At 34.2% G+C, this 288,358-nt stretch overlaps 16 protein-coding genes, 1 long non-coding RNA gene and 1 pseudogene across 30 annotated transcripts; 9 read left to right on the top strand and 9 right to left on the bottom strand.

The window, feature by feature from the left end:
• The first annotated feature begins 2,962 nt into the window (after positions 1-2,962).
• LOC115443476 lies at positions 2,963-37,425 on the top strand. The gene is made up of 10 exons (XM_030168899.2): positions 2,963-3,155; positions 22,049-22,190; positions 29,539-29,670; positions 33,230-33,874; positions 33,978-34,183; positions 34,287-34,386; positions 35,008-35,155; positions 35,631-35,756; positions 36,099-36,223; positions 36,685-37,425. Exons 1-10 carry the CDS (start codon positions 3,099-3,101, stop codon positions 36,729-36,731), a joined length of 1,728 nt encoding a protein of 575 aa, XP_030024759.1. The 5' UTR covers positions 2,963-3,098; the 3' UTR covers positions 36,732-37,425.
• Positions 37,426-37,706: 281 nt separating this feature from the next.
• On the top strand, positions 37,707-42,112 carry LOC115443480. Its single transcript, XM_030168906.2, has 5 exons — positions 37,707-38,137; positions 39,181-39,449; positions 39,791-40,043; positions 40,115-40,421; positions 40,689-42,112. The coding sequence occupies exons 2-5, from the start codon at positions 39,209-39,211 to the stop codon at positions 41,892-41,894; spliced, it is 2,007 nt and encodes a 668-aa protein (XP_030024766.2). The 5' UTR covers positions 37,707-38,137; positions 39,181-39,208; the 3' UTR covers positions 41,895-42,112.
• Positions 42,113-42,532: 420 nt separating this feature from the next.
• On the top strand, positions 42,533-46,772 carry LOC115443478. 2 transcript variants are annotated; one of them, XM_030168901.2, is made up of 5 exons: positions 42,533-42,744; positions 44,095-44,283; positions 44,400-44,649; positions 45,020-45,311; positions 45,566-46,772. In XM_030168901.2, exons 2-5 carry the CDS (start codon positions 44,130-44,132, stop codon positions 46,709-46,711), a joined length of 1,842 nt encoding a protein of 613 aa, XP_030024761.1. In that variant the 5' UTR covers positions 42,533-42,744; positions 44,095-44,129; the 3' UTR covers positions 46,712-46,772. The 2 variants fall into 2 exon arrangements, with proteins under 2 accessions (XP_030024761.1, XP_030024763.1); XM_030168903.2 differs by having other exon boundaries at positions 42,566-42,715.
• An 854-nt stretch (positions 46,773-47,626) lies between these two features.
• LOC115443479 (sugar transporter SWEET1) lies at positions 47,627-50,590 on the bottom strand. 2 transcript variants are annotated; one of them, XM_030168904.2, is made up of 5 exons: positions 50,321-50,587; positions 50,161-50,238; positions 49,655-49,881; positions 49,199-49,374; positions 47,627-49,110 (listed from the first exon to the last, which is right to left on the bottom strand). In XM_030168904.2, the coding sequence occupies exons 1-5, from the start codon at positions 50,395-50,397 to the stop codon at positions 49,003-49,005; spliced, it is 666 nt and encodes a 221-aa protein (XP_030024764.1). In that variant the 5' UTR covers positions 50,398-50,587; the 3' UTR covers positions 47,627-49,002. The 2 variants fall into 2 exon arrangements, with proteins under 2 accessions (XP_030024764.1, XP_030024765.1); XM_030168905.2 differs by lacking the exon at positions 50,161-50,238 and having other exon boundaries at positions 50,321-50,590.
• A 690-nt stretch (positions 50,591-51,280) lies between these two features.
• LOC115443472 (GATOR complex protein Iml1) lies at positions 51,281-72,858 on the top strand. 9 transcript variants are annotated; one of them, XM_030168888.2, is made up of 27 exons: positions 51,281-51,442; positions 51,522-51,659; positions 52,704-52,873; positions 53,160-53,426; positions 53,498-53,640; positions 53,742-53,929; positions 54,263-54,740; positions 54,840-54,991; positions 55,302-55,502; positions 55,883-56,032; positions 56,216-56,368; positions 58,285-58,299; positions 59,133-59,350; positions 59,657-59,868; positions 60,136-60,310; positions 60,551-60,748; positions 62,293-62,373; positions 64,530-64,612; positions 65,817-65,888; positions 66,432-66,630; positions 68,045-68,150; positions 68,986-69,210; positions 69,383-69,543; positions 70,203-70,371; positions 71,199-71,436; positions 72,265-72,361; positions 72,627-72,858. In XM_030168888.2, exons 1-27 carry the CDS (start codon positions 51,400-51,402, stop codon positions 72,825-72,827), a joined length of 4,533 nt encoding a protein of 1,510 aa, XP_030024748.1. In that variant the 5' UTR covers positions 51,281-51,399; the 3' UTR covers positions 72,828-72,858. The 9 variants fall into 9 exon arrangements, with proteins under 9 accessions (XP_030024748.1, XP_030024751.1, XP_030024747.1 ...); XM_030168891.2 differs by lacking the exon at positions 64,530-64,612 and adding an exon at positions 65,619-65,662 and having other exon boundaries at positions 60,539-60,748; XM_030168887.2 differs by having other exon boundaries at positions 60,539-60,748.
• A 208-nt stretch (positions 72,859-73,066) lies between these two features.
• On the bottom strand, positions 73,067-75,493 carry LOC115443475 (caspase-1). The gene has a single exon (XM_030168898.2). It carries the CDS (start codon positions 75,314-75,316, stop codon positions 74,432-74,434), a length of 885 nt encoding a protein of 294 aa, XP_030024758.1. The 5' UTR covers positions 75,317-75,493; the 3' UTR covers positions 73,067-74,431.
• A 443-nt stretch (positions 75,494-75,936) lies between these two features.
• LOC115443473 (protein PTHB1) lies at positions 75,937-81,056 on the top strand. The gene is made up of 11 exons (XM_030168896.2): positions 75,937-76,470; positions 76,545-76,633; positions 76,962-77,226; positions 77,311-77,419; positions 77,520-77,661; positions 77,733-78,047; positions 78,134-78,616; positions 78,694-79,010; positions 79,100-79,275; positions 80,545-80,674; positions 80,763-81,056. The coding sequence occupies exons 1-11, from the start codon at positions 76,214-76,216 to the stop codon at positions 81,000-81,002; spliced, it is 2,523 nt and encodes an 840-aa protein (XP_030024756.1). The 5' UTR covers positions 75,937-76,213; the 3' UTR covers positions 81,003-81,056.
• LOC115443474 (obg-like ATPase 1) lies at positions 80,982-92,374 on the bottom strand. Its single transcript, XM_030168897.2, has 11 exons — positions 92,202-92,374; positions 91,130-91,311; positions 84,160-84,220; positions 83,958-84,085; positions 83,378-83,553; positions 82,806-82,883; positions 82,495-82,592; positions 82,077-82,217; positions 81,850-81,946; positions 81,498-81,645; positions 80,982-81,304 (listed from the first exon to the last, which is right to left on the bottom strand). The coding sequence occupies exons 2-11, from the start codon at positions 91,308-91,310 to the stop codon at positions 81,219-81,221; spliced, it is 1,194 nt and encodes a 397-aa protein (XP_030024757.1). The 5' UTR covers position 91,311; positions 92,202-92,374; the 3' UTR covers positions 80,982-81,218.
• LOC115443471 (adenylate kinase 9-like) lies at positions 84,698-91,122 on the bottom strand. The gene has a single exon (XM_030168886.1). It carries the CDS (start codon positions 90,866-90,868, stop codon positions 84,770-84,772), a length of 6,099 nt encoding a protein of 2,032 aa, XP_030024746.1. The 5' UTR covers positions 90,869-91,122; the 3' UTR covers positions 84,698-84,769.
• Positions 92,375-93,038: 664 nt separating the features above from the next.
• On the bottom strand, positions 93,039-94,746 carry LOC115443487 (protein Asterix-like). Its single transcript, XM_030168918.2, has 4 exons — positions 94,495-94,746; positions 94,212-94,323; positions 93,687-93,802; positions 93,039-93,295 (listed from the first exon to the last, which is right to left on the bottom strand). Exons 2-4 carry the CDS (start codon positions 94,321-94,323, stop codon positions 93,197-93,199), a joined length of 327 nt encoding a protein of 108 aa, XP_030024778.1. The 5' UTR covers positions 94,495-94,746; the 3' UTR covers positions 93,039-93,196.
• A 5,640-nt stretch (positions 94,747-100,386) lies between these two features.
• On the top strand, positions 100,387-100,487 carry LOC115443489 (annotated as a pseudogene).
• A 29,668-nt stretch (positions 100,488-130,155) lies between these two features.
• Positions 130,156-207,788, bottom strand: LOC115443482 (transcription factor Sp9). 4 transcript variants are annotated; one of them, XM_030168908.2, is made up of 3 exons: positions 207,403-207,786; positions 159,850-159,897; positions 130,156-132,148 (listed from the first exon to the last, which is right to left on the bottom strand). In XM_030168908.2, the coding sequence occupies exons 1-3, from the start codon at positions 207,628-207,630 to the stop codon at positions 131,021-131,023; spliced, it is 1,404 nt and encodes a 467-aa protein (XP_030024768.1). In that variant the 5' UTR covers positions 207,631-207,786; the 3' UTR covers positions 130,156-131,020. The 4 variants fall into 4 exon arrangements, with proteins under 4 accessions (XP_030024768.1, XP_030024769.1, XP_030024773.1 ...); XM_030168909.2 differs by lacking the exon at positions 159,850-159,897 and having other exon boundaries at positions 207,403-207,788; XM_030168913.2 differs by lacking the exons at positions 159,850-159,897; positions 207,403-207,786 and adding an exon at positions 164,028-164,248.
• Positions 141,060-148,306, top strand: LOC115443484. Its single transcript, XR_003938617.1, has 4 exons — positions 141,060-141,146; positions 142,612-142,743; positions 147,437-147,524; positions 148,018-148,306. It is a non-coding gene; the product is annotated as an uncharacterized LOC115443484 (long non-coding RNA).
• Positions 207,789-209,819: 2,031 nt separating the features above from the next.
• Positions 209,820-211,485, bottom strand: LOC115443483 (transcription factor Sp5). Its single transcript, XM_030168915.2, has 2 exons — positions 211,321-211,485; positions 209,820-211,111 (listed from the first exon to the last, which is right to left on the bottom strand). Exons 1-2 carry the CDS (start codon positions 211,348-211,350, stop codon positions 210,146-210,148), a joined length of 996 nt encoding a protein of 331 aa, XP_030024775.1. The 5' UTR covers positions 211,351-211,485; the 3' UTR covers positions 209,820-210,145.
• Positions 211,486-223,136: 11,651 nt separating this feature from the next.
• Positions 223,137-230,024, bottom strand: LOC115443454 (endoplasmic reticulum resident protein 44). Its single transcript, XM_030168861.2, has 7 exons — positions 229,803-230,024; positions 229,595-229,670; positions 228,755-228,997; positions 228,421-228,663; positions 227,668-227,934; positions 226,646-226,844; positions 223,137-224,758 (listed from the first exon to the last, which is right to left on the bottom strand). Exons 1-7 carry the CDS (start codon positions 229,860-229,862, stop codon positions 224,626-224,628), a joined length of 1,221 nt encoding a protein of 406 aa, XP_030024721.1. The 5' UTR covers positions 229,863-230,024; the 3' UTR covers positions 223,137-224,625.
• Positions 230,025-230,495: 471 nt separating this feature from the next.
• On the top strand, positions 230,496-234,339 carry LOC115443455. The gene is made up of 3 exons (XM_030168862.2): positions 230,496-230,721; positions 230,793-231,091; positions 231,589-234,339. Exons 1-3 carry the CDS (start codon positions 230,673-230,675, stop codon positions 231,670-231,672), a joined length of 432 nt encoding a protein of 143 aa, XP_030024722.1. The 5' UTR covers positions 230,496-230,672; the 3' UTR covers positions 231,673-234,339.
• Positions 234,340-235,395: 1,056 nt separating this feature from the next.
• On the top strand, positions 235,396-240,576 carry LOC115443462 (pleckstrin homology domain-containing family A member 3). The gene is made up of 5 exons (XM_030168875.2): positions 235,396-235,770; positions 235,850-235,966; positions 236,463-236,609; positions 237,264-237,397; positions 237,901-240,576. Exons 1-5 carry the CDS (start codon positions 235,731-235,733, stop codon positions 238,123-238,125), a joined length of 663 nt encoding a protein of 220 aa, XP_030024735.1. The 5' UTR covers positions 235,396-235,730; the 3' UTR covers positions 238,126-240,576.
• Positions 240,574-244,773, bottom strand: LOC115443461 (DNA polymerase delta catalytic subunit). The gene has a single exon (XM_030168874.2). The coding sequence runs from the start codon at positions 244,563-244,565 to the stop codon at positions 241,308-241,310; it is 3,258 nt and encodes a 1,085-aa protein (XP_030024734.1). The 5' UTR covers positions 244,566-244,773; the 3' UTR covers positions 240,574-241,307.
• Positions 244,774-288,358: the final 43,585 nt, after the last annotated feature.

Raw genomic sequence — 288,358 nt, 5'->3', positions numbered from 1 at the left:
CCATCCCTTTTCATAAAATAGGTAGATATTCTCATAAGGTACCTATTTATCCTTAAATATTCGTTTTATGACGTAAAGCTAATACCGGAGACATTTATTCTTTTCATGAAACCGACCTAAATTTTATTTGCTCGAACTGGGATTCGAACCACACTATGTCTGTAGACATGGCATTTACACAATACCAGGAAATCAATGGGTGATAATATACACTGATGTCAAGTGCATACCAACATAATTCATAAAAGTCAAAGATCAATTACCTACCTTAAACTTTATATAAAATGCCGATTTAAGAATACCACAGAAATTCGCATGAAAATCCAAAAATAGTTATAATCAATCATTTGCCACTTAAAATGTCAAACCGACATACACTGTGTGGAATAACGGACACTATTGGCGATCAATTACTCTAATGGCTATTTAATTATCAACAAGAAAAACTTCGAAGAAACCTAAATACCTTTGGAACAATATTGTATTTTATATAGGTACTTACTGAGCTTTTTAATTGCGAGGGCCGCTTGGGCAGGAACCAATGATAAAAGAAGTATAGTCAATGGCAGGAACACAATAATTTGTCTATTTCTATTGTCAAGTAGCAGTATGCAAGCACTATTTCCTACAAATTTTAAGGGCATGGTAGCCAGTATAAAGATAAGTTTTTCCGGGATAAAGGTCCCGCTTTATATTTTCCCAGGATAAGAAGTAGCCTATAGCACTTAGGAGTAATTTAGCTTCGTTTTAATGAAAGAATTTTCGAATTCGGTTCAGTAGTTCTAGAGATTAGCCCCTATGAACATACATATTAGTATAAACGTTTGACAACTAACGTCTCAACGTGTCTAGTCGACTACTACGCAGTGCTTTGTAATTGAAAGTTCAGGTGGATAGTACAGGCGAAGTGTCCATATAAGCCGATTCCTGCCGGCTTCCCTGTATGTAGAACTCATGTTGAATCTAATTACGATTAAAACGATTTGCAGCCTGCAGTCATGCATATGATGTTTCATGTACCTATATGATGTCGGGTTCACTTTCGGAAAATTTCCCCTTTCGCCACTGGTGGACAGTGATCATTTTACTTATAGGCGGTCACGATACTTATTATCAGGTAAATGGTTATTACTATTGCCTATAAACAGTATGAATATGCCATACGATAAGTTTTACTATGCTCCTGACTGCCTCGGTGGCGCAGTTGTATTACTATACGACTGCAGTGCTGAGGTTTCGGGTTCGATCCCCGGTTCGGGCAAAATTATATTAGGATTTCTACTTAACATCATCTCGGAGTCCGGATTTTGTGCGCGATATGGCAACAGGTTCGCCCTCTAACGTGGGATACAAATAGCGGAAAGTCGACGCACCCATGCGCCTCTGCCTACCCCTTTGGGGATAAAAGCCTTCGGGATAAATGTCTGTATGTGTGTGTAAGTCATACTATAGTTTGGACAAAACTGTCCACATGTTGACTCTACCACACAATGCGACAATCCCATATTACGAGATAAGATCAGAAAAATGACAATGATGATAAACTCGAATCGCGCGCATTCGCAGCGCGCGATTATTATCTTCATCACATGTATAATTTTTAAGTAGGTCTTAGTTAAATGGCCCACGTCTTTTCCTTAAGTTCTTTTTTTGCTTGTCATGCCCATGATACCATTAGTGAAACGTTAGTATTAGTTGGTCACAGGACGATAAAACATAATGTGCGCTGTAAGCGCTCACAAGAATGTGATTCCGACATTTTAAGAAAGGAACAAGAATTCTAAATGGAAAAAATAATACACCTAAATAAATTATTTTTATACTTAGTGTGAAATCGCAAAATCCGTTTTTAAGTCGACTCTTCCATAACAACCCAGTTTCTTATAATTGTGTGAATCACAATCGTCAAAGGGCTATTGTTTAGAATGTTTACTTTAATCATGAGGTATTTTTTACATGAGAGGCCTATGTATCTCTGTCACGGATAAAAAAATAACTGTACCTCGTATTTACTAGAAATTTGTAAAGATTAGAAGCATAACCATTAAGTACAAAGTCGTGGCAGAATATGCGTAATTATGTGATTAGAGTGCGCATATAGGAATGTAAGTATTTGTCAATGCGTGTTTTGTCGCGATACTACGTCGCAAGGATTGCCCCGACTACACCTAGGGAATCGCGTCGAAAAGTTTTCATTACGTTGCCGTTTGAGTGCTGGTTACGCAGATTCACATTTTATACAGATGCAGACTCCTTAAAAAGATATTTTTAGAAATATTCGTCAGTGAAACGTGCTACACGTTACTTGTACCTACAATAAAATGAGAAATTCATGGGTAAAAAACCAGTCCTAAATTTTACGATGGGTGGATTGGCTTTAAAAAACGTACCTACCTTTATCCATAATAAACATTCCTTAAAAGATATATTAATTAAATACCTGGCTAGAAATTCCAAACGTAATGATATATTGGCAGAATTATAAAAAACGTGGCCAGCCTAGGGAATTTGTGCTCGATATGATGATTGGCTTGCCTCCTATTACACCGAGGCACGGAAATAAGCACGACTCGACATGAGTGCACTAGTTACACCTCTATATCTAATGGGTTTATAAATTCATAAGATGTAATGTATATGAAACATGGGAGATACGTCGCCTACTAAATTTATAATTTTAACAACAGAATCTAACTTATTTATATAGAATATCGTTGCTTATAAAGAAATCAATCTCCAATACTGAATGTAAATATAAAAAACGTTCACATTTCATTCACATTGTAAATCGTTTTCATTTTTCTATTACGACGATTCCCTCTGCGGCAAATCATCAAATAACTTTTCTTAGTGAATTACCGGAGGCGGTTGGCGGTTTCCCCTACAGATTGTCCCTCCCGCGACTCATTCCTCCCTCGAATGGAGTGGGCCATTCAGCGACGGTTCGCGAAGCTCTCACTCACGGTGCTTTGCGCCGTTGCTTCAGTTTGGCGGGTTTAGCGTCAGTCAACAGCCGTGCGCGAGTGGTCACCATTGGCGGGAACCAAGCCGCGTAACCTTACGGATTAAAAACTCGATTTTATGTGGATATCGTGGAAATGTACGTAAATATGAAGTCGACGAACAAGCAGTGGCTCTTCGTTATATCTGTCATGGTAAGAAAGTTTTGTTTACGCAATATTGACCTTGGTATTTTCAGGTGTTTTACTATTTTATAGTAATGAAAATTTTCTGAATATTAATGATTGCATTATAAATATAAAATAGAAGGTTTCGAAGATGTAAGTTAAGTATATGCTCTAAGTAGAGTTCATATTAAACTGGGTTCAATTTTAGAAAAGGTTCATATTTTTTTTAATACATAGATAAATGAAAATTGATGAAAAATAGAAAAAAATAATAGTAGGTACCTAATAAAAATGTAATATTATAGTAATTGGAGTGACTTATAAGTTAAATGAAGATATTTTTATCGATATTTATGATGCGAAGGTAAGATTGTTTCCTTGTTTCCGATATTACTTCATGTAAGATTTCACAAGTGATAGGTAAATTTTCCATGTCAAAGTGTGATACATTTCATTTAAAAACACTTGTCAGTTTTGGAGCACGATTTATCAACGTTTTATGAAAATCAATAAAATTATGCTATCTATATATTTGAAATTTCTTGATATTTTAAATTATAATAATTACTATTATTGAAATATAGGCAACAGAATATAATTGTTTATCAAGTTTATTTACCTTCAGTAAATTTACAAAATATTCACACCTGTGTAAGTATACGAACTTCAGAAAATACTGACTGTACGAGTTGCCATAAAAATAAAATTACAATTCTCAGAATCAAACCGAAAGATCCGAAAACCCACACGGCGGAACAATTATTATGAATTTGCATATTTTTGCAGTTTAATCCATATCGTCGGTTGTTTATAGTGCTGAGCTTACATTTTTACAAGTTGTATGTTCGTAAGTATTTAATCCCATTACCATAATATGATAAGTATCGGCGCGTCCACTAACTGTAACCGTTGCATCACAGCCAAATCAAACTCCGCCCAGAAGCGCTCAGTTCATTTGCTTTGACGACGAACTTACAGATCGCATACACATCGGAATCGCTGTTAGGGCGTAGCCAGATGCATGCGCCGATCGAGAACCGCTAGCTTGCCATATCAATTACTAGCGCCGCTCGGCTGAACCCAATTACTGGCTCTAGTTCACATGATTCCTATACACCAGATTCGAGATTACTCGTGCACCATAAAAACGTCCGTGTACGTGAAAGTCACTAAAATCACTCAAACATGGCTTTAATACGCGTTGCGACGAAAATAAAATTAATAAACCAACTCGTATATCTTAGTTATTGTAAAATTATACAATCCTCGAAACATTTTGAATATTCAATAGATCCTCAGAACCCTTGATGCGCATTATTACTAGCTGAAAGACTTCCCGCGCGACTGTCAATAAGGACAATTAAATCAGTAAACAAGACGCGTACATCTTAGCGACAGAACCACTGGTATACGAAATCCCCCTGCCGTGATTCACGGAATTTTGATTAAAGTTATGTAACGACGTATACACTCTTGGAGGTTGATCTACAGTGCGGCGCGTGGGAATCGTCTCCATCCATGCAATTAGGGAACGCCGGGAGCGGAGGGTACTCAATTACCGCGCGCACTGTTTTATTGCAATTCTCCTTGTCGATGCAATGAAACCTCAGCCGAAACATAAATACATGTCTGACTATAAAACAATTGTTTAACAAACGTTTTCCTAGATCGTTTTAAATAGAATCGTCCTGTACCTACATAAGTAGTATGTCTATTTTCTTCGTAACCATACCTTATTTAACTTTTTTGATCGTTTTTTACTTACTAAGTATTATTTGTGACAATTTGTTGCTAGTGAACTTCTACTTTCAATTATCTCCAAATGACTCCCGTTAAATGTAACTAAAAGACACGTGTCAATAATAGTGCAATCGTAAAAAGAAAAAATAAACATCAAATATCATAATGGACGTAGTTTTACTTTGTGTATATTACTGATGAAGTTTTACTTGTAACTGTCTTCGTTATCTTATTTATTAAGTGGTACACGTATTGTCATTTTTTCTTGTAATTAAAACCTTTCAAAAGACCGTAATTATTTATTTTTCTTCTACTGAAGCGTAACAATGGCCATTATGGAGATTAAAGGCAAATACCCCTGCGCGTGTTAAAAAGTACTGAGAAAGTGATTTGCAAGAAAATAAACATAGAAGAAACATATCAAGTCATATGTTCTGCCGCGTCTTTGTGTCAATGACCCGATTCAATTATGGTTGCATAATAGAAGATTTTTTATGGAACGATTTAAATTACTTTTTAAACATGAACCAATTTACTATAACTTACGGGTAGTATCAGTCGCTGTGGATCGTTTTCAATGTGCGATCGATTGTGGGTGATAACCATAGACTTTATTGTTCGGACTAAGCATTCAATTAAGGCTCTACATTTTGTATTACCCCTTGTTATTAAAGCAGTGTTCTTCAGTAATAAAACCAGTACAGGAGATCCCATTTTTATAGTATCTACATAACTATTTTTTGTTCGTTTAACTTTGGTAATAACGATTCTACACTTTTGGGCATACTTGTCTTGTAACTAAGTACGTATAATTACATACTTAGTTGTAGTACATAGTAAAATTGTGTATTAGCAATTTCCTATTGAGTACTTCAAATCCATACTATTTTATAACAATCATAACGAATAATTTTTCTTCTAGATTGACAGAATGAATAAAAAAGCTTCACCTCTCGGTATCATGCAAAATATTGAATAAGGCTTAGACAGTAGACACCCGTGTGCCTATTAAGCCTTATAAGGTTATGATATTATTAAAGATCTATTAAGTATATTGACAGATTTACACGCAATACTGATTTTCAGACGTTATTCTCTTAATCCCACGTGTAAATTCTGCCTAAGTGGCAAGGTAATTGGTTCCGCGCATGCTTCTGCAATTTATCCATTTATGTAGTTTTGACTGCACTTGGCAATAAAAAGTCATTCAAATGACCTATAGGTAACTAACATGAAAACAAAAAAAACCTCTACAATCAAGACTTCCATGCAGGTAACGTCGCGAGCGAAACGCTATATAGCTACTATAAAACGACTTGCATTGCATGTTTGACTGGGGTGAATAGGTGCGTGATATGGAAACCATAAATATCACATAAAATACCCATTTTTACGTCGAGTTATTTAACAACACGATTTTGACTTTCACGCAAACAGACTCGCGTGTATTTGTTAGTAAAATATTTAATTATCGTAAGGCGCCTCGAAAATAAGGAAAAAATGACTTTGAATATATTATTGCGCATCCTTTAGGAGATACTTATCTCACGTCTGGAAGTACAATGAACTCCACAGGACTTAACACAGCATAAATATATTATTCAATCGTAATCAGAATCAATTGGATATCGACTATTGTTACTTGATATCGACGGATCATATTTAAACTTGGTATTTAATATAATATTTTAAATTCATTTTGTTATTCATAATAAATAATATAAATGAAGTTACTTTTTTGTCTGTATGTCCATAAAGGTCTGTATGTCCATCAACCCATTGAGAGCTTACACTATGTACATAAGTATGTAAAGCTAACATGGATCAATGTTTAAAATAGCTTAACCGATATTGATATTTTTTGTGCATGCTACAAGATTGAATTCCGACAATATATTTGTGATGAAAACTTAGAAATGCGCTAAAAAACCAAAGACCAAAGTGCGTGGGTGTGTATTAGACGTATACTTCAATTAATTATCATGACGATTTTACATGCCGAAAAACAAAGTTATCACATTCAGATTACTCCAATCGACATTTTATCGCAGCATTTATTCATTTCATGACGTATTAGAAATGGGTGGGTACTGCCAACGTTTACAGCTAATTTGCTTCGTAACAGAAACTGGAAATACCTGATAATTATATTATTTTTGCTTGTAACGTTTGTGGAATGTGTAAAACACCAATATTAGCAGCAATTCCTTTCACTAAGATCATAAATTGCATGTTGCAGTAAATACTTCCTATTTCGTTTTGTAATTACCACATTCCGAAAGGTAGAGAACCATCTTTAAGTTAATATGTATTTATTATTTTTAATGAGTTAAAATTAATCAAAATATTGTTAATCGTTATCTTTAAGTGCTGCGGCGATGCAATAGTAGTCACTTGTGTCTTTTTACATATTTGGTTACAAAGATATTTTACTCCACTCACAAATGAGATGAACATAAAGCTTCACATTACGTCACATCGATATTGAACATCACGTCACGCATATTATTACAACACTCTCGTCTGCTTAGCACATTGATTTACCTTATTTTTAAATATTTTTGCATAGTAATTTCAACGACTCATCTTTGTATCGCATTATCATATTGACAATTTCAATCCAACCAGAACAAAATTACTAAGTTTACATACAGCATCATAGCAAAAATAGAGTAGCGGCACATATCTTGTACTACTTACTACATAAACACAATACTTGCTTAGTACATCTTTAGAAAAGGAACTAAAAAATGACCTCTTTAATTGCCGATATAAATAGTATTATACATTAAGCGCTTGGAATAAAATCACCTTGCAAAATATTTTAAATAAATTAACTTTACTTAACCCCGCTTCAAACTGGTAAAACTTTAATTATGAAAAAAATTGAGATGTAAAAGTAAGTTGTCAATTTTACACTGAATGACAGTCATAAAAATTGTTAAGGGTTGGAACTTGAACATAAACAGATTAACATGGCCTACTAAAAAATTAATAGCATTTCGTGCATAAAGAAATTATTTTTTATGCACTTCAGCAACTGAGAAAATTTCTCAATTACACATATAAAATCCAAGTCTCCCTACTTTTATATTAATATTATGACTTAATTATAAAAACCTTTAACGGAATAAGAAATACCGTAAATTTTCAATTAAAATAAACAAACTAATCGCATACTAAATCACTATAGACATTTTCGTTGACATTTAATTTGATTTAAATATTGCGCATACGCAAACGCAGCATAAAACCTTTTGAGTATGCAATCAAATAACTGCAGTTGAGCTGTGAATGGTCATGGTCAGTGCAGTACAGTGTACCGTTGCATGCGTCGTACCATCGCTCGCCGTCAATGGTCAGGTCGCTGTGCCTACGACCCTTCATGCCCTATCGATCCATAAAAGCTAGCAAACCAGCTTTATAAATAAATGTCCGTGTAGATGACTGGTCCCTATCTGTGTAAATTCCAATTTATGGCACGGCTTTCATACCAACAGAGGTATATGCACGTAGCAATCTAAATAAACAATCCAAACAAATGACAAATTCCGCCAAGATTTGACTATACAATACATACACGTCTGTTTACAATATAGTACCTACACGTATATTCAATTTAGTTCACTTAACTGCAAACATTTAATAACACCTCAGTAAATTCTACGAAAAAGTACATATTATTACGGTACTTAAAATGTTTTCATACATATTTAATTACGGTGTCTTACACTCATGTGCCTCAATTGTCTTTAAGTGAATGTAAGTGCATAGATAAAAAAGAGTTATTTTAAAAGCTTAATCGTAACACAATTAGTTTTTGCGAGCTAGTGTTTAATTCAATTAAGTAATCATTATGCTTATGACAGGCGATGTCAGTTGATACGACAGTCTGCAAAAAGTTACGGACCATTTACGAACCATATCATATCAATTGAATGGTGAATTTGCTGACAGATGAATGATGCATGGCCCACTTACCTGTATTAACAAGAGAGTTCGGTGGAGGTCTGTTAATTAATTAACACGGTTTCTTCTAACACAACAAAGATGTTTATTTGAAAGAAAAAACCGGTATTATTTATTCGCAACCGTTATTGTTATGGTTAAATAAAATTTGCACTTTCCCATCACGTAAAATAACACTCTGACATTTTATTTTGTTAGGAAAGCAATTTAGCTCGATATATCATGATGCTCATAAAATTGAAATTGTACGTGATCAGTATGAGGTTTATTCGTTGGCTCGTTTGTATCAAAGTTCTAAATGTAACCCGAGTGTAAGAAAGTACGAATGACGATAGGTACTAGCTGAATAAGCATGAACTTGCATTACTTAAATGTCCACGATTGTTCTCAAAAGGTAACAGGGAAAGTGGAATGCAACAATTGTAGAAAACGCGAACATAAAGGAAACCACTTTCTTCCTTTTATGGTAATGTTTATTATTTTTATTCTAAAATTTTCTCACGTATTTTATAACTATTGTTTTAATAGGCAAGCTTTAGTAGTGCTATACATTTACGAGTTAGCGGTATGTCGTGATATCGGCAAATATAGCTTTATGTGAGTCTACACACGCAACGCATTACATAACGTCATCCTGACACAACTCAAAAACTTGTCTCTCGTTTCCAGAAATCAATGTTGTTTGCTATACGCGGTGGCCAGTGCCCCTCGAGAGGGTGGCAGCCACCCCCGCTATATAAATCACTGTCCAAATTACGGCGTTTCTATAATATTTGTAATCCGGCGGTCGGACACGCGGTCGAAATGGAACACAATTGATACACCCTACGCCGCAACGTGTAAAAATTAATTGAAACTAGAGAATTTGTCATCCATTCATTTTGATTACGCCAACGTCTATGTCACGGCCCTAATTACATTTGCCATATAGTTACAAAGTACATTCTCCAAATCTGTACTGATATAAAAATAATTCAATAATTTGGAGTTCAGTGTGCCCTATTCTCTTTGTTTTTGTTTTATGTGGTGTTTATTAATCTTTAAATATAATACCTTTATTAAGTGTTAAGGTAAAGCAAGTTAGTCATTTTACATGTCAAATAGTTGCGTTTGTTTTTTTATTATGTTATAAACCCCATATCAATTCCTATAACGTCGTGTTAACTGCTAAAGTACGCTATCAATACAATTTATAACAATTACTCTACAAGTTCAAATGTAGGGACAAAGGTAATGTGTTTGAGCATAGACGTTAGGTAGAAAAGCATGTAATGAACTAGTTTCATTTCATTCTGTATTTCCTAGTTAATTCCACACGTGGGAGGTCTCGTGTCGCGTTCGTCGGTTTAAAGTTAAATGTTTTATTTACTAACTTCAATGGCTATGCTAATGACCCGCAAACAACCGTGTGATTATTGTGGAAGATGTTTTACTCTTTATTTTAAGAGGTTAAATCCAATATAAAGTGACGAGTTTATTATTTCGTATATATACTTCAGTAGGCATTTGTAAGTTTGATGGTTTTACCAAAAATTAAAACTCTACTTCGATATAATAAACGGTAATTATAATATAATATGCGTATTTAAAAGATATAATTTTATCTAAAAAAAGTTAGATAATATAATCATGTCCCCTATGATAAATGCAATAATATACTAAAAATAAACGATGTTTTGTAAGAAAGAATACCGGTTTAACTTTTTCAAACTCTCGTATTATCTATGTATATATCCATCGTCATGTTAAAAGTTTACTTACATCCATCTACTGGATGTAAATAAACTTTTAACATGACGCATTTTAAAATATTCATTCAGACAATAACAAATATAAGACATTAAGGACCGTGGGGTCTTTATAATAATCGACATCGCAATTCCCAGTAACCGTCAAGGACGGCAAATAACGCAGAAGGCTTAAAATACAATCGTTAATGCTAATACCCAATTACGATCTCCTCACGGAGCCACGAACCCCGAAAAGAAGATTAGACCGTACGGCATAATACTCATTTTCGTTGGGGAGCACAAATAGGGAACTAAAACGTTTAATTTTCGATATTTGCAATATAAACCAAATCCTTCATTAATTTAATACACTAATATCTGCTAATTTAGCTATGATAAACTGATATCAAAATTATGCCTTCAAGATAACGATTACGTGATGTGTAATAAACAATGAGCGATTAAAAATTTTCATAATTGAGATTACGGAGTCATTAATATTAACCTCTCTATACAGTTATATCAACAATGATGATAACCTAGCGAGCAAAACACAATAATAAGATACATATATTTATTCTGTGACTTTGCTTTTTGTAAAAAGTTCTAATACGTTGCGTTTATAAAATGATACTCTTTATTTTCAAGAAAGAGAACTATATAAAACCCATAAATTGTGAATGTTTTCATACATGATCGACAAATAAAGTTCGTACACACTAGAGATTTTTACGTGAATACGTTTCTTAAGAACATCAAAAAGTTTATGAGTGTTGTCACAAATATAATTTTAATAGGCTAAGGGCTTGTTTCACAAATTTTAAGTAAATACTACTCGTTACATAAATGTATAAGCCGACCGAATACAAAAGGCACACTCTAATCTATGTAAAATAAAATTTACTTGACACTTATTGACAAATATTATAATATTTTACATGTAGTATTATCGATGAAGGTACATACTGTTTACGTCAAATAATTCGACGAATCACAAAAAACAAACAGCCGAATATGTTTTTTAAATCTATATCAATAAAACATTTGTTTATAATAATGTTCTTATATTTCTCAAATTTATCCATTTCATTTTATCAAGTGTGTACAAACCTTAGGGAGGTTGGAAGTTATAAAGGAACTTGTTTATAAGATGATCCCACGCGGCTGTCTAGACGCGACACAAGGGTGCGTGCCCCGGGGGACGTCTAACAATTGCGCACCAATAAAGTTATTTTTAATATATTGCGATTTTCCAATATCTTGTTCGGAAATAGGGAGATGTAAAGTAAACAAAATTATTAGATCTTTTTCAATGTTCTGAGTGTTATCAATTAAGTATATCTGGTGAAGCGGTTTTAATGAATGTTAGATGCATTTGACTCCTAAAACCAAAGAATGTAAATACGTCTCCGTAACAGGTTAAATTAAAGTATACTAGTAAATCTTGATAGCTTTGTCGTTTGAATATCAATGAAAAAAACGGAGTAAGTAGTATAAAGATATAGTTAATTATATTTTAGTGAGATAAAGTTTTGTTTACTACGAAAATAATATAGTTAAAGTCTAGAAAGTAATTCTCTTAAAAGTCACAGTATCAAAGGTTACGCGCCGAATCTCAGTTTGGACGAGGCGCGAAAGAATCGTGCGTTTCGTTTTTTTATGTCTCAAACTCATAGTCCATTTAATTTTAATAGCAGTACTCGTCAAAGAATAGAGTTCTAATAAAATATATCTCGTTACAATATCCATTGTTACCTTTGGCTAAATCGTGAATCGAACTCGATAACAGCCGCATTTAACGGTTCGACTATGACATAGAAAAGAATAAAGTTCACACTGACACCCCGCTAGCGGAGGTCAAGTTTTATATCATTTTAATTCACCGACAACTTTATGTGGACACGGCTCGTTTTGTAGTACACACCGGCAACAATCGATTCGTTATTCTAAAACATTTATCGCAAATACAGGATCTGTATCGTGAATTGCAGAATAACTTGAGGTTTCGTATTCATAAATAAAAAGGTATAAGTATAATGGCCGACGCCAAACGCAGCAACTTTTTTTATTTATGTATACATTTGTGTAAAAATAAACAGTGATAGTTTAGTGAAGTGGAACGGATTGCTGAGTGCAGGATATCGAATTCGATCTGATGGCACGCATCTTTGACTTAGCCATGAGTGAATTTGTCGTTTGTTTTTACGGTGAAATTAAATTGTAAGGATATTACTTGCATATAAAAAAACTTACTAATTTTTTTATGTGATTTGAGGTCTACTGAATTAGGTCAATATAGAACGATACGGGGTTGATAACATAATTCATATTTATTGTCTTGTCTTAAAAAACGTGGTAATTCATCCTTAAATTTTCTTTAAGAATATGTATGTTTTTCATATGATGTCGCACTTCAAAAGTTTCACTAATTTGATAATATATTTGAGTTATTTAACTTTGTTTCGAAAAATAATAAAATAAATTTCATAAATTCTTATAGCTATCAATTACAATTCAGTTTATCATGCAACACAGATTGTTAATCATTGCAGATTTGGAATAGTCGATTAAATTTTAATCCATATTCAGTAATTCAATAATTAAGAGATCAATTCATGACATGGTTGATTAAACGTGGAAATTAATTACATTTCATGATCATAATTATTACGATTATAGGTAAGCCTTTGTATGAGTCTCAATGGCATAAATTTCACTGATAAAGAATTATTTTGGTTCTCTGTAATGATGTTTTTCCTTGGGTAATCATTAATAACAAAAAAACTGCGCATCCTTAACTAAATGACAACTACATCACTCAAAAAATAATAAAAATGCATTTACTTCGATGCGTTGGTTCGTCGTGCGTTTTATTAAACAAGGAAACTTAACGCAATAAATACTGTGAAACAGTGACATGCGGACATTAATCTTTGTGGATTTATGGCGTCATATGATAAACAAGATAGTGTACTATATATAAGACATAGTAAGATGCAGTCTCTCATTGATGTCGATAGCGAGGGCGCGTGCCCGGTCAACGACCATACACGTCGTGCAAGTTCACTCGCGCATGGGAAGTTGCAACGGCACGGTCGTGTCAGTGCGCACACACAGTGCCGGCAGTGGCGCGGGCGCATCCAAAATCACCTGCGCGGATTGCCTGAGATAATAATGACAGTCCGGATGCAAAAAAAATGTATCTTAAAAAAATTACATGAGTTCTTGGAGTAAGTCTGCCACTACCGATGTCGATATCGACATTATATGCTAAGTATTTGTGATGGTATAATATATTTGTCCTGTGTAATTAAATTAATGACTAAAATGTATTTAAAACATGTAAGTATGTTTTAGTTATAAATATCTATTTTCGAATTTTAATGAACTCTTAAAATCTTAAAATCTTATTGGAATCTCTTTTGTAGCGTATGTACCTTAATTTTTACGAGCTCGATAAGAAAATCAATTAATAATGAATATTGTCAATTATGCACGACCCGTTAAGTATTGTTTTAAATTAAAATCTCAATTTTTTTTTTCATAAAATTGGTCTATAAATATTGCGACAGCAGTTACGATACCAAGATTCTAATAACATTTCTATTATTTACAAAATATACAGCACAACACCGCTTCGCGACGTTACTAGATGACATAACTGACGGCATATTAAAAACCTATGCACCAGGTCTATTGTACGCAAGAACTAACACAATTCTGTAATTTGTTCATTTCTGTCGCTACAAGCACTGTTTATGTTTCGGTATGAGGATCATTGTAGCCTGTGTAATTACTGATTATTATATTAAACATAATATGAAGTCTCTGATTGTGCAGTGTTAAAAAATTCTATGCAATAAAGATACCGTTCCTTAATATGACTTACCAGCCCCTAAAATGTGGCATTACAAACACCACACGAAGGTCTCCGTCGTTTGATTGTGATTGGCCGAAAGACTAACGCGTGAGGCACATGTTACTTTCTCGACCAATCACAATGAAACGACAAAGACTCTCGTGTTATGTTTTTTTTAATATTCTAAGAAGAATGCTCGATTCATTCAATTCTATTTTCAAAAACTGACTGTTTCCAAAACGCAATTCAAAATTCTGCAAGAAAAAGGTAAAAAACAAACGTATTACCCCATACGCCTGCATTAATATTCAATGGCGTGCGCCACTACTGGGTATTTCCCCTGCTTTAATTTGTCCTGGTGGAAAGTACCTGGATTTGAGTAACCTACTGATACGATAGAACTATATGCTTATCAATGTATGTTGCTAAGCAGCAATATATCTCGATACAAAATAAATAAAGTGCATGAAAGCCGAGAGACAGAATTTTTTTATTCAATTAATTAATTTATATTGCGCACGCAATGTGAAACCTAATATCCATATATAAAACATTTCTACTTATTAGTAAGATTAACCATATATCTACATAAGTAGTTCGTTACATCATAGAAATTACAATAGCACTAATCGTGGGCTATGTAAAATGCAACAAACGTTGTGTATGAACGATGCATTGTTTGCCAATCGTGATGCATTCATGCATGCATATGCTTTAGTATTCCACATCAATGCTAAAATACGCACAAGCTAGCGCATATTAACCTATCCGGTAGGCTTACCATCTACAACCATCTATTAGAAACTGTCCTTTAAGGCAAGCTTCTATATCTGATATGGTGTTTCGTCCCTAGTGTGACAAACAAACCGCGTACGTGCGTGAAATATTTTCTTCAGAAAGCCTGAGACATGATTATGATGGTGTAAGTTTGTCCAAAACCTAATCTATCTTACTTATTGTAGTATTGAAATTCAGGACGTATTTAGAATAATCTAGTGGAGGCATCAACAAACAAACACGATATTTCTGGCTCACTACTACAAGGTTCTATGTTAATTTTTATTCCATGGTTCCCTCTTTATCTTTCAGGTTTAGGTAATTTTTACTAAAAAAATACAACATAGAGTCTTATAATAGTGAATCAGCAATATAGTAATACTTAAGAGAAAATTAAATATTAAGTATTAAAATAATGATGCATTGTTTCTATTATTACAACAGACTGCATCCGTCTCTATCGATAAAACTCTTTTAACAGTTAAACTAGTCTAGTCAATATTAGATCGGTAACGGAATTAGCTGTTATTCTCTTAATGTAAATTAATGCTTAACTTTATCTAAAAAGAACTACAAAATTAAAATTAAATCTAAATTTGTTTATTTGTCATTATAACCAAAATAATTAAATTAGCTATTGTGCAGTTCTGATAGGACTTTCACCTGACAGTTTGAAAATAACGGTTACCATTAAAAAACTAAACTTTAATAAACGTATAAATAAATCATTACCAACTACTTAGAAGTAAATATATATTTTAAAATATAAAACACTAACCCACTTAGCAAGTGTTTAGATAGAATCTTATTATTTGGTTTAAAGATAATCTTTAAATACATGTACACCAATTATCATGGATTGAATAAATCCTTTAATTGGTGTTTATATTTTTCAACGATAAGTTTAATTGATAAGTCGTAAATGATTAAAAGTGCAATCTGCCAGAGCTCAAAGTGGTCTACGTTTCATTTATTTTTTTATGTAAAGATGCCCATTTGATAATCAAATAGCTTAAATATATTAACATAATATTACATTCTTTCCGGTTTCCACAAACATACGTTTTAAATTGTTAACATTTTTTTAATGCACAGTAATGTACGCTACAAATAAATTATTGTTTAAGGCGATACCTCAAGGTCCATTTTCATACATTTTGTTTCGGCTTTAATCTGGGTAACTAAACAAGTATTGGCAAGTAAAGAATTTAAATTCACGTCTAGTTAGTGATTAATTCTCGCAGTTGAAGAAAAATGTAAAAATAATTAATAATCATGGATATTTCTGCCTTTAAAATTTCGTCATATTAAATTTTAAAGGCCGAAATATCCATGATTATTAATTATTTTACGTTTTTCTTCAACTGCGAGAATTAATCACTAACTAGACGTGAATTTAAATTCTTTACTTGCCAATACTTGTTTAGTTACCCAGATTAAAGCCGAAACAAAATGTATGAAAATGGACCTTGAGGTATCGCCTTAAGCTATTCTACTTTGATAGAGAATACTTGTAGGAAATACATTTGAACGGAAACATGCTGTCCTTTTTATTATAAACTTTCATAGTTCTACGCTGTGCACACGTCTTCTTTATAAATCAGATGCAATTATTTGTCGTCCTCACGAAACTCCATGAGTAATTGTTTTTCTAACAATGTATTGCTTTTCCGTTATAATAAGAGGCAATTAATTAATAGAGTTATTTTCAACTGTCAGATACTAATAAGAAATATTCTTAATCAGATTATTTATGTGCCGCGTCCATAAATCGTTTTCTTACAAAATATATGCTCTACCCATTACGAAACCCAAACGATAACTCAACTTGATCACAAGCAAAAGAAATAATATATATATTTGCAGATCAAATAATATATTCATCGACTTCTACTGTAAAGTTATTGATGTTTCGATGGCTTTACATTATCTAAATAACACGTTTGCGTCAACATAAAATTTTAATGGTTCTGTCAATGATCTGTTATCAATAAATTCTTTGATGAAATATTTGGATACAGTTAAGGAGCACTGTTATTTTGGCTATTTATTATGATATATTTAGTCTAAGCTAAGAAATGATAAATCGTAGCAACAGTCAGTCAGTCAGTACATTTTTTATGAATTAAATATAAAAAAAATATTATTTGTTCAAAAATAACTTATATTTTTTTAACATACGACCCTATTTTTACGTCAAACCCAAATCACGTCTTCATGGCGACATACGATATTTCTTTAAGGGTGTCCCCTTTCATCGATAAATTGATGTTACAAGTGTAGGTACTAAATTTCGTAAGACAAATATTAACCTCCGCAATACAAATGGCTTGTCAACATAAGATGAAAGATAGATTGCAGAGAGGGCGCCGCGACGGGACAATATATGAAAAATATAAAATTGCAACACGTTATTTTCTTTTAACATTTTTCATTATTCTCGGTCTTTTATCAAAAGTTAACAAATAAAAAAATAAGTTTATGATTTCTTTCTTTAAGATCTCTTGTAAATTTTTATTGTTTTTTCTCCATATTTAATCTATAAGATTATTAAAGATATAAAAACGTCATATTTAATATTTAGACGCAAATCGTGAAACCCTCCATACAAGAATGCTGAGTTGACTAGTTCATCGTGAGGAATGAGCTGTTTAACGGATACACATTTTTTTGTTTTCTCCCTGCGAATACTGGTATTTTGGACGGTAACCATGCCAACCGCAACGTTCAATATGTTCATGCGGTTGCTGGCCCATTGTTTTCTGAGGAAAGGGTTCCTTTTTTTTTAACAAAATGTGTTGCTTGAGGCTTCTCCCGCTTGAATGGCTTTTCTGGGATAAAATGTAGTTTATATATTATATTAATTGTTTAGAAGTTTTTGCGTATGTTTCTAACAAAAATGTGAACACTTTCATAAATTATAGTATTAATAAAATAATTTCACGAAAAAATATAAAGCAAAACGTTTGATTAAATTGCAACATCTACATACATATTATAAACATCAATAACAAAAAAACTTACAAAAATTCGTAGTATGTTTTTGCGTTACAACCCAAAAATAAAGACTTAAATGTTCGGCAATTGTTGTATCTTCGGTCACACTACCCTACTACATATTACTGAAAAATAGGTTCTCTTGCTTTGATATTTGTGTTAAGTAGAATTAGAACTCCTGTAAAAACATAGAGGCCTTAAAAACCAAGAGATTCTTGTATAAAAACGTCGTTTTGTATAAAATAAAAGTTTGTTACCATATTTATCTGTGATTGTAACTAATCATACTCAGAGATATTATTTCAGTGCAAACACATCGTGTGTGTGAACAAATGCAAATGTTGATGTGCTACAATTTTATATAGTAATTAGAATTTCATGGGTGAATATAAATCCGAATGTCATAAAATAATTTAAAATACAAATCACTAGTCACTACCAGATAGCGTACATAAAATGCTCCACGTTTCGTCAATGAATGTAGAAAATTTACTTATTATAAGTTCTAACTGTTAACATACGCTCGCAAATTTGTAAAAGGAAAAATAACTATCCAATTTATTTTCAATATAAAATATTAATTATAGTCATGTCATTATAAAAATAGTGATCACGTAGTAAAATAAAGCTATTTACTTAGAAAGTGTACAGCAATCGCTACATCCATAAATGAAGCAATAAATTACAAAGTAACTTAGTTGATTATGACAAAATAACGTATTTATTGCAGATGATTACATTGTAAAATAAAACTCAGGAAAACTGCGCGACCTCACTGATTCCGAGAATATAACTTTAATGTGTATAACTCCATAGTCCGTGAAAGCAACAAACATCAGCGATCACCTTTTTGTGTCATTAAGAGTAAATTTATGACAACGCATCACGCCATCATTAAACAACACAATCACAATATTTTTTTGTTTTCTTCCAAAAGGACAATTTTCCTCAAAAAATGTCGCGTCAGTTAACCAATTCGTCCGACCCAACTGCGTTTCACGTGGAATTTAGACAAAAGTGGGCATAGTTGACCTCATTACCATATACGCATGCAGCCAAATGCGGAACGATCAGTCCCACAACATTTCTATTCATATGGATAAACCGAGAAACTATGTAAAACGTTAGATATAGAATACAAACTCGTAAAAGGCTTTATTCATTTTATACTTATTGCTGTTGACCATATTCTCACCGCGTAGCAAATATATGTGTAAATTGTCGACTAACCCATGCTTTCTCGAGGTAGAACAGTTAACATAGCTGAGTGCGATGTCATTGCCAGAAAAATGTCCTACTACAGTCTATCAGGAACTCATGTCCGACTTGGCAGCGAAACAATTCTGAGCCACATTCATTGTGCAAACTATCAATTCCTAGTAAACTGATCGTAAACAGTACATTGCACTCAGTCTAAGTATGTGAGCTTTCTAATATAATTAATGCTATTAAATAAACAAACCGATGCGGATTATAATCGATTAGACATAAGTGTGGGACGAAAGAACACTTTCCTACCTTTGATGAAGCTAATGGTGTTGAATCAGAATTTATTAACACTATCCATTACGAAGATGTCATCAACGCATGCATTTGTCAATGCATAAGCACTGCACTGACTGGTGAAAGTTTCTCAATTGTATAAGTTTGTTGTTTTTATATCTTTTTTTTAAAGATGGTAGTTAGGAAGTAATATTATGATGATAATTATTCTACGGAAACAAGTTGTACGTTTAAGAAAGTAACGAAATCAAGGTACACATTGACCGCTATGTGCAAGTTTTATATCGATAATTAAATCATATAATTAGAATAGTGTTACGTGACGGCAAAACAATGTCTAATTATGTGCGCTTCTGTCCCGATCGCAAGATTATATCAATTGGTAAAGTAAATGTAAATTTTCTCTACCAGTTTAAGCAAATAAGACTTTTCCTCGGGTCAGTCAAAGCAAAAATATATAATATTTTATAACAATCTTTAGTTTTAAAATAATCCAACGATCCTTAGTAATATACCACATTGGTTAAGAAAATAATAGACTACGTTTAAAAATATGCAATACGTAAACGCATACATAATTTTTCTCTACCAAATTACACAGCTCAGTACGGTGCACGAACTGTTCTGAAGATATTGAAGTAACGATAATATAATGAGTGCTCTGAGGTTAGAGGAAACTATGTGGCGATTTCGATCATGCAACAAATTTACACGTCCAAACGAGACGTGACGAAGCCGAAACTGGCCGTAAAATAAATTTCTTTGATAATTGTTATTACACACAGTGGCTACAAACCGCAATCCGCATGATAGGTACGGTAACGGACGCGTTTTTGTCATGGCTCGTTTGAATTCTGACAATGGTTGTAAACAAAAAACTGGTTAACGTGAATTTGGTCACATGGAAATTGGGTTACTAATTCACTATATCTTAAAATGAATACAATGCGTCCGATTCCGTGAAAGAATATCATTTGATTCCTAACTAGATTGGATTGTACTCATAGCGTAACCAGTGTAACCTAGTTCCTATAATTTTTATTGTTTGTTTTGAGAACATTTTGAGGTACATATTATAAGGTTTTTTTTTATCTCTAACAATATGGTATACTTAAAAGTGTCCGACTTCGAAAGGAAAATTATGAAACTTATATTATTATTTGTTATTGTCAGAAGAGGTCCTAATAAAAATACATATCTGTAGGCGATGGGCCCTTCCTTTTCCCCTGATGTTTGAATTAGTTATATGACAGTTCCGAAGCGTATCATTAAATTTTAATATCGGTCGATACAGAGACGGAAGGCGACCTTTTGACTTGCTTTAGATTTGTACAAAGTACCTGCAATATACCATTGTTGAAGCAACTTTGCTGACGATATCTACAATATAAAAATATGTTAAATAATTTATTTACAAATGCATTTTATAGTGTACTAACTAGGATTAGCAATTTAGATATTAATACACCTGGTCATTGCGTGTCTGGTTCAAACCATATCACTCTGGCAGTCGTGGGCCGAACGGACATCCTCATATGTACGAAGACGAGGTTCATAACTGGGAGTGTCAGCGCAATTTGAGTCAATGACATAATACAAAACTACAAATGAATTTCGCCAAGCGCTATTTTAAGAAATTCATGCAACTTACAATTGAAAGCGTTGCCGCAGACTTATAAAAGGTGTCATCCGCGAAATATTGAAATCGTGTATTGTATTTTTATATATTTTGTATATAATTAGCTCGTAAACTTTTCATGGTCGCCATAAAGATATTCAAGAGGTCGTTGCCCTTGTTTAAGCAACTAAAAATATCCTGTGGTATGCACACAAAAATAATACAAACCATAAGAGTTGCAATGTGTTTTGAATCTCATTCTCGGAAACCTTAAGCATACCCGAAGCCTGGCACGCGTTACTAATACATTCGCATTTATTACAAGGACTTTAAAAGATCCATAATTATTCCTTGGAACGTTTCTTAGATTCTCTATCGGATCTTAGAGAATTTAACGTGGCACTTCGTACATTAAGTATTAAAAATGAAGTCTGGTCAGTTTGCATTTATGTGCCTCTTAGCGAAAATCTAAATTACCTAATAACAGTAATATTACAAAGACAACCATTAGTTTATGTTTTACGATTTTAATTAATCAATTCAAATACAAAGACGTCCTTTTAGTTAAAATAAACTATTTTTAAAATATGTTGAATTATATTTGCAATATTTATTACATACAAACTCTTACATGCAATGTTACAACCTTTCCCATGTAATGTGTAATGTAGCTAATTTATTACGAATCCACCGATAGCCAAACAATGATTGTGTATTTTGTTAACAGATAGTGCAAACAAGAAGCTCGCTGTTGGAAGAGCAATGCCGAGCGCACACCGACTGCCATGTAGCAAACGCTCATTGCATTAGAGGCGTGTGCGCATGTCAACCGTATTACGCTCGAGTTGATAACTCCACATGCCTAGAATGTAAGTGACTTTCCTTTTCACTTGAACTAATATTCCATTAGTAAACTTACAACATCGTTTAAAACATACGAGCATTTTTTTTTTGAAGCAATTATCGCACAAACTATAGTTTCCAAATCGACTATTTCGATAATAAACTTCATGGAGTTTGTTGTATATGTTACAATAATAATATTATCTAGTTGTACTATGCCGCACCCGATAAAAAATGCTTTGAATATAATAAATTAGAAATGCAGATTAGAATTAGCGAGTGGAACATACCGGGTATTAAATGTTCTCTGGGTTGATTGTAAAATCAATAAATGCACCACTGATTCTTTATTAACAACGTAAGAAAATTTTGCATTCCAAAGTTTTTCATAATAAATTTGAATTAAAGTCAAGCAATATGCAATGGCGGACAAAGGATCTTCCGTCAAAAACGAACTCTTTTGGATCGTATTGTGAGTAGTGAATCAAAAATATTATATTTTATTACATCAAATACTGCTATACGAAATATAGATTTCACTTCCTATTACACATAATTCGTAAGCTAGCATCAATCAAAACCATTTCTCGACAATGGATATGGCATTAGATAGTAGAAAATAATGGGTGTAAAATTGATTGTATTGTATTCGCATAATAGGAATATTTGCCTGTATATTTTTAAAGTTATAGTCAAGTGTTGGTGCTTTGCTTTCACTAGATACATTTTTGATTTGAAAGCGAATCTCATAGGATTTTCCCACGACTTCGTTAGAAGCAAGAATAGTCAGTACTCTCACTAATGTAGAGTAGTGGCCGGAAAATATAAATTTTCAGCGCTAAGCCTTACTTAAATCGAGTATTGCTATCAAAGCGAAGCAAGATAAATACAGTATAGTTAGAGGAAAATAAATTAAAGTTAAAATAGAAAATTATTTACAAACAACTTTCACTCCAACGGGGTTTTGTTACTAAAGACAGGTTCATTATTTTAATGTAAGACACTAAAATTTTCCGCTGACATAATAGTACCTCTATAAAAACGAAGCCACTGCGATTAACGTCTAGACCTTATCGAATTACCTAGCTCGATTTGGCATCACTAATTGCACGAAGTCATATTCAGAACAAATAACAGATCTCTCATACTGATTGGCCTATCATCCCACGGTCGTCTCACTTTTCTCAAAAGTACGAAACTAATTCAAGTATCTGTATCATGCATGATTACAACGGTTCTTTAAAGAAGTACGAAACGAGTCATTTCGCCAAGGACCGGTACCTATCGCAAGTGAAATTACGCTTTTTATGCAGTCGGCTATTCCCTGGAATGCTTTAACGGATTTTTTTATTAGTCAATTAATAGAGTGCGAAGATTCACGAACTTCAAGTGACTTGACAACATTGAGGCGAATATACAGTTTCTTATGCGGATAAGGAATCGCAAGCGGATGCGGTGAGTAACACACTTTCTGGCCTCGCGGGTCCAGTATGGTGGCATTTCAAACTAGGATAAAACAGGATTGCCGCGAGCTAGCCACCTGAGCTATCAATATATCATAATTTCTCATGACATCCTTTTTCGGAGTTGTGTGCTATCGTGAGACATGCGGAACTCAAACAGGCGCGCAATCAACCAATGACAGGTTTAGTAAAGGAGAATCTTGGAACGGGATCTAGATATATTAACTCATGGTCAGACATGGACCGAAATATAATTTTATATATTTAATGTATAAAAAATCTACGCCGTGATTTTTTTAAAGGAAGCTCACTTCAGATTTTAACGTCCGTCTAGTCAAGACATGCTGTCATCTTGTCATCTCAAACTTCGCTTTGGTCAGTATGCCAAGCGTGAGCAATCATCAGATATGCCACGGAGAATAACAGAAAACATACCGTTTAATGAATTCTTACCGTATATCTGCAGACAGCTACAGAGAAAAAAATAAAAACTTGATAACGTTGCGATCACAATTCCACTACGCCATGATGCTAATAAATACATGTTTTGTTTTAACGCAAATCTAAACGTCGTCTGCTTATTTGTGGCACCAATTTAAATAAACCTTGTTGATGATTACGAGTGTGGATCCGCCAAGCATCCACTGATTTATTGCTCGGTTTGTGCGTCGTAAATTGGCTGGTCTGGCTATACTTCGTGTTAGGGTGTGATGTGTAGGGCCTTGACTTTATTGCTTATAAACGAAATAATTATGCCCACAAACAATATTCTGTTGCTTTAAAGGGCCTTGAAACATATCAGTTGAAATGCATCAAGAATTTTTAAACCTTCGTGATTAATTTTCACCTTTCCTACTTTGATATGAGTTAAGCGGATGATAAAGTTGAGTAAGTGGAATGCAAATAATTCGACGATCATGAATTAAAAACGCAGAATAGAAAAAAAAATGGCGAAGGTGGAAAACGATTATAATACTTCCTCACAGTTCTTGTGGCCTTTTTAACATTTTAATTATTTTATTAAGTATTTCACCATACTGGAAATAGGAATACTATAGAGATCATTTTGATGTAAACTATTAATTTGTTTGTCTCAAACATATAACGAAAAATACTTTTTTGCTGTAGCAAAAGACCGACCGATTATTAAGTAGAACACATGAGAGTCAATCATGAATACCTTCAATAAAAAATAAAACGTAAAATCGTCACTACTCCCTTCTCTTTCGGACAACAATAACAATTGAGGATCGACAGAGGAAAAGGGTTTGGAAGTCCGGCACTTCCTTTTATCTTAAGAAAACAACAAAGCAATTGCGTTACCTTGTTACAAATTGGCACACACTTTTTGCGCTGCTTTAATGCCAATGCATGCATTAAAACAGGTATACTTGTAGAACATATGGGCATTACAAAGTGCGAAATAATTTTAAATTTGAACTTAAAGGCGGCTTGCAAAGAATAAGTATTATTAAGAATTAAAATTTCAATATCTATATTATTAGTATACTTACCCTTATAGTATAATAAATATTTTAATCACATCTCTCAATTAACTATTGTTACAAAAATACTCAATGCACACAGAAAATGTAGACCAATCTAATAATAAGGCTAAAACGTTAATCATATTTACGGCAAACCAAGTATATGTTCGCAATATCTATTGACAATTATATTATATGAGTGTGCGGACAGCCTACAATAATTTGTGGTGCATTTCTTCGTCCTAAATTTTAACCACAATCAAAGCGTTACGAGAAAACCAATGAAAAGCATACATCGGTGCTGTTTACATGTGACTAAGCAATATTGAAACATTTTATTCCATACTAGTTTTTACTGGTGTCTCTGTCCACATAAACCTCTTCTCGGAATAAAAGTCCTGCAAAATGATAAAACAGGTGACTCTGTCTAACAGTATTAAAGACTTCTCAGAATAAAGGTGAAATATCCTGTATTTCTTTTTGATAAAACAGGTTACTCTAATGGTTATCAAATTGAACGTTAATAAAATTATCCCGTATCACCTCAGACGTACAATATTAGAGAAGGAGAGTAAGGTAATATTGGATACCGAGAAAAGCGACGGCCAACCGTAAAACTGAGCTAAATCGTTTCTGCAATGTGTGTGGAAAAGTGTGTTGAGTCGATCTTATATCGCAGTGGCATAGGTACAGATAGAAGAAGTACTTAAAGCGTGTCCAAATCTTCCAGTAAAATCTAGATCAATCATAGTGGGAAAGCGTTACTTAATCTTAAAAATTGTGATATTCTTAAATGGCTCTGGCTTACAAACGGATCGAAAGTTAAAGAGAGAAAATCGCGACAGCTTTTAATAATATTAAATTATCCGTGAGAAGCCGGTGCCGACCGCTAGTAAAAGTAATTACTTTTTTACTAAACGTTATAGATAAGGAATTTGTGTTAAGAATACCATAATAATTGTTTTAATGCCTTGACCAGTGAATCATTCTATTAACAAGCGAGAACAAATATGTCATGCCATTCAATTATTGTAAATATCATTGTTACACGCACTTGTATTATGAATGTTACCGTAATTCCGTGAATATTATGGGTCTTTTACGGCAAAACAATAAAGAAAAAATTATGACGACCCGATTCTACAGTTCACGGTCTATCAACCTTCAAGCATGGTCAATTGTCTCGACCTTGAAATCTGTAGGTAACTAGTTCACATCTCCAGTTTGATTCGAAGAGTCACGCACACGACGTACCTTTTTACGGTTGTCAGCTCCGTGCCAAATCTAATAAACGCTGGTGTCTACGTTGTGAGATTAATATGTCAGATAAGCTTGCAACTACGAGATCGGATATGCGATACAAGAACGAACACAAAAGAATCACCCGTCATTTTACATCGACAAGAACGCGGTTGGCCGCACGACGCGTTTCCGCAGTCATTGGTCCCATTCATTTATTAAGCTCCAAATTGTGTGAATTATTAAGATTCACTCATATTATAATATGTCGAACGATAACATCCATTCATAATTTTAGTATAAAGGCTTGTGTACATCTTGCAGACGAGCGTACGATTTGACCTTCGCAGTAATTACTATAGTACAGATACCCGCATCGTAATCCGTGTAACAGCTCTACATTTGCGACTGACATACTAAGTCGATTTTGGACAAATTGCAATCTATATATAAATTTGCTTTAAATATTTCCTGCTTTACATGAAAAAAGAACAAAATTATCAAAAATGAATATATTTAAATTAGGCCATGTCATTCACACAATTTGCTATGTCAAAAATGTTCGACATGTCTGACAGCTATCTGATAGCTCGCCATGGTAATAACAATGTAGGCAGGTACTCAACGTTGTCAGACAAACCGTGGAGAATTATTGACGTATCAGTTAATGATAATAAGACTTCCTTTCCAACAGGAATATGCAACGCTGCCTACATAAGCTCAGCTCAGATGTAAATCAAATCCATCCACCAGGCACAATAAATTATTTTATTTATTTATTATTCGTATCAGAGTACATATAACAATGTAAAAAAATGGATTAGTCTTATTGTGTTGATAGTGGTTGTACATTGTGCGGCTGGTGCATAAAAAGGAAAACCTGAGCTATAGCACTGGCAATCTTTTATTGTCACTGAAATTAATTTATTATATAAATTAAAGATTTATTTGCCCGCGAAAAACAAATTAGCTGGCAAATCAACAATTTCTTTAATAAAAAAAAATTGAGAAAGATTAAAAAAGACAGACAGTAACAAATATAATAACATGACTTTTTAAAAGGAATGCAAATTAAATGGGTAAAATTCCCTCAATAATCTATTGACAGGTGCAATCGATTCCGAGGCGTCCAAGTCACGCGCTATGCGCGGCAAAACAATTTAATTCCTATTAAATAAATTGTACGTGTTTATCAGACTGTGTTAACTTACGGCTACCTACGATATTTTTGAAACTACCGGTTACACATAAATTATGTGACAGTTTTATTAATTGCGAACATTTGAAAGTAACGTTATGCACAAACAAATATTTAACGTTTTCGAAAGGAATTTTAGGATCGGCATGCCACAGAGATCATTTGTTTAATTATTGAAAATGGAATGTAACATAATTTGGTATATAAGAAAGTATCAATGCTGATTCTGAGGTCTAGGTTACAGTAGAAGTGTTTCTCACACGACAAAGCCTTGAGTACAGTTGATTTTTTTGTTTATGCCAGCTGAGGTTCTCCCTTCCATTTATTGACGTTTAAGGCTTATTTATGTTAAAACCGAGTTAATATACGAAATGACGGCTTCAAGAATTTAAAATATAAATCTCACTTATCAGAAGCGAGAATTTTGTCTTGTGTACATCAGGCTTAAAATTTAAGTGAAACTATGTGGAAAGAAAATACTCCCTGTGATTTCATGAAAATTACTTGCCACGCGCGTAACAAACCAAGGACGTCGAACTTGAAATTAAATAAGATATTGAAGGGTCATACGCCTCTGGGCCATGAACGCGTCATTCTACTCATTTTTATTTAAAGGTATGCAGATTTTTATATAAAAACAGCTTAAGAAATACCATATTTTAATATCAGTAACTGAATAATCAAGATAATAATATGTTAAGCAAGTAAATGGAACACATACAGCTGATCCGTTAAGAATGCTATTTCCTTTTGTATGCTATTTATGAGAGCTTGTGCAGCTCTGCGGGATGTTCTGGGTCGCTCATAAATTTGCATTGATAATAAAATTTATCAGCAGATAAATAACTCTAGGGAGCTCTGTAGTTTCGTTAAGACTGGTTATAAATCGGCGAGATATAAGTGACAAAGCGTTCATACAATCCGATTCCTACCAGCTTCCCTCTTAGGTTTACGTTTTTGTTTTCTGTAATTTATTTATTTGCACTTTATATACAAAATTTTACATAGGTGGACTTAATGCCGTCGGCATTCTCTCCCAGTCAACCTTAGGGTGGAGCAGAGATAATCATGGCCGAATGTAATATTGGCCGCGATATGTTAATTAAGGCAATTTTTTTTGCTTCGGGTTACCTTTTAAAAAATTTCACTCTTCGCCACTGCGAGATAATCTTATAAACATTCGCCCGGGAAGTATTGTGCCAAAAGTGAAAAACAAGAATTCATCGAACTTTCTCGTAGGGTCTCGTTGTGGTGGGTGTGTATATTGGACACTAAATTATATTTGAAACTAAATAAGGATATGGCGTGTATATCTATGATGTCATCTGGGCTTCTTGTTACATTTATATCGGAATAAATTGAACAATATGACGCTTCTTAACAGTTGTTTGGAAATAAGGCTTTAAATTTTGCACATGTCATAATAATGTTACCTATATGGAATGCGCAACAGACAAACCTAACATACATTAAAACGACTGGAGTCACGTATAAATAGCCCAACAAACGCAATTGCGTTATGGATAATAAAATCACAAATTATCTTCACATGTAACAAAAAACATTACAAAATTACGATATTCGTGTTCCTTGAGTTCTTTTCGGCTATCCATTAATCCTATTAATAACTAGCTTTGGCGAGCGGAATAGTTTTCTCGGGATAAAAGCCCTACTTCATACTTTTCTGGGAAGCCTATATTTTAAGTTAGACTTCTAGCAGTACGTCAGTGTAAACTACATTAAATTCCATTCAATAGTTTTGGCATGATGCGTGTACAAACGTAGAGACATCTAAAAACATCTATAATGTACAGATATTGGCATGTTAAAGTTGTTTTTACACTTAATAAAGATTGTATTGACTTATGGCCTGAGTATAAGTTATAAATTATATAACTATATATTGCATACCTACACTTGACATAACCGAGACATGCAGCTCAGCTCAGTACCTATTTGTATGCATAATATTATATTTCTTTTACAGCTACACTGCTAGGATCAGAATGCGTGGTGTCCGAACAGTGTACGTTGAAAGTGGCGTACAGTGCGTGTCTGGAAGGCGTCTGCAGGTGCACCGACGGCCATCTTCAATTTCGGAAACACACTTGTTTGTCTCGTAAGTAAATAGTTAACTAAAATCTGCAAAATGAAAAACATATGCCTTACGGTAATGCCTTAGGACTGGGTTGATACTAAACTGAAACAAATATGCAATAAGGAAGTTAGAACAGCTAGATTTCCATCTTTGTCGCAAAGTTTCCAATTATTATTAATAACACACTCACGCGTTTTATGCCCGAAGGGGTAGGCAGTGACGTAACTGGTGCATCCACTCTCCGCCGTGTGTTCCTATTTCATCGCATGATGTGATAGGAAGCGAGCCCATCGCCATATCGGAAACAATTCTAGACTCTGGACTGATACTCAGTTAAAAAACCCAATATCACTGCGTCCGACCCGGGAATCTAACCGAGACCTCAGCACTGCAGTCGTACCGTAAAACATGCCACCGAGACAGGATTATTAATAATCGCTCAAAAAGTCAAGTTTTCATCTTGGTAGAGTCCCACTACTAAAAAAAATTGATCAGAAAATAACAAACGTACCTATTTATATACTGGAGGTGTAGTTCCTTGATTATTATCAATAAGGCTGTAATTATGTTTAGGAATGTGTAAATACGAACATAATTATTTGCTGATAGTTTTTATGGATGCCAATGAAAATAAAAGTAAAATATTCTGTTTACTTTAACGGAAGCGCATTAACGGTTGCTTAACAAGCGTGTCGGTGCGACAATGCTATATTTTTTTTTTGCAATAATGTGTCAAAAGTGACGAGAAGTTTAAAGCCTTTTTTCTATTAAATACCGGACTTTATAATTTATGAAAAGTAAGCACGCAACAATACGGTGTCCTCAATGACAAAACATGTAACCTAGCTTTACGATATTTAGAGGGAAAATAATTGATATCAATCATTGTAATTTCTTCATTGTTCAACTTAGTACCTATCTACTTATGTATGTGGATTAAAGGTTAATGTTTTCTTAAATCAAGAATATCAATAATTATTTTCAGTGTGTCGGGGATCATAACTAGCGTTTCGCTAATCTCTATCTGAGTAGGTTCACTTCTAATTAAGTTAATATTATTGTAAGGTTTATGCTATACTAACCGCACATTGTAACTCGACTTGTACCTATTAGTTGCACAGGCGAATCAGCATTTTACGTTACTTATTCGCATTAGTTCACCTATCGCCATCGTGCAATCAACATTATTTACATTTTAACAATTTTTGACAATCAATTTTTGTGAACTCAAAACAACGTTATCACTAAGTAATCGGTTTTGACTTCAACTCAACTTCAACAACATTAAAAGACTGTGTGGTACACACCATATAATTATTATATCTAAGGCAGGACATACAATTATTCTAAAATTTAATTATGTATGCCGAAAGTTACGCCGATAACACCCGTGAGATGAATATGTGCAAAATCATGGGAACGAGAACCTTAGTAACTTGAAAAATTGAATTATAAAAGCAAAAAGAACACAAAAACGATATAAATACAGTTTGAATTTAATGAAGATAATACCGAAAGTATCTCATCATGTTGTTAAATTTATAAGCCACTATTATTAAACGAGGAACATGGTTTAGATATGATCCGATCAACTAGGATAATATTAACTACATACCAACTGACCAAGTTAAACTCATTATAATTATAAATAATAATAATATCAACCTTGTATTATATACTGTCCCACTGCTGGGCACTGACCTCCTGTACAGCTGACAGGGATTAGGCTTTAGTCCACCACGCTGGCCTAGTGTGGATTGGTAGACTTCACACACCCTCAAAATTCCTATAGAGAATTTCCTAGGTATTCAGGTTTTCTCACGATGTTTTCCTTCGATGTTAAACGATAATTCCCTCAGAAAACACACACAATGTAGAAAAGCCAGAGGTGTGTGCTCTTGAGATTTGAACCTGAGGACAATCGCCTCGGCAATTCTTTTCTCATTCAACTTGTATATTTTTATAACTACAAAAGTCTTTCACGATGTTATCCAAGTTTAATCAGATGTGGATGACACTTTCGATTTCAATCCGTAAATTCCTACACTCATATCGAATCATCCCGTGACGAAGCGACTTAGAACTTACTATGCTTGTGAAACGATAAATCACCGTGTAATTTTATTAAGTGGCAAGATGAAAGTAGCGATTACTACGTTAAAATTTATTAACTCGGCTCCAATTACATATTTATTTTAATTTCGTTTTTTCATAAAATTCATCATATTTTTATATCGAAGCATAAAGTGAAACTATTGTAATTTACTCGGCTTTCTCAAATAGTGTTATGGTTGTAAATAAAACTATGTTGGTTGTTAGAGCGATTTACGAGTGTTCACGACAGTTTGAACTGTATTGAATAAAATATATATTTTATGGTCCAAAATGCGTGATAATTAGTATCAAATGTATGCAACTAAATGTAATTGCTGCCCGAGATTACATCTGCGCATTATTACCAACCAATAAGTTCAAATTATACTCTAACTTTCGTAATATGTACATCAATTTTCACTCTGAGCCTCACAAAAAACCACGCAGCTTCTCGATAACAGAACTTATTTTATTTCCGCAATCATTCCCGCTTCGTGAGAAAGATGTTGTAATTGTTCTGTCAAATCTACCGATTGCAGTTCATGTGAACTTCACCCATTACAATTTATACACCAAGTGATACGAACGCAGTGTGAGAATGTGACGGTCCGTTTACTGTACTAAAACTAATACGAACAAATTATTGTGATATACATTAATATTTAAATTTGAATTTATTAACAAAGAGAATTACCATTTCTAGATCAATACGAATTATAAAAAAGAAGATATATTTAACTGGGATATGTTGATCAAATCTCCTTTTATCGTGTCAAATCTAATTTTGACTTTAAAAGGTCGTCAGTTCAAATCGAGGTGGAAACATCTAATACGAGAAATTATATCGCTTAACGATCTCGCTATGTATACCGTTAGGAAACAGTGCCGTTTGACAAGTTAATAATCCCTAGATATCTTCATACTTAAGTTTATTTGATAAATGATCGAGCTTCTTTAGTAAGTCGTTCTTATAATCGACGAAAGAAAGAATTGTTGGCGTCAGAATAATATGACTGTTTTGCGTGCAATACTATAATTATTATTGTACCGATTTAATATACGCAATTACTAATCGTGTTAACCAATCTTGTATAAACAGTCACCTAATTTTATAATCAAACGTAATAAATAACATGTTTAATGGTTCTGCGAAACAAAACAGACGTTATAATTATTATAGTTTTGACTATAATCATACGTACATTTAGTACAGAAAATACGTGACTTATCACTTCAACATAAATAACTGCAGTCGGCTACAACTGTATTTCTAAGGCTATTAGAGCATATGATGGCAAACCGTATGATCACCGTCACGAAAATTACTAGTAACGACGTGCTGCATCGCGAGGTCAATAAATTGGTGTTTAACTTTCAACGCCCAATTAGCATACAATTTATTGCAAATAGCTACAATGTATAATTTGCAACATTGACAGACAGTGATTAGTTGCAGTAATCTTGATTACCCATTTTATTTTTACAGCTGCACCCCCCGGCCACGTCTGTTACAGCAACGAACATTGCCGCTTGTGGGATAAGGAGAGCCGTTGCGACTTTGTCATCTTAAATTTATTCGGACGATGCGCTTGCAATTCTAACTTCAGGCAGAGTGGCGATAAATGCGTACCCACAAAATTACCTGCCTACCCAACCGAAGCGGTAGTGGCAGAACAGGATTATGTTATAGGCTCCACCAATGTGCCCAGTCACGATACCGGGAATCAATTTCCTAAACCAGTTATAAACACTGCATCACAGAACTCATTTCTTAGTGCTGTTAATGATAAAGAAAACGTTCAACCAAGTAAATTGCCCGCATTTACGAGCAGTAACGATGTACTTAGTATTGAAGAAGACAATCCACTAATGCAGGCTGTGCTGAAAGTTCCGACAATAGAACCGACAAATCGTACGCCTGTGTCTAATAGAAAAGAGGGAGAACCCAATGAAGTAATAAGAGTGGATGAAATGACTGCGAGTTTGCATGCAAATGATCAACCTATTTATAGAGTAGTAACGCAACCTAGTACCGAAAAGAAAACCAACAAGAAGAATGGGTCAATAAAGGAACAGGGATCTGGAAATAAGCCACACAAAACTGGACACTCAAAGAAATCATCATCAAAAGGTAAATGCTAGCCTAAATCCGTCTGCAATAACCGATAACCTATTTTTATCGGTCGAGAAGTGAGAGATATAGCCGAAATTTTGTACAAACTATCTTTTTTCAGATAAACAACGCATTCGTACGGATGTCGCACCCGTCGTCGACCTTGGGCCGGCGTCTCTGGGTATGCCGTGCGTCACAGACTCACAGTGCCATCTAGTGGATCCGTACACGAAGTGTCTCAACAAGCGATGCGATTGTGTTTACAGAACTAACTCTACGTCTGCGTGCTCAGCTCGTAATAGAGGCTGTTTGCCCGGCACCTTCCAAGTAAGTTATGTTTTATTTGGCAAAAAGCTACCAGACAAATAGCCTACAAAATGGATAGAAGAATTATACGTATTAATTAATTTATTTAATAAATTATTTTCAGTGTCGATCTACCGGTACTTGTATCAGCTGGTATTTCGTATGCGATGGCCGAAAAGACTGTCCCGATGGATCAGATGAGAAATGCCAAGGTACTGGTAAAGGTAACTATCTTATGCACAATTTTTTATATCGCACCATTCTCCTCAAATGTAAATATTTTTCTTATGAAATGTTTATTATTTCTTTTTTAGCTCTCAATTTTATTTTTATAACATAAATTAGTTATAATACTTTAAGATAGCAAGTAAATAATTATGCTATCTAATGTTTATGTATGTACTATGTAAACATTACATAGCATAATACCTAGACCCATTAGGTAGATACATCGTGAGAATTTTCGTGAGAAATGACGACGTTTATGGGAAGTAATCAGTTCATCGAATCGAATTGAAACACTTACGTATCTCAAAAGTACATTGTAGCTGATTTCGTCGACAATCGGCCTAACTATGTAGTAGATGGTGAGATACTTGAGACTAATATAAAAAAAATCAAAAACTATAAATTAAAGTAATCAACATCATCAACCAAAATTAAATTTCGGCCAGTTCGAAGAACTAAAAACTCTCGTTCCATTTTAAACATAACAAAGCAAATAATAATACGTAAAACGAGATTTTCACTGAAGTAGAACGAATAAAGTCCAATCTCGTGAAAAGTTGAAAAAATCAGAATGACTATAATTAAGTTTTTAATTACCTATCTACGCCATTTTGCAGACGGTCTAGGCGAGCGATGTCCGATGAACTCGTTTAGATGTGGCGGGCTGGGGTCGCGCTGTGTGTCCAGGGCTTCGCGGTGTGATGGTACACCACAATGTCCTGGAGGCGAGGATGAGAGGAATTGCAAGGCGACGAGACGTAGGGGGTAAGTAATTTACGATTTGTAACATCGGTATATTGATTGTAAAAATGTTTAGAGTATTTTTTTTAGAATATTCAGATGTAAACGTAAAATTTTGTTTTGACAAAAAAAGTATCAATGTACTTTTACATGTAACTCTGAGGTTAACACTTGCGTATTTGTACATTAAAAAAATCAGTAATAGCCTAGCAAGGTTAAACCTCAGAAAGCCTGAGAGAGACCTCAGGGCACGCATTCTTAACTATTCCAATTTACCCGTGCACTGTTATTGTTTCCTTTAATGGTGAAAGGAAACATCTGAAGGCTATTTGCAGCCTTCAGATGTTTCCTTTCAAAGATTTAAAGATCTCTTAAATCCAGTTAGTTGCATGAAACCGAATAAATAAACCTCGTAATAGAACAGTATACATGATAATAGATTGAACTTATTAACGATTCTGTAATCTGTATATCGTTAAAATGTAATATCGTATTTCAGATGTCCACGCCACACATTCCGTTGCGGTTCCGGTGAATGTTTACCTGAATACGAATTCTGCAATGCCATAATATCTTGCAAAGACGCATCCGATGAGCCTCCACACCTATGTAATGAGCAATCGAGGTAATTTTCTTTTTTTTTGTCATATCATTTTCTCGCAATAAACTCACAAGTTACGTGATGAGCCAGATAACAAAAGGTACTTTATTTGGACGAGACTACTACTCAATATTGTTGATTTTTAATATCAAATTAAATAAAATGTGATATAAAATATACACACTGAATACGAATTATATACTCGAAAGCGACATTGCTATTGCATTATGTACACGTCTTGCTTTACGACCCGTTGTTTTGCTGTTTCACAACCAGCCCACGTGTGACCCATAACGGTGTTTGGCCAAATATTTGACCTTATTGTATATGCTTTGTCCAACATTTGACATGGTGCTGTTTGTTCAGATGGCGGGCTGCTGATTTTTGTCCAATGCGGTGTGGGAACGGTCGCTGCAGGAGTACGGCTGTGGCATGTTCAGGCAGAGATGGATGCGGGGATAATACTGATGAGATTGCTTGCAACGTTTGTAGTAAGTATGCTGGACTTTATAGCCTTATTTTAGATGTATTAAGGCGTAAACAAAACAATGAAGCTTTATCAATAAGTACTAGATATTCTATAGATATTTACTCTTTGTGAATCTAAAAGACTTATGACAAAGAAATATATTGCACATCTTATGTATATCAAATATCGTATTTTTAAAATTCCGTCACAAATCGGTGCCGCAATTAAGGCGGTTGACATATTTTATTTATTTGTGTCATGACTCGTGCCGCAGCACAGAATGTGTTTAGCCTAATCAATAAAAACTTAGAGGGACATTACTTCAATACTTGCGATTGTTACCACGAATTATGCGATCATGCACAAGTCATTTTTTAAGTTATTCCGTTAGACGTAGGTTTATATATAAGTATTACAAATAAACAATCATTAAAGAGTAGAGCTATCAAAATAAAGATATTTAATTATTTTCCTTTTTTACAGAATGTCCCGCATCGCCGACACCATTAAGGCATTCACCGACCGATTGAAAATATTATCCAGTGATTAGCATAACATTCTGATAGGACCTAAGTGCTCAATGTATCGAAACAACTGATTTATATAAAATCAATCTAGTTTCTCAGATAGAGCACTTGAAGCTTATTTAAATTCGAGTACCTTGAACTTGTCAATATAAATAAAACAAGATTATTTTATACTGTATACATTTACAACTTAATGTGATGGTAAAGCGACAAAGGTGTGCATACATGTATTATTGTTTAAACTGGAAACAATTTTGCAAATAAATTTTAAAATCGTTAGTAATTTGGCTTCATATACTTAATTTTAAGTATTATAACCAAGGGAAAGAAGATAAATCCATTACAAATCACATTTTAAGGATTCAAACGGCCTTACCCGCATAACATTATAATAAGACTGAAGAGTGATACTGTTGGTAAACGCACACAAAATGGAACAGTTCGCTAATTTTATTTAGATTGTAGCGGATTTGTAAATAATCTCTATTTTAAAATATTTTTACACGTAAAGTCACGATTTAATGATATATTAGCGACGTAAGTTGTCGATTATAGCGGTAGTTCTTAGAATAAAATTTAGTTTTATGTGTGAAGTCCGCTTGACTGCGTCAAGATGCGTGTATTATAGTGTGTTTGTATGTGTGTGATTATATTGATAAGTATTTATTAAATCAATTTTATTTGAACCTCTGTTTTATTTCCTGTCTTTTAAGGTTATAAACCTATTAATGAAGTCTTTTAGACACTTCTCAACAATATCCAAAGTCAATGAAAACAAAGTAAAAAACTAACATCAAAATTTAATAATTTTCCTCTTAATAAACATGAGATTAAAATATTTAGGTATTTTAATAATTGCTAGTAATAACTCTTTGAATGGTTTTTGAAAAAGATGTTATACACTCGAAAAAACAAATAACTCTACATACGTACAAAGGTTTAAAAGCTTTTGAACCACAAAGCTTATACTTTAGGGAGATGTCAACTTACTGTCTGGTAGTATTGAGTGTTTAATTTGGATTTGTTTAAAATCTCCAATTTACAAGAATCGCGTTTACTAAACATTGTAGAGCGCATGCGTTCATCTTAAAAACAAAAATGGCGACACAGCATCAGTGATCTCGTTCTTAGCTTTTATGTGTGTATACTATGGAAGTGTATTAGCAATCCATGATATTTCCATTAAAGACTTATAAATTAAATTATACAAATAAAAGGAAATGACTATACGTGTACCTACGGTGCACAAAAACTATCCAATAAGGGACCTGTGGTGAAATAAAAACAAATAATATATTTACAAGTAACCTATCTAAAAGAATAAAATCTTATATCGAACCTTGAGGAAATATTGCACAACTATATTGGTTTATGAAGGCGAAATAAAATAGTGCAGCAGTCCTAAAATGGTAAGTAAAATGCGTTGTTTACTTCACATATCCTAAACTTGTTTACAATGTTTGTAATACAACAAACACACCGAAATAATAGCATGCGCGACAATTCATTCATCAATTAACAATTCACACATGAAGTTACACACACACACTAAAAACAAGTTTGGAAAAGTAGCGTAAATTTTAATTAAATTAAAATAGTTCAATGAATAACGCGTAAATAGGTGAATAACAGAAGATATTTGTAAGAATGGAACTTAGAAGAAGAAAATGTTGCGTGCTTATAGTTAAGATATTGAAATGGTTATTCAATCCATTGACGAGGTTAGTATCGTGAACATTTTTCATTAATAAATACTGTATTGATTTATGATATATGTATATATGAAACTCGTCTAAACAAGTTGTTTTTAATCATTGCTAAAATTAAATGTTGAATAACAGATTAAGTTTTGAAATCTCTAAATGTAGCTCTATTATGTTGACTGGCTCGGTAGCGTAGTTGTAACTGTACTGAGGTCCTGGGTTCAAATCCCAGGTTGGGCTAAAATAATTGTGACTGGGTTTTTCCATCTTAAAAATTACTCAGTTCCAGCTCGGAGTCAGGAAGTTGGCGGTGTGATACCCCCGTGCCTCGGAAAGCACGTAAAGCCGTTGGTCCTGCGCTTGATCTCTCTCCGGTCATGTCGGATTGCCGTCTCACCGAACTATGAGAGTGAAGTAACAGAGAGTGCACCTGTGTACTGCGCACACACTTGTGCACTATAATAATCCTGCGTACCTGGCTGATCTCCGTTGAGATTGGCCGCCGTGGTCGAAATTCGGCTAGGATGGACTAGAATATTACATTATTGCACTAGACGTTTTAGGCATTCGCATCTTTACAACCTTTTGCTTTTCGAAGATCTTAATAATTTAATTTATAAGGTCACAATTAAATAATAGTTTACAAAACTGAATGCAGCAAGAAAATTAACTTATGAGTTGAATAGTTTATTTTAAAAAACCAAAATTATTAATTATAGCATCACGCTCATTGATAACTTATATTGCAGACTTAGAAAATTAATTAGAAAATTAAATATGAGGCATTTAAGACCATCAATAACAGTATTGGCAATCATCTCATGTTTTATCACAATAGTGTTGTACTATTGGGGCCATTTGCCGACACATCGTATAAATAAAATGCCGCGATTGGCGGAAACGACTACAGAAAAAATCATTGTAGAGAGACCGATGTTACACGTGCCTCTAAACAAAGTATACAATGTGCTCAAAGACGACAACGATTCAATGGAACTAATAGATGAACACAGACAAGGTAAATTATCGTAATATATGTATTCAATTAGAAAGAAAATGTTAGAAATCGACCGCTTAAGCTATTATAACATCATCATGGGATTCTATTCATTTCACACTTTAAAGTCATAATAACAACAAAACTTATATTTATGTTTATGTCTACGTAGAGATAGGAAGAGACAACTTATCTATATTGAGTTCGCTGCTCTAAATTTCGTCCAATTGGATTTCCTATGAGATATTGGTACTGCTCTAGGAGACCGGATAATTCACAATGAGAACAAATATACCAATTGCTTGACTATCACTTCAAAATAGTAGAGTTAGATTTTAACTCCGAATTATCATACATTTCAGTGTACATGATAGATACACCAGGCTGCAAAATTCCCATAAGACTAATTAACTACCGAAAAGATTTAAAAATTAGCAAAAAGCTATCAAATTGCGGCCCCCGAGCTGTATATTTACGCCGGAACGATGAGTTCAATATTCGTGTATACATCGCTGAAAAGACTATGAAAGAGTATTTGAGAAAATCTACAGAGTATGAATGCTGTTACCGATATATAAGGAAACACGACTTGTATTTCAAACATGGAAAAACTGAGTGCGTAATTATTGTATGATATATTACACTTGAAACTTTACAAATAATTTCGCTTACAAGAAAATTATTAGTTCCAGATATTCAGATTGTAAAGAAATCAAACACGGGAGTACATTTAGGTTGGAATGGGATTTTATAAATGTGCAATGCTACGATTATGATTCACAGAACGTATCGCACGTAATATATAACGATATTTACGCGTTCGCAAAAAAGATTAGTATTTCGACTCAAAATTATAAAGAATGTAATATTAAATATAACGTGCTGATGATTGGAATGGATTCGATGTCGTTGAACCGCGTTGGACAGACGATGCTGAGAACAGTAACGTTTTTTAAACAAAATTACTGGACTGCATTTAGAGCATACCATAAGGTAAGTGAGGGAGCAAAGGAACTAAAAATTGAAGTTCGTTCATGTAAGTAAACTCATAAAGACAACAATAGAGAAGATTCCTGTACTCAGAACCGATTTGTTGCTTTAATTTGCGCGTCATATTGTCTCTATTTCATCACATTATAGTACCCGTTAATGCAAGTTTAAAATCATTTTAGCTGTTTACAATAGAAGAATGTAAAATGGAAAATTAACCAGAAAAAGCATTTAGATAAATGTTTATTATAAAACACTTTTCTTTTTCAGATCGACGACAATACTTTTCCTAATTTAATGGCGGTTATAACCGGCAAAAACCTATCTGTTATATCACAGCGGTGTTCATGGAAAATGGATAAATGTAAAGATCTTTTAATATGGAATAAATTTAAAGAGGACGGCTACGTGACAGCATACGGCGAAGACTACTTGAGACTGCCGGACACATTCACGAATGAATACGCATTTCAAGAACAGCCCACTGATCACTATCTTAGACCTTTTTTTATGAATCGTGAAATCGAATTGAGTAACAGATCGACAGTGTGTGCAGGAAATGTGTATTCTGGACAACAACTTTTAGACTACGCCCTCGACTTCGCAGATGTTTATAAACAAGACAATTTCTTCGGTTTATTCTGGTTGAACTCTTTTAGTCATAATGTAAATAGTAGGCCTGAAAATGCTGATAAGATATTTGAGAGTTTTTTCAATCGATTGTCGTATACTGGGGCACTTACAAACACTTTTATTATATTTTTTAGTGATCATGGCATACGTTTTGGGCAACATCGTGCGCAAATGGAGTCATATTTTGATGATCGGATGCCATTTCTATTTATATGGCCTCCAATACTATTTACAGGTAGAGAAGTGATGAAGTATAGGGCATTGGTTATCAATCAGTTTAGGCTAATTACCCCCTACGATATTTTTGATACTCTTGTAGATATAAAAAGTATTTCCTCTTGTAGTAACGTTACAGATATAGATTCTGATTATACTGCAAGTCACAGTATCTTTGATATTATTAGTTATAATCGCACTTGTAAAGAAGTTGGTATCCACGATAAATGGTGTAGTTGCCACAACTTGTACCCTCTGCCGATACAAGACAATGAAGGTATGAGATGCGTTTCCCACGTACTTGCTAAAATTAATTCTATGATAAGTGCAATAAAGACTAAGAAATGTTGGGGATGCATGAGTCTTGAACTTAGAAATATTTTAAGGGTTCATTTTTATTACAATGACGACAAAATTAGCCTTTTTTATGTGGTGGCTTTTACAGTAAGCCCAGGGAATGTATCATACGAGACAACTGTGTTGCGGAAAAACAATAATTTTGAAATCATTGGACCTATCAGTGTTATATCATCATATAGGGGATTAGGAAAATGTACTATTAATCCCAAAGAACGATTGTATTGTCTTTGCCAAAAGATTGAGAAATGCTCACTTATCCGCCTCTAATTTTGTTTGAATACGTAATCGTGGAAATATAGAATATTAAGTAACGTGTTTTATAAGTTATATTTGAATCTGTGATAAAGTAAAGTATTGTTTTAAAAGATAAGATAAACATCTATGTTTTTATAGCGACTATCCTGTTAACAATAATACTCTGACACCAAAAATCACTTTAGTGATTTAAAGATTTCCTGCACATAAAAAATAAATTGCGCAACCGTGAGGGCCCTACAATCTAGTAAATGTATTAAATAATATATTTTGAATCAATTAATATTTCAATAAAAAAATACTATGATTCCTATTCTATTTCCTGATTAATACTGATATGCTTTTGCCCGTGGCTCCTTCCCGTAAAAAACTTTTTCCAGGATAAAAAATACGCTCTATAACTCAAGAGTAATGTAGCTTTCTATTAGCGAAAGAAGTTTCAAAATCGATTCAGTAACTAGAAATGAGAACCTAAAAACCTATAATTAAACGAAGTCACATACTTTTCCTCTGTAATATTAGTATACATTAACACATTGTTCTACGGGGTAAATGAATACCTGAAAAAACAACCAGTAAGTGTTTGTTGTAAGAGAATTCTACAATAGGTAATGAATGCTATATTTATCAACGGGATGGTGGTGGCGGTACAGTTTGATAAATAACTCGCACTTAGCATACGGACTACATAAAAATTGTTTACGGAATATATGTTCATTCTATCAAGCATTCTCCACCAGTGTTAATTAATGAAACTTTATACATGTCCATGTTTTGAAAATGTTTGTGAGAAAGTGAAGAAAATTTTGGCTGTACATTGTTTTGGTTAAATGGTACGTTGTTCTAAATTATCGTAAGAAGGGTAAGTTTTACCGAATTGTTTTGATAATTAAATGAATTACTAGCATTTAAAAGTGCTTTCCTGAAATAATAAGCAGCTTCCTACTAGTGAAAGAATTTTCGGAATCAGACCAACTATACCCGTAATAAGCGTCTTCAAGCAAATACATAATTTATTTTGGTTGGAGATAATGGTGAAAAAAAAACATTTTTATAAGCAAGCTTTATTTAAATGCTTTAAAAAGTAAATTCAAATCAAAACAAAGTTTAATTAAATTTTAAGGGTATTTTATTTAAGAGCATTTAAATTAATGCTTGTTGTTGATATGATTTTTTACTATAAATTTTCGATGCAAATTCTTTAATTTAATAAGCATATTGTAGGAGTGCGTAAAAATAACTAATCTACTGTCTTGAGTGGTACTGGTCTGTCATATTAGATGTAGAGTGAACATTTTTTTTTTTATATGCTCAGAAAACCCATTCATTTGATATCCTTATCATGGACCTGCACAAAAAAAACACTTGTTGGACTGCCCTCCATATTGGATTTAGAATAATGCCACTTAGCTAGCCATGCATTGCCGTAGTCGTTTGTTAAAAATTTTATCTTAATAGGTTGACGATAACTGCTTTAAAATTTCATTCGCAAGATTTGACCCGAACATATGTACCTACATACATACTTACAAACATTGCATGTTAAATAAAACCTTGTAATAAAAATTTCGCCTCCATGCTTCATCGCAAAAGGCGAGTACATGTAGAGTAGTGGCCTGAGAGTTCAATGCCTACATTTTTACAATTAATAGCTACAGTAAAAGAAAAAAAAAATTTACGATATATTTAGGGCTGTATATATGCTTGTCGGAGCGGTATTATTATATGCAACTATATTTTTTTCTATTTATCTATATAAAAGAAACAGTAAATGAATTTAAAATGATACCCATTAACACTATCCATTTGGATAAGTTTCCTACATTTAAAGACAACTTATAGTACATAGACAAACTGTGATCACACAATGCAAGCAATTTACAACACAGTAATGCATGTGACGTAAAAACATGTTGACGTATTCTACTAGTATAATACCGGAAGTATGGTATCCTCTTGTTACACTTAGATAACAATTACACAGCGTCCTTTAATAGCTTAGATTTTGCTATTAATATCATGCACCACCGTATTATTTAAAAGTTACAAAAAATACGTGTCTTAAAATTAGATTATTTTGACTACTTGTATAATTTTTCTGCTTTTTCCTTATGGAGGAATGGTTGAGATCCCTCCCCTCTTTCCTTAGGTTGAAATTGCAAGTAATGGCTGTTACCTATGACGTACTAAGTATTTACGTACTTTTTTACAGAACATAAACTGGTAATTAAATGGAAATTTACGACGATGAATTTTTTTATGAGATGTTTGATATTTCCAACATGTTTGCTGTTCGTTCTTACATATTACCAATATGACTCCATGATGAATTATTTGCAAATGCCTTTTTTTAAAAGCTATAAGAGTATTTATAATAAGCTGGTAACAAAACATAAGTATGGTAAGTGGCTCCTTCATTTTCTTATTCTTTTTTTACTATTATAGATGATAAACCTATACTAGTTTGTTAAAAATAAATAATACATATTAATAGAGTTAATTTTAATGATTTTTCAGGAAATCAAGAGTTTTTGATTAAGACGCCAAGATGTTCCATACCTAACTACACAAAATACTTAAAATTTACAAATACAACACACATGAAGGCAAGTTGTGGAGAGAGAGCAGTATTTATTAAACAAACAGGAAACAATAAAATTGTATTCGAAATTGACAAGAAGAAACTATCAAAATATACAAAGAAAAAACGGAAAATCACCTGTTGTTACGAATTTGGTCTAATTGGTTTTGATAACGACACTTTTATGTACGTAGAACAATCTTAAATAACAACTTTGCGGCTGCGTTTTGTAAAGTTACCCAGATTGTAAAAGGCTTAACATCCTAATGGACTTTAAGGATTCAGGAGGAAGGGGACGATGAACTACAGGAGAATTCTCACGATTCCCTTAGTGTATGTTTACACATAGCGTGACATAGCGTCGATCAATAGCCATTAAATGACATAACTACTTCTTCGTTTATCTTTATCTATAAAAATATTAGTACCTATATTTTAGTAAAACATCTCAGTAAAACATACAATTAGTTCATTTGAAAATGGAATGGAGAACAAACATATATTTATAATGTTGCAATTATTACTTATTTTGTATAATAGAATGTTTCTTTTTCAGGTACACTAGATGTATACCGTTTCAAAATGGAAAAGAAATTAATCTTCTTCACGAAGTCGTAACTGTTACTTGTAGCACTCAAATCAGTAAAATGGAGACTGACATTGTATACAAGGACTCGTATATATTAGTCAAGAAGAAAGATAAGATAAAATCTAGCACAACCAAGCCATGGAACATTCTCGTTCTGGGAATGAGCACCATGTCTCGTGGGCGCATATATGATGCTATGCCCCGTACAGTACAATACTTACAGGCAAACAAATGGCTTGACTATAGAGGATATCACACGGTTTGTAGTAATTATCATTACCAACTAGCGGCCCCAACAATTGTTTTGTCATTTTCATTTATATACATATAGATGTATTTAAGTTAACTGCTATACCTATATACTCTCAAGTCAAATTTTCCACCTTTCCTTCATTAGATTTGTACATAGTATGCATGAAGTATTACCCGTATTAACTTTCTTTGAATATGTATCGGTACTTCAAGTAGGTCCTACTTACTTACTATTCATCGTTTTAATATTTTTTATCACAGGTAGGCGACGAAATGCTTCCTAACGTGGTATCTCTACTAACTGGCAAAGAAATAACAACAGTGAATCAAAATTGCAGTACAAAAATATGGGATAAATTTAGAAATGCAGGATACATCACTGCCTTTGGAGATGATTACTTTCAACTACCGGATGGAAACTCCAAAAATATATTTCCACCTTTCTCTACAGATCATCACGTATGGCCTTATTTCCACGTTAAATATAAGAAAAGAAAAGGCAATATATTTTGTACAGGATATTCTCCATCGGGTAAACATCTGCTTGATTACGCGCACCAATTCGTTGATACATACAAGAGAAATAATTTCTTTGGAATGTTCTGGATAAACACGTTTAGCACTAGAATAGAAACGACACCTAGACTCATCGACGCTGATGTAGTTGCTTTCTTTGAAAACATCAACAAAACTGGCTCACTGAATAATACGTTTGTGTTATTGCTAAGCGATCATGGCATGAGTTTCGGAGATTTCAAAAAGTATCAAGACACGTATTACGAGAAACGACTTCCTATGTTATTTATGTGGGTGCCTTATGAATTTCAAAAACTATATTCAAAGGAATTCAACAACACAAAAATAAATCAATATCGAATGCTATCGCCGCATGACGTGTACTCGACTATAATCGATATATTAACCTTCTCCAATCACACAAACGCAAGTTCAGAAGCATGTTCGCAATGTACTAGTTTATTTAAAGAAATATCACTACAAAGAAAATGCGCAGACGCTGGAGTCGACGACGTATGGTGCGCATGTCACTTCCTAGAATATATAGACGATAATAATGTAAGAGTTTCGAAAAGCATAAAATTAGTTGCGAATTACATACAAAACAAATCAAACACCGTTAAAACAATTCCTTATATGAAGTGTGACGAGCTGCATATTAAGACTGTCTTAAGAACACAAACTTATAGTGAGAATAACAAAATATATTATTTAATTGCAGTGTTAATGTCTCCAGGTAATTTTTCGTTTGAAGCCAAAGTACTAGATGACGGAAAGGATTTAAGTATTGTATTACCTGTTATGAGCCTTTCACGCCATGGAAGGGGTAATTGTGCTATAGATCCAAATGATCGTGCGTTTTGTTTGTGCAATATCACCGCATTAACATAACAAAATATTGATTCTATATGTGATAAAAGCATTTCAATATTATATTAAACTGTTACTTCAATTATTTTAAATTCATTAACCACCCTTTTATTAATTCTATAATCTAGATCAGCGGTCGGCAACACGCGGCCCGCGGACGTTCTGTTTGTGGCCCGTGATTGTTTTGTAATAAGGCTTAAACATCAAAATAAATGTATTAAATTAAGAGTAAGCGCATCTAAAGCAGGGTTTCTAGGTTTAAATTTTATAGGTATGGCCCGTCTTTAGTTAATTTTGCCACCTTGTGGCCCTTGCCTACCAAAAGGTTGCCGACCGCTGATCTAGATGATCACGCCACGGTATGGGTAAAATGGGGCCTTGAAAGTTGTGTGGGTATGAGCAGCGGGGGGTTGTTCGCCCAACTACTCAAATGAAACCCCGAGACAATATGCGAATTGTTCTACCGCTGTCGTAGACGCCAAAGCCGTTCATCGGTGTTTGGGGTCTTCTTAGCCACTTCTCGTCCGACGGGCCGCAAAGGTATTACCGCGTAGCTTTCTTTGTGTAATATATCCTGGAGGTCTTATATGCGCCAAAGATCGCGACCTGTGGTCGGTATGCCGGTGTAGTCTATATCAAATAGTGTTAGGGACTCCGCTCAATGTTCGCTCAACGATGCTATTATCCTGATTGTCGACATAGCACAGGTGTAACCAACATAAATGTCCCACTCATCCCCCCAGTAGTAGCAACAAGTACCCGTACCCGCGACTCTGTAAGTACACATTGACCAATTTTTAAACTGAGCATAATAATTAAAACGCGATGTTAAAACGAGTTATCGGTGAATATTTTGTACAAATTTTAGGTAATTTAAACTTCGTTATAGACTAATTGTGAAATGAAATAGAAATCATTTAAATAAAAAACAAAGAATTGCATCATTAGGCATTCACAAAAATTTATTGAAATAATGACGACTTGTTTTGAACACACTTATGTAGGTAAACGATATATTTTTAATTTGCATATCAAGGGTCACAATACTGAAATATACCACTCATGGAAACACTAATTTGTACTGACCTTACACCTAGTCTCATAAACATTTTAGGTCAATATGGATTATTTAAGTACATATACATATCAATGCAAATAATTATACAAAGTTCTCATGAGCACATTGATCTCATCATTAGAGAACCTTCGAGATTGTTCGAGGCCGACTTTCATTCATATATTCGTGACTATGAATACATTATACGCACATGTGTTTAATAATTATAATATTGTTATAATTAGTATCGTCTTAATTTATAACACTAAACCATCATGTCAATTTACATTGGCAATTTAGACATAGTTATATAAGACTATACTTAATTCAATTGATTAATTTAACGAAATGTTACAGTTACAATTTACAAATAAATTGTGAAACTAAATTATGTTCAGAAAAACCTTATGCAATAGACATGTTTACTGCTATGAAATTTGTGCTACACATTAATTTAAAAAACTTGGGGATCAAAATTCAAATTCCATTCAAGTAATTTTACATTATTTGTCAAATGTAGAACTCATAGCCAATAATTAAACATTCCCGTTATGGCCATGCGCTCGGTCTCACTAAACCAAACATAGAAAGTAACATCACAACCTATAATTACTATGAGAATAATATTTTAAATAAATATTAGGACAAATAAATAAAACATTTATGTTTCACGAGTTATGAGATCAACTCCATTAAAAAAAAATCTAAATAAAAGAAATCTTCAATAAATTAAATTAAATTATGACAAGACAAACAAAATGCAAACATCCAGAACATAAACTACACAAAACTTATAGAGCAACACAAAAGTAATACAATGGAAAACAAATATGATCTAACACAATAGTGCAATATGCTTATCCCCAAGAATAGGACAATTTACATGTTTATAATTTATCTTTCAAATCTGGTGGCACAACTGTTAAATTGTTCCAAAATGTAAAATTTAAATATCTCTGAAATAACCCATTTAGGATTAATTAATTCAGCCCCACTAAAATAACCATAACCATATTATAATGTGTTATAAAGTATTACATATTTACAGTTTTCACAAAAATAGACTTTGTAATTACTACTTATGATACATACTAGTTCAGTATTATGTTAAATACAATTTAAAGTTGAACAGATATTTGTTTATACTTCCTGATTAATATTAAACACAGTAAACTAGCCTACTCTTTGATAGTTTTACACTTATTACACTGCTATCATCAAATATTATACTTTTGTTTATAATTTAATTGGCATTTTATGCCAATATACTTTTGGATGAACCTTGTAATACTGGCTTGTGAGGAAAAATTAAAAAGAGAGACAACTGCAGAGCTGCCAGTGACCCACCAATGAAATTTGGAGTCTGAAAAAAAAAACATATAATTATTTATGTAAGCTAAAATGCAGTTTCAACTGTAGTGCGATAAATTAAACTATTATAAAAATCTTACCGTTATATACACATCTTCTTCTAGCAATCCATAGAAAAACCACATAGCAGATACAAAGAATGACATCAATATCATGGGAAAAGGCAAACAATCGGTGCACTTCACTTTCAGCACATAAAAAAATTTACTTAGTGGTGCAGCAACTGTAAGTAGCGTCAGAGAGCATGCTAATAGACCTGAAAAAAAACCATTCCATTATTTAAACCTACCTACATAGACCTTAGACATTAACACATTGTGGCATCAATTTAATTGCTAAATTTAGGCACATAACAACAATTTTTGTAGCATTTTTAAAATCCAATAGTATCACATTAAACAGTGTATAAAAAGTATTGAAATTAGGGAATATAGATAAAACAAGCATCAAGAATGGTGCTTTATATTTATATTGTGGTAGATCAATGACACAGTAAAATAAACAAAAATATTATTTACAATTATTTAAATTCTTACCTAGTCGGCTCAATAGTATCTCATTGTCCTCTTCTAAGGAAACATACCAAAGGAGAAAGAAAATACATACTGCAGTGGCAATAATAATTTTCACAAGAGATGACTTTTTGATAGTATATATATAGAATACTATTATGTAGCCAATCATCAACAGAACACCAACAACATTCACAAATATTATTTTATTGTCAGGCTTTGTTGACCCATACAGAATCCATAAACCAGCACTAAAATAAAAAAAAATACTGTTAATTAACGTTTTAACTGCAAATAATCTTTATATTACATAGCACTATTCAAGAATAATGAATATAGGTAAATAAATATTTTTTTTGATTACGTGTACAATGACGACTTTGTTTCTTTTATTTAATCATAAAAATAATTATTCTTTTATAAAATATAACAATGGCACATAATATTAAATATCTTTAATATTAAATTAACATAAAATTATATAAAAAAAATTGTTTAGTTTAATCTTTATCCTAGCATAAAAAACTCACGAAATAGCGCCGAATACAAAAGGTAAAGGCGATGCTTCTGCTGTTGTACGATTAAGCACATATTGCTTACAAACGAGGCTGAAAAAAAGATTGAAATTGAATGCTCATTTGCGGATAAAAAGCTAGCAAACATTTTCCAGATGTTTAAAAGCGTACTTACATTCCAGATAAAAATTGCAAAATTGTTATTAAAACAGCTCCATTGCTGACAAATTCTCGTACTTCCAACGAATACATCGCCCTCTTTGTATGGTAACATCAGGTTTTCACATTATACTCAATAGTACCTATTTTATATACATAATATTATTTAAATTTAATTTAAATATTGAATATGTACCTACTATTCATAAATTAAATCGGACGAAGGCTCATGACACTTTGACAACAACCAAGGACAAGGACAACTGACATCTGACAACCGACTACAACACATCACCAATAAATAATGATACCAATGTAAGTATAATTTTTGATTCCCGCTGGACGAGGAAATTATGCATAATAATTGACTCTACTCAATAAAGGATAGGGGGGTATTCAAAATATGATAAAAAAGGTCCTCCCCAGTTTGTTACCTGATACTCGACCGGGAATTATTTGTTTTAAAAGTAGAATATTCTTTTTTATTTTTAGCAACACAATAGGAATGTGAAGTTAGTAACATCTAAAATCAGATAAAATGTCCTTAGTAATTCTAGGATGGATGTACTTTAATTTTAATCGATTGATAATCGATTTGAAGTGTTACTATAAATGTAGATTTATTAAACCATTTACGATTTATTTCCCTACTCAATAAAGGATAGGGGTTACTCAAAATATGATAAAAAAGGTCCTCCTCAGTTTGAAAAATGTTTAGGTTCAGACCCGTACATACTTCAAGTGATTCATTTAATCCGTTAAACTAATCATAAAAAAATCTTCAACGGTTCTTAATAGTATGCACATTAAGGGAAAGATGGATTATGGATCTCTATTACTGTAGAAGGTCACCTAAATATGTTTGGTCAAGATACCGTAAAAAGCGCGATATATTGAATCGATTTAAGAATTCCCTGGATTCTTTACATATAAATCGATTACCAAAAGTGGAATCAAAATGCGCATCCTTATTTCAGTTTTTCTCCTTGGAAATGCTTGTTTACGAAAAATGTAGTGTTTGTAATTTATGCAAAATGATATAAATTTGTAACTATTTTGTATTAAGATTATCATTTTAATATTAAGAATTACACAATGAAGTCATTTAAGCTTATAGTCCACCAGGCTAGTTTCAGTCGTAAGTAACAAATTATTTATAATTACATAAAATATTTTTCCAAATTTGATTGTGTCTGAAACAATTTCGTTTTAAACAGCTGTAGATTTAATAATCAACCTTAAGGATTATCCTGGATTGAAAGAAAAAGACATAGTGGAGATCTATCATCCAGAGAATGACTATCCACGTTTGCTCCTTCAAGTTACGAAGGTGGACGCGCCAGGTCGGGGCAGAGGTATGTATAAATCAAATTAGCAGCTTAGTTGAGTGAATTACAATAATAAATAAAGAAGCAATGCCATTGTTTCAAGTTTTCATTGCCATTGTCAATTACATTACACTGTTTCCAATTTTTATAAATTAACCGAGCTATATTTAATGTGTGGTAATGACTGACTAAGTCGTGCCAATCAAGAAACTGAAGGAATATAATTTACAAAAAAATCATATTTCTACTTCCAAAAGAATATAGAAAAAATTTAGTGCTGCATAATATTAAAACAACTATCTAGAAATATTGCACATTTACTTTTGGATTATTACCTTATTAATATCATAACTGTGCAAAATTCTAAAATGTTTGAATGTTTGTTAGAAGTAAACATGGACACAGCTGAACAGATTTGTATAAAATCAGCACAAAGGTTAACTCATAGTCTACTTTTTATCTTCTTGATTTGTCCCCATGGAAATAAAGATTTATTTTTAATCTAATTATTAAGTAGATGGTTATGGCATCTTACAGATGATACTGTAAATTACTTTAGTGTTTTAGGGACTTATGTAGCAGGGAATTTTTTACAATAGAAGTGAAGCTGCATATATGGATGTACCCACTGTTATAAAATTAGCAGATAATGGAATTTTAACACACTCAATTAAAATGAACATCATAGAATATTATTATGATAACAATTTGGAAACATTTTTGTTTTGCTTTACGAGACATATAGACACTATTGTGACTGCTTCAGTGGCGAAGTTGTATTATGATAGCATTGCAGTGCTGTGGACTCAGATTCGATCTCTGTGTCTGGCAAAGGAATATTGGGTTTTTCCACTCAATATCAGTCTGGAATTTGTGCTTGTTAAGGCAATAGGCTCGCTCCCTATCACATCATGGAACAGAATAGACAGAGCAAAAATTGGGTGCACCAGTCTTGCGTCTGCCTACCCATTCGGAGATTAAAGACGTGTGTGTGCACAGACACTACTGTGTTAACATCTGACATCATACAATAGAAAATTATTAAATATATTTCATTATACATTATTTCAGACACAATCAGTGTGGAACAAAGCATAGCAACAACATTTCAATTAAGAACATTTGCTGATGTTTATGTAAATACAATAAGTGCTGCTGAAGTGGCCCTGGACTCTGTGGAGCTGACATTCAAAGATCAATACATGGGGAGATCGGAAATGTGGAGATTAAAAAACCATTTGGTAAATATTAGATAGCTCATTTTTTTTTTTAAAGAAACAACTACACTGTATATTTTTTTAGAGCTCTGAACAAAAAATGAGTCGGTCTTGTTACATAAATTTGAGAGACGAAAAAAAAATATTCAAATTTAGACAAATATTTGTAACCATGGATTATAGTTATTTATCTCTGATTATGATACTTTTGGTGCAATTAATAAAGAAAAAACAATTTCATCTCCCTTCTCATTTTGACTACATATATGATGTTATGTTTATTTATAGATTTGTTTCTTTCTTCTTTTAGGTTGACACCTGTGTGTATATAAACAAGAAGATAGAGTATTGTGGTGGTGCTATTAGATGTCAAGTCTATGAGATGTGGTCACAAGGTGACAGAGTAGCATGTGGCGTCATTACCGAAGACACAAAAATTGTATTCAGGTCCTCAACTTCAATGGTCTATCTTTTCATACAAATGTCATCAGAAATGTGGGATTTTGATATACATGGTGATTTGTATTTCGAAAAAGCTGTTAATGGTTTCCTTGCAGACCTTTTCGCGAAGTGGAGGGTAATGTATAGAATTTCAATGACTTATATGTTATACAATGTGCAATTTATATTATAATAAAAATATTTCAGAAAAATGGCAGCAATCATGAAGTGACAATAGTTTTATTTTCAAGAACATTTTATAAGGCTAAGTCTTTGGAAGAATTTCCCCAACATATGAAAGATTGTTTGCAAAAAGATTACAGAGGAAGATTCTATGAAGACTTTTACAGGTATTATCCATAAATCTTTTGTTCTAATCATCAACAAGTAACGCAAATTAGTTGTTTATAATAACAATGTAATAAATTGAATTTAATGCCTTTGTTAATAGAGTTGCAGTTCAAAATGAGAGGTATGATGATTGGTCAAATGTGCTTCTGCAGTTACGGCGATTGTTTACTGATTACCAAAAGATAGTATTACAATATCATGAAAGGCCTAATATGGAAATACCAACTGCTATAAACTCCACTGCCGCACAAGGAAATTTTCTTGAAGTACTGAATATGAGTTTAAATGGTAAATTGAGTGTAATTAAACCTGTTTAATTATAATTCAAGTTTTAACACAGCCTGTGTTTATGATGGATCATACGCTAAGCTTTCACAGAAAAAAAAATTATAATATATACAAGATTAAAAGGGAACGCGCTCATATTTCAGATTTTGTTAAAAATGCTTTTGCAGATATACATTAGGTACATGTATAAAGAAGGAAGATTGTTTGGATTACCAATTGTTTGTTTCTATTCCCCAATGGAGCACAAATAATTATTTAATAATTTTATATGGAACCTGCATATAATTAGTTATCATGACTTGATATTACACATTCCATTGTTTTTGTTGACAGTATTTGAGAAACACTACCTAGACAGATGTTTTGACCGTACCGGACAACTGAGCGTGGTTATAACGCCAGGAGTAGGCGTGTTCGAGGTGGACAGAGAGCTAACGAACGTAACAAAACAGAGAATCATTGACAATGGTGTCGGAAGCGATTTGGTGTGCGTAGGGGAACAACCACTACACGCCGTGCCTCTTTTAAAATTCCATAATAAAGACAACAATTTGAACTCTATCGATGACTATTCTATGCCGCATTGGATTAATCTATCGTTCTATTCTACCAACAAAAAGGTGGCATATTCAAACTTCATACCAAGGATCAAATTGCCACCAAGAAAAAGTCAAGAACCTTTACGGAAAATGTATGAAGACGAGAGAAAAGGAAAATTATTGAAAGAGGATGACTGCATGCATAACTCAATATTTGACTATGATTCGTACGACGCTCAAGTATTCCAATTACCGCCTGCGCATAGTACATGGTAAAATTTATTATAATATCTATTATTGTATTTGAAAGCAATAACGATAATTTTGACTACATTAAAAATATTTTTCATATCTACAATATTCTTTTACAGCGTGCAGAGAGTGACTCGAACGAAAAAGACATCAGTGGCCGGTCTCGAAGGCATTAGTAGAAGGAGCCCTCCTACTTCAACACTACACCACAGGAAAATGTCAGATCCGGATATACACCACAGTCTAGGCGACATTATATTGACTAGTGGAGGTTGAGTTTTATTTGTCCGAATTTGGACGCACTTATTTTCCACATTAATAACTTGCTGGTCTGCTCATAAAGTATAATATACTCACAAGGGTGTAGCTGGAGGCATTTTTAGGGGAGGGGGGGGAGGGGGGGCGAGTCCCAGAGTTAAATAATGGACTTCCGTGTTCATTTAATGCAAATTTCACGATTAGCTTTAATAGCAAAAGACACAGAATTTTCTATATCATATTTTTAAATCACAATTTTCTCAACGTACCAGGGTGGGTTAAGCCTAATAATTACGCCTACGTTTTTTCTATCTTGTTTTCAGTGATAACGTCTGCGTACGAAATGGGCGGCGACGTGACGGACTCGCCGATAGGTAGCAATCGTCTGTCGCCGCGCAGTTCTATATCGTCTCACAAGCCCGTGATCCGGACCGGACGCGCTCTCATCAACCCGTTCGACCCCTCGCATGTGACGGTCAAACTTACCAGCAATAGGCGACGGTGGACGCACATATTTCCGAAAGGTATAGCTAGAAACATGTATGCTATAATATTGTTTTCGTGTATAAAATAGACGTGAACAAAATGTACTACTGATTTTTTATTCGTCTTATGGCTAGCGTCTACTAGTCTCGATAGAAAAATGTGATTTGATTTATTACTTGTTGAAGCCTCGCCTTCTTATTAATGCCATTGCCTATCAATGATTGTATGGAAGATATTGCCTAAAGCTGCCACATTATGTTATTGTTTTTTTACTACTTTTTTTATTATCATTATTTTTGTGTGGAACAAAGAGTGAATAAATAACGTAGCACAGTATGTTGCCATAGATTTTGACATCAGTTTAATTTATTACACTTTATATACAAAGAGTAATAAATAAATCCTTTATTCTGTGCAGGTCCAACTGGTGTGCTTATCCAGCAGCATCACTACCAGGCGCGGCCGGCGGGCGAGCCGGCGCGCAGCGACGAGCACCGCTGCGACAACAATACCAAAGACAACGGCTCCTCCATCATAAACAACAACCACTCTATATACCAAGTTGACGGTAAGCACTTATATTGGATAGATTTATTAAATTGCAATGATTGAAATAGTATTTTATTCAGTGAAGATTTATTCACACTTTCCACCGAATTGACTTTTATTTATGCTAGTTTAGAAAGTAGAAGTAGTTAGAATTACATATTGTGTAGAATTATATTTCTTAATTTTCTTAATATTATTCCAGGTAATGTAATGAGCCGCAAGCGCATGATCAGCGCATCGGGTGCACTAAGCGTGCTGGGAGTAACGGGAACTCCTTCCACAACTAATAATGCTTCTCTAGCCCTGCTCTGGGGAGCCACCGGCGAGCAAGAGTGGACGCCCGCCCTTACTACAGGTAACGACAAAATGTAATGTTCGAAGCTTTTGTGCATTGTGTTATGAGATTGGCATCCTTCATGCATTATTAGACATTTACATTTTTTATTCAATAGGGATGTTGACTATTTTGTTATTATTTAAGTGTGATTTTAATCAACGTAAAAATCGATGACGTCACATTTATATCTGCAATATAAAGCCAGTTGTCCGTTTGGCGAGAAACTTAAAAACTTTAAAATAAAACTATTTTGCGGATTTTATAGCGGTTTTTTATATTATAATTTTCTCCCGACGTTTCGAAGACATTGCAGCCTTCGTAGTCACAGGAACTAAAAACTGAAAGTATATATTTTTTTAAGTCTTTTATTTACTTTAAAGATAATTTTATTTTAGTAAATGCAAAGTCTTAAAAGCATAAGTTTGTAGACTTAAAACATGTTAGGTATTTTATTTCACCATGTTTTTTATTTCTAATTTTGGTATGTATTCTCAATTTAATTTTTAAAGATGATACAGTAATCGAAACCCAGTCAACATTCCTAACATTTCATGTTATAAATAATCAATTACTTTACTTTAAAAATAATAATAATAGATAGGTAAGAGGTACTTACTCCCTTATGAAACTAGTGTTTAATATGTTTTTCAAAAATGTTCAAGTAATCCAGTGTTGCCAACATGAAATAATCTTGAATCATAAAAATATGATTTTCATAAGACAAAATTGTATCGAAAGTAGAAATATGATGGATTATGAGAGTATATACTATACAGTTTCAACAAAATATAGAAAAAAAAATATTTACATTCAAAATACAAGTAAAATGTTTGTGTCTAACGGTTCAAAGAATCAAAAGTGAAAATAATCGAGTTGGTGTTCATAGGCTTGGTTTGTAATCACACAAATGCTTGTGACGAGATGCAGTACCAGTGGCTCGTGGTGGCACCCTCACCAGTCACAGCTCTCCTTTCGATTGATTACGATCCGTAAAAAACAAAACACAAATGACGCCTTTATCCCCGAAAGGGTAGGCAGAGGGGCAACCATGACACGGTAGCAATTCATAACAATTTGTACTAATACAACTGCTGTTAAACATTTTATAAAGACGACGCGGCGTAGGTATTCATCGATGTCCAACCTTAGAGATCGACTCAACGAGGGAATTTAAAAAATCGATACGTAGTTTATCGATAATTATATAATAACTAATAATAAATTTCTGTCACACATTTAAAGAGACATAGATTTATTATAGGTTTTGCAGTATAGTTCGTTTATTTTGTACAAATAAATTACAAGACGATAAAGTCGCACGCCTTGCGGTAAGCGCTATGTCTTGTCACAAAACAGCACTGCATTGCCTACTCTGAGACATCATGATAAGTTTCATAACGCCCAGTAATTCAACTGGCTTTCGTGTACATCAAAGGGGAACACTGTATTGCTTATACACTGGTGCTTAGCGGCAGGAATAGACGAGGCCATGGTGCCAATGAACGTATCATCTAATAAGCCGACTTAACTCCCTAGTCATATTCATATATACAACGTGTTTTTATTGTATTGAATTATGTATAAACAAAACAATTTGGTTATGTGAATCGATAAGATACGTGGTATACTTTACAGTCTCAAAATAATGTGTTCACTGAAGTTAAAACAAGTATTTTTTATCATACAGTTAAAGTTAGTGAAAATTCATGATTAATTTAAATACAAAAATTTATAAACTGCGTTTTTTGTCGTAAAAAATACGAATTATTTGTAACAATCATTTTCGTTATATTACTATTATAAAACAAATAAAAACACTTTGTGTGCAATACAAGGTCAACACACGAATTGGTTTCACCTAAATCTCATTTTTGATGTTTCATGATATCGTCGAATTGGAAAAATTATCTACAAAACCACACTTGGGGCCAAAGCGAACCGAGCTATAGGTTTGATATAAAATTTATTGGATTTGCATTATTGAGTAGTTTATACGTATACATTAACCCTTCACGTTAATAAATCTTAACGAGTTACGCGCACGGACAGTGCGTTTTATAGTGTATGGTGTGCGAATAAGTGCGCATACGCATTTTTCATATTTACTTCAATTATTTTATAAAATATTGATTTTAAATTAATGTTCACAATGTAATTGCACAGAAGTCAATATTGATTTTGAAGCACGTCTAATGCACTCGTGTGAAACTTAGCGCACATCGTAGGTATTTTTTATACACGTGAGGGGTTAATAGCAGCTATGGGGAGACTACTATAAATAGCTTATTTAAATTGCCACCAGCAAATCCAATGGCGTACAGTTACTATTTGTAACTGTTGCGGTTACGGTTCATTTTGTATGAACACAATTATCGTGCCTGATACGCTTTCACAATTTCCTAATGAAATGCATGAACGCGAATAATTTCGTGCATTGCATGATTTATTATGGGCTTTTTATTACATTTTCACAACATTTCACATACGTGTAAGGTTTGCTTTGCATGTAGTTTTTGTTACTTTTATTTTTATCATATTTATCATGACGATAATTTTGAATGCTCGTTTATACTTTACTCTTTTAAGGTAATAGGAATATCAAATATACGCAAATATAGCTCAGTCAAAAAAAGACAGCACCTGTTGAAAGTCCTAGGATATACGAACGCTTTTAGCTGTGAATGAAGATAGAGTTCAATTAGAGTAGCATAAAAATTTAGATTCCACGAGAAATGGCAATATAAAAAAATACGTGTTTAAACAATTATGACCTTTATCTCAGGTGTCGATTGGAAGTCGCTGACGATACCCGCCTGTCTGCCTATAACAACGGATTACTTTCCGGACAAACGGTCACTGCAGAACGATTATCTAGTGTCAGATTACAATCTCTTGCCTGACGATGTGAACGCTGACTTCGCTCAGAACAGAGCTATATATAAAGACCCGCTGACGACGATGGAAGTTTTCAAAGAATTAGTCTCTCAGAGATTGGCGCAGGTATATAGCCTTACATAGATCAAAGTTTTCTTGTTGTATAACTGGAATGCGAACATAAGTACCGACTCATTATTTTTTTATACTTATTCTTTTTATTTCTATATTTCTTACTCTCTCTTTCTTTCCATCTTATTAAGCGTAAACTAAACTTTTCTATTCATTGGTATATGATATTTAAATAAATCGGTATCGACTACAGCAATAAAGCAAAATGCATAAAAAAATTATGCTTTTTTTTTTTACAACAAGGCCTTTTTGATTAACTTTGCTGACAGGAATTGATATATTACTCTTACATTATTCCAGGGTTTCCAGCTAATTGTGGGTGTGAATGAGAACGAAGTAATAGAATCTCACTGCCCGTCGACGGCAGCGCCCCCGCCGTCTAAAGTGGCGCCGCAGTGTGGCAAGCCGTCCAACGCGGCTCCCACGAAACGATACTTGTTGTCTATCGGGAGAATATTCCACAAACTGACGCTAGTGGGATCCACAATTACCGTAACGCGGTATAGGCCTAGGTGAGTGCACATTAATCTTCAAGTATACGTATTTAACATGTTTTTTTTGCCTCTTAACTTAACATTATTCGAGCTTGTTTTTGAATACCAACCGTTATTTAGAGTACATAGTCATATTATTAAAAGCCTCTGAACCTAAAAAATAAAGTATGATAGAAATAAAAGAGAACCATCTAATCGAATGTAAAAGACATAATATACAGTAAATGTTTTAGTTGGCAGAGAAGTGATAAACAATAAATAAAATTCACAAACTTCATTTTCCAGACATCCCTACCCTCCGTTCAATATTCACTATCGTTACCGTTTCCACGCGCCCAATCACGACACGTACGAGGTGTCTTGGGTCTCGTTCACGACGGAAAAACTGGAAACGTACAACTGGAACTATATGGACCATTATATTTGCACGAGAGGCGACAGTGACTTCGGATTGGTCGAGGTATTTTTTTTTTCATAGCTTTGCTGCCTTGGTTTGCATTTTTTTTTTTAAAGAATACAAAGAGTCTTAGTTTCTGTTGCATACTACATCTTGTATTACATCGACATGTTGCGGTTACTCAATACACTTCATCGATAAAAAGTTCCGCAAATCCGTTATCAATGTTGCCGATATCGATAATCTATTATGTCATTTATATCGATATATTTAAAATCATTTCAAATGAAGTCAAATCTGCAGGCTCTGAAATACTGGCGGTTCCGTACACTCCTGCTGCCATTACACAATCCAGCAACGAAACAAATATTGGACGATGAGTCGACACACTGCGACATCTATCCGACGCCGACGCGCCACGACCTCGACCAACTCACAGACGGATTCCTAAAGATGGCCGAGCTTTATTTCAATAAGGTGAAACGGCCAAACAAGCAGAGGGTAAGTATGACGTCGAGTCGATAGTTTCACATTAACTGATCATCGTGTTTTATAGTATTTGAAGGGTATATAAATAATAAACATCGATAAAAGATCTGCAATATGAATAAATAACGATAATGAAAATTGTGCTCTCATAAGCAGTGAAGTAGATAATATTTGTTACGACGTATCAGTAGAGTAGATAATATTAATTATATATCTTTTTTTATTTATATTAAAAAATATTTGGCGCTACTGATGTGATATGGATGTAACGCTTCGCCATATAAACACAAAGCGCAAGCACACACACCGTGTAGTGAGTCACAGGAGTATTTAGTAGATGCCATACGCGTTCGAGTATTCGCGTATTTTGACACTTTTGGACAAGATTGTCAGAACATATAAGCTCTATACTTTGACGAATATTCCAAAATAGATTATTTTATTTTCAACGATATTTTTTCAATAGTAAATATACCAAAAAATATACACCATAATAATTGGTTTATTACGATGATTGGTTGATGTGTTATGACCGCAATAACAAAATCGCTAAGGTCTCAAATTCTCAATAACATCAAATGGTATACGTTTATACCTATTTAGATGTGATAGATAAATGTATGAATTTATTTTGTATATATGTAAACATCAACGTAGCAATACTTGTGAATATTGCATTTTGTGAAACAATATTTACAAGTATCAAATCGCACAGCATGACCTGCACAATGTTTCACGAGTAGATAATGTTGCACTGCATGATATTTGAGCACAATCTTCTAAAACAATTATGTTTGCTGCGACGCTTCAAACTCTATCAGTTGATTATAATTCCTACTAAAATATTAATATAATATTGTAATGCTGTCCATTTGTTGTTGATTAATATTTAAATCAGTTATGTAATTGGAAATACCAGCGATCTATTTTGTTCTGATCCTATAGACAAATGGTAAGGATTGCTGATAGATGGTAACTTAAACATGAAATTTATAATACTCCCTTTAATTTTATGCTTTACATTATGTTTGATGAAGAAATATAATGTCCATTTAACTTTATATCTAGCCCCGAAAATAATTGTTTAAAAATTATCTTTTTTCAAAGTATGTGACGTGCATGACATACAATTTATTACTCGACTGTTTATTAATTTTTATGTTGCATAGCACGTGAATTTAATTTGTTCTTGAGGGTCGAGTGCATGTCGACTCGATAAGTGTTAATATGAAAGCGCACTTATAATTAAATTCGATCACAGACTGGTAACGTCAAAATAGATGGTACCAATAAAGGTTGTTGCACAACACAACGCAACATATTATGTTTTTGTAATATTGTTATTTATATTCCCAAGTCACTTTATTATGTAGTCGGCATAAATGTATATGTTAAAAAGACGTAAGACGGCGTCAGTATAATGCCTCGAGATCTCGAGTCCCAACACGATTGTTGGAGACGGTGGGTCGGAGGCGACATAGTGTGCCGGAGTCGTGCCGGTGCCGCGCCGGTGCGGTGCCGTGCCGGTGCCGGCGCGTGCACGTGTGGTGCTGCAGATGGCGGGCGCGGGCGCGGCGGCGGCGGACGGCCTCACGCGGCGCCGACACTCCACCTCCATCCTCACCCGGAGCGCCCAGGTACCGCCCCACCCTCCCACTACCCGACACCCTGCGGACAACCTCACGCGAAGACGCGACAGCGATCCGCTAATGTTTATGTTACACATAAATTATCAATCACCTTATTTTATTTTTTACGTTTTGCTTTGTTTTCGAAATTTATAGTGCTTTTTATGGCCGTATGGAAAATATCTGTTTAGTTTCTATTCGTTATTTCAATACTAGTATTACTATATATTTTTAAATCGTTGTCGCGTCTGTGCTGTTACCCACAACCGTCGCCACTCCCACCACCACCACCGTTGGAAGTTCTATTTTTGTTGACGATCAAATGAGACAGATCCGGATATCTCACATCATATGTTAGTGCCATATCCATGAATATAATAAAGCTATTTTACATTGCAGGATCTGTACATACTCCCCGTAGACTCCAAAACATATCAAGATACAAATCCTCGTATCCAAATTATTTTGTCTACCCTCTAAATTCGGTCTGTTCGTTTGGTCGCTGTATTATTTCATTGGAATTCAAATGTATAGTTTAAATTGTTGTTTTCTGTGGCATATTCGTGCACTCTTTCATTGGCTCCGTGATAAAAAAGGGTTTGTAAAAGAATTAAATCAATCAGTAATATTAACCTTAATTTTGGAGTGGCGTTTTACCTAATCCTCACACCTTACAAACTTTGTTTCCGATTACTAACAGTAAGTGAGCTAAAAGTGAGACCGTACTAATATAACATGATAAAAATATAATTTTATAGATAACAGTGCAGCTATCTTCCGGGTATTCACCAGGTGGAAGTGACTTCAGACTTGACAGTAGAGATGTTTTGCAAATTATATCACCCACATTTTTGATGCAATGTTGGGTTTCCACCAGTTGAATGTAGTTCACACCAACACACCGCTTTGAAATCAACACTTAATCATTTTTTTGTGTCACAAATGGAAATACAAAACGCAACTGGTGTGAGTTACATCATTAACTTAAAAAGAGTTAAAACTTTCGACATACAAAAGTGTAAATCAATATTTTTAAGCATTCTCATTTATCTCAATCAGTGGCGGCTCATCCGAAAGAGCGCTGGTGCAGTGCACTCCCACGAAAATTACATACTTAGCTAATTTAATAATTTATATATATTTATAATACATAAGATCCTTACATTACATTCTTTATATTTTACTATGCCTATAAAAGTCTATTATATTACCTATATAGGTACATGTAGCGTCAATTTGTAACGAGTGGAGCGCCAGCGATTGTGCTCCTATGAAACGAAGTTTAGTATGACTCGTAGTACTGTATTCAATGAGTGCGAAAGAGAGAGATCGACTCGGGCTGACGCGTGAAACAAAAGATATCGTATGAGAAATTAGCGTAGTCTGGAGCGCCGCTCACGCGTCACTCAGTTGTCGTTCAGCCAGCCGTGCCGTGCGCGCGCCGAGTATTAAAAAATAGTTTGTGCGCGATATTTTGTGTTAAAATGAAAACATACAGTATATCTTTTATTAAACAGTGTGAAAAGAAATGCGGCTAAATACAAATAAAATAAATAGTAAGCTCTAGTTTTTCAATTATTTTTTTGTGAACCCCCATCAAAAAATTTCACGAGCCGCCTCTGATCTCAATATTTGAAATAGGAGGAAGTTAAACCTTATTTAAATAGTTGAAAGTTATAATTCTATGTACATAACGGAGAGTTCAAAATGTATAGACCTCAATGTACTCTCCTTTCGATAAAGTCATAAAAGACAGCTACACTATCGCAAGAGTTGCGTACATATTTGCACTGCTTATTATAAAATTATGCAATATCTTATGCACGGAATGCACTATAATTATGTTACATATTTTTTGCTCGCTTCTTTTGTTTATTTTAATCATTTTTTTATTATGTAGGTTATTTTGACGCATCGTTAAAAATAGAATATGATCAAAAATATTTCCTTTTTTTTCAACGATTGTAATTATCATAAATCCAATAGAAACGCAGATTTCATAGTACATCGAAACAAGTTCTAATACCAAACACATATTTAAAATGTGCGTTTCTATTGTCCATTATGCGACTGCATCATATTCTATGATAACGTTGCACTCATTGTTGTCCGTACCCCGTAAGTAATGTGTCGCGGCGGTGGTTAACGTGTGTGCGGTGTGGTAGGGCGGAGCGTCGAGCTCTCCGTTCCGCGAGCGCGTGGGCAGCACGCGCCTGCCGGACCGGCCGCGGCTGCGGATCGAAGCTATGTCAGTACCCACGTTTACGCGCACGCCTCTATTGCAATGTATTTCACTGGTGATTACTGTTTTGTACGCGTTTCGTGTGACGTTTGCTTAAAAAAAGAGAGGTTTTCTTTCTTTCTCCTTTCTTTTATGTCACTTTCTTGTGTACAAAATTTACATGAATATCATTAAGTTAATTTTGACAAAAGCTAATTTTTTATTTTGTTTTAAAGTTCATATTTATATATGAGACCTGAAATTCAGACAGTTTTCAGAATAAACGAAGGACTTAGATAAAAATAAAGATTTACGACTGTAGGGCAAATTTATTTTTATAGTGTGTAATGGTATTCAAAATATATTTTATGAATGTTTATATTAAAATGTTAATATTGTCTAATCCTTAACAATTTCCATATTAATCGCGACAATATTATTATGTTGCAAAAATCCATTCCCGCTTGAGGTTTTTAAAATGAGAATAAGTTAATCAAAGTTCTTAATCCCGTCATATTCTTTTGACATGGACATCGTATTACGTATTTGTCAATAGGCTGATTTTAATGTACGTTCTAGTTATTGTGTTACACGAAACGCGTATAAAATGAAGGTATGCATGGGGAAATGAGTTGAGAAAGCTTCATCAGTGTCGCATTTTGTGCAGGCGCTTCGCGGTGTATTTGCACTTTCATTAATTTCTTCCAACTAGGTACTAATCATCCATCCTCATTAAATTCATTTCTTTTATCAAAGAATTAACAATACATTACAAATGTATGAAACACATCAAACCTTCCTTCCTATTATTTCTTGACAATCACATTTTATATTATTTTATTTGTTTTAATTTTTTACATGATATTTAAAAAAAATATTGACATTTCTTTTTTACAGATTACTTTCTTCTTGCAATTATATTATAACAAATTAATCGGCAATTATATATTCTCTATGCCAATTTTGAATGTCGTTATGCTAGCCTCTCCTAAAAGTTGCTTATTTTTACCCTTTATTGAATGTTTCATTGCAGCAAGTATCACCCACTAAGTCACTAAACACTAGCCAATGCAACAAGTAAGTATACAATACCGCTTCATCATTCTTCACACTTATATTATTATATCCCATCATAAATATATTATTTGCTTGATGGCTTTAACGCTGGCACTAATTTGAATTTTATTACTATGTACATTTAGATTGTTATTTTAATGAAAGTTGCGTTCAGGGCTGCCGCAAAAGCTGTGCTTGAAAGAACTCAATCGCAAACCGGCGAATGCGATGACACGTACGACGACGGGTAAATACTAGTTTTAATTCAATATTTAGGTATTCGCTTTGTTGAAATAGTTTTTACTCTTCTGTGCTTATTTGCTTGTTATATTGGCACAGATAATAATGTTATAGAACCGTCTACAGATATATTCGTACTTGAGTTAAATTGAACTAAGTAGAGTTCTTTCTAGTGAATGTAAACAATTGAATCAAAACAATAGTCTCAATGTAGATGCAATTTCCCCTCTCAGAAGTAAGAAATAATTGTAAAGGTCAATAAATAAAAAAAATAGAGCGTCTGGTGTAAGTATAAAAAACTACCAGGATTCGTGCCCTATTAAGGTTTCTGGAAGTACGTCATGTTTAGTTTTAAGTGTTTTTAAATTTTTGGGTCATACTATAACTAGATTAAACCTCATTTTACTTTTACCTCAGATTTAAAATTAATGACGCAAAGATACCACCTACCATACCTAATTTTGAGATAGGTTACCAGGAGAATACTGAAAATGGTAAATATTTTGAACATACCTAACGTACATTTTTAAATACACTTTTATGATGGCAGAGTGATGGAGCCGAAACTGAAGGCGACTGCGCCGCTCTCTGAAATAATGGAGCGCATGCGCCACCCGACTCTGGGCGTGGGCTACTTGCAGCAAACTGTCAGCTTGCCATCGCACACTTTCGTCTCTATATACGCGATACACTGGCTGCAGGCGAATATGGAAGGGATGACTGTTGGAAAAGCGACTGCCATTATGGAGGTAAGCTTTATGATTTACTAGCTTCTGCCCGCGGCTCCGCCCGCGTTTTAAAATTTTTCGAGCTAAAGTTGTCCGTTATAAAAGTCACGCTATATATTTTCCCGGGGGCCTATGTTCTTCCCAGAGTCTCCAACTGTCTCCATACCAAATTTTATCCTAACACGTTGGGTAGTTTTTGAATTTAACACGTTCAGGCAGACAGATGCAGCGCGGGACTTTGTTTTATAATATAATTTTGTAGAACTTTTTAAAGGGAATAATCCCGTCATACATTATTGTTGCATAACTTTAAACGTTTACGCAGCGCACGCATCAGAAGCTCTCAGAACTAATAAATTTTCCCCGTTTTTGCAACATGTTTCATTACTGCTCCGCTCCTTTTGGTCATAGCGTGATGATATATAGCCTATAGCACTCCAGGAACAAAGGGCTATCCAACACAAAAAGATTTTTTCAATTCGGACCGATAGTTCCTGAGATTAGCCATTACTGCTCCGCTCCTATTGGGTATAGCGTGATGATATATAGCCTATAGCACTCCACGAATAAAGGGATATCCAATACAAAAAGAATTTTTCAATTCGAACCGGTAGTTCCTGAGATTAGCGCGTTCAAACAAACAAACTCTTCAGCTTTATGTAATAGTATAGATTATAATTCTCTAAAGAAAAATATTTCCAAATAGGCCTGCATAATTGTGACGACTGGCGAGGGATAATCATCTCTCGTCAGTCGACACTATCTCGGTCCCGCTCCGTTTACCATCAAGTGCAAAAGAGTAATTGAAATTAAACTAATTTTCGGATTCTATCGCGGTGCTAGTATTTTATTTTCTCCCGACGTTTCGAAGACTTTGCAGCCTTCATGGTCACGGGGGGGACTGAGGTGTTGTTCATCCGTAAGAAATCATTATGCAAAAGAGTAACTTTGTCGTGCCCGTATAAAAAACGTATATAGTGAGAAGACTTTGTTCCATCTACTGGGGCGGACCCGTGTTATTGCATTTACTGGCATTTTAATGTTAGAACTGCTTGGACAGCCGTTAAGGTAAATAGAGGGGTTTAACTCTTTTCCTGTTTGGCTATCAAAGCTGTCCTTTGATTACATACACACACGCACACGCACGCACCCAGGCACACACACACACACACGCACACACACATCACGCATTTATCCCCGCAGGGGTATGCAGAGGCGCACCAGGCAACCAGAGCACCCATTCTTCGCCAAGTGTGTTTCATCCCATGATGTGATAGGGGGCGAGCCTATCGTCATATCGGGCACTAATTCTAGACTCCCGGCTGATACTGAGCAGTCCTTCGATTAGAACACCCGTAATTGCAAAAAGACAGAATTGTCCCCCTTGACAGAATAAAGCCCCGTGATTATATTTGAAAAAATAATATTATTTCAGAAACTATTACAAGAGAAAATGATATGCCATGCGTCAGGAGACACGACGAAACGTTTCGTGGTCGGATACTACATGTATCACATGTTACCGCAGAAGAAAGACAAAGGTATTGTGCGTTTCCATTTAAGGAATTTGATTCATCAAATTGGAATTATTGCGTTCAATTATAATTGCACTCTACATTATAGAGTTTCCGCGTGACGACATGTTGTCTAGTTATTACATGAATTACTACGCATTTCTTTCAAGAGTACGAGTGAATAATATTTTTTAAATCCTCCAATAATAGGCATGTTATTAAAACTATTGTAAATTGAAATAAAACTTTTTTTTTTCGGATTTTATCCTACTTGCCAGCCCGAGCTGGTTACTTCGGTTTGTACCTTGTCTTTTGTATAAATTTTATCCCTAATTTAAAATATATAGTTATATAAGTAATTTTAATAGTTGTTTAGAAATAATAATTATTCTTAGTCTTTGTTTTGACGTATCATAAGTGCAACTTTGTTCGCCTACGTGATAAATAAAGTATTTTATTTTATTTTATCGCGGTTCATTATATTATGATTTTCTCTCGACGTTTCAAAAATTTTGCAGCTTTCATGGTCACGAGACGAAACTGTCAAGTGTATGAAGTCAAAGTTACATTATCTACCATTACATTTTACAATTATACAAATGTTCGATTTCTAATATTCGTGTAAACATAAGGAATCGTTAAACTATTATATACCTTTGTGATAAATAAATTCTTGCATCTGGTTATGTTAAGTTATATTACGTCAGAGGGAGCAAGATAAAATCTTGAATAAATATATCAGACATAACAATTATAATGATAGGTTCTTGTTTAGTGTTCACACATATACACTTCTCCATATTCTATATTTGTGTATACATGGTGCACATAACACAATGTACATGGTGTTCATTTTAAACAGAGTTGACAGACTACGTAAAGCCACTCGGTGACCTGCAAAGTTTCGAGAACGAATGGATGGAAGTAGAAGTGATGGGTCCGAGGTCTCCGCTCATTCACGTGGAGTCTGCGTGCGGGGCTATAGATATATTGGGCTCGAGTCCCGTTACTGACGACACGGGCGTGCCAGCCTTCCTGTGCGACAATATAGACCCTACTTATATGGAACTGGACAGTGATAGTGACTGTAAGTCTGTTTTGAACAAAGCTATGATGCAGCAAAGTTTTGTGGTATAAAACTTTCGATAAATTTGTTGTCCCAGATATATTTTAGAAAAGTGTAAAATAGTAAGGATATATTTTATGGAACGTGATACCATACACTGATTGATATTTTCTAAAAATCCTATTTATTTTAGTGCCGTTATACAAAAGAACTCACTTAGACATCGATGTGAGTAACAAAAGCGACAGAATAGAATGGGGTCACGCGCGATACCAGGCCACTTTCAGGCCCGACCAGGCGTACGAGATGTGCATACAGTGGGCCGTCGCCAGCGGCAACATTGTTGCTGAATTGGTAAGTTTTCCATACACCAGTAAATAGTTATAAATTAACTTACTTAAATTCTTAATCATACATGTATTTAACAGATTCATAGAATAAAAAGAAATGTCTAGTTAAAGGTAAATTTAAACGAAGAGTGTAACAAAAAGATGGTTCGCAAATGAAACATCGACATAATATACAGGGTCATTTTGACATTGCGTTCCTGAATGAAACATATTTATCTACGTGAAAATAACACCTTACAATAAGTTACTTGAGCCGTAGATGTAAAATAAAAAAGTGTAAGCTTCGAACAACATAAATATTAATAAAAAGTAATTTTATTTTTACGCGTCCTAATGCCACTACCACTACTCTAAGAACATTCGTCGCAGCGGCTACATCATACTTTCAGTCAGAAATACATTCACGCACACGCCATATTCGTATTAAAGTACAAAATGGTAAAAAAATCTGAAAACTAAAACCAAGATATTTGGTGAAAATATTCTTTATTAATTGATGATTTTTGGCACAATGTCAGAAAAGGTCAAGACGAGTATGTGGTTTCATTTAGTAACGCAATGTCAAAATGACCATGTATAGTTTTATTGGGGAACGCGTATAATAGAGATTTTAGACATAAGTCACTTTAGGGGATTGTTTTTAAGATAACATTTATTTTGCAGTTACTGGGCTGGGCCCGGAAAGCGCAGAATTGCAGATTACAAATGGTTCCCATTCCCGCCGACCCGCTTGCCTTACCGTTCACTCTAAAATCTGATCCTCTACGCGGCCCTATTTACGTACCACTGAACGTGGAACCACTGCTAAGGAATAAAACTGCATTGTTCGAAGGTAAAGCAACTAGAATAAAAAAGTGTTTATCATACCATCTTACTGTTACTAAACACAGTATTATGCTAATATTACAAAGTAGAAACATACCCTAAAAGTCAACACCCGAGTAGCTAATATCTACCTGTAGTCTGCTGATTCGTAGAGTTTCCTACATCACCTCCATGCATATTTTATAGCAGATAAAAAAATATTATTAACTAAGTTTGTCAAATTTGATACTAGATATAAAAATTATAATGATTGTGTTATTACAATATTATTGTTTTTGTATGTGTTTCTACTCTTGACGCATTACGGCAAGATCTACCAATACATGAATGCTGTTTTGTACCTATTCAATAAAGTCATAAGAAACCGGTCAGCTCTACCATAGTTTTTATGCTAAAAACTTACTTCAAACAGGTTCTTGATTCTATTTCGCTTATAAACTATCTTAAGGTGGTAGCTCAAGGTCCATTTTCATACATTTTGTTTCGGCTTTAATCTGGGTAACTAAACAAGTATTGGCAAGTAAAGAATTTAAATTCACGTCTAGTTAGTGATTAGTTCTCGCAGTTGAAAGAAAAACGTAAAAATAATTAATAATCATGGATATTTCTGCCTTTAAAATTTCGTCATATTAAATTTAAAGGCCGAAATATCCATGATTATTAATTATTTTTACGTTTTTCTTTCAACTGCGAGAACTAATCACTAACTAGACGTGAATTTAAATTCTTTACTTGCCAATACTTGTTTAGTTACCCAGATTAAAGCCGAAACAAAATGTATGAAAATGGACCTTGAGCTACCACCTTAAACGCTTCTATTTGTTTGTATATCAGGTTTTCCCGAAGACACGTGGTTAGAACGACTATTTTTATTCCAAGAAGCGATCGTCGGTCGTTTCGGTTTCGTCAAATGTACTGTTGAGAGTACATCGCACGAGACGGAGAGAGGCGTCGGCGATCATCTCTATGTACACGTCACTGGGAACATGTTCATCCTCATACCGACTACAGTGAAGTCAGAACAAAAATCTTCAAGGACTAAACCGGCCAGCAAACCCCTGAACGCGAGCAGGTTAATGGGTTATTTAGAGAAATGCTGCAATATATTTAAATTACGTATTTTTTTTATAAGTCAAGCCTTTAAATAAGTCGCATGTCTAAAAATAATTACGTGGTATGAATGAGATAGTATTTATTATATATTGTGTTTAAGTATTTAATTGAACGATATCATCGGAATTTTCCGTAAAACACAAGTAAAACATAGGTTTCTTTAAATATGACTCATAATAAACTTATAAAAATCTTTCGTTTTTGGTAAGTGCCTGTCTGGTATAGCTTAGTCATGGCGATATATAACATTTTCTTGGAAACACATTAATCAATCAACGAATTTTCAAAACAATTTCACAAAGATTTTAAAGTTAGATTCGTACTCATAAATACTATAACATGTTTACAATTCACGAGTAATGAAAAACTTACTCGTTGTAAACATATTTTTAACGGTGACTTTTGTCCGTTAATTATTCGTACACGAAAGAGCTTTGACCTCTGACATTAGCGATGAAAAGGGCAATCATTATCGCGTTATATTTTCATATTTATGTTATCATTTATTTATTCGTATACGTATATATAAAAATTTATATTCGAAATAGGAAGACTTGACCATTCCAATAAAAACGCGCAAAATATAAAACTTTTCGTTCTGTAAATTCACTAATCTCAATGTACAGATTTCAATGTCGATCCCAATCTTAATCTTTGATCCGATCCCGAGAATAAACCAAGCATAATAAGCAATTTGTATGTCAAAAAACTTGATATTCTAATTGGATCGATTGATAAAAACAAAATTAGTGATCAATTATTGAAATCGGTGGCAAATTTTGTTTAGATATCCAGTACACACCGAAGCAGTCCCTAGTCCACACGAAGCTTATATATCTCGACACGTCGGAGAGAAGAATAACGACTACAATAATAGTAGACGGGTGAGCATTTACGTTTTACTAGACGTTATCTCACGCTATCGCGCCGCAAAGCGGTCAACCACGTTACAACGAACCGAGGCTGTAGTGACTAACACTATTATTGTACTGAATATATCGTTTTATTGTTCATTAAAATGCAATCATTGAGTTGCCGACGTTACTAAATTTAAAGAAATATGACTAAAGTTTAGTATGATTAATTAATTCACCGGTTTTGAAATTAGATACTGGTAAAATCTATCCTTTGTGTAAACCAATATTTCAGATGGGCTTCCTCTGGTCCTGGAATCACATGATATCAAAGAAATGGAAATGGGCACAAACTCCTGCAACTGGTGACGAAGGATTCCAGATGCGTATGCTGCGCGACTTCAAATATTTCTGTGCTAACCAAGAGCAGAGATTAAGTCAATTTTGGGATCTTTGTTGGGAGTTAAAAGAGAAAGCTCGCGGTATTCCACTCTAAGTTAATTAAGAATAAAATATATGTTTTCGTAGATGTGTTTTTATAATTTGATGAGTTCAATTCGACTGCCCTCAAATACCAACAATTCCAATGGAATCGTGCATGTACTGATGGATGGAAGGGAATGGGATGATAAAGGGGACTTTGGGTCCAGTTATTTGAGTCAGTGGGCTGGTCCACACGGTACATAATAAATACTTATAATTATGTCTTGAAACATTAAAATAATAGGCGTTGTACGTATTGGAAGAGACAATTTATTGCTTAGGTACATAAAATATAAACGGACTTCAAAAAAATACGTCATTTAGATGTATCAAAAACCCATGAGGAGGTATTGTTCTCTGTACCAATACATACTTAATATTTCATAGAAACTTCAATATTTTTACACAAGGCACCATTTATAATAAACAGATACAGGTAACAATATTAACTGTTATTATATAACTCCTCACAGATATTTTGAAACCTTACATTAATTTTCAAAATCAGTCATTACCATTATCACATACACACCAATGAGAATCAATTTTAAGATTCTTTTAATGGACTAAATTCTTAAATACATACTTTTATAATGTAAAATGTTATGCAAAAATCAGAAAGGATAAAGTAGGCATGCATTATAACTCCAAATACATGCACCAAGCACTAACAATGCATACAAAAAAATGGCAATTTGTTCAATAATGGCAAATACACATGGTAATACATCACTAAAACAAATATAAATTCTTCTCACTTTAAAAACAAAGAGAACTCTAAGGAAAGTAATTGAGATGGAAAAAATAATTGTACTAAATTAAACTAAATAGAAAACTTAACAAAATATGGTGGATTAGGTAACAAACTCAGTAATTCTTAACTAGTTAAGAGTTATTGCAGTGTAAGAAATCTGAGGTAATTCATGTCTTTAAATCTTATAAATGCAGGACAAGTAAAGCACATTAAAGATATTACATGATATGTAATTTTATGACAGTGATGAAGCTTTAATTTTACCATTTTCCTATCCACACCTTGACATAGAATTATTTTAAGTACACAACATCAATACTACAGAATTTTATTTTAACCAAATCATGTCTTTTATATGGAACACACCATATTTAGATCACAAGTTTTTATTAACTTTGAGCATAAATTTCCTTAAATACATACACAATGATTACAATACCCAGGCAGGACAAATACACCTAATAATTAATTTGTGCGTTGTGTAATGAAAAAACTCCAATGTAACTAGATAATCTATTGTTACAACAAAGGAAATGCAACATTTTGTTCATATTTACTAATTGAAGCTTTAAAATTGTAATACTTGCAATTCCTCACTACTAATATATTAATTAAAATTTTATGAACAGTATTAACTAATATTTGTGGCAGAGTTCATTTTTCACTCACAAAAAATACTCTTGCATAATTCATCTACATTAAAATCTCAATAGTTATCACTGCAACTAGTTTTTAAATTCAACATAATAATTTTGGGTAATATTACTTGCATAATATTTTTCACTGGTTTGTTAATATTGCTTTAAAATGTTTTTAAAGTACCTAAACACTAGGTAAAAACTATAAAATTTATCATAATGGCATTATTTTTTACCGAACACAAGGAGACGGGTAAGCATGCTTGTGATGCATGGCACTTGTTTCTGTTGGTGCATTGGCAGTAAATCTGGGGTGTTAGACTCAAAGTCAAGTGCCACTTTCTGACAAACAAAGGTTAACAGAGTAAGAATGTCTCTCTCAGTGCCTGTGTAGCGCAACTCTTCACAAAGAGCCTGCATGAACCAAGAACCTCGAGTGGTGTTCCTCCAGGAATAGTATCCTGGCACAGTAGAGAATACAATGAGGAAATCAGCATGAATTGGAATTCTGTAAGATGCTGAAGACAAGCCATCAGTTTCCGTGCGATTTGTGAGTGTAATACCTCCATCAAGTTTATCGCCTTGACAAGCTTGTATAAAAAATAGTTTTGGTTTACCAGCAAGTGTGGGACACTTATCAGCAGTAAAATAGTACCACAAGTTATCAGGTTTGTAATGAGTATCTTTTGCGTACAACATGCCCAGCTCTCCGTGAGTCAGCACAGCGACGAGCAAGCAATCATTTTCTGAATGGTCCATGTCAGCTATTTCCTGAATGTACTTATTTATCTCTTCGGCTTTCGAATTATGAAGCATGGTAACGCGAAATCCCAAACCTTTGAGAACTTTTGCCAAGTTGTCACCGTCCACGTTCGTGCCAGTGCGAGACTTCAGACTATGAATATCAAAATGTTCATGATTGAAAATAATGGCCATACCACGATGTTTGTGGCCCATGTTGTAGTAGGGCGCATTTCTGTCGACAGGCATCTTGGCGTAGCGCCGTACACGCGAAGATTCATGACTCCCCCATGCGTCGCCTTCATCACCACCGCCGTTTGGTCTTTGTTCTTCTTGCGCTCCATTGTTTTGAGGCTCTTCATCAGACATTGTGAATATGTTTTGGTGGTCTTTACTGGATATGTTTATGATAAACGTTATAAAAATCCAAATCGTAGGTACAACTTATTTATACCGAGATTATCCTCGAAAACAAACAATAAAAATTTACCGCGACAAGTCGAGCAAATAAAACATTCGATATATATTTTTTTTAACTAGTGACGGACAATATTGATATGGTGCCAAAGACAAACAAAATTTTTTAGTCGATTAATAATATAATAATAATAATATCAGCCCTGTATTATATACTTGCCCACTGCTGAGTCGATTATACGACTATAATCGATTTTATTTCCTTTCTCAAGACTAATTTAAAAGACTGATTTTTTCCACAATCTAAATTACCAGTGAAATTGAAATATAATTATTTTACGGATTTTATTGCCGTTTTTTTTATATTAAGTACAATTTTCTCATGCATGCATCCTTCTTGGTCACGGGGCGGACTGAGGTGTTGGTCATCATGTTATTAAAATTTACTAAGTGGGCCACTAATGATTTTGTTACCTTATAATAAAAGTTAATTAAGTGAAATTAAAAAATACATATCTAATATGAAACTTGCAGGCAGAACCAACAGTCGCGCCGCGCAGGATGCTTATCTATGTGGCGCCGCACCGGGCCCAAATTTCAATTCTGATCAGCTGAGGGCTAACTTTACGAATCGAAAATTTCACATAAATTGTTGTTTACATCAAACCTACAATATTACTGTTCAAAATACAGCCCAAGTATGCAGCTACTAGAACTAGTCCCATGATTCTTTTTATTTCCCCTAATGTTTATTGTTTTCCTAACTGCGTTGCTGTGGTAACAGACAAATTTTAAATACACTCTTATCTAATTGATTACGTGTTAACGCAGCAAAATAAGAGTAAAAGGATGTCTATATTTAAAGTAAAGGAGTGGTGGTCTAATGAGAAACTTCAAAACAATGTACCAAATGCGGGAATTCAAAACATTGATTGTCTAGCAGTAGATAAATTCATCGGTCATAGTGAAAGTGATTGCATTTTGGTAGGTGAAGGAAGACAAATAAAAATATACAAACCGAATGTAGAACAAGATGTATCACAAACCCTTTTAGAGACGGAGTTGAATGATTCTGTCATACAAATTGGTACCGGCAAATTCATAAGGTGAGACTACATATAGCTCTGACTACTAATAAATTCAGATAATAAGTACAAGTTACTTTTTTACTTCTTTCTAGCGGCGTTGAAGATCGGCAAATAATAGTGTTACATCCGAGAAGTTACGCAATTTACCATTTAAGACAGAAAGAAGGACACACTGACGCTGGTAATATATTTTATTCGTCCTTTTAGCACTTACTCATCTAATTATTAAGTAATTAAGGAGGTTTATTATTCACTTACGAACTTGCAATAAATTTAACTGTCGCGCGAATTTAGGTCTAACGCAAATATTAACCATCAATACTACTTAGCCAATTTAAAGGACAAACCTTAAATTTTTTCTATTTATTAAGTAATGGCTAATGACTAATGAATACCATATTATTGTTACCGAGATTGTCCATCATTGGGTTAAGTTCAGATTCGCCATGAATTGTTATGAGCTGTTAATGATATTTAGCTGATCGTATTACTGTTTCTTTTCTTTTCAGGCGAGCAAAATTCACTAGACCAAATATTGAATCATTCGTTGAACCGAAAATCTTATAGTTTGACCTATGGTTCGTTTGGAAACATCAGATCTAGAGATTTTATATGTGTTCAGGCACTTGATGGCAGTTTAAGTTTCTTCGACCAAGACACATTTTTATTTTTATGCACTTTCAATGATATCATTATACCTACTCCCGTGGCTTACATTGCAAATTGCGATTCATTTGTGATCTCTAAGTCAACCTGGGTATTAGAAGTATATAGGTGGGTTTTAAAATTTATTTATAGTGACGTCATGATTTTAGCATCCTACATAACAACTTAGGACACTTACATACATAATTTCAGTTATCAACAACTGAGGGAATTTAGCGAGTTAAATTTAAAACATAAGAAGCATATTCCGCAATGGTTTTATAACGCGGGAGAAGAGATTTCACGCATTCAAGTCATACAGGTTGAAATAATTTTAGTTTTATAAATATTCTCTTAAGCTTGTTACTTGATGTGAAATTAAATTCCAGTTTACCTACTTCCTTCTTTTCATTTTATTCCAGTCTAGCAGTAACTTCTCAAGCATCGTGGCCCTTGGTGAAAGACATCTATACTGTTTTCAAGACAATGGTCTCATGAAATATATGATTAAATTTGATTTTATTCCCATTTGCATTTCTGCATATCTTATTGGATGGTATTACGGTAAGGTGCCAATAAAATTGAAGTAATATGCATCTCACATGAATCTTATGCTAAGTAACTTTCCCTTACAGAACCAACGGCTCGTTTGTTAGTTATGGTAGCGTCAGAAGACTCGAAGCTGTTTATTTACGAGAGCACGACATTATTGTGGTCGTGTGATTTATTATATCCACCAGTTTCAATAACACGATGTTATTTGAAGGGTCTACCCGGAGGCCTAGTAACCCTTTCTCGAAATAGCAAAATTACCGTTTGTTATTTGGGTACTGAACCTGATCTGAATAGTAACGCTTCTCTTTTAATTAATGAGCCATTTGATCCGCAACAAGTACAAGAAGAATTAGAAGTAGTGGAAGAGGAATTACAGAAGATTTTAGAAAGTGAAGGTACCGTTAATCGTTATCAAATAATATAAATATACCTTCTAAAGCTATTGACACTATTACTGCACAGGATAAATATTCTTTTTCAGATCCTGATCACGGATTCTCGTTGATAGACCAAATAATTAATATAAATGCAGACGTTGGCAAACCGGTTCAAAATTTATTTCAAGAATTTACTAAAGAAGAGGCTTTGCATTTATTGATGTGCCCTATTATAGTGATGCTCACCTGCAATGATCCGAAACAAATTCAAAGCATCCAAATTAATTACGATTGTTTTTCACCGTTCACGTGTTCGGAGTCCACTGTTTGTTTGGATGGCGTAAATGGCACCGAAATTATAGAGACCCAAGTATTTTTAACAAGCGATGCTGATATATCCGATACTCGTGTAAAAATTTTATTCACGATCATTAATCCGACGGGTAAAATAGCCGTTTTAACACGACAGGTTTTATTGCCTTTAAGCCTTTATTGTAAACCTGTTCTAGAAGTATCAAATAATTGTCAATTAAAACTGTTTGTGAAATCAAATCAATCGTGTGTGCAGTTTACGCAAATATTTACAGGTATAAATAGTTTTGATGGTAGATATAAAAACTTGTGGTGCGTAATACCGTTAATTAACAATAACATCTTTTTTCAGACTTTACAGAAGAAGAATTAACAAAGTTATGTGGGTCTTCGGATGTTATAACGTTTGAATACAGATCAACAAAGAAAATAGCAAAGATACGACTAAGTGAGAATCAATATATTATGGAAGCTGACAACTTCACTGAAATAACCACGATGTTAGATCACTTGCTTTTAAGATTGACTGACCATTATAAACGGATGGGTGTAAAAGATTTTAGTTTTCAACTAGTCTATGATCAGGAATTTATTAAAAGTCTTTTACAAAAATTTCTGAAGAGTATAGAAACTCACGCCAAGGAACGGGTGAAATTAAACAGCTTAGAGGTACCAAAACAAGCGTCATACGCGAATAAACACTATCGTTGCTTCATATTCGTTACTGCATCCATCAATTCTTATTGCTAATTTTGTAGGAAGAATTGGAAGTACTTCAAAGGCAGTTTACTCTAGTACAAAAGAAACTACTGGTACAGTACGGATCGTTGCCTCCTGGTGATTGTGATGCATTGGAGTTCCTCATGAGAGATACACATAAAAGGATAATTAACACAGTTTACGAAATCATACAGTGCAAAGAAACAGTTTGCAGGTATGTTTACTAAATTCGATAAATTATATGTATGTGGGGCAATCCCAATTATAATATTTTTGACATATTTGATTTGCATCAAAACCATATAATAATGTCTGTAACTATAATATTATTAATATAGAACTTTTCTTACGATGAAAATCGGTTTCACGAGAATTTTTCCATCAACATTCCGCCATATTTTGTCATGAACCACCGTTGAATCGAGTCCTTATCATACAGGTATTTGAGTGACTTTGCCGTCTAGCTTTAAAATTTCTGATGTTTCGGATTGTTTTGTATCTATCAAGCTTTAATTATTCCTCCCCTAACACGTTAACCCTTACCTCTTTGCCAAAATAAACTAGTCAACTGTTTGACAACTTTAATTGTATCGTACCTATAGATTTTGCGGAATGAGTCCGCGCACCGGTGACGGTTGACCGCCTTGAGCCTCATGATTATAGAGGCCCCGCGCGGTGCGATGGAGCCTTGGAGGACCTTGTTTTTAGTATCTTATCTACGAAATTGTTGAAAACGGGAAGCTTTATATTGCGCCGGTCTGGGCCTCGAGTCAGTTTATTTTGCTGCAACCAGGGGCTTGCGTCATTTTTTTTTATTGCTTCTAATGACGAAAGGAGCTTGCCGCTCGCCTGGTAGTAAGCGATACGACCGCCCATAACAGTAGAAATACCATCCAACACCTTGAATTACGAAGTATTATTTGATATTCCACGGCGCTCGCCATCCTAAGTAATGAGATGTTAAGTCTTATTATGTCGAGTAGTTACACTGGCTACAATGTTCTTCAAACCGGAACACAACAATGACTACACATGGCTGCTAGGGCGCAGAAATAGACATTTCAGTGGTACCTACCCAGGCGGACTCTCACATATGAGACCTACCACCAGTGTATTTTTTGCTCCACACAGGGCCTCGCATCAATTTTTTTTGTTTTCACTTCGGTTAAGGTCGGCACTGATGACCATCGTTGTTGACTATAATTGTTTCGTCATACTATGTGTCAGTTTATTTCATTTTAAGTCGTTACGCAGCAAAAGCTAGATCGAAAATTTAGATACTTATCATATTTAAAGTCATGATCACGTGATTTTGAAGATATAAGGTTCTCTTATAAAATCCCCTGGAATTCATTCTTATAATTACCGGTTACGTCCTTCGTAGGAAGGTAGCTTCGTACACTGTCCGAACTTATAATTTAATAGTATCCTTGTAAAAGTGCTGTTTACGATATCTTGTATGAATCCTCTCAATATGTTTTAGAGCGGGGAGCACTTTGACTACGATCGGCCAGTTAGTCATATATTTACTGAAGCACGCTACACGGGACAGTTTTAAAATTAAACTCATTGAAGAAATGATGTCATTAAATTCTATTTACGAAGACCACCAGATAAGTATTATAACATACACAGGTATTACAACATAATTATAATTACATAGGTTATGCTGCTATTTCATAATAATTTAATTTATTTCAGGAGTGGGAAGAAGCCGTTACACAAGCAATGTCTTATATTTTAAAGAACATTTTCCAAAAATCAGAAAAAGACAAGGAGAAGTTAGCGCCGGTGACAGAGCAAGGGGTGTTGTCGCAAATAAATTTAAAACGTTGTCTTAAGCAAATAAAAACCATTTTGGAGAAAATGTTCTCGGACACAAGAGATCACTCGGAGCAGGAACATGTGAAAAGAATTGAAGAGTTTGTCGAAGTTCTATAATTAGGTTTCAATCCAAATTTACAATTCAAATAAACTACATTACACAAACATCAACAAGCTGTTCAGTTAAATCATATAATATTAAAGGCCATCCTTATTTCATAAATAAATTTAATTATGTAAAAAATCTTATTTTATTTAAGCGACGTGTAGCAGAGTATAAAGAACAAGGTTGAGGTACAACAGATGTACCAAAAGCAAGAGTACCTTGTCACGTCATTTCTTCTTAGCATCTTTTAAACCGGCACCAGCGTTGAACTTAAAGAAAATGATGTCGCCGTCTTCAACAACGTAATTTCGGCCTGGATAAGAAATTAGGCAGTATTGTAAAGAAGTTCAATGCGCAGGCGCAGAACAGATTACTGGAATTGATTATTTAAATTTTGATCATAAAGTGCATACATTTTCAAAATGTTTTTAATACAAATTGAGTAAGTAAAGCATAGTAGCATGTTTAACTACATGAATTTACCAAAATACGAAATGTGCCAATACCTTGTTGCCTATATTTGCCAGCGGCCTTGCAGGCAGCCTCAGTGCCTTCCTCTTTGAAGTCTTTGTAATGCATCACCTCAGCCATGATGAAACCTTTCTCGAAGTCTGTGTGAATTCTTCCCGCGGCTTGGGGCGCTTTAGTACCTTTCTGTAAAAGAAAGTAAAAAAAGAAATGGTCCATGTTTTTTTTAGAAGTATGTATGTGGTTTGTCTACAATATAGGAGACCTCACTTTCCATATGTATTGAAGTAGCAGTAAGCAAGCATATACAATGACAATTGAGAAAAACAAGCCCTCGCGTCCAGTCTTTGGAAAAAGTACTCGTCTTTTTTATATATTATAAATATAAACCTGAATAGTCCATGCTTTGACTTCATCCGGTCCGGCGGTGAAGAAGTATTCTAGCTGCAGGGCTTTATAGCCTTGTATGATGATTTTGTCTAGAGCGCTGTGAAAAAATATAAATGTTATACATAAATAAAATATTAACTTCTTACTCTAATAAAAAAAACATTGTTTTCACTCAAATTTGAAATGATACAAAAAATATTAGAAATTCTATAGTTATTTGTATTTACCTGGTAATATTGTGTTCTTTTAAGAATGCCTCTTTCTCAGCAGGTTCCATCTCAAGCAGTTTGTTTTCTAACACTCCAGAGAAGGGAATAAGGAGCGCGCCGGGATCATTTTTGTCAATCCACTCTTTAAGTTTTGGAAGCCTGTAAGAAAAAAACAAAATCAATACCTCTAATTGACGAGACCACCAAACCGATCGATACGACAACCTATAATCATAACGAACACCCTCCATAAATTTAATTACAAAGCAATAATAGCACAAACGCACCACCTAGTAATGAATGCTTTGTCTAAATATTAAGTATTGTCGGGCCGGAAATCAAACCTAGAACCTGTCGATCAGATTGGTTACCCTGTCTGCTGCATCGCTCTGCAGCGTCTATTGTTACTATACTATGAGAAAGAATGTAAACATACCACTTATTCTTTTTTCGGATATAGTCCTTCTCGGATAAGTTCACAAGGTACAATGCTGGTTTTGATGTCAGGAACAGATATTTGTTGAGCACTTCAATCTATAATAAAAAGAAATATATATTAAAATATAATGAAATTAATCTATAGTTAGAGAAATCTGAATGCTTAATTCGGACTTAGCCTATGTCCAGCATGGTGGCCTACGTCTAAATTGTCTCAGTAGTGAATGAAGCCTGTGCCCCAGAGTGTTGTACTGTATATCAGACACAGCTGGCTTATTACTTTTTTATTATTATACTTGACGTGCTTACATCAGCAGCACTCCAATCACCAAAACGAATATGTTTCTTTTCTTCAACCAAAATTGATTTGATCCTCGCCAGAGCTTCCTGGAAGTAAGTAGATGATTATAAATACAAAATGGGAGAGAGGTTCTATTTTGTTTAAATTAAATAATTCAATTTTTAAATTCCTTTGTTCACGCGAATGTAAGACATTAAAATTAACTATTTTTCGGATTTTATCCAGTTGTCCAGACCGCCTATAAAGCCGGTGCTAAGGTGTTAAAAAAATTACACTTTGTTTTTGGGTTATAATTACGTAGTCCTAACTTGAAGTCAGGAATTTGGCGGATTTTTACTCCCGTGTTTTGGAAACCACGTAAAGCCGTTGTTCCTACGCCTAATTTCTTTCCGCTCAAGTCGGATTGGTGTCTCTGACTATGACTGAAGGCAAAGAGTGTGCACCTGTGTTTTGTGCACGCCTGGATACTATATTAATATCTGCGTACACGGCTGATTTCCATTGAGGTTAATCGTCGCTAAGAAAGATTTTTTAAAGCCGATACCGATGCCATGACCAGCCATGTTAACTGAACACTCACATATTCCGGTTTCAACTTCTTATCCCCGCCGCGATTAACGACCCTGTCGAGCTTCTCGATGTGCTGCATGAGCTGCTCCTCGTCCTTGAGCCGCAACTCTTCGCCGATCGTCTCCAGATCGCGGACAGGATTCACGTCGCCATCCACGTGGATTACGTCTTCGTCGTCAAATGCACCTGAACGATAAAGGGTGTATGGCAATTTATTATTATTGTTTTTATCTAATGAAGTACGAAATCACTAACTTCTACTAACATGAGGTACACTGATATCCGTTAATTAGTAATTCTATTATTTTTAACGCAGATGTTATTCGAAATTACTGAAGCCCTTAATTTTAATCCACTTAAAAAAGGAGGTTCGCAATTCGGTTGTATTTGTATATGTCTAGCAATTAGTGCTTAAAGAACTTACATGACGGCCATAAGTATAAACTGCCAATGTGTCTAGCCAGTGATTTTTTAACGGATTTTCTTTTCGTATATCACAGTCTTTTTCAATATGAATTGAATATATAATATAACAAATTCTTACGGCATAAAATAAACATAGTGTCGTCGAATATAAAACAAATTCTTACGGCATAAATTAAAGATGGCGTCGCAAGCTTTGATGTGAGAAAGGAAAGCATTGCCGAGACCCTGGCCCTCGGCAGCACCACGTACTAAACCAGCGATATCGACCACGTTCAGAAAAGCTGGTACTTTGCTGGAAAAGAGAAAGTTCGTAAACCAAACACATTCATTCTAAAAGAAAAAAGAAACATAATATTAAACTCTTACCTCGCAGGCTTGTGATACTGGCATAGGTAGTCAAATCTCTCATCCGGCACCGGTACCCTACTTGCTAAAACAAAGCAATATTGGTTAGACATCTGCAATCAATGTATACATTTGGAAAAAATCAAAAAGCGAGCACCTTCTTACTGCATACTAATGGGTATTTTCTATTCGCAACGGCGCGGCGGTGATATCAGTACGTTCCGGAATTAAAACCCCAATTCATACAATCCAACAAAAATATGCTAGTGAGTATTTGACTCGAAATGTCCACTCGAATATTGTATGAGAATAATGAGATCGAAGTAAATTTTAAGAAACTGTAGGTGAAATTGATCCTACGTCGCTTTTTGATTAGTTTTTAGTTACTTTTTTGGTCGGCTTTGCCAATGTCTATGTACTGTTACGGTGTTATTAAAAAAATATTTCAAAAGCATGACAATTGAGTAAACACCTATGAAAGCGGACGTACGGCGCAACATTGTCGTAAAAATACGACAAATTTCTCTAATGAATAGTAAAAATAATTAAAATATCGAACAAAATAATTTAATCTATTTATTAAAGAAATGAGAACAATTAGTATTTCAATAAAAAAATAAACAAAAGCCTATCAATCAGAAATAGCAGTTAATGCGCCAGTAGAACTAGAGTTCTTTATTTGCCTATCAGACGACTTGCTTGATACTTTTCGTATTTCGGCAATTTTTTTGCCACGGTTACAACACCGAGGATACTTTGCGAACGGGTTATCCATTGAACGTAAGCGTAAGCCTACGTCTTTAATAAGATTTGATCTGGCTTCAAAAGTCTTAAAAACTTGTTCATACAATTCCAAAGCAGATTTTTCTCTAAGAGGATTATGCGTTTTTAAGTACAAAGCTACAAATAATAATCCAGACAATTGAATGCTAAGTCCCGGATACTTGGGCCTCGCCACGTTCAAGGCGCAGCAAGCATCTGTTAACATAATTCCTACTGTTTGTTCCAAGTAACCAAGGTCAGGCAGGTTTTTTAGTGGTAAAGGAGGAAACAATTTTGTCTCCTTAAACACTGTGATATCAGAGAACATGTGAGGCTTTGCTAAAAACTTAAGAAGGCATCTTTCACTACAAAACAAATAATTATATCCCTTAAAACTGGCTGCGAAATTCCTACTTCCTATTTCTATTTTTTGAGCGGGTAAGTTTTCAGCGTATGTAACGATACACACGCCATTTTCGTAAACGCGATCCCGATGAATAGTTTTAATAACTGCTGGTATTTCAGGTATATCAATTTTCTGTTGAGTAAGATAGCAATGAGGATCCTTTAATACGCTGTCCATGTGATCGGCACAGATCCAATAAAATCTATTTTTAAATCGAACTACGCCCTTTTTGTTAACTGGATATCCACTGCATTTGAAAACATTTTTACGGAGACATAAAGGACACATGTCTTTGAAGTTGGTCATCATTTTCTCAAACATCGCATTAGAAATACACATAACGTCTACGGGTACGACATTATTATTTTCGTTACTCAAGTAGTAATGTATCTTTGGCACAATACTAGTAATGATAACATCGGCGTCTTGTAAACATTGCCATTTTGATTTTGTCCCATCAATTGAATACAAATTTTGGAAATCATTTTGAATCCATTCTCTGATGGCATAGAAATTATCTTTAAACATTTCGTATCTAAAATCAATAAAAGATGCTGAATAAGGTGGCTTTAATTTGATGACGTTAAGGTATATTTCGTTCTGTGAATTTTGCAGTACTTTATCTTTCGTGCTTGATATGTCAAATATAATACAAGGATATAAGCCATGTTCGGTAAGTTCCAAGGCTTCAGACGGTGAATCAGGAAAACCATCAAACACATATCCAGATGTAGTTGTCCGATGATCAATCGCGACTGTTTGAATAGCTTTGACAATTAACTCAAAATTAACTTTCTCTCCTTCTTGTAAGGCTTTTATCATTTTTGCACCTAATTCTGTCCAACCAAAATTTTCTAATATTTGTCTCATAGATTTTCCACGTGAAATACAGATTAAGCCATATCGTTTAGAAAGCTTATCTGCTAAAGAACTTTTACCAGATTTAGGCCCTCCAATAACACTAATTCTTAAAGGATAATCATAAAATAATTTTATGGCGTCACTGATGATATATTTTAGTGGGTCTGATCTAAATTTTCTCACATTTTCTGCTCCACAGATGAAGTAAATATAACAGCGATGAACGACAGGAAAGACAGTACTTCTTTTCTTGTTTATTTTATATGGATGAACAGTGTTTTTCGGATTCTCGAATATATGCACTGGACATATCCGGTTAAACTTGCTTAAGAAAAAAAAACCTTTTGCCAATAAAATTTCTGCAATATCTGTATCAACAATAAATGTTTGTTCAAAAAAGGAAGAATTTCTATTTCTTACGTTTTTAATCTTTAATAATGCTACGCGTAAAACTTTATCAATATTTTTAGTAGCATCAATCGACACGAATTTAATTTTTTGTTCTAACAACGTATCTTTCATAGTTTGAATATTTTCATCATCGACTTCATATATACTTTCCACTCTTGCATCTATTCTTTCTCGAGCATCTGTCGGCTTTTCCCACACGCTTTGATCTGTTGGCTCTGGTAAATTCTGAATCATTTCGTTATATGTATTGAATAGATTTGCATCAACATTTGAAGATCCAGAGGGATGAGCATCAATTATAACGCTTTCCGCAGAAAGACCCTTTACAGGTTCTTCCGTAGATATGCAACTTTTGTCTATAACTTCATCATATATAAGTTTCACAACTACGTTTTTAGTAATAATATTCATCCATTCCTTTTTTTCCCTATCTAATTTCATTTTAGCCACGTTTTTAGCTTCGTTAAGCTGGTTTTTCCAGATCTTAAACATCCTAGTTGAGACCCTTTCTAGAGATTTTTCGGCACTACTTTCTAACGTTATGATTATATCAGGAATACATAAGCATGTCACCATATCTTCGATATCTGTAGGTAGTCGCGGGTAACCATCTAATACAAATCCGTTCATTACAAATGGATTTTGGAACCATATTTTTTTAATAAGCCTGTGCATAAGTGCAGGGATCATTGCCGAGCCCCGTTCAAAGTAATTATAAATCATACGCCTCAGCTCAGCTTCATTGGATAATATATCAAAAACCTGATCTTCATTTTCTTCATCGATATGAAATTCTGGGGCAGCTTCGTCGTCAATTGGAATATCAGTAAAAATATTCTCATAACGACGCCCAATTTTTTTGAAATTTCTTGGCATGAGATAGTCGTTTACTGCGTCTTCAAAATCAATGTGTAATAACCCAAGTTCTTTAGCTATATACTTCGACAGTGTAGACTTGCCACTGCCAATGGATCCTACTACACATATTCTAATAGACGGCATTTTTTTAAAAGGTTGGTTGTAGCACTGATATTTAGTAGGGTCATTTTGAAAGAGCAAAGAACATTCTTCTTTGCAAAAATAATAAATTTTATTATTATATTTAAAACAGAATTCTGGTTTGCCTTCCCATAAAACTTTGTAATCATAATATGCAACAGGGCAGTATGTGCTAGTTTCACATAACATTTTTGGATTGTTATACGTTAGATCATCCGTTACAATCTCATCCTCATCTTCCAGTACTTCAGTTTCTTCTTCTTCATTTGCTTCACAAGACAGAGAATAGTTAGTACGTAGTTTGGTCAACACTTCTTGTATGATTTGTAAATCTGATTTACTTTCCAACTGGATATCTATAATGGATTTCGAGTTTTCTTCTATTTTCAATTTCAAAGTATCCCAGTCTTCTCGAAATTTTTCAACGGACTCAGTAAGTGATGTTAAAATGGATGTGTCAAGATTAGCGCGGTCTTCTTCTCTTGTGGTTTCACCCTGAATGGTATTTAATGTATTATTTATTGAATCATTGACTAATTGTTGCATGTAAATTTTGTGGGAATCAGGAATTTTAGTAGTAAGAAGTTTAATTTTAATTAATGGATCGTCAACTACTGCAAATCGCTCCGCGTAATTTTTTAAACTCTTTTCTATAGTCACATAATGTTTTGCTAGCTCATCATCAATTTCCTTGTTCTCGAATAAACTAATCGTATAATCCGGTAAAAAATTTGAATCAATGAGATGACCCCAATATTCGGGATCCGAGGGAAAACCATCTATGATGTATTTTCCATAGCAATGTTGTGCATTGGTAGAATTTTTAACATCCATATCGATATCACCAATAATTCTAATTATTTCATTTACCAACTCTTCTGTGCTTGGTTCAATTTCTTTTTGTAAATCATTTGCGATAATATAAGTTGAAATAGCATTTGTAACATCTTCATCGCCTAACATAGGTATGCCTGGTTTTTCTTTCACTGTTAATAACTCAACTGGGGCAAACCGAGATAAAAATGTACGATCTAATAAAGCAATTTTGCATTTTTCTATGTCATCGAGAAATGGCAAAAAATTAAGCTTGTTTAATAATGAATTAAATGATTCCCAAAAATCTTCATCAAGCTCCATTTCTTCTTTGAAACCTTTATCTGTTTTTAAAGATTTATCTTCTAGTTCTACCTCAAGCTCCGATATACGCTCTTCCTCTAAATATAATTTTTGTTGCCGAGTATATTTTATGTTCTCTTCTAGAAGGGGAATGTATTCATTTAATTTTTTTTCTGTTGACTCATACCACATATCTAAATTCCTATATCTTTCCAATTCTGCATTTTGCCATGCGACTAGTCGAGCGTCTTCGATGGTAGCTATAATTTCCGATAGAATTGATTTTGCATAAATATTATACTTTTTCTCTCTTTCTTCCTCTAGAAATTTTTTATAACAAAATACCGGTGCATCAAAAATCCAAGACAAACATTCAGATATCATAGTTTTACCAGATAATTTTGTTCCAATTATGATAACTCTGCAAGTAGGCTCTAAATATTTTAATTTTAAATATGGCCGCGGGTTTCTACAAAAAGATATCATAGCGCCAAGAGACGATAAAAGATACACATGTTTAAAGAACATGACAGCAAATTTTGGTTTTCCCTGTACCGACTGCCTATTTTTTAGTTCTACTGGGCATCTATTAAACCATGGCGACATATATCTGTTAAAATGTACAACATCACTTTGAATGACATTTAACCCATCTACCAATTTCCAAAATTCTTCTAAATCTTCTGGTGCTTCTTCAAGATACAATGGTTCAGGAATTAACACTGGTTTAATAACAAGTAAAACAAGTCGTTCCATGACATGATGCATCATTTCGTGAGTTGACGTGCGACCATCTAACTTTAGGATAACTTTTGAATCAAAATCTTTTATCTTTTCTTCAATATATGACAAGATGCACTTTTTGTAGTTACACATTTGCTCAATGGATTGATTTTTAAAGTTAAATGGTTGTCTGCAACTATATTTTGAGTTAAAAATATGGCTGTCAAAAGGACTAGTGTAGTCACTGATGGTATATTTTGCTGGCCATCTTATTTCTGAATCTTCTTTCATTATTGTGAAGGGTTCAAAAGTATGTTGATTACTTATATAATTAAAGTATTTATGACTTTTCTTAGCCACCAAATCAACGTCAGGGCAAGTGATGTAGATTATTATATCAGGAGCCATATCAATTATTTCTTGGAATTGTTTTATTAAAGCCACTTGTTTAGTGTCATAGTAGGACTTTTTGTAAGAAATTATATTACTGCAAGAGTCTAATATATATTTGGGCAACTCCACAGGTGGTTCTTGTTCTTCTAACACTTCTTCTTCTTCTGGCACTTGTTCTTCTTCTGGTTCATCTTCCCCTTCACCTCCTATATCACTACTGACTGATGATTGTGATGTTACTGGCGCCTTCTTTTGTTTGGGCTTTTTCTTTTTCAAATTGCAAATCAAATCATACATAAATTCTTCCATAACATCTAGAGATTCTTCACTAAACAGGGATTCAAAGAAATATTGTGTATCCCGGTTCGAAGTCAGCATAGGAAATCCTGATATAACATAACCTCTATGTTTTACGGCGGGAGATATCAGCTTTTTCTTCAGTAATGTCAATATAATATCATATTTACAGACTTTGTTATGTTTAAAGTTGAAGTCCAATGCATTTCCTGTAGTACTTTTTTGGTCTATTTCATCAAGAATAATATTTTTAGGACACAGGTGGACACATTTCAGTCTCTTAGAAAGTGCTTCACCAAGGCTATAACAACCTGACCCTGGTTTACCTAAGATTAAGTAACATGTTGGTTTTGACATCAAAAAATCTTCTTGGGCGTCAATATCTGTCCAGCAATGATTCTCACTTTTATTTGACAGAGGAGCAGCTGTATTGTTAAGACCAACAAATGTAGCACCCATGGGTGGAAAATTAACATTCTTATCATCTGGTATTTGCTTATTAATTAAATCGATTGGGCCCTGGTAAACAACACTTTTATCAACATCTATGCCCTGAATACCAAATTTATCCACAAGATCTAAATTATTTTTATATTTATAAAATTCAAACATTTTGAACTTCAAACTATAATGACATAAAATTGACATAAAAAGAAAATTTTCATATGGCCATGAATAAATTTTGATTAGATGATTAAGTTTAATGATATGCCAAGAAGGTTTAATTAAAGTCATATTTCTAGAGGTTTTATCTGATCGCATCCAACTATATTCACAAAGCTAACATTTTAAATATGCTATAATATGTTTACTCATAAACCCTAACTAATAAATCTTTATTTTTTGCTAATATAACATTATATGATGGAGAAAAACACATAAGGGGCCAATAATACATCGAGGTGTAATTTAAAACTCAATAACCCAGAGTATTACAGTGGTGCTGCCTGATAGGCTAGAGAAGCAAGACAAGCAACTAGAATGTCTTGTCATGAAGAAGTATAAAAAAAATTTGATACTTATTTTCATTAGGGTCAATGGTGCAGAATGGGAAATTCTCAGCGGCAGCTTGGCTCTTGGTCAAAACGTTGAAGAACGTTGATTTGCCCACATTAGGCACTCCAACAATACCCACTTTCAAGTTGGTACCAACTCTTCCAATGAGTGGCTTTTTCTCAGGTTCTTCCACCTTTTTAGGGGGCATTCTGGAATTAATGATTAGTATTTTGTTTATATTTTCTCATGTAATTGGTCACAGTTTTTTGATATTGCTTTGTATTCCAATTGATTTTATTACTCACACCTTAAGTAGGTTTTGTTATTATCTAACAAATAAGAAAGTGTGTATCCTGTAAAAATACTGTGACCTGGTATAATGCCACCTGCAAGCTACTTGTAACACTGTAATGAACAAGGAACCTAGGATACTTTTTATGAACATACTACCATGCTAAACTCAAAAGCGGTATCTCAAAAAAAATCAAAATCTTGATTTTTATGTCATCAGATAGCTTAAAGAAATACCTATCCAATTTACTTACCTAAATAACGGTATCTTGTTTAGAACTTGTAAAAAAATCTTACAAGAGTATCTCTATTTCAATTTTACATATAAAACTATATATACAAAACTTTGATTATCTCGAAATAAGGTTTTTCTGACATACCGCTTGTGCGCTTAGCATGTCGTACTAACCCTTAAAAACCCGTTTAATCTAATATATGGAATGTATTTTTGGTGATATTTGTTAGTCGGTAAAAATAACAATCTATACACCTTTATCTCAATGCTTTCAGAAATTTGGAGGGTAATCTTAAAGTTCAGAAATAAAATAAATCCACACAATAATTAATATTGGTAACATCTGCTTATACTCGAATTGTGAAATACGATGTGAAATACTAATTACAAGTAATAAAGAACAAAACTACATACACCGACTTTATTAATTTAAAAATGTTGAAGGTGCATTTTATTTAAATCTAATAATAATTATGTTAAGTTTGTCTATTGCATAAATAAAATAGTAATTAGGTGTAGAGTGCAGCAACTTTAGATAACCTATGATAGAAATAAATATAACTAAATATTTACCTGAAATATTTTTAACAACGTTATTCGGAAGAAACAAATTCACGATAAGAGAAACATTCAATTCTAGTGTAAATTATTTTTATATGATGCTGGACCTTCCTATATTACAGAACGTGCTCGCCCGGCGTATTTTACCATGTAGTGAAATGTCATAGTGACAGATTACAGATTAAAAAAAGATTGCGTGTCCAACTAATCAATACGTCATTATTATTGTAAAATGAATTGAAATGGGTGATTGATAACAGAACAAGTTAATAAACATGTTTGAAAACTAAAAATTTCTACGATATATAGAGCGGACATTGAGAAGATTGTCATACAAAAATTTTGCGCACATCAATGGTTACTAAATCTACTGTAAAATTGCAAAACGCCTATGTAACATTAAATATGCGTCATCTTTTGCGCGGTAGATGGCACTAGTTTCTAATAAGGTTATACCATTGATACATATACATAATATTATGTAGTAATCGTATTAGTGTGAAAATTAATTCTTAATAATTGTGAGTTATTAAACAGTAGATTTTTTTGTAGGTCATTACTGTAGCATAAGCGAAAAATTATCCTTAATATAAATCGATTAATTTCACAACATAGTCGATACATAGAAATAATAAAGCTTTTCGACAACAGATGGCACTTTTCGTGTTTGCTGCGAATTCGCTCCGCAATCGAATTGTGCGAAATCCGGCACTATGATGTTTTAAAAATTCCCACTGCGCATTTTTTTAGACTACAAAGTATACCAGGAATTTAAATCTGAAAAGCCTTTTCACGAGAGCGAAGGCACGAGCAACACCTTGACTACCATAAAATTAAAACTACTGTCACTCCCAAATTTTAAATTGTTTTATTATTGTAATACTATAAATTACCATTCACTCTTTTAAAACATAAATTAACACTGTAATAATATGATATAATTCAACAAAATAGATAAATACATTAAAAATAAAGTATTTATGACACTACATAGTGTTATAGTATCATTATGTTGTTAGTGTAGCCCATGGTGGAGACATCGGTGATGGATTCTGAAGATATGACATAACCACTGCTGATATTGACAGCATGAAGGAACTAACGATCTGAAAAAAAAAAATGAATTTATGAAAGGGGAATTCAGCTATTTCTGTAATCAAGAAATGTAAAAATGCTGTGTCCTGATTAAAAGGCGGAAAGGCGAGAATAATAACTGGACATTGTATGTTTTAGTTTGACAAATGCTCTATGGTCGCACGGAGAGGCCACTGTAATAACTGCACATTGTGAGATTGGACATTGTATGTTTTAGTTGGACAAATGCTCTATGGTCACATATTACGTTTTAGAGTAAAGGCACAGCTGCTACAGTTTATTGGTAGTTAAGCTGCTTACCAACAGTAGAGCTGCTAGATTGTCTTGTCATTCAAAGTATAAAATAATAACTCTAAGATAAGATAATGTTCTATTGTTATGTGAATTTATAAATAAATAAACCTGTTTTGTGTCATCCGAAACTCTTGAGTTGGCGAAACTTATACTTGAACAAAAAACAGCTGTCCATGCACACCATTTAAGACGCATCATGAGGCCACACATTGAAAACACCATGCCTGAGGAATATATAAAAATGCAGTAAACACACTGTTATTACTTATTATATTTTCAAATACTTTTCAGCTGTACATGTTTTAAATTTAAATTATATGAAGCTATAACAGCATAAATGTTCACATGTAACCCTTATGTCTCGAGATAACACATATTTTCAAATGTGTTTCATAATTTAAAGGCTGAAAAATTATAAACATGCATAGCGATGACCCCAACAATTAGATTTTCAATCACTAAAAAGGCTGAGAGAGAGAGGATTACTGAACTTGTTATGTAGTTGTTGATCACGTAGAACCATTTATATCACTGTAGCAAGCATCAAAGAGGTTCTTAATGCTAAAATATTAACCTTGACACAGATCTCCTATTGAAGAACACTTAAACATTATCAAATTCTGATGTCTATACCTAAAATGTTCATGTAGTCCGTGGTGAGGTCTTCGGCGGGGGCCGTTGTTGATGGAGGTGGCTTATAACGACGTTCCCTGTCGGCACGTCTTGGGTCGGATGTTAATTGCATCTGTAAATAGGAAGAAGTTTCAGTGATCAGTAAAACATGGATATTGAATAAAATATTTTTTTCATAGACACAATATAATAGTTGTTAGGTCGAGGCCACTTAGCATTTAATAAAACATTTCTAGATCGTTTTTCGGTGTTAGATTAAGTGTAATTCCCACTTATAACTTACCTTTTTGGTTGTTATTACAGGCCCACAAATAATTGAAACGGTGAAGTACTTCGCGTGATCGAAGTATATTCACAGTGGTTCTGTGAAATAGAAACTAATATTTAATGTAAATTGCTGAGTTTAGCAGCAAAATCAACATTCAACAACGCAAAAACTATAGAAAAACTAAAAATCCATTTGACATTAACATATTTTGACATTGACTGTTGCCTATGACATGTACGGAAGGAAATATGGTATGATTTTTTAATTCATGGATAGCGGTGTTTTGAGCCAAACATTAAGCCAGAAATTAGGACTGCTAGTGTGAAATATCAAAATTCCACAAAATTATCTCCATAGTTTCTCTTTAAAAACATCTTTTTACTATGTTGATTATTAAGTCAATTAAGTATTCGACAAGAAAAGAAAATGCTTCTAAACAGATAGGTTTAAGTAGTAAGTAATAAGTTGATGAATTTCAAATTATTGACAAGAGTTATTTTACAATGATGTTTAAATCTGTTAATTTTATCAATACTACATACATTGACAAATTAATGTCTAGACAGATACTGAATGCTTCAAACACGGCGAAATAATAGAGCTGAATTGTTCATCACTATATTCAATTCCCGCGTTCAGTGCGCTTCGAGCTATCACTCAAACCTGTTCTTACTAAAATTTACATTGTATAAAAATGTCGGTTTGTCTTTCTAAAGTGTGCAGAACTACAAAGATCGATTTAAGATAACAAAAAGGTGTCACCTATCGGCTATCACCGGTAACTTACGTTAGTCGCTTGCTGCAAAATAAGAACGTTGCTATATTTCTTCAAATAAACACTTTTTAGCGTTTTTTTTGGGATGCCAGTTTATGAAGTCAGCATTTCCTAAAAAATGCGAAAAATGTATCCAAAGAAAAATGTGTTTTTTTTATACTTAGTGGTAATGATTGTAATATTTTTAAAATGTTTAGCACTAAAAATTCAATTTTAGTTTTTAATGGAACATATATATTTTTTAAATATACGGATCATATTGTAAATTTGTGCCAAAGTAAAGGAAAAATATCAAACCAGTTAAGTATATATCTTTTTAAAATAATATTATAATTTGATAGTGTAAGAATTTAATCACCATTACAGACTAAATTCGAATTTTTCAAATTTATGACGGCACCGAAACGTCATTTACGCACGATGGGCCCGTATTCTAGGACCTAAAATAAACGGAATTTAGGACTTATGTATATACATTGAATAAAATCTTTGTTATTATTACAGTAATTACAAAATTATAATTAGAGAAATTAAATATTTTCTTTCGAGTCAATAATTAATAATATATAATTTTCTTAGCATTTTAATGGGAAACGTGCAACAGCTGGCACGCACACAAGGCTAAGCATAATTATGTTGGGCCAACGTATGACGCAGATAACACGCACACTAGCTTATAATACCTAGCCTGCTAGTTTTAGCATCATTGAAATGCGCTTCTCCGTCTACTCATTAATTTGTCTAAGATTGGATGATTCTCCTCGCCTTTACCCACCATAATTTTGCCGAGCAACTGAGTATTGAGTTTTAATAGTTTTATTTTACGAGCCGTATTACTACTAGGTACTATGAACCCACCAGAATACCGAAATTCTAGGGGTTTCGAATTTGACCGGTATGACAATGAAATATTTTTATATTAGGTATCGCAAGACATGCCTTTATTCTATTGGCGAAAAAAAAGTGACGTCCTATAAACAAAATCAAAATATACAAACTTGGTATATTGGTATGCTAGTTGGATCGTATGTGGCCGTACCTGTTGTACCTGGGGTTCTGGTTTTGAGTCCCAGATTGAGTTGGTAATAGTTTATTGGTCCCCAGAGGGGTTACATTGGGGAGACGGCTATTAGCAAAATCCAAATCCGCCCGGGAAAATGTGTGCCGCTGACTTTTAATTAAATTTTATATTATTTGCTTTTGTGTGCGGTTTGGCTTACTTTATAATTATAAGACCATTCACAAACAAGCATTAATTGTCATTATTATTATTAAATATTATTGAACGGAGGTACCTATAGGCTGAATCCGAGTAGCTAAAAAATTTACGAGTACCTATGTTGCTACCAGTAGAGCAAGTTTAAAATTTGGAACGGATTTATTACACCCGACAAATTAATAAAAATAGCCTACGAAATATGTTTTATTCAATGCATTCCACTTGCTCGATAGGTATATAACCGCACGTTAACACATTTAGTTTACATGGTTGAAGGTAATGGCCAAAATATGCAAATAATGTCAATTAAAGTAACTGCCCGTTGAAAAATAAGTAAATATTCAGAGGTTTTGCAGTGTGAACATGGCGGCGCGTCATTGGCCGACGCAGCGGCGCACGCCCACTGCCCGAGGCACGCACACCGCCTCGCCCAGGTATGTGAAATCTAAAATAACACACCTACCTCGTATTAAATTATTTATAAATTTGAATACAATGTTATTTCGGCAGCCCTTTGAAGCAAGTATATGATGCGCACTACATCTAATGATTTTGGTTAAGTCTAGGTAATCACTTGCAATTCGTACCTGTAGTCCCTCCGGATAGGTACCTACCATCGTAATGTTGCTGCCAAGGTATTGCTTGAACATACACTATATTTAGTGCAAACACTTTGTGTTCCGGTTTGAATATTATTTCGACCGGTGAAATTATTGGGTATCTACTGTGAGGCTTAGCATCCAATGTCAATGTATCTAATCGCAGTGAAGTGCCACGAAATATTTTGTAATTCAATCTTCGACTAATTATGACAATTATAATACTTACCATCAGGGGCCTATTAACGTTATTTTAGTGCCTAACATGTAACGTAACGCACGGCGTCGCTTTAAGACTTACAGAATATCATTTCATTCTAATTTCAGTAAGATAACGTAACACGGCTGTGTTACGAGCTTACGCTGTCATTGGTACGTAAAGCCCCATGGTAGCGGCTCGCTCATCTCTATAACTTTACATGCAATTCCTGCACCCATAGTCTGCCCATTTTATTTTTGTTCCAGGAATATTGTGTCGAGTTGGAGGGTACTCTTATACATAGTTCTTATTTTACTTTTTTTTTATATTTTATATTATCATTAAGCAAATAGTTTTAAACGAACTACTTACTGTTTACTGGTCTAGAAGTGCCCAATATTTACTAAAATAATAGTATTTTGTTATTGCTTCGTGCAAATTTATGTTTTATTTGTCATTTGCGTATATAAACATACTAGCTTTTGCCCGCGGCTCCGCCCGCGTTATAAAGTTTTTCAGGCTAAAGTTTTCCATTATAAAAGTAGTGGTTTCACGGGAGCCTATGTTCTTCCCAGGGTCTCAAACTGACTCCATACCAAATTTCATCTTAATACGTTGGGTAGTTTTTGAGTTTAACACGTTCAGGCAGACAAATGCAGCGGGGGACTATGTTTTATAATATATTTTTTACAACTTTTTAAGTGAAACAATCCCGTCATACATCATTGTTGCATAACTTTAACCGTTTACGCAGCGCACGCAACGGAAGCTCTCAAAACTAATAAATTGGCCCCGTGTTTGCAACATGTTTCATTACTGCTCCGCTCCTCTTGGTCATAGCGTGATGATATATAACTTAGAGCACTCCAAAAACAAAGGGCTATTCAACACAAAAAGAATTTTCCAGTTCGAACCGGTAGTTCCTGAGATTAGCCATTACTGCTCCGCTTCTATTGGTCATAGCGTGATGATATATAACTTAGAGCACTCCAAAAACAAAGGGCTATTCAACACAAAAAGATTTTTTAGTTCGAACCGGTAGTTCCTGAGATTAGCCATTACTGCTCCGCTCCTATTGGTCATAGCTTGATGATATATAACTTAGAGCACCCCAATAACAAAGGGCTATTCAACACAAAAAGATTTTTTCAGTTCGAACCGGTAGTTCCTGAGATTAGCCATTACTGCTACGCTCCTATTGGGTATAGCGTGATGATATACTTATAGCATATAGCACTCCACGAACAAAGGGCTATCCAACGCAAAAAGAATTTTTCAGTTTGGACCGGTAGTTCCTGAGATTAGCCATTACTGCTCCACTCCTATTGGGTATAGCGTGATGATATATAGGCTATAGCACTCCACGAACAAAGGGCTATCCAACGCAAAAATAATTTTTCAGTTTGGACCGGTAGTTCCTAAGATTAGCCATTACTGCTCCGCTCCTTTTAGGTATAGCGTGATGATATATAGCCTATAGCACTCCACGAACAAAGGGCTATCCAACGCAAAAAGAATTTTTCAGTTTGGACCGGTAGTTCCTGAGATTAGCGCGTTCAAACAAACAAACAAACAAACAAACAAACTCTTCAGCTTTATATAATAGTAATATAGATTGCGTATTTAAGTAGTCATAATTAAAAAAAAGGAAATAGTTTTCCGTACATAATATTTATCAAAATGACATATTTAGGTATTCTTCACTCCCTGATTGTCATCTTGGACGGCAACGCCATCTATTGGGCAGTAGCGAAGTATAGAAAGATTTTTGGCCACTGAAAGAAGCTTTGGACATAGTCTTGTTGGACGGAAACTACAAATTTTAAATACCTAAAAAAATTATAAATTAATAGATTTATTTGTATGATGGGTAATATTATACGCGTAATTTATTATTATGATTATTAATGGTTACAAAAAAGTATACATATATTACAGGATTACACAGTCCAAATATAATAGACACAGCTATATCGATAAGGTGATACATTCCTACCTCATTTTACTGCATAGTGTCATCTCGGTGTAATTTATTTTCACGCTTAAAAAAAAGCGATCGAGTTTCGGCGTTTACTTTTTACAATTAATGTTATAATTCTAAAACAACTTTATTTTCGCATTTATAATATTTAATAGTACATAATTAAGTAACACCTATTATAGATTAAATATGTTATAAATTAAATATTATGAACCGGACCAAAAAAATTTTATCTTATAATTTAATAACACCTATTTATATTGTTATTAAAGTCCAATTAATTACCTTATCTCTACGCTCCACGTCGGCTTCACTATGTTACCACAATGTTAAGAAGTTTCATACACTTTTTTCCGATTTTGTCTTTTATATAATAATTAAAAAAATAACCGTAGTAACCTACTATTGTTATAATTAATAAATTACCGGAAACAGAGATGTGCTATAATTATCAGTAAAGTGCGGGGGCGGACGCGGGAGCGTTTAATTAAACTAATATGGCAGAATAATTAGTAGCCTGCATTCGCGTTCTTTATGTTTACCAGCGGAAATATTAGCAACTGTGGCTATTGCGGTTGCAATAGATTTTTAATCGCAAACAAATGTATTTGTTTTACAGGGGTGATTTTATGTGAAAATTTGGTAAACCATGTTATGATCATTATAATTGAAAATTATTTTTTCTTTAACAGAAAATATTTACTTAGTTGTAATGTCAAAAACTGGAAACAAATGTTTATCCTAACACCTAACCTACTGGTGGAGTGGTATATGAGAAACCTACTGGTGGTAGGTCTCTTATATGGGAGAATGCACCTGGGTAGGTACTACCGCAATGTCTATTTCTGCCGCCAAGCAGCAATGCGTAGTCACTGTTGTATTCCAGTTTGAAGGCGTTGTAGCCAGTGTGACTACTGGACATAAGATTTACATTACTTACGTCAACGGCAGTGTGAGGTCTACCAGCCACGCTACCGTCCATCACAGGGTCACAACAATGTACCTACTATAAAATGATACAGGTGTATAACTAACGGAGGATTGCTGCCCGACCGAGATCCTTCCATGGCTTCTATTAGTCGTGTAGTACTTACATGTAGCGTTGCTGCCACAAGCTCAATATAATATAATAATGTAATTGCTTCGGCAGTACATATACTAAAATTGGAACGATACAGATATTAGCATGGCCCCTGCGCAAGGACACGCAAAATCGTGAAGCGTTCCAAATTTATTGCATAAAGTTATTCTGTTTATATGTACGATAAAATATTATAAGCCATATTTAAGTTATAAGGTACTATGGGGTTGGCGTATCCTTGCTGGATAAAAACCCCGAAATAAATAAAGATAAAAAAAAAATTATATCAGCCTTGTTATTATATATTCTGTCGCACTGCTGGGCACTGGCCTAATCAGTTAAAAGGGTTTAGACCTTAGTCCACCACGCTGGCCTAGTGCGGATTAGCAGACTTCAAATACCCTCAGAATACGTATAGAGAACTTCTAAGGTATTAAGGTTTCCTCATGATGTTTTCCATCACCACTAAAGCAAGCGATAATTCATAACGAATACTCACATAACTTTAGAAAGGTCAGAGATGGGTGCCATTGGATTTTGAACCTGCGGATATTCGCCTCGCCAATCTGTTCTTGTCTCTTGCTTAGGTCATATTCCGTTTATACCATAAAAATAATTATTGTGAATTTGTTAATAGCTTGACCATTTCTTTAAAATTTTCATGCGTCTAGGGACAAAGATGTGGGAGAGAAACCGTTAGCCACAGAGTCACTTTGTCTCTTTCTTTAGACTGGTTATTTTTGTGATGAGGATATTGCTTAACTCATTCTCATGTCTGAGTTCTGTAGGTATAATGCTAGACCTGCTAGTATCCACCAGTGAGTATACCATTTTTTTTTTGTTTGAATAAAGAGACAAGTGCTGCTCGCCTAAGTTGCTGTTCACCTGATGGTACGCGATCGACCGCCCCTAAATAGTAGAAACACCATCTAACACTTTAAATTACAAAGTATTGTACCTATAGTATTCCACTGCGCTCGCCATCCTGAGACGAGATGTAAGTCTTATTATACCTGTTTGCATTTTATTTAAATGTCAAGGACTAAACAATCTTATAACATTTATGCACATGAGCCTTATAACCATTACTCACAGGTAATAAAATCGGCAACATTTGCTGATTAGGAAACTTGATTCTCAAAACTTTATAATTCCGCAACAATTTTGTTCATAATATGTGTCTGAATCATGCATGATTCTGCTAAAATTAAGTCGAATTATGTGGCGAGCCTAATTTTATTAGCGATTTTATTTAATGTGCATCATTAGAGCGGTGATGGTTGAAGGAAAACAATGCTCGGGTGTTATTTAGATAAGATATTTATTATTTAAATCGGCGCCATAAGTATAGGCAAGGAGGGTTGGTAATTCGGTAATCAACGGTTGCTCTTCCAACTTGGACAAGGTCAAGAACTTTCAACAAGATCATTTTAAATTAAACGAGTAAAAGGCGTAGCGACTTTTCGGTACGCCCAAGTTTAATCGAAAGTGAAAATATTATACAATAACGGCTTTATTCTTAAAACTGGAGGTAAACTGATAAAGCAATAAATCAAATATAATAATGTAATATTTTCGTAAATAAAAAAAAAAATATACGTAAACAAAATAAAGGTTACTAACGGCTTGACTCCAAATGTCTTAAGACCCGTTATTACCATTGAAATGTCACAAAAACGTGTCACGTGCTGATTTGCCGCCTTAAAATGTTGCGGGGCGGAGTCCACGGAGCACAATATGAGTCCTGGAGAGCCATGGGTCTCAATCCGCGGGCGCGACTTCCGGAGACTGCTGCGTGGCAAATCGTCGAAGAAAGGGTGCCATTGTCAACCGATTTCAACGAATAAAACATTGTTAACAACGCGTTGCCGATCGGCTCTTTGTGTGCGTTGCGCACTCCTTAATTATGTGGAACAGTGAAAGGGTCATATTTTCTATTAAATTTATACAACTGTTAATATAGGATGTTTAGTTTTTCGTTATTGCTACATGTTTATCAACTTGTTGATTTCATGTGTGGTTTTCTATTATAAGCATCGCAATTCGCGGTTTCATTTCGAGGTTTAGTTAAAAGCCGTCGCTTCGATAATCTCTAGAAGTAAACTTCCCGTCTAATTTTTTTATTATGATTGTTTTATTTAATTGAAGACTTAGGTATAGTGGCCTATTCAAAATGCTTGATTCGAGTAAATCATTAATCTAATTTTACTACTACTACTATACTGTTTTCTCGTCGCCAGTCCCTTTAATGGTACCGAGGACGTCCACTACAAAGGCAACATGGCTAAAGCCAGCTCACTATAATCGACATCCCCCAAAATCGAAACGAAACGAATTATCAAACGTACAAAAGTTGTGTAAGTACCTATTTAGGTATCTATTAAATTTGTGTATTTATCCAGAAAATAAGATTCCAAACAAAAGTTTTACATTATTTGTTTAAATGTAACGTGCGTACAAGTTGCATACGCGTTAAAACATCCTGTTGCTCGACAGTGCCGCATGTGGTGGCTCGGCGAGTGCAGCCATTGTTCCCTCATGAGTAGATTACTATAATCATTGCGCACGTAATGTGGTAAATGATAAGGTGGGCTCTAGGGCTCAAAACATATGCTTTTGTAACTCATTCGTTCCACCGGGGCGCCCTTCGCGACCTGGTTTCGCTTAAACAACCCTTGACGAGTACCTACTGTCAGTGAAAATTGATATTTTGGTATAAATTGGTAATTTAGTTGAAAATTTATAACATAATAAAAATACGTTTATAAATTCTTAATCAATGGTTAAGGTGTCAGCTTACAATTTAAAACATGTTTAGTATTTTCGTCGTCATATTTACAGGTTATTATTAGTAGTCAGTTTTAAAACAACTAAGAAATTTAATTAGACGTAGTTGGAAGGCCTGTTATTGAAAATAAGCAATATGTACCACAATTACCTTATTACTTTCATATTAAACACATTTTAGACCTCACATAACGGATCGATAGAATTATAATAATTACGTTAGCTAGAGTTAGTTGTTCCACTTTAATTCCACTGTATTTTATCGAAGTCCATTTTATGTACAGTTAGTTTGAAGCAAGATCAATTTTTTGCTACGTGTTTAAGAGATATAACGAATATCCACGTCGGTACACAGATAAGATATAGCCAATGCGAATCGCTCTAACAGCTTATAATTACCATATTGCTGTATATCGCTGCTTGAAGCCTACCGATGTATGTAGTCAGTGGCTATGTACAGCGCACATAGAACGCGGTTGCGATCAATCGGGTAGGATCGGCTCATTATGCAACATCCATGAGGTCTGTCATTACGGCAAATGGAGGCAAATTGCGCACATCTAACGCATTGCCGCCGCCGAACGGGTGAGTGCCCGACGGTAATACGACTGCCTGCAAAAGGGTGAATCCGAATTGCCGCACTATTAGCTCGTATGGTAATGAGGATTTGGTTTGGAACGCAAACGCTTTGAAACAGCGCGTCGGCGTTGGTGCTGAATAAATTTTTGAATCGGTTACATTGAAGGCGTACAAATTAAATTCATAGTACTCTTTCGAACAAGTTTCCCCGTAATATATCTGTAAAGAAGATTACTAATTTACTATACTAACTAAATTTATATCATGTGACAACTAAGGCTTAAAAACTCTTTTAAATTTACCTTCATTACAAATATTAAATTTCAATGAAACAGGTTCAGAATAAGTAGGTAATATACTACAATATTCTTTGTAATACATCTTAAATTACGCCAGTATAGTGCAATGACCGCCCATAACATTTGCGAGTATATTCATAAAGCATAACTTAGCGTGTGCACCTATATAATACATACAAAGCGTAATACATATAATTTGTACTCTTAATAAAATAATGACCTACCTATCCCAAAATTGTTAAATTGTGGGAATCGTCAAAAAACTAATTTCTGTTTGCGACATTTTTTAAGTTGCTATAGAAATGACCTCATTAAAGAAAGATCAAAAATGAACTCCATAGCATGAAAAAAAAGTCGCAAACAGAAATTAAAAATGAAACCAACGATTCCCACAAATTAGCAATTTTGGAATAGGTCATTATTTTTTAAGAGTGCAATTATGTTTTCGTAATGTTCATTGAGTATTCACAATGCAAGCTATATGCCCATTTGAATATGCACGTAAATAGATGAAGGGAGGATACCTGACAATTCGTGTTCATTAAAGAAAATCATCTAATTGTCACCGGGCTATTATTTGTGGCAATTTGCGTAATAACCATCGCCCTTGTGTTGATAAATGCTACCTTCATGTTGCACACCTGTACTGCAATGCATGTATGTATACATATGCAGATTTTTACGAGGCCGTTTCTCTTCTTTGTGTTTAATGGAAAGTTAACACAATAATCAGCCGCAGATCTATATACGGGCATTTTGAGTTGTAGCACAAAGTTCTCTAGATATAAGGCCCCATGAACAGGAGATGATATTTTGATGTATTTTTTTTATAAGAATGTACCACCCTTATTAATATATAATCTAAGCTGTTATAATCATTTTTCACAGTTTGTGTGTTATAATAAATAAATAATAGATTTTATTATACCTTTTTTTCTTCTGTACCGTGTACTTGCTTTTTTAATAACGATAGCAATTACTTGTTTAATTAGGCAGGCTCCAAACTATAGACCAGGCCTCCCCAACTCTCGGCCGCCTCTGAAAATACCGGACGTATGCAAAATTTTGTGTTGCCAGTCCAAATGTTTATAATAAACATCTTCTGAAGGTATAAAAGACTCGGAATGTATATTCTGTCCCGTAACGTGCTAGAAATCAAGAAGATCCATTTACAAGTTAACTGTACAATATTTTTTTAATGCTGTTTACATATATGGCTACATCGTAACGTGCCGCTACTAATTTTTCCTACAACTCTTCCTAATCTCCTTTCTTTTAGTTTGGGCCCGGGATAGTATAATTGTTGCTATTTAATACCGAAGGAGGTACTCAAGGCTTTTGACATTTTAAGATCATTTTATTTATTTCCCCTACTTTAAGCTTAATAAATACATTCGGTATAAACTGACAAACATTATATATTAGCGTTCTTAATTCTTCTGTTTCAAATATTGTACAATAAAATGCCACCCCACTCTGATTCTACATAAGTAAAATAGCAGATTGAACACCTTTGGGTATAAATCCACAGGTTTTATCGTTGATAACATGGCAGACCGTCGACAACTTTATCTATGCATGTGTAACATACATACCACCATTGTCAGCTTATGTATAGACTACAGAGTACCAACCGCCACAGGTTATCGTGTAACAGACGAATTACTCGCATCAGAGCTTGCCGTAACGAGCGAAATGACAACAAAAATGAAAATTATTTTTAATCAAGGCCAATTGACGTACGCCGTGACGAGTTCGGCTAAACGCTGGCTAACCACCGGTCCTCGGTTAGCCAACCGTAGCCTTAATTAAACGGTACGTAATACTGGTCGTATTGCTAGTGTTTCTATGAATATGTACTAGTACTAAATTGGACATAAATAGAGTAATTGATTAGTCCATAAAATAATGCAGTGGAAAGTATTAAATTAATTGAAAATAACTTTCAGTCCGAGTATGCATTAATAAGCCTAAATTGGTAGGTGTCATGAGGAAATAAAGGTTTTATGACTGTTTTGAATAATGGGTTTTCTTTTTAATGTGATTATAGCTTATCATAAACAGATTAATTGAAAGTATGTACTATGACTTAAGATCTTTTTATGGCTAAATAACAAGGTCTACAAGTGCCTTTAGGTATGATTTGTAGAAATCTAAAAACTCTATGTTTAAGGTGTAAGTAAATAATTTCTTATTAGATACTTCGCGGCACTATATAATTAACGCTGAAGTATTTAATCGTACTAACAGTTATTTCGCGCATTAAGTCTGCATCGCGTGTGCAATTGCGTTATGCTTGAAACAATACAAAACAAAAGCGAATTGGGCGTGTGGGATTTGCATTTGCGGAGCGGGGCAGGTGGTTTTTCTTTCTTGCGAGCGTCCAGCGCGGGAGCTAGAGCGAGAGGGTGTGGCGGCGGAGGCCGGTCGCCGTTGTTTCTGCTCGCTTCGTACCAAATTATTATTTTGATTACGTTTAATTTGCATACGACCGGTGAAGCGACCGCCGCGGGGCAAGCGCACCGCTCGCCGAGTCCGCGACCCCTGTACTTTTCTGTAATGTTTTCGCCATTTTAAACAAAATTCCACACAAATCATATAATTTCTGATATCATCATGGTTATTACGAAGAAGCGCCCGTGGTCTTCGGATGGTCGATACTCAAATTCTGAATAACTACGAGCAATCAACATAGAACCTGCTCCGGTCGGCTTAATGATCCAACGTCTTCAATTATTGGTAATATCGGTTTCTTAAACGCTCTTAGGTAGCGACTTTGAAGTTTGAACGACAACGGAGGACGGCACCGTTTATTTATCCTTAAGGTCACGATTATTCTTAATTCTTAAATGGTGGCTTGGGACACCGCAGTATATAAGTAATTTACATCTGATTAACATTTCACAATCAAATTAGGTACTAGAAATTAATGATCGTTTAACATGCATATACATTTTGTTTTATGTTAAGAAAGTGGAAGTTTGAATGCAAATTGTATTTTATGTGTAATATTAGTATGTGCTTAAACAAAACTTATCTGTGAGTAAAATAAACTGGTGTTGCTACCGTACGGCGCGCACGCATTGGCGTCGATCGGTCCAATCCGCGGCTGGGGAAACGCCCACACCATACCACCACGAATTCCACGCTTGCTTAACTGCACACATTTTCACGTAGGCCGCTACAATACGGCTTCTCGGTATTAAATAAAATAATTTTAATACTAATAGTTTTTTATTTATTTCGACTCGGGTTATAATAAATTTCAACATGCTTTGTGGAAAAACTATTCTACCTACTCTAAAATTAAAAATGTACGCACATTTAATCTGCAAATCAGTGGTGGGTAGGTAATTCTTACCACTACATCGTAGGAATCCGTTTCTTAGTACTTGATCTACATGTTAAAACGATAGCATTGTCTGAAACGTATGATTGGGAGCAATTCGGCCAACTATCACCACTGGCTATCGGTTTGATATCCGGGACAGTCTGCGTAGGACTTTAATGATATAATCTGTGCCCGCGGCTCGGACCTGGCAGATCACGGTGATTACACGCGGAGCGACGAGCGTAGCGGGCAGCGGAACGCGTTTCTTGCAAATTGATTCATTGCTACAGGCGCCGCGGAAAGCACCTGACTGATATGAATATTAAGACGATTAGAACAAGTTCTATGCATTATTTTGAACTGCTGAATGTCTTGACATAGATTTCCACTTGAACAGCTATTGTTTTATAATCTAAATTGATCTTAGGATAACATTTTAAACCGCTTTCAGAAGAGAATTTAATATGTTAGGTGGAGATGTATTTTCCTCCAATAAACAGAAGGCTTCAAGTTGAGCCGCTATAAATTTTGTAAATATGATTCACATCCTCGGATATACTAAGGTAAACAGTAAAACTGAATTCTGCAGTAACTGTCTTATGAGCCAGCTATACATGCAACGGCGGGGTAGCTAAAATTGCATTATATTACTAACTAATTGTGATATCATGAGCAATAGCGAAATTGATAGGATTCCTATTAGTACTTTTGTAGTGAATTTTGTAGTCTAGGAATGGACAATTCTTGTTTTACGCAGTGGTACGGCGAAGGGACCCCACTGCCGATGGTAATTAGAGTGATATTTAGGTAGAGTAGCACCTGATTATTAAAAATAGCATTTATAGCGTGGGGTTGCACGAGGACCACCAGACGTTTTGAAAATCCAGTTTACCGATAATAGGTACGCAGTTATCTAGTCACCAACTTTATTGTTAAGTGTGCTCTATTGAAATTTTATATTCCATAAACATCATCCTTTGGTGATGATCTATGATAGGTATTATCATAGATAAGTTAGAACCAATAAATAAAATAACCTTAATAAGCACCGGTTTTCGGCGTAGTTGTTATAACTTATAATCTATTAAATCAAGTATGTTCCACCGCTGCGCGAAGTTTGTAGTATACAATAAGTGAATTATAAATAATATATCAATCCTAGATGAAGAATCAATAATATTATGTTTACGATATCGATAGTTCCCTTACTTGCTAATATCGGTGTTCAAAATAAAAATAAATAAATAAAACTATGTTACCTCAATAAGCACAATGAATAATTAATTTTAAATAGCATTGCATAAATTATTATTAAAAAGTTTGTATTGCTTCGGTGACGTACAAATATTAAAGTAGGTATTACTTGTGCACTGAGGTTTGGGGTCCAATCACCGGGTCAGGCAAAGTGATATATATGGATTTTCTACTTAGGATCAGTCCGGAGTCTGAAATTGGTGTCCGAAATTGCGGTAGACCTTCTGGAATTGATTATACACAGCAAAAAGTAGTTGCACCAGTGACGCCGCTACGTACACCTTCGGGGATAGATGCGTGCGTATCTACGTGTTTAATTTTTTTTAGTCTATCAAAATTATTGGAAGAAAGTAACAAAACAGAGAATAGTTAAATTTCCAAGCGAGCACGTTGCACATAGAACGAGCACGCAGTATAGATATAAATACTTTTTCATTTTCCACGTAGCTTGGGTGTTTTTTCATTGTCCAACCAACTGGTGTTTTCTATGCATAATGGCAGGCTTGTCCAAGATTATAGAGGTGGCGAGTGCAATGATAGCTGTGTTCCGTGGGACCAGTAACGGGAACGCATTAACAAAAGACGCAGTTTGATTGTGGACGGCGTGCTCTGTTATTTTCTAAACAGAAAATGACAAAGGATTGTTATATAATTTTTCCATTTCGCAAATGTACTTTACCGCTTTTTGTTTCGAAAGAAATGTGCAATTGAACGTGGTTTGAAACTAACTTAAATATGCGTTGAACTTAACGTTTATTATCGTATTTGTTTTTGTTAATAAACAATATTTATATAATTTATTGTAGTAATAAAATACGACATGCGATTTTTTTTAAGTTTCTGAAGTCAATATTCTAGAACAACGTCAAAGTGTGTATTAATGAAAAGACATTGGTATTAACAGTTATCAATCCATTAACAAATTATGTTAAAACTAGAAAGTATGGAATCATGTAAACCTTTATAAATGTATGTGTAGATCGTATACTAGTAGATATAACGGGTATCCCAAGAGCTTTCTCTCGGTTTACGCTCGATAAAATTTTCTCTGAAACCTTGTTTAATACGTGCTTCTAAAAGACTAGGCGTACATAGAAGTACAAGATGCTTGTTTAGGAATCTCTTTAAAATACCTGGAGAGGAATCTTCTCGAAAAATGTACGCCGTATGTTGATAATAGACTGGGATCGTTTCTTTGTGAATCGATGTGAGTCCGTCATAACTTATTTAAGGTTGTTGCCGCAAAACTCCAATTCAACAAACTTATTAAGAATGTCAAAATTTGGACGAAGAGGGAAACGGCTCCAGATTATTATTCCTTAAAGACCCCTGCCTATTACCCGTGGTAACTTCAGTGGTCACAAGGCAACAGATGTGATGTGCCAAGGTCTTTTGTAAATGCATCAAACCAAAAATTGTTTTTATACTTAAAATATTATGTTTTACTGATTTGAATAAGAACGAAGTGATAGGATTTCATTAATTTTCGTTCCCTGTCTTCACCATAGTTGTCTGTAAGAAATTGCCTCAAGTAATATGACAGTCATTTTTACATTATTTCTAACCGTCATTTTCCTTAAATGATCCCAATCACTTTTTACGATTTATCACAAAAATAGACCAATCAGTTACAAAGTTTATAGAAGAGAAATAGACATTGCGGTGATACATATCCAGGTGGACATTCACATAGGAGAGACCTATCACCAATAAGACATTTTTTTATATGCTCACAAATGAGTAATTTTGATTGATTCATACTTGGGTTGAAGATTGAGATTGGGATCGATTTTTGAAACCGGCTGTAATTGAATATACTATGTGATTGAACTACAATGAAGTATTGTAGAAAAACGATACAAATAAAGATTCCATTCAGAAATGCTATTGAAAAAGAGTTTGTCGCGTAATAATGATAATTTATAAACATATTACCGCGATGAGACGTAGGTAAATAAAATTGGTGGTATGGCTCCGACCCAACCGTCTGTAGGCCACGATAATTGCTAGTCAGAACACCGCATCAAAGTAAATGCGACGTAAAACTTTATTTTATTACCTCAAATTGACTCAAATTTGACAAAGATTGTATCATAATTAATATGAGACTAAACAATGGTCATTTTGACATTCGTAATAATATGAGCCCATTAATTTTCTATTTTGGTTTTTGCTTTCGTATCTTTATTTAGAAACGTGGTTTTGTCATCGTCGTGATAGATCATTATAATTATAGATCTAAGAAAGCAATATAAAACCTACGAAGTTGTTTACTAATTTAATATTTTTTTTACTATCGCATTTTTTCCTTTTCTTTATTTTTCCAAATTTAAAGTGAGTGACTTAGACATACCTAAGTTGTATGGACCGATCACGGTAGTAGTTCGCTATCTTACAAAAAACTGACTAACGAAAAAATATTTTGGCGTACCTACCAATGATTTTTTTAATGCTGTGGTAGGTACTTTTATGTAACCCCAAATACTCCTCTCTTTCATCTCCTTTCTTTCTCTGTGTCATTAATGCTGGCCCATATCAATATTTTCTTTTTATTTTCGGTCGAGAATTAGGGGCCGTGGAATTTATGACTTAAGTTTTAAATTCAATCATTTATTTCCTTAATGGTTATTGAAAAAAAAAACAATTTGTTATCTATAACGTTTATAAAATTTCGAATCATCATTTTTAGTACAGTTATGATATATGAGACAAATATTAATGCAAGTTCTTGTGAGCTGGATTTTAGAATATAAATACAGCCAGTTCCATAGTCACGTACACATCCCAACATACATACGTCAATGGCATCCCATAAATGAGTTGAAGTATACATAGAGTAATATTTTAGAACTATAAGAAAGGTTAAATGTATAAAACTATTCCAACCGTTTTAGCTTACATATTATTGGTAAACTGGACTAGACGTGGTTATTATGCCATAAAATCTAGAATTAATTTAGAATAAAGTCTGCTTTCAATTGATATTTATGCTACTCTCCGATAGATGGCGTATTGGTTAAATAATTTGTTCAAATTACACCAGATGGCGCTCACCGCTCAAAAGGGCTTCAAAAAGATAATGGCAAGAAAAAATAATTGAGTGCGCTTTCAACGGAACATTACTTAAAGATATTACATCAATTAACATGCAACAAAAACATTACGTTCCTAATTAACCACATAAAGCTGGAATTACAGCTATTGTGTATCTAATGTGGACATTGAATAATTCACTCGACGTTATTGCGTATCCATTAGGAATTTAATTACCGCGTTTCCCGTTGTTTGTGGGCGTTGGCATTACGTGCCATTTGTTCTTTGCCATTCGTAAAAAATATTAAACGATGCTGCTCCGCCTATGAGTAGGTTCACGTTGTTATAATCAGCGCCTGCTGCTGTTCAAGCGGACCTTAACTGGGTTTTGACATGCAATCGTATGACACTGTCGTGACGTGATCATAATACGCGAATATTTTTTCTCCGTTTGTTAGTTTTTTTTGGTTGTAGATACCCATTTATCATAAAAGTATTTCAAGTACCAACTTTATGTCTCTAAAATAACTAGGCAGTAGGTATTACATACTTACGGTATCTAATACCCGCGTTGGTAGTAAATATTAGTTTTAGTAGAAATCCTTTGGTTTTCATTGTAACGTAAAGTGGCTGACAGCTAAGGGGTCAAAATATATACCATCGTCCAAATACCTGTACTTAAAGGCCACCATAACATTCTCGAGAGGACCTAACCACTTGTTTATTAGCTTGCAGTTATAAAAAACGGCAACGCGTATTTGTCATTTGTATGCAAATTGTTCATGTTTAATAATAAATTATGCTGTTGGTAGCTACACTACACCATGATATACAGAAATAAACCTTGGATCCTTATATGTCTTTATGAGGTATTTTGGCTCCAACTTTATAAACTACGCCAATTATAAAAAAAAAAAAAAAAACTATATTGTTGGCAGCCAGCAGCAAGCGTGTGCTGGCTCAGATCGGCAGCTGAGAGGGCGGTTTGGGCGGCGCGGGCCCGCCTATAAGATTGTACACGAACTAACCCACATCCCCGTGTGTTCGTCATGCTTTTTATACCACAAATGATCCACAATAAATTGTATCCACGTGATATGAATTGGAATTATTGGAAATTATCCAGTGGAATTAATTGGCCTGTGGTTTAACAAGGCATAGTTATATTCAGAAACCATATTATGCGAATAACTACGATAATGTCTGAGGAATTATGTTTTAAAAATTAACTGCAGTGTGGCTTTAGTCTTTACGTCATAAAAAATATGAAGGATGATAGGGTTTGGTAGGCAACGGCTTGGCTGTGCCTCTGACGTTGCTTTATTCTATGGGCGGCGAATGCTGCTTACCATCAGGCGGACTGCTTGCTCGTTTGCATACTAACACAATTTTTATTTTTATATAAAACAAAATTGTGCAATTTGACGATACTGCAAATTTTTTGATAAATTATATAATTTAAATTTCTTTGAGCATTATATCTATTTACAATTGATTTTACCTGACTTAATTTTACACAAAGTAAATGTTTGTTGAGTTCATAGATCATATTGCAATGCAGTCAAATGTATATTTATTAAAATATCATTAAAACAATTAATAATCGTCACGACCTTTAGAACCCTTTAATTATGTAGCGCATGTAGGGAATCATATTTATTGACAACGAAGCCCTAAGTAATATTACTATATACGTAGCAATCTATATCCTACTTAGAAATTCATAAATACTAGGCAATAGGCGGCATCTACAGTACAGTACGAGCTCATGCAACAAAGTGTTCGTTCGACGTCATCGCGTGTAATACACGATGTTCAATCGTTCCCGCAATAAAACCGTGGACGTATTTCACAAAGCGCCATAAATAATGGCCAATATGTCGAGCGGCATTGTCGATGCTGACAAATTGCCCCTCTCGCATGCCGCCGCATTGTGAACTACCGAACAGCCGAGACACTTTTGTCGACAACGCTCCCCGTACAATGAGTCCGAATGACTTTTGTCAGCTATCATTTTCACTTCTGTACTGTTCTGGATCGCAAATCGATTTTATTGTGTCTTGCAGGTCGCTAGAGGCTTCTAAATTTTATTATATGATAAATGGTGGTTTTTGGAATCGCATGTTATTGTGGCGGTTTCTGTAGGCGATAAATGTTTGGTTTGTGTATTGATGCCAACGATTGGAATTTGTTTTGTGAATGGAAAGCAAATAAGAATGATGGGTTTTATTAGAATACAAATTATGGAGCTTTGATTATGACGGTTATACAAACAAAAAGTTATATTTTGCCTATTCTCACAATCTGATTTTATATACCTTCATTTTGTTTAAAATAATTACAATGGTGTTTTTCTAAATGAAGTTCTAAAATTTTGCTAACAGTAGAGCTGATTATAAATAATCATGGAAGTAATAAAAATACCATACTACTATCTAATTAGTTCTTGCTTTCTTATCGGAATGCACTAAACATAGAAGATATAAAATAAAAAGAGAAAAACATACAGAAGATATTTATTAAGGTTTAGCATTTTTGGAAATTAACTGGTAGAATGAATATTGAAAATAATTTGCCCAAAATAAAAAAAAAACATAGTAGGATTCAATAAAGTAAGCCGTCGTGTTTTCGATGTTTCTTTTTCTTATTGATTTTTGATAACAGTGGAAACAAACAACACCCTAATATTCCTTAATTTTATTATTTTTTCCTTGGCAAGTACAAATAGGTCTCAATAGCAGTTTTTAACTCCAATATATTTAAACAGATGCTTAATTGTATCTATGGATAAACAAATAAGTATATGTACTTATTTGTTTTATAAAATAAACCATGAATAGTTTTTGCGACCAGAGCTCCTCAGGAGTAAGTTCATTATAAAATAATCGTCGGCACCTACAATAAATACGTTCATTGTTACTCAAAAGGGATTTAGACTTATTTGTCATCCATCTGCTGTAATTTTACTTAATTTCATAGTTATTTTGTGTTCGTTAAAGAGGGTGTGGACCGTGTCCCTGGCACTCCCTACAAACTTACGCATATTTGCTTTAAAATCAAACGCACAATAACATCATTGTTCTCTAACAAAAACGAATTACTGTGAAAATAAAATAAAACCCCTCTCAACCCCCACTATTAAGCGATGATGTAGCGATACACTGCGCGGACGCAACTGCTAAACATTTCGTACTCTACATTAGTTACAGTCGATAGCCGTGACGAATCCGGTTTAAATTGCACTTTATTACTTACTAAATAAGGTTTGAAATAACTTTATGTAATTTGAGAGTTTAACTGCCGAAATACAAACTGAAGTAACCGTGACGGGTGAATAGGGCATAAAAAAATCATAAATCAAAGTCAAAAAGGCATAGAGAAATGACAGAGCAGCCGCGGATAGCTTTGTCCCCAGCTGTTGGGTCGACCCGCGGTGCGATTTGCGTTGACATCATCGGCGACAATGCATTATGCGATCGTTCCCATCAATAATGAGGCTCATTTTTGGTATTTTGTCATATTTGACTTTTTATTTTTCCCTGGCGTTATCCCGGCACTAATGCGGGCTTAGATAGGGGTAGACTACGAATAATCATCAAATAGCATTCTTGTATTGTTGATATTCTGCTTGCGTGATTAAAATCTGATTCTGTTGGTATTTTTTTCCTGATAAAAACTGGTCGCTCTGTTAGGGACCTTGGAGAATTAGTTTTTGCGACTCTATAAGACCACTTATGTCCCGATCGGAGTAGGAGCTGCTGTTTCATTCCTACTCCTAAAACTTGCGATGGAGTTGGGTAATATGTTGACTAGGTCATTCAATTTTATTTATTTTTATGAACTTTTATTTTATAACTTCGTATTGTGTAGGTATACTGTTATTTATAGATTGTTGTACACATAAGTTTGTTCCGTATCACATTATAAAACGGTAAATGTTCATCTAATCTCATCTCATCAGCCTACAAGTCCACTGCTGAACATAGGCCTCCCCAAAAGGTGTTCATTTTGTTTATATTCCATAAAAGAAATGCGAGGAATCGATTAGATAGACAATTACGGCGGCTATTGGAAATTAATTCCATCCTCCGTTGTTTGACATTTTATGAATTTTTGGACTTATGCCTATACATAAGCCCTTACGGTTATAAACGAAAACATGTGTTTTAGTTTATAATATTTTCAACCCTCCACGTAAAAAGAGGGATGTTGTAAGTTCAAGGTGTTTATCTACGTGTCTGTGTGCCTGTGTATTTGTGTGACTGTATGTCTATGTAGCTGTATGTCTGTCTGTGGTATTGTAACTTCCAAACGAATGGATCGATTTTGATACGGTTTATTGTAGACTAGTCAAAGGGTAAAAATTTGGTGCCGAAGAGAATTTTTTACACAATACATTATTTCACATGATGTCAAATTGAAAATTGGTGTGCAATCATATTAAAGTTGTCGTTACAAGATGTTTATTCAAAATCATTAAATGTACGTATTACTTAAAAGCAAAAGTAAATATTTAAAATCCCAGCGGGATTCGTGTTCTTTTCAATGTTCTTAATACTTCGACCCTCTTTGAAACACGACATTGTTATTTTAGCAAATACATGCCAACATGGATTAGGTGGCACGTGATACAATTGTGGATAAAATAAACAAAAGAGCAGTATTGATATTTATATCACAAAGCTAGTTAATAAGAGATTTAAATTAATAATTTTCCATTTACTGTACAGTTTCTGTTTGGGTGTCTAGGAATCACCAGTCTGTCTATTTTTGCCTTTATGTAGCGACGTGAAAGCAACGTAGTGTTCTAGTTTAACAGTTCACAATAAGTTCGATTTTTCACCCAGTTGAGCTTAGCTTTAATTAAAAAAATCACATTTTTGTGATCAAAAAGATTCCGGTTCCTAACATACTCCACCATCGAAGTTTTTAAATGCATAAAAATACTAAGATTTTTTGTTAGATCTTTAATTATTAAATTTTATAATATGTTTTGACATATTACAATATAATCAAAGGATTTAATTATATTTCTGCCTGGAATGACTTTATGTAGATTTAAACATTATATGAGCCATCAGTGAGCTTCATGGCCCCCTTACATGGGGCGGCCCATCCAGAGGTCTTACTTTCTGTGACATGTAAACTTGTAACACGGCTGTGTTACGTTATTATTATATTTTTTTTTAGATTCTGTTTGTCAATTTCAATTGTCATACACGCGATGAATTGCGTTACGTGTTTGTTATGAACTGTGAAAATACCGTGTGTCATAGAAAATAAAGGCTCAGATTAATGAGACTTTCGTCACAAAATTAATATATATATTAATAAGAATATTAAATACGCCTATTTGCATTAGTATTTTCCAATACTTTTTGTGTTACTAAAAAGACATCTGATTCGAATGAATACACCCTAATACATTAGATTATATAATGCTGTCAATGATAATACATAATAAACCCAGTGTTTACGTCGGCAGGAGATCGGTAGTACGTTGCGGTTACATTTATCGGCCGACAAGGCACGCGGCTCCACGCTGCCGCGCGCGCCATCTGCCATCCGTCTAATTACTTCCTACGCTTTTCAATTCCACAGTACCAGCCACTGGCTTTTGTTACTCACCCACGTTTAATGTTTAAACAAGAATTATTTGAATAAAGAAATAAGAAAGTACGCCACACAAAGACAGCGCAACTGGTAGAAAGTTTTGCGATTCGTATACAGCGATCGTCATCGGGTTGCGTTAAATTGTCAGTTTCCTTCTAACCGCAACTTATTTCTGACAATAATAGCCTGTAATTTGGGTAAGTAAATAGTCATTAGTATATATCAGAATATAAATTTAGGCATTGTGCCATTAGTTACGCTATGTGGCTGTTTTGCAACTGGATTTTTTTAAGAATTTCACTTTTTTTGGCCCACTTTGGAGGGAAGGGATATAAATCTCACTAGTTTTGTCTTTAATACGCTAAAATTTATTTTGCGAGAATTTTATCCTATAATCATAATAAAAAGATAGGCAATATTTAATTTTTATAATAAAAGTACAGGCAGTTGCGAACGAAAAAGGATATTAAAGTATATTAATAATATTACTTTACGTACATAATCGTACATAGTATTATAATAATTATTCATGTTACATTCTTGATATAAGTTAAATGTTGTCTACTCACCGATAGATGGTGTTAGAAGCTAGTGTAACAGTCACATTTTAGCTTTAAGCTTTCTGTAGTGAATGTGTTCTGTATACTAAAACCCAGCGGTAAACTTTAAAAAATCACTACGTACAGAGAAATTATTTATAATTTTTTAAATTTAGCTATCCTGTATTTATTAGTGGACATACAACACCACATAATTGATTTAATATACATCCTGCATGCTTCTAATATATTATATTTTTTATTGACTAGCAGAAAAACTTATTTCAACTATCCACAGAAATTAGAATGTTAAGTATATTTTACTCAGACTTTTTTTACATTTTTTTAGCCATCGGGTACTAACGGATTTATTATTGTGACGCGGCAGTCGCGTCAGTCTGTCCGTCCTACATCACAAACACACACATTAATTAAGAATTCTTTTGAACCGTAAAGCATGCACTGAAATTCTCTCAAAGTATATCTTATTATGATAGGTACCTTAACGTAAAATGATAAGACTCATAGAAAGCAGTGGTAAGGTTCGTATGATTCCGACTCGCAATTGGTTAATTTTTTGTCTCGGAATTCGTAGATAGATAATTAAGTAATAGTTAAGTGTACCTTAATAGTTCAGTATTTATGGTTTTTTGCTGTCCTTGTAATACACCATTTTTTTATAGTTATTTCGATAGCTATCATTCAAAAATTTTAATAAAATAGGCTTTGTTTATATATGTACCAAAATGAAATCACGATACATTGGAATACGTAAGTATTTATAGTTGTTATATTTATTTCCACTCAGGAACTAATAAAAGTCCATTATAAATGCTATTACTACTACTTTACGCATTACGCATAGTGACCTACCTATATAGGGAATTGCAGCCATACCTCGCACACAAAACGTTGACTTCGCATTAAAACAATGAAGTTATCAAATTAACCGAGTGACTTAACGTGTACAGAACATTAATTAAGAAATGTCCAAACATTTTAGCATCGGACGTGTTGGTTCTCGCGAAGCGTTTTAATTTAATTAATTTATTTCCGACCACCAATTAACGGAACAACGGCGAAGCGACCGAGCGATGAAAATGCGAACAAAATACGACTATTTATTATTTTGTGCATTGTGTCGTCGGCATAGGAATAACGCTGGGCGGAGTCGCGAGCACAATGGCCCGCCATTATGTTCATAAAACAATAAGCGCTTTATTAAAAAGACATTCAATAATTTATTTTATTCATATTTTATTCGCAATTGACCGATTCTAAACAAAAATGCTCAATACACCGCAGTTCAATACAGATACCTGTGTGAATAATTTAGATGGTACCGTTAACTCCCTGATTTGTGGATTTTATTAATGTAAGCTCATAGATTTTACTGTCACGACAAAGTACAGTCAGCCACATAAGTAGCTGAACGAATTCAAATTTCAAATCGCCTATACACGTTAATTTTTTATTTTTGAAGTAAAGTATATTTTTTTTACTTTAATGTATTAAAGAAAAAAGAATTGGTAAAAACACAAAAGTGTATAGGCGATTTGATGTTTTGAATTTGTTGAGGTACTTATGTGGCTGTCTGTACATTTGACGTGATGGTACTCCTTGTAGCCGAAGTATCATATCAATTAAGAACAGCTATTGTTGTGACGTGTTTCTCAATTTGAATATTTATGTTGCCTGCTTCAATGTTTTTTTTATCATTTCGGATAAATATGTTAAGTATATGGCCATAATTATAAAATTTTTGAATGAGAACTTGCTAGTAAATATATTTTATATAATAGATATAATATTACAAAGCAATACGATACCTCTGTATGGTATGTATTGCAACTAATGCAGAATAGAAGTGGGCGTCGCAAACCACATTAACAGCTGAGCTATTCATGGCAAGTCTTAACAATTCGTGTCGCGCGCCATCTGTCGCAGCGCGATTGAGACATTTTTGCGAAATAGCACCGTAATTACGCACTTCCGCATCCGGCGGCGCGTGCGCAGACGTCGACACTTACGCCCACCGAACTTGCGGATTTCGCGTAATTTAACACCATTCCTTTTCAAAATTGAAACATTAGGAGAGCCTTCAATATTGTGCAGCTGATAATTTTGTTATTTCAATTTTAAAAGTAGTAATTTATAATATTCAGAAATAAGGGTAATGTTATTATTACGTTTAACGTAGTACGAATTATTTAAGAAGTCAAGGCAGAGACAGGCGTCGGGCATCTTAAAATTTGATAGATATTATACAAATCGGTTATTTGAATTACTCGTAAACAATACTTACTAGACAATTTATTTGTATTTAAAAAACTTACATATATGTACCTATATTGTTAATCTGACCAACACACGGAATACAACAAATTCATCATTAGTTTTACAGCGTTAGCCTATTATAATGTTTATGTACGTCATTAATTATAATATTAAGATATTTTAAGTTATAATAGGTATACTCTTTTACGGTATATTAACTATTGGCTAAGTTCTTTGTACCAAGAATTGCAGTACGTATTTCTTTCCATTTTACTGTGGGCCCGTAAAATTAATCGTATTTTTTTTACCCGTAATGAATATAGAGTTTATGATTTTCTTTTTCGGTATAAATAATATTTATTATACAGAGCACGTAATTATCACTTATTTATTTCATCACTAGGTGTTGCTCGCGGTTTCGCCCGCGTTCTGTTGTTTTCGGGCCGTCCTTTAGATGTCAAAGATACTTTGAGTTGAAGAGTTAATGTGGCGGCGAACAACCCCATTCTACTCAACGGTTCTCGGCCGTCCGGGATTCCACATCAAAGAGAACATTACACAAGTCATTTGAGACGTTACTTGTGCCACCAACGTGCCAGAGTATTTGCAAACTGTGCCAATGGCTACTGCGAGAAAGATCAATGCAGACACAGTCGATACCTGAGCATTATATTAAGATGGGTTAAAATAGTACGAATTAATTAAAAATGTTTAAATTATTCAAATATGGGTAGCTATTTACAAATCCTTGTTTAACTTGACTAGTCCTTCATATTATATAGTAAATTCATTACAACTGTTAAAAAAGATTGGGACCGGAGTATCTCAATTTTCTGAATTATACTAAGTGTCGCTTGAGGCTTCGTGCGCGTGAATAGCCTTTCTCACTACAAAAGTCCCTAAAACATTATACGACGTCAGCGCCATCTATATAAAAATCTGATTAATAAAATTCATTTTTTCCCATGGGAGTGAAAAACCGCAATATTAAATATATCCAGGACATGATCTAGTATCTACCAGTGTTTATGGGTTTACAAACATTTTCAAAAAACAAATTTGTAATATTAGTGAGAAGTAAGATTAAATAAACATCATAAGTTATAGCTTTTTTACTAAATTTTACGGAACCTAACTAAATTATCATTTCTTTGACATCTGCTTACGGCTTGATTTAAAAGTGCGAAATATTCGAGGTTCAGTGACAAGCACTCGCATAATTAATTAAAAGGTCCCGACTCGGCATAACTGTAAGATTTATAGACGGATGGTATTTTGGTTTTTGCTCTGACACACGACAATCATTAACAACGTTCACAGTTATACACGAGCAAAAAGTTGAACCGCTACACAACCATTGGAAACAGCTTTGACAGATTTATAAGCTGATTAACGCTTACATCATAAAGACTAGATAATCATTGAACACTTCTAGAACTGTATCTAAACAAATACTTATGAATTAATAATAACTTACATGTATTTGTTAAAATACATCAAAGAGCATTATACAATACTATTGAAAAAATGCGAATCGCTTGGTGACGCCATCGCGTCGTATTAAAGGTATTTGTGCTGTGGTATAGGGATTTTCTAATACATAAATACACAAGTCATCGACATAATACACAGGATTAGCAAACTGAAGTGGCAGTGGGTAGGGTATGCATGTTTAAGAACCGATAACCGATGGGGTAAACGAGTACTTGAGTGGAGACCACGACTCAGCAAACATAGTGTGGGACGCCCTCCAGCTAGGTGGAATGACGATCTGTGAAAGGTTGCTGGTAGAACTGGATGCGAGAGGCCGAAAACGGAATAAAATGGCGCATGTTGGAGGAGGCCTATATCCAGCAGTGGACAAAGATCCTATAGGCTGAAGATGATGATTTCTTTTTATTTGGTCAGCTTGTTCATGGTATTTGTTATTTATTTGCAGGGTGAAGTTTGACTTCCCTTTTAACATAAAGATCAGATTCGAATTAAATAGTTTTAGGGTGTGTATACAAACTTACTTAAAGGAAAAATAAAAAAATATTAATGGACCATTTTATTCTGGCAATATGTCGGTTTGATGAGATTCCGAAAGTATTTATAGAAATAAAATTCAATTTTTTTTGTGTACAAAAGTAAGTAGGTTACGCTAACTAATACAAAGAAATGACTTTTGTTTACCGATTCAAAACTTGTATTTATTTACAATGTTTATTTGACAGTCAAATACTACCTACGCAATGTTCATCACGTATTCACGACTGCGCGACATTTTCCTCCTTAGGTATGTAGAGGTGAAAAGTCAGCTTGAAACATCCGTACACCACCCATTCTTTGATTGGCGAAGCTTGCCGATTTACTCTTCAGCGCTCACCGACAAAGCACGCATTTGCATCCACTTTGTCATTCATGTCGTATCCTCAGACTCGTTCCTATTCCGTTTATACCACCGCTGAATGTACGCTATGATAATGAGCTTGATATTACCGACTTTCTTTTAAAACTTTGTACTGTTTATACTGTCTCGGTGGCATTGTATTGCGTGCGTACGACACCGCTTTGAGATCCTTGGTTCGAATACCGGGTTGGGCAAAGTGATATCTGCCGAGTGCCGGTGACTGATATGGCGATAGGCTCGCCTCTTATCACATTACGGGTCCGAACACACACGGCGAAAAGTGGGTGCTCTGGTTGCACTTCTGCCTACCCTTTCAGGGATAAAAGTGTGATGTGTGTTTATTTGTTTGTTTACTGTTTGAAGCATGTAATAATAAGTACGATGGATAAATATGATATATCTTTTTCTCGAGTATCAAATCTGTTTTGGTAATATTCGAAAATTGTTTTTAATGATTACGATTCTTCCGCTAGTCTTATAATATAATGTTAGTATTGTTACTCAACAGTTTTCTATCTAAAATGGCTAATGTAGTAATATCGTGAGTATAAATTATGTTTCAATAAATCCATTGGCTTCTCATATTAACTAATTATGCAATCCTATACAATTAAATGCGTATCAAAATGAAAGAAAAGTCGGCATTAACACAGTGTCAATAGTAGCGAGATTACTTTCAAACATCAAAAGAACAAAATAAAGCAGAAACTAATAAAGTGACGCAATACGAGATTGCTTTAATGTTTAAAGTCCCCAAAAGGAGGGCTGATTGAAATGTTCCCCTAAGCGCCGTCGAATGACAGAGCCGAGTTTTCATTTCGCTGAATAGGTGCGTTAATTTGAATCATCTCTTTAGATTACGTGTGGGTGCAACTGTACTTAATGTTTGTGATTTGTTTGGAATGTTTGAAAGAATTTTTTGGTGTCTTTTAGTTTCGATCTATTGGTTTTGAATTCTATGTTTTGATGTAGGTATTGCACGAAAATGCTGTGGTATTATTTTAATAAAAGATAGACCCCTATAAATCTTTAAATAATTTTATAGAAGAATGAGTAGCTTCAATCTATTTACAAAATGTGTATTTTTCATTCATATGATATTACTACCAAATTCAACTTTGTACCTAACACTATAACAGCGATTTTCTGTCGCATGTGAAATAGTAAGAATTCACCGTCATACAAAAAGACGAGCAGAGAGCACGGCACGAGTGCGAATTTGCAATTTTTAAATACAGCCCACGCGTCATGCGACTCGACGCCCCTTGTCTTTATTGGCTTCGTCGGCTCTTTATTAACCAGTGTTTGAACTGTCTGATGCATGGGGAAATAGATAAATTGTTTGTTTTCCTGCTCAACGACGCAGGGGTACTGTTATTTGTTAATCTCCAGAGATATTTCAATTTGATACTGTTTGTCGTTCGTATTCTGTATGTAATGGGTTATGGAAATAGAAATTCAGTTACACGAGGTGCTAAGCTTTTTATTTGAGATAAAACGTTCACTTTTGTTTTTTGAACGTGATTTTCAACATACGTTTTTTCTTTTGATATTATGCAATATTGAATTTTAGTACAAACTCGTTATTATAAACACTTTAGCTATTCAAGTTCCATTGTTCTGTGTTATCTATGAAGTTTCATTTTATTGCTCCATATTCTAACGCAATCATTAATACGGGATCTATAATAGATGTTTTATTCATAAGTACGTGTCAAGTTAGCAACTATCAGATTTGAGCAACGGATCTTGTAGCATTTATTACCTCATATGTAATACTAATTTTTTTTCTATAGTTACGAAACATTCAAAAGCGGTGGTTAGTCATTTTATCATTAGAATTAAATTATTATTAACCTAATCTATTTTTTCCGTATTCTGGTGTGGCAAAGTTTGTTAAATACGTACCTAATGCATTGTAATACGGATGCCAGAGTTAGATTGGGTGTAAATAGAGTGACAATAATATTTTTTTCATAAATCCCGATATAGTTTGTAAACCAGACACTCAAAGAAATCGGTCGAAGGGTTTTAATTAGTATGTACATAATTATCAGACTGGCGTATAGATTTATCACCTCTCAGAACGCGTCGGATGGCGTGGCCGAGTGCGGATATGCCGTGGCGTGACGAACAACGCCACTAAATTAAAACATTTTAACTTGACAGCTCGTGTCACATTTGTACCGCGTGTGTTTAAGGAGCTTTGTCCTTGGACGGACAGGGCGATGTGTGGAATATAGTGCTTGTGTTATTTATTGCTAAATTATGTATATCGAACATACTTTGATATGTAGTGAGGCATGTTAAGTGTTACATTATAATATGTAGTTCTCGTGGTCCTATTTATTTGTTTTCCATATAATATGATAAATAACCGTAGGAACGTTGTTACTTCCTTATAAAATCCATATAGATTTATGACCAAAATTTTGCTATACCTATATCTAAATATACAAGATACATAATGTCACTTAAAAGAAGTCCGTAATTTTGTAACTCTGTCGCGTCCTCCAGCGATGAATACTAGCGCTAGACGAGTGCTTCAGTTGATCATACAGAAAAACTGCTAATTGAGTATAGCTAAACCAATTATGTTGATTGACTTATCATTTTTGTCATACTTAAAGAAGTATGTACTAGAAAAAATTCAACAACTTAATTGAATCGATAAATATAATTTTGATAGAAATTATAATAATGTAGTCATAGATTAAAGAATATGTCAAATGTTTTGAACAAACTGATTGGGTTGATTAAAACAAGTATCACAACTGCCACAAAAAGCCATGCGATGAAGGCGGAAAAAACTATTTTGTATACGCAAATGCCGCTCTATGCATTCGTGGTTCCGACTGTGGACGAGTATGTCAAAAGAGTCAGACAGATCGCGGAGAGCTACTGTTTTATGATCCTCGCTGACAGTTCCAATAGTCTCGTCGTTTTATAATAAAAAGTAAACCGATGATGACAGCGACATCATGCTTCGTGAAATTAGAAATTAACTCTTGGTCTCTCGTGAATCGCCGGCGAGCCAAGACAGCTACATGACATTTGCGTGTGTCACGGGATTATAACCTTATATACTACATATATACTACATAATAAGGTTATTTTTCCGTCACACGCGTAGCTGTCAATGTTTGCCGGCAAACATTCAGCTACCTCACGGGTTAAAGAAAGTAAAGCAAGCGCATTATTCGTAAAAGTATTATAATTTTGTATGACGTTCGGGAACTTTTTTAAACATTCGTGGTTATTTCTGTTTGTTTGCCTTTGCTCGCTTTTGTATCTTGACGTTTCCTTTCTTGTATTGAAGTATGGCAGATTAATATGAGTTCGAAGAAGCCGATATTACTTCTGAAGGGGGTCTAAACGTTGTGATTTACAACGACCGGGCATAGCTGTTAAAAAGTTGTAAACTGCCTGTGTTTCCGCCGCGTTTCGCAACATTGTTGTGACATTTTGTTTAAATATTAACAATGTGATGTATGCAGTATTTAACTTTGCCATTCATGAATATAAACAGAATAAGCGAAAGTTGCGCGATTAGCTAACAATACCGCGCAGCGCGGCTCGCTGACACAGCGTGCATCATGCGGAGGAAAGATATTGTTTGCAAATAAATTAAAGTTACCATTACGAGAAAATACATTAAGATAAATACTAGTTATACAAAATTAGAAGAACATTAAAAACGAAATCGAATGTGTTCATCATAGTCGTTTTAAATAAAGAGCAAAATCATTGCCCGTGACGTCACTGGCAAATCAAGCAGTTCTCGGAAGGTGTCGCGTCACATGTGCGGCCCGGTGCGGCGCGGCGCGGCGGTTTCTTTAGACCCGGCCATGTCACGATTTATGAAGCAATATTAATCAGAACTTGTTAACTAGAGCACAATATTTTGTGGTTTGAACGGATATGTTTTTTATAAACCTTAATTTTAGCACATTTTAAAGATTAATGTAATTTTATAAGAGCTTATTTAAGGTAACGATGTAGAGCCGTCCTGTGGTATGGTACGTACGAACGGGAAGAACCGCTGTCTTATCGTACCCTGTATACTATACTATATATGTGACGAAATAGATTGCTGGCTTCGCATGTGGAGGAAAATTATCGCAGGTCCACACACTCTGCTCCCTTTCGTAATCCTTTTTACTTTCTCTAAGACTGGCAGAGCATTTATGATTTTTATGGTATTTTGTGTTAGGGGTAGAGGTCGTTACTGTTAGGTTCGATCAAGGAAATATGAGATTTAAAATTTCCGGTCCGAATGTGTCCTTACATATACATAACTTTATTTATTTTTCACTCTGCGCGCATGGCATATCTATAATCCTGAGAATTTCTATTTTCTTGTGCTAATCATTATTAACAGCTATTATAAGTTTACTATATAATGCAAAAGAATAGTCAAGTTTAACAAGGATTTATAAATGGATATTTGGATAATATTTTTAATAAAAAGCTATTATTTTTTAACATATCGTAATATAATGCTCAGGTATCGACTCTGTCTGCAATGATCTATCGCGCAATAGTCAATGGCACAGTTTGCAAATACTCTGGCACGTTGGTGGCACAAGTAACGTCTCAAATGACTTGTGTAATGTTCTCTTTGATGTGGAATCCCGGACGGCTGAGAGCCATTGAGTAGAATGGGGCTGTTCGCCGCCACATTAAGTCTTCAAACTCAAAGTATCTTTGACATCTAAAGGTTGGTCCGGGAAACAACAGAACATTAACGAGTATTACCCAAGTATAAGGAAACATAATAAAATACTTAGTTGGATGTTGACGTTTATGTAATATTAGGTTAGGCGCGCGATCCCGTCCGTGTGTCGTTTCTCAATATAAAAGTCGTGCTGTAGAAGACTACACGAAGATACGAAAGATCGTTCAATAGGCTGTCTGGGTACAATGCAGTGTCTATTTCTATCGGCAAGCAGCAGTGTTTTTAACTATTGTGTTCTGTTTCAAACGATATTGTAGCCGGCGTAATTACATGGCTCTATGAGACTAACAGCTTATGTCACAGGATGACGAGCGCAAAGGAATCTCACGCAATACTTTATAATTCAGTTCTTCTTCGTTTTATTACTATTTGTTGCTTACCTAATACTTCTCATGAGCGATATTTATCAATTGCCATCAAATCGTGTCGATAGTTCCATGTCTTAAACACACATGATATAAGAACTTCTTGGTCACATTTAGATAGTTTAAATTTGAATGTCCTGTTTATAATAACAGAGAAAAATAACTTGGTTCTTGCATAGCGGATTTGTACCTCTTATATCTCTAGTTGTAGCAAATTATCTCGTCAAGTTAGGTACCTTAAATGATCCATAAAAATCGTCATTTACAAAAGTCTATAATAAAAATAATTTGGCATGAAATTTTTGAGTTTCCTTCGCTAGAAGAGTGAATGACGTGAATATAAAACAGTTAACGAGTGCTCCCTCCACGCTCAATCAGTTTACAGATAATTCGGTTAGGGACGATAAATCTGAGTTTAGATATGGGGAACGAAACTTAATTCGATTATGGGGGGTTCGACTCCGATAACAGCCTTGGATTACACGATTATAGAGGTCATCTTCTGTAATTAATTGTGTAATTTTGGTTTAATCAAAATGAAAGTCGTTATCCTTATGAGTTGCAGGAAAATATATCGTTTGTTTATGTTTGGGGAAAATTATTATGTTTAAGTTATTTTTATAATTAAGTCGTATTTGGTTTTTGTAAAGTTTAGATTTCTTGCAGACTGAATTGGGAATAAGAAATTTATCTTCTTTGCATTATCATGGCATGGTGAATAAGACCATTTAGGACCGGTGCAGTTTTAATTTGCTTCAGTGGGGATTTGTAGTAGCATTCTTGCTAAACTTTTGTGTTTATCGTAATAAGGCGACATATTTTTAAAAAAGCCTTAAATAAAGAAAAAAGCCATTGCATGGTGCTTTTAAATGAAAATAATTTCTTCTAATTATAGTAATCTGTTTGGTATCTAACAGAGCAGAATTACTAATAAAATTCATAGTTACAATGAACATAGATTCTCTCAGAAATTATATTAATGCGTAAAATCTAGCGTAAAAACTGCAAATCCTAATAACTTCATCACGATTTTTTAATTCAAGCTACATTGAGATGTCATTGAGGTGGCATACAGCGGGACCACCGAGACGCCATCGCCATTAATAAAGCGAAAATTAACCTAGACCACGAGCCACATAATGGAGCCGAGTGTCGCAGATGAGTTCGGTTTTTACGTACGAGTCTGTGGCCACCCGCGGAGGCGACACTCACTACGTCCACCTCTTCCCCTTCTCATTACTTGTGGTTTCAATTCACTTTTTATCTGTCTCCCTTTGCATCTAAATTACATACCCAAATATGTCGTAATCAACCCTCTGCTCATATAGCTGCGACAATTTGAATTATTGTGATATGTACATTTTTTGTACTTTGACTTTTCGAATTATAAATAATTAACCATCATATAATATTTAGGGGTGATTGATGACTGATAAAGCCTAATTATATTTATATAGATGTAGATTAAACTGAGTTTTCGTCTTTCTCCTTTGTTTAATCAGGGATAAAACTCATCATTCGAATATGTAAGCTATATTATGAAAGATAAGGTCTAACCGTGCGATATGTTATCCAAATCCACTCCACGGGTTATGCTTGATTGGCTAAAAATAACCCTATAAGTTTCACAAACTTTCGCATTTAAAATATTGAACCTAACTACGTTTATATGTGAATATCGCGAATTGACACTTACCAATCTACTTACCGGTTTATAAGGCCATAGTTGAAAGATGACTGACGTCGGTGTGACCACCTGCTTAGGTTATGTGGAAGATAGGTTCTCCCTCACATTATCAGTCTAACTTATTAAAATTTCGCAAAGCTATGCTTAGTTAAAACACAAATTTACTCGATCAGCTATAAGTCAAAAACCGCCATCTTGCCTCTTAGTAAGATTTAAAATAGGTAACCGGTGATGTTTTTGACAGCTATTTAAGCAATTCTTAAGCACCTTTTAACGCTAAAACAAGTTTATAAATAAGACTGAATATGTGTTATTTAACCACTTTTTATCTATGTTTTAGGTGGTTACCATCATGTTGGTCTGCGACACGTGCCTTTGGTCGTGTGGCTAAATTAATTTAGCTCTGATTATTTGAAACGACTATACCGCGGAGATACCAATTAGCTAACTGATAGTAAGTGTGAAATGGTAGATTTACTGGTACGATTAGTTTTCTGGAAGCTAAAAGAATTTTGCAATCCCGCCCAATTCCAATAATTTTCTTGAAAAGCAGCACACGCAGTTAATTTCTTTGGTTTATGGGCGATAGGTAGTTACAATCATTAACTATAACGTAACCCATTTATTCATTTGCTTACTTTCTATTAGAAGAAATGTTAAATTAAAAAGCCCATATTAATGAATGATTGGGGCTAAATTATTGATTCTCACATTGACTGCATTTACATTTAAAACCTTTTGTATTGGCGTACACCACTTTTTAGGGGCTAATATATATTATGTACTGATGCTACTACACTGTATATATGCGCCTTCAGGTACGGTTATAAGGTGCATCGTATAATCAGAAGATACATTCATAATGTGCATTAAGCTTGTGCTTGCCTACTCATTGCTTTTGTAAGATGTAAGAATAAAAATACAATAGTCCACTCGGAAAAATATATTCAATTTTTATAAAATCAATATCAGGCATTTTTTAATTCGCACAAATTTGTACAATATACATACATACGTAGTTTATTAATTATAATAAATTTTACAATTATTTTCCAAGCTAGATTGTCGTAGCATAAACGACATCGGCTGTTAACACATATTTATTAGCAATTTATTATGAGTAATGTTTTTACATCTTATTACATTTTGGATTCGTTGGTACTTCTAGTAGTCAGCATTATGTTAAGAAATGTGCGATAACAGAATGATTAATATAATACATAAATTGTTAAGTTTGGAAACATATCTTCCGTATCTTTATCCTATTAGTACTTCAGGATTCAAGTTTATGTACATTTAATATTTTATTTTATTACATGCTCGACTCTATATCTTTCTATATTTGTTAACACAATGCTGCAGGACATATTTATAATATTTATGAATGGATTGCATTTTAAAATCTTCGTGATAAATAAAAATAAAAGTATTTGCTTTTCATTTTGAGGTATCGTTACAAATAAATAAAACTGCAATTTTGGACTAAAATAGTGACACTACTTATCCTATTTAATTAACCATACTATCTCTGGCTACAATATGAGATAATTATTTTTAATAATATCTATACTGTACAACACTTTTAAGTCTCACAACAATAACATACACACGGTTGCGACACGCACCGTAACGTTTAAAATTACAAGTCCAGATAGTTTATCTTTTATACATTAGGTTTGATATGTAGTATGTACAGTGAGTGGCGGTGGCGGCGGCGGCGTCTCGGCGCGGCGGAGGCAGTATCACAGGAGCGACGAGGCGTAGTGCGGCACAGCAAGCGCCGCGCGCCCCCGTCACACCAGCGCGCTCGGCTTCACGTCCAGCGGGTGCTCCGGCGACCGTCCGCCGCCGCCGCCCTCACCCTGGCTGTTCTCCTCAGAGTCTGAGCATGACTCTGAACTGCCTTTCTTGCCGCCATTGTGTGTCTTCACGTGCTTGGCTAGGTGGTCAGATCGCATGAACCTTTTATTGCACACGGGACATGCGAATCTTTTTTCCCCTGTATGGGTGCGGAGATGTCGCTGCAACTCGTCGGAGCGGGTAAATCTCTTGCCGCAAAACAGCCAATTGCATACAAAAGGGCGCTCTCCCGTGTGCCATCGTAGATGAGCCTTCAGGTGGGACGTTTTCCCGTAAACTTTCCCGCAGCCAGGTATGTGACAACTGTGTATATTTTTCTTCCGAAGGTGAGCGCCGGCTGGGCCGAGCCTTTCTGCTTCTTGACAGTTAGGGCAGTCGCAAGTTGCTCGTCCGGCATAGCGACGTTGTGACCTAGGTGACGGCGCCTGCGCTGGAGGTGCCGGTGAACCGGGCGCATGCAAACCAAATGAGCCTTGCGTAGGCAGCACTGATTTGTATGCATCTTGTAGAAGGTGCGGTGCAGGTGGCAGTAAATGAGCGCCACCAGAAAGTGAATGTGTAAGCTGCGAGTAGTCTTGACCAGCGTAATTGGCCATTTGTCCTCCCACGTCGAGCCATCCGCTGTGTACGTCCCACCATGTGCTGCCGACGGCGCTGACGCCGCTCATTTCTGCAGCTTTGAGTGCACCACTGCCGCCACCGCCTCCAACATTGAAAGGCCATGACTCGTAAGGGTGCCGGGAATACATAGAACCTAAACTTGCACTTGATTCACTTTTGCCGAGTAGTTGATCACCAGAAGAAGGGAAATAGAGATCGTTGCCGTAAGACGGTGCAGCGGCGCATGACGTGGGTGCTCGGGCGTAGGGGGTGCAGGTGGGAGCCTGTGAGCGCGGCGTGACGCCGGCTCCCGGCGGCGAGTGGGCGCCGGGGCTTTTCTTCCAAGGGTGAAACCCTTTACCGACGGCAGCGTCGGCGAGTGGCGGCGGAGATTTACTCGATAGCTTGTTGCACTGGGCCGCCAACATAGCCAACGGCGTGCCGCGTAAGCTCGGATGTTCCTGAAAAGAAAGATAATGAATTTTTAATTATTTTCAACAAAAAAAGGTTCAATCCTCGTTGAGATTTAATTATCAGCCCGCGGTCTGACCGTGAGAAACGCTCTGAGTGTCAAACCAGATTTATAGTCTAATTTATATGTGAACTAAGGCGGCCGCGTTCCCCTGGTGCCCGAGGCGTACAGAAATAATATAAATAAATTATGAAGACCTTATAGGTAGTGTATTTACAATTAGTCGGTGCGGTGACAGCTACGGCCGCTACCGCTCGGCAGCCCCAGGATGTCGTAATTAATAAATATTGCCTTTGGCTTCGTATGTCTCATGTTTTAAGTCCTACTTCATATCGTAAAATATGCTATTTCTAATAAATATTGATTTCATGCATTTAGCATGAAACTTCAACTTGAAAAGGTTTGTAATAAAATACCCATTTTATATTACAGTAACATATTATAAAACCAAATCCCCTTTTCTGTCTGTCTGTACGTTATCGATTTTCTCAAAATCTACTGAAAGGATTTTTATGAAATTTAGTATGGAAACAGTTTAAAACCGTGGAAGGGTTATTATATCCCGGGAAAATATTTAGCGGGACTTTTATCCCAGAAAATTCCTTCACGCTGGAGAAGCCGCGAGCAAAAGCTAATATACTAATATTCAGGTGGTTATGAAAAACTGTTACCCGCTGCCCACATTTTACATATTAAAATATATACATAATAGCCATCATAACCCATCGAGTCGTTAAATTATTAAAAAAGCTTATGCATTTATATTAACAGAATAAATAATATAGGCATAATGGATTCAGAAAACCCCAATCCTTTCGCAGTTGTTCACTTCGCTGTTAAATAAAGGTGAGAACTGATGTAACATCCGGCCGGATATTTCACCCCAATATGAGACACAATAGGTCGATAAAAAACTCCTATTGTAAGCAATATAATCCTTGGATCACGACACATGATCGGGGGAGGAAGGGGAACGGGAATCGGCCACGCCCTGTATATTGTGATTGGCGCAGCTGTTGCAGCACGGTGTATGCTCGCCCTTACAACTGTTAAATCAGATCTCAATACTAGATAGTAATATAATTTAGGCCTTCTCAGAGAATATTGGTTTTTATTTTTAAATTAAATGCTTTGCGATGATGGACCGATCGACAAGTTCAAACTGAAGTAGGACGTGCAGCTGTTATGTTATTAGCACTGTCATGTGCAAACTTCATAATAATATCGTGTTTGATCTAATCTAAGCTACTTGATATAAGAACGAAAATGCTCTAAGTGTTAAGTGTAAGTAGGCCAGTTAAAGTAGTAGAAAGGACATTTTCTTAATGTGTTCAATTGGTGTTTTAATACACTGATACGTTAATACATATATAAAAAAACTTATCAAATTATCTAAAACGAGGCTACACGACGGCGCTTAATGATTGATGACTAATAAAGTTTCATTTATAAGGTTTTTAGACGCTATAAGTGACGATATTATCACTTAGCTCTCGAAATTAACGTTTCGCAAAATTGACATGTCTATTTTGTATGTTTACGTTGAGAAAATAAATGAGTGAAGACAGTAGGTAGTGGGTAATTACATGTGGCGTATTATTAGAATCTAATGTTTGATGCAGACTAACGGCGGCTTTCCAGCAAATAGAAATAATGGACCGACCCACTGCGCTATCGACGACGAGATCTACGGGGCTGAGTTGTAAATATGGCTGCGCTCTCAATTAGCCCCACGACAATTACAATTACCATAAAAAAATAATAAAGCGCCGCCAAATTGCGGCAGCGGCCACTTACGTCGCTGGCTATGGGCCACGGCCGCATTATTTGTTTTGTGTCGAAGAAATTACATTCAGTTTTTTATATATTCAATCCGAAAGAAAATAGTACGAAAAGAACGACAAATATAATACAATTCAAATTTCCTGAACGTCATAATGTATAATAAAATTATGAGGGATAAAACGACACCTCACACATTCACAAAAGCTATTTCGTAGTAATTTAAAATAATAGGCATTAGACGATGAGCGCTGTGGAATCAATGCGGGCCAACGCGGGCCAACGCGGCGAACACGACGCGACGGCACTGAAATCATAATTACCCTCGGCATTATGCTCCATTTGGGTGCGGGCCGAAACAGAGTGATATCGAGAGTAATTGGTCGTCAACTTGGCCGGGCCGAGTCGACGGTTCGGCCGCGAGATTGGATCAAAGCGCGGATGACGCCTCTGTGCCGACTCAACGGCGCCACCCCCATATAATACAACGCTGATGGCCTTTCCATGTCAAAATTACCAAGGTTTTTTAAGTAAAAAATGGAAGAGGAAACGAAACGAAGTTACCTGATGTGACCATAAAATATGGTGTGTGTTGTAACATTCGCACTCGTAAACAGTCAATAATCAGTTCACAAGCAAATTTATCAAGTTTAAGAAGTAACATAATAAATAGGTATTAGGCGTTGCTCGCGTGAAAAGTCTTTCTCGCTATAAAAGTGTCTTAAACACTATACGTTGCCAATGCCATCTATTTAAAAAAATCAGAATAAATTCCATCATTTTCCATGGAAGCATATTACCGGGATAGGCCATGTGTTAATCATGGACGCGGTCTACCTGAGTGTGTAAATTCATACAAATTCGTGCAACTGTTTGTGAGTTTACTACAAACAAACATTTAAACTTTCACATTTACAATATTAGCAAAAGTTAGATAAAAATATAATTTTATACCATACGTTCACATAAACAATCAAGACAGTCCACCTGGCAAATTGGTCAAGTTTTAAGAAGAAACGTAATTTGTGATATCTTCAATAAAGAGCAGAGATTCAATGTCTGAAAGGCGAGCGCGAAGGTGATCTACATTCTGAGAAATAATTTGGCAACAATTTAACTGAAGGCAACCTTGAGAATGTATGCATACCAAGCTATGTATTACGATTAAGTTATCTGCGCACTCAAGACTGAAGATTAAACTATTAAGTACATGAACTAGGCCAACTTTTTTATATTTTTGTTTTAATGACGACGTTTGAAAGTAAACCGGACGCATCAATTATAATTATTGGTAAACAATTTGACAAGGTATTGAACAATTTATATTCTTCCAAGATTTTTTTATATAACTTGATAGTAAATAGTTTTATTCCAATGTCTAACATTGGCATAAACATAAATCATTATTTTTTTTGAAATTGAAATACATTGTGTACCATCAAGATTCTGTTTTAGCCAGCGATAGTTTTGTCTTTACCACATAGTTTCAAATCGTTGCCGGTTCTCATGTATCGGATGATTTAAAATTATCTACCTTAATTATGATGAACCAAAATGAATATTCAAGCGAAACGCTTAGCGCTCGACGTGTTATTAAGATGATCGTGAAGTCGTTATCAACGAAATTGTATTTCATCAAATTCATAACTATACTTATGAGCTAATATTTTTCGACAACTCATTGTTGAAAATAATGAAACATAACTGAGACATAAATTCTTTCAAATATATTCGTGATATCAAAGTATAAACTGGAAAATTTTAAGGCCAGTGACCCAATCGATAAAGCTGGGGAAATTGCTGATGGCTAATTGCACAATTAGGGAATTATCGAGTTAATTCCGGATGAAACTGTACTCCGTCGTCGGTCGCGTCGGCTGCTGAATGCGACCCCTTGGCGCTCCCCATCTGATACTATTCTAATGCAAACTAACTCAGTTTGAATTTTCAATTTATGACATATTGTTGGTTGGGATGTTCTGTATGTATGTTAATATTGTTGGGTTAGGTTTGCAAGGGTTCGCATGGTTTTTAGCTCCATTCCAAGGGAATATTACTTCAAGAATTCTTTTGTAATGTTACACTACTGAACCTTTTCATAATTGCCTTAGACCTGACCTATATTATTATATATATCGTGGAAAAATGTTAAATTATTTTATTAATGTTGTGTTATATATAAATGATAATAAGCTTTAATTTTTCTAAATACTTATAGTTTAACACTTAAATCTAGGATTTATAACATTAGAATTATATTATATTTCTTAATTCGGAGTCCCAGTCGACAAAGGCCTCCTCTAGCTTGTTGTGTTAAATATATATAAATATTAATTTCCGAAATGCCAATGAATGTTTTTTATGTTCCGCGTCTTTGACTATATTTTTATATTTGCAAAAAATTGTTTTGTCAAATTACATTAAAATAATGTATGCTTTAATTATATATTGTTGCTCTTAATTATACGTAATAAATATGTTACCTTTATCTTAAACGGTTAAACTATATAATAATTTATGTTTATAACTTTTTATAGAGGAAGATAAACGCAAATTAAAAACGTAGATTACAGTTTATAAAAAATAAAGCTGAAGTAATTTTCCGTTAAAATCAACAAAGAAAATTCTAGAATGCGACGCGCCGTCTCTAGTTAAGAATGAGTAATCGCCAGTTATATACGGCCTCTGTCCAATTAATGAGGCAGGAATATGACATCAAATTACAAAATAATTCACTGAGACTTGTCGTAACTAATTACGGCGAGGAGCATTAGCAGCCGCGCAAGGGTTCACTGTGTCATTTGACGCTTGGAGGGGAAATATTGATTGGCTCTTCCTCAAATAATGATGATTACCCTTTCAAATAAACGAGACTCATTTCACGACCAACGTCTACGATCGTGTAGAGACTGAGGATAACTTTGGAGTTGCATGAATGTAAATATTCTACTATTTACGCCCTTCAATCTAGCTCGTTTTATCTCTGCAATTCAAGTACGTTATTTATAAAATATTTTTTAGATTACTTTATTTTATAATATGCAGCAGCGCCATGAATGATTTTTTTAGCGATATTGTATATTTCAAAATAGCGATAACCTCTTGGTTGTGGAACGGATTGGTGAGACGAATGTCCGCAGCTTCTAAACCCAAGGGCACGCATCTTTGACTTTTCTAAAGTAATGTGTGTAATCGTTGTGAATAATCGCTTGCTTTAACGTAATGGAAAACATTGTGAGGAAACCTGCATACCTAAGAAGTTCTCTATAGCAATTTTGAGGGTATGTGACGTCTGCCAATACGCACTAAGCCAGCGAGGTAGATTAATGAATAATCCCTTTCAGTAGTAGATGAGCCCTGTCCTCAGTGGCACAATTAATAATATAGGACTGTTTTTTTTTTTATTTCTTTGTATGACGAGATGGACATGCCGTTCGCCAGATGGTAAGCGATACGACCGCCTATAAACAGTAGAAACACCATCCAACACCTTGAATTACAAAGTATATTATATTATTATAACTGTAAAGAATGTAAAGTCGCGTTAAATAATCTTCCCATTCATATATCAAACTTAGATAGAGGCGTTATCAGAGTGGATTAAATAAACTAAATATAATGGGCCACTAACATTATTTCTACATCAAGTGTCATCTGGCTGCACGCAACTGTTGATGTGCGAAGCTTGTTCTCTATACCTCCATTATGCTCAATAAGTCTGTTTGTGTTTACACAATTTCATGATTATTGCGCAATGTTGTTTATGTTGTTTTTTTTCCGCATCTTTAAAACAATTGTTATGAAATCGCATGCGTTACTTGATATTACTTCATTAATTCATACACTGTATTCTATTACCAAGTACAATTACTAGATATGGGGCAATGATAATTCACAAATAATTTGTAAGGTTACATTAAATAACACAACAATATTTGCAATCAGTAGAAGGTCTAGTTACGTAAGAATGATTTACATTATAGTTATCTCTTTGTCCAGTCAATATTCAATTAATCGAACGAGTCTAATGCTCTGTGTAATACGTTTTGAGGAATGCAATACTATTTGTAATACGACTAAATTATATATCCAAGGTACCTAATGAAATAAAGTCGTTAATGGATTAATAGAAGTAAGTTATTGCATTTTCTCATTCGAAAACATTTATAAGACAATTAAATTAATAGATGGACTGCTAGGCCATGAAAAAGTATGAGGTAGAGTACGTGCTATTTGTTTCAGTAAGAATAATTAATACCACTTACAATATATTATTGCCTACACATGTGAGTTTCAATGGATGAACTTTAAAGTGCTTAAGATATAACGTTAGTGGTAGGATATATTCTATATCCGCTCAGATAATTAGACCACTGCACACAAGGTGTTAAACCCCGCCGTAATAGCCCAAGTAAATGTATTGCTTTCTGAGATTAGCCTGTGTATATCCGGTTCCAACAGGCCGACGTAATTGTGTCGATTGTCGAGGGGTAATCATCTCACGTCAGTCGATATTCTATTGGAACGCAAGCCACTTACCATTAGGGGCAATAGGGCAATTTGCCAAATATAAAATAAAAAAATATGATATAATGCCAACTAGCTAAAATCCTAAAAAAAATAATTCGCCTTATTTTTTTTTATAAGCGATGCGCTTAGTTTGTACTGCAAGCATAAAGATAACCTACTTAATTCAAAATATAATTTCCAATATACACATGTAAGTGACGAATCAATAAAATGTTTCGAAAGTTTGGTTCTCTAATAAGGGTTGTCCGCAAACGGAACGCGGTGATCGAAGGCGTGAAACCGCGCTAGTTACGGAGGTCATTAGGCCGCCTCACGCCACATGACGCTTCTTAAATTGAGCCGAAACAAATTATTTAAATGGAAATTATCGTTTGTGACCCGCAGTATACATATGCGTTTAATACGACATGTGGCAAATCAGTTTTTCTATCGATAAGTGTCCGGTCGCAAACTGTTACGGTCTATTGCGAGGCTATTTTTAAGTAAAAAAGTGTGTTGAGGTAAGCGTTCTACGTTGTTTCTACTTCAGAATATCATGTTGTTAAGGAGTTTAGTCGGTAATAGCGTTTTCTATAAAAACACGTCTGACCGCAAACTTTGCCAGTAATTTTAAAAACAAGTAAAAATAAAGTATAATAATTTACTACGTCATAGTTGTTGTTTTAGTAATATCATTCCCAAATACGTCAAAAACATTTTTATATACGTTTAAATTTGATAAGTCGATGGAATAGTGTGGTAATGTGTCGGACACGGACAGGGGCGCCCACTCGCCGCCCGAACATTAGCCCGCGGGCTCCGGCCAGCCCTACTCTACTTTATTGACCTGACATTACTTGTGGACTTCTATATCTACTAATTTATGTGTGATAAAGTTTATATGTATGCAATTTTACATATTATTCTAATTAATAATAATTAAATCACGTAAGCAGCGGACTATAAATGAACAATACGGGTATGTTTTACTAAGTAATTTTAGGATAGAATTTATGAATAAATATATTTATAATATAATTATTTTTTATGTAAGGTATGTATTCTTACTTAAGGCTTGATTTTTTAAAATATATAAGTATGTATCTAGTTAAGAAAATGTCAATGTAACCCTGAAATCGTTGAGCATCAAATTGCATATTATTATAAAGTACCGTTTCAATCCAGAAAATACACAACTAAGTACTTGCCAAAAAAACGGCGATAGCCTAGTTGGTTGTGGAACGGACTGCCGAGACGAATGTCCGCAGGTTCAAATCCCAAGGGCACACACCTCTGATTTTTCTAAAAAATTATGTGTGTATTCTTTGTGAATTATCGCTTGCTTTAACGGTGAAGGAAAACATCGTGAGGAAACCTGCATACCTGAGAAATTCTCTATAGGAATTTCGAGGGTGTGTGAATTCTACCAATCCGCACTAGGCCAGCGTGGTGGACTAAGGCCTAATCCCTCTCAGTAGTAGAGGAGGCCCGTGCTCAGCAGTGGGCGAGTATATAATACAGGGCTGATATTATTATTATTATAAGTACTTGCCATGTGGGTTTTAAATATCTTCTCGAGAATTCGATTAATTTAATTATATCTTGTATCAGAAACAAATTTTTTACACTAGGGTGTATTCAATTGCTTCTCCTTATCCTTCCAGAAAAATAAGTAGTCTACAAAGCTAAACTATAAAACTTAAAAATCCATAAAAAGTATTTGTTGAGAAAGCTAACCTTCACCTCAAAACAATATTAAAAAAATACGAGAGAGATTCTAAATTCAAAATAATACAATGGCGCTCACGAATATTTTTTTTCTTATTTCGAAATAGTCAAGTTTGGATGTCAAAACGTCTGCTTTAATATACCAATATTTTGCGTGTCGGAATTTGTTCCAAAATATTAAAGTGACTGTCGGCCTTCACCGGCCGGGACCAGATAATAGGTGTACCAATTTGAGAAACCAGTTTCCAGCATGATAAAAACAAGCGACGGACGAATGGAAACAAGCCACATATTCTTTGAGAGCCTTTGTTCTGTCTTCGTAATGCACGTCAAAGCGTTACAGGGTAAATTACATGCGTCTATGTAACTTTGTTTACAAATTATCTTTCAACTTTGAAAAGGATGTTCTTGTTTAATGTTACTCAACGTAGAATTTTGTACACTCAGGGGACAATGTTAATAAATTATTTAGGGTCATATAATAAATATACCTAATACTTCAATCGGTATTCTTAAAAATGTTTAATCTGAATAATATATTATTACAGAAACAGTAAATCTGTATCTAAGTACTATGGGCCATCTGCTAAATTTTGATCAAACGCACAAAACTGATGAAAAAGGTAAATATTAAATTATAAATTCATTTTATAATCAAAAAAGGTTCGATATTAGTTTTATCATAAATGTAAAACAACGGACGAAACGTCATGCAATGAATTTTTATTACTCGCTCGTACATGACGCAACAGATGTTGGCGAGCTAAAAGCTAGCCTACGGTTATAAAAGCTGAACAATTATTGAGTCAAGAATAATTACGTCATGAAATTGTTCACTGAAATAGTGTTGGAGAGGAGTTGAAGGTCGAGTTGTAAACGCGCATGCGTGCACGTCGCTCCACATCGCCGTCGGCTTCGTCTTCCAGCCAACACTTCCAAGAAACAGTCGTTAAACTCACGTATTTTAGGTAGCAACTTAATTCCAGTAATTTTCATTGAAATTATTATAATTATTTCCATTTATACTTCAGTAACAAACAAATAAAATGTTTGGAAATAACACCAACGTAAATCAGTGCTGCTTTTTGACGCCGCTTGGAAAATCAAACTCATCATATTTTTTTTTTTTTGTATATGTGTAGGTTATAAATGATCTAGGGCCGTAGCTGTATTATTGTAATCAATTTAAATGTTTACTTTCGTGATTACCAAAGGTTAGTATTTTAATTATATATTCATTTCAATTCATATGAAAAACATTTGTGTCTATATTTGTAAAGATGAATTATTTTCCTTCACCGTCTGGTCGACTGCCATAGAACAAAGAGTTAATGAAGCTGACACTTTAAAATACCGTTTTAAAGAAATACCCGTACTCCCTGCCATGGTAAAACTGCTGTAAAACCGCAGAGACACATGTCAACACAATAGTGATGGTTATAATTCATTGACATTTCATCCGGTACATTTTGCCGTATAATAGTGCAAAAGTGTTTCCAATGGATGCGGTAACGTAATTTCCCCGAGTTCTGTTACACATTTTTTACTTGTAACCAATTGAACAGCATAGTATATTAATTGCTGAGAAAATTACCGACGCACAAGCCCCGAGGGCCTAAACCACAATGACGGCGCAACGGCGTAGAGCAGGCGACTTATAAAAACGAACAATTATTATGCATTCAACTCTTTGCTCCTCACCAATTATGCCTTATACTACGATTTCAATCATTTTCCTTTTTCGTTAGCAGAATGATTATTTCACCGGCTAATTACGTGTTACAGTTAGGAACAAAACATTGAGATTGTTTTTATTCCTAGTATTATGTATCAGTGAGTTAATGGTTTTTATAGAAATATATTTTTGAGTGCACGGTAGCCTAGTTGGGTATGCAATATTCTGCCGAGACGTATGTCCGCAGGTTAAAAATACACCACTGATTATTCGGAGTTACTTATGTATCGTTTATCAGTTAACGTTCGCCTTAACGGTAAAGGAAAAAAAACATCATGAGGAAACCTACATTATGAGAATTCTTCAAAAAAGTATTTTAAGGATATGTGAAGTCTGCCAAGCCGGCGTGGTGGGCTAAGGCCTACACTCTTAGTCTTAGTAGTACAGGTGGCTGATGCACAGCAGTTTCCTTTTTTAATTGAATTTGCAGACAATGCTCGCAGGTCATTGCTAGAAATCGCAAATTGTTTCATTGTCTGCAAATTCTATTGCATGCCAATTTAACGTCATAGACTTTCGATTAAAAATAGTCGCTGTTGTGATTGGCCATTTATCGGTCCAACTTTATTTCGTAATACTAAGCGAATACATCCACTGATGATGGTTTTTTTAATTTGATAGGAAACTGGTTTAAAAATGTAATTGAATTAAATATTTTATTTTACATGAGAGCAATTAAATAGGGCTTTGATTTCCAGGGTTCGAATCCCAGGTCAGGCACAGTGATATTGGGTTTAGCTCCTCAGTATCAGCCTAGGGTGTGGAATTTACACCGGATATGGCATTAGCATCGCACATCACATCATAAGACGGAACACACAAGGTATAAGGTGAGTGCCCTGGTGCCTTTACACCTCTGCCGATTACTCTGGAGATAAAGGTATTATGTATTCTTACAAGTAAATAGTAATTACGTCAAGTGGATACAAACTATCAAACAAAATATAAGTATAAAGTTGTATAATAGTATATATAATCAATTCTTATCCTGGTTCTAGCACTTCTAGCCATTCTATAATAATCTCCCCTTCACTTGTTAGATGAACTCATTTGGCACAGCATAATAATTTTATGATAACCTTGACCTACTGTTGTTACTAGGCTAGCTCTAATTTCTCGGTATATTTTATTGATGATTTTGTAGATACATGGCTTACAGACGTGGTAAACCTTTTCCTAATAATGGAGCAGAAAATTCAATAAAAATGGTTGATTTATTTAATGGATCAATGTTGATAACTAGTTAATATGTAAATTATAATTGCTAAAACATCATAAATAAAACCTAAATATTTTACAATGACTGTAAATAATACTGAAAAAAAACCAATATCGTAATATTAATCAATCATTATTGTTACACTATTTTTGGTTACTAAAGACTTCGGTAGAGGGCTGAGCAAATAAAATCAGAAATAAAAACCTACGAACTTGACAGACCAGGTCAAGGGAGGTGACACAACTACAATATAACAATATTATTAATTAGTTATATTGAAATTTGAAAGTATGTTAATTATGTTTTTTTGTGTTGGAATTTTATAATAAATGGACAATTCAGGATAAAAAACCCATCTATCTCATACTTGGGTTGGACTTGGGCCCATATAAATAAAATGTCGACTGTTTCGACTTCTATTAGAAAATATTCGCATAAATATTCAGTACTTACTATAAACTCTAAAATCTGAATGATAAAGCGACCGAAATAATGTCTCGATGGATTGAAAGGTGCCCAATATTTTGTAACAATAGCAACAATTACCTATATGTATGTCACTGAGGATGTCATTATATAATAAAACAAAAGACTGTTATTGGCCTCACGAAAAGAGGCGATGCGAAACAATTGCGCGTAGATAGACGATTACAAGGCGCTGAGTGTTCAATCGTCACGTAGAAGACGCCGCGGAGAAACAAAGCCGACGAGAGCCAAACAATTGGACGGCCACAAAAAGTCCCATAATTCAATTTGCATCCCGCTAGATGAATATAATCGTGGTAAGAAGTATCGACACGATTACAAGCCGCGGGCGCTCGGTGAGAACCGCTTTCGCCGCTTTTCAACACTTCTGCGAATCGATTAGATGTTGTTTCTTCCTGTGATTAGATATATCGCTTATAATGGCTATTCGATTTCGGTACGTGATACGTCCGTGAACTTCAAACTAAAATTACTATTGTTTGAAGTGTAAAACGGGGTTAATCACGAGGTATAAAAACATTTTATTCGTGATCATCTTAAACATAATGACGTATCTTAAGAATTTAAAAACTAAAACGATATGGATAAAAAAATTATAAATATATGCAAACTAGTAGGGCAGATCTATAGCAAACTAAAACTAAGCTAATGCTATTGAAATGTTAGTATCAATTACAAGTGTATTGGGTATCGCGATGCGTGTCGACACTCGACATCGACAGTCGACAGTGCGAGTGCTCTCCGAGGTGACTCGCACATTATTATGATAATGCGCCAATGCGGGCGGAGTCGATTGTATCGCACCGCTATCCGCTCTCGTAACACAATTGAATTAGCATAGCGCAGCGTCGGCCACGGCGGGCGGTCTGCGCCACGCGACCACCAAAGTACATCTTTCATTTTAGAGATTCATTCGGATTTAACGGCCGGCATTATTCTTGCCATTTTTGGATGAGTACGGTTTATTGTTTGTAATTTTACTTTACACAACTTTATAAGCTATACATGCATATTCATAATACAGATTTACATACGAATTTGATTCAAACCTATGTTTTATATGGAACCAGGTATGTAGTGTATTTTTAAATTCATTGTAGGCTCGAAGACAGATTTCGAGCCTTCAATTTAACTAATTATTTCATATGATGAGTAAGTGTTAGTTACTTATCCATAGTAATACCTAAGTATATGATTTAGAACTTAGATACGCGATAGATTTGAAAAATAGAGTCAAGTTACCCATTGTAATTCTAGTGTCTTACCTTCTGTAAATATTGTTTCTAATCTATCTATATACTTATAATAAATCTGTAGAGAGGTCAATTCTGTACATGAAACATATTTCCAAAATAACTATCAGGGGGTGATTAGGGATCGATACTGATGCCAAAAATGCAATTAGTAAAATTTTTGTCTGTCTTTCTGTCTGTCTGTATAACCGTTATAGAAACAAAAACTACTCGACGGATTTTAACGAAACTTGGTACAATTATTTTTCATACTCCTGACCTGGTTATAGTATACTTTTCATCATGCTATAATTAATAGGAGCAGAGCAGTGAAGGGAAATGTTGGGAAAACGGGAGAAGTTACTCCCTTTTTTAAGCTTCCGTCGCGTGTGCAACCTTAATGGTTAAAGCTATACAGAAATCATGTATGACGGAAATGTTCTCCTTAAAATTATATAAAAAATATCCCACGACAGCATATGTCTATCTTTTATGGTTCACTCACAATAACACGTGTAACTCCCGATAGTTTAGCAGTTCGAAGCTTTCTCATTATATTTGTCTACTCTTACGTTTATAACACTCTCAGTCATCCCTAATTAAAAAAAAGTTAACATTATTAAATATTCCATAAAAAAGAATCATAGAAATCGGTATAGAAACACCAAAGTTATACATGAAATACGCTAATAATAAGCCATCACGTGTGAATACTGAATCATGCTATATGCTTCCTTCGATTTCACCAGGATCCCATCATCAGACCCTGACCGGACAATCGGACCACCTGCATACCACCATACATTAAAAAAACATCCCGACAAATTGAGCACCTACTCCATTTTTGAAGTCCGATATCCACGCGGGCGAAGCTGCGGGCGGAAGCTAGTATAAAATATTTAATGATTTCTTATGTTTACGCGAGTGTTAGACATTAAAATTAAACTATTTTTCGGATTTGGATTTGGATTTGCCGATGAACAACACCTCAGTCCCCCCTGTGACCACGAAGGCTGCAAAGTCTTCGAAACGTAGGGAGAAAACTAAAATATTAAAACCACGAAAAGTCCGATAAAATATTAATTTATGACTGAAGTAATCCCAAGTCAACTTAAACATGCGACGTATATTCAATGTAAAATTTCAACTCAATACAGTACATTTGTACGTTATATTCGTAAGCAAACCGCACAAATAGACATCCTAGGACCTAGGTAAATTGTGCTAATGGCATGTCCACGTCCGGTGGCCAGTGTTGGCTTTATGAATGAGGCGCTGTTCGCGTTCAATGGTCCGACCGCAAACCGCAGCGACGCGGCCACCGCTTACTGTAATTATTGCAACTAGCTTCAATAGGCAAGAATAACTTCATATGAACGGTAGAGTTGGGTAATAGTGTTTAAAAATTTGTAAAAACCATACGAATTATATATTAGAATATCTTGATTGGTCAAATATCGTTTTTGCTATGCTATTAAACATAAAAAATATTATGAATTAAAATTCTATTTAACCGAGTATTGCTTGCATTATATCGAATATCGATGTAAGAAGATACTATACTCACTGGGTACAATTGTCGAGGTACCTACTTCATTAAACATAAATTAATTAGTACGATGGTACTAAGGTATTAAAAATTAGAAATGTGATAACAAGTTGTATTTAGCCAAGTCTCGCTTGTCACAAATATTAACGCTCATGATATCAATAAAATACTATTGCTGGGTGCCATTGTCGGTAAACTGCATTAGACATAAATGAATTAGTATAAACATTCGAAATTTTGAACATATGTCACCCTCCCTCGCTTGAGATTTGCGCTCGTCACTTATGAGCTGCCGTCGGCGGAGTCTAAAACTTGACAAACCTCGACGAGTGTATTTAATGGCCACTTTAGTCGAGGGAGCATTTTATTCAAGCCGGCTATCTATAGGACAAATTGCAACCGGAAAATTTACACTTAAAAGCCGGATGCTGTTGTAAATAGTTGCAATTTCCGATATATCCTATAATAGATTTAATGGGACGCGCGTACGGTTCGGTTTAAATTTATTTTGTTCCATTCTGTTAGCAGAGTTATAAATAAGGCTTATTTATTTATTTAGGAAACTCGATAGTGATGCAGCAATAAAGAAATTCAATATTTAGAAGAGTATTTATGATCATAGTAAAAGTGACGCTATTTCGTTTCGTTATTTTTGTAAGTCTTTTATTTTCTTAAATATTATCATAACATTCTTACATTTTACATTCGTAAAGCAATGCTTTATTAAAGTCCGTGAAAAGTACACCTACATGATCGGTGATACTGGCTCAGGGCCGGCTTGGAGTGTGTTCCCATGTGTCGGAAACAGAAGTGACAGTCACTGTGAGCTATAAACAATCTGTTGTTATGGTGTTGTGATAACAGATTCGGCGCGGGTCATGAATGGCGCTATCGGTGTCGGCGCGCAGCGAGCGCGGCGGGGGACGACGGCGCCCTACCGAGCTCGGGCCGGGGGGCGACCGCGGACGCGACCACACGAGCCTATCTCTTTGTACTCCTGCTTAAGTGTTAAATTAATTGTTTCTTAACGCACGCAGCCCTCAACAGATCAAGTACTACCGTGTTTGTGATCGACTATCAACATCCTCGACCCAAAGTACCCTCAAACCCCTCAAACCACTGTAGGTAAGTGCCGCATTAGTTTCGTATTTCAACACACCGCACGTGACAGTAGGACAAAGGAGTTGCCGCTTCTTAAAACTTTTTTCACCCGGTAGAGAGCATTAATTAGTGGTGCTGCATCTTTGAAAATAACCTTCTCTGTTGTCGGGCCATCACGCATTGACAGGGCGCGCGATGACGGCGCTGACGGACGGCGGCGGCGCCTCTGGCCCCGTGACTTGCACCTCGCCTTCATTACGTGCCTCTGAGCCGCTCGCCACTCGCCGCACTAACAAGCCGGGCTAATGCAATGAGTTGCAAAACCCAACACCGTCGTCGATTCGATTTTTTTGTTATCATTCGAATGTTATCTTTTTCACAAACACAGAGGACACATTTTGTCTTGGCAGAGAAACTGGCCGAAATATTCCAGGAGCCGACTAGACGGCTCTGATGACATTAATGAGTCTGACTGATACTTTTAAATCTCCGAGGACTGTATTAGTTTCTTTTACAGCGCTCATGACCGGAGACCTCCATTAGCTGGGGGCGGGAACAACAAAGGAGTACGAAGGGGTCCGTTGAGAGTAATCATTGATGTTGATTATAGCGGCGACCTGCGAGACACTGTATCGAATCGTTGCTCACGCTGTTTGTTTACACATCATTTTAGACGGATTATTTTTCAATAATGTTCTATTATAATAAAAGATACACACTTCTTTACAATTAATTAATTTTCCAAATGCAGTTTTTTCTACAGGCTTTAATTGTAAAAATTATTAATAAAATATTACAACGATGTATCAACGTGTTTCGTTTTCGTTTAGATTATCTCGTACGTATGTGAACAATGTCTCTTAAGATATTGATTATTATTAGTTGTTGCTTGCGTCTTCGCCCACGTGAAAAAGGATTTCTCGGTACAAAAAACCTTAAAACTATTTCCAACCGCAACGTCATCTATTTAAAAAATCTGATTAAAATAGCAATTATTTTTGTGTTGCTTTAAAATTACGAGACGAGCTTGCAGTTCGCCTGATGGTAAGCGATACGACCGCAACTAAACAGTAGAAACACCATCCAACACCATGAATTACAAAGTATTGTTGGATATTCCACTGCGCTCGCCATCCTGAGACATGAGGTGTTAAGTCTTATTATATCCAGCAGTTACATTAAGTCTCATGAGACTATATTAACAGAATAAAAAGTAGACTATGTCTCGGCCCAGGAAATAGTCTACCCGTGTGCCAAGTGTTAACCACATTCAGTAGATTCTGCGGTTATTTTCAATAAACATACAAAAATGCAAACATCCAATCATTCACATTTATAAGTAGTCAAAGTAAGATTAGTTAGGTAAGATTAATAACGGTGTAACTGTATCAGCCACAGCCTACATAAATAGATGGTCAACTATTGAGAAACAGGGAATACTCAAGTCAATAATTATCGAGCACGCTTAACGGTTCAAAATGAATATCAGCGGGGCTAACTAGCAGTATTAAAAGGTTATTTGTGGTCATGGCAGGAAACTGCAGTTGGCTTGTGGTCGGAACATTTTTGTACGTTGTGTGGTGAATGTTAAAATTATTTAAGTTGTATAGGGATATTATAACACACCAGTGTTTTTAATGATCTATCTTATATTTCATAGTTTAGATCTAATTAATACTTATTTATAAAAATGTATATGAACTTATATATTCAGGGATTTCTGATATTTATGTTAAACTCTAAAAAGAAAAGCATGATGCTCGAGATGCGCTGTAGGTAACGCTATTACGCTGTAGGTAGCTCTCAGAAACTGTCATTCATCTTACATATCAATTATAACCATCACGTGCTTCTTGTGTTGAAAGAAGACTCGCGGGGGAAGAAATTAGCTAGATTAGGGTGCATATTTTTAATTAAGTCTAAGAAGTAAAGATTCTAAATAATTAAACAATTTCGAAACATCAACTGTTTACAAAATATCCGCAAGCTATTAGGACATTTCGCCTAATGATTTCATTTTGTTCGATAAGGTATCTATATATTATGCCTAATTAATTTAAATACTAAAATCTATGACAATAAAAACATAAGGCACAGCAGTAAAGCACTCAAGCGCAAAATCGTCTAAATACAAAACAATAAGATTTAAAGCGCTATAAATCGCCGATAACACGTACACAGACAGATTTGCACTTCGTTAATTTTTTGTGAACGCGTCCCTATTATGCGTTCCTAACATTGTTAAATTTGTCACCCGCTTCGTTGTGCTGTGGAATTTCGAAGAGAATATCTTTAGGATTTCAAACGGGTTTTTATGGCTTAGTACTTATTCTTTTATTAATTAAACAAAGTATATTCTAGTTGCTTTAGTAATCATATTATTTTTAAAGCTAATTATTTAATTATTATAAATAATCCAATTAAAATATTTGTTCTTGTTAGACAATTAAAAAAATTAAAAGGACAAATTAATCGTGCAATTGTTTTAAGAAACAATAACTCATTACCAGCGGTGAAAAATTTTGCTTCGTTAATTAATAATATTATTTAAAACAAGATTATCACTGATTAAGTATGAAATGTGGTTCCAGAATGACATTTGAAAATACTGTATTAAAACAGTAAAATCCGTCACAACTGTTTAAAATGTAAACTGATAACCGATTCCCCACATTAACGGAAGTTAGTAAATAATAAATCAATCTACGTCAAACTATACACTTTTTAGAAAAGTATAACCTTACGCGTCAAAGCCTAAGGAAAATGAACCATATTTCCATGTAAAAAATGTCCTCAAGAATCACTGATACACAGTTCTAACAAATCTTCAATCATATGAATCAGATAATTTACTGAAAGTTCGACTGGAACGTCGCGAGCACGCAGTAAATATTGTTTCAGACAGCTTCATTTAAATACCTTTTGTCAATGAACGGGTTGAACACGACTTGGTGCGATAAAAAAGAATTATGACGGGGTGCTGTCGCCACTGTACACGGGTTTATTTCTTCCCTAATTGTTTCATGCGGGAAATATTTTAATTAGAACCTATTTTGGACGCGATTTCGACATGTGTTTATGTGTACACTGCTTGTACTGTTATGATTATTAAATAATTCGTTAAATAATACGGTATAAAACTATAAACATTTATAGCTAAATTTGTGCCTCCCGTAGATAATAAAAAAGGGATAAAAACTTATACGTTATCATTAATTATCATGGAACATTTTATACTAAGTTGATACATATAACTTCGCGTATTTGAATTGTAATTAGGTACTCAAGTAGGTACATATTATGGATTTGTATATTATGATGTTTTGTTTATATTATTGTAGTGATTTCTGACTTATCCAAAACGTTTCTATTAACTTTACATGCGTACTTTTTAATATAATACTCAAATTATTTGTTAACAAATTGACTCCTAGTTATATGATGATAATGTACAGTTCTTATCCTATCAATGCGGAAAAATGAGGAATTTCCTTTTAAAATATGAAGCCGGTAAAGCCGCTACTAATATCAGTTTGTAATAATATCGATCACACACGACGTGCTACTGGTTCACACGGAAAAAGTTACAGCTAAATTATAAATCGTCTTTACATTATCCAGGATAATGAAAATCATGTAAAGAAAACCAATAAGGATTATGTTAAAGTGATTGCAATAAAGCTGCGCCGTAATAACTTCCATCAATAACTCTAATACATTCTATCAAGCAAATTGTCACACGCAAAAACCTGGTCTGACCAACACGACTAATGGCACTTCAGAGCAAAACAAATTCTTTACTTTTTTGCTGTAAATATCTCCAGCACACTCTAAGTGGCCAGGACTTGAGCGTAATCCTTCGTGTAAACTCACACAATACGTTATCAAAAGTGACAGATCTCGAGTGGTCATTGTTGATATTAAGCTAATGCCATTTCGCCATCCATTATTCCGGATTTGGTGAATTTACTAACGTTCTCGTCGCGTTGACAATACAAAAAGCACCTTAATCCCCACAACAACCATTTAGGACTATTACAAATAAAAGTTTGTCGGTCGCCGGTCGTCGGTCCTCGGTGCGGCTCAATGCCACAATGGCCATTGACGGGCTTCACGCTGCGCCCGCTGTGAATGGGACATCACCAAAAAAATCTATTAGACACGCATAATGTTTGTGATGTATGGAACGATGTGCAGACTAGTTGATACTTTACGATTTACTTGTACCGAATAACTGGGTTTTATAGTAAAGTTATGGTTGTGAAAATGATTAATCACTATCAAAATTGATGATTTATGGGCAAAATACACTCGAGCGCGAATACAATATCTATCCATTTTTTATACACAAAATCTTTTTATAAATTTATTTAGGTTCAACGGATAATGATATAAGAGTATCTAAGCATGTAAGTAATATTATACTGTATGTAAACTTATCTGATACAAAGCAATAATAGTTGCTAATAAAAATAAAAAAGATAAAACATTATCATAATCTACTCTTATTAATTTCTCTTAGCTCTATGTTCTGACACGTGTGATACAATGGTAATAACGCTATGGCTGTAACTCAAAGCGAGAGATCAATATCGATACAATCCAATAATAAGATGTTTAAGATATCTATCTTTCAAATTTAATATCGAATACACCTTCATACATTAATAAAGAACATCGCTTTTATTCTTTTATACAATACAACAGTTATATTACAATCACATTTCCCCAATTTACAAATAAACCCCGCAGAGATGACGTATGAATATTGATTGCGCGGAAACAATGCGAATTCCTTTCGGAAATTTGTACTGCAATCGATTACTAACACAATCGATGTTTATTATGACTGGGCGAGTTTTGACAATGATCGAAATTCGTTTATACAATTACAAAGGGGTTATGTAGACTTTTGTCGATTGTTACAGAGTTTGCCGTTTTGCAATTGCGAAAAGAGCAACACGGCTTGCAATCGTATTACTATTGGGCGTATTGAATTTATTAGTTATTTGGCGAAACAATAGTTTCATTACAATATTGTATAGTTGGTTGGTAAAATAATCAAATTTTATAATTTTAATGTGACGAAGGTTAATTTTGATGACAGCACAATTTATTCATCTAACTTAATGCCTTATAAGTATTAGGTATGGTAGTTAATAAAAACTGAAATATGCATGTTTGCCTACAATAAACATGCATTTCTATTTCATACCTAATAATCCGTGATTAAAGATAACATCTTATGTGACTCTGAAGATCATAATGTCGATTAAGAATGTTTCATTAACTACAATTTATTATTATGACGGTAATATCAAATATAATAAGTATAAAGCAAACTGCACTATTCAACTTTATCCAGTGGTCAATAAAGGCGATTTTAATTCAACCGTTATGATATGACGTAAGTAAGTAGGTATTCTGTTTATTGACTGAACCATATAGAGCAGCAAATCGCTTTTATTTCTCTACAATATTATCAAAATAGACACAGAAACATAAAAACTTACAATGGACTTGTTGTTTGTAGGCGGCGCCGGGAGCGGCGTGTACATATCTGTTATCATCGTCCAACACAACACTAACACATAGCGCATAAACAATCAAACACCGAAGACGACTTCACATCGCTAATGTTTCGTGGCGCTGCGTGTCGCGACTCGCGCCGTCACCGGGCATCGACAGCCTTGCACTGCGGCCACGGGGCAGAGGGGGCGGTGGGGGGTTTGTGTCTGTTACGAGCGGGGCGGCGGGGGGGCTGGTAGTGGGCGGGCCGAACCAATCCCAGCCTCTTACCGCGGCCCGCCCACGTAGCGGTCCGCCCGCAAGGTCGTAAGGCGGGCGTATCGATCGCACGCGCTACCACGGGACTCCATTTTATTTCGGCTCCCTCGATTTGCATAAACTTTTTTGTTTCAAAATTTTATTAGACTATTATATATACTGTTTACGGTTTTAAGATGATATCTTTTGTACGATTGTTGTGTCTTTTATGTTTGGAAATTGATAACAAAAAGAGACAAACATGTTGAGAGCCTTTTATTGGAGTAATTTAAAAGCGAATTATAGGATACTTTAGCTAAAAAAAATTTAGTTTTTTATTTGGAGAACCTGTTTTTATTTTATTTTTTGAGTTCGAGATCTGCAACTTTCTTTTTTTATGTCAATAAGTAACATTAGTTTCTAAATTTGATATTTAAAGTTTAATATTAATTTTATTTGACTTTAATTGTCTTTTGAGACTAATTGGTTTATTTTAATACATAATATTGCTTGTTTAGACTACATAATATACAGATGGTCTTTATTTGTGTTTCTGAAGTAGCTTTTCTGTGATGTTTATTATTCCTGAATAGTTGACATATCATGTTGCTTTTGTTTTACTATTACTACACTTATGTCATCTGTTTGCAAGCCCGACTTAAAATAGCTTCTGTGTATTGGACCATAATATCACAAAGAAGATTCAAAAGTTACAAAGTGGCCGAATCTTCAAAATATTTTAAACTAACCGCTCCATCCGTGTGAAAAAGTTTTTCCGGGATAAAAGTCCCGCTATCTATATATTATCCCGGAATAAAAAGTGGCCTACGTCCTTCCCCGGATCTTAATCTCTCTCTATGTACAATTTTATCGAAATCGCTTTATTTTTTATCTATGAAAGCCAGACATGTAGAGTTACGTATACTTTCGCATATTTGAATATTATAATAAAATAGCAATTTATAATATAAAAATTTATTAAACAATTGTGTTCTGTAAAGACTCGTATTTGTATTTTTCAAATAAGTTCCTTTGTATTTAAGTCATTTACAATATATGCATCACTGAAATAAAAACAAACGACTTTTATTTTAATGTTAACATGTCATATACTTAATCATTTTACTGTTATCTATATTCTGCTTGTAGATTAGATAAAAAATGAGCTCTGACGAGCATTAGTACAAGGCACAATATTAATACCTTACTGGTGGTAGGTCTCTCATATGTGAGAGTCCGCCTGGGTAGATACTACCGCAATGTATTTCTGCCGCCAAGCAATAATGTGTAGTCACTGTTGTGTCCTGATTTGAAGGATTTTGTAGCCAGTGCAACTACTGGACATAATAGGACATAACATCTCATGTCTCAGGATGGCGAGCGCAGTGGAATACCAAATAATACTTTGTAATTCAAGGTGCTGGATGGTGATTTTACGGTTAAAGTCGGTCGTATAGCTTATCATCAGGCGAACGGAAAGCTTGTCTCGTCATTCAAATCAATTAAATAAAACCTATGAAGTAATTAATAGTAATGTCTGCATAATATGACTTTTTAAATAAAATAATGAAAGTACAACCACCAATGATATTCAAACATTATAGATCTGTCATAACTTAACACATACAAAGAATAAAGTATGCATACTTATACATACTTACACATTCTTAATGTTGACGTGTCAAGTAAAACAGATGTCTTATTTATCCGAAAATGAATAAAAAATACAGCTATTATTGTCATTTCTGCGTAGTGTATGTAAATGTCCAAATGAAGATAATTGTGGGTCGTCAGATAGCGCGTTCTAATGGCATATCTACCTTATCATTGACATAGTTGTATAGTAAGATCATAGTATTGTCAGTCAAATACCTATCAGTGCAGACTCGTGACCATGAAGGCTGCAGTCTTGGAAATATCGGGAGAAAATAATAATATAAATAACCACGAAAAAACCCGTAAATAGTTTTATTTCAAGATCATACTAGTTCACTGTAAGAGCTGTTATGGAAGTCTCTGATCTATATTAAGCGTACCACTTATGTTAAGCTTTCCTATTTGTAAAAATCAAATATTTGTTAGATATTATTTATAGAGAGTAGTTCTACCTAATTACTTACGCTGCAGTAGAAAATATTGCAATTTGTAAATTATAAACTACTTGTATAGTACGTGCAATTTAAAATCAAGAGTTTCGAAAAATATATTAAACCGTAAGATAAAGAAAATAAAAAACAAAATGTGTTTTAAACAAAAAAAGTGAAATACGTGTCTACTTAAGATATAGCCAGAGATTAAGAGCATCTGGTATTATTTTATGAAATTAACGCGCTACTTTTGAAAGGGTGCTTATAGAGAAATAATTCGTCGGCTACGTTCTCATTCCCTTCCCCAGAAACATCCGATAGCAAACCATTATCGACTTAATAAGAAGGACGAGTCCGAACAAGGTGTTAAAGATAATGAAATATAATTCTTATCACATAAAAAAACTTTACAAACTACGCGACCAAATAACACGTAATGGTCCAGGTAAAAAAACGTCGTAAAAGTATAAAAGTTTGCGGGAAATAAAAAAATGTAATGGCGCCCTTCCGCACCCCGCGACTACGCACACCGATAAATATTCTAAAAGGAACGTCGACGCTTTAAGAATAGCTTAAGCGGCTAATAGTTTTATGACACGCATAACACGGTTGAACTTTTCCCAAATAGCTCTGTCTAATAATATGCTTTAACACTGTGGCATAAAGTATAACATCGCATGTACGATAGGAAACAGGAAATGACAGTCGCAGGCATTATAGCGACATTAGACAGGGGTGCCATCAGGTTTATAAAATAGTGAAATTGTACTGAGGTATACCTTCACCGAGGGTTAGACGGACGGACGCGCGGACGGGGTCGCGGGGGACGGGGTGAGAGATAGGCGTGTCCAGGATAACGAAATAAAAATGCTCCGGGCCGCTCATGGGAGACCGTGCGAACTCCGCTTAACGCAATAAACATTTTAATTTGAACACGAAACTCACGCTGAGATGTGAAATTACAGCATGAGAGGGCGGCGTGTGCAAAAGAAATCAAATTACGGAAAAATTCGCGAGAGCCGATATTTTTTGAAGATCTATAGGCGCGCATTCGTAGCCGAATGAAAATCATTCATTTGCTTAATGTCCCTTTTTATATTCAATTCGCATTACTGGGTATTCATTGAAATCCGTTAACTGACTGACATTCATTTATCGTTCGACATGCAGATAACCATCAAAACCATAATTAATGTTACGTAAAGTAATAATAAATAACTTTTTGAACTTTAACTAAATTTTAGAACTAAAATAATACTAAAATTAATCGGGAAGGACATAAAAGAAAACGGACCATAGTCCGTTTTTCCTCATAAGGAAGAATGTTTAACTCCAAAAGAATATAAACACGACTCATGGAATTAGGTCGAGACAACATCTATATGAAGAAGTAGACACTATATGTAAAATTAGACATGCTTAGCCGAAAACTAATTTTCTATTATAGCAATATCTAGTTTGATAATAAAAGATTACACTAAAGAAAGCTATGTAAGAAGCTGACAACTTAGAACTTATCAACATATTATACGTGTTTATGTATATTTCTTCAAATCGTTATCGTTTTGTGTGACTTTAGGTGGTCAAAAATCACTCATTTATAATATTTCTTTACCTTAAGTAAAATCGTACACAGATATAACTGTTATTGTAGTACAAATGAAATCGGTTAAAAACACAGATGAAAGACGTCTAAACAGCTTCGTATACCTCCATTCAGATGTTTCCTACAGCTGTTATGTTTGACCGGCACCGTCGGCAGTATGACCGGCGGAAATAGGCGGAAGTGAGCGTCGCCGGATCGCATCATCGACCTCCACCGGTCACGACCATTTAGTGTCTGTACAGTTTCAATGACAGCAAATCAATCTCGATTGGCTATGATTCGTTACGATTTTAAAACGAAGATAAACTTCGGGTATAGCAAATAACAGATGTTTTAATATTAAATTATTGCTATCGATTGCAAGCTGGACGGTAAGAGAATAACATTAATTGTAAATTAGCTTAGAGCTTATTATGAGTGAGGCATAATACACATAAAAGATATGGGTACTAGAGAGTCCAATAATACTTTTAGTAAATAATTCATAGATTGCAGAAACCATAACAGATTAAGACTAAGTTTTATCTATTCACACAAAGTATTTAATTAAAAATATGTAATCCTTTAAAGTGTAAATATAAACCAAATATTTCGTACTAAAATCAAATAAAAATCGGCAATCAGGAAGCGCTTAGATATGACGGATTAAATTCATTATATTGCTGAAAGAGAAAACATTACATACTTTATTCAAAATAAATTGGTGTCTTTACTGTATCATCGCAACCATATTGATACGTTTACAAACAATGACTTTAATTATGGCCTATACTTTCTAATTACTGAAAGTTGGACTCAAAGAAATGACAGGCTGTCATTGTCCCGCGCAAAGTTCTTGCTACAAGGTAAACAATGGCCGAAGTATAAAGGCAAAATTATGTGTAAAGTGTAAATTATACCTTCCGCCCAACGTTAGTTGTGTTTGACAACTTTAATGTACAAATAACAATCGTTTATATCGTTGACAATGTTATATAATGCTTATTCGGATACCAATAACCGATGTGGCTTGTACACAAAGTTTACAATGTACGTAAAATAAGCGTCAATTTCAAATGATAGCTTTAAAATAATTTTAAAATCCTAATGTTTATTTGTTGGTTTTTATGTGTGTTTATTATTTAAATTTATAATTTGATTTTGAAATTTTAAACCCATTACTGTACTGTTAAAGGAATGTCTAGCAGTTGCTGTTAACCACAGAGACGTCTAGTTTATACATATATGTTAATAGCTGTTGTTAGTTACTTAAATCAATCATACGTAATATTGTCTAAGTACATGCACAATTGTATTTCCAATTTATATCACAATACTAATATATATAGGCATATAAAAATGATTTTGTTGAAAAATATAAGCAAGCTTTTGAATTAATAAAAAATTGTAACAACGAATGTGAAACTTTATGACAAAAGTATGCATAAGCAATACAGTCCCTTGGGGTTATTTATTAATTTAATATTGTATGTCCATTGCGGTCAATAAATTGCGCATAGATAATTCTAATTCATTACACGTAATTGCTTAATGATATCAGAGCGGCCATTCCTACGACGCCTGTGGCATTACGATTTTCCGGTACCAGGTCGGGAAATTATATCGAAATGTCCAATGACGAAATCAGTAATTTATTTTGATTTGTCGTCGATCGATGGACACTGTGAAATAGGCATTGTGCGAGCGTTGAGAGCCACGAGTAATGCATTCGACACGGGATGAAGGCGCTCCGACGTCGATGCGCGTGCGCGTGCTTCGAGTCACGTGATGGAACCAACCCATTTGTTTTATTATAAATGTAATAAAATGTTACATTTATAATAAAACAATTAATGCAAATAAGATTACAGATCAATGTATAATTCTTAACACACGTTGTAAATATTTTTATATATCAAATGATTTCATTTAATTAATAATTCATAATGTACTTATGTATTCATTTTCAGCTCAAGACAGTGAAACTGAGATTATAAAATATTCTATTAGAATAATAGGTTATCGGCCAGCTTTACGTTGGTAAAGCTGGCCGATAACCTATTATATTATATATAACCTATTATATCTCAATGGAAAATTTAAATTTCGAAATATGTAACTATCATATTATTGCAATCCATATCTATATATCTCTAACCCAATCTAATTTAATTTGGCTAAAGAAATATCTTATTCATTCTCAAATACTGACCAATCTAAAGACAAGGGGATGCACCAGCAATATTAGCAAGCATTTTAAATACTTACTCAACGTTCCGCAAATTGCATTAAACGCGAGTGTTTATTTGTGTTTCTCAGCACCATTGTGGTATGTTTGTTTAGTAAAATCTTCAATAGAAGCCGGCATTTTAAGAATGTTCAATTGAAAAGGCTATCGATGAATGTCGAGTGGTCGTGCACAATGCGCAGTCGCGAGCAGTCGTCGCACGCCTCTGGGCACTAATACTTTGTATAGTAAATGCTTCACTATTTATTCATTGTTGCATACATTTATACTGTGACTATATTTTCATTACATTGTTTATACTTGATATTATAATAGATATTTATGTATAATAAACATACATAGATTTATGGTTTTATTATTGCAGCAATAATAATATAAGCATATAACTTGGAGAATATAAGCACATATACAAAAGCTTTGTTCGTGTCATATCATTTCTTCTAAAGAAGTATTTTTAAGCGAAGAATATTTTTAATAACTCGTTTTGCGGATAGTATCTGATTGAAAAGTTTCATAAAGTCGAAATCATAGTAATTCGCTCTTATTTGATTAATACAGAGCATTTTAAATGAACTGTACAATTTGAAGATGTATTAAGTGGGAAATAACGATAATAATATGTATCGTATAAGTAAATATATATAATAAAAGGACAGTACTTACTAAAATCTTCATGTCCTTGTGATCCGCGGACACAGAGTCGATACTAACCTGAAAAATAAAAACATTATTTACATAACGTAGCTAACTTTCGCCATTACCTTGGCAAGTTGATCGTAAATTTAGTATAGGAAAACATTATCATACTGTATTTTGTACAGCAGAGTCATTTGTGACCGATAGAATGACTTTAAAGTTACTACACTGCTTTAGAAGATAGAGACATTAACTTTCAATGTATTCATGTATTTTATTATGCTAGTAGAAGTCTATTTAAAACATTTAGTACCTACCTCGTATAAAATGTATATAATTTGGTCTTCAACCGTTATTTAGAATATAAAATAATCCTTTTAATTAATAAACACAGACCATTAGACGTGTAACGATAACCATTATTATTAAAAACAAGATATAATTATATTGTAATACATAGTTTTCTAATTATTCAGCTTATCTTATAATTCACTTGTAAATAAAAATTAGAAACAGGTTTTAAATTCTATAATACGTCAGTCAAAATATGCAATATCATTTTATAATTGAGAAAGGACATCATTTCCTGAACCTTGATTGATTTATTGACTTGAGATTGTCTGAATTCGATTGACATCAGTTTGTTTTAAGCCGAAGCCTGTGTCTTCAGTTTAATCTCCCCAAAAGGTCCACAACGGAGTCACGTGGTCACTCACTGGTTGCCATTTGCCCTTTCAAATTATTGATAACAATAGAAGATCTTAATAAAATTAACTTTACATAATAAATATGCTTAGGTGACATATAATTTAAACTCTTAAGTATGAAAGGATCTATTCTTTATTTGGTATATTGCACAAAGATCACGAATTACTCTAAGTTATTCAAAATCATTTTCATAATAATATCACATTGGTTTATTACATTCGGAACTGGCGTTAAAGCGGCAAACACAAACAGACGGCGGCACCGTGTAAAACATTAATGCGGTTCCCTATTTTCCCATCAGTCAACACAGAAAAAACAAAACTAATTAGAAAGGTTCTAAAAAGTTAATATCATAAGTCAGGGTCGTACACACGAGCGAATTTAATTTGGAGCTTTTTTAATTACGCCAGGGGATTCGTTGGAGCCGAGGCAGGCTGCTTTCGGCGCCGGCCGAGAGACAGCCCTGTAATTATGGGCCCCGTAATTGCGAGACCCAACAGTGTGCACCCCGCGCCCCAACCCCGACACCTCAGCCTAGCTAGGCTGAGGTGTCGGGGTTGGGGCGCGGGTAATTTCAGTAGCGTTACTGTAAACAATTTCAGTAGCGTTACTATCCAGCTGGATAGTAACGCTACTGAAATTTGAACAGTTTTGTTTTGGAACTGTATGTAGGGATTTTTCTGTCGCATATTTAGCATAGGCCGTTTGTGTACTATTGGAAAGTTATAAACGAATTGTACATATTGAAATAGTATGACGTAAATGTTGATCAAATACCTTAACTTTTTTTGTAATATAGAGCGCCTCTGGACATAGATTTGTTTACATTATTAACAGCATTGCTGATGCAGTTAATAAAATAATCATTTCTACCATTTCTTTAAATGTTAGTAATACACCCACGATTCGACTAATATTCTTGGTGTATGGTTGAGATTACTTTTTTGATTCAGCTCTATAGCAAATATTCTGCGCTTTTGATGATAATTACATCGTTCTGGCTAACTTTGGCAAGGTCCTTTGTTAATTTTTATTTATGTTGCGAAAAGAGATTTAAAATTTTCATGTTGATTAAAAATTAATTATTTATGCTTCCAATTTTATTTTTCTATCGGGATTATAAAAGATTCAAAAAAAAGGTATCATGTGATATATACTTATAGTTCAAATTGTGCAAAATATATAACATTGAGCCATTACGTAATGATTCTGTTATTTTGTAATAACAGAATCATTACGAGACCATTATACGACAGAAATATGGATTAAATATATTATTATATAAATAGAATGGTTTACATAGGTATACATGTATAAGGTTGATAAGGTTATCTTCATGAGACATTAGACGTTACGCCTTAAAATACCCAACCCTTACCAGTATATGCTATATAAGGAACAAGGATCGCACACAGTGCTTCGTAAATAGTATCACGAATAGATAAAGGGATGATCTATCCTGGCAAATTCGCGCATACGAGAAATCTATCGCCTCGTACTTACTCATCATCAAGTGAAACATTTGTTCACTCATCGATTTAAGATAAAATAATATGAATATAATATAAAATCTACATCGTTAGATAAATAACCTATATTGGTATTTATTTATTATTATTGTCTCTGCAGTCCGACTTAAAACTTTAAAAAATCCTCAGTTGTTCTTTCCAAAATTTCTATCGATCATTATTCTTATAAGAATCATAAAACGGAATATTATATTACATTTATTTGGTACCAGAACCTTAACAAGTTAATCATATCGATGAACATAATAGCGCTCAATTGCATAATTAAGTAAATTTTCCAAAGAAAAGTTCTTTATAACTAAGTTATGGAGTTGAAATTAACTTATCATATACTAATAATAAAATTGTAATTAATCCGTATGTTTACTCGTGCGACTGGTGGCCACTCCTTTCTAATGCACGGTAGACACAAAAGGATTGTATTTAATAATGATGACTGGCTCAATATAACTGTAGAAAAAATATTTTAGTTGTACATTATCATAATTATAGAGGCACGTTCGGCCAATGACTAATATTAAGGTACATTTGTTTCAGATTGATGTCTATCTCATTTCTACATTACTTTTACTTACGAGAGATGACCGATAAAAAACTTATGCGAGGGCATCCTTTTATGCATAACTTTGATACGCCTTTTTAGATAAATTTTATGCTGTTTTTAGTAGAGTATCTATGTGGGATTGTGTGTATCCAAACAGAATGAGTGATGGCGTATAAATGAACGAGAGAATGAATGATGAATGAAAGAGTGAGTTTGGCGATGTAGATATGAGGAAAGGACTAGCGTCGTTTAATGCAGTTTTTAGTTTTAATATTTTAAAGAATACACGTGTTACAAGTGTAAAATCATTTCCATTATTCCGTATTTATGCATTATTTTTATATTTTCAAATTGGGAAGATTAATAATTTTCTCATAGAGTGGAATTCATTCATTCCGGTAATTTATCATATTATATATTTTATTATTTTTAATTCTCTAATCTTATCCCACTTCGGCCGACGAAATTTTCTTTAAGTTCTATTAGATATCATCGCATGCGTTAAACATGTTAGAAATTCATCTTTCTATAAACTTATTATATTTATTATCTCAAGGTTATGAATATACTTTGTGCATCACTTAGCTGTGTTTTTTAATTGGAATTTATGGGTGAATTTCTTACTTATGTATGTTCTTACTTGCTTTTACGGTGACTTACATTGAAGCAAGAAGTGGCTTAATAGCATCGCTCAATCCAACCGTCTTAGTTTGAGTACTTTAGGGTGCGTAAGAAGAATAACAACCGTTTAATAATCGAAAATCTATTTTTATTCTTGTTTCGTTACAAAAATGACACAGGCTGTGAAATGTGATAAAATATCGTCGTTTTGTAATTTACTATCCAGTTGTAATAAAAACAAGATATCATTGGTAACTCTTAAAATCCTTTCATCACAACATTTGCGTTCAATAATAAGATTATTTGTAAATAAGTTACACATTAACAAAACACAATAGAATATTGCAAGAAACGCTAAATAAGAAAGTGTTCACACGGGCGATTGTCGGCGCTACACCGTTCTTCATAACCACGGCGTGACGCATGACGGGACCACAGGAGGTGTTTGTCCGCCATAATCACACCGTAATCACACCAATTAAATATTTTTATTCCCATTCTGGCATTGTGGAGCGCCAAGGTGTGCCTTTGTTGGCTCATTTTCGTGCGCCTTTTGTTCGCCGAACAACGCACGGAATAATAGTTTCTTACGACATTCGATCCAGCTTATTAATTGATCTAATTCTTTTCTCTTTTGTAATGTTGCGTATTTCTGACAAAAAATGATTTTCGCATTTTTTATAAGTGCGTTCCTTTTTGCATTAAAAATGGCTAAGCCCATTCATTTGCTAATGGAGCTTATTACTGTAATAGTAACGTTATTTTAATTTCGGCAACTATTGTTAATTAAATAATGGTATTACCTCGTTGAAGTAGCTATTATTGACATTGTGAGGCACGGGGTGTGAGCCCCCGTTGTGCTGATAGTACGCGCAGTTCATCAGTCCATACGTCTAACACTAACACTTTGACACTCGCGTGAAAATTCGTGGAAATGCGAGCAATTATTTGGTAACGAATCGATGCGGCGAACGAATCTCGCTAACTAATTGTAGGGTTGTAAGTGCGGCGCGAGGCGAGCGCGGTCTCTGTCGCACGGCGCGTCTCTGTCGGGTCGCGGCGCGCGGCGCCCCGCGCTGCCCGCAGTTTGTTTACGGCGGGGCGGCGCGAGCTACAGGGCGGCTCTAGGGCGGCCGCTTGTATCCCACCAGCTCTTTGAAACGCACTTAGTACTATGAAAACTGTATTGTTTGGATTTGTTTCAGTACTGAGAAGCATTCTACAGTTTCATCATACATTTTTTAAACAATAATATGGGTGATAAAATTTTTATGACGTAGATTATCCACTGTGTGCATCTGTAGATGTTAGTTGCATAATCTAAACGATTTATGTACGGTTTTTATGAATACACCTCTTTTTTTTAACAAGATAAGCATTACTTACAATTAATGTTGAACTGAAGGTTTTTATTTTAATATCGTGATTTAATATAATTAGGGACTTAAATTTAGAAACACACTAATTTAAATCACCAAAAAGTACCAAAATAGAAAGTATAATTTCCTAACCTCGAATATAATTAAAAATCAATACATCCGGTTTATAATAAAGATCATTTGGATCGTTATCCGAGTCGACTATTATAAAATTTTTACATTTTTTACCGACCAATCTGTGCAGGCGCAGCGGATGTGGCTCCTATGACAGGATACACTTCTGTTCACTACTGATATCACGCGAAATATTGTTACGTGATACCCCGACATCTGTTGTTACAGATTTAAGAAAAAAATAATATCGATTTGTCGATAATTTGAATCGTATTAAAAAGGTTAAGAGATGTTTAACTAGAAAGTGATATCAACATTACTAACATTTTAAAACTATTACTGAAACTTCTTTAATTTATTAATTTCTAACCTAACAATAAAATGCGAATATTTGAGATGAACAAATTTTAAAGTAACAAGTAAATAAAATGATTTTGTAAATCGTAAGCATCCATTTTAGATGTATTATTTACATTAGGGAACAAAGTGTAGTTTTTTTTATTACCTATATTCGTAGTTAATAATATTTTTTTATAATTAATCAGAAATTACATTATATCCTCGTATTAATGTGATATACAATCTGCATTTGACAGAACCATTAAAGTAAATAAAACGTGTCCCCAATATAAAATACGTCACTACAACTCGCGGAGATGTCGTTGCGGATAGGGCCAGTATTTTGTACTGAATATAGAATAACATGCGCAAATGATAGTGATTAGAGTGCGAATACAGTGGGTGCCGCGCGTGCGCGTGCGCGCGTAATTATTGTAATCTCGGTGCGCACGCTGCGCCGGAGTTCACCTCCGCCTCATGACTTACTGTTGTTCTATTGTTACATTGTTAACACGTTTCTTTTGTATTTCCTATTATTTTTCTTTTTATTTATTGATAATAAATATGTTTTCAGAAATGGCTATATTGTTTTCGTATGGATTGAGACGTTGGTTGCTGGGAGCTATGTTGCACGTATCGTCTTTGTTGTTCATAATATTTTATCTAATTGCATTATATTTTTGTACCTTAATCACATTATATTTAAAATTCATAGATTTTTTATAATGAGAAAATAATTTTAGAATATGAGATTTAAATTATAATAATTATTTTCTGTGATTAACAAATAAAATGTATATAAGTTGGCGCATTGTGCTGTCGCGTGCGCATCTGGCAGTACCGCCCTCGGTGCCGCCCAACGCCTAATGTATTTGCCGATCGAATTACAAATTGTAACAAATGAAACACTTTTATTATGTTTTGTACATTTGTTTTGTTGTCACCGGCACATAAAGTGTGTTATTTTAATGGGAAAACTGCAAGGCGATGCGTAGACGCCGTAAATTTGTTGCTAAGACAAACTACACTATTGGCACTGACATTTCCTTCAGCAATTTCAGCAACTGTCGGTTTCATAGCGAAATATTTCTCAGCACCAAATTGATAGCATCTGGGTATAAACTGAAAATATAAAGCTACGTTAGAAGTATAAAGAGGAGTATCATTGTAGGAAAGATGATAGCAAAAATACACGATTCTTTTCGTAGTTGAACATTGAACAGTTATTTTTGCGACCTCTTGGCAACAGGAGAACGTAGAAATCAGTTAGAAATAAGAATTTATGATATACACGTGTACGCAAACGATAGCCCTATGAAGTATATTTTTATTTCAACTATTTTTGAAATCAAAACACAGCACCGTTATTTTAAACGCTATTATGTGACCTAACTGAACATTACATTTATACTTTTATAGTTCAATAAGGGCAGTGTTACATAAATACCCGTACAATCAGTCCCCTGGCGCGGTATTGTACTACAGTTAGACAGTGTAAAGGGGTGCAACGTATCCGGTTGCAATCGTACACCAACTTCCGTTCAGCACGAGTCGGGTAACAGTCTCTATATCTATCTTAGCAATGTATACATAGAGCAAAGAATATAGAACTATAAGATAAAAAGCAAAAGTTGTTCTTTGTGAAATAATTTGAAGTAATGTTTAAAAATCGAACTCTAAATTTATAATTTTGAATGTGACAAGTACACTACACTTGATTGGACACGGTATTGGTTGATAGACTAACACGTGACTGATATATTAACAATTATACAAACATCAAAATCCAACGAAATTGATAAACGACTCGCTTTTTTTTTGAGACTTTCGGGAGCCGGACACGCATTATTTTCATACATGCCTGAATTTGCCTTAACATCGACACAACTAATTATTATAGGTGCAAACCATGTTATAACACGTGTTTTAACATGGTTTGCACCTATGTCTCACGGCATAAATTTATATTCTTATATTAATCAACTACCCTTTATTATGTTGCTAAGTTTGTATCGTAATGTTGCTCAAATTTTATTACGTTAAATCATATTAGTAATAATAATATACACAAATCTAAATAAAGAGCAACCAGAAAGGTCGATACATTCAAATATCGTCGAACATGGCATCCGATTTTTCAATTCAAATATGAGGTATTGTTGACGTAGTCAGCTTACTTCCATTCATGAATCCGTTCAATAGAAACGTCTAATATGACATTGGACGACAGCTTCCTATGCAAAATCTCTCTTAATCCCGGAATAAAGGTATGTTTCCGTTGAAATGTACGCGCACAAGTGTTAACAAACAATGAAGTGACCCTATTCCGAAGCCTTAGAGATGTTCACTTGACGTGATATTCAGATGTCTACACTCGACAATGTTTATGAATATAATAGGATTAAACGTGATGAGCGAATTGTGTTTTGAAATGTTATTGAACATGAGTTTATTGTAGCGAAATGTTCCCATGTAGATAACCATTTTTGTTACTATTTTCAAATATCGCTTCAAATTCAATGATCTCAGATTATAGTCAGTCGTCAAATATAATTTATAACTCATTATCTCATAATAGTTAATACATTTTATAGCCTCATTACTCTTTACTCTAGGAGTATAATATAAGGTCCATTTTTTAATATTGCGTTGTGGACTAAGAAATTAAAAATGGTATTATAATGTAAAAAGTCGTATAATATTTGTAATTTAATTAAAACTTAATAGATTAGATATCAGATAGTTGTTATCTAAAATTAATTATTCAGACGGTTAGAAATAGATTAATAACAGTACGCACAGATAAAATCAAACAGTAAGAAAACAATTATGATGTCCATACATGTACGTATACACGATAAATATGAGTGTAAAATACCAAGCTAACCATAAAATATTCCGAAACATAGCTCTAACAAAAAGGTCACATAAAATGTAAAACGGAAGCATCATTTCCATCGTGCAGGAACTGTTTGCACATTTCACCGAAATGTGAGAAATAAATTACAGCAAAAGTGCGCGTTGAATGCATGTGCTCATGTACATGAATCGCAAGCACTCGTGTGCCGCAGCCCGCGTGTAGCGTGGACGGAGGCGAGTCCTGCGGCCGCGGTGCTCCGACAGCGCCGACGCACGGACGTGCCGCAACAAAATAAACCAGCCAACCCGTGTAATAATGGTGTTTCCACCCTGTAACAATAACTACATAATAGTCGAGAGCTTTTACGAGCTTTTGTGAGCTTGTCGAAGCTTCTACTTGGCGTTTTTGTGATGGACGCCAGTCGTTGCGCCGCGCCGGTTCGCGCTTTATGATCGACAATGTTTTATTGAATACTCATTCGAAACTTAAGATTCAGCATTCAGTCGAAAAGGGTTCGTAAATTGGTTTACTGTCCGGCCATCATCGTATTGTTGAACGGATGATATACTTTCTTTTGTTCACTTCATAATGCATGTACGAGTTCTTAGTGTTCGACTATCGAAGTCTTATCTGGACATTGACAAAGCACCGATTACCGTATAAGCCGCACGTCATAAAGGAATGCGATACGAAACATTGCACGAGATAAATTTTCCAATTATAAAGAGAGTTAACTGCGGCCTATAAAGAAATAATAACCATTTAAAAATAAACCTAATGAAATTATTCCTCCGTGAAATATGGAGGAACAAAGTATTTTAATTATTACTTCGCTTTAGATAAAATAATATTATTAATTAAATTACGGTTTTATGAACTCGTATCATAAAATCATAATAAGGAATACAAACACCACAATACACATAATACATTGATTAAAATCTGTTGCAGAACTAAACAAAATACTGATCGAAATTGTCTATAATTTAAATGCGACGCAAGTTAATGTACAACTTACATAACAATAGTTAATAAAAGATGAGCGGATATTTAATGAAATCAAAATGCACATTTCAAGTGTAGAAAGATGCTTTTAGAGAGACTCGCTGCCGCGCCATGCTCCGTTGTTGAGATAAAATTAATAGCCGCTATTAAAACGCGAAACTCCGCGAAAGACTTCATTAATTTCCCGCAAAGGAAAACGCCTCTAAATGCCTAAGATGGGCCAACGATAGGTTTATTAATATTAAACATTATAGTTGTTTTGTTCTTAAATGAAATATGTATTATATATGGAATGATTGGAATTTAGTTACTGTGAGACAATTGGTTTATAGTTATATAGGCCTATCCTCTTTAAATACATACTACCACAAATCCTTTATTAATATGAATTTTCACGAACATTAAACATTGAATCGATTTGTTGATCCATATTTTTTATCACGTTGACAAGTAACAACAATTCTCTTTAAAAAGGAAATTTACGCTTTGCTGGACGGATTTTACCACCATTTCGTAGAAGGGACAAAGTGGCCGTATGTGACCAGGTGAGTTGCGGGGGTGAAGTGAACGGAAAACGGGGCAGGGGGCGCGGTCGATAGCCGCAATAAATCAAGATATTATCTTCGCGCGAGCATTACCGCGCCGATACCAAAGGGTAAACTGGACCTCGCTGGATTTATTATGAATTTCACGCGCAAACAGACACCTACATAGGTTTCCAATGAAATTTGAACGTTTGTTACACGCCGTCGTTAGCGGTGCAATTTTTGGGTTCAGCTGTAGTGAAAATAGTATGTTCGAATTTGATTACGATTTGCGAAATGTGTTTTTGCAAATAGTAAATATGCAAATGAATTCTACATTATGTCTCTTCCATAATGTCCAATATTTTTTGTGTGGGCCAGATTTTGAACATACTATCCAGGTTACATATATAAATAGATTTTATCCATAAAAGCTAATCTCGAATCACAAAAACAGGCTTATACATGTATATACTTCTATTCCGATGCATTCTTTTAATGTTTATTCTCAAAAAACAGTATTGTTTCTAAGATTAATCTACAGATAAACAAAAATAGCGATATATTAAAAGCAATAATCAATGGCGTTCCTCCATAATTACACACGAGACCATACAATTTTGTGGTCATTAATTAAAATTCAACTAAAGATGAGAAACAAAGTTCTGTTGGAATCACAAATCAAGCGGATACTCGTCGATGGCCGCGGGGCAATAAATCAGAGAAGCGCTTAGGCCTTCTTAGCTTTTCTAGATAGAGATTTATCCTGTAATAACATGTTGTTTTTCACTAAATCAACCGCCGAATTATCCAGTAGAGCAACGATGATTAATCACCAGAGCTGCCGATGTAATGGCGGACGAGTTGATGGGCTTCTACTGTGGAACGTTACTAGAGTAATGTTGAAGGAATTGTGTCTTACTTCATGAATCGTTTCGACTAAGCCAAGTGTAAAAAAATATGTAATAATATTTCATTATGAATAAAATTTATGAATAGTTACTAGGTAACATCGGTTTTATTTGCAAGCGTTGTGGATTGCAATAGGTATCCTAATACTATCTAAACTTTGTAAAGACGTTTGCTTATTTAGATGTTTGTTCTGGAATCTAAATAATGTATAACATTTTACGGCTTCAAATAAATCATGTCATTTCACTTCATGTTAGAAACAAAAATATAATCTTCCTAATGGATTTGGAGAAAAATAGATAATGTCATACATTAGCATATACATTTTATTTATTCTGTAGAACTCAAATCTTTTGCGCGGGCGGTGCTAGTGGTTTCCCTTTTATTTAAATAGTACCCATAATTTTTAATTTTAAACTTAGGTACTTATAAGTTCTAGGCCTACTACTCTGTAATATATTTTTGTGTCAATGTAAAAATTATATGACAAAGCTAGGTGATGTAGCACTCAAAAAAGATGTGAAAAAGTTATCGGTTCTCCTTTCATACTTCAAACTTTTCTTAGGTAAAAATAGTCTAGGTGCTAAAAAAAATCCGCAAAAATAAGGTCATATACTTTATATATATTTGTTAATTAACGAACATTGAATACCCTCCTAAATAGGTGCAACGATTAACTTTACATACCGTATATTAGAGAAATACACATTTACATTCTAACATTAAATGTAAAAGAGCAACAGTATGCATGATAGAGGTTCACACACCTAATAAGCGTTAAGATATATTAACTAGTATTAACAACATGTTATAAATTATACCTAGGCTTACGTAGCTCCGCTTGCACTAATACAAAGAAAGATTTATATTAGTTTTTAAATTATATTCACGATTAAACCTCCAGATCGTGCAAAGCAAACAAATAAAGTTTATGGCGAGCATCAAAAAGCAATTACATTAAAATGAGCCTTTGCACCGGTTCATACGACACGAATCTCATCTCACCATTCATCTCTCCAGAGATTAAGTTTAAATAAACGTTATCTTTAATTAAACTTACATGTGGCCGACTATATTTCATAAAAATACGTTTGTAGTGCATCTAGGAAGTCTTTATTGAGATTGCGACTGCAAAGAGGCGGAACCGTCCACTTATTCGAGAATTTGAATAATCGCCGCATTACAAGTTTACATTATTATGCGCGGTCAAATATTCAGCCGTTTTCAACATATAATTATCAACGGCGAGCGAGCCGTGTACCACAATGTTCCGCATTAATCTATTACGTTATACGACCAAAACATTACCTTTTTAATATTCACACTCTGCCATTTTGCTATTCACACGATTTGGACGCTAACTATGATAATTAAAAGCGATTATACTAAATTATATAGCGTATCCGCAACATTTTATTTTTGTCTATTAAATTATAAGCTATAAGTAAAAAAAGTTTGGACAGGTGTTATCCGACATACCATGGCAGCTTAGTACAAACCAAGTTGTGAAATATAAGTATTTTATACCAATATTACTCAAACGCAAGATAATCAACTACCAACCCCCAATATCAACTGGATTCAATTGATCACCGGCGAACATGGCGAAATTCCTAAGTTTGCATACCAAGTACCGCATCGGCCATATTTCAACGATAATGATACTGGCCGAGCGTGATAATAATTGTTATTACTATGATCCACATCTGCTATTATTTTATAATTGAGGGCTTTTGGGTGAAACCCTGCAATTATAAGGAGAGCCTGGAGCAACAGCGAGGAACATGCAACGAGGTGAGCCTGTTTTTGCCTCGTTCCCTAAATTATGATATATTTACTAAAAATAAACGTACGTACACACACTCAGGATTATAAAATCGATGTTGCCATTGGATTTTACTCTTTGGACGTCTGCTTCACTTTATGATAATCCCTATTATCATCATAACAATGCGTTATGAGTCATGACATGAAGTATGACAATGTGTTTAAACTATTGCCCTGTAAAGAAAGAAACTGATGCATCGAACCGCAAATGCAATATTTTAGTAACATACTCACGAATGTAAAATTGAGTTTATTAATACAATTCCTTAATAAAAAATACAATCGTTGTAATTAATTATTATAATTATTTTCAGTCTCAACATTGAAAAGTTGTATCAATAACTGCCATGATGTTTATTTAAGAAAATGTAACCCATACATTCGAGCCAGTGTAACTCGATTAACCCTCAAATATTAATCGAATGAGGATCTAACCGTGATCTCTCGAAAGTCCTGAGAACGGAAAGTTCATTATTTATTATGAATATTAGTATTTTTTTTATTTGGTCAAAAAAGCCAACGACTCACGGCGGTTCGAGCGGCCGCCTGCAATTAACTGACGCAACCCTGTAATTATGGACAGTAAATTCTGGACGCGTCCTGGCCTCGTCCGCGGGTATATTGTTCTATCTTGGCTTATATTTCGAGGATTAGCTCACTGTTGCCACGCGTATCAACGCATGTGGGTTATGGTTATATATGCTATATTTGCGAGAAATAACGCGTTTCTTATATTTAGAGCAATTGTTTTAAAATTGTCCAACTCAAAGTCGGTTTGTTAAAACAAAGTTCCCATTTCTGTCTATCTGTATGTTATCGATTTTCACAAAATCTACTGAACGGATTTCTATGAAATTTGGTATGGAGATAGTTTATGACCCTGAGAAGGTTATAGGCTTTATCCCAGGAACATATATAGCGGGACTTTTATCCCGGAAAAGTCCTTCACGCGGGCGAAGCCGCAATCAAAAGCTAGTATAACGTAATCGTATGTCTTTATCAGTAAAATAATCCAAAAATTCCGAAAGATTAATAAACGGGAAACCTTAATTATTGTTTTTTTTTAATTTTTATCAACATGATAATTTTAAATCTCCTGATCCTAACATAAGTAAAATTTAATATAGCACATGTATAGTTAGCCAGTGTATTGTTAAAATATATAATAATATCAGCCCTGTATTATATACTTGCCCACTGCTGAGCACTGGCCTCCTCTACTACTGAGAGGGATTAGGCCTTAGTCCACCACGCTGGCCTAGTGCGGATTGGTAGACTTCACACACACACACACACCTTCGAAATTCCTACAGAGAACTTCTCAGATGTGCAGGTTTCCTCACGATGTTTTCCTTCGCCGTTAAAGCGAACGATAAATTCACAAAGAATACACACATGATATTAGAAAAGTCAGAGGTGTGTGCCCTTGGGATTTGAACCTGCGGACATTTGTCTCGGCAGTCCGTTCCACACCCAACTAGGCTATCGCCGCTAGGCTATGTTAAAAGATTGACAAAAATTTTACAATTCATATAAAAATATCCTAATGTCTGCAACAAAGCATCTACTTAACGTCAATTTTATAGTTATTATAAACAATAATAACTCCCCCGTTCGAAGTAACCGCTAACACGTCAAAAACATCCTCACCTTGCAGACAGGACATTGAAGAAAAAAGTTTTTAAAGATAATTACATGAGGGCTCTATCTGCGGGCGAAATCTATGGACAGAGACTCGTAATTGAGTCTCTTATTTAAATAATTTAGATCGGACGATTCTACTTTGTATGATATTAATAAAATATTTTCATTGCTTTTTATAAAACAAGCGGAGGAGGTGCTTGTTGGTATAAGGGCTGAAGACACGTTTAGACAGTTATCTCTGCAACAGTCCTTAATATTAGAGGAGACTTGAGCCCAGCTGTGGTAATAAATGGTGGTGGTAATGAATAATAGAGGTATTACATTCTATTAATCTTTATAGCAAACCATAAAATGTCGTTTTCTTCCTGTAAAGTGTTTGAAATGTCGGGAGAAAATTAAAAATTAAAAAACCGCAATGATTAAAACTAGTTTCATTTCGATGGCCAACATTTGCGTAAACATAAAAAAATTATAAAAAATTACTCGTTATTTTTGTTTATGGTTGTAAAATATCCCATATTAGTTATAGAAGATGCAGAAGAAAAAGTTAATTTGGTAAAACACCTTCATTTTAGCATTCAACATTATAGTCAGTTTAAATTCTTAGTAGTGTACTATTACAATGATGCCTGCAGGCTATTTGTTGCCAGTTGTGATGTTACCCCCATATATCCATTGTGGAAATTTGGTCATATTGGGAAAGAAATACGGTAACAAATGTAAAATAATACTAAATATTAGCTACAAAGTGTAGAAAAATATACTAGATTCAATAACATTCAAGAAAAATCTGTCTCCCCCTGAAGGAAATCAAAAGGCTAACGATTCAATAATGCCTTTGCTATTCTGAATATATAGGGTAAATGTACTTTCTTCCTTCCACGGAATGTATTTATCTATTTAACATTTGTTTTGAGATAGAAAATATCAAGAGAAAATCTCTCCCCCGGTAAACTAAAAGTTTGTACGTCAAAGCCATATCGCATTCTTAACCAACACACGTTGTCACTTGTCAACCAACATAAAACTACATCTAAACACGCTATTGACGGTAATATTAGACACCGAGTTGTCGATCTCTGACCCTCATTCATTCACAATTAGTGTTGTGTCGTGAGTGACGCAGTGCCGTGTTGTAGTTCATGATTTCGACTCACAATACCATCCCCGTCATGACTCGACAGAATGTTCATTCATGTTCTGCCACAGTATCACTGTACGATACACTATAACGTACTTGTTTGGATGTTAAATGATATAAGCAAGAGTTCAGTCATAAAATATTGAAAGTTAAACAGTTTTTTAAAGTGTACATTATTGAGATATTTTTTATCTTTCTTCTGACTGCCTTAGTGGCATAGTTGTACTGCATGCGAGGTACGGCAGCGCTCTGAGGTCCTGGGTTCGAATCCCGGATCGGGCAAAGCGATACGACCGCTACGGCGCGGCGCGGCGTGCCACGGCCGATCCTGGCTTACAGAAGTTGTAGTGGTGCGTGTAAGGGCAGAATAGTCTCATATTTTTTTTACTTTAGATGAAATTATCTTTTTTTACGCGGATTCGTTTGAAAATTCAAGTTTATCTATACATTTTAAACCCATTAAAAGTTAATTGTAATAATGTAAATTCATATTAAAATGAACCGGCAACAGGTTCATAATATTTAAAATGGTTTTTAATTTAATATATATTTACATTTTAGCGACTATCCTTGAATCTAGTTGGTAGTGACATTGCTATCTCTTTTCGGAATAAATTATTGAATGATTAATTACCAAAATTTATTATCTTATGTACTATATATATTGTGTAGTACTATTTATAATAGTAGTCGAATTAATCAAATCGTAAGGAACGATCGAAAATGATATATACCGAATTATCTAAAATATATTTATATATAAGACATTTGAACACAATTCTTTTGAATAAAAACATTATAAAAGGAAAAAAGGAAAATGATTCCTACTACACATGAATAAGCACCAATTTATAAATATCTCAGAAACGAATCTTGTTTCAAGCGTCCATCGGCAACGATTACTGTTACAACAGAGATATGTGCCGCACTTTCATCAAAAATAACACGTGAGTGAACCAATAAAATCACAAAAAGTGGTACGCTAGTGCGGCCCAGCGCCGATGGCGACGGCGACCTGCGACCCGCAATTTGCATACAATGTTTAGAGCGTGGGCGACGACCGAGAATTTTTCCTCTGCACGTGCTGTGTTGGTATTTACTCGTACATAACGCTGTGTTTTAACGTATGAATAACTTACACTTGGAACTTGGAACATACCCTATATGTGCTAACACGGAATCGACTTGTTTTGTAGTTAGCATAATAATTGTTATGTTAGGTAGTATATTTATCTACTACTTGGTTATTTAAGGGGACGCAAAAGATTAAAAACGGATTAAAACACACCACAATATATTCATTTAAAAAATAAATATGTGTTTACAAAAAAAAAACAGTACAACTTTAACTTTGTACTGGTACGATTTTCTTACGAAACATACTAAACTTTTTATTTCGTAATAACACATTACTAGAGTAGGGCTCAGATATGGGTCTCTTATATGTTTCGGATCAAAGAGTCAATATATCAGCCCAGAGTTGTTCTAAGAAAAGTCTTTATAGTTATTGTTTTAAATATTCAACTAGGTATATACTAGTCGAATTAATGTCTCAAACCAATGTTTCGATTCCGAAATGATAAACAAAACGATATAAAAATAAATGTAAATATACTTGACGGTATAAAATCAAATAGAATAATAAATAAGAATCAATATAATGCGAACGACATGTCCAATAGAACCGGTAATTTTTCAGTGTACCGCAATGCAGTGGCCGGGGAGATTTATAGGAAAAGAGAGGAGTTGTTCGACGCGTCGCGGCGCGGCGCGGCGCGGCGTCCTGTCGAATCAGCCAATGTGATTAATGTACATCCAACTATTTGTCCTAAGATTAATTGTACTAACAATTGTATAGAATATGTTGAAATTGTAGTTTGCATTCGAAGCTCACTAAACATAGTATTTTTTATATAGGCACTCCAAAGTGACCGACAAAATACGCGCAGTGGAGTTCAGATTGTAGTTTTATAGTCCTGAGCTGATTATGCCTTGCCAGTGGACATATTTGAACCCGAATGCACACAAGCTGAACCCAGAACGAGACATATTTACGTCGGCCACTTCTCTGGGTTTTAATCTTATGTAGGTACGGTGGCCCATATCCCGGTAAATACACATACTCACCATCAGATCTAGTAATTTGCCATAAAGTTTGAGAAGTGTTTGAATTTAGAGTGCCGATTTTTAACCGACTTCAAAAAAGAGAAGGTTATAATATTTTATCGAATTTCTTAACTTTCTACCCAAAAAGCACACTGTAATCACACGTTAATATTTTTATTTTTTATAACAGGTAGTAAATTAATCAAAAGCTGTTGCACTTCAAAAAAAAATATTAGGTACAATCAAAAATCCTAGTATTCCAAACCAAACCTGTATTTATTATGCACTAGCTTTTGCTCGCGGCTTCGTCCGCGTGAAGGAGTTTTCCGGGTTAATTTTTTTCCGACCTACTTGATATGTATCGTTTTATTATGACCAGATTACACAAAATCGTAAATTGTAGCCTTTGTGTTACTCTGATGTATAACCGATATTACTGTAAAGTTTCATCCAAATCCGTTCAGTAGTTTTTTCGTGAAATAGGAACAAACATACATCTATCCTCACAAACTTTCGCATTTATAATATTAGTAGGATAAATCGACGGTCCCTACGTAAAGTATCGAATCTGCAAAATTGCATTTTGTAGATGCAATACTTTTCGTAGGGACTGTCGAATATATATCGCTTGTTTAGTGTTTACTACCATGGCGATAAGTACTTCGATCCTTATTGTCTTAAATAAATACAGTTCATTTTAATAAGGACCGTTTAAATATCGACAGTCCCTACGCAAAGTATTGAATATACAAAATACAATTTTGCAGATTCGATACTATACGTAGGGACCGTCGAAATATAGGTTTTGCTTCTCATTGTTTGTTTGTCTTGCTCATATTATGCTATAGCTATGAACCCTATTCTTCGAACCTTCGAATAGTAGCAGCTGTACCGCCGTAAGCGCTTACCAACCTCATGTCCGCACAAACGCTGTAAAGTCTAATGTTCTAGAAAAAATGCAAACAGTAGGTTAGTTCTCACATTATTTATTTACATTATTGACCGTTACAGCAGTGCGATACTCAACGTACATAGGTAGGTACATTTCGATTTTTCTGTCATGTTGAAGTCAGCTACCATTAATATAACATTATTATGTCTATTTTCCTATCTTTATATGCATTGTGGAATAATATGCTTGGAACCGTAGACAAAATGCCTTTCTTCAATCATAGAAAATAAAAAAATATAAGTATGGCATAATATATTATATCCTCACGCTATGTCTATCGCTAGGATATGTCATTCCCATACACTATATTAGCGTTACCGATTGTAGAACGCAATTTGACTACGGCCCTTGAAACGCCCAGAATTGGGATTTGCGACTATACGTATAAGCTTTCCCTCTATCACATCACGAGATAAAAGTACGATGAAGTGTTCCTACACTTAGGGGTACGATAGAATCGCATTTTGTAGTATACAAAATCCGACTCTACATTATCCCTTAGAGGAAACAGGCTTGAGTGAATATTTTATTTACGTGCTACAAAATCTGAATGATGATACCTTTTGAAATGGAAATTTTTGGTCCGGCAATAGAATTTGTACAAATAGGCATAAATATTTAAAACAGTCACAACCTATCATAAATAAAAGAAGAAAACTTACTAAATATCACAGTTCAAACAGTTGAAGTGCATAACCACAACACTATAAAAATAAATGCGTTAATATCTTATGACACGCTTTCCCAGGGTGGTAAGCAGGGATTGGCGAGGGTCCCAAGGGCCGGGGTACGAGTTGACCGCATTACGAGCGCGACGAAGCGGCGTGCACCTCCGGGGACCATTTATCAAATGATCATTTGATTTGCTTGTGTTTGATCACTGAACACATTAGAATTTACAACAGAGCAAACTGCTGCCAAGTAGCTTCACTTGGTTTTTTGGGACGCTCGTGAACAGTGGCGGGTGATTTTTTTCTCTCTTTATTATTTAACAAAAGGCATGACACAGAACACAATCATTGTAAAGAATACTTAAGCACTAAATTACATTAAGACTAGATTGTATTCCTTAAAATATTGTATGTTTACAAATATAAATCAGGCACAAAGTATTTAGTTGAATATTTGTGTTTTAAAATCTTCACTATTCAGAGCCTTTAACGTCTGCACATTAGGTAGGTATAATATATGTGCAAAACACATTTGTATTTAAAGGGTAAAATAATGAACCAAATATCATTCTTAAAATGAACCCTACGTAATCTGTCAAATTCTTTACAATATTTTTTTTTATTTTCAACAAATTCAACCCATAATCGAACCGCAACCTCCATCGAAACCAAAATTTCGTACCATCGGCGTTGTACCCACGCACCCTCTCCCTCTCATTGAGTGCGCGTCTTATAAAATACGATCTGTTTTGATTGTGGCCTGGGGCTCAAATCAATTAGGTCTCCCCCGGACCCCCCGGGGCGGCGCGCCGCGACACCCGGCCCAGTGGCCCGTTTTATGACACATCTCACAACACACCGAAAAGCGATTCATTAACATTCACAGACTTTATTAGCTCCAATTGGAAGCCGCTTACCGGCTTATGATCGATTCATTATATTTATTGTGCTACCATGAAATTTATTTAACGTTATTGTAGTTACTTTTAATTAATAAGGATTCTATTTTACAAATTTGAGCACTCAGAAAAGCTTTTAATTAAGGAGTCTTATACACAATTTTATTTCCAAAAATAAAACCAAAAAAAAAATACGCACGACTACATACAACTACATAGAAAATATGACATCAATATTAAAGCATACTAACGCAGCCCGGTATTATGCTGTTGTCGTGTCGTAGCGTCATTGGTATGTAGATAAATTCATAACTCTATATTAGACTCGTAACTATTAGAGACCGACACGGTGGAAGCATGTTTCTGCCGCATCGATTTCCTATTAATCTCCCATTTAATACCAAATGTAATATAGAAAATAATGACGTAATAGAGGCCGGCGGCGACAGGGTCGTTTCCCACGCGGCCCCGACGCGGACAAATTTTATATTTTTTTATGAAGATGAAAATAAATTAAGTTTCGGTAATCAGACGCCGCCCGATTCCTGACCCGTTTCTTTGCAATATATCTAAAAGCTATTACAAATACATTTATATCCCCATACAAAAAAAGCTCTCGAACAATTTTCGCCACATAATGAGCCCATTAGGGGGAATTTTGTTTTACCAACATAATAACACCGTCCTTTATTCCGCCGAGATCGGCCGCAAAGGTCTTCATGTTTTAAAGGACAATATTATTCCGGAGTTGATGAGATTTTCGTGCTAAAATTTTAAAACTAAATTGCGGTCATTATGTATTTAACCCGGTGGATTAAGACGGCGAGGTCAAATTGGACACTCATCACAATCATATTACTGATTCCTAAAATAAAGAACGAAGTCAGCGACCATAAAAAGCCAAGAGCCAGACCACCAGAATACAGCATTGACTTAAACAATTAACAATCACTTATTGGTCGACCATTTTAATTTAAACAGGCTTACTCAAACATTTTAATTAGTTACATAAATTTATTTATTTCTTGGTTCCAAGTTTTTAATCTTCGAATTTCCGTCATAATTACCAAATTTTCATTTACGTGTTTAAAATAACCGAAAATAAATAATCACAACACTTTTATAACGGCCGATATAATACATGAGGTGACAACTCAAAAACTGTGTTCGCATTATTATGCAAGTAATTTATTTTCGACAAGTACGTAATTATTACGAACATTACATCAAGAATTTTATATCGAATAAAAGCAGTAAGAACAGGTATTTCGCTATCCGCGTGGAGTACTGCTATTACGTGACACGTGACGAAGTGAACATCAACAGATTAATTTCGTTGTTGTGTAAGAAGGGTCTAATTATACATATTGTCGAAGTCAACTATTCAATCTTAAAGGGGCAGGAGATTGAGTTTATTTTGGCACGTCGTAAGGCGCGGCGCGGGGTTGCCCGATGCCGTGCGCCGGCGCTCCATCGCTCCCGACATTATCCTTGTAATTGGCGATTTTGTGCAATTTATGGCGATTCTCGCAATTTACGAGCAGCGGACAAGAGGGCGACGTACCATTTTTTGTCCGATCCATAGCGAAATTGACTCTGAGTTTCAATTAAAATTTTATATCGCACAAATTACCCGCCAATTATATTCCATTAAGCCGCATAAAAAGACTACGACATTTCTTATTTACTATTTTTGCATTGATACAAAGGTGTAGTAAAGTTGTAGGCACCAATGGATTCTTCCAAAAGAAAATATTTTGCAACATTCAAATAAATATTTGCAAGGCATATTTAAAACTTGAAATATGTACTTTGGACGGGGAAAATTATACAAAATTCTTGCATAACTTTGGATAACGGTTATCATTTTAATAAAATAATTGTTTGCAAATTATTTTATGATAATATAATGTAGCTGTTGAGCAATAAATTGCAGGTAATTTAGTGCGGAGAGTGGATGAGGCGAAATGCGCACACGTCGCGACTCGGACACATCGCGAATACGAACTGGACGCTCGGACGATGACTTGACTGATTAAAACAGAAAAGGTGATTTGATTTGTTGGAAAGAAAAATAAATGAGCATTCATAAAGTAGAAAAACTAAAAATATTTGCAACACATTTGATATTTTGTTTAAACGCAATTTTGGGCGTTGTGAGCTGAATGTGCTAAGTCCATACCTTTATATCTCAGGGTAATGATCATAATAAGTATAAAGTTCGATGTTGTTACTGTTTAGACGTGACTTATGTTTCTTATCATCTGCCAAGTAACTTACTTACTTCGTCATTCTGTGTTATAAGCAAACGAAAATATTATGTACAGGTAACAAAGTTATTGGAAGATTATAATACAAGAATCTTTTTGATATCGTCCTGGCAGTAAGAGGAAGTCTATAGGAACATCAGGGAAAGTTCTTGGCAATTCACTACACGTAGCTGCAAACAGCTGGGGATGATAATTGAATATTTGGCATGTAAACAATATTATTTAGTGTAATTAAAAGCAGACATTGATACGATCCCGATAACGCTATCTAGTTGGGTACCTATAAAAGTAATATCGAAGATGGATGGCTTTATACTGCGAACAAATTGTTTATATTTATCACATCAATTAATTCTGAATTTAATTTATGAATTATATTCTTCTCTTAAATGACAAATTAACCTATTAAGTGAAACAAAAAAACTATATCGTGCTATAGTTTTTTAACTTGTAACAGAAAGATATAATGTTTGGTACTTTTTATAATTATTATAATGTTATTAACCTACGTTGTTACATTATAAGGCAATGTCTTCCCTATTTTTCCAATCCTTCCCATATAACAATATTAATATTTGAGATCAACTATGTAGGTATATGTGCTGGGCGCTATTTGACATTATTTTACTAATTTAGCCATTTACATATTCACCAGACCTTTTGCCGTTAAACTGAAAATAACAGTGTGTGCCAGTCGGTAGTTTTTTACAGTCTGACGTCTTTGATAGTGCGTAAACAAATTTGACATTTATATTTCTAACTCTACCTCAAATGAATATAGAACATTTTTGAATGTATCGAATCACGAAGTTTATTGCTCTATAATTACACTTCTTTATTTTACATCTACAGTTATATATAATATTAGCCCTGTATTCCATTCTGTCCTATAGCTGGGCACCGGCCTCCTCTACTCTTGAGAGGGATTAGGCCTTAGTCCACCACGATGACCTAGTGCAGATTGGTAGAGTTCACACACCCTCAAAATTTCTATAATGAACTTTTTTAGCCTGCAGGTGTCCTCATAGTATTTTCCTTCATAGTTAAAGCAAGCGATAACACACAAAGAATACACACATAATTTAGAAAAATCAGAGGTGTGTGCCCTTGGGATTTGAATCTGCGGACATTGGTCTCAATAGTCCATTCCACACCCAACTAGGCTATCACTGCTCTTATCTACAGTTAGAGTAAATCATAATAAAGTGTTATTTTCATGAACATAAGTATTTGGTTCATTTAGTAACGCAATGTCAAGATGACCGTCTATATTCAAGTATAAAGCATCTTGTTAACGTCACTATGTTGTATTCTAAGCCATATTGTGTTATGAGTATTCTACAAAAGTTTAATACAACTGACAATTATATGCTAATTGTTTTTTTGTTATTCGATTCAGTGAAAGAAATATTTGAGATACCTACAAACTATGCATGAAAAGTGAAATTGTCTATGTACTATATAAACCCATAGCTGATGCGAGTCAAAGGATTGATCTTTTACGACTTTTTGATCATCATAGTACCAAAATCAATAATCAGCCTTTTATCCAACCAAAGAAGAAAAAAAATATAATATGACTAGGTACATTTTTTTTCGATGTTTTGGAGATAAAAGGTGCCTTTCGCGATACTGAAACTAACAAGCACCAAAACTAAAAGTCGAATCCAAAATAGCACCGTCCAGATCGGGCGCTCTTATGACAGCGCGGGCGATATTTATGTCGCGCGGCCCCGCCCACCGCCGTGGCTCCATTCAGCCTGTTTGTATTTATTTCATGCCTATTTATTTGTATTTGCGTTCGCTTTTGAATAATGCATGAGCGAAGCGTTTCCGTCGTGTGTAGGCAGCGTGACGCCGCTTGTCGCCCGGCTTTTTCGGCACTTTTCTTTAAAACTAGCTTAGCTAGAGTTTGTGTTGTCATGGGTAAAGTTGTTTTTCTGAAAACATTTCTTCTGTAGCACTAGATTGTTATCAGCAAGCGAAGGAGAGGGATAATAACGTTTGAGATGAAAAAGTAGAGCACTACAACTCAGACACAAACTTAACATGTAATAACAATCAAAAATGTAACATTTTAATATCTAGATATGAGTAAAAAAACTACATTACATTATTATTTTAATTATAACTTGTTTTAATTTTAATTAAATTTCACGCATAGATAAAAATGGACATCTTCATGATGTTAATTAAAGGAGGGTGTGGATGGGAGTTAATTACGACAACGTCCGATTCGTGGATGCGTACCTTTATTATATGGTAGGTAAATCACGCGGTATCGCGCGGTATCGATCGGCCACGCCCCCGCGCGATTTACACGGCTTGCGTCAACCCTGTGATATTACGGTTTGTCTCAACCACATAACAAATGACTGTGTATTATATTTTTAAAAATCCATATGTAGATATACTAGCTGTTAAAGTTTGCACAGCGAATATATGTGGTCAGAGACCGTATTCACGCTGTTGTCTACTCCTCTCATATTTTCAAACTTTTATATCCGAACGAGATGTCTGTTGGATTCTTGTCAGAAACGGATGTTAATAAATAGGCCGGTATTAAATTCGTAGAAGTCTCGCGGAATTTTCGAAACGTTAATTCTACTAGAGTTTAAGATAAATATAACAATGCAATTAAATGTAACTAATTTAGTTATTAAATACATATTTGGTTTCCAGGATTTCACTACCACGTCTTTTCGACATCAATAACGAAAACAACAACTTCTTCCCAAGTTTTCAAATCGCTTAAACTGTTTTCAAAACTCAGAACCAGCCAATAGACAAATAGGTATTGTAAGTCCTTATCATTCAATAGGTTATTCTTGAAAAAAAAAACAATGTCTTAGTGCATCGCATTGAGTTCAATTAAAATAAAAAAATTCATTTACGCTTCTCGCTTGACATCTGAGTTAATTCGACACTGTTGAAAAACTGCCAAAGGCATCGAATTAGAATAAGCACTACGCTTTCAACTTCCATGGTCCAAGGTTAACTAATGACAAAAACTAAAATGCTTCTTTGCGTTGGGAAGTTCGCGACAAGACTAGAAAAAAACCTAACCCCATTACAATTCATAAATCATGCGTAGTGCACGCGACAGCAATCCTCCACTCAGCGATGATCGCGATTCGCGGCTTAATGAACTTATGTAGACATTATACCTATAATTATGGCAGCCAGCAATTGTTTGCATAATTACTGCCTGACTAAGCGAGCTGAGAGCTTGACACACTTTTGTCTATCAACAGCTATTAATTAAAACCGCTTTATTGACCATTTCAGGTCTTAGGTTTCAAAGCGTTATTAAACATATCTTTAATGTAATTAAGTCATTTTATGTTTTTGTGTAACATTAATGTGTTGACTTATAAAATTATTTGAAAGAACATTTGAGAAACTTTACTAGTGGTAGGTCTCTCATATGAGAGAGCTCGCCAAGGTAGGTACCATCGCAATGTCTATTTCTACCGCCAAGTAACAGTGTGCTGACACTGTTGTGTTCCGGTTTGAAGGACATTGTTAATATGTCACGTCTGAGGATGGCGAACGCAGTGGAATACTAAACAATACTTTATAATTTAACGTGTTGGATGGTGTTTGTACTGATTATGGGCGGTCGTATCGCTTACCATCAGGCGAACGGCAAACTCGTCTCGTCATTCAAAGCAAAAAAAAATAATAAAAATAAAAATGGGGCTATTCTATTTTTAGAAACCTCATCAGAATCTTTGGTTTTATCATATTTACAAATATCTTATAAGGGCTTCCACCTCTTGCATTAACCGTTCCCCAATCTCATCCAATTACGTAATATGAATCATAACATTTTAAAAATCGAATCCAACACGCCACATACTTCGGTACGTACGTAGAGCAAACACGCTCAATACGTTTTATTCTGACATGATAATAGTGGTAATAAAAACTAGCACGTGCGCGCCATCGCATGATGCCACTCATCAGGTCCCGAGGCACAGCTCATGACCGTTTTATTGATTGTTCGAGTCAACGAAGCAATGACTACGTACAATGATGCCGCTTTGATGAATCATCAAGTTGGAACACGAAAATATCAATTGGTACTAAATGTAATTTTAGAAAAGGTTTAGTTCTGCTGAGGGCGGAGGTTAAAGGCAATAATCAAGGTTCAACTGCAAAGTTTACGCATTATGCCATCATGGACTGAGAATTGAAAGGTTGGCTATTAGCCGTATATGAATGTAAAGACTGTGGAATACTAAAATATCCTTCATGAAACTGTAATATGCATCATGATGCTATTTTCTCACGTTAGCGATTATTTATATTAATTGTCCTTTTAAAAAGAGCACTAACAAGGTTCAATATGAGGTTCTTATTTTGTGAATGCCGTTTTTATTTTTTTTCCCTTTTATAGTTCGCGTGCACCATAACTTTAATATAGGTATGTATAATAATTTAATTTAACTTCACCATAATTATAATTACTATAATGGGTATTTTCTATATGTATAATTCGTATTAACATTATTTTGAATTCTTGTCTACATTATGTAGTTTAAATAGCTCAGTTCCTTCACCAATATGTATTGGTTGTAGGCAGGCGTTGTCATGACAACGGGGTTGTCTCTCGGGTCGTTACCTCTCTTCAGTTTATGTGTTTCATTAAGTGGTCCCACTTTATTTATATCCCCACAGGCTATTGTAACTGCAGGGGAATTAGGTAGCGCTTTGTCTGCGGCTGACTTTGCAATCCAGTGAGGGAGACCTCGCCGACAAGAGGGACGTATTTCTCTTTTAAGTTTGACGATATATCTTACAACGAAAGATTTTCTACCACCTTGTTTTGTAAGTGTATGACGATGGACAAAGTATTTGTTTTATAAATCAATAAGATTAACCATAAACTAGTGGAACGAAAAATACTGTGATGTATTTCTGCCGGTTTGACGAGTGTATATGTCACAAATGTATGATTAACGAATGGTGGCTCTCACATTCCTCAGCGTCGGCCGCCCGTTACAAGTTCATCCCATTTAAAATTAGCACGACGCGTGCCGCAGCCGGGCGGCGCGGGGGTGGCAGCGGGGCGCGGGGGTGAACCGCGGTGGGCGGGACGCTCCACCATCACTCAAGTGACGAAAATTGACGGAAAATGGGCGGACACCGGTTGGCCGCGACGTCATCAATTACCGCGTCCCGACGGTCACTGGCGTGCAGTTTCGACCGAGAAATGCATATCTACCTAATATATTTTCTGATGTCGTACCATTATTAGACACCGAGTCATTTTGTCATTCGTGACAATTCCGAGAAACTGAATGAACACGTTTATCTGGTTTACTGGCTGCCACGATTATTATACTGTATCCCGGAAGGGCAGCTAGTAGCTGGACGGCTGACGCACGTTTGCCGAGCAATCTCGGCCGATATCTCGGACAAGGATTATTGAGATGCAATCTAGAAGCCATCGATCGGCGGATAATTCGATCTAACTGCGTTTGTTGTTGCGCAACCACTTATCAGATCAGATCCTCGACTCTTCGATGATACCTTTATTAAGTGGTAGCCAGTGATAGCCTCTGTTCATTTTATACCTTACTTTGTTAAATTATTGAGTCCGGCAGACATTAAGGAAGCGAACCAATGCACATATAAAATCAATTTAAACTCTCAACAAAATATGGTATCGAGTCCTTTCACTTACATTTTATTGAAAGCGCACCGGTTGCAGATCGATTTTGAAACGTAAGTACTGCAATTAACTCGTATCTCTTTAATGCGGGTACGAATGTTTTAAAAACGTAATATAGTTTATATTCCGGTAGCGATTAAAGCAAGCAACGGACACAAATTGCCCGTGGAGCAGCAGTGACTGCGGAAATTGTAGCTGCCCGATCGATTGTTCCCGTCGCAAACATCTTGCCGCTTTTAAAGGAGCCACGTCGTGTCTTAACTGCTTTCTACGTTTAATTCAGGGGTTTTATTTTTAAATCTTCACGCTTGCTGGTTTAAACATTCTTACTACACAGGTTGTAAGTGTGCAAATGGAGAAAGGTTTTTAAATTTTTTCTTGATATTATTTAACGATAAAATTTTTGTAACTTAAATAACAAGGTTTATTAGATTCGTTATTATAGAAGGTACTATTTTTTTCAGAATCTACTAATGGAGTGAATTAAAAGAAGTAGGGCTCAGTGACAAAAGGAGAAATTTACCGAAAGTGAACCAGACAACATGTACTAATACATACATGCGGTCTGCAAATCATTCTAATGATAATTAGATTTTACATCAATTACAAACGGAAGCCGGCAGGATTCGGGGTATATGGACCTGACCCTACCGGTGGGGCTCAACTGTTAACATAGCAAGGATTATGCGTGACGATACGCCGACGCAGAAAATCTCTTCCATGCTATTTATAACTCTATTCAAACACTGTAAATGCAATTTTCAATTATTATAGCCATTAAAAGAAGGACATGCGCATATGCGTGTATTTTCTCGCCAGAGGCCGTAACCATGACGCTTTTCTATCGTCATTTACGATAGGTAATAAAAAACAAAAATATGGATGGAAAAAGGCCATATCCTAGCGATAAGTTTGTCGCTTCAATATGTCATTCATATACTTTTTTGTTTTTAGGTCTATGATGTCCGTCTAAAAGATTCGTAAGTATGATCCATTAGACATCTTTAACTGCTAACGAACTATCTGTTTGCATATCAAAACAAATGCAATGCAAATATTTGAGGTTTTTAAAACCAATATAAAAACCTAATAACTGTTCAATATTATCCAATACTTTACGAACTTGCGTAATATTCAAAATGCCATGTCCATAACGGAGTCAATGTTTAATTTATGATATAAAGCGCGGCCATTATAAATACCTATTCTGCCCTTGAGGTAGAATATAAACCAGACGCCTTAGTAGTGGCCGCGCATAATTTCTAATCTATTCATAGATAACGGAATGGTAGCAGTGGGCCCGCGACTTCTGTATCAATATTTGACTTTATACAAAGCTATACATCCTGTTGTTACGAATTGCAATGAACTCATATTTGTAGAAATTAAAAGGGATTTGCGATGAGAATTGTTTATGAATGGCTAATGCTAATACGCAGTCAGCCACAAAAGTAGCTTGACAAATTTGAAACTTTGAAACGGTGTTACACATTTAATTCAATCGAAATATTATTTTTCTATCTAAAATAAAGTAAACCTTTTGAAGTTTATTTGAATAAAATAAGGTCATAAAAAAGCGATTTTTAATTTTGAATCTGTTCTGCTGCGTTCTGACTAATACTACAACCAAGATTTAAAAAAAAAACGAGGAACTGTAATCTTTCTTCTTTGCCTACTTTTTTTTTTAAAGTACAATCAGCATAACAGAACTAATAGAAGTGACCGCACGCTTCGTACCTGGCCAGTATCGACGTAATTACGCAGGCATTATCAGGTGACCCCATATTGCGGTGGAGCCGGTACGTACAGCTCGTCGCCGCCGGCTACCGCCTTAATGGTCACGATAGGACCGAAACATGCACGTTGACAACCCTTCACTTTAAAATCTGTTGGATTTCAAATGGGAATTGACGGGATTGTCATTTGTTTTATATCGTCATCTCATGCTATTGAGATGATATAAAGCAAATGACAATTATTGAAGATAGACAGAAATAGAACTAAGACTGACACGAACAAATTTCTGGTAAAATGTACTATCTTCTAATAATACAAACTAATTTAATTAAGAAGAAAGTTTTGAACAATTAATAGTCTAAAGAATTAAGAACGTCTATACTGGTGTGCAATGAACTGTTCAATCACAATAAAATATACTGCAAAGATTTTTATTCCATGAAAAGAGCAATGATCTTTTTAGGAGGTGTAATTGGAAACAAAGCGACGTATTAAGTTGTGGATGCAGGGGATTACGAGCGCCCGACTGTCGCCGGAGCCTTTGATGTCTCAATTAGTAACGCGACCGACTAATTGTGGCGAAAATTATTTCGCGCCCCAGCTCTACGTCGTCTGCTTTCGACTTCTGTCGGCCAGTTTCAATTTTTTTAAACTTCTAAGATAAATGCGTCATTGAGTTTTATATTACACAATGTAATGTTGTTTTTTACACTTCGTAAAATAGATATGTTTAAAATCAGTACGTGCTTTTTATTCAAATTTATGTAACTATGTAACTTCAATACCATAACTAAAGCTATAGTTATAGAGCTCGCAGTAGTGTGACAATTATCTCACGTCTATATAAGGAAGTAACATTACGCAAAAGCGTTTAACATTTCATTTAATTTCACACTCAAAAACATTTGGAGTGGCTTAATAAACCAATTACGGTTCATTACCTAATGGAGCCCGGAAGACAGATATTACCCGCTCATCATTACAGTAACCAAAAGTTCCCCTTTTGTATTTTATAAAAAAAAAGCAAACGCAGCGTTAACGGCTTTATCGCGAAGGATGTAAGAGTTGTGGGTTTTTTAAACAGGTCGCTGTGAAAAATGAAAACGGCCAGCTATTTGCGGCTTTATGATGAATGGCGGCGGTCATTTCCCGCCCGCGGCCCCCATTACGCTTGTCACAGCATATGGCTGATTCGACCCTGTACGCGGACGGGAACGGCTATTGTTTGTTTTGTATCACCCTAAGCCTGCTCTGGATAGTAACTGCATATTTTTTACTCATTGGAATCTTGTTTTTTAGCATATTGATAAACCCGTCAGGGAGCAAACTAAATGATTAGAAGATTTATGTGAGTATCTAAGTTTATGTTAAATGTTGAACAACTTCTTGTTGTTTTATCAACATATTTCGGTCTCACAATAACTAAAACTTTAAAAATTCTACCAATGCCTACCAAAATAAATCAGTACGTATCCCCTGAAATGTTGAGACGGTGAGTTAAAGCGTTCCGTTTGTACTGCAAAGTGGGGGGAGCCTCGCACAATGAAACTGGAAGTGGAATGCAATAAAAGTCACATTAAGTCAAGAGCAAAGACCTTAGCGACGCGTCTACGAGACGAGCGAATTGAATTTATTTGCGCCAGAAACACGCCGCGCGATGCCAACTCTTCAATTTGACAAATTGAAAGCAATTATGTTGCGGTTAAAAAACATTATTTATACGCTCGGCGTACCTGAAAACACCAAATATTTAAAAAATCATGATTAGAAATACATCGTTATACTTAAAAATGGAAATATAGCAAGCACTTATGACATATTTTATGAATCAGCGCGGCGTTGTGACCTCGCAACACATCCATACCATCGGGTATACCTATACCGATGGTATAGGTATAGGTATACCGATGGTATAGGTATACCCGATGGTATGGTCTTTGGATCAGTGGCGAAGGGTCCAAAAAACCAGATTTCTGCTGGCTTCCCTTTATGTAGAGTTTATGTAGAATCTAATTCGTTAGAACGATTTGCAGACCGTATTTGTGAATATTAGTACCTATATGTTGTGTTGAGTTCCCTTTCGGAAAAAATCAACTTTCGCCACTGCTATAGACTGATTCATCGTGTTAATCAGTAATGATTTCTTGTGTTTACACGAATGTTCGACATTAAAATAAAACTATTTTTCGGATTATATCGCGGTTAATTGTATTATAATGTGTTGCTGACGTTTTGAAGACTTAGCAGCCTCCAAAAATTGTTTTACCATTGTCAATCAGTTTTATTTATTACATGATGGATACTCTATGTAATTCTTATAATATTGTAAATGAAAAAATAATTCTAACATAAAATATATTACTCAAACAATCAGTCCAATACAATCGCCAGCCTGTACAATTTGGTTTCTTTATTTGAGCATGGCTAATGACTCTAATGGGAACACTACCATACTAGTGTGTACTTAAAGTCGATATTTTATTTAACAGCAAAGGTTTGTGTTGTCGGTCGTTCTTAGGCCAGCTTAGGTTACTTCATGTCCAGCAATTGCCATAACATGTAACTACGTCGAGAATTTTATAATTTCGTATATAATGGTCTTATTCAGAAAAAACGTATCCGATACTCCACCAGTATCAAGATTGCAAATATTGAATTACAGTCAAAAATTCCATTAAATATTTTTAGTTACATAATATAGACTGTTCACTGCTATTCATGTGTAATGTGTCAGATACTCTACCAGTATAGGGATTTCAAAGATGGAATTACTGTCGCGAAATTCCTTGCAATATTTTTTCATTACATATAGGTAGACTTTATTACTATTCATTTATATAACCCACATTTAAATATAAACGAAACACAGAAAGAAGTAGAAATATGTAAACTAATTCTCCCAAATTTGTCTAATTATTCCACAATTAGATTAACACATATGAATAGTCTCAATTAAAAAGTTATCCATGTTTTAAGACTAGTGCGTACAACCGCACGGCTTCGAGTAATTTTGTCCTATAACGAGCGTCTATAATTATCAACCTATTACATCGGACTCATTGCAGGCTGAAGCTTATTTCAGGTGTTATTTGATCAAATATTTAATACCGTATAACAATTAAGTTTCAGCTTTTCATTCCAAACGGATAATTTACCCGATCAAGAATTCTCTACTATGGATTTTGAAAACGACCTGCCCTGTAATCAAGAACGATAATTTCAATCGAACAATTGCGGCAAAGGACATAATTACAGTGTTCTAATTAAGGCTAGTTATAGGAAAGGTGTCCGCTTTCACGCGTTCCACCCTGCAACTAGAATCTTTGAATTTATATAGCGACATGTTAGTTTTTAATTGGCCTATGAATGATGATTATTTAAACAGTACATTAAAAATCATTATCATGTATAGAAAATCGTTAAGTTTTTTTCGTTAAGATTTCATAAATCAAACATACACGTGTTTCCACAATAAATCACGATGCGCAGGTTGTAATTAAAAGCACAATTTCGGATAAGATTTGAGAGCACTACTATATAATTAATTTTTGTTTCTTTAGATGAATCACCGTTGATTAGGTGCGCGGAGAGGCCTCAGGATTTCCGTGATCGTTTCTGTGGATGCAGATGTTTACATTATAATTGCTCACCAGCTTAATGATCTTTTCACGATCGCCGGCTGCATAAAATAAGTACTTATTGTAAATTAAATTAAACACTATTAAATATGGCGGTGTTTCTCAATACTCTTTTTTTATATTTATAAATCTGTACACATTATCGTTAAAAATGTTATTTCGCGCATCTTTATCGCTGTTATTATAAGAAAATTATAATAAAATTATAGTAATTATGTGATGTTGCGAAGTCGTTGGTGTATATATTATAATATAGTTAATATTCTGAATTAATGTGAAACATGGCACATTATAGGTATGTAAACCTACCATCGTAGCTTTATTGGATACAATATCTTGATTAAGAATCGAAGAATTGTATCTGGAAATTACATATATAATCTCACGATGCCTTAGTTATGCGTTGCCTAGAAAACATCCTAATATTTATTGTACTAGACAAACATTATTTTAGGTTAACACTCGCTTATTTTAGTTTAACGCCCACACAGCGGACAACGAAGGCTGCAGTCTTAGAAATGTTGGGAGAAAATTATAATATATAAACCGCGATAAAATCTGCAAAATAGTTTTATTTTAATGTCTAACATTCGCGTCAACATAAAAAATCATTATAAAACTATTTAGAATTTCCTGGATATTCTCGAAAATAGGTGTTCCAAAGTATCTTATTTCTCAAAACTTTCCAGTATCTAAAGCCCGGACAAAACCAATAGTTTTTTATTCTTGTTTGCGCATGATTAAGTTACGTAAACGGTCACGCTACTTTGTAATATTCAAAGTAGCAAATACAACTAAATCGTAATACTTCAAGTAATAAAATGCAATAGCCAGCTAAGTTGTCACCAGTATTTCACAAGTGATTGCAGTGCAGTTTTGTACCGCGTAAAGTATCCTTGGTATGATAATGGTTAATTCTTGAAATATTTTATATAATGCGAGCCCGGGGCTGGCGGCGGACAATATATCTAATAAATTTATGAACCATCATTTTTACTCGTATGTTGATCGGGCTTCAAAATTATAATGGTGATGCTCGGGGCGCGAGTTGCGTGACGCGCACGTACAGCGCTCTGTAAGCTGTGCAGGCGCAGGCCTGGCTCCATGTGGATCTCAGCCTACGTGGTTATTGGACTCACTACCGTATTTATGGAATGTTGTTTACACGAGGCCCCGTTTGTGTAAAATTAATGAAGCTGTTATTGGTCTTGTTTTAGAAATTCCAGTCTATCCACAAAATTGTCTCATGAGATCTATTTGGGACATTTATTGTATTGTCTTAATAATATAACATCCACGTCCTAAATGTAAACATTAAAGAAATCCATTATTAAATATTATTATTAAGTTAAATGTTTTGCCAAAAATTAAAATCGCATAAAACTGTTACTACGTGAAAAGTAACTTAAACTTAGTTTCTTAAAATTCCAGTCAAATATTTCCGCTCTTCTTGTTCCTTATACCTCTTTGATTAACTGTCATAATGCTGGTTACCTATACACCTACTTTTCTACGACGCTATGTTTTGCATGTTCTCACGCCACGTTTTCAATAACAACAGTTAGGAATGCTCGCAAAAAGTATAAAGATAAATGTCAAAGCAAAGTATATGTGCGGAAACGATGTGCGAGGTTAATGACCTGGAAACTGAGCAGCAGTTGAGGTGTAGGGCACTTCGGTCATGGTCTACCAAAGAGGGTTGATATACACTTGGAAATATAGTTATCGGGTAGACAAAACTCCATACTCTTACTAGGTTTGTAGGTTTTCAGCAGAAAAAGGATAATACATGACTATTTAATGCAGTGTTTCCCAAATTTTTTTAGGCCAGGCCACACCTTAACATTTCTGAAATTTGTATGCCCCCCATACATAACTTTTAACCTTTAAACATTGTTTTGTTCCCTTTAGAAATATAAATGATAAATTTTAAGAAGAAATCACTGTGAAATTGTTATCAAAGCATCGTAAGTAAAATTTCAAAACATATAATGAAAAACTGAAAGTTCTGTCTAAATTGCCCCCCTTAACTATCAAATTGCCCCCCTGTGGGGCGTGGGCCCCACGTTGGGAAACACTGATGTAATGATTTAGGTATGGACATCGTCATAAGAACTTCTTTAAGTTTTATGATGGGATAAAAAGCAGATAAAATCAAGTCTCAGTTTGATCAGTAATACGAATTTCGACCAAACTCTACCAATTTATTTAGAAATTCGCGACACATGTAACCTTGCCTTGTGCGGCAGCCTCGCGAGCTAAATGCAATGACTGCCAAGTGCAGGACTGTCGTTCAGCCGCATGAATTCATGATGGGTGGCACGTCCTTACTGACATTTGGATTGCACGAGCACACCAGGTGTATGGTTGATTGGTAACTAACAAACTACTGATGATAGGTCTCTCATATGTGAGAGTCTGCCTGGGTAGATACTGCCGTAATGTCTATTTCTGTCGCCAAGCAGCAGTGTGTAGTCAATGTTGTGTTCCGGTTTGCAGGACATTGTAGCCAGTGTAACTACTGGACATAGTAAGACTTTACACCTCATGTCTCGGTATGGTGAGCGCAGTGGACAATACTTTGTAATTGAAAGTGTGGAATAGTGTTTCTGCTGTTCATGGGCGGTCGTATTGCTTACCATTAGCTGAAAGGCAAGTTCGTCTCGTCATTCAAAGCAATAAAAAAAAACACTCGCTACTGATGGACCCACAAATAAGTCTAGAATGATGGGAAACGGTATACCAGAGTATACCTAATGCATCTCGGTTACTAAACAAAATAAATGTCTAGGAGACTGCCTTAGTGGCGTAGTTGTATTACGATACGACTGCGGTGCTGGGGTCTCGGGTTCGATCTTGACCAAAATGATATTGGGTTTTTTACTCAGTATCAGCCCGAAGTTTGGAATTTATGCCTAAGATAGCAATAGACCTGCCCCCTATCACATCATTGGCCGGAATATACACGGCAGAAACTGGGTGTATCAGTTGCGCCTCTGCCTACCCCTCGGGTGTGTGTGTGAAATGTTTAGTTTCATTTGAAGTAAGCGTATAGCAATTATAGTAAGAAGATGTTATGCGCGATGAGTTACTATAATTTTGATATATTTTTACTAAACTGTTTTAAACTTAATATCTTCCCAATGATAAACAATCGCATCGGAAACTTGAGTATGTGTTAGCCTAGATACTTAACTGGGAATTATTAAATTATGTTAATAAATGTATAAACTCCTTACGGCAATAAGTGTAACAAATTCTTTATTACTAGGTTTATAAAGGCATCTTCTACTTTCATTTTAAATAGAGTAATCTATTCATCCTTCAGATGATAAGCCGCTGAAATTGTATTTAAAAATGTATAATAAATATTTGCCAATTTTAAAACGAATGCGAGACATGCCTGTTATTCAAGATAGCAGTTTATGCATGGAAACTGTATAGTTATCACAACCGCTTTGACTAAGTTCCTACACATTATACTTCACAACCTAAATTATATAAAACTTAGAGCCTGTTTCACAAGCTTCAAGTATATTTTATTTGACAGGTATCGTATTAAACAGATAACCTAGATAGTACTTATTTTAACATCATTTACTTGGGCGCATAGATCAGAGTGTGACTTTTGTATTTGGTCGGTTTATACATTTTATGACGAGTAACATTTACTCATAAGTTGTGAATCAAGCCCTCACGTTTATATGAAAAATATTAAAGTTATTTACATACATAGATGCATAACATCACGCATTTATCCCCGAAGGGGGTATGCAGAGGCGCAACTAGGGCACCCACTTTTCGCCAGGTATTTTCCGTCCCATGATGTGATAGGGGGCGAGCCTATGGCCATATGGGGCACAAATTCCAGACTGCGGGCTGATACTGAGCAGAAAATCCCAAATATCACTTTGCCCGACCCGGGATTCGAACCCAGGACCTCAGAGCGCTATTGTACCGGGCATGCAATACAACTACGCCACCGAGGCAGTCGGCGGCGTATTAAATTTAAATTTATTTATATTTTATGAAAAATGATAATATCAACATAAAAAATAATGTTATCATGAATTTATTACTTGAAGTCATTGCGTATATAAAAATACGTAAAAGTGATCACAATGTGTGCATTTTTTCCTCTTGTTCATCATGTCAATTGTTCGAGTCTCCCTCGCTTTTATTGTTGCGGTTTACCCCATAATCATTACAATAATTACGTATAATGTTGGCAACATTGTGCAAAACTACTTTCGGCGAAACGTGAGCTAAGTTGCTTTACGAACCGAGATCGCCTTGGTGTCGTTGAGACATAAATTAATAAATGTAGGTGAATTTCTAAACATTTTATATATGGTACGTAAATTTTCTTTGAGAATAATTATAAAACGTTTTTAGTAATATTTAAAACACTGTAACTATTATCGATGTTCCTAATCTATTTCCTTTTATTTTCAAGTTCTTTTCCCTGGCTATGCTCTCTTCCAACACTTATTCATAGGAAATATTGTTACTATTATAAGCAAGGGGTTAGAGTAGCACGCAGCAACAAGGCACCATTATAACGCGTGGAAAAAAACAAATAAACATAATAAAGGTTTACTATACAAACAATGGTTTATAAAACGATGTTGACAGACTTTAATTGTGGTATTATTGTGGATATATAGGTATAAACATCGGAGCCTTTGAAGATACTGAATCATTCTAAAAGACTGATTAATAGCCATGTCATATTAAACGGTTAATCATATCTTGAAGGTTACTTAAGCGCAGTTTGCTTACGGAAACATTATCGTAACCGGGCACGTGTCGGAGTCCTAAATATGTAGTTCAGCACTTGGAAGAGCAACATTAACGGCTATTTTATGGTAATAAAGCAATTTATCTCGGAAAATTTGCTCGGCGACAGAACGACTTGTCCCGGAAATAAAGTGCTCCACGGATATGTAGATTTATCTTCGTGTCACGTGGTCGACATAAAAAACTCGACGATAAATTGGGGTTGTTGCGATTCGAGTATTTGGAATAAAAAAAACATCTCTTCTTGTTGTATAGGTTTGATGATGTTATTTCTTTCTTAACATTCCTGTATATAAATCCGGATGAAATAAAAATTCTGTGATATTATAATTATAAATCCATATTAAAACATCCGACCCTAATCTACTCTTATAATAAAATTTTTAGTGTATATCTAAATATTTATTATAATATAATAGTAGATTTGCACGTGACTTTGCTCGCATGTTAATATATTTCTATGATAAAATGTAGTTCAGATTAGTCTCCTAAAAATATGTTTCAGTCAATGAAAGTACTGAAATTACAGAATTGACTTGACTATTTCAAGTATTAACCCAGATAAACGGACAAAAATATCAAATCAAATTTAGATCTATATTTCGAAATTACAAAAAGACATATAATTCGATTAAATATGTTAATTTATAGATTTATCGGTTTAAAAACCTTGTAAAGAAGAAAATCTTCAATTATATATAAAAAAAATCGTGACTGCGGATATACCGCATATTAAGTCGTAAGCAATAAATGTCAGATTTGCACTTATCGATGATCTCATAAGAACATTCCAAACAAAGGTTTAAGCCGTAATAAGCAGTTATTGAAATGATTATGCCAATACTGGACATAATGCACGTAACAAAACCATTCTTGAATGCCATACGATACCTCTTCCGTAATTGATAGGGTAATTTTAATAGAATCCATATAAAGTAGTACTTCTGAAGTATGTAACTTAAGCGTATTGTTAAGATATTAAAATGTTTCTGAATGTACTATTTTTTATTGCTGTACCTACGTGTGATAAATGTAAAGGTTAAGCGGTTGAAGATCCTTTTTGCTTCAGATGTAGGTTTAGTAAGATGTAGATTAGTAATTAGAATAAGTAGTTTAAATACATAAATAATAATATATATATTATCTTTACACCAGTATATTTTATACCTCAAAGGAAACTCCAAATACGGATTTATTATCTTATTATTAGATTATGAAATATATACTTTTTATTTAAATAATGTTTTTTCCTTTCTCTAGTAAACCCTTGTTAAAAAAGAATAAACATATATTATGCCTCATTCACAGAATGGCAGCACAAAAACTTGAAACCTACATCGATTGCAATTATAGGATGACGTAACTTTGTGTTGAAAATAAGAGATAAGTCTGTCACATTCTGTTGAATTGGGTAGACCGTGAGAACACAAAGGATAGGTGAAATGGTGTTTACCGTATTGGGCGCATGTTCTAGTGTTATTCCAACTTGTGGGACCTGTTTCGCAGTTGACATCGACTTCTCCAATGGCCGCCCAACTGGTTATGATTGGTCAAATTATCGCTTTCTTTTTGATTTTTATTCTGTGGTCCGTGTTTCGTTTGTGTTTAAAATGTTTTATAAATATTCTTGTATAATGGCTTAGTCGATAAATTCGTTACAGTTGATTATTTAGATACTATCTTACTCCATACTCATGCATTTATACTTATAATATTACAAATTCGTAGATAAGTTTAGAGAGAATATTTGATTTTGAGAAATTTGTAAGTTTAGAGAGAAAATATTTGATTAAATTTGGGACAGACATAGACTACGTTCTAGATTAACACATAGACATTTTATACCAGTAACTGGCGTTCGTGGGGAATAATATTTTTTTCTATCTAATTTCTTAAATAGGTAGCGCTATGTATCGAAATAATGATATAGGAACTTTTAGTTTTTGAATAAACCTAAAACTACGACAATATAAAAATTCCTTTTCTAAAATACTTTTTCCCACAAAACTTTACTAAAATTTTATCAAGAAGGTATTAGTAAAAAGAAAGTTTTATTAGTTTCTAAGATGTCAAAATGTTATTAATATGATAGTATCGTTTACCTATTATATGCATACATTATCTGTCCTTGCGTCGTTGGGTAGTAAAGCCCTGCAAAATCTACGAACAGAAGTATACGTCATCGTCTAGATCACTTCGTTATCTCTGTATTAATCGAATCTATTACAAAACTATTTATTATCGAGATTATACCGAATACATAAATTTTAAGATGCGTTGTGTCTAAAAAAATATTACTAAACGTTGTATCTGATATTACAATCTCAGATTTAATGAGTAAATTAATTGGATTGCAAATGGCAGCCACGGGAGTATAATTTTATTGCCCGAACCGGTTGTGAGAGAAGCCTTCTTCCCCTGCAACATTGCCTATTCCTTAATCTTATCATTCTTTGTGGAAAAATGACAAATTATAAGTATGATAAAACATGTATATAGGGTACTATTTTGACATTGCGTTAATAAATATAACTAAATAGTCGTCTTTACCTCTGGTAACATTGTGCCAACTAACATTCGTGTATAATAAATATGGTCGCCAAAAACGCTTGTTTTCAATTTCTGACTTTTCAATTATTATTTTTTTTGTTTAATGCGATTTTGTGTATATGCTCGTGAATGTATTTCTGAGTGGAAGTATGATGTTGCTGCAGCGATAAATTTTCTAAGAGTAGTAGTAACATTAGAGCATGTAAAATTAAAATTTACTTTTAATTGATATTTATTTTGTTCAAAATTTAAATACTTTTTATTTAACATCTACGGTTTGAGTAACATATTGTAGAGTGTTATTTTCAAGAAATTTTGTTGTTAAGTGAAGATAAGTTACTTCGAAACTTTCTGAAGCAACTGATAACTTAAGATTAAACGTATACTAACATGACAATGTAGAACTCAGTTAGCCTTAATCCCGACTTGCAAACAACAACCGACCAAATACGAGTAGTGCTTACCGGCCCGCATATAAAGGGTCAGTTTTATACCGTCGTTCATACATCGAATACTTATGAATTGTAAGTAATAAACTGCAAGCGAATTTGAGTTTCAACTTTGGAAATGTATTTGAATCCCTCATATGTACAGTCATCCACAAATATAGGTGAAGAAATTTAAAAACTCAAATTGCCGGTACACGTTTTTTTAAAAATAAATAAAAAAATAAAATACTTTATTTATCACGTAGGCGAACAAAGTTGCACTTATGATACGTCAAAACAAAGAATAAGAATAATTATTATTTCTAAACAACTATTAAAATTACTTATATAACTATGGACATTTTAAATTAGGGATAAAATTTATACAAAAGACAAGGTACAAACCGAAGTAACCAGTTCGGGCTGGCAAGTAGGGGGAAATAGAAGGGTAACGCGTCGCGATCCTCACCGGCGAGGACATGAGCCCTAACCTAGCTAACCTACCAGCCTTTCACTAGCTACTTACTTTTTGTTCCTATCAACATTTTTTGTCACAATAACAAAACATACAGGGGTATACTTTACTCCACACAATTAAAAAAAAGTTAAATTTAAATTAATTAGGCCATTTGAGATTTTGTATTCGTACAGCCACTTTTATGGCTGGCTATACGAAATCACACTAATTAAGATTAAAATTAATAAAAGCATCTATCTGAAAAATACGTCATAGTTTTCCGTACAACCATCGGAAAATTAAGCGACTACGGGAATCACAACATTGATAAATTATGCAATAAGTAGGTATATTATTTAATTAATATGACGAAAAACTTATTATGTCATGCTTTAATTACAGTAATTACGCACGTATAAATATATATTTACAGTAATATAGATAATTAATAAATTCATGGAATTTTCACTGTCCCGGAGTCTAGAATTTGTGACCGACATGGTACTAGGCTCGCCTCCTATCACATCATGGGACGGAATACACATGGCGGAAAGTGGGTGCATTTGGTGCATCTTTGCCTGCCCCTTCTCAGATAAAAATATAAAAATGTATGTGTGGATTTTTCATTGGTTTCCAAGTATTTGGAAATCCCACTGAGCAATGTTTTTATAGTAATTACACGGTTAGAGTAAAATTAATCATCACTTAATAATCAACCATCAATCGACCGTGATGACTTATTGATTATAAACAATGTCTCATTTGTAATTTAATTGATTATCAATTGTAATACGTTTGTAATTACCGTCAATTTAAGTGACAGCGTACTTAGACTGCGAAACAGGTCACATCTTTTGCACTACCCAAGTTAGGTTGTTGTAATTAATGTAAGACATAAATTTTAAAACATTGTTTTGATGTGAAATAGTATTTCAGAAGTACTTTCACCGAAGATGTGTATTTTCCGAAATTAGACGCTGTGAGTAGATTAATAGATTTAGCTTTACCATATCAAAAATGGGCACAAGCTTACCGAACTATATTTTTAACGTGAATAATAAAACTACTTCATTATTTGCACCGATTGTCATAAATATTAAAACATTTTTAACGGACTTCAAAAAAAGGAGGAGGTTATCAATTCGACGTGAATGTTTTTTTTTATGAGGTTCAAATAGATCTATCAAAATTATAACATATAAATATTGTTCATTTAATATGTTGGTGGTAAAACCAAAGTACAGATAATATACAAAACAGGAATTAAAAGTGACTGTAAAATTATTCAGTAGACAACATGCAGAAACATAGCACAGTCCTGGCTATATAATATATTAATAACATAATTAACATATCACATCAAGCCACAACTAACATGATAATCAATTATCGGCTTAAACGTCGAATGTTTTTGTATTTTAACTAGGTAACACCCAGTTGTGATGCCAATCGGTCCTTCCATTACACGTTATATTCGGAAAAACGATGATAATTATTTGCGAACATTTTATCATTATGATGGTAATGAAGACTTGCAGCAGCTTTTGTAAAAAAGTCTATATTTCTAACACGAATACGACTTACATTACAATTAAATATAGATATAATTGAATCAATTCTCCGACTTAACGACTTTATTTGTTTTGCACGAGTAATTTTTTCCTGTAATTACTTTAGAAGCTTGGCTGTTAAAAACATTGTTGAATAAGTTTCTATAAACTGTACATGATTCCAATTATAAGTAACAGAAACAGTTTTATATTATAAATAAATGGTTTACCAAAAATAGAATAAAATTATAAAGTCTTTAGCAATTAAACTGGTACGCAAATTACTATATTCAATTTATAACATGCATGTAATGTGTTTATTAAAAAATTAAGAATCATACCAAAAACGTTTTAAACCATTTTTACACCTCTCAACTAAATGTCTCCATTAATTTAAACTGAACTTAAACAGCTTGTTATGTGCAATCATTTTTCTATACACGTAGTGCAACTAGCGGGGTACTGGGTAGAGATATAAATTGCTACTTAGTGAGTCGAATAAGTTTACTGCAAATGTCAATGGTTGTGGGAGCCGCATGCGCACGCACCACTCGATGTGTACGCTATTAATGCGAAATAACTATAATTTGGAAGACGCCGGAGTTTGGCGTTTAACCGCCAGCCTCTGGAAAGGCGACGGAAGCCTGTCACAGGCGCAATTACTGTACCGAGAATCGGCATTAGTTCGTCGAGTTGAACTATTTACGTATGTAAAACAAGAACAAACTCTCGTAGGGGGAAACGGCGATTGCACGCATCGCTCATTAAGCACTTTAGAGCAATTTGAGGAGAGGAGAAAAACTCGGACGAGACGCGGGCACAACATCGCGTGGTCAATTAAAATGTTGCCGCACGGCTGCCGAGTGCCACTCCGGCTCGCAACCAACGGTATATTCGCGCACAAACCGGCCAAATAACACACTCCATTTGTTTTCAATTGCTCGCATCCTCTGCTACGCTAGAGCCGTAGACTTAACGAGAGCCGAGAACAGGTGACATGTACACTGTACGCTCCACCGACCTGTCTTGCAACTAGATAATCTATGTTTCACTGAACTCTCTCAGTTGCTATAATCATCTTCGAACCGCTGCATTCCTCTTCAAATAATAACACCCTTGACAATAGCTTTGCTTCAAACCGACAATATAATATTACAATTCGCAGATAAAAGGCCAATAAGTTAGTGTTAAAATTGAATTACTTTTAGTAACGGAAACAAATTACTTCGCATAATAATTTTCGCACTTACATTATAATAAACAGTATAATTTTAACTGCATGTGCAACAAATGTTTAGCTTGTTTTTTTTCTTTATCGTAAAATATAAACAAAATATGTTGATATTGTTAATGAAGTACACCAACAGTCTCATCGATATCATAAAGCAAACGTTGGTGGCTTCAGCACCTGAGTCACTTAAGCGGTCCCAGCATGACTTGTCGGATGTGAACCTGCGCGCCTACGCACTGCGCCCACCACGCTATACGCCGCGCCGCCGTGTTCCGATAATAAAACATGTTTTGAAACATAAAATATTTATTATAAATTTCATGCATATATTTGTTAAACTCGTGTTTTATTCCATTTATCTATCCATCTTAGAATTAAAAACGTATTTTTTAATATAACAGTGTAAATAAATTGATGTGTAATTTTCAATAAAAATGCAATATAACTGAACTCAACAACAAATAGGTTTTCACCACCAAATGGAGGATATAGGTACATAACTGAATGTCATCTATTCAGATATATTCTTTAACAATCCTAAGATTTTATAAGAAAAAAATAATTAATTAGACACTCGAATCATTGTCAACAGTTATGTCGGCAAATATTTAAGTCACTTCAAAATGTGAGTCCTAATGAAGATTTGTTAGTAGGGCGAAAATAGATACTACTAAAGTTAGACTTGCCCCGACGGAGTTGTAAAAACTTAAAGAGAAAACATAATCATTATGCAAAGGAGCGTCTATTTGGTCAAATAGACTCTACTGTACTTAAATGAAGAAATCTTTTCCATAGTAAATTGTTCTTGTGGCTCGCATTTTACAGTTTATTATCATCAGATTAGACGGATTAGTGTTCCAAGAGAGTAAGCGAACTTCACCGGTCGGGTTCATAACATGGATGTTATTTTGGTATATGTAATGTATATCTACTTATACGTATTACTGTCGATTATATAGTACAGTTTAAATCAAAGAGAATTATACAATAAACTGGGTTATTTTGACATTGCGTTACTAATTGAAACCGCATACTTATCTTCTTGAAAATAATATAACAATAAGTTACCCGAACCGTAGATTTACAATAAAAAATTATAAGTTTCGAATAAAATAATTATCAATAAAAGATATTTTTAATTTTACACGCCTTAATCTCACTATAACTACTCTAATCGTTGCAGCGGCAACATCACACTTTCAGTCAGAAATATAACACGCAGTTGTCTAAAAATCAGAAAAGTGTATGTGATATCATTAATTAACACAATTTCAAAATTACCCTGTATATATGGAAAGTTTAAACATACTAAATCAACAATATTTATAAAATAAAAATCAATATAATTTGCAAACTGGTTTTCTAATATAAATATCTATAATGCCATGAAAGTAAAAAGAAACCCAGACGTATAAAAATAATAATGACGAAATAAATCAAATCATATTTGCATTATAGGAATAAATAGCTTTGTGTCAATCTTTTATTGTTTATTAATATAGGTATTCGAGTTATACTAATTATTAAATTAAATTCCACGTAACATAGAGTTTCTTAAACTAATGTTATATGCTAAATTCTATATATAAACGTAATATATTATAGAGCTAAGTGCCTCCATCAATGATGCAAATATTCATACTAACATAAGCTCGCACTGTTTCCTCTAAGAAGTAGATTAAATAGAATACTTACAAAGCTAGTTCACAAGAAAGAAGTAAAAAGAAGAACTGAAACGAAATAAGTAGTTAAAGTAAAAAGAAATTACCCAATTGCGATGTCACTAATATAATGAAATGAAAGATAGGACTCTATCATTGAGAAGAACTTTAATATTTTTATTTTAAATAAAATTTACAAACACTATACCCATTTTAAAAAACACTGATATACATAATCCAAGCTTTATAAATTTATAAAAACAATATGTTTGCTTAAGAATATTCTAGAATTAGATAGCCTCTAAAATTGTGGATAATTAAGCAAATAAATAATTTTCATAAATATTACAAAACTGCACTTTTATCGATAATATTTACAATGGTCATAAACTAAACATAAAAACGTTTATTGTCCTTACATAAACATTATGATAATAAATCTTATTTAATAAGAGAAGTAGCACTAGTTTACTGCTCATTTTTTGCTGAGCAAGTATTATTGTATGTAGGTAGATACCTATATAATGTGGAACGCATCAATCAAGCGTCTGAACTGCAACGAAAACACTGTTAGTTTTGCCGCGGAATTATTAATTACATTCCCACAAAAAACTTACACACGACGCCGAAACGCATAAATTTCTTTCTTTTTCACCGCACAAAGGAGCCGTTCGCCCTACAATATAACGCTAAACAGATTAGCCGCGCCGCTCCCGCGCCCGCGCCCGCGCCGACACGCTCGTCGCGGTATAATTTTTGGCGCCAGTAGTCCTGCCTCTAGATTAAACTAATATGAAAAGGAAATTGGGTAGAAAATGGATGAAGCCTCTATGTGTCATTAAGGATTTGTTACGCCGCTTCGAAGTGCCGGCACTGTCTTATTTATTTGACTTATTTAAATTGAATTAACATTTTGTAGTTTTTATGATGTGCTAGTAATGTTCGGAACTAACGTAAATGGGCCATTTTCGAATAATAACAATAACATTAATGTAACCAATATTGCCTCCTAAACTACTGACTCGTCCTTTTTTTGTGAGTTTATGGGATTTGTCAGTAGGAGACAGAATATTAAAATGCCTTTTATTTATTGATTAGAATAATTTAATACCCTGCTATATGAGCAAGTAAATAATTAAGTTTATGTAGTTGAATTAGTTTATAAAATAAGTTTTAATGATACTTATTCCTCCTACGTATTAATGGCTAAGATTTATTATACAAACCGTTGAATAAGCGACGTACTGGCTTATTATTCAAAGGTCAAAGATTACGTATTTTACCTTATTTTATTTTTCCTGAACACAGATATTTTTCCTGTGGAATAGCTCTGGGTCCACTCGACCCACGGGGGCGGTCGCTATGAATAGTAATAGAGGTTAGGGGCCCAAAAGGGCCGGCTAGCGGAGTCAATCGCGGGTAATACGCCGCTTATGGTGCGTGCTAAATCGACAACACCCAGGGGCTCTCATCTCACTAACAAACCATTTCATATTTCCATTTTGATCAAGATTTGTTCTTAAAATTAAAGTTTATAAACCGTGAAGACTTCGGAACACGCTTGTCACGGATTTATTTGCTTTTGGGTATAGTATAAGAAACCCTATTTAATATTGTTTCTCAGAACGCAATTTTAACTTTATGTCGTTAAGCCAATAGTTCTTCCAAGTTTAAATAAAAAAAACTATAGGCCTAACAGTACGATAGAAGAGAGGTAAAGTTACAGTAAGGTTAGTAGCATAACAGCATTGAAGCGTGAGTGATGTGTGGCGGCGGCGGTGTCGGCCACTGGAGACGACTCACATTCATGAGCAGGTCCGGTGAGGAGGAGCCCTTGCCGCTCATGGCGCTGCCTGTGGCGACTGTGGCGCATGTCACACACTCACAACACTCGCGAAGGACGGCGTCAGGCGGCGCAGGCGGCGCTGGGCGCTGGCGGCGCGGGCGGTCTGCGTGCGCCGAACGACCACGACTGCCGCGCGACGGCCCCCACCGCACCACGCGAGCCCCCACCGCTACCGGCTGCCTCATTTCTCACTATAATTTGCGTGCTGCTCGTTTTTTACCATTATTACTCCCTCGTTTTGTTTTACGTATTATCGAGTGCATCCCGCTCACACCGGCCGCCATGCGCGGCGAGCGCCGCCCAGATAATAGCCGCGTGCAATTACTGTTACGCCGCGCCGCGCGGCAGCGACGCGTGCAGTGACCACTGACGGCTAGCATTTACCCAGCGCCATCTCGTGACGGGAGGAAACAACCACAATGGTAAATATCTAACGGATAACCAGATTAAGACATAGCTTTTACGTTTACCAAACAAAAATACATAAACCTTAAAATAAGTACCTAATAATTTATTATTACGTGACGCCGACACGACGAAACCGGTGAGATCACTAGCTATACATAAATGTTAAAACCGTTAAGCTCAATATACCTACCTACCCAATTATTATTTTCTATTACCAATTATATTAAAGTGTTCTTTAACAAAAATATTTTAGATGCTATCATGCTATAACAATATTAAGTCTAAGCATTAATATGATAATTTCCAAATTGGAATGAAGTTGTGTTCCGCCCACATCGATATTTTTAAATTACGCGGGTCAAAGTTCGCTATAAATAAAAATATGACTATAATATACCTAGCCATAATACGGGGTGACATAACGCTAATCTCCTCTATAGTGAGTATCCAAATCTTAGTTTAAATACAATGTCTATCATGAGACAACACGTCTCAACGGTCGTCATAATTATGCCGGCCAATTTCACCTCAAACTACCACAGAGACTGACCCCAGAATGAGACGCAATACTCGTCATAATTACGCCGGCCAACTTTACCTCAAACTACCATAAAAACTTACCCCGAAATGAAACACTATAGGAAATGATTCTCTTTGTATAAGCTGTTTAATATTCATACGGTTTCCCAAAATACGAGTATCTACGCAATAATTAACTCCTGCTCTTCGCATCCCTGTATGCGAGACACAAACAACATTGTTATCTAACAATAAGCGAAAATATAAGATATTTTTTTTAAATCAATTAGAAATAATTAAAAATAAACACCCAATAATAAGCTCTTATCATCTCAGTTGCTAAAAATATAAACAAATTGACTTTTGTCTACGATTTCCAAACAATAGTAATAAAATTATAATATTTATTTATATTAAAATAATTCCTTTACCGCAACATTTATGAGTATATATACTTATTTACAAATGAAAAGCTTTTAATTTTATCCATTCACCGAAGCTATCATCATACACATACGGAAAACTATTTTATATTGAAAACTTTAATAAAAATCTATATTTGTGACATGTCTTGGAGATATCTATAATAAATTACCTATCACTAACAGTAGCGAAAGGTCCACATAACCTTATTATCATTAGAATGATTTGCAGAACGCATTTATGCATTTATATAGTGTCGGGTTATATTTCTGAAAACTTCACCTTTCGCCACTAATCACTAATATTCGTTTCAAGTCCTTTGCGGCCAAAACATAATTGCGACTCTAGATAGAGACGCGTCGAGACTGTATCTGGGTTATTGTTGTCCTTGCATTATGTTTGGTATAGTTGTACTGCGTGGGCGGTACGACCACCTCTTTACGGTCCCAGGTTTGAATCCCAGCGCCGAGAAAACTGATATTCTGTTTTTTAGCTCAGTATCAACCCGGTGTCTGTGATTTTGTGCCCGACATGCCAATAGGTTCGCCTTATCTCATCATTGATCGGAAAACACAGGATGAAAAGAGGGTCCCCTAGTTACTCCTCTGTCTATGCCTTCGAATAAAATTCGTGATGTGTGTTGTGTTGCACAATGTTATTGTTACTTAAAAAGTTAAATATTTATTTGATAGTAACATGGTAAGAACTCGTTTTAAATATTATTCTGAATTTTTTAATTACGTGTCCGAGAGACGTAAAACTATTTATAATTAGATTTTTTATTAAAAAAAAACCAATGAAACGTCGAAGTGTTAACTTGAATATTCTTGGGTAATAATAAAAAAAATATATTGAAATGTCAATTTTATACGAAAATATCATTTTTTACCATCCTTGTCAATAAAATATAATTAATATCGTAGAGGTACTTTCGATCACAAAATTGATTTCCAAAAATTTTATAAAAGTATCAATTACAATGAGCAAATACTACGTTATAACAATTTAAAAATAATGCGGTGCTAATGTCCTGGAAATTATTGTTTTTGGATATAAAATATATGTTTTCTTAAAGATTTTAGACTCATTAAAATTGGTAATAAATAAAATTTTCAATTTCCATGTACTTATTTAATCAATAAAAAATAATATGAACTCAACCAGTAAGGCACAATCTATGCTAGCAATAAACTATTTTACAAAAATCACATTTCGAATGTATGGTAACTTATCACAAAGTTTTTCACGGAACGTACTCTTATCATTTACTGGAAAATGTAAGTTCAAAATTACCGCGCACATTTTAATAGCTTTTCAACAATAAAACAATTTAATGAGGGCCTAATGTAATTACTGTCCAAGTGCCACCGGCGGTTGCAAATTGTAGTGTCCTTGGAAAACCGCGTAATTTTCTTTAGTGGCGCACTGGTACGTGTTTATCGGGTGAGGGTATTGTTGGTAGACTCGCATCGGCGGCCGCGGGTACAAATTGTCTTGTCTCACCTCGGGATACCAGCTATTCATCACTCCGTTGCTGCTGTACACTGGTCCGTTGTACACGTTCGGGGCACTCGTCACATTAGGAGCTACTGCGGCATAATTTATTGCCTTCGAGATAACCGCCGCAGGCGCTGTTCCATAGTTCGTGCTTCCAACTGATACCACGGGCGACGTTGCCGACGTCGGAGATCGTTCACTTTTTTCACTCCCAGAATCTTCTTTATCGTCTTCTTTTGCTTTCTTATTTTTTCTTGGCACATTGGCGTGAGTTTTTACGTGCTTCGCAAGATGATCGGATCGCATAAAACGTTTCGTGCACAATTGACAGGCGAATCTTTTCTCTCCAGTGTGAGTGCGAAGATGCCGCTGCAACTCATCAGATCGCGTAAACCTCTTTCCGCAGAATAACCAATTGCAAACGAATGGCCGCTCGCCCGTATGCCAACGTAGATGAGCTTTCAAATGCGATGTTTTCCCGTACACTTTTCCGCAACCAGGAACGTGACACACGTGTTCCCTTTTGGCACCATCCTTTCCATAGTTCGGTCCAAAACCGGCTGCCTCAGTCAAGCAATTAGGACAGCGACACTTAGCGCACCGACGTTGCAGTTCACGAGCTTCTTCGGCGGCTGCAGCAGCGGCTGCCGGCGGCCAGTATGCCGGGTACTGAGCGGGATACGGCGGCAAGTCGCGCCAGGCCGTCGGCGCGCACCACGTCCCTGATGACGCGCTGCTGCACGATGACAAGTCCGAGGCCGGTGAAAGCGCGTCACCGCGGCCGTACGCGCACCCGTATCCGGACATCATGTTCATCATCTGAAATAATATTTAACGTGATTAGATTTAGGTTTTAACAATATTTCACGACCGTGGATGGAGATTAAAACTAAACGTTGACAAATTAAACAACTACGCGGTCAAAACAGGAAAACGTAACACATTTCACGTATTAAAAACCGCAATATCAATATAAACAGTGTGAAAGCGTCGGTTAATAGAGTGGTAAGGTGGGCGGGCGGACGGACCTGTTGCGCGGGTGGATCCACGTATTGCATTTCCGGTAACTGTGGTGACAACGTAGCGCAACGAAAACCTTCAACTGGATAATTACAGGGCGGCGCACCGTTCGCGCCGAGACGTTTTTAATAACTGGCTTGGAATAGACGTAACGAGCGGTTGTCACCTCGCCCCCTGCCCCTCGGGCCTGCGAGTCGAGGAGTCGAGCGGCGCGCGCGCACCCCGGAGCCCCGGCCCGCACCCCGCCGACCCGCTGCCGCCCCGCCGCCGCCCGCCAGCGCAGCCTCCGCCGAAACACCCCACCCCACACCCGTGAATTATGAGCTTACCATTTAAGTTCATGAGAATGGGAAAATCACGACGGCGGCGACACGATAGCGCGCGCTTCGATTGTGTTCTCGCCTATTGATTAATATTATGAATATGTATTGAATCAGAATTCGTTTATACAATATTCGAGGTGGAAATTATCATATTTACATTTTTAACCATTTACTAGCACGTATAACCATGTATCGTCAATCAATAATTCATTTTTAACGCAGAGATTGATGCTTCAGCGCAGGAAATAATATTACAATACCTTGCGTAATCTAAGTAATTATTTACACAATAACGACGTCAATACGAAATGTGTCCTGCAGTCGGGAAGGGTGAAGTTTTCCGAAAAGTCCGCCGACATAACACATAGGTAGTGCATAAATGCGGTCTGCAAATCGTTCCGACAGTAATTAGACTTTACATAAATTACGAAAGGGAAGCCGCCTGGAATCGGTTTATATGGAACTTTGACCAGTAGTGTCCTATTTACATACTTTACATTCTTTAAATGGATAATTATTGCAACTACATCGTATAATATACCTATACTCTCCATGCTTTCCATCTAAAAGTAGTCAATTGCATTGATGAAATGAAATGAAATGAAATGATTTATTTGAATCTGTAAAATGTTATACATTATTTAGATTCCGTCAATATTAACTCTACCACCAGTTCGGAAAGCAGTTTTCACCAGAGAAGAACGGGCAAGAAACTCTGGTGTTGCTCTTTTCAATCAGTTTAGGGTAAAGACAGTACATGATAAAGTAAGAAGAAAAAAAAAACAAAAAAAGTTTAGAGCAGTTCATTTATAGGCTCATGAAATAAGGAATAAATTAATTTATTTTTTTATATGACTGCACAACCCTCTCAGGAATCATAAATTTAGATTTAAAGCTGGGTCCATACAAAATGTAGCTCAAAAGGAGACCTCATTCCAAATTTGAAATTTAAGTGTTTTACTAGTAAATTAAGTAATAAGATAGCGAATCTTCGATATGAAAATACTTAAGTCATCTTCAAAAACACTTTCGAATCTATGCAATAACGTACTATAATAATTATAGAACACTTCACTACTGAAAGGCAACCAAACTTAAATTGTAAACAAAGTACAAAAACTGTTAACTAATGATCAATCGGCATGATTAAAAAAATATGAACTACAATTACCGTAAACGTATTATTGTTAACAATGTTTGTAGGTAGAGGCTCTAAGGTCCGTAGTGAGTATCTTTTTGGAACTCCCAGGCGCTTAATGTATTTAATTTTTTCTCTATTTCGGTCGGCAGTTCGCGGCAGACGCATGATTTATGCATATTCGAGCGGAGCCAAACCTTTAATTACATGTTGTTAAAATATGGCAGTTTGTTAAATCATTCGTTGTGCTTTTGTTTCACTAAACACCGCGCCCTCTTAGAGAGAACTACATTTCCTTTTCTTCCATCACCGAATTTTTAAGATTACATTTTTTATTTATCTTCTTGCTGGTTTAGGTTCTTATTTCTTTTATTCATATATATCATATGTGAATTATATATAACCAAATCTTCACTTTAAAAATAGATATTATATCATAATGCTGCAATGACGTAAATAGACTTCGTGGAACTTTCCTTTATCCTTTTATATGTATTAAGTCACTAGGAAACGTATCATTTCACTTTAGAATTATTTTTATATTAATAACATACATACATGCTACACATAGTCAATAGGAAGTCAAAGGAACTTTATTTCTAACCTGAATGATCAAATACAGTATAGTATGCTAGAAACATAAATTAACTTATCTCCTACTTTGTAATTAAATTGGTTTATCTTTATCTTGATTATATTAACCTTTTAAACAAACGTGTCACTTTTAAGAATAGATTCACTTACCTATCAATGAATGGAGATCAAAGAATAAATAACCCACAATGCGAAAACATTTTTTCATTGTTATTGGCAAGATAAGGCGCGTACAAATTAATCACACGTAAGAAATAAAAAATATAAGCAAGTCTTATGTTTTCTATATGGAATCTGTGCTTGTAGACGTACGACGTAGAAAATTAATTAAATATCCATGGAAGTGAAGTGCATTTGTGAGATAGAGTCTCATTAATAATATAGGAACACTAGATGCACTTAAAACATAACAAAATTAAGTATTACCAGTATTGTGGTATGTATTCAGTGTCATTTTTTATTCAGTTTTTAAATTCTAACTTTGGGTTGCTACTGAATCTATTTCTGAAAACAAGCAATAAATGCGTAAGGATTCCAATATATATATTTTTTTTATTGAATACTTTTAGTAATCAATCAATAATTCGTTTGTCATTATTACTAATCGAATTAAGTTAAATAACTCGATTTCTCTTCTGTTAAGGGCTTGAACGCTGTATATTTATTGAATCACAAGGCTTTTTTTAAAAGTCATACTTTTAATTCGCCCTTTTAAAAATTCATCAAAATAGTATCTCTTCTTTTCTTTTTCAACGTTCAAAAAGAAAAAACGTCTTTTGTTTCCGAATTTCAAAATTCAAACGCTATCCCTCTCCACTAGCATTGGGATAACTGGCTGTGGCACGGGTGAGGAGAATGTGATGGCTGCCTAGCATAGCATTTGGCTAAGATATTGTAACCTAACAAGAGACAGATCTGTCTCTACAATTGCTAAATGAAACAAATGATGCCTAGAGAAGAACTTTGCCACTATGACGTAGACAACTCAGCCTTGGTAATAACCCAAACACCCAAGTTTATAGGTTAATAATGTTTCATTATTATCACAAGCACAGCCTATCTTCAGCTGTGGGCAGCTGAACATAGGCTTCGTTCAAAAATTCCTAGACCGAGCTGTTCAAGGCCGCTTGCATTCAGAACTGATAATGACATAACACAAATCATAAGCATAAACCTCCTGCTATAGGTATTATTACCCATATAAAAGACATTTATTGCATAAAGCAGACTCAACCAAAACCGTGTGAATCGAATCCTTTCATAAAAGACTACAGAATTTATACTTGCTACTGTACATTGTCACATTATTAACACTAAGTACAATGCATCAACTTGTCGACATGTTTACGACTGCATAGAACAAAGGTTTCGGGCCTCGTTGAAGACAAAGCTACTGTAAAACCCCGGCCGGCGACTCATAAAGGCCACATGCAGTGGACAATGTCAACTACTAATGCGCTATGATCGGTCTCTGACGCCATAAATCTTGAGGGCTTCTGTCTTTTGTTAGATTAAAAAAACCTGTCGATCTTTTCTACAGGGATTCTTGTTTTGTTCATACTGAATTGTGTAGGTCTTTCAACTTTGGTATAACAAATTAGCTGGTATTGGTGTTTTACTAAATTTAATATAGGTACGAATTTGTCCAGTATAATGTGATCAATGAATGGTATTTTTCTAAAACGCTATCAGTACTACTAGGATGTGTGTTGACCATTGACCAAACCATAATATTATTGTATTGATATAGCAAGATCTTTATTGTAAAGTGCGTAAATTCGATATTTATTATAAATAAAATTAAATATTTATTCTAATTTAATAATTTCACCTACAAAACTGTTGTAAACTTGTAAAGTTACGTCTACCTGTAATTTCAGATTTACCTATATGTTAATACTTAATAGAATCGTTTCTAATATAAATAGATAGGTAAGTAAATTCATAATCCTTTTATTATATTCATACAAGTAAACAATTTGGCAACCTAATAATAATCCCCAAAAATGTCTTAGGCACCCGCACATTCCTCATGTTGCGAAATAATACTCGTTTCCGCCAAAGAAATTCAGATATATTACACATAATTACAGGTTTCTTATATCGTAGGCGGGTAATTGGTTTTATCGCACGCTGTCCTTCACTTCCTGTCTTTTGCGGGGCGCCCTTATGAATGGGACCCACGCTTTACTCTTACAAAGTACCGCCGTGGTGTCGGATTGCGTTGCGGCAACTTGCAGGCAGCGCGGCACCCACGCTATTTAGGAAATCAATTGCCCATAGAACAGTGTCTTTTGAGTAGACGCTATTCCTTGGTATAATAAAGATATTGAGGTGTTTTTCTATATATGTTAAGCGAGACTTGTCAATTTCATATTTAAGCTGGCACAGATTAGTAAGTAGTTCCACTCATCCTCCAACTGTGGTTCAGATAAAGCATTTTTTGCCAAGCCAAAAAGAACATATTTTGCTACCTACGTAAACAAGACATCCTTACCTAATTATTAAAGCAAATCATATAAGTATATTATACGGTACTTAACTATATATAAACTATGGACTAAAATTATATTTCACCCTTCAAAACAAGATGATGGTTCTTTATACGTAAAAACTCTTTTGAGTTGGTCTCATCGCCTTCGCTTTTTCAACCGGTGCAAGCAATAGTGACTCTCCAATGTCGTCTTCGAAAATATTGATTTAACTCAAATATTTCATAATGTAGAATGCAGTAAAGAGCTAAGATGCGCCTTTTAATTCAAAGTTTTGCGTACATGATCCAGAACTTCGAATTGTTTTGTCTATGTAATTATAGTAATTAATGTGAATTTATACAATTATATGTTTTTCTTAAATAAATGTGTTCAATGTACGTTTTTTAGGTGAATGTGATCTCTCTTTTCGTAGCAGTAACACCTTTTATATTTTTTAAGCAACTAAACACTATGAAAGAGGATCAAATGCTAAAACGTTACGTTGCCAATAAGTTTTACATTACTTTTGTATCGTAGAGCGGACGCAAATGTTATCTGATCGGAATTCCGCTCGTTTAGTGAATTCTGATGTTTTTAAAGGAGTGAATTGTTATGTGTAACCAGATCACTCGATGTACCTGTTGCTAACAATGAAGAGTGCACAGGTTCGCACCACGCGATGCGCCTTTGTCGATCTTTTGTGTTTTGAATGTATTGTGAAGTCTGCTCTTGACGTAAAATCGTTATTTTTTAGTGACAAAACTACCTACCCACTATACTACCATCTGTGATGAATACACGTCTATAATGTCGCGTCTCGGGAGTCGCGAGTAATATTTAGCGGATCAAAAAACAGACTATCACTAGACCCTACCTATCAAGGAATCGTTATTACTAAGTAAAACCAAAAAAGTAAATTTCTCCGTATTATTGTTTTATATATATATATATATATATATATATATATATATATATATATATAAAACAATAATACGGATAATAATATATATATATATATATATATATATATATATATATATATATATATATATATATATATATATATATATATATATATATATATATATATATATATATATATATATATATATATATAATAGGTATTAAAAATATTTAGAATAAAAATATTTTTAATACTTATTAAGGTAGTTCTTCCGTTGACGATCAAAATGTTCTCTACATTTTTATCTTTTGTCGGAATACAGTATCCACCGTAGTGGCGAAGACTGTCATCTTAATGGGAACCCGACATAACATATATCTAGGTACTACTAATATACATAAATGCGGTTTGCAAAACGTTCCTATGAAAATTATATTTTACATAAGATACGAAAAGAAAGCTGAAAGGAATGAGGTTATATGGACTCTTCACTACTAAGCAACTGTGCATTTTTTCAAAACAAAGAAATATGGGTACGTTAACCCAAAATTTGATCTAACTACGTGCGCATGTGTTAACTTACAAACAAATTAAGAATTGCATTGACAATTATTGAAGTCATCTATTAAAAGGGTTTGTTAAGTATACCGGATATCAGAATATTTATTTGTATTAGGAACGAACTAATTAATACTAAGTATTATATTCGGTATTCGGACAAGTAGAAAAAAGTTTAAAAATTAGATTTTACTAATAATCCATGCTCTAATAAAGCTAGGAAATTTGACTACTTAACGTTATTATAGACGGCCGGTCACCATTTGGACATTAACAAAAAACCTTGGTAGGTAGATTTCTGCGGAGCGTGGACGCCCCGTGGCGCCGCGGCTTCCTTCAAAGACTCTTTCTTCGCTCTGACAGCCGAAATTGGCTGACAAGAGTAAAAACTACACATCGGAACAGTTTGTTTTACACAAGACACAATTTTGGATTTAAATATCTATGACAAGTTTTTGATGTCGGCGGATCAGTGTCATGTTTTTGCGAATGTGTATCAAGGACATAAAACCAAAATTTATTGTAATTCCGTTAACCATATTAATTATCTGTGTAGACTATAGTTGTTATGTAGATAAGGTTCTTTCTTAATAAATAAAATTTCATGGTAGCTGATGTAATTTATAAATCGTTTTCTTAGAGAATTCATTCTCGTGTTAGTGAATATTGAGATAACTTATTTCGGAAATCAGATCTTTAATTAGGTAGAGTTAGTACCTACCTATAATGATTGACATGAAAGTAAAATGCTCCTAGCCGAATTTTCGGCCACGGCGGCCAATCTCAACAGAGATCAGCCAGGTACGCAAGAAATATTATAGTGCACAAGTGTGTGTGTGCAATACACAGGTGTACTCTCTGTTCCTTCGCTCTCATAGTCCGGTTAGACGGCAATCCCACATGACCGGAGAGGGACCAGGCGCAAGACTTTACGTGCTTTCCAAAACACGGGGGTATCACACCGCCAACTTCCTGACTCCGAGCTGTGACTTAGTAATGTTTTTAAGATGGAAAAACCCAGTCACAATTATTTTGGCCCGACCCGGAATTCGAACCCAGGACCTCAGCGCAGTAGTCATACTCGTAACGTGTACCATTACAACTACGCCATCGAGGCAGTCATTCTACCTATAATATATTAAAGACTGTCATAGAGCATACGCTAAAAATAAAAATGTAGTAAGTAGGTACCTACATATAAAATAATATGAGGAATCTATACTATTATATAAAGCTGAAGAGTTTGTTTGTTTGTTTGTTTGAACGCGCTAATCTCAGGAACTACCGGTCCAAACCGAAAAATTCTTTTTGCGTTGGATAGCCCTTTGTTCGTGGAGTGCTATAGGCTATATATCATCACGCTATACCCAATAGGAGCGGAGCAGTAATGGCTAATCTCAGGAAATACCGGTCCAAACTGAAAAATTCTTTTTGCGTTGGATAGCCCTTTGTTCGTGGAGTGCTATAGGCTATATATCATCACGCTATACCCAATAGGAGCGGAGCAGTAATGGCTAATCTCAGGAAATACCGGTCCAAACTGAAAAATTATTTTTGCGTTGGATAGTCCTTTGTTCGTGGACTGCTATAGGCTATATATCATCACGCTATACCCAATAGGAGCGGAGCAGTAATGAAACATGTTGCAAAAACGGGGAAAATTATAAGTTTTGAGAGCTTCCGTTGCCTGCGCTGCGTAAACGGTTAAAGTTATGCAACAATGATGTATGACGGGATTGTTCCACTTTAAAAGTTCTAAAAATATATTATAAAAACAAAAGTCCCCCGCTGCATCTGTCTGTCTGAACGTGTTAAACTCAAAAACTACCCAACGTATTAAGATGAAATTTGGTATGGAGACAGTTTGAGACCCTGGGAAGAACATAGGCTCCCGGGAAACTACTACTTTTATAACGGAAAACTTTAGCCTGAAAAACTTTATAACGCGGGCGGAGCCGCGGGCAAAAGCTAGTATTAAATAAAAATACATACTTAATTATTTGAAAAATAAAATATAATTAAAGTGTAACATAATAGTAACATAAACATTTAACAGATTTAAGATTGTAATCGTAGATTTACGCAAGACGTGATGCGTGTTCAGTGCGTACTTACTACTAATTGAATCAAATATAAAAAAAAATACTGTAAAAAGTAATGAAAGTAGATCGTAGTCTTAGAAGTGATAGCCAATAGGTCTGTCTCATTCGTTCCTTCCGTTTTCCTTCTGAAGGTTTAAAAGTCGAAATTTCTTCTACATTGAAAGGTCTGGACGGGCGTGGCAGTTTAACACGATGATGGTTTTAAAAAAAATTTTGACAAGTTTTGGGTGAATTTTTCTATTTAAATAATAATTTATATTCCAAGTTTAAATAGATGTTTGAAAAAAATTGGGGTATTTGCCAATCTTTCTTTAAGTATAATACGACTAGCGACATCTAGCAGCAACGCCAGTAATTAAAGTCTATGTCGTAAAGGATGTAGCACTTCAATACTTTTTGGTAGAGACCATACCCCTGACAAGGATTTAAGTAGTATCCTATCAAGTATATTATTAACGTTAACGTATTTCTCTAAAGTTGTTTGACAATAATATAGGTAAAAAACAAAAAATTGTACGCCAATTTACATACATTTTACGTTTACCTTTACTATGGTTACGTGATTTACTATTCGAAGTTACGCGCAATGATTACGCTGCCACATTTTGGTTCCAATTACGCTCACGGGGCGCTGTTCAAAATTCCGTAGAAAAAATTATTTTAACGAAACTGTTGCGTTAACGTTACGATAACGCGTAAATTAGAGTTAAAGGTTCGGTCTAAGCAGAAGAAAAATATTTTTCGCGACCAATAGCGCCATCTATGGAGAGAATTAACAAATATAAATATTTCCAGCGCGATTAATTTTATTTTTCAAAATCTTTGCTAAGAATTGCCTCATAATATTCAAACATCTTTCACGACTTGGCAGAAAAAGTAATGTTATCGATCTTAAAGGAATAATGTAATTACAAAGACCATTTTATAAGGTTCAAAAATTTATTAGGTACAACACCGTCACAAAACATACATTTTTACAATCATTAATATCTCATAATTTACATTAAAATAGGATATTTAATGACTACTCAGTAAAGACTGAGGAATGTTTTTATCGTAAGTAAATACAAAATATTCCATCTCCGACAACATTTTAATAGATACTGTAAAAGATGATCGAATGGCAAATCATAATAGATCTTGCATTAAAATTATAAAAGCGAGAAGAAATTTTACGCTAAATGTGTTTCAAAGCTTTAATATAGGCATTCATTAGGTACCTTGAATATTTGATGAAATAGAACACATTAATATGTCAAACCATTAAATTTTGATTAAGCCCGTTTGCTTAACTAGAACTAACTGCAGACGAAGCACCACCACCTCTTCCCAATTTTGTGCGCTCGGTCCCCACACCGAATACACACCCATACACGGGGGGCACCTGCCGAAGTCCTATCGATAGAAATTGCGTGGCGTTATTTAAATTTTTAAAAATTGTCGCGACATTCAAATGTGAATGTGTAAGCGAATGTGTAACACTTCGGTTAGCATAGTTCATATGAGATGAAGTATCGTAACAAATTTTAAATTAAACAAAACCGATTGGACACATTTAACTTTGAGACAATCTTAGTAATAAACTTTTTATTACAATAGTATAAATATTATATTTATTTAATTATAATAAACTTAGATTATAAGTATGTTGAAAAACATTATCGTGTTGGGTTATCCAGCCCGTATCGAAAATGTATCAATACTAAATAAATAATAAACTGTTTCACTCTGTACGGTAATATATCCCAAGCCAGCGAAAACCTATCTACACTTTATATTCTAGTCATTTTCGTGTTAAGTATATACAATTTATAACTATATTGTGAACATCCAAATTGTACACCTTTTTTCTTATAAATGGAGGGTGTACCTTACCATAAAAAACATGCAAACGAAATCATGCTTGTTACTAAATAAACGTACATATTTTCATGATTGAATTTCCATACGCTTTTAACAATCAAATGAAAATATTTTTTACCACCCTACCCAATTAAAGTGTTACAGTCCCGCAATAGAGACAATGGTTATTCACGATCATCGCTAGGGCGTATTTGAACTGGAAACATTTCTGCTCCATCAATCAGAGCGTGCTATAAAATACGCTACTGCAGAAGCGAGGCAACAATCTAACATAAGAACACCTTGTGTCATTACACACATAATGCATTCACAGTGCATTATGTGTGTAATCGTACTGACTGGGCGTGTATATCAGCTCAGTAATGCGCATAGCATTTCGTATTTTTAATGCAATGCAAAAGCTGATATGGAGAATGAGAAAAGTATGAATTGTAGGTAAAGTCGAGAGCACATGTTTCTCTTCCACTCCCCCTCTCACACTTTCACAATAACATAGAGTAGAGCAGAGGTGGCTCTAGCTCATGTGCCGCCCATGTGCAATCAATTCCTTCACGCCCCCTAGGAGACAATGTAATCTAAATTTTGATACTTAATATTAAATCAAAAGTTGTGTAAAGAAGCCGCTCGCCGGCCTTAGCACGGGCGCACGTTGTTTGAGAGAGTCAGTGTCGCGAGCGACGGATGTCTTTTGCTTCAAAGATGTGTGGCGCCCCCTAACACACTGGGCCCGTGTGCAGCGCACACCCTGCACAATAGGTAAAGCCGCCTCAGGAGCAGAGCGTAATTGACCGTACGGGAATGATCGATCAAACAAGTCCAGTCCAAGACTTTGGTTGTTTTACATTTGGAAACTTTTTATAATCTCTAGGGGAGGGGGTCGGGCAGTTGCCCCTCCTTGTCCCTCCATGGCGATGCCCTTGGTTTTAGTTAATATAAAGCGGTGTACAGTTCGTTGGAAATAGTGTTACATTTAACCGAACATTTATTAACGTCTTAGCCCTATTGACGTCTACGTTGTTATAATCCTTAATCAATTGCAATTGATAGTGTATCTAATACAACTTAAGATACATCAAACATAGCTGCCGAGACGTGAATTTCGTTCCACCTCTACCTAACCTTGAAAAGCGTGATGCAACCTATGTGTGAGACCGACACTCCAACTCCATGATGCCAGTATAACAAAACTCAAATTGTTGAACAAAACCAGGGACCGTAGCCAAGACACCTTTCTGCAATCGTATACACTAGGGCCAATTCAAACGAGCGCAGAGTCGAAGCGCATCGAACTATAGCTTAACTAGCAATTTTAATTAAGGCGATACCTCAAGGTTCATTTTCATACATTTTGTTTCACCTTTAATCTGGGTAACTAAACAAGTATTGGCAAGTAAAGAATTTAAATTCACGTCTAGTTAGTGATTAGTTCTCGCAGTTGAAAGAAAAACGTAAAAATAATTAATAACCATGGATATTTCGGCCTTTAAAATTTAATATGACGAAATTTCCAAAATCGACTCCAAAATTGGTATCCAGTATAAACATATTATATGAAATTATTTTTTGGTTTTGAGTGTTTTTAGGGCGATTTAATTTTTTGTTAAAATTATTATTCAAATCATGCGTATACCAATTGGGAGCCTGTCTTATTATTTTTTATTAATTTATCAATAATGTATGTCATCCAAAACCTAGCACACACAAAATTTTCTAAACCCACTCAATAAGAAATAACTGATAAAACATTGAAATTTAGTGGAAGGGGTAGCTGTCACATAATAGAAAAGTTGCATTCATGAATTGTGACGTCACCGAGCGTGAACGGGCATTATCCGACCATACTGCAACATGCAATAATATAATGGTAGTGGACTCAAGGACTTTTATTAGCATGAAAAAAAGGCCAAATATTTCGTTGAGTCCTATATTCCAAAGGGAATATTTTGTTCTGCAAAAATAAAGAAAAATACATCAACAAAATGACCCACATAATGTCTTATAATACGTTGTATGATACCAGTAAACAAGCAACAATTAAACAGCAAATTATAGAGAGTAATACTACCGTATAATTAAAAACACATGTTTAAATAAACCAACATAATTTTATGCAAAGTATTTTATCAGCTTACATATCTCACTTTGACAAGTGGCCTTGCTAATGGATCACCACATAAGCACAAGCTTTTTAAACATACAAAGTCAATAATTCACATATTTAATAAATAAGTAAACACTACGACAGCAGAAAATAAACATAATATAGTTAGTTATATTTTCAAATGGCAAAGTAAAGAACAGATTACTAATTCACTGAGAAATATTAATTAAACATTATGTACATACAATGTTTTTAAATAGCGATGTCAGGATTGTTATGAAGTGTATAGAGGAAAACTAAAATACAACTAGATACACAGAAATTTAAAAGTACAGATCTTTAAAAAATAAATAAAAAAAACCTTATACAACCTTTATAATAGTATATCGAAAGTTTCTGGGTTTTAAATACTCTATTATACTAAATAGCGAAATTTTTATTTATAACTAGTATTCCCTACCATTAAGATTATCAAAATTATGTTAATCCCCATTATTTTTCAGAAACTATTAAGATGGAAGTCCAAAAAATCATCTACACTAGAAAAACCAAAGAACTGCTATTTAGCATAGCATACCTTCAATAATTCACAAGCTTATGTGGTTTCGTGTATTTACTACACATTTTCATATCCTAATAAGTAAACTTATTACTCCATAGCATTAGAAACCCAATATAAAAGAACTGTGTAAATCTATTGAGTGTAAATGAGCCGCATCAGTCTGACCAAAGTCTGAATAATTGCACTGTTTTAGATAAAAAAAAATATAACGAAAAGTTAAATAAATCTTGTTCCAAATATCTCATTATAACCATATTTAAAAATTTATTCTAAAAATATTCTCTACTAGTGTACCGAAAAATGTATTGTTAAATTTTTGTGATATAACTGTTTTGGTGTTGTTGAAGGATACATTGTTTATTTCAATATTGATTCATTATTAAGGTATAAACTTTGATTAGCGGGAGGTCACAATAATACCGCAATCTCTTATCTGTATTACAACAATAATAAAATTCCAAATGCTTATTTATCGATACCATGCCATATAAGGTGGTTTCATAACCAAACTTGTATCCTTTTTTAAGGGTTTGAATCAATATCACCAAACTTTAGTACCAAAGTCATTAATTTTGTTCACATAAAATAATTGGTTGAACAGTGAGTAGAAAAAAATTTAATAAACGACAAAACAAATTTCACAAGAACTTACTAGGTAACTTATACTAAATTGCATGAGCTAGATTAAGTGAACTTATAATTCGTCACGAAGGAGTGTATATCTGTTTTTGGAAGGCGCTAGTTTCTTGAACGTCGACTCCGGAGGAGTGGTCACTTTAATCGCGTTATTGGCCTCATAAACAGGGTCCGGACCATAGTGGAACTCTCTGGAAAATTAATGATTAAAATTATATTTTTGGTGTATACTCCATTACCATTGTGTGTACGAATTGTAAAACTATATAATAATATCAACTTGAGCGAGCAACTACGACATTATGCGGCAAACACAAGCCAATTTGGATTGGCCATAATGTTCTATGACCCGAATATATGGTAGATTTCTGAGATGGGATAGCAAGGGCAGCTACCTTAACTGTTGTAGGTACAAGAAAACTGTCTTAGGAGAACAAAGTTTTATTATGTGTCAAAGTGCCGTGGCATTGTATTTTCTACAAAATGTATAAAGTTTTTGGAATTTAACTTAACAGTACTCAGACCTCCAATAGAATTTAGATCCTTATAAACAACAGGTTTGATGGGCTTGAAAATAGTATTATTATTCTATTTAATTTTTTTTAAAAATGTGTAAATGTTGATCTTTATATTTTAAAAATTATGGATAGTCTTAAAAAAGTTTTCTTATAGCTATAGTGGTTAAGATGTAAACCTTGTTGTTTTGTCTCTAAAATTCAGCCTGCATATTGGGAATTATATTTAAGAAATATTTTTGGTATACATTTGGTGTCAACATTTATTAAATTTAATTAATTAAATAATTGGAAAGCAATTATTAGCAGTTTGTTTGCAGAGTTGAATTATTATAACCCATAACTTGTAATATAACTCTGTAATAGAAACAAATACAACCTGCTAATTGAGATAACTGATATTATTTGGGACATTTCTGAAGATTTTATGATATGATATAAATGATAAACGAAACTCTTAAGTGTATTTGCAAAGTAATTTTCTTATCAATAGCCACTATCACAAAGTTATCTAGCGGAATCACTATTCAATATTGAGTAGAATTCACTCTTTTGGCATTCATAAATTGTTACAACTTATTCTATTTTGAATTATTAATTTATTGTATAAATTAAATATAAACTAACAACAGTTTAATTCGATTCTAAGATGAAAATGTTTGCTATTAAAAATTGAATATTTGATGGACGAATGCAAAGTATCTTGCATGATAAAATAACACCTTTATTATTCAAATTAAAATGTCGAAAGTAAATTTGTACACTGGTATAATCAATGAATTCTTAATTCTCCAAAATAAAAAAGACACTTAATTTTTGTCAGATATTAATATCTCTATGGAAGTATGTTATAGGTATAGGTACTTTGAAATAATAGTTACATAAATCTAGTACTGAGGACGACAAACTAGTAACCACAGAAAACAGGACTAAAAAGCCCTACATCATATAATTTGAGGCAGTCGCTAGATTACACATAGTCGGTTAATGTTTTGGCCTTGGATAATCTTAAATTATTCATTACTTATATGAATTTATATATATTTGTTAAAATACTATATATTGAATAAATTTAGTTTCGAGAACTGTTCATTTTATTTATAATCAACATTATATGTATGTTTGATGCTAATTTTCGTAAAAATCGCGACTATTTTTTTTATTTTAGTATTCGTATTTCCTAGTACATCAATTGGCAAAAGATTAACAATACATGAAACATGTTGATTTACGATATGGGACTGTCCTCTATCTACATATGAATAAGCAGTGCCATGACTAACGAAATCCGATTTAAAATCTTGTATGAAATATTCGCTCATGCATAAAATAGATCCGGTGACACAATTATAAAGGCAATGAAATATTTTACTTTAATAAAATAGTTTATGGCATTAACCTAATTTGTTTAAAACTACATATAACTACTATCTAGGGGTATTACTAATCATTGTATTAAACACTGATCATATTAAGAGTCTTTGTCCAGCTTCCTCAAACATTAAGTTTCAAAAGACAGAAGACAATATAACAAGACAGTTAAAGTAAAGAGGTAATATTTACCTATGCAACTTCCCAGAGTACAAGTCTTGAAGAAATTCCTTAAGTTTTCCTGGTTTCTCCATGTCACTGTACTTGGAGAAAAGATACATGTGACGGAAGGAATCGATAGCGATCAGTGGCAAATCGCTGATGGATTTGCCCAAATGGTGCAGTGGATGTTCAAACCGCACGCCATCGGCGGTCAAGAAGTTGACGTTCTCTGAAAACAAATAATTCACGATATAGATTATTTCAATCTTCAACCACAGGATAGCAGGCGGAATATGTAAGGAAGAGAAATTATCATGCCCTGCTAGCTACCCTATTCAACTCCAATTCAATTTGACAACAGTGCTTTGACAGTATCAAGTTTTCGTTACAAAAATTCTGTTTGTATACTAAATTACGCATCGAAACTTGTTTACATGTTTTCTATTTACCATTCACCATTATTCCGAGACAATAACGGTGTTGCCACTCGTGACTAACTCTGACACAACAGAATCACACCACACTTATTGTAAAATAAAATTCACAATGTAGGTAGGTAGGTACGTATTTCTGCAGAAAGGACAAATTTTGTCTAACTTTTCCCTATGTTTCCAGGTCGCCTTCTTGTTATTTATTATGTATACTACTTCTACAAATGTATTTTACATTATATATTCTTAGCACTAATATGTTTAGCCTTATCTAATGATCCTCTATGAGCATAAAAATTTGCACAGGATATTCTCTCATAATAAAGTTGACAAAGTATGTGTAAAGTATTTTAAATATTCTACCCCTAAAGAAGTAAAATAACAATGTAAAGTATGTTTTAAAGATCCTGAAGATTTTGCATGTTAAGGAATATTTATAAACAGCATCAATGCTATGTTAGTTTTAAACTAAAAAGAAAAACATTAATTTTATGACACACCATGTACTAATTTGTATTTCACACATAATTTATTTTTATGGTAAAGGTGACTACTCATACAAAAACCTAGAAAAAGTTAAGAGAAAAACATTATTTAAAAAAAATATGATTAAAGACTTACCTTTCTCAGATTCCAGTTCCCTTTGGATAATTTCTTTATATTTCTTCACACTCTCTGTATCACTTGGGCTGTGGAAGAGGATCAAAAATGGCAGTCCTTCTTCAGTGAGCTCCTCTGCATTCTCAAACGTAATCTCACGGACTAGAGGTATACACTTCTTTTGCACCCAACTATAAACCTCGTCAAAGCTCGTCAACTTGCCCTCAAATGTCTCATCAGACTCCACAGAGGTCTTTTTGTCCGGTCTGAAGACAACAACAGGCTGACCTAAAACCGAAATAAACTTTCCAGGTTACATGAAGAAAAAGAAAACTATCTAGCATGTTTGTTTATGGATTTAAATAGACGAGTTAAAAGTAACCATTTGTCATCATTTAAGTTATAAAAGTAGCCAAATTTAACTATTAATATCATAGTAATTTTACTTGAACTACCACACACTAATATAAAGATTTGGTCTGACTCAAGGTTATTTTTGATTACCTACTTTAAGTGAGAACTCAATTCAGGAAAAAGAATGTTATAATCCATATGGTCTTAAAATCATTACCAATGGAATCACCACTTATATATTTATGTAAATGATTCATTTTCTACTTAGTAATTATTCAGACCAAGTAAAAAAAAACTACTATTTAAATCCAAATAATTATCATTGGATATTTCAAGTTTCCAAAAGCAACTGTGTAAATAAGTGACCCAAATTGCTTGCATTGCTGATACGAACCCTGAATAATATTTTTAAAAAATTACCTGGAGGATGCATTTGCTGTGAAGCATCTCCGAAACCAGCACGGAATAGGCACTCATCTTTCAGACTGGCCGCTACTTTCCTCAACACTTCATATTCAGGCTGGTCCCTTCTGTCCATGTAGGCAATAATGTATCTCTTATCGTCACTTAGTTGTTGCAGTTCTTGCAGAGATCCAAAGGTGACAATTGGATCCGTAAGCTGTTTTTTAATAAACTCTGCGAAGGCTTCCACTGAGCGTTGACCTATAATGAGTTTATAATTACAGTATTTAGTGAATAAATTAAGTTTATTTTATTTGCATAAACAAAAAGTCTAATATAGAAAATATAATACCTCTGTATTCTTTTTTAGCAGGCAGGCCATTACGGAAGAGCTTCAATGTGGGATATTTGGTAATGTGGAACCTGGTGGCAATAGCACCTTCACGGTCACAATCCACTTTCCCCATCACCACTTTTCCAGGATCGTAGCCAGCTTTTGACACTTCTTCGGCAGCATCATCAAATATTGGCATAAGCATGTTACTAAACTTACACCACTCAGCATAAAAATTTATAAATACAACCTCATTTGAAGCTGAAAAAAAACAAGGAATTTTTCTTATGATGATAGTCTTTGAATTTATTTTAATTCACAATGATTCGCATATCTTATCATGAGCAATTCTAACATTTTTCTCATGAAATTGATGAATGAGCAGAAATTGATTTCTTGCATCAATTTCTATCCATTTATTCATATTCAATAGCCACATTTCATTATTATTTTGTTATACCTAATGATGCCTAATATAATTACCCATGTGAAATCTACCAAATAGCAACACTCATCAGGCCAGTGTGAAAGACAAAATGCTTCATCCCTCTTGACCAGAAAATAGACATACATAGGAATTATGGGGGCTGATATCATTTTATTTTAAAAACGATTGTCCAAATTGATGTTCGTGACTTGTAATGTTTATTGCGGATTTATAATCGGTACAAAATGTATTAAAAAAAGCTTTCATGGCGCCATGAGGTATGAATAATTATAATTATTTTCATATGTAACTATACAAAAATTTACAGATAACGGAGACAACATAATGTTAATTACGTTTCTGATATAAAAATTCCAAAAACGCTGATTTCTTTTCTAGAAAACGCCTTGTCTGCACATCTTGTCACTCACCTAATACCATGTCCAAATTACTTTGTGTAATTTGTACTGCTCCGCTATCGGTGGGATTGAAAAAACTGTGGCACAGCTGAAACATAACAATCGTAGATTATTTTACAGCAATTACTTATTCATAATAGACCATAAAATCAAACAATCAACCCGTATTTGTAAGCCGATTCCCACGCAACGATTTAGTTGACTTTATGAATCTACTTACCAAGACTAATAAGCAAGCCAGAAATTTATAATTAAATAAATTAGGATAATTTTGGTTCATATTGAAGGAATTGCGGCAATAAATTATAATATTCAAAGGAAAAATGGTGCTACGCCAATACGGCAACCTCTGGTGCTGGCACTTTTAGGCACTTGGCACTTGGCAGTTGGTACTTGGCACATAGCTACGTGAAGTTAGCTTTCAGTCCTCGCTTTTTTTAATGATTGAATGATACCCATCAAAAAGTCAATTGAGGCCTATGTAGTCGATGTGTAAAACGTCACTATCGATTAAAATAAATGGAATGAGACTTTCTATAAATATTATAATTCTCTATGGATGGAACCGATGGGACTCAGACATTCAATTCAAACATTCAATTCTATATTCTAAATTATATATCTATATTAGGAAATGTTAATAAATATAGACAGTATCATAGAACATAATAATCAGAGAACACAATGACTCTAGCAGCTTTGCTCAAAGCAATTATAGTAGATATTATGGAAAGGTAGCATATAAATACAAGATACCTACAGTTAAGAAATTGTTTTTGAGACAAAGAGAATATAACCGTTTCAAGTTGCAGCATTGAAAGCAGAATTGAAAGCGTGAACTACTTGGAACTGTTTGTCTATAAGTATGCATGTTTTCCAAAACAGAATATATTGAAGTAATTTATTAATTTTAAAAATATTATGTAGTGAAGTATATAGTCGATTAATCTGATAATCGGTCGCCATTTTAAGCCGCGCCCCGGTCTCGTTATTGTTTATAAACTTTGTTTAAAGTTTTAACTTTCAAGTTTGAACGTTTCTTGATGCAAACTTGTCGGGTGTGGCAAACATCTCAGTTTTGAATTAAAACATGTATAAACTTTTTATTTTTGTAGCTGTTCTTGATTTATTAACACCAGGTATAGTAGCTTGATATATTCTTACAGTTTCAAACTTACTGGACCCATTTCTGATACAGTATTTTTTACAGCATTTAGTCTCGAATGTTATGTTTGTGATAATCAAGAAGATAACAATGGCAAATGTGTTAATACTATAAACACTTGTGAATCCAATCAAGACGTCTGTTTGACCGAAATTCGTTGGGGAAGCACTCCATACTGGTCACAAGGAGCAAAAAAGCAATATTACATATCTAAAAGATGTTCAAACAAAACGGAATGTGCCATGACCAGACAGCATCACATGTCCCTGTGTACACATATATGGTATCAAGACTGGGCATGTTCAGACTGCTGCCTGGGAAATCGCTGTAATTATTACATCATTGTAAGTTTTTTTTAATTGATTTTCATGCCAATGCCAATTCTGGTATTTTTTTTAATATTAAAGTCACTGAAACATCTATAACATCATATTTCATTCATTAATAATATCAATGTTCATGTTCTGGAATGTTGTTGAGCAGTTTGATGTCCAGGAATATTCTTCAAAGCACATAATACAGAAGATATTTATGTAGCGTAACATAATATATTACATTAGTTCTAGGAATGCAGATATATTAAAAGAAACTTTCAAATAAGAAGCAATCTTATTTAAAAAAAAAACTTTTTAAATTTCTTCGATAGGCACTTGTTTATCCAAATCTGTTTTGTAAAAAAGGGTTTAATTAATAATTTTCACAATATTTTAATAATATTTAGTGGCACTACTGTCATTCAATTTATTTTTTCTACAGACAGCTACTTAAAATAATTTAGACTTAGGGAAACCTTTCAAAATAAAATATTTAAGTGATATCTAATTATAACTTTTTGTTTCAGAGTGAGAGTACTGTAACCACACCAGGCACGTTTTCCTTATTCGTAGTTGTAATACAAGTAATAATGAAGACATTTATTATGTAAACTATATATTAGGACAATTCATTGTATTACAAATACCTTATTTTACCTGCTAAAATTCCGTCCATAGTGGCATCAAAATGACACTATAAATAATATTAGTGCCTTAGGTAAATATATTGTATTACATTTATTATGTTATTGGATGTATGTATTTGAATGATTTAAATTTACAATAACTATGTGTAATAATCTAGTACTTGCATATAATATTAAGTTAGAGCAGCTGGATACCAATTTTTAAAGATAATTGGAATATTTCTAGACAAAAAAATGCACAAGTAACATGTGTAAATGTAAAACGTCAATATAGTCCTTAAAAATAGAAAACTCGCTATTTGTAAGTACTTACTTAATAATTTTTGAATTTGTGTTTAAATGCATATACTGAAGAACATATTAACTGATAAGCTAATTTAAGAGTATCAACTTTGATTACTACATAATATGGGTAATATTTTGAACAAAAGAATTCACCTTTTTTGATAAGTCTAAATAATTGAAATTAGACCAGGCATTAAGATGAGAAAAATAAGTTTTTACATTGACAAAAAGAAGTTTATACATTGACAAAACAAATTTTAAAGTCTATGGATTCTAGACCCCTAATGGATGACACAGTGCACACGCATATGTACATGTACAGTGCATACGCCTCAGCACAGATACTCAGCAACGGAGGCTGACATGCCTGTCTCCCTTATCGAATGTGAGACAACCAACATGTCATTAAACTAACACGGACCATCTCTGCATAGCAATACAGTTTAAAATTGTATACTAGATGTTATTTCACGGCCAACGCGGAAGTTTATACATACAATTATTTAAATTTTAACAACTGATATTATTATTTATTATTATTGTTTGTTATCAGGCAGGCAGTATATTTAACTGATATGCCTGTATCCTGTAATTCTCAATTCCAGTTTCACTTCCCAGCAAAATATTTGTCAAGTTTATTCTTAAACATGTTCACATTTTCTGCTGCAACCACATCCTGTGGGACGTTCTTCCATGCTCTTACTACTCTGTTCGTCAAGAAATGCATATGTGGTTTGTCATTGGACAAGGTGGAGATTAGTTTTTTGTTATGGCCCCTGAGATGAACATTGGTGTCTTGGTTAAATAGGTTGTGAAATCCCTGAATGTCATAGTGCCCATTGCACCACGGTGCCTGCGATCCTTTAGGGTGGTTAGTTTCAATACCTCAAGGCCTTCCTCATATGGACGGTGTTTCAGAAGCCTTGGCGTCTTTGTGAAACTACGTTGCACTTTTTCCAATAGCTCAATATCCCTAAAAAAGTATGGGTTCCACACTTGAAAAGCATACTCCAGAATTGATCGAATAAATGTTTTATAGATTTTCAGCATCATTTCCGGGGTCAAATGCCTAAAAGCTTTCCTAACCAGATAAATAAGACTATTCGCCTTTTTGGTCACTGACATTATATGTTCTCGCCACTTTAAATTTTTCGTAATTTTTACGCCGAGATCGGTTTGCATCTTGACTGCCAATAACTGCTCATTGTTCAATCTATATGGAAGGCGAGGGTTACGATTACCTATATGTAGTACGGTGCATTTGGAAACATTCAAATTGATAAGCCATTCGTTTGACCAGTTTGCAATTTTGCTTAAATCATTTTGCAGTTGTTCATAATCCAATAATGGGTTCGCAAATATCTTAATATCATCTGCAAATATGCTAACTTGATATTTTGTAAAAATCTGTTAATGTAGGTAAGTACTTCGTCAAATAATCACTACTAAATTATTTTAAATAGACTTAGGTATTGTATGCAATCGTTGCTCCGTTCGCGTGAGTAGGTGTATACTGTACGTATAAAAATTTGAATTTCAACAGTTTTAATAATTTATAGTATATACTTATGTAGTGTAAAATTGGTTTCGTTAAATTTATTGTCCATTTTATGTTGTATTAATTATAATTAATCAATAATTATTGAATACCATGATGTTTTTTTTTATGTAAGCCTAAGAGTTGCGTTTCTTTATTACTTCAGTTTTGTTGAATCCTGGTACTGTAATAAGTAAATAAAAAAGAAATAAATACATTATATTGGGCAGGATGACATCATAGATGTTTCCATTTTAAGATTTGTTAAAGAATTCTTTTACTGCTTACTGATTTATAAAAAACGTTTATGATACAATAGAAGTATATAAGTACATATTTTTAGCAATATTATGAGTAGTTGTTACATAGATATTAAATATCTGTTAAGCCAAACATATTTTGTTGCCTTCCAAGAACATAAGTACCTACATACATTTACCAGGCATTACGTATAGATTTCTTTTGAATTAAAAATACATTTTGTTTATAATTTAATTCAAAGAGAGAAATTACGCATTAAGCAATTAGTTGAATGTTAATTTACTGTGTATGTAAGTAATGTACCTATTGAGGAATGGATAATATGTTACATCATTTTGTGTTTATTTTGTAAGTCCATAATTAAATAGGATAAATTGATATATTCATTCTTATTGAAATCACAAAAAATCATGAGTATGACTGTATTAAATGAGCAAATATAAATAATATATATTATGAACAAACCAATGCATCCTAAAACATACCAATAATGTTTTTTTATTGCAGGAAAGTAATAAAATAAAAAAATAAATGTCATGTCATGTTGATTTTTACTTTTGCATATAAGTAAATTTTTTCTGGCCACAAATGTAGTCCGAGAGCCCGGCCCATCTATTCTTTTGCAAGTACGGGCGTTATCGTAGGGCAGTTTAGCGTTAACTTGCGCTGCTATTGCGAAACGCGCTAACGCACGAATTAATTAGCACTTCACGAAATTTAGCAACTGTAAGTATTTAATTTGTGAAATGCTAAATGTGATTTAGTATGCTAACAATTAATGCTAATGCTAATTAATAAATTCCAAAATGTGTGTGCGCAATACAGGTGCACTCTCTGTTGCTTCACTCTGATAGTCCGGTGAGACGGCAATCCGACATGACCGAAGAGTGATTAGGCGCACGACCAACCGACATTGGGCTGTAAGACCGATGAAACCAAAATAACCGTTAGACTTACTCCCCAGGTGGCGGTAGCGATAACGCGTTTTATTCTCGTGAAAAAAAGGACCTTACAGCTTTACGTGCTTTTCGAGGCACGGGGGTATCACAACGCCAACTTCTTGACTCCGAGTTGTGACTGAGTAATTTTTTTAAGATGAATAAACCCATAGGTATTCACTTATTTTGGCCCGCCTCGGGATTCGAACCCAGGAACTTCGGTGCAGTAGTCTTACTTGTCCCGTGTATAATTACAAATACGCATTGTGGAGACAAGATTGAGAATCGTGCAATTTTGAACAAAGGTTCCCGACCCAAATGACAAAGTGAGCAATAATAGCTATTTTCAATAAACAATCATAATCGCTTTTTCGATCTATCTCATAAGTGTACCAATCAGAACAATTTATTTTTTACATGCTTACAAATGAATTATTTTGGTTCGTTTATTCGCGGAATCAGATTGAAAATTGAGATCGTTTATAACTGCTGTAAAGTAATATAACAAAAAACTTCAAATAACAAAGTTCTACATGGACGAATACGCTCGTCACCTGACCGATAAAGGTCAGGCAATCTGTTTTCAGATGGGTAAGTATTTGGTATCTGAATTCAGATCTATAAAATTTGGCTGCAAGTTTTAAGGTGTTGGACTTTAGCCGCTTCTCAGGACAAATCAGAAAACTGTACATAAGTTTTATATGAAAACGTAGGTACCTATGTAATCATTACGATATATTTCATATCGTAGATTTCTAATTACAATAAGTTGTGATTAGCGGTCTTGTTTTTACGATAACTCTAATTTCACATATTCTTACATAGTATATCGTTTCAGTTCTACGTGCATAGTACATACTTACTTGAAAGTTGACAGATGACAGTTTACTGTAATGACATTTGACAATTCAAATCCAACAAGACGAAAATTGTCGCGAACTATTGAATGTTTGTTCCAAAAAGTTATCAAAATTAGTTAGTGGTAGCTTTAAATTTGTAATATGGAAGGCATATTATGGAAGTGGACAAATTATTGGAATGGTAATTCTTTGAAAGTATCACAAATTCCTGTTTCTATAATTTATATGATCTATTTACACTTTACTCGTTTATAATACAGGTTGGCAGACCAGATGGTTTGTGTTAGAAAATGGTATTCTATCCTACTATAAATCTCAAGAGGAAGTCATTCAGGGTTGTAAGGGTTCAGTCAAGGTGTCAGTGTGTCAAATAAATGGTATGTTTTGTTTACAATACACCACATTAATAAATATAATTTTGTAAATATTAGGCGCCTGTGTATTATACTACAATATCTTATGGAGAATCTTTAATGGTTAAAAAATCTAGAGCCTACCTATATCTTAAAAGCATGTTGCTTATTAAATGCCCTCTCTGTAAGTGATGTTGCTTTACAGACTGTAAATTTTGCTTTTGAATAAAGAATAACCAATTTTGTGAAAAAAAATTTACATATGTTTTATTCCTTAAAGGTCAGAATTATTTAGATTAAAATTTATGCTATTATACTCAAATTACATTTTTCATCTTTAAATCAAACTACAGTGCGATAAGTTCCTTCTTATCTGTGTATAATTTCTCTTACATGAGTTTGTCTCTTGATATATAATTTGTTATTACTGTTGGTGATATTTGTTATAATCATCTGAAAAAAGAATTCTATATCTAAAAAATATTTACAAGTTTAATAGTTCAGAACTATATTTTTTCAGTAAATACTATTGATAACACAAGATTAGATTTAGTGATACCAGGACAGCAGCACATGTACTTAAGAGCTCCATCTCCACAAGATCGGCAGAAGTGGTTGGTTGCCCTTGGTAGTGCAAAAGCTTGTGTTGATTCTAAAGAATTGAAAGGTGGGTGACGTCGTTTTTACTAGAATATAATTTGTAGAATTTGCAAGAAGCAATTAAATCCATTTAAAAACCTTTTTCAAAAAGTGGGGATAGCCTAGTTGGATGTGGAACAGACTGCCAAGATGAATGTCTGCAGGTTCAAATCCCAAGGGCACACACCTCTGACTTTTCTAAAATCATGTGTGTATTCTTTGTGAATTTATCGTTCGCTTTAACGGTGAAGGAAAACATTGTGAGGAAACCTGCACATCTGAGAAGTTCTCTATAGGAATTTCGAAGGTGTGTGAAGTCTACCAATCCGCACTAGGCCAGCGTGGTGGACTAAGGCCTAATCCCTCTCAGTAGTAGAGGAGGCCCATGCTCATCAGTGGGCAAGTATATAATACAGGGCTGATATTGTTATTATATTAAAAACATTTTTAATTGTATATCAAAACAGCCTGATAAAACAGCAAAAAAAATTTTCATTATTCTTCTTTCAAGTATTTTATAACATATACAATCCTGTAGTAACAGAACTTTTACAAAATAATATGAATATAATAATAGTATACACTTAATATCCTGTACATTATATATTTTGTTATTAGATCTGAATTGAACATCCAATGATTGAAAGGATTACATGTGGCAATTATAATTTTGTATTTCCAGTACCGCCTACATTAGAAGATGCAAATTCACTAAGTCACAAGAAGTCAGAATTAAGACTCTATTGTGATCTAATGATGCAGCAAGTCCATGCTGTAAAAAGTGCTGCGAATGCTGAGGATGGTCCTGAAATTCAGGTGTATATATTGATATTTTGTTAAATGTGTTACATAAAATCAAACTTTACAGTGACAAAATTGGCAATATATAATAATAAGAGACCTGTTTTTGAAAACGGAATAGTGTAATACTTTCTAAGTATTTCTTTTATATTTACTTTGAAAAATAACAATCTAACCATGCTATGGCAAAATATGGAACTAATGTCTTGTATGCAAAATTGTCACACCCAAAACAGGGTTATTTTCCTGGTATAACCGTGATACCAACCAAATTTTTAAAATATTTTTATGCAAGAGAAATCGTCACCCGTTTACCTGTCACTATTGAAAATCATTCATTTCATTTGTAGCACAGCAACAGTCATTTATCTTTGTCCTTGTTAATATTTTTAAGTGATTTAACTCTCGGATATATTTTTGTTGCATACCCTAGAAACTAGAATAGACAGGCTGTGCAATAGATTTAGATTTATTGTGTTACTTACCTTTATATGTTAATATTAATAAAATTGTTTCAGAAAATTGATGATGCAACTAGCCTGCTAACGGCCACTTGTGACACATTTATCAGAACTCTGGAAGATATAATGAAATTGACTACAACTGCTGCAACAAATGCACCTTATGAGATGCCGATACCTAATTTAGTAATAAATAAAAATAATTCTTCAAATAAATCGCAACTGTCCAACAAAGCTCCTAGACAGAGTATAAGTAGGTCTTTATCACAAGAAAATAGGTGAAAAGTAATTTTATGTTATACTGTTATTGCATCAGTGCTATCATAAAAATTATAACAACTTACAAAGGTGTAAAAATGTTCATCTGGCACCTTGAAACTGGGATAATATTTTGTATAAATTCACAAGTATATAATTTGCAAGTGACCAATTAATGTTAATTTTATTATTTTTTTAACAGTTTCATTTGAATAAAATATCAAATGACTCCATAATAATGTATGTATATAAAAAGCACAGTGTAAACTCTGTATTGCAATCAATAGTTTTCTATAAAATAAAAACTATGTACTTATAGCCTGACAATATTAACTCTTAAAACAAAAAAACGAGTGGCGCCCTAAAGCTTTGTTTTTCTGGTTAGACATATTTATATCTACTGATGTTTCTTCAAAATTTGAAAAAATCTGAATTGCCTGTAAGTACTAATTGTCAGCATAATAAAATATTGAGATTTAAATAGAACTTAAATTGTAGTTCAACTTTTAGCAAACATAGTAGTTTGAAATATTGGTATAAAAATGGTACAATGGCAGCTTACTTGCCCTGTGAAGCATTTAGGTTTGGATTACTTTCCAGCCAGATAGTATGTTTACGACTACAATTCAAGTTCAGTTTTCGTATTAAACATTTACGTTTTAATTTACAATGGTTGGCAGTTTCAGTACTTAGAAGTAATTACTATTAGTCAGTATTAGTGCAACGGATTCTGTCGATTCTGTTAGCAAGATCTGAGAAAGTTTAAAAGAATACTTAGTTACAGTAGACTTATATTTGTAGATATGCTAAATCTATGTTGGATGAAATTAAGAAGCACATTATATCAAAAGATTGTTTAGTTATTATCTATTAGGAAATTATTTATAAATAATTAGCGTCCTTGTTTTTAATTATAGCTTTAGTAATTTCGGCCATGTTTTTTTTAACATCTGGACTAAGAATCCATGTAAAATAAGTTCTATTTGTTAACAAATTAATTTAGTTTTATGGTTGTATATTTGTACTAGATAGACAGTAGGTATCTAAGTATTTCAGAGTATTTTCTTCAAAAAAAAATATTGAATGGTAAACTGGCGAGGAATTACTTTATTTACATTCAAATATTGGAGCATTACTTTAATATATAGGTACTAGATTGTTATAATTTAATTTTTTTGTTGGTACAGAGTCCAGATTTATAAAATATAATACATAACTACTAATGTAATTTAAAATCTTGTTATTAGCAATGTAGAAACCAAACTCTTAAACAACATTAACGGTTTAGAAAATAAATTCGCAAAATAATAATACTTTAAAAATCTGAAACTTGCCTGAACGAAAATGTTTATATTATTAGTAGGTACCTACCATTTATTATTAAATTTAAGCTCTCTACACATGTGTAGAGTAAATGGGCATAGTAGCACAGTAGGCCTGTTTATGCTAATAAACAGATTTGTTAGAGTAGTATGCTAGTTAAATTTACTGTTTTCTCAACATGTGTCCACCAGGCTTTGTTCTGAAAAGGTTTATACAAATTTCGTCTCTTCACCAATTATAAAACTAAATACATGTACTTGGTCTTTTAACTATCATTATATAGAGTTTACACTGTAATTAAGGCAAAGTTATATCGAAATTAGCTTAGCGCCTCATGTTTTCATAAATATAAAACACAATTAACCCAATATAATTAAAAATAATTTTAACATCACATTATTGTTATCCAATGAATTATGCGTATATTAATTATTCATATAACCCAACAACTATCATCAAATATTTTAATATTTTTTATTTATTTTAATACTCCAATGTAGATTGGTTTGTTGAAATCAGGAGACTGGATTGAATACATTTAAAAATTGCACTCTGTGATATCGCTTATAATAGCCATCGATATGAAAAAGTTTAAATATTTTAAATATAAAAAAAGCAATAGGTACATAATGTAACGAAATTAGAAAAAACTACATTCCTGGCTGTAACTAACACTAGCTAAATCATAATATTGTAACAGTCCTGTTTATATGTTAATGTGTTTATTCATAATATTAAGATGTAATCTATGTTGGCATTGCCCTAAAAGAGGGGTAGCGTTAATAGTTTTCAGCCCTATTTTTTTTTAATTATACCTAGATATCTAGTAGTTATAAAAAATAAATATCTGCCGCATAGTTTCTGAGTACTTAACTGTAAATAACACTGAAAACGATCTTAAGTACTTATTAAAATCCATCATGATCTTCTGAGGAGTAAGTACCTAATCCAATTTTTATCAAACTTTAATATTTGTAGTAATTTGAAATAATTAATGCTTTTTATTTTTTATTTATTAATTAAGGAAAATATGAGGGCAAAAACAGTGTTTTATCGCTACCTCTTTTTGTTTCCTCTGTCCTTCCTGTTGATCAATATTGTACATATTTATATTTAAAAGCTTAAAACGTTTGAATAAAAAATGTAACCTGATATCATTATTTTTATTTGAACATTTAATTAAAATTATATCATATAGTTCACCAGATATTGTTTATTCCAGAAATGGTATGTAAAATTTTTACATAGGCGTAACCAGCAATGAGGCCAGAATTGGATGATACTAGTATAATTTTTAAAACCACTATTAAGATCTAATCCCTATACCACTATTACGAAGCTCTTAGTAAATTTTTTAAATTATGTTGAGAAAATGTGATTTAATATTTTCATGTTCGTAAAAATTAGAAACGACAAAGAAATCATGGTTCTTTAATTTTTCGACAAGAAAAAGACAACATCGTGGGGTATTCGAATTGTTTAATAAATATAACATAGATCTTTGTAACAGTGAGCCAGCGAATAAATATTAAATAAAGACGTCAAAGTAGTTATTTTTAATTTGCGGTACAGGTCGCCTCTGAAATACCTAGTTACGCCCATGTCTTTTTTAATAATTTTTTTGACCTTTGCCTACTCTATGTAACATGTAGTGAAAATGAACAGATTTGTCTTCTACATAATAAAGACCGTATGATTAAATTTTCATTCCTTATTTAAACATAAAATTTTTCTCATTCATGATATGGTATAAAATATTTTTAAAATACAACTATTTCATCTTATTCACTAATAAATCTGAAGTCTTTTACCTATTTCTTACATTTGACTTATCATTCTCCTGAGTAAAAGGCAAAGCAGAAAAAAAGCACAATAGGAAAAAATCACCAAATTGGTTCCCCAAACCTTAAAACATTCTTCTCTTGTGTGTCCAGTTCCATACCCACTTTTTTTCTCATATAGAATATAGTGCAGTCTCTATTAGTGCAAAGTACTTCTTCATGAAGACTTCCTTGGCATCTTTGACATTCAGTCCAAAGCCTTGAAAATTTGTCTTGTAGTTGTCTTAATTTAAATACTTCTGTTATGTACAATTGTCCTTCTTTTTCCAAACAATGGTTGCACAAAGCTGTTTTACTGTCAATGGGCAAAACTACCTTGCATCCAATACATTTCTCTTTCTTCTTGGTAAAAGCAGCTAATGCACCTACTTTAGACGTGACCATTGCCTTGGTTCTTGTATGTTCACCTTTTAATAAAAGAGATTCAGCTTTTTCCCCCAGAATTGGTTCAAAAATTCTCAGTAATGGTTTAGCAAGCTGATTTTCCATATAATAATTAAAATCTATAGGTATACTGTTTTCTAAAACATAAATAGGATCTTCTGCTTTCATATAGGCTGGTGTATTTTTGGCTGCACAACATAGGACGTAAGGTACTCTATCCCCAAGTTTCGGCGCAGTTCCTGCATCACGTTTTTTCATTTTTTTAGCCAATTCCACATGAGCTTGTTTTGCAGCATAATCATTTTTAGTCAATTCTTTTGTAATTACAAGTTGTGATATATCTATTCGATTGCACAGTAAATCAGCAATAACTTGTTTGGCATAATTTACAGCACCATCTGGATCTCTATCTATGAGCAATTTTTGAAGGCAAGTACTCATCACATTTGAAACAAGAGGGCAGTTGTCTCTCCTAACAGTCTCTATGCCTTTACAATCCATTTTATCATATTTATCTGGTTTTGTAAAATAGAGTCCAGCATATCGCTTTTTATTAATTAAAAGGTATGGGTAATACACTTTTTCAAATTCTAATTTAATTGGCTTCACAAATTTTGCTGTTACAAACTCAGCAGCATCTCTACCTAATTCCATACTTTCTTCTAAAGTTTTGACTCCAAATTTTATCATAACAGAATCAGTATCCCCATAAATCACGGTAGCGTCTTCTTTGTATCCATTTGCTTTTGTATATCTTTTTTCAACCTCTGATTTTGTAAACTCTATCATTGTTCGACCATAAGCAGTTACACTGCCTGAAATTTCAAGGCAAGGTAGTTTTCCTACTTGAGCACCTGTAAAACCATATACAGAGTTCGCACTTATTTTTAAAGCTAATTGTCTGCCGTCCAGTACAGACCTCTTGAATGGGTCTTTTTCATCTTTTAAATCTGCTTTAGCTTTTTTCCTAGCGGCTAGTAGTGATTCCAAGATTTCAGGAAGTAAACCTTTTCGTATATTTGCTTTAACAAAAGTATTTTTTGATGGTGTCAATGTAACATCATCATTATCTAGCTTCAGATGATTTTGCATATTAGGTTGAACTAATGTTGTATAACACAAATTGTGAGCCATCATAATACTGGGGTATAGTGAAGCAAAATCTAATGTTGATATGGGATCAGCATAATAACCTTTCTTGGGTTCAATTACAGTTGCTCCTTCAAACTGGTCATCTGAACCTTGACTGTGATAAGCTGGCATTAAGTATCCAGCATCTTTTGCTTTTCGTAAAAGTTGACTGACAACTTTTATCTGTTGGCCTCTGGTTAATAAACACAACAGAGGCACTCCAGTTACTCTAGCCATTTCCATATAGTTGATGATACACATTAATTTGTTTAACAATTTTAATGGTAAGTAAGCATCTTTGAGGCAATACATGGCCAACCGTCTTCTGGTCTGTTCATTCTCATTTTGCAAATCTGCTATGATACTGTGATGAACATCTTCTTTTTGCTCTTGAAGGAAATGGTAACTTACAGCATTCAAAGTGTAGGATCTGAGTTTATAATCACGCACAAGAACAAGTAGCAAATCAAATGGAACCCTACCTTCAAAATTGATGCTCTTGTTTTCTCTTCGACCCATTTGTTTTGATTGTAATACAGTGTCTTTAATCACTGATTTTATATTTTTAATTCTTCCTAAAAAGTCAAAGTTAATGACATTGAGATGTTTTGCCCGGTTTATGAGGTAAGGCCAGTCAAAGTTCCCAATATTGTATCCGGTAATAATGTCTGGATCTAATTCACGGAAGAAGTCAGACCACTTTTGTAACATTTCAGATTCTGATTGAAAACTCAGTACTTGGGAGCCAACTATTGGTGCACATGTATTTAGTGTGAACACATTTCGTAAATATGGTTCAGTATCACCTTGCCTTATTACCATTGAAGCAATTTGTATCACAGGGTCATGTTTGGGTTCTGGGAATATTCCTTTTCTGCCAGCACACTCAATGTCAAAGCTTAAGATTCTAAATGGAGCAACTTTAGACCATTCTCCTTCTGGTTGGTGGGCTATAAATAAATTCCATGCAACATCCACTTCAATTTGACAGCGGGTTTCAGGTTTCAAAGTGCCATTTTGTGATCTAAGTAACCACTTTCCCACTGGTAGCTCAATCCAACTGCATCCAACAACTGAAGTATCCACCATAAAACGAATATCAAAATCAATATTGGTCTCATAAAACATTGGGTCCATTACACCAAAAGATGTTGGTTGTCTTTCAATTAAGCGTTTTGCTGCAGCAATTAATTTGGGTAGCGCCACAGATACCCTCGCAAATGTTATGTTGTCATTACCTTTATAATACATAATAGATTTAGCTTGAACCAAACGGACTTCTAAGACTGTCTCTTTGATGTTATCTTTATTTCCACGTAAGTCTTCTAACAAAGCTTTACTGAGGTTTGATTTGAGAGAATTGCAAGATGATTCTGTGAAATTGGCAGGCACAGTTACATAGAAATAAGGGGTGAACCCATGAACATGACAACATACTGAATTTCCTTCCATGGTTATGCCATACATTCTCATAATGGGGACAGGTGCTAATTGTGAGCCTGGCATACCTTGTATCGGCTGTCCATTGTAATTATCGATGTCAATTTGTTGAAATACTAAGGAATCTTTTCTTGGATCTAATGCCGGCGCTGGTGGTCGAGACCATTTCATGTTTGTTGTCTGATTTTCCGGTCCGTCTCCATATAATTGTTGAGAATCAACTTCATTTGCTTCTAGTCCGGCCAATTGCTCTTCAAACGTACATGATAACTCGTTGTCGTCATCGTCATCGTAAGATTTAAACTTTTTAGACGGCGGCCCTTTAAACAGTTGTCTTTTATCCATCTTGAGCAGGCAAAACTTATTTTTTATGAATGTTTACTCTAAAGCAGAATATCTTTATTTTTTTAGGACGACGTATATGCGTATTTCGTATTTATTTTGCGTAGCAAATATTAATAATTAGTATACGTAATTAATATGCATTGAAAACTCTTTACGCGCCAAAACGTTGAACATCAAAATCAGAGTGTTGTGTTGATAGTTGACAGTTGACACTTGACCAAGGCGAGCTAATAGTACATCCTCAGAGTACATCGGAATTGCGAAAAACGGATGCTTGCTTCAGTTTATGGAATTCAGAAGTATCACCATTCCAAGACGACGTTTTATTTAAACTATTTGAAGCAATCTAGAATCATTCACTTCGGAAAAATTCAGCCTAATGTTTACACATATGCTGATTTTCTCATGGTAGTGTTCTGAATTCAGATAAGGAAAGGAAATTGAAAATCAAAATGATTTTAATAAATATGTATCTTATAAATAATTATCTTTTTTTTGATACACATTTTGATTTTATTTTATTTTTTCCGAGATCAATATTGGATGTGATTTTTGTATTGATTACAAATAGACGGCAGTGATTAATATCACAAACATAAATGAAATAAAAACATTTTAGTATACCTAAGCATAAAATGTTTACATATTTGATAGAATTGTAACAGGCCAATGTCTGTACATTATAAATATTAAGGATAAATTATTTACATGGGGTCTTTATGAGAGTAAAAGAAAAAAAAAAAGATTTTATATTTTTTTGTCTGTGTGACTGCATGTACTACACACATCACGCAAACACTACTACATGGAATTGAATACACTTTTCACTGATGTAAGTATTGCTAGAAGTCTTACTTATATAGTAAGTTTTATATTTTTATCCCGGGAAAATATAAAGCGGGATATTTAATCCGGAAAAACTTTTTAACGCGGCCGCGAACAAGTAAATACATAAATAAAAATAAAAAAAAAGTTAAAAAGGAAAAAAAAAATAATCAAAAAGCACGATACGACAAAATATTCCTATTAGAAATCATAGGCTAAAATAAGTACGCTGATGTTCAGAGTACCAAATCTCAGTCCGTTAGTCCAACATAATGGCACTTTTATATATCCGAGTGACGGATCACAGAACAGATCTTTCAAGCGGAAAAATTTGCACGCATGTCATGCGGGGTAACCTTGCTTTAAACCTCGCTTTATATTGGGCAAAGCGCATATCTATCTCTAATTCCAGTGACAATTGGCAGCCTATATTAACCACTGAACAGGATAGCCTGGGTTCAAAATTCGAATACCAGACAGGAAACAGTTAATGTCGATTTTCTGTCTCGGTTTATCCAGGACTGTAAACTCAATTGGTCAACTGGCGTCAGAAGTAAAATATAAGCTGAATCTTTTTTAGAATATTAGTGTTTCAAAAATTGCGTTATTCCGAACAACACATTGCGGTGGATATAAGGCAGATGTGAAAAGGAGGAAGATTCAAATTGAGTTATAAGAAATCTGCTTGTACCAAGAAGAAGATGGACATTGATCATTTGAATAATTTGCGTGTTTATTTATGAATATGTTATAATATAAAGTTTGTGTTTTTATGTGAAAACAAACATGTAGGTAAGATATCCAAAAAATATTTAAGCACCTATCGATTACAACATTGCTTAAAGCTTATTGTTAACGTTTAATTACCTGCTTAAGTGATTTTTAAAAAGGTTTGGTGATTATATACGTGTAAATATGTGAAGAACTGATAATGAGTTCATTCTTTAAAATATAGGGGAACGTGGGAATAATATGAGCTTTTCATCGCCACTACCTACTTAATTAATATTAATAAAAATTGTGATGTCACTTTAGTTATTTAAATTAAAACTAGGTACCCAAAAATAATTTGACCACTAAAAGATTATTTCAAAGTAACGAACCATACTTAACAAATTGCAATTTTATCTTTATTTTGTGGCAACTTACAGTCTTGTAAATATTTAAATTAATACCTATATACTTACCTGCTGTTAAAAATAATTATTATTAAGATGTTAAGTATTTATTTGAATTAACCGGAGAAGTTTTTATAGCAAACTTGTATAGTTGCCAGATACTTTAATATGTAATACTTACCTTGAAAATAGAGAAATGCTCATACAAAATCATGTAGAGTGATTCAAAGATTAGGTATATTTATCTGCACGTCTTATCGTATTTTGGTGAGTTTTTTTTCGCAGAAAACGGCGTAGGGATATATTTCATATGAATCGATTAATAAAAGGTGTAAGTAGGTATATATTTCATATGAATCGATTAATAAAAGGTGTAACTTTTACTTTTCTAAAGTTGGCATAAACTGTTTGAAGGAACACTTTAATTGTCACTATAATAATCTCGCAGACACCATTTCATACATGCTGTGGGCGGAACATGCTCTAATTGGCTTATTAAGGTTTCGTAATAACGTTGACAAAGAACTTAATATTTTTTAAACATGTCTGGCCATCAACCATAATATTAAAACGAAATTATAAGGAACTATTGCGTTAACATTCCCTAACTACCTTATTCCTCTTACTTTACATAAGTATACAAAATGTGTACATTAAATGAATAATCTTTGAATTTATACGTAAAATTTTAATATAATATAGTGATTTCTTATGTTTAGAACCTTAGACATTAAAATGAAACTATTTTTCGGATTTTATCGATGTTAATAATGTAAGTATAGGTATAGAATGCACTATTTTAGTGTATGTCTATCCTTGTGAATTTGAAAATAATAACGGTGACTACACCTTGACTTCAGACCATAAAGATTAATAACAGTTTGACAACGTTGGTTATATTGATATCCTAATTCCCATGAAATATGCTGCAACCACTACTGAAAGTATAGTCTGTATATCTAAAATTTTTTTTTATTTTAACAAATCTTGGGTCGAGAAAAAGCGTGGTACCAGAGGAGGCAATAGATACTCATAGCTTCTTATATAGTAGATATTACCATCGAGGATTTTATGCTTAAAAATATAAAACTTTTAGGTTTATAATGCGGTTTGGTAAGAATCAGTAACTATTAATAATTATCCACTAAAAATTAATTTGTCTGATGTCCCCAAAATCCCCTGTGTGAGGCACACACACACTATTTAGTTGTTGATAGGAAAATGTCTGGAGTCTAAAGACCAATAATTAAGCCAGTACTAAATAAACGATAGGACGTGTTTGAACAGTTTATTTATAATTTTTATAAAAACACACATTTATGATACATTGAATATCAATACGGCGCCAATTACTTACATTGTTTAGTTAAAGGTAGCCGGGCGCCATAGTTGTGGTTGTGCGCCCGCGCCTGGCGGCTATGCGTGATTCATTTTGCAGTAAGCAGCCTAATAAAATCACTATTACCATTCATGGTAATGTGAACTCGCTCCGTTCATACAACGCTAAGAAAATATTTCAAGTACCTACATTTATATACTATGTAACTACATTATTCTATTCTTGGTAATCAATGCTTCACGATCGGATGAGTCAAATCTTTATATTTGGTTATAAACAATAGGTCGCTCTGTCATATTTATCCTAAAAGTTTCGTGTTGACTAAGACATTTTATTATAGATTTATTTAGTTCGCACCAGTGCTTGATGACTCTATTATTGTATTTATAGTATTCGTGTATTGTATTTGAGGTAGAAGCTCTTTCTTGGTACGAGCACTGTACATAGTGACGAACATCCTGTAGTGGTTTGTTACGAAAAGTCGCTTTCTAGGCGGCATTATTCTGGCGACCACCGAAAGGCTCTTTCTTAAGAACTAAATACTCCATTACGCATTATCACACTTAACTCTAATTGATTGACTGACAGATCATGCAAACCTTAAAGTAGGTTCTAGAACTTAACGCTAGTGTTTTTTAGATACAAGGACAATATGAAAGAATTTTTGAAAATATATTCTCGTGCCTCAGTAGCGTAGTTGTATTACAACAAATATATTGCTGAGGTCTTGGGTTCGATTCCTTGATCGGGAAAAGTGATATTGGTTTTTTCTACCCAGTATCAGCCCGGAGTCTGGACTTTGTGTCTGATATGGCACCAGGCTTATGTCCTCTGTCACATCAAGGGACGGAATGCTCACGGCAGGAAGTTGGTACAGGTGTAGCTCCAGCAAAGCTCCAACAGCCGATTAGTTTCTATTACTAGGTGACAGTTATTTTCATGATATATTTGAGTAAAAAATATTTTATTAATAACAATTGAATATGCAATTTCAAAAAGGGCACATCTCATAAATATAATATCTAGACCTATATTTAGAAATGTATAATATATAATTATAAATAACAACAAAACTTCTATAATTATTTATTGCTAATTGAACCCAAAAATATACTTACATATTTTTTACACTACTTTAGAAAATTTCCATTTCCTGAGCTTTATAAATTTTCGGACATGTGCCCTTCTCGAAATTGCATATTCAATTATATTAGAGGTGCACTTAAAGACTCATGTAAATTTCATGTATGTGAACATAAACTAAACAACTTTACGGCAAACAGTAAAACTCCGTAAGAAATAATTATAAGATACATTCTGCAAGTCTTCTCTCCAGTTTTCTCTAAGTAATAAATTTTGTACACTATTCAGCCCAGCCTATTCGTATTACAGTCGTGGGAAAGAACGCCGTTAAAACTGAGAGATTGAATAATAAAATAGAATCAAATCAAGAAAAACCCATAAACGTTTCATTTTACTCATGTTTTAGTACAGACATCTAAAGATTTATGTGCTTGTGGGCCGAATGTAAAGATATTTGCGGCTTTCCAAACAACTTTCATTTAATTATTTATTGTTACTAAACAAATATTTGTAAACAATAAAGCAATTATTATGTTAAATAATGTTATCTTAATAATTCCTTTACAAATAGGTAGAATGTGTAAATAATAAAATACATATAATTATCCACCCACATGTCTTTTAAAGTCTTAGCATAAACCCGTGTATGATTACTCCTAGCATTTCAACAAGCACTCGTCATGCGAATGTATTAAAGTTCACACGTCCATTTCGCAAATAACTACCGGGTAAAGGCTATTGAAAATACAATATTGTTATTACACCGCGCGAACATAAAGGAATCTCTTAATGAGTTTCTTACAATTAGTTCTTTTCTAAAATAAGTTTCCTAGAAATTTTATTTGTCTTTCATAGTTTAAAAATCGTATCTGATTTTGTATTGTAAGGAGCTTACAGAGTTAAGATAATTTTTCTGGCTGTATCTAAAACGTTCATTATGACCTGATGATTTTTTTTAACTTGGCCCGTGAGAAACATGTTTTTATATTACCCGGGTTAACTTGTAATTGTTCTAATAACGCGGTTTTGAGAAATTAGTTTAATTTTGTCGTTAATCAGGCAATATGTAAGTAATAATGCTTTTAGAGTATTTAATAAACGTTAAATGTTCTCACTAGATTTTTTTTAATAAATTTAATGCCAATAATTGTATGTAATTCTGAATTCCGTACGTATCTATTTAATTTTATTTGAAGTATAAGTATAGCTTCCAATAATATTTAAGAAATTATTGTTTTCTTAAAGGTTTTTAGTTGGGTTACTTTATGTAACTTTTAGGTATCTAATTTCATTAAGCCATTTTTGCGTGATTTGCGAAAAAATAAGCAGACTGCCATTTTATTGCAAGTACCACGTACCTATAGATTGCAATGCCAATTTCCAGCTGTCATTGCGAGAAGCTTCCCAGAATCTGACTGAATCCCCCTAATTTCAAAGGAACTGTGGGTTTACCAGGTACAGACTTTATAAATAACGGAGAATGATAGAGGCCGATGATAGGGAGGACTTCTCATTACACTGACCGTGCGAAACGCAACCGTCCACTCGCCAATTCAAGCTTATTTTTATAACATTTATCAAGTACATTTGTTTATTTAAGATGTAGACAAAAATGTGATCTATCTGCTGCGCTGAAAATTTCGATGGTATTCACTAAAGTAGACTGAGTCCTTTATTTATAGCATAGTTTATAGATATGTCGGTAATCACACAGATGTCCTCTGTGCTGTTTGCATTGTGCAAAATTAATTACATTAGTTCAGCGTGGTGAGTGAGCCGATAATTATCTGGAGTTGAGACTGCATTTGTTGAATAGAATGTCGTGAACTGGGCAAAACATTTAAATGAATGTAAAATTTTACATAATGTTATTCTAGTATTATAAATGGGAAAGTTCGTTAAGATATTCGGATGGTAGAAATGTTCGGATGCTATATAAAAATATACACAAACCGCTAAACGCACTTAAATGACTTTGTCATACACATAAAAGAGATATAAACAAGGATGCTTATCGACTATTTTCAGCCCAAAAAGTGCCTATGCACTGGGACCTTTATCGCAGAAAAGGTGTTTTTAACGGCAAAGTTGAGAGCAAAATACTTCTAGTAAGAATAATAATTCACTGGTGGTAGGTCTCTCATGTGTGAGACTTCGCCTGGGTAAGTACCATCGCAATGTTTATATCTATCGCCAAGCAGCAGGGATTAGTCACTGTTGTGTTCCGGTTTAAAGGGCATTGTAGCAAGTGTAACTAGTGGTAGTGGAATACCAAACAATACTTTGTAATTCAAGGTGTGGGATGGTGTTTCTTATGTTTATGGACGGTCGTATCGCTTACCATCAGGCGAACGGCCAGCTCGTCTCGTCATTCAAAGCGATAGAAAAAAAAATACAAAAAATGTAGCGTTTCGATAAAACTCGTCATTCAAAATTCGTCATTTAAAGCGATAGAAAAAAAAAATACAATAAATGTAGCGTTCCGATAAAACACGCGATTTTCATCCTATCTAAAGTAGCTTTAAATGTATTATTCACGTATATAAAGTGTTGGAGATTGTAACCTTCGTCGTGACTTATTATTTTTTATATGTTCTATTTTTAGAACTAATTGTATTTTGTTTGCCATAGTTACTTCTCTTTAGTCCGAAATAAACACTAGTGTCAATAACATCTTTTTACTAACTTTATTTAATTACTAAGAACATATACCATATTTACAACACGTTATCAGCACGAACGCTTAGTTCTTAGTTTTTTCACGTTATTTAGTAAAATAAAGTTGAATATATTTTTGTGTGACTAGGAAATAGTAATAGTCTGAAAATGTCACATGAATCTGGAGATGTTTCGAGTGTGAAAAATTCCCCTGCGTCGATCACATCTTTTCCATTTCCTTGTTTGAGGATAAAAGATGGATATCCAACTTGGAAGTTCAAGATGCGAAATTACCTTATCCATGAGGATTTATGGGAAACAATTAGTGGATACCGAGATGGAGACACAACCCATGCCTCTACAAAGGTACGCAAAGACGCAAAGGCATTAGCAAAGATATGCTTATCAGTAGAAGGTGCAGCGATAACCCATATAAGATGTGCGAAAACTGCATCTGAGGCATGGACTTGTTTGCAAAAAGCCTTTGAAGATAAGGGAATAGGACGAAGATTATTTTTGGAGCGTAGACTGTACAGGTTGAGTCTATTAGAGTTCAAAAATATTGAACTATATATTAACGCAGTTATGTCAACCGCACAGGATCTTGCGGATATTGATGTAGTCATAGAGGACAAGTCTATTGCTGCAATACTTTTGGGAGGTCTAACTCCAAGGTATGAACCTCTCATTATGGCTTTAGAAAATTGCAATGTAGACGTGACTACAGAGTTGGTGAAAAAAAACTGCTTAATGAAATGTCCAAAGATGTGGCTACGTCATTAGACTCTGTTTTTCATGCGAAGAAGAAGCCTAAGTCAATGAAGAAGAATATAGTTTGTTATGAGTGCAAGACACCTGGACATAAGAGACCAGACTGTCCACAGAGAAACAAGAAGGAGAAAGGCAATGCGGTAAATACCAATGATACGATATTTACAAGTCTTAATACTTCTGGAAACCCAAGAAAGGACATAATTTATGTAGATTCAGGTTGTACTAGACACATGACTTCTAGACGGGACTGGTTTCAGAATATCTCGATACAGAATCAAGGTACTGTTACTGTCGCAAATGGAGAACAGATTAAGTGCTGCGGAATTGGAAATATTTCAATAAACACGCCCGAGAATGTGGTCAACAATATTAGTGATGTTGCTTATATACCAGATTTGAAAGCTAGTTTGTTATCTGTATATAAAACTGTTGAAAAGGGTTTTATTTGTGTTTTTGATAAAAATGGATGTAACTTTTATAAATCTGATACTTTTAATTTTACAGGTGAATCTGTTGCTCATGCCTCGCCCTGTGGTGGACTGTACGTTTTAGATGGTACTGTAAATGTTTCCGAGAATGTGGCGGATAATTTATTGACACAAGATGTGCACTCTGGCTGTCAGGATAGTTATCAAATTTGGCATAAGAGGTTAGGACATTTGTGTCGTATAGGCATGAACCAACTGAAAAATCACAAGGTAGGTATAAAGTATACAGGAGTAGATAAAACTAGTTGTATCGCTTGCGTGGAAGGTAAACAAGCAAGAAAACCTTTCAAAAGGTTAGCGTTTAATAGGGCTACTTCCCTTTGGAACTGATCCATATGGATTTGATGGGACCGGTGTCTACAACTTCTTTTCAAGGAAATAGATATATGTTGACAATAGTAGACGATTATACGCGAAAAGTGTTTGCTTATTTTATTTCTTCTAAAACAGAAGTCAAAGATATATTTTGTGTGTTTCAATGTTTTGTTGAAAATCAGTTAGATAAAACAATTAAAGCAATTAGGACTGATGGAGGTAAGGAGTTCGTGAATAAAGAGTTTGTTGATTATCTTGCTTCAAAAGGTATTGAACATCAAACAACGACGCCTTATAGTCCTCAGCAAGTTGGAGTAGCGGAACGCACCCATCGTTCGGTTACAGAAAAGGCAAGAACGTTGCTAGCTGAAAGTTCACTACCGAAAGCATTCTGGGAAGATGCATTCCAAGTTGCCATTTACCTTAAGAATAGGTCTCCTCATCGAGCCTTAGGTGGACAAATTCCTTATGACAAATGGTATGGACGAAAAGGTGATCTTAGCCATCTAAAAGTATTTGGTTGTAGAGCTCTAGTCCATATACCTTCGTGTCACAGGAAGAAATTAGATGTCAAGGCACAGGAAGCAATTTTCGTCGGTTATTCTGAAAATCCAGGCACTTATATTTTTAGGGATCCTGCTAACCCACGAAAAGTTATTATATCCAGAGATGCAACCTTTTTGAAAATTGCTTTACAGCGCTAAAGCAGAAGCAATCTGTCGCACAGTCAGAATCTATATTGTTATTTGATGAGCAAAAGAGATTGAGTCTGAGTTTGATCATGACTGTCAATTCTATGACTGTGATGAGAATATCAGCCCGGCGGCTGAAGCAACTTTACCAGTAAATCTAGAAAGTGCAAAAGAGTCAGTGACTCTGGAAGAGCGAGAGTCTCTCAGTGACTTAAGGATGCCTAGTGTGGAAAAAGAGACAGCGAATTTGGAACAGGAATCGCACCCTGAGCGCAGATACCCTTCCAGAGACAGAAAACCAACAAATTTTTATAAAGCTTACAATACATTAATGGTAGATTCTAATGAACCTACGACATATTACGAAGCTACTCATGCCGATGATGCTGATAAGTGGCAACATGCTATGGTTGATGAGTATAGTTCCTTAAGGAAACTCCATACATGGAATTTAGTAGATAGACCTAACAAAAGGTTATGCCATGTAAATGGATTTACAAAATTAAAAAGAGATGCTTATGGTAATATTACCAAGTATAAAGCGAGACTCGTCGTCAAAGGTTTTCATCAAGTTGAAAGTGTAGACTACAACGAGACGTTCGCACCAGTGATTCGTCATTCTTCCCTCCGCACGTTGTTTGCGATAGCTGCAGATATGAAATTGAGAATGAAGCACTTAGATGTCGATACAGCTTTCCTTAACGGAGATTTAGAAGAAGAAGTTTTCATGGAGCAACCTCTTGGTTTTATTGAAAAGGGTAAAGAAAACAAAGTTTGTTTATTGAAGAAATCTCTTTACGGTCTTAAACAGGCACCGCGAGCTTGGAATAAAAAAGTTAAATGAAACGCTTTCTAAAATAGGTTTCATAGGAACTCCTTCCGAACCTTGTGTGTATACTAAACTTTTGGTAAAGAACTTGTAATATTAGGAATCTTTGTTGATGACATAATAGTCTTCTTTAATTCTGATTTGACATTTGACACTGTCAAGAATGATTTGTCGAAATATTTTTCATTAAAAGATCTCGGAATACTGAAATGTTATTTGGGACTACAAGTTGAAAGTGATTCCGAGAGTATAAGGTTGAACCAGCGAAATTATATTCTTTCTATATTAGAAAAATTTAATATGAAGGATTGTAAGGCCGTGGATACTCCATTAATTAAAAGAATATGGAAAAAGAATGGATGGTCAAGTCGGTGAGTCTTATCCTTATCAAAACTTAATAGGATGCCTCATGTATCTAGCGGTAAACACACGACCAGACATCGCTTACGCCACGAGCTATTTAAGTCAATTTAATACGTGTTTTACTAAAGAACACTGGAATGCTGCTAAAAGGATTCTGCAATACCTAAAAGGTACCCTAAACTATTCATTGGTTTACAGGAAGAATAGAGAACCTTTAAAGGGTTTTTGTGACGCAGACTGGGCAAACTGTCCAATCGACAGAAGGTCATACACCGGTTATGTTTACAAGTTAAGTGGAGGTCCAGTATCATGGGAATCCAAGGAGCAACCTACTGTTGCGTTAAGTTCGGCCGAGTCAGAATATATGGCATTAGCGTCTACCACGAAGGAAGCGTGTTACTTACGTCGGTTTATATACGAGATAACAGGTATACTTTGTTCAGTTAACTTAGCTTCTGACAGCCAAAGTGCCATTAATCTTGTTCGAAATCCTGTACACCACAGCAGGACGAAGCATATAGATACTAGGTTTCACTTTATTAGGAAAAGGTATCTAATAATATTGTTAAGTTAGAATATATAAAAGTAACGATATGCCTGCTGATGTACTAACGAAGGCCCTCGGACCTCTAGCACACAAACGATGTGTAGTTAACTTAGGTTTAGAAACTTAATTATTTTATTTGTTTTGTTTCTGTCACAACTGCGATTAAGGGGCGGCTGTTGGAGATTGTAACCTTCGTCGTGACTTATTTTTTATATGTTCTATTTTTAGAACTAATTGTATTTTGTTTGCCATAGTTACTTCTCTTTAGTCCGAAATAAACACTAGTGTCAATAACATCTTTTTACTAACTTTATTTAATTACTAAGAACATATACCATATTTACAACATAAAGTACACAGTGTTTATAATCGTACAGCAATAGGCGTGCCACGTTAGTCACGTCAGATAGTTTATTGACAGTGTTATTAATTCACACACCACACTGGCCATCGTTCATTAATTGGTTCTGATCTAATGGGTTGGTATTGTATCTTGGGTTAATATTCCATTTTTTCTTATATAACTAACTAGTATTTATTATATTATTCATAGATTTAAATGAAAAGATGTTATGATTATTTTAAAAGCTCGATAAAAAATGCGTTCGAAATGTGGACTCACCACATAAGATGTATTAATAAATTCGAATATGCTTGACAGGAACAATTGGCCGACGACGAAACCTCGCCAATTAGTTAATTTGATTCCGAGATGAAACTAGCTGTAATTTTTCACACCACACAATTCTGAACAAATAGATTCATTTAAAAAAATGATTCAGTTTAATAATTTAAGCAATAAAAATGCAATCTGATCTCTTGGTAATAACAGCGTGCATTCCTAAAGCATTTGTTCTATTATTTTTTAAGTACCACAGTAAATTGTTACAATAAAGTCTAACGCGGCTAGACGAGGCCATTAATTTTCTACGTGTAACCTCTTACAGCAAATAACTCTCAATTAATGATGTATTATGTCACTCTAGACAGCAATTACCCATAGCATTACCGACATCAGTCGCTTATAATAAACTAAGAGGACTTAAGATTTTTGAAAAATGGCTCTACCAACCACTGAATATGCATCTACATATTGATTCAATTGAACAATATGAATGTCAGTGAGAATAGGACACCAGCTTACCACGTTTCAGTATGAGGAGACGTTACTGTATAAAAACGTGATAAAATCGCCGTACATCAAACAGAATCTAAATTTCAGTGAGTGCATGATAGCGGGCTCTTGACATAACTCTCGCTATAGATTTTGGTCAGCCTGTGGTTCATGAGCCACATATTATGGGCTCATGTTTACTCTATATTTTATCGAAAAAATTCACAACCGAACCCCAAAGCTGAGAAAGATTTTCTATGCTGTTTTAGGAAAAGTAACTTAGCAGTCTCTATAGTATGTTAGCATAAACTTTTAAGTATGAATAACCGGAAACAAAAAAGGTCATTGTATTTTTTGGTTAATCGTGATTATAAGTACTCATTAGTCATTTCCAAATATTATCTGAGGTACCTGATCTACATTAACAATGCGTCGGTTCCAATTAAAAAATAATTAAAGAGTGTTAAGATAATATACTGAATAAAAAAAAATATAATCTCTCATTCATATTGAGGTTTTGTCACTCTTTTAGAAGTATATGAATTGAACGGCATTTCATATAAATTATACGTGTGTATGTAAACAATAAAAATCGAGTTGGTAATAAATTACTTAGTTTTTACAAGGTAAGTAGTTATATACATTAAATCAGAGTCGATCTTTAAATACATGATCTGTTGTATTAAAAAAATGCTCTTCCATATAAAACGGTCCGTACAAACGATATTCAGCCAACACGTACTTAATCTTTGCTTACGATATGGATCATACGGAGTAAATACGTACAAATTATTTATGGTTTACTTATGTCCATTGACAGAGTCGTTAACAATATCAGAGTTGAGATCACCAGTGGCGAGCAACAAACGCGACGTAAATCACTCATCTTCACGACATTGGTTCTTCGTATCGATAATTGAATAAACTCGTTCATTATAACAGTAATAAAATTCAGTGGCACAATTGAGACGATTGTGCAGTTTTACGAGTCTCACCAGCTGCATTAATTTCCTATCTTTATTATTCTTATACTCATGTGTTGCCACAATGGTTTTCTTTGGTTAACGTCCCAGCAAGTTGAGAGCTGGAGGATTTATCAATTAACTCTCCTAGGCGTAGCGCAGATGCTGTTAAACAACAAGTTTGCGTCGTCTGCGGGGCATCTAAGTTTGCGCCTCTTATGTCGGATAAATTAATGGAATGCGTTACATGGTGACGTTTCAGTCTTGTACAGTGTGGTCAGAGATCAAGACCAAGTTTAAGCTGGTGTGCTCGCGGCCATTAAGCTGATAAAGTGATGATGTGATTGCCAGTAATAAGTAATATGTCTGTCATTTCTTTCAATCGTCTGGCTTGTAGTAAGGGGCAATTAGTATTCGCATGTGTATCCTTATATTAGTATGTGATCCTTCTGTTGTTTATTTATTATGGAATATGCAGTCTTCATTCGGTATGCTTATTTGTTCTACATTGTATTATACTTATTGTAAAAAAACTGGATAAGTGCAAGTTTGACTTGCACACCGAGGGTTTCGTATATACTTCATTATTATTCTAAGTAAAATATAAACTAGGTTACGGGACAAACTTAACTTTGTTCTATAGACATGGTTATTGTTTCAATTGTAAATAACGAGTTTGTGATAGTACATTCGCTATTTTTATTTTTTTCACAGCTTAAGGAGATCGTAGACTGGCGTATTTGATTTGACAACGAAGTGATTCGATAAGGGTTCTTTTTTGAGGTACGGAAACTTAAAGATAAGAGGTACAAATATATATATATATATATATGATTTGTTTTTTTTTCAAGTAATACATATTATACTCGTAATTTATTGTAGACGGGCTTGACTCTAGACTCTAAATTGATAACCATAAGATTAGAATACGTAAGACTAGCTATACTCAAATATAATTCTTAAAATTGCATGATACAATATCCATAAGCTTCTATGTATGAATTGAGGCTGTAAAAAAGGCGTTTAAGCATTTCGACAGGATGTCCAACGGTAAACAATGCAGCAGCGCTGGCGCAGGTGACTGAGCGGATTGCAATGCAGTCGTGGAAATCGAAGAAGGACTATCTTATCTGGGGAATGTGCCATCCCTCGCAACACTGTGGGTTGCCACTTAACGCTGTGCCGCAAAAGGCAACAAAAACAAACTTTTGTTACCCAAAATCAATACGCTTATCTGGCCCGCTTTGTGTGCATAACGGCACTGTCAAAGAAAAGTGAAGTTTTGAGTCATTAATCTTTGACAGCATATTGCTTGTTCTAAAAATTAAATATTTATGAAGCTTTATCGTACAGATAATTATGTAGGAATGCATGCAAGATTTATCATATGATGTTAGTGTGCTGGCTCTAAATAGATACTTTTTATACTAGCCCGGCGACAACTTTTCTCGATGGCAACTATATTTCGCAAGACCATAATATTCTAGGTATAACATTTTACTAAAATATATATGTCTTACTATTCTCTAATAACGAAAAACAATGCTTATTTCGATTATACTTTTGTGTAGACAATGTTCTATCTAGTGAATAAAGTTTACATTCAACAAGATAAACCTCCCTTACTAACTTGGTTGATAAACACGAGATTTTTTTACGGAGTAAGATAAAGTTATCGAGAAATGACAATGAAACCAATAATAAAATAATTATCTGCGTGAACACGACAAGCAACGACTTGCACGAAGGGCAATGCACTTTACGACTGTAAGTCGACCCGTGTTTTCATTTCAAAATGTATCCGTTTGTCTTCGAACATATTATCGGCATTTAATAATAAATTCTTACAATAGGGATATTTCATAAAGGTTTTCGACCTGCCTCTTGAAGCGATGACTTACTGTAGGCTACAACCACCTTTGCCATTTTCTGCGGATACACAAAGGGCTCTGTAATTACTGGTAATAATGCCGGATTGATATATCCAGTGTCGTTCAATATTGTTTTTAATTATCAAGATTGTGTAGTACTGCGCTTTATAGTTGTGCATTGAACATTTTGAAAATACCTCCTTAACTAACAAACATACCTATACAATACAAAAACCTGTTATACAAAATATTGATCGTTTTAGCATACAACAATTAGTGATTTGTTGAAAAGAATTTAAACTTACACATTCGTGAAAATATTGGTCAGTGATTTCGAATTATTATAATCCTAATAATTTAATACTATAAGGCGACAATAATAAAGTCGGACTTTGTTTAAAACATTAGCCATTGCTTTGTTCTGTTTGCAAGGAAAACTTTTCCGTCTAACGTTTCCAAGGTAATAAATTCATCATGAGCAACGTCCGTCTGAACATATTGATATGTTATGTTATGTATTTATTTACGATATGCAATAAATAACGGTTAATAATATTGGCCCTACTTTCGCCCTCGTGGTTTGAAGTGTGGACCGGAGTGGTGGCAAAGGTCTTGATAACGCACAGTTTATGTCTGATAGTCTTTGGCAATTTGCCGGATGTATCTAGATAAATAGTCCTAATTTGCCTCGAGGAGCCACCCACAGAGTGCATGGTTATTGCTTTACAAAACATTGCTCTTTTTACTTAAATCTGGTTTGCGGGTATGTGTACGCAATACTTATTACTTTGGCATAGACATTTGTTTGGTCGATTACTGAACAAAATAGTATCATGACAATAAATTAGAAACAATAACGATAAATTTATTTATTCTGTCGTTTACTGAAAAAACTAGTGTCAGAATAATAAAATAGGGGAAACAAAAACGATGAATTAATCAACAGTAAAAAATTATTTAAAAATTAGGAAATTATTACAATGTACTAAAATCGTTGCAGAAAGATAGAAAAGTACTTAAGGAAATGACATACACATGAATGGTCTTTATCATTTTATTGAGTGCTGACAGAAAAAGTCGTAGCGATATGACCATACACTTTGACCTTTACGTCTTTATCGTATACTTAATAATGTTATGACTTTAGAGGATTTCAGTTTTTAAGGAAATTATTTAGTATTTTATCACAATATTGTACATTGCATTTCATTGCACAATTTTCCAAAATTAATAATTACTTCACAACATGTAATTGTTTTTTAAATTAGAAATTAAACGTGTTACTAAAGGTGTTTCTCTTGTTCGGGAATCTGTTAAGATAATGAACCTAGGCTCTACTGCTTTGATTATATGTTCGCGAAATAGGAGTGTTGTGTTGAACGTTTTGAAAATAATCGGTTTAAAAGACTTGCACTCGCAACTGGTATATTTACAGTCGCTTACCATCCAGCGTCTTACTTAAGCTCATTAATCTATTATATAAAAAATCTATTTATTTTAACAACACATTAAGGGTTTTGTGATCTAAAATAAACAATGTCGATAACCACTCAATTAACGGAGTGAGTGTTAGGAAAATATGTTGTGAAAGCGCGTGGGCGGAGCCATTATGCCGTATTTATTCTATCCGCGGTCGTGCGTCAATTTACTTTACTTAATCGCGAATCGTCGTCACCACCCTTCGTAGGATGTTTTATAACGTGACGTCATAACATTACTTACGTGTGCCTGAACAAACATTTGTTTTGATTTGCTAGTTAATTGAACGCTACGTAAGCACTTAGTTTCTACATAGTTTATTTTGTTATGTCTACATTTGCTAATTATAACAGTTCCGTGTTTACTACGTTTTGGTCAGAGGATGTATTTCGTCGTCGTTTGAATTCAATTTAGCGGCTTTTATGAAGTAAGCTGAATATGAAAAAAAGAATTACGCTCGTCGGACAATACCTATTCACTCTACAACTCTTAAGTTCTCACCTAGGGAAGTGATATTTCTCTCAAGCGACAGAGCGATTGTATTATCGTCTAGTAAACGGTTCCAGTCAGTATAAAATCCATATATTAGGTAAGTACAGTCAGCCACAAACGTAGCTAAACAAATTCAAATTTAAAAACACTTTTAAACTTTTGTGTCCTTCTCAACAATCATTTTTTATTCACTAACGGGTTTACTTTATTTTAGATAAAAAAAATATATATTTCAAATAAAGACAATACATATTGTCTTTATTTGAAATATATTTTTTTCTTCTCTCTCTTCTACATAAAAGCGGTTTAAAGTTTTCAATTAGTTCAGCTACTTTTGTGGCTGAGTGTAAACAATTACTAATTTGATTACTTATCTGCCGTAGAGATCCGACCAAACAATACACTAGATATGGCCGCATATACCGCGTAGCCCATAGAACATTTCATGACAATAGAACAGCTTATAAATTATTAAATAAATTCTAATTGTGACTATCGTATCAATCAATCAATAGGTACTGGCGGCTTTTTGCACGACACGTGTAGGAATGTCAACTTCGTTTCTTTCTAGGCAGTCAATGGAACAAGTTAGCAGAAATACTTATTTAAGAACTTATCCCGTAACGATTGATGGTATTCTTTGTAGGGTTAATTGTTCTTGAAGAAGACAATCTACAAGAAATCCACTTAAACAACGCTGAGGATGTCATCCTACTTTGTAGTAGGGAGATAGATTTGTTATATTACCTGTTATATTTCCTTTGTGAAAATGCTTACTTTAGTGTCACTTAGTTGCAAGTTTTGGGGCCTGTTTCTCTTTACCGAGTAAATGCTCACAAAAATGTATGAGTCAACAAAATGTAAAAGTCTCACCCCAATCTATACTCCTAAATAAATGGCAATAATTTTTTTACCTACTTTCTACTTTAGCAGTGGTTGTGGATTTTTATTAATACATCAAAAACCATTAACTAATATTCTGGTAAAGCATATTTTATAAAATACTAAAGTTAGTAATAACATATAGTAAGCTTGAGTAATAACATATAGTAAGTACTATATGTTATTACTCAAGCTTTCGAGATAATTCCAATTATATCCCATCCCAATTTTCTATTCCAAATATCTACGCTGGCGTGTAAATTAATTTAACGGTACAACAAATCAACTAATAAAAGTAATTTACCAATTTAAATGCAAGCTGCGGCCTCAAATTCTCCAGACACATAATATGCAGGTCATACAAATATACCCAATATGTTCAAGGTGAACTTTGTTCTGTAGTTTACTCTTAAATTTCGCCAGTCACGATGCTTCATTACCGGCTATCGAATACATTTCGCAAGTAATTTGTATTATTCCAAAACGTATTTATTATGTTAAAGTTGGTTGTAAGTACTTAAATTTCAACCCCTTAAAATATTTTTTTGGATACATAAGTCAGAGTATAACTACGCGAGCGGGATTAATAACCAGATGTTAAGCTGAACACTTGACCTCCGTCGTAGTACGTGATTGTAGATTAAAAAAAAATACACATAAATAAAACTATACAATAGAATACCGCTGAGTTTATCATTGGGATCATCTATGCTATCACCAAAATAGTACAAGACGTGCGTTTCGCATAGAAATTGTAAAACGAATATATAAAGTGACCGTCTAGATATAAAATTGTCATAAAGCGCGGGTTTTTCTGTCCGTGGGTGTAACAAAGCATGTGTCTCACATACAAAATGCTTAATAAACAGGCACCATAACTATACGCATTACAAAGTTACATCGGTGACCACTAGAACTTGACCAAAGAAGTAAAGTATAAAATACTTAGTTGACAAATTGTAGAAATCATTATTCTTTAAAGGGATTCTACCATGTTATAAAAATATTATGAGCAAAAGACAAAATGAATACTATGTGTATTTAATTCGTATTCCGAATGGCGAGACTTCCCGATTATTTTAGTCCGGATATTTCTATTTGGATTAGCATATAATAAAAGACAATGCGACCCATTTATAGAGACGTACGAAACATTAATATACATATAACAATCCTTTTGAAGGTAATAAAATTTAAAAATGTAATAGAACTGCTTCAGAAAAATATAATCTATCTGCCCCATTAATTCAATAAAGTACAGTTGATAACTATAAGCGTAAAATATGTAAAGTTACACAGTATTAAACATTTTGATCGGTGAATAAACTGATCTCCGTCTTCATAGGTACCTACATTATATAATGGAAAATTACATGCAGTATAAATAGCGGAATGAGGTTATCATTACACCTAAACTAGACCAATGAATATAGCGTAAAGTTAGACAGACCGTGGACTTGTTCTAGATATTCAATGAGCCTCAATTTATAGCAAAGGGCTGGCGTTAAACTGTCGTAAGTTATCAGTCAAAACGATTCCTTAATGCCAAGTCTGCGAGACAACGTAACTAAGAGTGACAATGTGGTAGTTTATAAACACAATATGATATGTTGTACACCAAGAGCTAGGAATATTAAGAAATTAAAACAAAACCGCAAGTTCATGAATGATAAAGCGTTCTTAATCAAACAAAAAGTTATTGTTATACAAGCATACAACTGAGGCTAAAGCGGACATCAGTGGTGATGCTTTTTGGTGCCACTCGGCTATTAATCAAGATTAGGTCATCGACTTGATCGTTTCTTACGAATCGTTTAGCAAAACGATAAAAAATAGTTTTTATGTTATTTTCATTAAGTTATTCAGTTCGCATGGGCCGGCGCGCTCACGCGCAAGCAATGATGGCATGGACGTGTCAGTTCGCAACACCACTCCTCGGCGCACTTGCGCCCGCTCACAACTGCCTAATTGCATCAATTAAACAGTACCACGACCACTTTTGTGATATTAAATCGTACTGCTCCAGAATATTTGATGCCGTTTTCGCAATGAGAACCAAACTCAGATTAAACATGTCGAAGGAAGCGACAATGAACGTTTTTTTGTAACTCTGAACCCTAAATGGTAAAAGTACTTATGCACTACTTTAGTGTACCTCGACATCGTTCTTAAAGCTTTACTCTCACTGTGTGCTAAGTGCTCGCCTCTCAGTTTTATTCATTTGTTAAGCTACGATATCTAGTTCCTTAAAGAAGTTTATTTACTTTGCAGCTACATGGCGTCGAAAGGATTTTTCTGACGCGTAAACCACACCTGACTTGTCAATTTACGTCATATACTTAATTTGATTAATTAAATAATTGTCGCGGATATATCAAATCTATATACATAACGACCATACTGATTTAGAAATTATCGTTAGGGTTGTCGCATTAATATTATTCATCTAAAATAACATGTCTTTCGATAAACACAAATATGATTTACGACATTTTGAAGAAGGTTAATGATATTTTGAACATATTAAAATCAGAGCGATTATATAAAAATGATAATTCATCCATAACGCATTAAGGACTATGGATGTCAAGGATTCCACGCCGAGTGCAAAGCGCATGCATTAACCTAGAAACCTAAAAACCCGGTGGGAATCGTATTAGTTGGTGACGATTTAATTTTGGTTCTTCAAATGATTTTATATTTATAGGTAGCTAACAATTTGTCAGCCCTGTCATGCTGGCGAATAGCTACATTCCATTGATTGCAAGAAAAAAAAAACAATTTGTAGCGTTGCATTTTTGTCTCCAATTGTTGTATACCAAAGGAATATTTCAAATAATGTTTCCTTAATTTATAGTCATTTTGATAAATAATAAACTCATGTTTATTTTTTATTAGAATATAGGTAAATATTTTAAACAGGGCGCTAAGAGTTCTATAGGAGTCATAGAAATACAGGAATCAGCTGTGCGAATGAATTTTTGTTTGATCACGATTATTATCAAACTAGGTGTTATATATGCTTTGCCGAAAAGCCTTTCCCGCTGTAAAAACCCTTAAAAACTGAAGCGATTCATAGCCGTACTTATATGACGTCGGCGCCATGTATTTAAAAATCAGATAAAAATTGTATTGTTTCTTATAGGAGCAAAGTATTGGGAAATAAAATAGCCTATAAGTTAATCCAGGCTATGATCTATATTTGTATACCAAATTTCATACAAATCTGTTTGGCTGTTTCTGCGTTTACTTTTAAAAAACATCTAAACATTGTCACAAACTTTCGTATATGTGAATATGCGAAATCTTTTCGATTTCGCATTTATAATATTAGTAAGATAAGATATTTAACAGTTAAAGGGGAATGAAAATTAATTCAACGTAATTCAAATTCACTTTTTCACTGAAAAAAAAAACTTTCAAGTAATTCCTGTTATTGTTTTATTGGCAACTTACATCGCCATATATTTGATTTTTAAGAGATCACTATACAATAAATTTATTTAGGACAATGACTTTGCAAATTGAAAACTCAAATCGCGTTTGATTACTGTCCTTAGTAACAATGTTCACACTTACAAAACAAGTTCAAAGACAAGAGGGTTCAGTGTTCAGTTATTAACGTAATAATTACGACCGAAGCCATATCATGTGACGCATTGTCCTTAATTCACTCGCTCTACGTGTCCATTTCACTTGTCTCCTTGCTGCTTTTGACACTGCTTAGAAAAAACAATAAAGCTATGACAAAATATAGTCTCATTATCAATTACAGGATGTGCTCTACTGAACATTTGTCTCCCTTAAATTTTTTAGAACGACCAGTCGTGTTATTAGTAATATAATGTATGTTTATAATTCCTTTAAATTAAATGTACAGTTTGTGAGTCGCGCTGTAATCTATTTTGTCCATAACGTGAATGTTTGGATCGCTTGGTATTTTTTGCAAAACGCCGATGTAAAGTAAGCTTATCTTTTAAGCTATGCTTTTCTAAAATGAGGAACTGATAGACTACTATTGAGCGCAGTAAAAAGTTTATAGACATTTCTTCTATGAAACGAATGTGCCAGTTCGACCTGATTAGTAGATACCATTACCTACCTTTAAAAAAAGTATTGAAAATTTGCTGTTGCTAACTAAGCTATAAGTATATCAAATAACGCCCCATCCTTCCCTAATGTCCTTCACTATTCTTTAAGGCCGACAGAACAACAACGTGATACGTTAAAATTGTGGAAACTTATTTATAGGCTGTGAAGATCGCTTAAGACCCAGTAACCCACCTGCTCATCTGCCACAATAAAATAGCAATGAAGCATGTTTCTTTGACAGCTTCTTCAGGAAATTCGTACGGTTACACACTATGATCTTTCAACAGGAGATTAGAATACCACCACCTACTCTGTTGTCGGAAATTAAACATACATAAATAATATGACAGCTCTAACGTTTTGTTGACCGACAAAAGTTTTATATCGAATTATGTAAACTGAATAATGAAAATAAAAACAAACATGTTATATCATGATTTGTTATTTTGCTCTAGAAAATTTATTTTCAAGGTTAAAATTTTAACTATACTACAGTCTTATTTAAAAAAAATTGCAAAGCTATGTTTAGTTAAAACACAAATTGACTCGATCAGCGGTAAGTCAAACCCGCCATCTTGTTTCTTAATTAGGTTTTAACTAGGTAACCGGTGATGTTTTTGACAGTTATTTAAACAATTCTTAACCGCCTCTTAACGCTAAAAGAAGTGTATAAGTAAGACTGTATATGTGTATAAAATCTAGACATATATGCGATACCAATCTTAAAAAATCTAAAATCAAAGTATTAAGGAATAGAGGAATATTTTACAATCGTGTTTTTGACAAAGGTTTTTACCGCCCGCCCCGAATATATGAAAATGAACTTGAATATATTTAAAATGAATATGGAAATCCGTCAATGTATGTATATTATAAATAATTAATTATCGTCCTTAATACCTATCGAAAATATTGTATCAAGCTACTTGTAAAATATCTTACAATGCGTAATTTTCTCTAGGTGAAAATACTATAAAATTAAATCAAGATAATACACTGTCTTGTATAACACAGGGTGTTCCCATGTGTTGCATTTTCAGTATCAGTAATAAATTATATTATATAGTCAGTCATAAACATATTTTATGACATGCTAGAAACCTCCCAAGGTTATTGTGAAAACAACAAAGCAAATTACATTTTTTGCTAGTTAGAAAATGATTACATTATGTTAAATTAATATACGACATTATAAATAGCTTCTAAGGGTTAGATTGAATCTCGATTCATTGCTGCGTGAATTTTGGATGTTATTTTCTTATTGGAACAATGCGTACAAAAAAGCAAAGTTAAATCGGGACGCTATAAATCAGAATAATGAGACACTCGTACGTCACTTGCTAGATTATATATAAAGAATAAAAACAATTACGACACCACTCATAACTTAAAATTCAACAATAAAAGTTTTAAAATGACGAACCTCATGCAACATCCTACATGACGCACCTCAGCTGAGGCTTTTAATATTGAATCTCATGATATGTAAAAGTAATATCGGTCGCTAATATCGGTTAACATTTCCTCCCCTACACTGTATTATCAAGTTTTTACACAATATTATTTTAAATTTAATTACGTACAAATAAACCTGATAAAAATGAATTCCAAAATCATTTTATCTGTCGATATTGTTAATTTGTTTATATAAGATAGAAACTGCTGTTGATATTTTTTGTCGCGACTCCGCCTACTATGGTAAGACTGGAAATATCGTAAAAATAATCATAATAAGTATATAGAAAATAATTTGACACTAAATAAATTACAATAATAAACGAACGTGCCGTTCATTTAATCTTGACGTATCACTGAAGGGCTGATTGTCCATGTTAACCTTCTATCATTCTGGCCATAATTGAAACCTTGATACATTTCAATTGTCTCGTTTAGGATTGTTTTGTGTCGTTTGACGGACAATTTATGATTATTACGGTTATAAAAGTTTGCAAGGAATGCAGTAGATTGTGAACTTTTGTCCACTGTTCCTGATTACGTGGTTCGTAACAAGCAAAACTATTTTGGACGATACCGATAATTTCGTCTCCTACCATTTAATTATTATTATGTCTTCTTTGTCATTTAAGAGGCGTAGTTGCGGTCGCGGTACTACTGCCGTTTTAAGGTCTGGGTTTGATAGTTACTAGTTAGATCAGGTGTTTGGAATTATGCTAGGTAAATAGATATAGGTTCATCGTAAATGGAACCTAACAGTGTAATGTGTGTGTCTATATCTGCCACCTCTGCGTATTCATAAAATGGTAAAAAAGGCGTGATGCTATTTGTGTATGACGTCGGTAATTCTTTAGAGTCGGTTTACTATATGGAGTTTATTAACATACTGCCGTTCTGTAAGCGCATTGAATATCATAAAAACTTATTGACATTTAAACAAAACAAAATTTAACAGCCTTCAAAAACCAAAAAATATAAATTTAACATAACAGGAATACTGTTTGCTAATTTTAGAGTTTTGAGTAGTTCGGAGGAGTATTCGACTAAAGACTTGCAGGGCTTTAAGCATTGTCTTGTGGTTCTCTAAATCTAAAATTGTTAGGCGCACAACTGAATATTATGACAGCCTCGAAGCGTAGCGGATGGTGAGCCGGTTAGTAAACGAAAACTCGTATATTCGAATTATAAAGATAAAGGTTTTCATAAATTGTAAACATATATTTCTGGTCTAGGTGTTGTGGACACTATTTATATCAGTCCTTCGCATTACATTTCGTAATTTTATATAGGTCACTCGCAAATAAATGTATGTAGGTATATATACCTCGCACCTACATTCATAACGCCAATATACGTCATCACTCATCCGGTCCCTCGATTTCTAAGTAGGCCTGTGCTATGAATGAGTTGAAGTTACTGTCGTAAATAGGTATATTGATAGTAAGAAAGACTATATTTTTATGCCACGTGTATCAACTCGCATAATGTTAGTTTAAATATTGTATTCGTGCTTTAACAAACGCAACGTAAGTACATGTCCTAAATGTTCAACAAAATCATTAATGTGGTGCAATATTATGCCACAATATAACACTTGAATTTGGTTACTGTTAAAGCTTTTGAACACCGCGGCCTACATATATTGCGCAAATTCAGTAGTTAAGACTTGAATTACTTCGTCGTACCTTAGAGAAAACGGTACGCATACGTGCACAATTAATATTGTTTATTTAGAAGTGTTCAACAGTACACTTACTGGGCAATATTTTAAAGTCAAAAGAAAATTATTGTACTTACTTTGTAGTTTAAGAGCAAACTTTCAAATTACACACTAATTATATTTAGGCAGGCCATGTTATGCAGAGGCCTATGGGCTGTGAAAGATGTTCTATCACCGTGGTTTACAAGCACATCTCTCGATATTTCGGATCCGAACTTGCGAGAAGTCGGAGTGCACTAAGATGGAAATCTTTCGCATTTTCTCATACCCACGTCTTTAATTGTATCATAATGTGGCATTAGAGCTATAATATGTGACTGGTCATTTATTTATTATTAATATAAATGCAGTTCACAACAAGCTATTGGCGTTGGCGCCATGTCGCCGATCATAGTAGATACAACACGGGAAATTACACACCTTGTTGAGATACTGCGAATAAACAACTATTTTGTTGAATAATTGCACCCGTTTACCTATTTGAGTAACATTAACGGAAGGTATTTTTATACGTTGACTATTATTGTTCTTTATTTTGCGTTACATAAGACGGTAATTGATAGGTGCTGTTGCGATTACAGTAGTGTTTATCTAGTTGCTTAAGTGGCTGCAATGTAGACTAGTCTTTTCAAAGGACATTGTTCATTTACGCACTTAATGATACATGTAATGAGACGATGCTTTATGGTAGAGTAACTCATAGGAATTTGTATAAAACAAGCCACTGGGTTTTGCAAGTCATTATAATTTATTAAGATAAAAAAGAATTAATAATGCAATAGAATCTCTTTGTAAAGTTTGTGTTCAATGTAAATTTTATGTAGTACATTGAACTAGTTTTTCAAATTGAAGATTTTGTGAATGCAATCTATTGCGATAAAAAAACGATACAGACAGACAAAAAAATATAAAAAATACCTTTTCGATATACTCACAACCAATAGAAGGTTAGTTTGTAACTGTGACAACCTTGTTAGCGGTAAGTGTTGCATTTATGTGTCATTATTACTTGATTGAACACAATTTAACTAAGATCCATTAGGCTCGAACAAAGGTAATTTGCCCAACGTGTAATCTAGCTGGCGTGTGTCTGGCTGGGTAGTTATTACTTGTGCTATTATCACTTTAGCGTAGTAAATCACGCCGATCGGCACAGTCAGATAATGATCTGCGTCTTACAAGGCATCAAGTGTGAATTGAGAAACCGCAACCTTTGTGGGCCAGCGTGTGCGCATATTGTAAACATTGCATATTTTTACACACATTTGTAATCATAAAATTTGAAATTTGACATAGTGACAATATTTCGAACATATCTATTAATCGTGTTGCAATTTGAACTTTTTTTTTTAATTAACCGAACTATCGTTTATGGGTGATGCTGGCTCGAGCAACGTCGACATGTTATGAAAATGTGAAACAATTATTTATATTTAATAGTAAGTTCAATAATTGAATTAACTGAATTACTTTCTTTGCCGCTTTAGCTTCTTTATTACATATTGATTACTTCATTTCTTATTTTTTTCTTTATTACTCGGTTATAAGGGAGCTCAATGTATTAAATAATAGCACAAATTCATGTGTGTATATTAAATAAATGAGAACGCGTCTTTAGCTGTTTCTATGTGCCCTTTTTAGCTCAGCGCACGAAATATGTATATGTATAGCATTAGTTCTATCTATTCTCCAAATGCTAGGGCTGGTAATGGTAGCAACTATCAACAATAATCATATCAGCTCTATATTATACCGCTGTCCACGGCCCTTCTCTAGCAGTGAGAGGGATGAGGCCTTATTCCACCAGACTGGCCTAGTCCGGATTGGAATACTTTACATACTTTCAATATACTTATAGAGTAAGTTCTCTATAAGTATATTGAAAGTATGTAAAGTTGAGAGAAGTCTCAGGTATACAGATTTCCTCGCGATGTTTTCCTTCCCCGTTTAAGCAAACAGTAATTCACAAAGCATACTCAAATAATTTTAAAATTCAGAGGTGTGTGACTTTTTAACTTGCAGACAGTTGTCTCGGTACACTGTTCTGTTACCAATTAAGCTATCGTCGTTGTTGTATCGTATTAAGTAATAATTATTTTGCTTGTAATTGCTTTGAATGACGAGACAAGCTTGCTCTTCGCCTGAAGGTAAGCGATACGACCATCCATAAACAGTAGAAATACTATCCAACACCTTGAATCACAAAGTATTATTTGGTATTCCACTGCGCTTGCCATCCTGAGACATGAGATGTTAAGACTTATAATGTCCAGCAGTTACATTATTAGTAAGAACCTAAACACGGAGATACATTGCGATAGTTACGTGTTTGCAGCTGTCGAAATTATTTGCGTAACTAGGGTTACCGGGGTGGTTGGGCGGACCGGCTTCTAGATATTGTGTAGATAACCGGATTAAACATATTGCCAATGGCATGTACGTTCTTTTTTGTTAAAGAATTGGAAACGGAAGTGATAACATGATCTATCTGGTGATACCTTTTGTTTTCTACGAGAGAGGATGACGTAAATCGAAAAACTGAGTAATGATTCATTAAACTTGAGACTATATTTTACAGAAATATTAACTTATTCCGTATTATTATGAAAATGAGTATCAAATCTTACTAATATTATACATGCGAAAGTTTGTGAGGATGGATGTATGTTCTCTTTAACGAAAAAAATACTGAACGGATTTGGATAAAACTTTACAGTAATATTGGTTATACATCAGAATAACACATAGGCTACAATTTATAATGATTTTGTGTAATTTGGTCATAGTATAACGATACATATCAAGTAAGTCGGAAAAAAAAATCCGGAAAACTTCGTAGTAGAAAGTAGAATATAAAGTTTGTAAAATTTATTTCTGTTCAAAGTTAATACGATCAAAGAGACTTTGTGCCTCTCAAATATAAAATGAAATCGACCCTGGAATATGATTCATCAGTATATCCTCTACGATGGGGTTTTCACGATAATATAAGTGTGGTGGTCATCGGTATACAGTCGTGTTTAAAATATATAATGCCAGCAGGTGACTAATATGTAAAGGAGCAAAATACCTAATTACATAGCTTTATGGAGAAATATAATGCATTCGTATGCTAATAAAATTCATTTACATCACATTACTTCGTATCTGAAACTATTGGGATAAGAGCGTATTCAGCGTTGATTGGATTAATAATTGTTATCATTTGTGTTTTGAGTACACTTTAACTATCAATGATTAAATCTTTTGCATGATTGTTGTCTACAATTGAGGTGCATAATACTGATAATATCAATATATCTATTATAGTTACTAGGAAAGATATTATTTGTAAGGTAGTTACTGACATTATTTAATCTTTTGAATTTTTAAGAATATATATTTCATTTTATTAAAAACAATATTAAATTATTTTTGAGCGGGTAAGTAAGAGTTCTATATGCTTTAGCATAGTATAGGCGTTACGTAGACGTCAAAAACTTGTCAATAAACATTACAACTATGTAACTTATAGTTGATGAAGTTGCTACAGTCACTGTCGGTTACATATTAGTATGGAGATATTTGGCAATAAGTAGACACCGTCTGCGCGACGCCTTAACGTAAATAAACTCACGCCTTTTTTCCCGAAGGTGTAGGCAGAAGCACAATTGGTGTCTGTATTTTCCGCCATGTGTATTCTGTTCCATGATGTTATAGGGGCGATCGCCATATTCGGCACAAATTCCAGACTCCGGGTCGATAACGAGTAATAAACCCCAATATTACTTTCCCCGACCCTGGTAACGAACCTGAGACCTCAGCACTGCAGTCGTAACACAACTACTCCAAAGTAAATAATTTATTAAAATACTCAGTTAGTATACGCGTAATACTGTCCGCAAACGGTCACGGTGCATTACGTATGACAAGTTGTTTGTAATTGTTCTGACGCGCTATCACGAGAGGTAACGTTGATTCCAATTGAATCAGCTGTTATGAACGATTCCTACGTTATCTACAACAGGAAAAATGGTATCTCAAACGCAAGCGTCATAGCGTCACTTCATTCAGTAGTATGTCTTTGTTCGAATTCTCATTGTGTTATTCACTCTGTATCAATACGTGTCGTATGTGATACGAGATATTGTTACGTATAGATATCAGTCGCGATTGAAGTAAATTGGATTTTTTTTTATGTCTCCAACTCGTCCCGGCTATCGGCGACATGCTCGTACTTGTTGTTACTTGAAATTGGTTCGGAGTTGATATGTACACTGTACAGTGTATACGATATAACGATAAGTTTACAAATTATCATAAATTTATAAGACGGAGCTAACTTCAGCGAGCTGTAGGTGTACAAGTGGTATTTTACCTACCCTTTCTAAGATAGTAGCGTGATTATTTTTTATAAATACTCAAATAAATTGATGTAGTTTAATAGTGATATTGTAGTCTTAAAAAAAACTTTATTTTTTTGCGTAAGTCGCCATTGAGTTCATTTCTTCATTAAGTTATCGTTGTTCATTTTGCATGAGTTTCGATTTAACCATACCCATTGAAAATGTGAGATTTTCAACGCAATTATTGGTGATTTATATTCGAAAGGCAATTTACTGACAATATTGCAGCAATGTTATCAAATGGGGCGTCGCCAAATGACTAACAAATGTCTTAGTATATTTTTATACAATACTGCTCTACAATTCTTTAAAATTTGCTTAATTTAGTTGCAAACATGAGCCGACTCTTCTCCGTAGTAAACTGAGTTGCCTTGGAATCCGTTTTTCTGCGTACGCTTTTTATAATTATACCAACCTCTACGCGTAAATAGTGCCTTTTACACGCGCTCATGTTCGTTGAATTAACCGAACTAATACTAAATATCAGCGATTTTGAGGTACGATTACTAAGAACTAATCAGACGAGGAGTGTTCGTGTTTGGTTATTTCACACAAACATATTTAAAGCTATTGGACTATAAATGTCGGGTTTCGAATACCTCACCATCGTATTACAGATACAGCGTATTTAACATAAATTGATTTTTTCTTGTGATATCGGAAAAATACATATAAAATTGATAAAAAAAATTTAGATACTTACTCGGGACTTAGTTTTGTATTTAAAAGTTTTTTGTAAAAATTTCAGCATTTTGGTTATTCTTCAAGCTTTCAGCTTTTATTCGAGTATCTTTTGTTTGTGTTCATAGAAAAACAAAACTTTTCATTCAATATGTACATGTTTTACATACAATATTCTCACAGATAATTATCTGCAAAATGTTTATTAAATGATCACACATTTTAAATTTCATAATTTTACTTAACTGATTTCATTTATTTAAACAGTCTTTTTCTAACTGTCAATTTTCAGTGAGAAGATAATTTTATTCAAGCAGAGGACTTGCTAAGTGTTTACTTAGCAAGTCTTCTGCTTTGAGTTTACTTACTTTACATCAGTTGTGATGTAATCCGTATGCTTATTAAAATTGACAGTAGACAAAGGCCACATAAAGATATTCTTTAGTTGTCTCCTTTTATTTTAGACGGAAGATAGAAAAATAATCCGAGGAAGAGAATACATAATAATTAATAAAGAGCCCCTGACCCGAAGTAGCCGTTCATACACTAAAGTTTGTTATAGCATAGCAAACGCAAAAGTACGTTAACTTTTGTGTCATTGATTGACTGATTCAAGCTCAAAAGCTGTTATGGCTCGATGATTTTCCATAAGGCAATGGTATTGGGTCAGTCGAGCCGTCCTAATTATTCCGTGTTGAATGTGACGCAGCTCTATGAATTAATTAGTAAGAAATTGCTTCCCTCTCCAAACTACATTAAACGTCTTGCTTATTTTCACAATATTTTTATTCTAGACTTATTTTGACAATATTTTTATTTTATTCTAATCTAATAACTGAAACATAAAACTTTTATTTTGTTGGTATTTCTTAAGAAAAACTTTTTTTAGGCACTCGAATTTTTTTAATAGTGCATGTTTCATATACAGATTTCATCTTTCCTTAAGACTTGGAGCAGCTTTATAATTATTACAGCTTTGTCCATTTTCTAAGACAAAAACAGCCTTTGTGCAAATAATGTAGAATTGACGTCATCAAGTTTAGTTTAATCACTATAGACTCTTAAAGGTAATAAGACATCGAAGCATCTAATTATTCCTGTATGATTCTCAAGATAATTAAGTTATCGCCATATAAAGAACTGCATAAGATATTATATGCATTTTAAATACACCATATTATAAAAAAATGTGATGTGAGGAAAGAATAAAGAATTTTAAAATCTACTTGGGACTTCTTGTTTCGTATTGTTTCAGTCATAAATTTATTCTTCAAGAATTTAGCTCTTTTATATCATATGATCGTGTTTATACAAGAAAGCAAAATTTGGTATTTGTAAATTAAGTATGCGTGGTTGATTAAGTAAATAAAATTACTTACTACTTTTGTACTTTCTACATTATCCTACTTTGACAACATTCGTACAAAGAAGCGACAACTCACATTCGTGCATGCAAACAAGCATTTGATGTCATTTTGTGGTGAATATTGCGGAGAATTATGGTGAATTCGAAAATTAAAATATTATTGGACTGATAGTATATCAATTAAACTTTTAAAACATTACGGGCATAATTTGTAAATATTTTAAGTAAATACTGTGAAATAGATAGATGTCTGAATTATATTAAAAATAAATCAGACATTTATTCCACAAACTAGTTGAAAAAAATAATAAAGTATTTTATAGTAGGTATACAAAATTATTTTAATAATGTTTTCATATTTGAAAATGGAAAATGAAGGCGTGGAAACAGCAGCCAAGCAAGTGCAACGGATGTGTTGTGATTAGTCAATAGTTTGTAGATGTGGTGCGGACAGTTCAGAGCGGTGTGGTGGAGTGCAGTGTGCAGCGTGCAGGTTGTCGGTGCAGCGGTGCAGGCTGGTGGGCGCGCGGGAGGCTGCTCGGAACTGGTCCGGCGCACGCGCGCCGCGCGGGGCAGAGTCTCGCGGCGGCCGGCAGCGACGCGCCACCGGCCACGGCTCGACACTCAGTGCACGCGCTGCCTCGCCGCCGCCAGCTTGCGTGGCGACCGTGCGACCATCCTCACCTACCGCTCCCGACACGTTCGATACCACACCCGCACCACATCGTGGACACATCGCATCCCTCCGCAGAGACCGCTTCCTTCGCGCGCTTCAAAAAATCCCAACATCCCTAAAACACTGTAAACATTCCACACACGTGAATTTCGCCACCTCCTTGTCTGTTTACATTTTTTAAAAGGTGCTATTTTTTGTATAACTTGTCGAGTTTCTTCATAGTGCATCGCGAGTGAAGTTAATGTTTTACCGGCAGTGGAACCGACCACGAACTGATTTTTAAGGTGAGTTTTGTTGTTAATGTTAAAAATGTTATGTGTATTATAATCATGTGCAATATATCTTTGTACTATGATTTTGTATGTTACATTAGAAAGTTACTTGCATAGCAACGAAACAAGTTAAAGCTACACGTACAGTAAGTGCGCAAGTACGTTCAGAAGTTGATGTAACCTCGTTATGTTGGGACAAGTTAAATAATGTTCAATTGAGATTCAAACACATTAGCTGCGTTATTGGTTAGTTTAAAAATAAGCGCCTAAACCAAAAATGGACTTAAATTATTCCACTCCTTCTGCATGAGCTTTTCTTTTAGAGCGTGAAAATATACTTGCAGGATTTTGTATGTATTATAGGTTATTTATATTTTATTTTCTTTAAATACATAAATGAAAATATTTTATAAGTAATATATACATGTATATACGTATATATGCTGATATAATATACGTAGCCAATATAAATAATGTTAATAACTTTAATATTGTGCTCACAAGTACCTATAGAGATCTCATACATATAACTTTGTTTATAATGTGAATTCTACTTACAACACCAGCCACATTAAGATTAGAAAGCCATCAATTTAAATTAAATTGTAATAAGGAAAATAAAAGGCACCTTTGGACTTAATTTATCTATTTACAAATCCTAATTCAATTATTTTTCTAATATCCATTTACCTTATTCAATTTAATACATCGAACAGGTGCAAGATTTTATTATTTTTTGTACTTTTGCGGAGTAGTTCATTTTCTACAAGATCGTTTTAAGGAAAAATATTAAATATTATATTACTAAATAACAATTTATTTACAACTTTATCGAGCCAGAACATTTAAGAATACTCTCTGCCCTAATATTATAATGTGTTACAATTACCATCGTGTTTTGATAATAAAACTTTATTATTATTTAGCACCTTCAACCCAAACTTTAATCAATTCAATAGCGAGTCTTTTTAAATTTGTTTTAACGGTTACGACGTGTTATAAATAAAAACAAAATTTAAATACATATTATGTCCAAAAATCATAATGGTCAATACTCATAAAACACTAAATTACCACAAATGACACAGCATATTATACCTTACGCGACACATATATAAGGATGCCCTCCTCTGCGTAGATACAAGATATAAATGTTAACAGTAAGCATTAGAGTAAAATATTGTTCACATTTCCTATTAGTCGATGATTTACTGGATATTTTTAATCTAAGATTATTAGGAACTTAAAGACTGCTTCAACATCTAAGACATTCCTTTATGTAATAGTAAATTAGCCTAGTTTTTTACATGTATATATACATAATATACTTAGTTATATTATTTTCGGCTCGACTGTTATAGTTCTTGTAATAGCATGTATTGTTTAAATGAAAATATGAGTTTAAATAAAATACTCAACAGTATAACAGACCATAATTGCGTGTAACAAAGTTGGAGCCATAACATCCTAGGTACAATTTTATTACTCTGAACAACCATACTGAAACAGTTTATGGATACAAACGTTTTACTTGGTGTTATCTTGATACATAAATGTTCTGAAGATCAAATATGTTTCTGAAATTAAATCTGGCCTTAATATGAAATTTGAGTTACTGAAAGTTTTGTTGTCCGCATTGACACAATTTGGTGAGAACTAATTGTATTTTTTTTATTTATGACTAGATGCTAGATCAGATATCTTTTTGGCCATAATGTTTGTACGTATAATGGCATTTTTTTATTCACTATTGTATCCCTAGCTGCATTTTTTTATAATTAAACGACTGAAGGAACAAGCTGCTCATTCAATTGTAATGGTCTGCTTTTGTCATTTAAGATATTTTTGGCTAAAATGTCTTTCGCACCTTGTAGTGTCATAGTACTGCTTGGCGACAAAACCATATAATATTATAGAAGATCTATTGATCACTGTTATTAAGCGTAATAAGATTTAAAATCGTACGTATTTTGTTTTGGGTACCAGTTAAAGTTCTGAGCGGTGATGCCACTGTTTATAGCCAGGCATAGCTCCTATCATCACAAGCGACTAAATGGTCTTGTCATTTAACAGCAAAAAAAGAATAGGCAAAGATGTTCGGGATGATCTAATTTAGCAAGCCCAAACTAGTAGCAATATTTATGACGACATAATCCATCGTTTCTTCGAAAGACATGACTCAGACTGTTCGGACAGGCATTTCCCACACTTACTCACTGAAGTATTTTTTTTACAACTGATATTAGACGGAAGTATTGGTAATCTCATTTCTGTTATCTACCGTTGAACTATTGTGTATTGAATTTATGAGGATATGTGACACAAAATAAAATGAAAGATGATAATATAAAAAAACGAAAAAGTTTATTTGTTTCGAAGATGAATTCAATACTTGGAACATACTTTAATATAGCGTTAATTATATTCTACCAGCTTAAACGCCACCTGCTACCGCACCGAGATTAATTTATAAATATTCCGTGTGGTGAGATGTGTCCCTAATCTTTAAGTTTTATTATTTCTAGCAATTTTAAGATCAATGTTTATGCTAAATTTGAAGAAATGTCTGGTTTTCCCCACTTTAAAATTTTACAAAGCTTACTTGTTGTAATAAACGTAAAGGTTATAACATTTATAAAAGTGTTGTATTACGATACTATTTCTATTTTGGTTTTAAGTAATACAATAATTCATAAAGCTATAGTACCAGCTCTGTCAGAGATAGTGCATCTCTAAAACATCTCTGCCACTCCATCCAGCTTACTTCTGCCGACGGGATGTTCTGCCAATTCCGTACACTTTAGCAAGATATTCTTTGCTTTAATATTTTTTTAGATTTCACGATTTTTCATCCCAATTATATTTAATTCCTCGCGAAGTCGTCTTATTATAGGATATCATCTGGTAGTACACCCATACCTTCAACATTATGCCTTCATTCTTCTACTGTCATGTACGTAAATTTTTATGACATTGCATTAAATGGGTTGTCATTTTAATTATTTAGTTATTTTTCCTACATTTATGAGAACTGGCCCATCTTATTTTTTATTGGAGTTTACTCTTAAATCAATTAGAATTTGACCACTAGAATCTATGTTTATTTAAAAATTAGAGAAGTTTGAAAGTCAATTTTATGCATTAATAAAGTAACAATTATTGTTTAATCGTGACGAGAGGAATTTATCATGCAATATTATATATTTAGGTAAGACTTTTCAGTGGCGTTGCTTCTATTGATTTTACGGTACATAACGACGGCTTATCGCGTCTTACAATTGAATAAAAGAAAGATTGCCTTTACTAATATAATTATCCAAGTTACTGAGTTAACATCAGTCGTTGTGTTGTCTGTTGTGGTTTACCACTCCATGCGAGTACTAATTAATGTTTTCTTCGCTGCCCCGAGACCGGCTGGACTGTGCTCGTGCGCCAAGAATAAAATGCCCACTAGATAGTGTATTTATGAACTTCTTGAGGATCACAAGTATGTACATTTGTAACATATTAAGAGTTTAACTTGGTTTTGTTTGACATACTTTGTGTTATATTTCTTAACTAGGTGATATTTAGTTTTTTTTGCTATGGATAAGTTGTAGCGTTTATATCGCAAACTTTTTCGAAAAAGGAATTATTAAGTTTAAGTTATTTTGAATTAACATAATGACTTTCAAGCTATCTATCAAAGAGAGTCGTGTTCAGATAAAATTATTATGTTGACGCATACATTTTCGTTAATGTGGACGTATTTACTGAGATGCCAATTTGGAAAGAAAATATTAATCCGGTGGTCCGGATTTTACAGTATTTATTTCCTTAGTATTGTTTTGTTATTATTGCCTTTATTCGTTTATAAGTATTTTCAAGTACACATTTTCGATCAGATATTTGTGCCTAATAGCCTTTGAATAAATGTTCGTCTTTAATAACTGTAAAAATTGGGTTGGAAACGTATTCAACATAAGGAATAAGCTTATTTAACTTACTTACTGAATTTGTAATTCACGCATTCATTATTTAATAATATTTTTGATGTTTATATATGTATATGTATTCACTAGATCAACAATTAATAGGTACATTCTTTAAACGTGTAGAATTGATTTGAAATTTCCGAAATAGGATGTTTAATCAAAAGTATTAACTATTTCATCATACGTTTGAAGCAAACAAATAACAACAATAATTAGCATGACATCAATGATTAGCTTGTTATGAAAACGTATTACAATCAGAATGAAGTAGAGCTTATCAGAGGGAACAATACGACATCAAATACCTATTCTATGTTTTAATACGTAATATCATTATGTACAATTATCTATGTAATCTAAAGAATTTGAATATATGTCTTTGAAGGAGAAATAACGAGATTTGTCGTTCATTATCTTTATTAAGTGTTCCAATTCCGACATTCCAATATGTACCTGGCCAATGATATCGATGTCTGCAATGCTAACCACTATCAATATAACTGTATCGATTATCGTAATTACATTTGTATCTACTGAAAAAGAGGAGCAGACACTCGAATGATTCGTCGATGTGAATCATGGCGAATGAATCATTATCTTTTGAATAGTCGCGACAGAAATTTTCAAGCATGTTAAAAATAATCCTATTTGTTTTACCGTCCTTGTTGTTTAACATAAATTAATATCTGATGAAATTATTGTATAAATAAGAATTACATTAATCCTTAGATGTAACCAAGATACTACAGTTTTGGAGTTTCTTGTTTCATGTTAGAGAAACAAAAGCTTTATAAAAGGATTTTGCTGTTCCTTTGTCTATTTTTTTTCACCTAGAGGTATCAAGTTAAAAATGTAATCATATTTGAGAAACAATGTAGCGGCGCTTTTAGGCATGGATTAACAAAACTAAATCTTTAATAGCATATACTTACTATGGATGACTAAAACACGTGACTTCCTTATTATCTAATATTTTACAGACAAAGCCGAACTTGCAACAGATTAAGAAATGTAGTTGCTCCATTACGTCAGATATTATCAGAGCACCCGACTTCGTTATCTGTGATAGAGTTTAGCGTATTGACCGTCTGCGATGTGCAAAGTTTGCAAGTTAGCATCAGTATGCCGGTTCGGTGCCCGACGTTCTCTTCTTTTTTGATTCTGATTAATGTCATTGCATTGTTTAAAACAATGTACATCCTATTAGAATACATTTTAAGTATATATTTGCATACGATGTTACAACCTGTCTTGCAAGACCAAAATAGATCACAGCATGCGTTAAATAATCTCTATAGATGGTATCCATTACTATATACACTCAAAACATATGCGTGTACAGCGCTGTTCATATTTAGCTGTAAGTGAATGACTTAATGCTGCCACCACAATATTGTACACTTAATTACAAGGTATTTTATTTTTAGTGCCCGGTAGCAAGAATGTACAATGTTTCAATGGTTAATTAAAATGTTTCTTAGTAATTATTCATATATTTTAATTAGAACTTGAATGAATAGGCGGCGATCTTCCTTATCAAAAGTCACTGTATAGAGTTGTGGTCAAACTCAATCCGTGTTTATAATTACCAACATGTATTTATGTGTGTACGTACACATGTTACGATAATAATAATTGGCTGTGTTGAATGAAAACATACACATTTCTGTGAATTATGAACGGATATAATTCGTAACGTCTCTCTAAAGGAAGTGTAGAAAAAGCTACCAATACATATAAGGGACGTTTGACACAAATTACTTGTATCAAATTCGGCTTCTTAAACCCCACTCTATATTTTAATGCAAAATTTTACAAATAAAAATGTTAACGGGTTATTTAACTTTATGAAATATTATTCATTCTGAAAATGTAACAAAGCAACTAGCTAAATAACACCGTAAGGAGCAAAAGCAATACATAATTATTAGATTTATTTGTTAGAACATAATTGCTGTTTACTAATATTTAATACAGTTTTTAGGAAGTCACCTAATTGTAACTTTTTGAGCGTGAAATAAGCGTTATTATCTTGTTTGCATAACATTGTGCAACGTAAATGTGACCAAATAACAATGCCTACGTGCAAGTGCGTCACGAAGGCCCTCGGCGAACAGAAAACAATTAATCGTCTGGCACTGGTCTAGTTAAAGACACCTACATTGATATAATATATCACATCTTACCAATTAACACCTTTATCAGATATTAACCTAATCTGTATATTGTATTTTAGACTCTCAATATATATGTGACGTAAGGAAGAAATTGATTAAACAATTATGAATTAATTAATTTATTTATTGCTAATGGTCATAATGTAGGTATGGTTTATTCTATATTATTAATAAACATAAATCAGTATTATACAGTATGTGTTTTTAATCAATGGACCTATTAAAAACACGGCAATTCATGTTTGTAATTAATAAATATATGCAAAACAAATTGATAAATTACACAATATAAACCTCAAAAAATCATAAAAAGGCTCCCACCGTGTGGGTACCCTTGTGCTAATTACTTATTTGACCTATCTTATCGGTCATAATGTATGAATGTGACCTTTAAGCGTGATCAATTTTTACTTCATATTTTAGCTAACTTCATCATCATCATCATCAGCCACATAAAGTCCACTGCTGAACATAGGCCACCCCCAAAAATTTCCAGACGGACCTGTCGAAAGCGGCCTGTATCCAACAATTTAGAAAGGCAAAAATACCTAGGCGCTGAAATTATCATTAAAAATTAGGTTATTTATTTTATATAAATTTGGCACCCGAATCGGATACAGAATGCCTTCCCTAATTATGTCCCTCAAATAACTTTACACACTGTATTATGTATACAGTAATTGATTTATATTTATACGCTATCCTCCGAAGTGGAAGGGACCATGTGGTAGATGAATCATTTAAAATAATTTTAATACAACGGAAATACTAGCTATGTCTGGACAATTTTAACCAATGACTGTATTTATTTAAATATTGATAAATATGTCTATATAACACTCTTTTTCTATGCACTCTCTTCAAATGTTGGTGTACATTTTTTGTTTATATGTTAAAAAAACTGATTTGTTTCAATATATAGAATTTAACTTGAATAAAGGATGACTGCTACGTTTTATAATGTAGTGTGTTAAAAATAAATAATAAAATGTATAGGTAATGAGAATACTGTACTTAATAATTGTTTCCTAAATAATAGATATGTATATCAACTACAAAAATCCAGCTTAAAATTTAAACAAATACTTATTATACTGAAGTTTATTAAATTAATTATTAGAGTTATAGTAACTAACATAACAAACGGGGTAAAATTCTCATTACTATTTGAATTTGAATTTAAAAATATATTTTAATTTATTTACTTCCCTTTTTATTGAAATTTTGAGTTAATGTTACTCTACTAAAACTCTCATTTTTACTAGAAATACAAACAATAATTTCAAAACGTTCATACTTTAAATCCGTAATTCTTTTTATTATATTTTTGTGAATTAGAATCGGTCAGTATGCTTGGCCTAGACGTAACAATTTATATATTTTATTGCTAAATCAAAAGAGGTTTTTCAACTCTACATAATGGATTTGTAAAGATATATACAACACATGGTATACAATACAGTCGAATCCGTTTATAATGACATCGAAAGGAATTGACAAACACGTCATAATAAGCGGACGTCATACAAAGCGTTTTGAGAATTTTTTTTTTTTTTATGTAAATAGTATGTGGTTGCGCCATATTTCTAATTAATTCTTTATAAATTTTAACTTCGCATTTCCGGTCGCGTTAATCCAAAATAGTGTCTTTTTTTTATTAATAATTTGGTGACACAATACGTACACTTCCTTACCGCATCCCTTTCCCGCACATACCTTTCCAGCGAGCGAGAGCGAGAGCGCTTCGCTGGGAATTGGTTCCGCGAGTGCCCGCGCGCCGTACGGGGTGCGGGTGCAAAACACTCTCTTGTTCGCGCTCCGCAAAGAAATGGACACGATGACATCGAAGAATCATGTCGGTCATTATAACCGGACATAATTAATTAAAAGGGGTCACAATAAGCGACATGTCACTGTAAGGGAAGTCATTATATTCAACTTTTTTATAAAGAATCTTATATGAAAACCAAACTTCGTAGTGTAATTACGTCATACTAAGAGGTTGGTCAATATAGGCAGAGTCATAATAAACGGATTATACTGTACTTGAGTTCTCTATACTTAATGTGGGTGTTAAAATCTTAGTAGTCATTAGTGTTTGAAACGTGCAATATATTCTAAAGTAATGTTCGCCAAAATATGTAAGTAGTCGTGCGTATAGTCACACGTGTTTACAATTGTTTGAAGTTTAACAATTAGATAAAAGAATTGTGCGTGTAAAGCCCTGCCACGATTGCAGACGAGCTAGTGATGTGGTTGTCGCGGCATTGTGACTCGTAGTGCTAGGTGTTTAGTGCCAGTGTTATGTATTCGCGAATGTAAAAAGTGTTGGTTTTGGGTTGTTGGCGACAATCAGGCTGCGTGGGCACTATCGGCGCAGCGAGGTCGCGCCGCTCACCCCGCTATCGTGGCCGCGTTGCCCGCCTCATTAACTCTATTAATAATTCATCTCGTATCTCACCCTATTGTTCTGCGAGATTATTTTCCATTCGTCATTAACTATTTGCACCTAATGAGTTGTATTAACCTATGTTTTGACATTTTGTTGCCGGGCACAAATTCATTAAGATACGATAATTGTCCATTATCACAATGTTTAAGCTAACACGAGTACACGATGTACTTAAACAAAAACTATAAAGATTGTAGTATGAATTCGTAGCGTATAACATAAATTTGGTTCGCGAATTAATTTTTAGCGTTGTGAAATAAGCGTGAAGAACAACGTGTCTATAAGTAAATATGCGTGGTGAAAGGCATGCCGTGAGTAGCTACTGAGGGTTGAATAATGGATTCCACGGCTAGTATTTCCGGGTAATTCTTAGTACGGCAGGTGATTGTCTAGGTTGGTGTACTTAGTCTGTAGGCGTGACCAGTCAGCAGGTGAGAGGGCGTGGCGTAACGCAACCACCCCACACTCTCATTTCCATTCGACTGCCCCTTGCCTTGCGGAATTTTATTTTATCTTAAACAGGAATTATTAATGTAATGTATAGTAAACATTATCATCAGAAGTACATAAAACGATACGGCTATGATTTATTATTCCGGTACTTATATGAATGCTAGGAATATATTATTTCTTGTGTTAGTTACATAATCATATATCGAAGCTTCTATATATTTAAAACGGTATTTTCTGCAAATTGATCTTTCATCTTCATCGGTTTATATAATAGATGTACGTTGTTAGATATAAGTAGGGTTCTAGAACAGAGCTCAATGAATGTAATTAGTACATAATTACCCAATTCTCACAGTTACATTGTTAAAGGTCATTGGGCAGCACAGTTATGCCAATTGCTTATTCAGAGATACAAAGAAAATTATTCCTGTGTTTTAAAATAACGTCTATTTAAATGTTTTATGCTTCTATTGGAAGTCTTCATCAATATGATTAAATATTCTAATGGTCATGGGTATCATATATTTAGTTTCAACTTTGTTTTCTTAACAAAGTCTCTTAAATATGACATCCTGACGCATACGAGTATACGCATAAAACGGCTGAACAGACGTGCGATGAACATCTACGTGTTTGTCGAGGGCTGAGGCTTAATGGACATGCTGTGTTCGGGCCTGTTAATTCAATTAGGCAGACGTGCAAGACTTCGACCCGTCAATCAACGGTATTCATTGTTTTTACACCACAATGAAATCTTTAACGTTTATGTAAAGGTTTTAAGTATTTGTCGGGATTCTCCACATTCGTCCGCATTTCGCAGTAGGTACGGTAGATACAGCTTAAAACAATAAAGTATTGAAACATAGATTTGCATAGATTCACAAAGAAATACCATTCGCACTTAAGTGTGATCCAAATTTATCTCGGATCTACAAACAAAGGGTAATTACGGATTCTCCTTCAATATTTGCTGAAGATAAATCGCAGTACAGAAGCAATAATAGTCGCTGTAGTGGTTAGATTATAAATTACTTGCCTATATGAAATACTTGGCTGGACAAGACTTACATTTTTAATATTAGATTTCTGGTTTACTGATAGACAACTCAAGGATAACTATGTGATAGCAGCATTACAAAATTATGTGTTCAAGTAAAATGTAAGTTATTGCGTGGTTGCATCAAATGATGTAAAGCTGGTAATTGGTGCCGTGTTAAATGCGGAATGTATAAAAACGCATAAGGATCGCGTCCATAACAGTCGTTTGGTCGCGAACTGTGCTCGCATCTGCACCCTGGAGATGTCCCATGCGATCATCGAACCTGCTCAGAAAAAACCTGATCTTGTTTCTCTCCGCTTGTACAGTTAGCCACGAAGCATTAAGTAATCGGAGCCGAGAGCGACGAGATAATGTTGCGCACGCGTGAAATATATCCGAGCGTTTTTATTGCGACCGCGTTCCGCTCCCGGACTGGTATGCGCGTGTCTCTGCGTCGAAGAAATTCTGTCGACGAGTGGTTTGCCTCACGGCGACCTTGCCGCGCACGCAGCGCCCTCCCCGCGGTCGCTCGTGCGCTCGCCGCCGGGCCGCTCCTCTGGTGCTGCCTCCGTGAAAGTAGGTGACGCTGCGCCGCCTGCCACAGAGCCGTGTTCACCGCCGCCTTGTCGCCGCGGCACCGTGCCGCCGTCGTGCTTCGGGCCCTATGCCAGATTTTAAAGCGGCTTTCTAAATGGATGTATGTGCTCACATGTCACGTTGCAGTCTGATTTAAGAGTCCGCTGGTTCTTGATACTAAATGACGTCATATGGTGTTTTTTTTAATATTTATTTCCTGTTTCATCTTGGATTTTACGCACATTAATTACGTAAATATTTTACGTATTTTTAACATGTTCCACATTTCGTTGTTACTTATAGTAATTAAAGTTTAAGAATGTATCCATCGGTATACTATCATATTGGTATATCTATCTATATTAATCTAATCGAGTCATTATTTAGAAATTTCATACAACACGCGACAAGGACACGTTCTATTAGGATTTTCCAACTATATATTGTGCTGGTGACAGTAAGCTGTCTATTGTTTTTAAATAGATTTTATTATTTTACGTTATTTTGTAAGAAGCGATATGATCAAATAAGATACTATTTCCATTTACTTATAAAATATAATATTAAACCTTATTTTTAGGCACGTAAGCAGGCACAAAAAGTATTGATTGAATACTGAATACATAATATTTTACATTATGTTT

The sequence above is a fragment of the Manduca sexta genome, chromosome 17, assembly GCF_014839805.1.
Source record: "Manduca sexta isolate Smith_Timp_Sample1 chromosome 17, JHU_Msex_v1.0, whole genome shotgun sequence".
Classification (NCBI taxonomy): domain Eukaryota; kingdom Metazoa; phylum Arthropoda; class Insecta; order Lepidoptera; family Sphingidae; genus Manduca; species Manduca sexta.
Note: the sequence above shows the minus strand (reverse complement) of the source record. Positions and strands in the feature narration are given on the sequence as shown.

Excerpts from the sequence above, each read along its gene's own strand:
- LOC115443479 (XM_030168904.2), bottom strand. The coding sequence starts at position 50,397 with ATGTATTCGTTGGAAGTACGAGAATTTGTCAGCAATGGAGCTGTTTTA. Across the intron at positions 49,375-49,654 it reads GATACTATTGAGCCGACTAG|GTCTATTAGCATGCTCTCTG; the intron begins GTAAGAATTTAA and ends GTTTTTTTTCAG. Across the intron at positions 49,111-49,198 it reads AAGAAGATGTGTATATAACG|ACTCCAAATTTCATTGGTGG; the intron begins GTAAGATTTTTA and ends TTTTTTTTTCAG.
- LOC115443472 (XM_030168887.2), top strand. The coding sequence starts at position 51,400 with ATGAAGTCATTTAAGCTTATAGTCCACCAGGCTAGTTTCAGTC. Across the intron at positions 59,869-60,135 it reads GTAACGCGGTATAGGCCTAG|ACATCCCTACCCTCCGTTCA; the intron begins GTGAGTGCACAT and ends TTCATTTTCCAG. Across the intron at positions 72,362-72,626 it reads ACTACAATAATAGTAGACGG|ATGGGCTTCCTCTGGTCCTG; the intron begins GTGAGCATTTAC and ends CCAATATTTCAG.
- LOC115443483 (XM_030168915.2), bottom strand. The coding sequence starts at position 211,350 with ATGCAATACGTGGATCCACCCGCGCAACAG. Across the intron at positions 211,112-211,320 it reads TGGATCCACCCGCGCAACAG|ATGATGAACATGATGTCCGG; the intron begins GTCCGTCCGCCC and ends ATATTATTTCAG.
- LOC115443475 (XM_030168898.2), bottom strand. The coding sequence starts at position 75,316 with ATGTCTGATGAAGAGCCTCAAAACAATGGAGCGCAAGAAGAACAAAGA.
- LOC115443487 (XM_030168918.2), bottom strand. The coding sequence starts at position 94,323 with ATGCAATTAACATCCGACCCAAGACGTGCCGACAGGGAACGTCGTTAT. Across the intron at positions 93,803-94,211 it reads GGACTACATGAACATTTTAG|GCATGGTGTTTTCAATGTGT; the intron begins GTATAGACATCA and ends TATATTCCTCAG. Across the intron at positions 93,296-93,686 it reads TTTCGGATGACACAAAACAG|ATCGTTAGTTCCTTCATGCT; the intron begins GTTTATTTATTT and ends TTTTTTTTTCAG.
- LOC115443476 (XM_030168899.2), top strand. The coding sequence starts at position 3,099 with ATGTACGTAAATATGAAGTCGACGAACAAGCAGTGGCTCTTCGTTATA. Across the intron at positions 3,156-22,048 it reads TCTTCGTTATATCTGTCATG|ATAGTGCAAACAAGAAGCTC; the intron begins GTAAGAAAGTTT and ends TTTTGTTAACAG. Across the intron at positions 35,156-35,630 it reads AAGGCGACGAGACGTAGGGG|ATGTCCACGCCACACATTCC; the intron begins GTAAGTAATTTA and ends ATCGTATTTCAG.
- LOC115443455 (XM_030168862.2), top strand. The coding sequence starts at position 230,673 with ATGTATAAACTTTTTATTTTTGTAGCTGTTCTTGATTTATTAACACCA. Across the intron at positions 230,722-230,792 it reads TCTTGATTTATTAACACCAG|CATTTAGTCTCGAATGTTAT; the intron begins GTATAGTAGCTT and ends TATTTTTTACAG. Across the intron at positions 231,092-231,588 it reads GCTGTAATTATTACATCATT|AGTGAGAGTACTGTAACCAC; the intron begins GTAAGTTTTTTT and ends TTTTTGTTTCAG.
- LOC115443480 (XM_030168906.2), top strand. The coding sequence starts at position 39,209 with ATGAGGCATTTAAGACCATCAATAACAGTATTGGCAATCATCTCATGT. Across the intron at positions 39,450-39,790 it reads AATAGATGAACACAGACAAG|TGTACATGATAGATACACCA; the intron begins GTAAATTATCGT and ends CATACATTTCAG. Across the intron at positions 40,422-40,688 it reads CATTTAGAGCATACCATAAG|ATCGACGACAATACTTTTCC; the intron begins GTAAGTGAGGGA and ends TTTCTTTTTCAG.
- LOC115443478 (XM_030168901.2), top strand. The coding sequence starts at position 44,130 with ATGAATTTTTTTATGAGATGTTTGATATTTCCAACATGTTTGCTGTTC. Across the intron at positions 44,650-45,019 it reads TTTGATAACGACACTTTTAT|GTACACTAGATGTATACCGT; the intron begins GTACGTAGAACA and ends TTTCTTTTTCAG. Across the intron at positions 45,312-45,565 it reads ACTATAGAGGATATCACACG|GTAGGCGACGAAATGCTTCC; the intron begins GTTTGTAGTAAT and ends TTTTTATCACAG.
- LOC115443461 (XM_030168874.2), bottom strand. The coding sequence starts at position 244,565 with ATGGATAAAAGACAACTGTTTAAAGGGCCGCCGTCTAAAAAGTTTAAA.
- LOC115443482 (XM_030168908.2), bottom strand. The coding sequence starts at position 207,630 with ATGAGGCAGCCGGTAGCGGTGGGGGCTCGCGTGGTGCGGTGGGGGCCG. Across the intron at positions 159,898-207,402 it reads CACCGGACCTGCTCATGAAT|GTTAGTATCGACTCTGTGTC; the intron begins GTGAGTCGTCTC and ends TTTATTTTTCAG. Across the intron at positions 132,149-159,849 it reads ACAAGGACATGAAGATTTTA|GAACATCCGAGCTTACGCGG; the intron begins GTAAGTACTGTC and ends CTTTCTTTTCAG.
- LOC115443471 (XM_030168886.1), bottom strand. The coding sequence starts at position 90,868 with ATGCGATCAGATAAAACCTCTAGAAATATGACTTTAATTAAACCTTCT.
- LOC115443474 (XM_030168897.2), bottom strand. The coding sequence starts at position 91,310 with ATGCCCCCTAAAAAGGTGGAAGAACCTGAGAAAAAGCCACTCATTGGA. Across the intron at positions 83,554-83,957 it reads CGCCATCTTTAATTTATGCC|GTGCATTTGACGACGAAGAC; the intron begins GTAAGAATTTGT and ends TTTATCGTTCAG. Across the intron at positions 81,305-81,497 it reads TGGCAAATATAGGCAACAAG|GCCGAAATTACGTTGTTGAA; the intron begins GTATTGGCACAT and ends TTTCTTATCCAG.
- LOC115443454 (XM_030168861.2), bottom strand. The coding sequence starts at position 229,862 with ATGAACCAAAATTATCCTAATTTATTTAATTATAAATTTCTGGCTTGC. Across the intron at positions 228,998-229,594 it reads TAATTTGGACATGGTATTAG|CTTCAAATGAGGTTGTATTT; the intron begins GTGAGTGACAAG and ends GTTTTTTTTCAG. Across the intron at positions 228,664-228,754 it reads TGCTAAAAAAGAATACAGAG|GTCAACGCTCAGTGGAAGCC; the intron begins GTATTATATTTT and ends AACTCATTATAG.
- LOC115443462 (XM_030168875.2), top strand. The coding sequence starts at position 235,731 with ATGGAAGGCATATTATGGAAGTGGACAAATTATTGGAATG. Across the intron at positions 236,610-237,263 it reads TGATTCTAAAGAATTGAAAG|TACCGCCTACATTAGAAGAT; the intron begins GTGGGTGACGTC and ends TTGTATTTCCAG. Across the intron at positions 237,398-237,900 it reads AGGATGGTCCTGAAATTCAG|AAAATTGATGATGCAACTAG; the intron begins GTGTATATATTG and ends AAATTGTTTCAG.
- LOC115443473 (XM_030168896.2), top strand. The coding sequence starts at position 76,214 with ATGTCTATATTTAAAGTAAAGGAGTGGTGGTCTAATGAGAAACTTCAA. Across the intron at positions 77,420-77,519 it reads CACGCATTCAAGTCATACAG|TCTAGCAGTAACTTCTCAAG; the intron begins GTTGAAATAATT and ends ATTTTATTCCAG. Across the intron at positions 77,662-77,732 it reads TCTTATTGGATGGTATTACG|AACCAACGGCTCGTTTGTTA; the intron begins GTAAGGTGCCAA and ends TTTCCCTTACAG.